This window comes from Acomys minous, assembly GCF_964271855.1.
Source record: "Acomys minous genome assembly, chromosome: 12".
Taxonomy (NCBI): Eukaryota; Metazoa; Chordata; class Mammalia; order Rodentia; family Muridae; genus Acomys; species Acomys minous.
Window position 1 is genome coordinate 20,864,041 of NC_140493.1, and position 286,168 is coordinate 21,150,208.

At 46.1% G+C, this 286,168-nt stretch overlaps 7 protein-coding genes and 1 long non-coding RNA gene across 13 annotated transcripts; 4 read left to right on the forward strand and 4 right to left on the reverse strand.

Annotated features, from left to right (window-relative positions):
- Nucleotides 1-38,197: 38,197 nt before the first annotated feature.
- RBX1 (ring-box 1) lies at nt 38,198-47,980 on the reverse strand (the record flags this gene model as incomplete). Of its 2 annotated transcripts, XM_084749120.1 has the most annotated exons (5): nt 47,846-47,980; nt 45,883-45,961; nt 41,872-41,942; nt 39,137-39,222; nt 38,198-38,375 (listed from the first exon to the last, which is right to left on the reverse strand). In XM_084749120.1, exons 1-5 carry the CDS (start codon nt 47,921-47,923, stop codon nt 38,363-38,365), a joined length of 327 nt encoding a protein of 108 aa, XP_084605246.1. In that variant the 5' UTR covers nt 47,924-47,980. The 2 variants fall into 2 exon arrangements, with proteins under 2 accessions (XP_084605246.1, XP_084605247.1); XM_084749121.1 differs by lacking the exon at nt 38,198-38,375 and having other exon boundaries at nt 39,133-39,222.
- A 10,600-nt stretch (nt 47,981-58,580) lies between these two features.
- On the reverse strand, nt 58,581-105,414 carry XPNPEP3 (X-prolyl aminopeptidase 3). Of its 5 annotated transcripts, none has more exons than XM_084748374.1 (10): nt 105,197-105,413; nt 92,431-92,547; nt 81,872-82,279; nt 77,809-78,011; nt 76,974-77,036; nt 74,111-74,224; nt 70,529-70,614; nt 65,419-65,587; nt 63,341-63,461; nt 58,581-62,283 (listed from the first exon to the last, which is right to left on the reverse strand). In XM_084748374.1, the coding sequence occupies exons 1-10, from the start codon at nt 105,258-105,260 to the stop codon at nt 62,231-62,233; spliced, it is 1,398 nt and encodes a 465-aa protein (XP_084604500.1). In that variant the 5' UTR covers nt 105,261-105,413; the 3' UTR covers nt 58,581-62,230. The 5 variants fall into 5 exon arrangements, with proteins under 5 accessions (XP_084604500.1, XP_084604498.1, XP_084604499.1 ...); XM_084748372.1 differs by having other exon boundaries at nt 58,581-62,397; nt 105,197-105,412; XM_084748373.1 differs by lacking the exon at nt 105,197-105,413 and adding an exon at nt 97,473-97,576 and having other exon boundaries at nt 58,581-62,397.
- DNAJB7 (DnaJ heat shock protein family (Hsp40) member B7) lies at nt 97,643-98,731 on the forward strand. Its single transcript, XM_084748414.1, has one exon. It carries the CDS (start codon nt 97,795-97,797, stop codon nt 98,707-98,709), a length of 915 nt encoding a protein of 304 aa, XP_084604540.1. The 5' UTR covers nt 97,643-97,794; the 3' UTR covers nt 98,710-98,731.
- A 132-nt stretch (nt 105,415-105,546) lies between the features above and the next one.
- ST13 (ST13 Hsp70 interacting protein) lies at nt 105,547-140,924 on the forward strand. The gene is made up of 12 exons (XM_084748400.1): nt 105,547-106,015; nt 113,900-113,957; nt 118,413-118,485; nt 119,665-119,735; nt 125,924-125,990; nt 130,639-130,723; nt 130,834-130,944; nt 132,798-132,900; nt 135,076-135,192; nt 137,082-137,130; nt 139,476-139,609; nt 140,379-140,924. The coding sequence occupies exons 1-12, from the start codon at nt 105,906-105,908 to the stop codon at nt 140,505-140,507; spliced, it is 1,107 nt and encodes a 368-aa protein (XP_084604526.1). The 5' UTR covers nt 105,547-105,905; the 3' UTR covers nt 140,508-140,924.
- A 4,024-nt stretch (nt 140,925-144,948) lies between these two features.
- SLC25A17 (solute carrier family 25 member 17) lies at nt 144,949-179,544 on the forward strand. The gene is made up of 9 exons (XM_084748413.1): nt 144,949-145,105; nt 157,013-157,073; nt 162,071-162,137; nt 164,790-164,941; nt 170,799-170,915; nt 172,603-172,748; nt 172,827-172,922; nt 174,444-174,526; nt 178,695-179,544. Exons 1-9 carry the CDS (start codon nt 145,052-145,054, stop codon nt 178,840-178,842), a joined length of 924 nt encoding a protein of 307 aa, XP_084604539.1. The 5' UTR covers nt 144,949-145,051; the 3' UTR covers nt 178,843-179,544.
- Nucleotides 179,545-200,324: 20,780 nt separating this feature from the next.
- LOC311578627 (small ribosomal subunit protein uS14-like) lies at nt 200,325-200,626 on the forward strand. Its single transcript, XM_084748594.1, has one exon. It carries the CDS (start codon nt 200,351-200,353, stop codon nt 200,519-200,521), a length of 171 nt encoding a protein of 56 aa, XP_084604720.1. The 5' UTR covers nt 200,325-200,350; the 3' UTR covers nt 200,522-200,626.
- Nucleotides 200,627-249,857: 49,231 nt separating this feature from the next.
- LOC311578339 lies at nt 249,858-252,564 on the reverse strand. Its single transcript, XR_014772846.1, has 3 exons — nt 252,290-252,564; nt 251,385-251,569; nt 249,858-250,013 (listed from the first exon to the last, which is right to left on the reverse strand). It is a non-coding gene; the product is annotated as an uncharacterized lncRNA (long non-coding RNA).
- A 7,742-nt stretch (nt 252,565-260,306) lies between these two features.
- On the reverse strand, nt 260,307-263,613 carry MCHR1 (melanin concentrating hormone receptor 1). Its single transcript, XM_084750342.1, has 2 exons — nt 263,410-263,613; nt 260,307-262,155 (listed from the first exon to the last, which is right to left on the reverse strand). The coding sequence occupies exons 1-2, from the start codon at nt 263,489-263,491 to the stop codon at nt 261,176-261,178; spliced, it is 1,062 nt and encodes a 353-aa protein (XP_084606468.1). The 5' UTR covers nt 263,492-263,613; the 3' UTR covers nt 260,307-261,175.
- Between the last annotated feature and the right edge of the window lie 22,555 nt (nt 263,614-286,168).

Genomic DNA, 286,168 nt, shown 5'->3' on the forward strand with positions numbered 1-286,168 from the left:
TTCTTTCTTTCTTTCTTTTATTTATTTAATTAATTTTTTCTTTTCTTTTCTTTTTTGGTTTTTTTCGGGACAGAGTTTCTCTGTGTAGCCTTGGCTGTCCTGGACTTGCTTTGTAGACCAGGCTGGCCTTGAACTCACAGCAATCCACCTGCCTCTGCCTCCTGAGTGCTGGGATTAAAAAAGGTGTTCCGCCACCACACCTGGCTCTTGTTTTCCTTTTAATATTTATTTATTTTATGTACATGAGTGCTCTGTCCCAGTACACTTGCATGCTAGAAGAGGGTGTCAGATCCCAATATGGATAGTTGCGAGCCACCATGTGGTTGCTGGTTGCAAGGAATTGTAGACAGTGCTCTTAACTGCTGCGCCATCTCTCCAGCCCCCCCCCCCCTTTTTTTTTTTTTTTTTTTTTTTGGTTTTTCGAGCCAGGGTTTCTCTGTTTTAGTCCTGGACTGGCTCTGTGGACCAAGCTGGCATCGAACTCACAGTGATCCACCTGCTTCCTGAGTGCTGGGATTAAAGGCATGTGCCACCACTCCAGGCTCCTGGACTCACTTTGTAGACCAGCTATAGAGGCATTTTTCAACTAAAGTCCCCTCCTCTCTAATGACTCTAGCTTGTGTCAAGTTGACACAAATATCCTCTTTTGGCCTCAATGGATACGGCATACACCTGGTACATACATACACATACATGCAGTCAAATGCTCATGCCATCTATTATTGTTATTATTATTATTATTATGGCTTTTTTGTTTTTTGGTTTATTTCTGAGAAAGGGTTTCTCTGTGTAACAGCTCTGGCTGTCCTGGAACTTGCTCTGTAGACCAGGCTGGCCTTGAACTCAGGGAGATATGCCTGCCTCTGCCTCCCGAGTGCTGGGATTAAAGGCATGCGCCACCACTACCTGGCACATTTTTTTTTTTAAAGAAGAGTGAAGGTGGGGGTTATATCCCCCCTGTGTTCAATCACAAAGACAAAGATGGCCACACAATTGCTGAGGAGGCTCGAGCTTTCTCAGTGCTTTCTGTTATTCCTCCACCCTGTCAGACAAGTACAGATACCAGAGGGAAGACCCAAAGGAGAAAGCAGGATGGCAGTGGTGGTTTGAATGACGTGTCCCTCATTAGTCTTGGGCATTTGAATGTCTTGTCCTCAGGTCTCGGAGGTGTGGCTTTAATAAAGGAAGCATGTGTCTGGGAGCAGGCATTGAGAATTTAAGGAATCATACCATTTCAAGTTAGCTCTCTCTCTCCATTGTCACTGTGGTCCAAAACAGGGGCGCTCAGCATCCTGTTCCTGCTGACGTGGGTTCGCAACTATCATGGACTCTAAGCCCAAACCCTTCCTTCTGTAAATGGCCTTGGTCCTGGGGTTTTATCACAGCAACAGAAAAGTAGCTAACGCACAGGGGGGCGGGGCTCTTAGAGCTTGTGGGTGGAGCTCTACTTGATCCCTTCCTTTACCTTCTGGGGACAGTCTGGTTCAACTCTTCTGGAGACACCTTTTGGATCCTAAACTCATTTCTCCCTCCGGGCCACCTACCTCAGCGTCATTTCCTTTTGGATGTGTCTGTAGGGGCACATGCATGTATTCCCAGCACTCGGAGGCAGAGGCAGGTGGATCTCTGTGAGTTTGTGGCCAGCCTGGTCTACAAAGCGAGTCCAGGACAGCCAAGGCTATACAGAGAAACCCTGTCTCGAAAAACAAAAACAAACAAACAAACAAAAAAAGACAGTTACTTCTTCACACCAATTTGACTAGATTAAGAAAAACCTGGAATGGGCTGGAGAGATGGCTCAGAGGTTAAGAGCACTGCTTACTCTTCCAAAGGTCCCGAGTTCAATTCCCAGCAACTACATGGTGGCTCACAACCATCTGTAATGAGATCTGGTTCTCTCTTCTGGTGTACATAAAAGAAAAAAAGAAAAGAAAAGAAAAGAAAAACCTGAAAAAAAGAAAAGAAAAAAAAAAAGGAAAGAAAAACCTAGAAGCCGGGCATGGTGGCCCACCCTTTAATCCCAGCACTCAGGAGACAGAGGCAGGCCAATTTCTGTGAGTTTGAGGACAGCCTGGTGTACAAAGTGAGTCCAGGACAGCCAAAGCTACTCAGAGAAACCCTATCTTGAAAAACCAAAAAAAAAGAAAAAAAGAAGAAAAGAGGGCCACAGTCTGTGTAGATGGCATCGTCCAATCAGCTGGAGACAAAGACAGGAACCCCTCCTCCCTCTTCCAAAATGGGAACACAATCCCCTCTTGCCTTGGACATCAGAACCCTGAAACTCTCACTTCAGGTCACCAGAGTTTAAACCAGTACCTCCTCCCTGGGGTTTTCAGGCCTCCAGCTTTGGAGTGGGAATCCCCGCCGCCGCGGCTACCGTCACCCCCCCTGGCCCCCCCACCCCCGCTACCGTCACCACCCCCGCCCCCCCCCCCCGCCTCCCTGGTTCAATCTGAGGCCTTTGAACTGTGGCTGTATCACACAGTTGGCCTCGTAGGGTCAGGCAGGTTTTTATAGGACTTCTAGGCCTCCATAATCAATGACCCATTTCCTCTAATAAATGCCATCTTGTAGGTTTGGGGCATGACTCAGTGGTAAAGCTTTTGCCTGGCATGCTCAAGACCCTGAAGGCAGTCCACGGCACCAAAAATCCAAATCCAACTAAACCCGATTAGAATCTTCTTATTCAGCCATATCTAGATATTCCTTGAGTTAAAAATATATATTATATTTTAAAATTATATATATATTATACTGGCTTTTCAAGACAGTGTTTCTCTGTGTAGTCTTGGCTGTCCTGGACTCTCTTTGTAGACCAGGTTGGCCCCTAACAGCGATCCACCTGCCTCTGCCTCCCCAGTGCTGGGATTAAAGGCGTGCGCCACCACACCTGGCATGTTATTCTTCTTGAACCTGAACTTGAGCCTGACTTCAAATAGATCCAGAAGCTGGCACAGAAAAGAGATGAGCTCAGAGTCGCTGCGACCTACAGACACGCGGTGGTGGAAGTTGGCAGGAGTGGAGATGCCTCCATCCCATGCTCCAGGGGCTGTTTGGAGCTGGGAAGACATCCCTGATAAAAGATTTTCTTTCTTTGAAGTAGCATGTTAGAGCATCCAGGTAGGAGCATTGGGCCAGGGGAATACCAGAACCTGATGGCTATCTGCTTTATAAATTGCTTTTTTTTTTTTCTTCCAACACTGGAAATTCAGAGGTCTGGTCTAGTGGCTCACACGGATATTTCAAGCACCCACAAGGCTGAGGCAGAGGGATTGCCATGAGTTTGAAGTCAGCCTTGAATTTCAGATTGGTCCTGGGTTACAATCTGAGACCCTGTCTCAGAGAAACCTGAAACAAAAAGCCAGGTATGGTTAGTCAGACTGAGGCAGAAGAGTAGCCACAAGTTATATAGTGAGGCTCTGACACACACACACACACACACACACACACACACACACACACACACACACACAAACCAAAGGCCAGAGCAAAATGAAAGCAATACACATACACGGCCAAAATAAAACATGGAATTTGCACCCATTTGCTTCCCCTGATCCTGCATGAAAACAGTGTGCTGGCACACCCCCTCTTCTAGGGTTTGTAGCCTAGCAACCCAGCATCCACTGGGGCAACAACCTCTCAAAACTCCATTCATGCCTCCAGCAGACACTGACTGAGCTGCTCCCACGCCTGGGATAGACAGACACTCGGAAATAGAATGGTTGGATGAATGAACAAGTGAAAGTAGAGCGAGTGGTGAATGGGACCCCAAAGGAAGGTGCTGGGGGTGAGCACGGGACCGCTTAAGACGCCGCACAATAGGGGCGTGCGTGCATATGTAAACTGAAAAGCGGAAGTCAGTCTTTTTGGGAAATCCAGTCAGGCAAAAGAGAGGGAATTAGTTCAGGAAGGTCTTGAAAGAAGATCCAGAGTTCTGCTACCACGAGAAAAAACAGGGCACAGGCAGGCATGGCAGCACCCGAATATTAATCCCAGCACTTGGGAGGCTAAAGCAGGAAGAGGGTTAATTCAAAGCCAGTAATTTTAATTTTACTTATTTATTTTTGTTTTTTGAGACAGGGTTTCTCTGTGTAATAGCCCTGGCTGTCCTGGAACTCTCTTTGTAGACCAGGCTGACCTTGAACTCATGGAGATCCACCTGCCTCTGCCTCCCAAGTGCTGGAATTAAAGGAGTGTGTCATCGGGGTTGGGGATTTAGCTCAGTGGTAGAGCACTTGCCTAGCAAGCACAAGGCCCTGGGTTCGATCCTCAGCTCTGGAAAAAAAAAAAAAGACAAAATAACAAAAAGGAATGTGTCATTATTAAATATTGAGAACAGTTGACTGGAGGACAGGTTAAAAGGTTACTGGAGGTCTGGATGGCTCAGAGGTTAAGAGCAGTGTCTGCTCGACAGACGTGGTGGCGCACGCCTGTAATCCCAGCACTCGGGAGGCAGAGGCAGGCGGATCGCTGGGAGTTTGAGGCTAGCCTGGTCTACAAAGCAAGTCCAGAATAGCCAAGGCTACACAGAGAAACCCTGTCTGGAAAAAAAAAAAAGAGTATGCATTATGCATGTACTCACGCACACAAACAAAATAAACATACAAATACCTGTAATTTTAGAAAAAGGAAAAAAAGTGTTCGCTGATTTCGAGGAGGCCTCTTAGGGCCCGGGATGAAATATCCCTGCAAAGACTCCTAAATTCAGCCCTGAGGTGGTGGCAGTAGTGGTGATGGTAGCAGCCCGTAGCAGTGCAGGGCATTGAGCCCAGCACTCTAGTAATGAAGTTGGTAAGCTGAGAGATTGGTCAATGCTGACGCACATGCTGCCACTGCGAAGGACTTGAGTTTGGTTTCCACTATGCACATTAGGTGGCTACCCACCTGCCTGAAATCCCAGCTCCAGTTTCTGTGAGCGCTTGCCCTAATACGCACAAACCTACCTGCATACACATACTTAAAAATAAACATGGTGGCGCACGCCTTTAATGCCAGCACTCAGGAGGCAGAGGCAGGCTGATCCCTGTGAGTTCGAGGCCAGCGTGGTCTGCATAAACTAGTTCTTCCATCCAAAACCGGCTGAAGGAAGAAGGAAGCCTTAGCTGCAGTGTGGTACCAGGTAAGGAGGAGAAATCTCCCAACTTCTCCAAAGGGACTCTTTGTCCTTAACTAAATTTCTCCTTTACCCGGTCCCGTGCCTGTGCCCTGCCCCAGGGAAGATTCCCTGGCTCTCCTAAAGTTGGCTGTTGGATGCAAGTCTGAACTGATATCAGTACAAGGAGAGCCAAACCCCCTTACAACCCCCTCACGGGGACGAACGTGTAGAAACTGGTGAGAACAGAGCATGCAGCTGAAGTTCTCTGATAACGTCTTTCTTTCTTTCTTTTCTGATAATTTCTCAAGCCTCTGATTAAGTGACCAGAACAGAACAGCCGGGTGAAGCAGCAAATGCCTGTAACCTCAGGACTAAAGGCTAAAGGCAGAAGGACCACAGTGAATTTAAGACCTCCCATCAAAACAAAACACCGCCCCTCCCCCAACAACAAACCAACCAACCAAATCTCTTAAATTGCTGGAACTGGTGCTGGCTTCCTTTTTTTTTTTTTTTTTTTTTTTTTTTGGTTTTGGTTTTTTGAGACAGGGTTTCTCTGTGTAGCCTTGGCTGTCCTGGACCCGCTTTGTAGACCAGGCTGGCCTCGAACTCACAGCAATCCACCTGCCTCTGCCTCTGCCTCTGCCTCTGCCTCCCGAGTGCTGGGATTATAGGCGTGCGCCACCACGCCCGGCTGGTGCTGGCTTCATAGTCAATCAGAAGCAACTTCGCAGTAGCTAGAGATGTGGCTCAGTGGTGGAGCACTCACCTAGCTTGGGGCAGATGGCGGAAGCGGGTGTCCAGGGTTCATACCCAGCCCTACAAAAGAGAAGGAGGAGGGCGTGGAAGAGACGCAGGGAAGCATCAATCATAAACCCGTGTGAAACAATAGAGACCGGTAGACCGGTACAGAACCCAGTTAGGTCCCGACGGCACAGGGCGCGCTGCCACAGCTTAACCCAGTGGTTCCCCTAGCCACAGCTGCTATGCCAGATGGAGTATCTTTTGTGGCTCTGATGTAGCTACCAGGAAGGCGACTTGATGCAACTGACTTTCATCTGTGATGGATGGCAGGCCACATTCCCCCCTTCCATGTCTCAAGACTAGCTTTCTAGCGGTCTCTCATAATCTACCCCGTGGCCAGCCGACCTGGTGGCACATGGGGCGGCAGACATAGGTGTCAGTGTACTGGCGATTCAGCTGGCCTGCCTTCAGGGTCCTAGCAGTGGCCTGTGTGATATAAGAACACTCCCCCACCCCCACCCCCGCCCGCCGCTCCCCTCCCCCGCCTCCCCGCCACAGTTCACCCCAGCTTTCTCTCAGTTCCCATTGTTTCTTTCTCTCCCTCTCTCTCTGCCCTCACGGCCCATTCACTGTCTTTACCCCTTCCCCAGGCCCTCACTCATCCCTTCCACCAGCACCCAGATCTGTTTCAGGGTGCATAATTCCTCACAGGGGTACACCTTGGGATGTCCACCCAGCCACCACCCCATCATCTTTTGTTTTTGTTTTTTTGTTTCCAGACAGGGTTTCTCCGTGTAGCCTTGGCTGTCCTGGACTCACTTTGTAAACCAGGCTGGTCTCGAACTCACAGCGATCCACTTGCCCCTGCCTCCCGAGTGCTGGGATTAAAGGCGTGCGCCACCACACCTGGCTCACATCATCTTTAAAGATAATAATAATAGGTAAATCTCAGTGAGTTAGAACCTAACCTGGCCTACATAGTAAATTCCAGCTAACCAGGGCTACACTGTAAGAGCCTGTCTCAACAACAACAACAACAAAAAAACCACCATAAAAACAATATATACCATGGGAAGGGTGTAGTTTTGTTGTAGCAAGCACAGGATCAAATGAGAATTTTTTTTTGAGACAAGATCTCTCTGTGTTAGCCTTGGCTGTCCTGGAGTCACTTTGTAGACCAGGCTGGCCTCGAACTCACAGCGATCCGCCTGCCTCTGCCTCCCAAGTGCTGGGATTCCAGGCGTGCGCCACCACACCCGGCTGCAAATGAGAATCTTAATTTGACACTTGGGATGCAGAGGCAGGTGGATCACTGTGAGTTCAAGGCCAGCCTGGTTTACAAAGTGAGTCCAGGACAGTCAAGGTTACACAGAGAAACCCTGTCTGGGGGGCGAGGGAAGCACTACTTCTGGGAGATATTGATTTTACCCTAAAGCATACTGAAGCTTCGGGTCTGACTGAACTTTAGACTCCATGCTGACAGAATGACTCAAGAGATAAAAGCCCCCACTACCACACCTGAAGATCTGAGTTCAGCCAGGTGTTCAACACCTAGGACCCAATGTGGGAAGAGAACTGGCCCCATAAAGCTGTCCCCTAACTCCACAGATGAACCACGGCAGCCAACCACCTGCCCACACACTCTAGGATGTGCTCACACATACATAATAAATGTAGCCTCGCAGTGGTGGTGCACACTGCCTTTAATCCCAGCACTTGGGAGGCAGAGGCAAGTGGATCTCTGAGTTCTAGGCCACGTTATTGGTCTGAGAGTGAGTTCCAAGACAGCCAGGGCTACACAGAGAAACAAAAAAAAAAAAAAACAAACAAAGAAACAACCAATGTAAAGGCACAGAGGAGGTGCACCATTATAGTCCCCTGACCCGGCCTCTAAATGCCCACAAGCAGTCAGCTGATGCCCGTAAACACCTCTGTCTGTTATTCTAGCCATGATTTGTTCACCCTGCTGCAATTTAAGCAGGATAGAGTTCTTCTTTTTGTTTCTTTTTGGTTTTTTCGAGACAGGGTTTCTCTGTGTACTCTTGGCTGTCCTGGACTCACTTTGTAGACCAGGCTGGCCTCGAACTCACATCGATTAGCCTGCCTCTGCCTCCTGAGTGCTGGGATTGAAAGCGTGCGCCACCACTGCCATTTCTTTTTTTTTTCTTTTTTTCTTTTTTTACCACTGCCATTTCTAACGCTTCTGAGTCCACAGTGGCCATGCTTTGTGGAGGCTGTGTTAATTTCCCACGATTTTTGTTTTAATTTACGCCTCTGGCTACTGAGTGCTGGGACTGCAGCCACGTGCTGGCACGCCCGCTCTCTGTGGCGCTGAGCATTGAGGCCAGGGCTTCACGCATGCTAGGCAAGTGGTTTATAAAATGAGCTACACTCCCCAGGCCTGTGTTCAGGTCCTCCCCGATCCCTGTTGGATATGAACGTTCCGGAAGGAGCTACACAGAAGCTTCTGCATTCCCATCGTTTCTCTGCTCCCGTTGTTCTAAAACAACTCAGGTTGGTAACTGGTGCAAGTGTCCCAGTCAATTAGAACGGCTTCCTTATTAACTACTGGAAAAGTACCAGATGTCCAGATCCCAATTCAAAGAACCATAATCATGCCACTTAATATCAGGAAATACACCACAGTGGGCAGCGAAAAACGTCTCATCCGAGCTCTGCGTTGTAGAAGCACGAAACCAAAAACGCTTGTGCTTGCCACAGGAGCTACTCCTCGTCCCAAACCTTTGCACGGCTTCATTGGAGGTACACGGTTTTGTTTTGTTTGGCCTTGTGGGAGACTGCACCAACGGGCTTGCCCATGCTAATAAGCAAAGGCTGTACTGCTGAGCCCCACGCCCACACCCCCATGACATATTGATATACTGATGCCTGTATAGATGGATGTCTATACCATGCTGTGTAAGACAAGTGACCCCCTTTCTAGAGTCTTCCACCCCAACTCTAAAACCTGAGGGCAGAACAGAGTTTCCTACGTTCCTCCCTTCTCAGGCCAGCTGCTTCTGTGTGATGAGCCTACAGGAACAGGAAGTTAAATGCACATAGACTCAACGCTGCCATTCCTCTGCTGTGAAATTATTATTATTATTATTATTATTTTGGATTACATGCATTTGCTGTGCAGGCTTCCAAAAGTTTGTGAGGACACCAGAAGAAGCAGTTGACAGTAGGGTCACATCCTAACCAGAATACATGCCTCATCCATGAGGGAATGGGTCCTGTGTCGTTAGTTTACCAACAATCGGCCACCTAGTGCCCCTGGAGTATGACGGCTTTAGGTGCTAGGTGAAGTCAGTTGTGGAGAGATGCCTAAGTGGTTTTTAACAGCACCAGCTACTCTTGCAAAAGACCCTGGTTCAGTTCTCAGCGCCCACACTCAGTGGCTCACGACATGTGGAACTCTAGTCCCAGGAGCGCCAGTGTCATCTTGTTACCTCCAAGAGCACTGCATACACGCGGGGCACAGACCTACCAGCCTCTGCCTTTCCAGTGCTGGAACTTTTGGAAGCACAACACCTGGCAAAAATCTACAGTTCTTGACTACCTAGGTTACACACACACACACACACACACACACACACACAGAGAGAGAGAGAGAGAGATTCTGTCTTTTTTTTTTTTTTTTTTAGGTTTTTCGAGACAGGGTTTCTCTGTGTAGCCTTAGCTGTCCTGGACTCGCTTTGTAGACCAGGCTGGCCTCGAACTCACAGCGATCCTCCTGCCTCTTCCTCCCGAGTGCGGGGATTAAAGGCATGCGCCACCACAGCTGGCCCACACATTCTGTCTTAATAAATGAATAAAAAAAATACATAAAATAGCTAGAGCAGGGGGAATTATTCAGTAGCTTTCAAAAAGCACCGAGCACCAGGCATGGTGGCACACGCCTTTAATCCCAGCATTCAGGAGGCAGAGGCAGGTGGATCGCCATGAGCTAGAGGCCAGTCTGATCTACAGAGTGAGTCTAGGACAGAGAAACCCTGTCTTAAATAAATAAATAAATAAATAAATAAATAAATAAATAAATAAAGCCAGGCCTGGTGGCCAGTTCCTTTAATCCCAGCATTCATAAGGCATAGAAAGGTGACTCTCCCTAGTGAATTCCAGGCTAGCCATTGCCACAGTCTCAAAACAAAGATGTCCTCTGACCTCAAAGTTATTGTAGTGGAACACACACACACACACACACACACACACACACACACACACACACACACAGAGGGTAATTTTTTTTCTGAAGTTTGGAGAAAAAGCCAGGCATGGTGGCGCACGCCTTTAATCCCAGCATTTAGGAGGCAGAAGCAGGTGGATCACTGTAAGTTCAAAGCCAGTCTGGTCTACAAGTGTGAGTCCAGGACAGCCAGGGCTACACAGAGAAACCCTGTTTCGGAAAACCAAAACCAAGCCAAACCAAACCAAACCAAAAAGTTCGGAGAAAAGACAAAGAAAAAAGCCAGAAGACATCCTCCCAGTCAGCTCACTCCCCCCACCCACCCCCGTGTCCTCATCCCACTTTAGGGTACAAACACCTTTTTCGTTTGTTTTTCCAGACATGGTTTCTCTGTGTGTAGCCTTCCTGTCCTGGGCTGGCTTTGTAGACCAGGCTGGCCTCGAACTCACAGAGATATGCCTCCCTCTGTCTCCCACGTTCTGGAACTAAAGGCGTGCACCACCACTGCCCGGCTGGTTTTTCCATCTTTAAAGCTCTTATTTTCTCAAGACTCTAGCTCAGCTCCCACCTAACCTGGTCACTTGTCTCCAGCCAGTTGCTTTAATTAAGCCCCTTTCCACCAGCTTTGCGGTCCACAACCGGCTCCAAAGTCCACTTGGCCATCTGAAGGCACAGAAAACACCGCTTGCTGATACTACTTAAGTCTTTCTTGATTCCTGTCTGAGAAGTTCATGTACCTGATAAAGAGATAAGATCTCCCCCCTTCCAGATCCCTCCATCTTTATTACAACTTTGTTGTTGCTGTTTAATGTACTAAGCGTATAAAGAAAGATTTCTAAAGAAACAATGAGACTTTCATCAGAACACAGCAATCATTCCGGACGTAAACTGAAATATGAAGTCAGAGATTTGTTTCACAATGCCGGGGAAGGGCAGCGGTGGGGGTGGGCGGGAGATGGACAAAACCAGATTATCAGGAGCGGACGGTTTATCTAGGTAATGCGCAACGGGCTGTGTCGGGGGGGGGGGTGGAAGTGGGGGGTACGACACGAACATTTGGATCATGACTTTGGTTCATGTTCGAAATTCTTTCTAATCCAAGTCAACAGAAAGGCGCAGGCGAACCACTGGCTCTGTCGCAACTCTCCTCACCGACAGGAACTCTTTGTATCGGGTTGTAAGGTTTCGGTACAACAGGAACAATTTCGGGAGGGCGTGCTGTTCTTTTGGAGTGCGACCCGAGCGCTAAACCTTTCCGATTCCCAAGCAGGGGTAGAGAGTGCCTCGGCTGCGGGCGACCGGCAGGCAGCCTGGCCACCTCGCTGCGAACCCAAGGGTTAGAAGGCAGCTCCTGAGGGCGGAGCTCAGCCTTCGGCTCACCCGGCACGTGCAGCCCTGGGGCTCTGCTGCTCGTCCTCCCTGCCCCCACCCAGGGCACGTGACCAGCGTCCCCGGACCGACCGAGAACGCGGACTGGCATGCAGCGAAGCTGGGGCGCGCGCGCACCAGGTTCAAGCGGAGCTCTCTGACCTGGGTGCGCCGCGGCGGGGTGGCGGGCGGGCGGGCGGGGAAGGGGGGTGGGGTGGGGGGGACCTTGGGCACCGTGAGAGGCGCGGGATGAGGGATGGCTGCTCTCTCTCAACTGTCCCCCCCCACACCCCCGCTAGGAGTGAAAGGGAGGGACCGTGCCTGCTCAGGTATTGGGTGTGGCCAGACTCAGCCGGGGCTCAGGGCTGAAGGCCCTGCTCTGCGGAAGTAGCCCGAGCCACCGCCTTTGTGTTTGTCACTCGTGTGGACAGAACCCGCCCCGGGTCCCTGTTTACTTTCGGGTCCTCCTCTTCTTGGTCAACCCTCCCCTGCTACCCACAACAAGCCGCTCATACCCTCTGGAGTGCCCCACGGTCCCTCCAACAGCTCCTGCACTGGGCGGGGTAGATGCCGTTAGAGCATACCCACCGCACAAACACACACAAAGTATTTTTTCTTTTTCATTTCAAAAATCGATGCATTATTGAGTGTAGTGGCTCAACCCTGTAGTAATCCCAGCGCTTGGCTGAGGCAGGAGGACTGCTGAGAGTTCGGAACTAGCCTGGGTTCTTTAAAGAGTTCCGGACCACCAACCGGGATAGGGCTAAGACACAGCCAGAACCAGACGAAAGAAAGAAAGAAAGAAAGAAAGAAAGAAAGAAAGAAAGAAAGAAAGAAAGAAAGAAAGAAAGAAAGAAAGAAGAAAGAAAAAAGAAAGAAAGAAAGAAGAAAGAAAAAAGAAAGAAAGAAAGAGAAAGACAAAACAAAAAAACACCGATGTGGACCCAGCCACCGCTGCGTCTGCGTTCCCTCTTGCGCCGCCTCCAGCAATGGCGTCCGTGTCCCGACTCAGGCCAAGGCACTAGCGGGACACAGGTGTAGCTATTGGGCCCAACTGCAGCTAGAGTGTGAGCTAGCTTGCGCTGCAGTATCTCAGGCTTTGAGTCCGCAACCTTGCACCCACTTGCAGATGAGGGTCCAGGACGTAAGAACGAACGAATAGATGGTGGTGGTGGTAGGAACAGTACTTAAGCGGAGGTGAAGATGGCTGTTGCAGAGCCCTAGGGCCAATGGGGCGGGGCGGGGCGGGGCGGGGCGGGTGAGTCCTTCCTCCCGCCAACCACTGCCTCCTGAGTTCCCCTCCTCCCCAACTCCTACAACCCGGAGCTCCAGCGATCTAGTGATTGAAAGCACCCAGACTGGGTTTATGGGACATCCATGCTGCCGCCCCTCAACCAGTGACCTCCTGAAACTTGGGCTTCCTGTTCTGTGTAAAGGGAGTGGCGCTTTAAAACAGAGCCTTGGGCTTGGCACCTGCAACGCTTCAGCAGAAAAATCCTAGTCCTTGGGCTGCTTGCTTCTGAGGGGAATGAACATGCTACAGTCGCAGTAAGCATCCTGTATTTAGAGCCGCTCAATCAGGGCAGATAATGCTTTTTCAAGCTATTGAGACGTCTGGCACCACACCTGGCCAGAGAAGTAGCAGAGATGAAGGCAAAGCCAATAAAAGAGTCGACACTCTGTGGGATCAGGTGTCACCACTCAAGTGGGTGCCGAAAGATGCCAAAAACCCCCAGCCTGTCCAGGCCGCTCGTAGGTCAGAGTCCAGAAAGCAACATCCTTCTTTCAAAACAAGGTTTCTCTGTGTAGCCCAGGCTGTCCTGGAACTCACTCTAAACCAGATTGGTCTTGAACTCAGAGATCCACCTGCCTCTGCTTTCCAAGTGTGCTGGGATTAAAGGCATGTGCTACCACTGCCAACCAAAATCTCCTTAAAAAAATAAATTTTTGGTTTTTGGTTTTTTGGTTTTTCCAGACAGGGTTTCTCTGTGTAGCCTTGGCTGTCCTGGACTCACTTTGTAGACCAAGCTGGCCTTGAACTCACAGCGATCCGACTGCCTCTGCCTCCCAAGTGCTGGGATTAAAGGCATGTGCCACCATGCTCTGCTAAAAATAACTTTTTGATAATGTATTATATCTATGTTCATAGGTGTGAGGTCATGTACATCCTAGAGGTCAGAAGTCAGCATATGTGAATGAGTTCTCCCCCTTCACCACGTACATCTCAGGGATTGAATTTAATTAATCCGGCTTGGTTGCAAATGCCTTTCCCCTCTGAGCCACCTGGCAGGCTCAGGGCCCAGAATCTATAGGCACTGCTTTGTACTTAAAATTTTGTCCCCTAACTCTATTGTGGTGCCAAACATCAAACCCAGAGCCCTCCTGCATGCTTACATAATTTTTGTTTTTGTTTTTTTCGAGACAGGGTTTCTATGTGTACCGCCTGGAACTCACCTCCAATCTCCCGCCTCTGGCTCCCAAGTGCTGGCTTTAAAGGTGTTTGCCACCACTGCCTGGTTTGTTTTTGTTTTTTGAAATAGTGTTTCACTGTGTAGCCCTGCCTGGCCTGGACCTCACTACATACACCTCAGGTAAATAAGGCAACCATGAGATTCATGCCTGTAATCATATTTTTCTTTTTCTTTTTCTTTTTTTAGTTTTTGAGACAGGGTCTCTCTGTGTAGCCTTGCTTTTCTAGACTCAGTCTGTAGATGAGACTGCCCTTGGACTCAGAGGCATCTGCCTGCCTCTGCCTCCTGGAGTGCTGGGATTACAGGTGTGTGCCACCGCACCAGTTTTGTAATCCTATTTCTTTCTATCTATCATCTATCTATCTATCTATCTATCTATCTATCTATCTTTATTATACAATATTGTGTCTGCATGTACACCTGCAGGCCAAAAGAGGATCACATTATAGATGGTTGTGAGCCACCATGTGGTTGCTGGGAATTGAACTCAAAACCTCTGGAAGAGCAGCCAGTGCTCTTAACCTCTGAACTATCTTTCCAGCCCTCTTTTATTTTTTTAAGATTTGTTTATTTATTTATTATGTATACAGTGCTCTGCCTGCATGTACACCTGCAGGCCAGAAGAGGATCACATTATAGATGGCTGTGAGCCACCATGTGGTTGCTGGGAATTGAACTCAGGACCTCTGGAAGTGCAGTCAGTGCTCTTAACCTCTGAGCCATCTCTCCAGCCCCCGTAATCCTATTTCTTATAAGGCAGAGGAAAGAGGTTTGATGGAAGTTCCAGGTCAATCATGTCTACGTAGCAAGACTGTCTCAATGAATAATTTGAATAACTCAAATAGCATAGACTGTCTCAATTAATAATTTGAATAACTCAAATAGCATTAAAGGCTTCTTGGGTTTTCTCCATGGCTTTACCCCAGCAGTGGAGAGGCAAGTAGGGTGTCTATCTGTCCAGTCAGTGGATGTATGGTGGAAATTTTGTTGTCTGTTCCTGAATGCTCTCAACAAAGCCGAGGGAATTAATAGCTTTCAGCAAGAGAGGGCAGACTGGCCATTTGGTAGATTAAGCCAAGCCCAGCTGACTATGGCATTGACTACAGGTTTTCATCCTGCTCTGTCGAGTACTTAGGATCTGAGCGCTGGGCGCGCTGACAGCTCTTCCTGAGAACCAAGGTTCAATTCTTTACACCCAGCTGGCAGCTCACAATCATCTGTAACTCTAGCTCTGTGAGTCTAATGCCCTCTTCTGGCCTCTAAGGGTACCGGACACACAGCACGGATAACATACGCAGGCAAAAAACATCCACACACATAAAACACAAAGTGTGATGGGTGAGGTTTATGGCCCTATGGGTAAAGCAACTGGCACTTAAGGCCAAGGACAGGGACTGGGACCCCAGAACATATGGAAAGCTGGACTCTGCAGCACAGGCCTGTACTTCTGTTGTTCCCAAAGTGAGGTGGGAGAATCCCTTCAAGATCCAGGGCCACCAGCCTGGTTCCCTGTTAGGGGATGAGAGGGCATCTCAAGCAAGGTAGTTCTCCTGTGGCTCCACACACAGACACACACTCCCACACACAGGCATACACTCAAACTTAGACACACACTCACCCGCGTTCACACATGCATACACACACACACACACACACACACACACACACACACACAGGCAAACACTCAAAGATATAAAAACAAGTAGTGGTGGCCAAGTGTCCTGATATTTCCAGCACTCCCCACACAGATGTCTGGACAGACATTCTAGAAGTTAATGCATCATCAGCTCGCCATGGTCCAATCCCCACTCCTAACACCCTTGAGCTTTCCCCGGGTCTTTTTAGGGACCGCTATGAATCCCCAGATCACCACTGCAGTTTGCTCCTCCTCTGATTCCCTGCAAATAAAAATTCCATCTTAAAAATAAAAAATAAAAAGCCGGGTGTGGTGGTACATGCCCTTAATCCGAGCACTTGGAGGCAGTGGCAGGTGGATCCCTGTGAGTTCGAGGCTGGCCTGGTCTAAAGAGTGGTCCAGGACAGCCAGGGATACACACAGAGAAACTGTCCCCAAAAAACAAAAAACAAAAAACCCAAAACCAAAAACAAATTAGAGGGTTGGAGAGATGGCTCAGAAGGTAAGAGTACTGGCTGCTCTTCCAAACTTCCTGAGTTCAATTCCCAGCAACCACATGGTGGCTCACAACCATCTATAATGAGATGTGGTGCCCTCTTCTGGCCTACAGATGTACATGCAGGCTAAACACTGTGTACAAGGCAAATGAGTAAATTTTTAAAAAGATGTATTTATTTTATATAGATGACTGCTTATCTGCATGGTTGTGAGCCACCATGTGGTTGCTGGGAATTGAACTTAAGACCTCTGGGAGAGCAGGCAGTGCTTTTTGTTGTTGTTGTTTTGTTTTTTCAAGACAGAATTTCTCAACTGGGCAGTTATGGCACATGCCTTTAATCCCAGCACTTGGGAGGCAGAGGCAGGCAGATCACTGTGAGTTTGAGGCCAACCTGATCTACAAAGACAGTCCAGGACAGTCAGCCTTGTCTAGGAACCTTGGCTGTCCTGCAGTTTTTTTGTTTTGTTTTAAGATTTATTTATTTATATATACACTGCTCTGTCTTCAGGCCAGAAGAGGACACCAGATCTCATACATGGCTGTGAGCCACCATGTGGTTGCTGGGAATTGAACTCAAGACCTCTGGAAGAGCAGCTGGTGCTCTTAACCTCTGAGCCATCTCTCCAGCCCATCCTGCACTCTCTTTGTAGATCAGGCTGGCCTCAAACTCATAGTGATCCCCCTGCCTCTGCCTCCCAAGTGCTAGAGATGGTGCTCTTAACTGCTGAGCCATTTCTCCAGCCCAATAAATGAAAAAAAAATCTTTCTTTTCTTTCTTTCTTTCTTTCTTTCTTTCTTTCTTTCTTTCTTTTTTTTTTTTGACACCATGTGTACTTTATTGAGTCCCCAGTAGACAGATGTGTGAGGGTAACATTTGCAAATGCATAGGGCCAAGGCCTCAGGCTAGGGATAGGGCCAGATGTGGACAGTGGAGCACGGGGCAGGATCAGAATCCAGAATGTGGTTTCTTTGTGACAAGGCTGGAAAGCCTGCCACAGAGGTGGTGGGGACAATAACGATGCAGATAATGACCATAGCGATGCTGAAGATCAGGGAGCTGATGTTCAGGCACTTGGCAGTGGAGATGTAGGCCTGGGCTCCAGTCACATCGCCCACCATTTTCCTGTCTCTGGACTTCACAGATAGGACAGGCAATGAAACCCAGGCAGCAGAAGTTCAAAAAGAGTGCGTTGCCGGGCAGTGGTGGTACACGCCTTTAATCCCAGCACTCAGGAGGCAGAGGAAGGTGGATCGCTGTGAGTTCGAGGCCAGCCTGGTCTACAAAGTGAGTCCAGGACAGCCAAGGCTACACAGAGAGACCCTGTCTCAAAAAACAAAAAAACAAAAAAACAAAAAAACAACAACAAAAAAAGAGTGTGTTAGAGAGGACCAGACCACGTGGTTGGGTACAGAGACCTCTCTGGGCATATTGATCATGGTGGGGTGGTTCTCACGACACCTGAGTTGTGGAGTTCTGCCAGCTCAGTCACCCCATGCTCCTCTTTGATTGTCTCATAGCTTGGAGGAATTCTGGCATTGGGGGTCAAAAAGACTTGGGAGGGTTGGAGAGAAGGCTCAGAGGTTAAGAGCACTGTCTGATCTTCCAAAGGTCCTGAATTCAGTTCCCAGCAACCACATGGTGGCTCACTACTGGCTATAATGAAATCTGGTGCCCTCTTGGCATGCAGGAGTACATGTGGGCTGAACACTGTATACATAATAAATAAATATTTCAAAAACAAAAACAAAAGCCGGTGGCGCATGCCTTTAATCCCAGCACTCGGGAGGCAGAGGCAGGCGGATCGCTGTGAGTTCGAGGCCAGCCTGGTCTACAAAGTGAGTTCAGGACAGCCAAGGCTACACAGAGAAACCCTGTCTCGAAAAACCAAAACCAAAACCAAAACCAAAACCAAAATACCTGGGAGTTCTGGCTCATGGTAAAGACCAAATAAATAAATCTTAAAACAAAATAAAACAAAAAACAGCAGAGCTGGGCAGTGATGGTGCACACCTTTAATCCCAGCACTCGTAAGGCAAAGGCCAGGCCAGCCTGGTCTACAGAGCGAGTTTCAGGACAGCCAGAGCTGCACAAAGAAATTCTGTCTCAAAAAAAAAAAAACAAACCTTGGAAGCTGGGGAAATGGCTCATTTAATAAAGCATTTCTTGGGCTGGAGAGATGGCTTAGAGGTTAAAAACATTGACTGTTCTTCCAGAGTTCCGGAGTTCAATTCCCAGCAAATGGCTCATAACCATCTATAATGGGATCTGGTGCCCTCTTCTGACCTGCACATGTACATGCAGGCAGAATACGGTACACGTAATAAGTAAACAAATCTTTAAAAAAAAAAATTAAAAAGGCTTCTTGCTCAAGCTTGAAGACTACACATAAAATAGCCACATATGGCCAGTCCATAACCGCAGCCCAGGGAAGATGGACACAGGAAGATTCTATCATTTGCTGGCCAGCTAGTGTAGCTGAATAGGTGAGAGACCCTGCCTCAAAAATAAGGTGGAAAGGGCTGGAGAGATGGCTCAGAGGTTAAGAGCACTGTGTCTCTTCTTCCAAAGGTTCTGAGTTCAATTTCCAGCAACCACATGGCAGCTCACAACCATCTATAATGAGATCTGGTGCCCTCTGCTGGCATGCAAGCACACATGGAGGCAGGTACTGTATAAATAATGAATAAAATCTTTAAAAAAAAAAAAAGGAGGGGGGGCTGGAGAGATGGCTCAGTGATTAAAAGAACTGCCTGCTCTTCCAAAGGACCCGAGTTCAATTCCCAGCACCCACATGGCAGCTCACAACTGTCTGTAACTCCAAGATCTGACACCCTCACACCAATGCACATAAATTTAAAAATTGAATAAAAATATTTTTTAAAAATGAGGTGGAGAGCTATAGAGGAAGACGTCTGATGTCAACATCTGGCAAGTGGCTCCAGGCCAAAATGGAGTCTTTTCTTTTCTTTTTCTGGTTTTTCGAGACAGGGTTTCTCCATGTAGCCTTGACTGTCCTGGACTCACTTTGTAGACCAGGCTGGCCTCGAACTCACAGCGATCCTCCTGTCTCTGCCTCCTGAGTGCTGGGACTAAAGGCGTGCGCCACCACCGCCCAGCTCTTTTATTTTATTTTCATTCGTGCCACCTTAGGCTTCAAATATGCAACAACTCCCAGGGATGGTGAAACAGGAGGATAATGAATTTGAGGCAATCTCTCTTAAGGGGGAGAGGGGGGAGGGGGATGGGCAGCAGAGACCTATAACTGATCAAGGTACTGAGAATAGGTGACAGTTGAGTACTCAGCACTAAAAGGGACTTCGCTTCAATATCCCCACCAACACCGGCACCTCCAAAGCTGAGGGTGCGCCCTGGAAGGAGCAGAGGAGCGCTGTGAGATGCTCTCCTGTGGACATAAACTCACAGCAGCACGGTTCACCTGCCCACGTCAGACCGTCAAGATCAGTCAGCAATCTAGGAGGCAGCGTTAGGTGGACTCAGTGGGCTGAAAAATGAGAGGAGAGATGACGGCTCAGTGATTAGGGACACGTGCTGCTCTCCCGGGGGAGCGTTGTTCTCAGCACTCACATGGTGGCTCAGAACCCTCTGTAACTGAAGAGTCAGGATCTGACCCTTCTTCCAGCCTCTGCAGGCAGCAGACACGCATGTGGTACATATACCTTATTATTTTTTGGTATAGTGGGGGTGGTTTCTAGATAGTTTCTCTGTGTAGCCTTGGCTGTCCTGGTCTTGCTTTGTAGACCAGGCTGGCCTTGAACTCACAGTTCCCAGGACTTACTTTGTTCCCAGAGTGCTGGGGAAAAGGTGTGTGCCACCACGCCCCGGCGAGTACTGTATATCCTTACATGTAAAGCACTTATATAGCCGGGCATGGTGGAGCACGCCTTTAATCCCAGCACTCTGGAAGCAGAGGCAGGTGGATCGCTATGAGTTTGAGGCCAGCCTGGTCTTCAAAGCGAGCCTAGGACAGCCAAGGCCAAACAGAGAAATCTTGTCTCCAAAAACTACAAAATAAATAAATAAATAAAATAAAAAACAAATTTTTTGGCGGGGGAGGGTACACTGAGACAAAGTTTCTCTGTCTGTATTACAGCCCTGGCTGTCCTGGAACTTGCTCTGTAGACAAAGCCAGCCTTGAACTCACAGATATCTGCCTGGCTCTGCATCCCCCGTGCTGTTATTAAAGATGTGTGCCGCTACTACCTGGCCAAAATTATAATTCTGTGGGGTCCACTGCTTTCTTTCTTTCTTAAAAAAATTTTCAAGACAGGGTTTCTCTGTGTAGCCTTGACTGTCCTGGACGCGCTTTGTAGACCAGGCTGGCCTTGAACTCACAGTGATCCACCTGCCTCTGCCTCCTGAGTGCTGGGATTAAAGATGTGTGCCCCGGCGCCTGGTAGAAAAATAGTATCTTAATTCCTGCCTCTGCCCTTTAACTTATAGTCTCGGGCTTTGTGTCACTCGGCTCCATGTAGCCCAGACCGGCATGGAAATTGAATAGTTGAGGGTTCTTCACCTCCTAACCCTCCTGCCTCGATCTCCCAAATTCTAGGGCTGCAGGCTCAGCTCTTATGCCTGTTCCAGAAAACTTGTGTGTCTCTGTTGTGTGAGGACTCCTCTGGATTTTTCCATCAAGCATTTCTGAGGCAACTTAATACGGGCTAACCTGTACCACAGGCCAGGCGTGGGCCATAGCTGCCCGTGGATAATGCCATTGAATGTCCACGTTCTCACCTTAGAGTGTAGGGACTTACGAAGACAGAAAGTATCAGAGCCAAGATTTGAACTGATGATGTTATCTTGTTTACTGGGGCACAAATGAGGGGTAAAGAAGGCCAGGCTTTTCTTGGCTTACTGGATTGCAGGGCCCCTGCGGCACCTGATAATACCCTAGCCTTCCAATTTGCAGATCAGCTTAAAGGGGAGTCCGAGGGGACCTGTCAGGGGCATTGTTACCATGGCAACACCAATCTTGCTCAGAGGCTGGATAACCAGAAATGGTTGCAGAGGAAGTGGCTGCACAAGGTGGGGTTCTAGGGAGTTGAATGAGACCTTGGACAGGCCAAACGTTGTGGGGTCCTCTGGACTTGCTCCCACCCAACCATGTGCAGTTGCCTGTTCGGGCCGAGGCCACATCAAAGAAGACAAAGCACACAGAAAAGCACCCATTGCAGAGCAGCACGCCTCACCCCAGTACTCACAGAGCTTTGTGGCTCCAAGGAATCCACCCACTTATTTTATTTTATTTTGGTTTTTTGAGACAGGGTTTCACTGTGTAGCCTTGGCTGTCCTAGACTCACATTGTAGGTCTCACAGGGACCCACCTGCCTCTGCCTCCCAAGTGCTGGGATTAAAGGGCTGTACCACCACCACCTGCCCCCCCCCCCCCCCCCCGTCCACTTATTAAACAACACTTGTGGGACAAACAGAAGGTACCTCTGCCAGAAGATGGTCCCCTTCCCGCCTCCAAAAAGAGCCACAGCAGGCCAGCAATATGGCTCAGGCGTTGTTGTTGTTTTTTTTTTTTTTAGGGCAGGTGCCGTTAAATCTGATGTAATACACTTATATACATACAGGGAAAACACTCGGCCATGTAAAATGGGAATAACTACATCTTATAAAATAAATAAAAGGTGGGAACCAAACCAAACAAACAAGAGTCACAAGCCATTCAGTGGTGACCCATGAGTTTGATCCCAGCACTCAGGAGGCAGGGACAGGAAGATCTCTGATTTCGAGGCCAGTGTGGTCTACAGAGCAAATTCTACAACGTTCAGGGCTACACAAAAAAACCATGTTTTGACACCCCACCCCCACCAAATAAAGTCACAGGTCATTAGCAGCTGGGAGACAGACTGAGATGCATGAGACACTGTCTCATAAACAAAAAGACAGCCGGATGTGGTGGCGCCCGCCTTTAATCCCAGCACAAGGAGGCAGAGGCAGGCGGATCGCTGTGAGTTCGAGGCTAGCCTGGTCTACAAAGTGAGTCCAGGACAGCCAAGGCTACACAGAGAAACCCTGTCTCAGAAAACAACAACAACAACAAAAACAAAACGAAGAGGGAAAAAAAGTTTGTCAGAAATAGTGGATCAAACCTTTGTAATCTCGGCGTTTGGGAGGCTGAGGCAAGAGAATTCGTCTACGAGTTTGAGGCTAACTTAGACTATACAGTGTGTTCAATCCTGGGTTATACATTTAGATCCAACCTCAGCCTCCGCCTCCATGCCTGCCGAGCATGCAGGAAGTCCTGGCTTTGTCCCCAGCACCATATAAACCTGGCCAGGCATGATGGCGCATACTTACACCTAGAATCCTAGTATGGAGGAGGTGGAAGCCTGAGGGATCAAAAGTCCAAGTTCTTCGTTGTATGTACAACTGTTTGGAGACTGTCCTAGCCATGTAAGACCTTATAAGAGAAAGGACAGAGCCAGGCATGATGGAGCACGCCTTTAATCCCAGCACTCAGGAGGCAGAGGCAGGTGGATCTCTGTGAGTTGGAGGCCAGCCTGGACTACAAAGTGAGTCCAGGACAGTCAAGGCTACACAGAGAAACCCTGTCTCGGAGGGGGAAAAAAAACCCAACTTCACAAGAAATAGACATTGGTGTGTAACATTTCTGTGTCTTCCCTTTTCAATATTTTATTTATGCATGTGTATGTATGTGTGTGTTTTGTGTCTGTGGTCAGAAGGCAAGTGACTAAGCCAGGCGTGGTAGCTCAGGCTTTTGGGCCCAGCGCTCAACAAGGCAGAGGGTGGTTGGATCACTGTGAGTCTACAAAGACAGTCCAGAACACCCAAGGGTTCACAGAGAAACCCTGTTTTACACACACACACACACACACACACACACACACACACACACACACACACACACACATACACAATGGGTTAGAGAGATGGCTCAAAGCACTCGCTGCTCTTCCAAAAGGCCCTGAGTTCAATTCCCAGCAACCACATGGTGGCTCACAACCATCTATAATGAGATCTGATGCCCTCTTCTGGCCTGCTGGCTCACATGCAGGCAAAAAAAGCTGTATAAATAATAAATAAATCTTAAAAAAACAAAACAGAAGAAGTGGAGAAAGAGGAGGAGGAAGAGAAGGAAGAAGAAGAAGAGGAAGAGGAGGAGGAAGAAGAGGACAAGTGACTTGGAGAATCAGTTCCCTTTGCCCCGTGGGCTCTAGGGGTTGGCACCCAAGTCATCAGGCCTGGTGGGCGTATCCTTTCCTGCGGAGCTGTGGCCTCAGCCCTCCTCCGTGTCCTGCTCCCCACTCATGCACTCACTACTAAGCACAACCTCAAGTAATAATGAGAAAAGAGAAGACAAGTCAAAGTAAAGATGTTCTCTGAAATGCCTGACCAGTTTTCTTCAAAAGTATCAGTGTTACAGTCAGGCCTAGCTACTATGAAAGCTGAGATAGAATCTCAAGTTCAAAGCCTTCTTGGTCAACTAATGAGACCCTCCCCTCCATCACAAAAAGTAAAAGCTGAGCATGGTGGTATACACTTGTAACCTTAGCATTTGGGATGGGGAAGTAGTTCAGGAGGTGGATCAAGGCTACCGCTACAGCTACATAGTGAGTCTGATGCCAGCCTGATCTATAAAAGGCCTATCTCAAAAAACTGCTGGAGAGATGGCTCAGTGGTTAAGAGCTCTGCCTGTTCTTCCAGAGGTCCTGAGTTCAATTCCCAGCACCCACATGGTAGCTCACAACCATCTATAATGAGATCTGATGCCCTCTTCTGGCCTATAGGTGTACATGTAGGCAGAACACTGTATACATAATAATGAATAAGTAAATCTTAAAAAACAAACAAACAAACAAACAAAAACTGCTGGATAACTTTGGAATTTTGGCTTCTTTAAACAGCCACAGAAATGCCGTGCGTGGTGGCACATGCTTTTAATCCCAGCACTCAGGGCACAGAAGCAGAGGGATTGCTGTGAGTTCAAGGCCAGCCTGGTCTACAAAGTGAGTCTAGGACAGCCAAGGCTACACAGAGAAATCCTGTCTGGAAACAAAACAAAACAAAACACCAAAAAACAAAAACAAACAAACAAACAAACAAACAAACAAAAAACAAAAAAGAAAAAGCCAGAAGCACACTGGGCCATTTTTGAGGGCTGTTTTCAGAAATCCTGAAAGTGAACACATGTGACCTGGATTTATAAAAGAAAGGACTCTTCCTTAAATAAAAATTTATTGACTTTACAATAAAAAAAAAGAAAAGAAAAAGAAAAAGCCAGAAATATTATAAGACTATGTTTTTTATTTTATTTATTTGTCTTTTTTTTTAAAAAGAGATTTATTTATGTGTATGTGTGCTCCATTTGCATGTATGCCTGCTTGACAGAAGAGAGCGTCACGTCCCAGTATAGGTGGTGTGAGCCACCTTGTGGTTGCTGGGAAATGAACTCAGGACCTCTGGAAGCGCAGACCGTGCTCTTAACCACTGAGCCACCTCTCCAGGCCCCTTGTTTTTGTTTTTTGAGACGGGGTTTCCCTATGTTATCTTAGCTGTCCTGGACTTGCTTTGTAGACCAGGCTGGCTTGGAACTCACAGCAATCCACCTGCCTCTGCCTCCCAAGTGCTGGGATTAAAGGTGTGAGCCACCACGCCTGGCCCTGGGATCCAATGGTGTGAGTGTGGTCTATGTGTGTATGTACAACTGTGTCCAAGCAGTGGCCAGAGGTGGGATTGATCTAGGAATCACAGGGAAAGAGCTGCCTTCTGAAGCCAGGGAAGGAACTTGTCTCAGGAAGACTTACTGGACCACCTTTCACTCGGAACGGCTCCCTGGACAGCAGTTTGACCAGGACTGCTAGGCCATGTATGCCCTCTTGTTCTCTACTTCAACCCAAACCTCATGCTAGGACACCCCAGCAGGACCTGGGGGAGCCACTGGATCTCTTTACTCCTCTTCCCAATGTGGCTCCATTGACTAAATGCGCCCTTTACTGATCCTCTGAAGTCTGAGCACAGTAAACCGTTCACGATGGTCGGCAAAGCTGGTGATCAGTGCGGAGTGAGCACGTCTCCCATGTCCAGTACACACAAGCATTCCGGGTCAGTGTCCTAGATCCGGCACAGTTCCCCCCCCCCCCCCCCCATTTTCCTTTTGCAGTTAAGGTACCTGAGGTTCAGACAGTTTCAGGATTGGAACTCAGGACTGGGGTCCAGGCTCTTCCCTAAGTTGCTCTCTGGTTTCTACAGCTCACTCACTCATTCCTTATTCAGAATATTTTATAAGCCTTCCTCGCCCTTCCCCAGCAGGATTCCAGGCCCTGTCCTGCTTAAACAGGGACTCATACCTTGGTTAGTATGTCACGGACCCCAAGTGCCTGAACGACAGTGCCTCTAAGAGCTGTCTAAATCCATCAAGCCCCCCTACCCCCCCACCCTCTGCCCCCCTACCGACCCATCCCCCACCCCACCCACCCCGTCACTGCCCCAGCAGCTTTCTCAGGCTGAATGAGGCAGGCAGGTTGCGCCCAGCACTAGCCTGGAGTGGGAAGTGTAGCTTAGCTACCTCTGTATGGAGCAATAGCCACTGCCATTGTCAAAAGGGGACTAAGGCGAGGTGACCTCCCAGGTTGCAACCCAGCAGGCCCCATGCCAGCCCTGCCCAGCTCTGGAGGACAGGAAGGACCAGCCTCCTCAGCCTCCAACTCCACATCCTCCCTCCCTTCCGTCCAGCTCCACCCCGACCCTGTCACTACTCCTGGCGCCCTGGGGCTTTTCAACATCTTTCCTTCTTGCAGCTGGCTGGTGTGTGTTTGTGTTTTGCTTTTTTAACAGGGTCCCATGCATCCCAGGTGTGTGTGTGTTTTCTTTTTCTTTTTCTTTTCTCCTCCGAGACAGGGTTTCTCTGTGTAGCCTTGGCTGTCTTGGATTGGGCTGGCCTCGAACTCACAGAGATCCGCCTGCCTCTGCCTCCCTACTGCTCCACCACACCTGGCGGGGCTTGATTTTTAAAAACACTAATATTTAGTTTAGCAGTCTGGACACAGGCCTTTAATCCCAGCACTCTGGTGGCAGAAGCTGACAGATCTCTGGTCTACAGAGCAAAAGTTCCAGGATAGCCAGGGCTACACAGAGAAACCCTGTCTTGAAAAACCAAATATAAGCAAACAAATACAAAGTTATTAATAATAACTTTTATATTTAATTACTAATATAAGACATTATTATCATTTTCATTTTTGTGTGCACTAGTGTGTGCACCTGTTTGAGCAGAGGCCAGAGGAGGGTGAGGAGGGTATCAGGTGGCCTGCTTTATCCCTCTCCATCAAATTCCTTTAAGACAGGACAGGGTCTCACAGAACCTGGAGCTGGGCTGGAGGACATCAGGCCTTGGTGAGATTCCTGACTCTGTCCCCTACAGGTCTGGGATTACAGGTGAGTGTGTGTAATCACACCCAGTTTTTTCCTGTGGTTTCTGGAGAGTCTAAACCAGGCCTTTGTGCTTTCACAGCCCTCACCCATTAACTCATCTCACCAAACCACTTATTATTTGGTCAGTTGGTTTGGTTTTGTTCCCCCCAAGACAGGATTTCTCTGTGTAGCCCTGACTGTCCTAGACTCACTTTGTAGACCAGGCTGGCCTTGAATTCACAGTGATCTGCCTGCCTCTGCCTCCTGAGTGCTGGGATTAAAGGCATACACCACCACCGACCAACTTTAAAATGACTATTTTTATTTTATTTTATTTTATTTTTTAACTTTTTCTTTTTGGTCTACAAAGTGAATCTAGGACAGTCAAGGCTACATAGAGAAACCCTGTCTTGAAAAAACAAAACAAAAAAAAAAAAAAAAAAAGAAAGAAAGAAAGAAAGAAAGAAAGAAAAAACAAAACAAAACAAACCCAAAAAAAGTCTTTTTAAAATAGCTTCATGGCCAGGTCAGTGGAGGAGCATACCTTTTGTCTCCGCTCTCTAAAGGTGAAGGCAAGTGGATTTCTATAAGTTCTAGGCTTAAAGAGTGAGTTTTGGAAGAGCCAGCGTCCCTATCTCAAACAAATAAACAAAGCCCCCACCTACACACAAAAACTTTACTCCCGCCATTCTGTAAGTGCAGACAAGGAGGATCAGGAGTTCAAAGGGATCTTTGGCTATGGAGCAAGTTTGAGGCCAGCCTGAAAGGTATGAGAGAGTCAAAAATAAATAAATAAATAAAATCACACCACCAGCAGGCTGCAGTGGTGCACATACGCCTAATCCTAGAACTCAGGGAGGAAAGAAGTGGGAGGATCTCTGTGAGTTCGAGGCCGGTCTAGTCTAGAAAGAGAGTCCAGAACAGCCAGGGCTACACAGAGAAACCCTGTTTGAAAAAAGCAAAACATGGGAGCTGGGGAGATGGCTCAGTGGTTAAGAGCACTGGCTGCTCTTCCAGAGGTCCTGAGTTCAATTCCCAGCAACCACATAGTGGCTCACAACTATCTAGAATGAGATCTGAAGCCCTCTTCTGTCAGAATACTATATACATAATAAAATAAGTCTTTAAAAAAAAAGAAAAAAGAAAAACAGCCGAGGGTGGTGGTGGCGCACGCCTTTAATCCCAGCACTCGGGAGGCAGAGGCAGGGAGATCTCTGAGTTCGAGGCCAGCCTGGTCTACAGAGTGAGTCTAGGACAGCCAAAGCTACACAGAAAAATTCTGTCTTGGGGGAAAAAAAAGCTTAAAATATTTCTCTTCAATTATTTTATTTTATGTATATGTTGGTGTGCCTGGTGCCTGAAGGGGACAGAAATGGGTGTCAGGTCCTCTGAAGGAACAGCCAGCAGTCCATTCCCCCCTTTATTTATTCATTTTAATTATTTATTATTTATACAGTATTCTGCCCACATGTGTGCCTGCCTACCATAAGAAGGCACCAGATGTCATTACAGGTGGTTGTGAGCCACCATGTGGTTGCTGGGAATTGAACTCCCGGACCATCGGAAGAGGAGACAGTACTCTTAACCTCTGAGCCATCTCTCCAGCCCTATTTATTTATTTAATCACTTTACAGCTTGATCCCAGCCTCCTCCCTCCCTAATCTCTTCCAGTCCCACCCTCAGGCCTCTTCCCCTCATCCCTCACCCCCCAATCTTAAGTACTAAGCATTCTCTACAGCCCCAGACAAATCTTTGAAAGAAAAAAAAAATCAAAACAAAATAAAAGAGCCAGACATGGTGGCATACATCTTTCATCCCAGATCTTGGGAGGCAGAAGCAGGCGGATCACTGTGAATTTGAAGTCAGCCAAGATAGTGAATTCCAGGACTACTAGGCTACATACTCAAAAAAAACAATCAAACAACAAACAAAACAAAAACAAAAGCCCAAGCAACAAAGAGGGGTGTGTGAGCAAGAAACCTTTAGGGAGAGAGCGGTCCTGGCTCATGAGTCCGGATGCTTCCTGCAATTCCCACTGTGGTTCCTCACAAATCTATCCGCTGGACTCCAGCTGCTTTTACAGGTTCTTTGAGCGTGGGGGGCGGAGGAGCACCGACAGATTGGCAGCAACCGGACTTGCCAAGGCTAGGCTACTCGGAGGCAACTGGATTTCCCAAACCCCAAACCAGGAAATCTGGTTTAACCAGGATAGTCCCTGCTGAACTCAGCCCTGCCCAGGAAAACCTGTGTCTGGGGGTTACTGCTGTCACCTGAGAACCTGTACTTCCTGGGCCTCCAAGGTCATGAATTTAACCCTTCAGGTGCCAGGGAATCTCAGATGCGGGAGTGAGTTGACTTTGTTATTTTGTTTCCATTTTGAAGTGTTGGCTTAGAAGCCCCTGCACATTAGGAAGGCTCTGTACTGCTGGGGGATGGGTGGGGGCAACTTTTGAGGTCATGGAGCTGTGGGTAATGGAAAATGCAAGTGGGTGAAGACTCAGGAAACCGAAAGAGGAACTCAGCCTCAAATTCAGTGTGAGCAGTTATTACATTGAGTGCTCCTGCCAAGGCCCAGCGCTGGTGGCCCCCAGGAATCCCAGCACTTGGGAGGCAAAGGCAAGAAGATCTCTGAGTCCAAGGCCAGTCTGCTTTACAGAGCCAGTTCCAGGGCTACACAGAGAAACCCTGAACCAAAAAACAAAACAAACAACGCTGTGGATGTACCTCAATGGTACAGTGCTCTCCGCATAAGGAGCATAAATCTATGCCTGGCACCAGTCATGGTGGTGTCCTCTGTGATGGGGAGGCGGAAACAAGGGGAACAGAAGTTTGTTTATTCTTCACTTCACGGTGAGTTTAAGGCCGTCCTGATATATGAGAGACACTGTCTAAAATACATAAATATTGCCGGGCGTGGTGGCACACACCTTTGATCCCTGCACTCAGGAGGCAGAGGCAGGCGGAGCGCTGTGAGTTCGAGGCCGGCCTGGTCTACAAAGTGAGTTCAGTGCAGCCAGGGCTACACAGAGAAACCCTATCTCCAAAAACAAACAAACAAACAAACAACCCCCCCATAAATATTGAGAAAGAAGAAAGAAAAATAAATAAAATGATGAAAGAATGAATGCACAGCCATACCTCCACCTGGAGGTAGCAGACATTATGGGATGCTCACATAGTTGCCAAGGTCACAGAACAGCTAGTTGTAGGCAATTCAGGAATAAAAGAGTGGACCTTTTACTAAACTAGTTAGCACTGATAGGTTTTCTCTGCTGAGAAAAAAAGCCAATTCAAGCCAAATTAAAAGTATACATAAAGCAGGTTTATTGGGGGTAGCTTTAGAGTGGGTTCACTGACCTCACAGGAGGTGATCAGGGAAGTTGCCCTCCAGAGGTGGGAGTGAGAGGTGGGGGAGGGGGGAGACAGGAAAGGGGAGGTGCAGGCAGAGAAGCATGGGCAGAGAGAGGGGAGAGAGAGAGAGAGAGAGAGAGAGAGAGAGAGAGAGAGAGAGAGAGAGAGAGAGAGAGAGAGAGAGAAGCCTCTGGGGGAGAGGAAGCCCAGCCTTGGCTGTCCTGGACTCCCTGTGTAGACCAGGCTGGCCTCGAACTCACAGCGATCCGCCTGCCTCTGCCTCCCGAGGGCTGGGATTAAAGGCGTGCGCCACCACGCCCGGCGAAGCCTCTATTTTCTTTACCATCTTGAACCAACCCATTGCCCGCCAGATCTCTTGTGCAATTGCTACCTAGGCCACAACACAGCTCACAGGTTTCAATGGAGTACTTGTCTGTGTCACTTCCATCCCCAACTTGTGACCTAGATGTAGAAGGCCACCCCCACCAGCCCTCTGGGCTCCCACTCCTCCCTTCAAAACTCTGCTCTGTTATCTTCTCCAGGACCAAGCCTGTTCTGAAGGTCCTGCCTAATCCAGCCTGGCTCCCCTCTGCCTCCCTCTGCCTCCCTCTGCCTCCCTCTCCCTCCCTCTGCCTCTCTCGGTCTCCCCTCCCCCCCTCTGCTTCCCTCTTCCTCCTCTGGTTTCTTCACCCACAGACTTGATGCTAGTCTTCCCTCCTCTAGACCTGGCTCCCTGGTGGACTAGGCAAAGCCTTCACATAGATTGAGGCCCAGCCTGCAGCCTGCTCCCAGCTCATGGGTGGGGGCTGGGCTGGGGGCGCTTCATAAATATTTGTTGACTCATCCGATCTGCTGCAGGCTGCTTTTATTTATGCTTTCTCCCCTTGTGGGCCTCAAGAGCTCATTCTGAAAGTCAGAAGCTTGAATTTATGTATTCCTGCTACAGCAATTGCAATTCTCCCCTTGGCAATTACTCTTGTGCGTTTAGCTGGGGAGTTAGGAGCCAGGAGGAGAAGCCAGCAAACTTGTTGATGATGCTACTTGTGGGCCAGGCAGCATGCATTTCGCTGCTGGACGTGTGCTTTTCTCTCTCTCTCCTTTTTTTTTTTTTTTTTTTTAAATTTTTCCCCCAGACAGTGTTTCTCTGTGTAGCCTTGGCTGTTCTGGACTTGCTTTGTAGACCAGGCTAGCCTGGAACTCACAGTGATTCACCTGCCTCTGCCTCTCAAGTGCTAGGATTAAAGGTGTGATCCACTGTACCCAGCTTCTTTTTTGTTTTTGTTTTTGTTTTCTTGGTTTTTCGAGACAGGGTTTCTCTGTGTAGCCTTGGCTGTCCTGGACTCACTTTGTAGACCAGGCTGGCCTCAAACTCACAGCGATCCGCCTGCCTCTGCCTCCCAAGTGCTGGGATTAAAGGCTAGTACTCCACAGCTTCATCTTTCTTTTTCTTTTCTTTCTTCCTTTCCTTTCTTTCTTTCTTTCTTTTTTTTTTTTCTGAGACAGGGTCTCTCAATTATGTAGCTCAGGATGTCCTGGAAGTTACTATGTAGACCAGGCTGGCCTCTAATTCCTAGATTCAGCTTCCTCCCCCTCTGAGTGCTGGGATTACAGGCCTGGGGTGGTAGGCCCGGTTGCCATGCTTTTCCTAAAGCATCCTTCTGCTTTTCATACCATTAGATGCTACTGCAAACCAAACAACCAATAATGATGGCGCACGCCTTTAATCCCAGCACTCGGGAGGCAGAGGCAGGCGGATCGCTGTGAGTTTGAGGCCAGCCTGGACTACAAAGTGAGTCCAGGACAGCCAAGGCTACACAGGGATACCCTGTCTCGAAAACAAAAGCAAAACAACCAATAAATAAATAAATAAAAAAGCCAGGAGAATGGCGCTCAGCTGGTAGAGTGCTTGCCTCTCACAGGTTGAGCCCAGCACGTGGTGCCCACCTGCAATCCCAGCACCTGAAAGATAGAAGTAAAGGGGCTGGAGCGATGGCTTAATCGGTAAGAGCACTGGTTGCTCTTCTAGAGGACCCAGGTTCGATTCCCAGCACCTACATGGCAGCTCACAACCGTCTGTAACTTAAGGCTCCCTCACACAGATATTCATGTACACCAAATACAAAACGTACATAAAAAAATAAATAAAAAAATTATTTTTAAAAAATGAAAAGGAAAGATAGAATTAAGAAGATCAGGAGTTCAAGGTCATCCCTGACTACAAAGTAACTTTAAAGCGAGCCTGAGCTACATGAGACCCCGTCTGAAACAAGACAAAATTTCTCTTGCCTCTGAAAAAGAGTGAAGCAGGCTTCAACACACATACCCCTTTTGCATGAAAATGAAGACATGACTAGTCCAGGCTATGGCTGGGGAGAAGGGTTGTATTGTAGATTTGAGGGAGAAAATGGCCAGAGAGGAGAGCAGAGCGACAGGAGGAGGAGAAGGAGAGAGGAAAAGAAGGCGTGGGCCGGAGGACCGAGCGGGGAGACGGAGGCCAAGAGGCCAAGAGCACACAGGAACCAAGAAAGCGCATGGACGAATGGTCTAGACCAGGTCTGAGAAAATAGGGGCTATGGAAGCCCAAGCCACAGGCTAGAGGGATTTAGGGTCGGGAATGGGATGAGAAATGCCGGAAGGAGCCACGGGTACTTGTCCCAAGTTTTCTTTGGGACTTCACCCCTAATTCATTCTTATTTTCATTCCCTCCTTCCTTCCCTCCCCCTGCCCCTTCTTCCAGAAAGGGTTTTTCTGTGTAACCCTGGCTGTCTAGGAACTCACCCTGTAGACCAGGCTGGCCTCAAACTCAGAGATCCGCCTGCCTCTGCTCAAGTGCTGGGATTAAAGGCGCGCGGGCGGGGCAACAGTGCCTGACAAGACTTGACACCTCCCCCTCGTGGGTTTTGAAAATCAGGAGCTGGATGCGAATGACCATTCACTCGGTTGAACGTTGTTGTCAGTGGAAGAGGCTGTACCTGAATTTGAGCTGGAGTTTGAATAGCAGTCAAGGAAAGACAACCTGAGGCTGGGTGTGGTGGCACACATGCCCGTAATCTCAGCCACTGTGAGTTCGAGGCCAGCTTGGCCTAAAAATCGAGTCCAGGACAGAGAAACCCTGTATAGAAAAACAAGTAAATCAAACCAACCAAACAAAAAATATATAAAAGGAAAGGAAAGAAAAAAGAAAAAAGAGACAGAGAAAACAATAAAACAAAACAAATGAAATACAAATTCTAAAGAAGTGAGACTGGGAACAAGTAAAACAGGATTCCAGCAATGAAGAACAGGACATAAGGGACTTGTCACTGGAGTTCTGGGAAGGGTCTCACCAGGAGCATGCTACATCAGGCATGGCCTTCGGGTCATGGAAATCATTGTTTCTCTTGAGCCAGGGTCTCTAGTACCCAGGATGACTGAGCTGCTGATGCCTGGTCCTCTACCTCCCCCCAAGCTGGGTTTACAGGTTTCGAATGCTACACCCAGTCAAGACTTTATGATTCTCAGGGGAGGAAACTGCCCTTGAAGACTAGACCAACTCAGTCTGGTAAGGTGCTTGGTCTGTGTCTGTGGTCTAGCTACTCAGAGGTTCGAGCAAAGACAGCCTCAAAACAGTAAGATCTCACTGGAAAAACAAACAAGAAAAAAAAAAAACCCAGAGCAAAGAACAAAGTCAATTGGTCAAACTACTTTAAATCTGCATTGGAGAAAAGTGAATGAAAAAAAGTAGATTCTGGCCCCCTGAAGTGGCTCACAGGGTAAGGATGCTTGGCACTGTTAGAAATATTTAGTATGATTCTTTCCTATCAAATACTATAAAATTAAGCCCAGGAAGGAATTTCTTTTTAAATTTTATTTATTCATGATTATTATTTTTTGTTTTGTTTTGTTTCTGAGACAGGGTTTCTCTGTGTAATAGCCCAGGCTCTTCTGGACTCACTTAAATTGCCTGCCTCTTCCTTCTGAGTACTGGGATTACACCTGGCTTTGCTTTTTGTTTTTTGCTTTTTCTTGAAACTTTATTTATTTATTTAGGTTTATCCAGGGAACCTTAGCTATCCTGGACTCACTTTGTAGACCAGGCTGGCCTTGAACTCACAGTGATCCACCTGCCTCTGTCTCCTGAGTGCTGGGATTAAAGGCATGAATTTCTTGGAATTTTAAAAAACAAAACAAAACAAAATAAATAAAACAAAACCTATCATCTTGTGTAGTGATTTCTTTTTTAAAAAATTACTTCTAGGCCGGGCGTGGTGGCACGTGCCTTTAATCCCTGCACTTTCGAGGCAGAGGCTGGTGGATCGCTGTGAATTCAAGGCCAGCCTGGTCCACAAAATGAGTCTAGAACAGCCAGGGCTACACAGAGAGACCCTGTCTCAAAAAACCAAAAAAAAAAAAAAAAATTACTTCTAGCTGGACATGGTGGCACAAACCTTTAGTATCAGTGCTCAGGAGGCAGAGGCAGCCTGGTCTACAAAGTGAGTTCCAGGACAGCCAGGGCTACACAGAGAAACCCTGTCTCAAAAACAATAAAGCCAAACCAAAGCCAGGTGTGGTTGGCACACAGCTTTAATTCCAGCATGGGAGGCAAAGGCGGGCAGATCTCTGAGTTTGAGGCCAGCCTGGTCTACAGAGTGAGTTCCAGGACGGCCAAGGCTACACAGGGAAACCCTGTTTCAAAAAAACCAAACCAAACCAACAACAAAAAACTTACATGTAAATGAAATTGTTTCAATCTTCCCCAACCAGTAAAAACTACTTGAAAGACCTACTGCTCAGTTCTAGGGATTTGATGTTCTGCAGCGGTGGCCTCTTCCCCCTTCCTGTGTGCCAATTCTTTTGAGACTGGCCAATTGGGAAGAGACACAGGTACCACTTTCTTGCCTCCTTGTGTTCGTCCAGTAACACCCTCTTGGTCAAGTGTCAAGTTCACTTTGTCCAGACACTTCAGCTGAGATCATGGAGACTTTCTGTGACCTAGAACTTACAGAGTTTGAGCCCTTAGATAAGATGATGGAGGAAGAAAGCTCAGTCCTGGGTGTCATTTTCTGATATCTACATGTGTGCCATGGCACACCCACACAGGCCTCTACACAGTACTTATCTGTAATGGGTTGTTTTGTTTTGTTTTTTTAGTTATTTTTGTTTTGTTTTGTTTTGTTTTGTTTTGAGACAGAGTTTCTCTGTGTAGTCTTGGCTACCCTGGACTCGCTCTGTAGACCAGGCTGGCCTTGAATTCCCAGTAATCCACCTGCCTCTGCCTCCCGAGTGCTGGGATTAAAGACATGCGCCACCACCACCCAGCTTGGATTTTTTTTAGACAGGGTCTCATGTCATGTAGCTCAGCCTAGCCTTAATTTACTATGTAGCCAAAATGACCTTGAACTTTTGATCTTCCTGCCTCCGAATCCCAAGAGCTGGGGTGCAGGCCTTTAATCCCAGCACTTGGGAGGCAGAGGCAGATGATCTCTGAGTTCAAGGCCAGCCTGGTGAGTTCCAGGACAGCCAGGACAGGACTACAGAGAAAACCTGTAGTCAGCGCACCCTGCCCACCCCCACCAGTTACAATGTGTTTGGACATGTTTCTAGCCCAGTTTGTTTTGTTTCTCTGTGTAGCCTGGCTGTCATAGATTTACTTTGTAGACCAGGCTGGCCTCGAACTCACAGCGATCCACTTGCCCCTGCCTCCCAAGTGCTGGGATTAAAGGCGTGCGCCATCACCACCTAGCAGCCCAGTTGTTTTTGAGAGGGGTATGTTCCAATGCTGTCGCCTGGGTGATGAGCAACAAACATATTTGCCCAGATTATTTATGCAGCTTGAATGCCAACTGGACCGGTGTAAAGATGTTTCTGGTGAAGGTGGCAGTCCTGCAATGTAACCAAAATGGCTACAGCTGCCTCCAGGTGAGCACCTGTTACATAGCTGGCGCTCAGGGCGGGTTATCCACCTTAGACTCCGAAGTTCTTCATTACTAGAGGTTTGCATGACTCCTAGTCTCCATTATCCCTTTAGGATCCTAAAAGTAAAAATTAAAAATCTGTGTGAGTTTGAAGCCAGCCTGGTCTACATAGTAAGTTCCAGACCAGCCCTGCCTAAAAACAAGTAACAACAAAACCCTCCAAAACCAAACAGCAAGATCCTAAAAACTGAGAACCCAAAAATTTGTACTTATCTACATGTTGGGAGAATTCTTTCCTGTGGAGACATAAACACGTACCCTACACTGACAAAGTCCCATTCCACCCAAGTTCACTTTAGGAAACCAGTGAGTTTATTGGGGCTTACTTATTGAATATGGGGTTACTGGCCAAAGTGTGGGCAATCCCAAAGCATCCACACTGGGCGTCTTCTGCACAGCAAGGATGCCTGCTTCTCGCTTTCAGTTCAGCATCCTGTATAGAAGCCCCAGGGATTCCCCCAGGCCACTAGCACTGACAGCAACTGGAGAATTGCATACAAACAGCTGGAAGGTGGCGGCAATCTCACCTGTTCCTTCCCACCTGATCCTCTGAGGGAACACACAGGCCTCTTGCAGGCAAGCACTGATGACCCGAGGGAAATGGTGGCCTCTTTGCTCAGAGGACATGACTACACATTATAGACACAATGGGTATCAAACTGAGAAAGCTGAAGCTGTGGAGATGGCTGTCAGCAAAGCGCCTGCCTTGCAAACCGGAGTTTAGTGCCCAGCACCCACATAATCAGGTGTAGCGGTGGGCGGCAGAAGCAGGAGGAACCTAGGCCATCTAACCGGTTGTCAAACCCAGTAGCAACCTCCACATGCACACTAACCCATGAGCATCTGCGCTGCCACCCATAAAATGGAGGCTGGGGGGGGGGGGGAGAGGTATTTTCAGCTGGGCATGGTGACTCATGCCTTTAATCACAGCACTGGGGAGGTAGAGGCAGGAGGATCCCTGTGAGTTTGAGGCTAGCCTGGTCTACAAAGTGAGTCCAGGACAGCCAGGGCTACACAGAGAAACCCTGTCTCAAAAGAACAAAAATAAACAAAAAGGTATTTTCTAAACGGCAGAAATGTCATCTTGAGAATGATATTAAAAACAAACAAAAAACCTGCCAGGCTTGGTGCTTTAATCCCAGCACTCGGGAAGCAAAAGCAGGTGGATTGATGTAAGTTCGAGGCCAGCTTGGTCTACAAAGGGAGTCTAGGACAGCCAAGGCTACACAGAGAAACCTTGTCTCAAAAACAAACAAACAAACAAACAAACAGAAACAAAACAAAAGATAGTGGGCTGGAGCGATGGCTCAGTGGTTAAGAGCACAGCACTATCTGCTCTTCCAGGGGTCTTGAGTTCAATTTCCAGCAACCACATGGTGGCTCATAACTTTCTATAATGAGATCTGGTGACCTCTTCTGGTGGCCAGGCACACATGCAGATAGGATGTTGCATACATAATAAAGAAAGAAAAAAGAAAAGAAAAACCCTGTCTAGAAAAACAAAACAAAAAACATCCAGAAACATCATATGTTAACATATTTTTATTAAAATTAACTTTGAAAACAAAGCAAAACAGAAGACAGGATTGTTTCACATTTTTGCAATCTTTTTCTGCCTAACAGAAAACAGTTGGAGTTAAGTGAAGAACGCTTTCACCTGCAATTGCACTGGAGCAAGGAAGGATTTCAGGACCTCTGCAGAACCATTAGGCACATGAAAACCACGCAACAAAAGCTTCTCAGAAGGGACTGCAGCCACTGAGTTAGCATCAGGGTGGCAGCTCTTTCCTCGGCCGAGCATGTTTAAAGGAAACCGGAGCACTCAATTCCATCGGAAGAGTTCTTTCTACTTATTCATGCCAGCAATTGAACCCAGGGTCTTTTTTTGTTTTGTTTTTTGACACAGGGTTTCTCTGTGTGGCCTTGGCTGTCCTGGATGGACTCTTGGCTGGCCTTGAACTCACAGCAATCCACCTGCCTCTGCCTCCCGAGTGCTGGGATTAAAGGCATACATTTTCAAACTGTCCAAACAACAAAATTTAAAATTACTCTAGTGCCAGCCAAGATTACCTAGCAGGATTTTTTGGGTAAACGATTGTTCTAGAGAATGCAACATGCCATACACAATCAGCACTAGCCCTGTAGTGTTGTAAGCTCACAAAGCCCTTTTCTCGCCAGCTTGCTACCATTTACTTGTTCTTAGATTCCCTCATGAGAGGCGAAGGAAGTCCACAGCCAATCTGGTTGGTCCAAGGCTGCCATATCCTTCCTTCCTCATTCAGCTGCTGGGTGCCATCTCAGAAGGAAGACAGAGCCTGAGGCGTTTCTGGGTGCTAGTGACCCACACTTCAACAGGTTCCTTGTGACCTTGAGATGATGCACTGCAGGACACTGTTCTGGTGAGGAACAGTGCACTTTTCGAGGCTGGCTTTCTGGCTTTGAAGAGGTCCCTTCTTAGATCCCTCTTTCCACATACGTAAGACAGCAACCATACTGGAACTTAACGACTTTATTTGACACACAAAAAAATATGGCTGTGGAAACAGCGAACTCCAAAGACAAAGGAAAGGAAGAAAACCATGGTTTTTCTATCTGCTAACTAACGGGAAGGCAGGTGACTGAAGGAGCAATGAGGAATGGGCGGTACAGCAGGTCTTTCCTAGTGCCCATACCTGAAAGACAAACAAATCACCCCATTAGGATCCTGGAGAGTTAAAGCCATAAAACCTATTCAATACACATTTTTTTGCTTTTGTTTTTGGAGACAGGGTTTCTCTGTGTAGCCCTGGCTATCTTGAAACTCACTTTGTATACCAAGCTGGCCTCAAATTCAAATTCTGGGATCAAAGACATGCTCTAGCATGCTTTGTTTATTAATGAAAAGGTAACTGATTTGCTGTAAGTTTGGTAACACAATCAGCTGAGATAAGGCAAAGTGATTTGGCACTTGAGGCACTGGGCTCAGAAGGCTGAGGTGGGAGGGTCCTCATAAACTTGAGGCCAGCCTGAATTATAGAAAGAGATGCTGTCCCAAGGGGGGGAAAAACTTCAAACAACAGGAGTGGGTTTTGGTGAGCACACTTGTGATCTCTGCACCGAGAAGGCAGAGGTAGGAGGAATTCCCAAAGGGCAGCCATGGCTACACTAAAGAGACCCCAAACCCCAAACACATAAAATAAGGTATAGTGGCGCACAGCTTTAATCCCAGAGCTCAGAAGGCAGAGCAGGTAGATCTCTGTGAGTTCGAGGCCAGCCTGGTCTACAGAAAGAGTAAGAAGACAGCCAGGGCTACACAGAGAGGCCTTGTCTCAACATCCCCCAGGCCCCCCGCAATGCTCCACCACCACTCTAGCTGCTTTCAGCTTTAGGCCAGTAGGGGAAACACAAAGCAGAAGACCCAGACATAGAACCCCAAACAGGGAGAAACACCTACTTTTGGAATTCCCACTCTCTGTTGTCCAATGGACACACCTGCCTCGTTTTGAGCCACCGAGAGATGCAGTGGAAATGGAAAGCATGCTGAAAGAAAAGACAAAGTGTTACATGTCACTGCCGCCACCAGCTGCCTTGGATGAGAGGGCAGCATCACAGCCGACATCTCGGAACCCTCTTCCTGGTAAGGGCGTTTCCCACAGAACACAACAACACGCCTTCACTGCTGAAGAGACTACCAGGAGCCCATTCTGGCAGTGAGGGCCTGTCTCTTTGAGGGAATGTGGATCCTGGTGCCATTCGGCTGCTAACAGGATGCTTCTACTTCCCTGAGAAAGGAGGTCCTGATCACACAGACTTCAAGTGTGAGAAAAGATTACTCTTCTTTCTCTGAAACAACTTTCTAGAAGATTCTGTCCTTTCAGACTCTCCCTCCACCCCACCCCCAGATAGGGTTTCACTGTGTAGTCTTGGCTATCCTGGACTTGCTTTGTAGACTCACAGTGATGCGCCTGCCTCTGCCACTGCAGCCCTGGAGAGCAGGGTGCACAGACATTACTATCTGTAGCTTGCAGACAGGAAATGGAGCCTCACAGACAAATGACTCGACTAACAGAGCTGGTTCATGCAAGACCCAAAACTAGCACTGCAGCCCAGTGTGGTGGCTTCTGGCATAGCATGCCAGGCTCTCCTTTACATAAGCTACCTGAACAAAGTCATTTTTATCTAAATTTGCTTTGTTTTCAAGACATGCTGTCTCTGTGTAGTCCTGGCTGACCCTGAACTTGGGGATCTGCCTGTCTCTGCCTCCAGAGAACTGAGATTAGGCGTGTACTATCATACCTGACTCTAAAAGCCAGGAAGTGGCACATTCCTTAATCCCAGTACCTGGAGGCAGGTACAGCTAGGGCTACAAAGTGAATGTCTAAATAAATAAAAATTTAAAATTATGTTTACTTATGTTTGCACGGAGCTCAGAGGGTAACCTGTGGAAGCAGTTCTTTCCTTCTACCACAGGGTTCCAAAGACTGAGCTCTGGTTGTCAGGCTTAGCACTAAACACTTTCACCCATGAACCACCTCAGCAGGCTCATCCCCTTTCCCTTCGTACAGAACAATGTTACCATCAGTCTGAAAGTAGTGCGGGCAAAGCACCCAATGTAGTTCCTCTATCTCCATGAATGTTCAACTCAACCTTTGGCTACTGCGGGCTGTGAAGTGGCCATAGGGTCTGAGGGAGATGGAGGAGGGGGCAGGAAGGGGTACAGCCTTCGGCCACAGCCAAGCACTGAGCACTAGTAATGGCCATCCCCAAAGCTAGATTCACTTCGCTTTCTTTTAAAGATTATTATTTAAGCTGGGTGTGGTGGCGCTCCCAGCACTTGGGAGGCAGAGGCAGGCGGGTCTTTGTGAGTTCGAGGCCAGTCTGGTCTACAGAGTGAGTCTAGGACAGCCATAACTACACAGAGAAACTTTGTCTCAAAAAACCAGTAAATAAGTAAGTAAATAAATAAATGAATAGATAAACATTATTATTTAAATTAGGTGTACACACGTGTCTGCTATGGGCATGTGCAGGTGCCTACAGAGGGCAGAGAGCCAGGCAGGGCACACTGGGAGCCGCCTGCTGGGCTGAGCAGTGTGTGCCCTTAACTGCTGATCCCCCTCCTTTAGCTTACTTAACAAACGTATCTGCGTACTATGTCCTAGGATCCACCCTAAGCACTTCCAGGACATCTATTTATTCGGTGTGCACTGTGTGTCAGTTAGGAGGACAGCCTGTGGGATTCAGCTCTCTTTCTACCATGTGGTCCCAGAACGCAAGCTGAGGCTTGGCGCAAGGCCCTTTATCCACTGAGCCATCTCACTGGCCCTCTAAGCACTTTTTTTTTTAAAGCCTTTTTTATTTTTTTATTTTTATTTTTTTGGTGTTTTGAGACAGGGTTTCTCTGTGTAGCCTTGACTATCCTGGACTCACTTTGTAGACCAGGCTGGCCTCGAACTCACAGCGATCCGCCTGCCTCTGCCTCCCGAGTGCTGGAATTAAAAGCGTGCGCCACCACGCCCGGCCTCCTCTAAGCACTTTTAAGAGTTAAATCATTTAATCTTGCTTACAGTTTCATTATTAGCCATGTTTTACTTGAGGGAAACCAGGAGCAGAGACGTTAAATGTTCTGACAAAGTTACTAGCAAGTCAGACAGCAGCCCCAGCACCTGTAATTCCCTGCGTCACAATGGAAGCTGTGCATCCTGGGCCTGACTGGCCACTTCCAGCTCATATAACTAAGACTGTAATTGTGCCATGCTGGGTGGTGGTTGCGCACGCCTTTAATCCCAGCACTTGGGAGGCAGAGGCAGGCCAACCGCTGTGAGTTTGAGGCTAGCCTGGTTTACAAAGTGAGTCTGGGACAGTCAAGGCTACACAGAGAAACCCTGTCTCAAAAAACCAAAATAACAAACAAACAGCCCAAACAAACAAACAAAACAAAAAAACCCCAAAAGATTGCTTAGAAAAGTGGGTCCACTTAGCAATTACGACAAACAAGTATTTCTTTGTATAACCACTGTTTATCTGGTCAAAACTAAATACCACAAGATTTAAAATCTGCTTTTACAATTTGTATAATTTGGTAGAAAGGTGGGCTACTCATTCTTCCCCTACTAAATTTCAAGACTGGCAAAGCAGGAAAAGCAGCAATGCATGCATAAGCCACCCACAGCAAAGACGGTTCCTTACGTTACAGACTCCCCATGCAACGGTACACTCTTCAGAGGTAGCGGACGCCTGGTTGGCCTGACATTCGATGCCTGTGGGAACAAGGGAAGAGCATCACTGACCTGGGGGCAGCAGCTTCAACCCAGCCAGCCAGGTCCTCAAGCAGGTAACTGGCCACGAACTGTTTTCAGTGGATGGTGAAAAAGGTGAAGAGAGCTGTGTGGTGGCTCAAACCTATAGTCCCAGCCCTTGGGAGGCAGAGGCAGGGGGATCTCTGTGAGTCTGAGGATAGCTTGGGCTACTTACTCATTTGTTCCCCCTAATGATTTTCAAGATGAGCAAAGCAGAAAGTGACGGTACATTGACAAAGCGTTGTGAAGATGGCAACTAAATAGTGTCCCTTCTGAGTTTAGGTTAGACTAGTCAGTGTGGTACAGCTATGTCAGACTAGCGGGTGGGATGTAGAAAATGCTGAGGTATTACTGGCCTGACGGTTGGTCCTTTCCCCACCCCTCAGAGACCAGAGGCCAGGTTTGAAATCACTGACCTGCTTCTGCTGTTCAGAGTCACTAAAGCATGGCTGTGAGAGACTCTAAGGTCAGTGCTCTACAGTCAGGAATTTACTGGGGCTGGGCCTGGGCGCTCAGGCCTGTAATTCAGCTCTTGGGAGGCAGAGACAGTCAGAGTGATGCTGAGTTCCAGGCTAGCCTGGACTATACAATGAGACCTTATCTCAAACAAAACAACAATGGACAGCCGCGCCCCTCAAACTCAGATACTCAAATCAAGATGAATATAGTGGTGCATGCCTACTTTCCCAGCACTTTAGAGGTGGAGGGAGATCTCACCAGCAGGATTCTATTTTTTTTGTTTTTGTTTTTCAAGACAGAGTTTCTCTGTGTAGCCTTGGCTGTCCTGGAACTCACTGAGTAGACCAGGCTGGCCTCCAATTCATAGGGATCTGCTTGTATTTGCCTCCCAAGTGCTGAGATTAAAGGTGCGCACCACCACTGACTGGCTTTCTTATTTTGATTTTCTGAGCCAGCTACACACATACAGAGTCACAGTCTCCAGCTGCCTTGAGTTTGCTATGTCACCAACGATGACTTTGAACTCCTAATCTTCCTGCCTCCACCTCCCAAGTGCTGGGATTCCAAATATATATATACTGTTATACTCAGATCTGTCACACGTTTTTGTTATGGAAGCTCATTATTTTACATCATGTGACATTTTTGAGCATATTTTGAGAGAAGCAGAGCAGCAGGATCATGAAGTTGTAGCCAGCCTGGGCAACACACAGGGTTCCAGGCCAGCCTGGTTATAAAGCCATTTCAAAAAAAGCCAAACCAAAACCAAAACAACAGCATTAAAGCAAAAATCAATCAAAAAACCAAAACAGAGCTTGTATGGTGGCACTCACCTGTAATCCCAGCACTCAGAGGGGCAGAGGCGGGGGGATCCCTGTGACTTGGAGGACAGCCTGGTCTACAAAGTGAGTCCAAGACAGCCAAGGCTAAAGAGAAACCCTGACGCGCGCGCTCGTGTGTGTGTGTGTGTGTGTGTGTGTGTGTGTGTGTGTGTGTGTACACACATTATACGTAGATATACCATATTATGAGGCAAATCAATGTCTAGTGGGAAAACACACTAGTGCTTTCGCTGTCCTCTTGGAAGTGCGCTCTGAGCACTGTAATGCCCTTTACTATTCCTAGATGAGAGCCCCAAAGAAATAACATTTTCTCTGGATGCAACTTGTGAAAATACAAGAAACAGAGACCCCACTCCCCACCCGGTGTTTAAGCTGCTGTGTTTCAGAGATGGGTTCCTCCATCTGTATTAAACATGGAGGCTGATCCACTCTCACGGTAGCATAAAAAAGCAAAAGTCTAAGTTCAAAGAAACTCTCAGCCACCGCAGCTACCAGCAGATGTCACAAGTGCTTTTCAACACAAAACCTGATTCCTGCTTTGCAAGCTGAAGGGATCATAGGCTGTAAACACCACTGGGTCCTGTCATTCATCTAGCAAACACCCAGGGCAGGTTTAGTATGTACTAGCCACTATCAGAGCAGTAAACAACAGGAACAAAACAGGGAACTATCTAAACTAGGGACATACAGGGCACTACAGCACGGCTTGGGAATATCTGAGAGCAGTGCCAGCGGCCACGTGCGCCCTCGTAAATGAAAAGTGTGTGGGACATACACATTGTCTCACAGGCACACAAGCACACACACATGCTAGGACATGACACTGTTTGAACCTGCAAACGTAGACTTGAGATTATAAAGGGCTATCACTTACTTTATAATTTATTCACTTATTTATTTAAGGTGTAGGGGTGTTTTGCCTCCACCAGAGTGTGCCTGCTGCCGTTGGAGACCAGAAGGTGTTGGACACCCTGGAACTGAAGTGACCAGACCATGGTAAGCCTATATTTGGGTGCTGGGAACTGAACCTGGGTCCTCTGGAAGAGCAGCCAGTGCTCTTATCTCCTGAGCCTGTGATTATAAATTATTTATTTATTTATTTACTTTTGGTTTTTCGAGACAGGGTCTGTCTGTGTTAGCCTTGGCTGTCCTAGCCTCATTTGTAGAGCACGCTGGCCTCAAACTCACAGTGATCCACCTGCCTCTGCCTCCCCAGTGCTGGGATTAAAGGCCTGCGCCACTACACCTGGCTTAGCCTGTGTCTATAAATTTTGCCAACCAAAAACTAGCTTAGATAAGAGTACTGTAGTTCAGAGTGGATTCCTGGACAGTGAGGGCTGTTTGTTACACAAAGAAACCCTGCCTCCAAAAACAAAACAAACAAACAAACAAACAAAACAAAACAAAATCCTAAAAATAGGCTGGTCATGGTGGTGCATGCCTGTAATCCCAGCACTGGGGAGGCAGAGGCACGCAGCTTTCTCCAAGTTCGAGGCCAGCCTGGTCTACAAAGTAAGTCCAGGTCAGCCAAGCCCACACAGAGAACCCAAGAACCAAAAACCAAACAAAACAACAACAAAAAACAAAGCCAAAAACCAAACAAGCCCAGAGTACTGTAGTTCAAATCTTAGTAGCTCCGTCAGGCTTGTGATTCACCACTATATTCCTGCTGCCCCTCCCAAACGCTCGGATTACAGGCACGCACTTACGTATCTACCTTCAAACGCCATTTTCTTTTTTCTTTCTTTTTTTGTTTTTTGTAACAGGGTTTCTCTTGTGTAGCCATGGCTGTCCTAGAACTTGCTCTGTAGACCAGGCTGGCCTCAAATTCAGAGATCAGCCTGGGATTAAAGGTGGTCAAAGGTTATTTTCTTTCATTATTATTTTTGCCTTTGTGTCTGTATAAGATGAGAAAAAAATGTCAAGTCTGCCCACAACTCATTCTAAATGGGATCTTGCCGGCTTTATTCTGAGAGCTGGGTATGCCTCCAAAACATCATTTTTTGAGACAGGGTCTCTCTGTGTAGCCTTGGCTGCCCTGGACTCGCTTTGTAGACCAGGCTGGCCTTGACCTCAGTGATCTACCTGCCTCTGTCTCCTGAGTGTTGGGATTAGAGGCATGCACCACCACCCCTGCTCAAAACATCATTTTAAAAAACAATTTAACTCAGCCCGGTGGTGGTTGCACATGCCTTTAATCCCAGCACTCGGGAGGCAGAGGCAGGGAGATCATTGTGAGTTCGAGGCCTGCCTGGCCTACAAAACAAGTCCAGGACAGCCAAGGCTACACAGAGAGACCCTGTCTTGAAAACAAACAAACAAAACCAAAAAAAATAATTTAACTCAGGAGGCAGAGGCAGGTGGATCTCTAAGTTTGAGGCCAGCCTAATCTACAAAGTGAGTTCCAGTACAGCCAGGGCTACACTGAGAAACCCTGTCTCCAAAAACAATAACAAAAATCTGTATCAAACACACCAACGGATGAGCTGCACGAGTCCTAAGGATTCTGACCCTGCCTTGTGAAGAAGGAAACTGGACGCATCAGGATGACCACCATTTCTGTCACCCCGACTTCTCCCCACCCTCCCTGAGTTACTTACAAAGATCCATAATGTGGTTCCTGCAGATGGCACAGTTATCAACCACAATGTCCCAGGCCCAGAGGGCCACTGCATTCCACTGCAAAGAGAAAGGGAGGAAACAATGCATTTTCCTTGTGATCTAATGCACTCAATAGGATTTCAGATTTTAGTTACCACAACCTGGCCATAGGGCCCAGCAAAAAAAGGATGTTTCTGGACAATACTATTTGTACTACTTCAGAGGATAACAACAGACCACAGGTATACTTCTTAATTCATCCAAAGATGGGGGTTTTTAATTGTTTGCTTATAATGTAAAATACTTTAGCTAGCCAAAGTAATGTAAGCAAATTAGGAATATTTTTAAACATCTGATTTAGGGAAGTACAAACTTTAAATAAGTAAAATTTATAAAACTGTTACAATTATTGTGCAGCTTTCCCTGACAGTTGTGGAAGAACTCAAAATCTGTGTCAAGTATCTGCTCAAGTAGTCCCGGACACAAGTGCAGGGAGAGCAAACAGAACGAACTAAGATGCCGACTGGACCATAGAGTGGATGATCGTGGGTTAAGCTGGACGGCTAGTGACCTACCCGGTGCCAGCACACAGAGCAAGGCCATCACTCCAGTCTCTTTGTTGTTGTTGTTTGTTTGTTTGTTTTCATTTTTTCGAGACAGGGTTTCTCTGTGTTAGCCTTGACTGTCCTGGACTCACTTTGTAGTCCAGGCTGGCCTCGAACTCACAGCGATCCGCCTGCCTCTGCCTCCCGAGTGCTGGGAGTAAAGGGGTGCGCCACCACGCCCGGCTTCATCACTCCAGTAGAATCTACTACAGTTTTCTTTTCCACTTATCAAGTAATCTGATGTCCTCAACTTTTACATGTCCAAACTATTACTTTGTTAACTCTAGTAAGTCGATATAAAAGTCATTCATCTGGCTTCTGCAACATACACACATGTCAGACCTCCCTCTCAAGGACTCAGAGTTCAGTAACTTCATCTATTAATCTTCAATATGGCTGCTGGCTGTAACTGAGCAGCAGTGGCCACAATGAGACAAAAAAAAAAAGGTGGGGGTGGGGACTGCTCTCAGCGACGTGTTCTAAAAACAACATATAAGAAAACACACACCCTATTTCAAGATCTTCATCTTGAACAGGTTTACGTAAAATTAGGTAGGAACGGGCACTTTTCCTGCCAAACCGTTGGCAAATTATGAAGAGGAATCGCATGCTTTTCGGTTTCGAGGTCACTAACAATTAGCACTCCACCTTCCTAAATGCCGCAAGTTCTGGGCTCGCTTTTAAAGCCCACTAGGCTTTTTAGTTACTTGTTGTTGTTAGAAGGTTACCCGGACATTAGAGAAGTCCTGGGGTGACAGAAGGTGTGTGACAACCAGTAGACGTCTCGTCAGGACCAAGCTTTACACTCGGAGACTACGGGTTTAGAGGTTAACGAGGCCTCCATACTATCGAGGACCCACACGGGATCCCTCGGCGTCAACAGTCTTGGGATCCAGCAAGGGGCGGGGCAAGAACATCGGCAGGGCTCCTCAAAAGCCTTCACGCCAAGATCTCACGTTCCCGGCTTTCTCCACACAGCCCCATCCTCCACCCGCCGCAGCCTCTTCTCCGGTCTCCATCCCACCCAACCCCACCCGTCCCTCCCCCACCGCTCAGTCACGTCAGTGACAGCTCATGTGCTTGGCTCCCGCACAGAAGTCGACCCCCGCGTATTTCCAGTAAACAGCTCTGCGATTGGCCCTAGAGCTTCCGCAGCGAAACTAACGTGGGCCCAGGCAGTGGGCCGTAGTCACGCCGATCAACCGTAGGCCCGCCCCCCGGCTTCCTTTCGCGGTCCCGAGTCCCAGGTACGCCCTGAAAATGAAGCCCTTTTCCCCGCGCCTGGCTCGTCCTCGGGCCTGCCAGCCAGATCCGTGCCTCCCTAGCTTCCCCGAGGAAGGCGTTGGCGACACCCAACCTTTTTCACTTCAAAGCGCTTCTTGCCCGCGCCGCTGTTGGTGCCGCTGGGAGTATCCACGTCCATCGCTGCCGCCATTTTGGAAACACACCGCCTAGCGCCTGGCCACTGCGCCTGCGCACCGGCTCAGACGTCATCCCCTGCTCCCACCCCTCCCCACCCGGCTCCTCCTCCCGCACCCCTCCCCTCATTGGAGCGCTCGGGTAGAAGGGGCGGAGGCTGCGGCCACGCCCCTTAAAGGCGCAGGCTGAGGTTCCCTTTGGCTCTCCGCTTGGGGAGGAGGCTGGAGCGATCGAGGCGGGGCCGGGTGGGGTCGGGCGGGGCCGGGCGGGGCTGCGGGACGTGAGCTGGCCGGTGGGAATGTCCGTGAGGTCTCACGCAGCCTGACTACTTCATCTGGGGCGGCGGCTGCTTCCTTCTTTACCCGCACTTATACCTGGTCCAGGCCCACAGCGCTGCCCCCGAGGCTGCGGTGTCAGGGGCATGGGCGGGTCTTTGGAAACCCGGGCCTTCTGCGGTGCGAGGCCGGGCTTCGGAGCTAGGGGGCCCCCAGTTTCCCAATTTCAGTTTGGGAAATGATTTGTTGGGGGTTGAGAAAAGGCACGAACGTTCTTCCCCATACCAAACAGAGCAGGCGTTCTGTAGCTCTGCCTTCTCCTCCTCACCAGAAAGAGACGGAGAATTCTTAGGAGCCCGGGAGATGCTGTAATAACTTCCGTAGCCGGCCAGTGCTAAATGGTCCTTTTCTCCCCGTTTCCAATCTGAGTTTTGGTACTTGTACTACACTTTAAACTAGTTCATCTGTAGTGGCTGAAGTTGAGATATTCTGATTTTCTTTTTCTTTTTTCTTTTCCGAGACAGGGTTTCTCTGTGTAGCCTTGGCTGTTCTAGACTCACTTTGTAGACCAGGCTGGCCTTGCCTCGAACTCACAGTGATCCTCCTGCTTCTGCCTCCGGAGTGCTGGGATTAAAGGCTTGCGCCACCACGCCCGGCCCGATATTGTTTTTCTTACCGGTCATTCCCATCGAGCTAAAGAGCATGTACTTTCTATCTTTCCCCCGTGTTTAGTCCAGACCTCCATGGTTTTATCTCTAAACTTGCAGAGATATGACTAGAATACATCACACTTCAGTTTATATATGTACATATATTATATAATTATATATATTATATTACATTATATATATATATAAAATCTCCTATAATCCTAGGACTTGGGAAGCTGAAGCAGGAGGCTGTTGTATTCCAGTTCCCCCACCAGGACAACAAAAGTTTTTTTTTAAATCTGAAATGCCATATATTGTCTTAAAATAGATACTTATTGGAAGGTAATGGAGGATGTACTTGATGCCATTGCTGAGCGAGCCGGGCAACACGTCTAAGAGCAACACTACAGCTTTAACTTTCACAAGGAAAGCATGTGAGAGCCTTGCAGGGTGTGTGTGTTTGCCCAGGTTCTACGTCCCATATTAAAACTGTTGTTGATGTAGTATGTGTTAACAGACCCCTAAAGGGATGCTAGAAACCATAATTAGTTAAGACACGGAGGACATATTTATCCATTATTCAACAAATATCTTGAGTATGCACTAGGTTCTTTAAAGTTTGGTTTATAGCCTGGCATGGTGGCGCACGCTGGTGATCCCAGAACTCGGGAAGCAGAGGCAGGCAGATCTCTGTGGATTTGAGGCCAACCTGGTCCACAAAGCAAGTCTAGGTCAGCCACAGCTACACAGAGAAACCCTGTTTCAAAAGAGCCAAAACCCAACACCCCCCAAAAAAGGAATCTGAGCAACTCTGTTGCCTGTATCCAACCAAGTGATGAGGATAGAAGGGGAGAGCCACCATGCTCAGCTACACCAGGTCCTATTTTAAACAGGAAAGTCACTTTGATGAAGTTAACTCTCAGAAGGGAAATAAAACACAAGTCAACAACTGTATCAGGGCATCTCAGTGATACATACTACAGAAAACATGCTCAAAGATTGGGGAGGAGGCAATAGTGTGTCTTGACTAACATGCACACATTTGAAGAAAGGCATTGGGCAATTTTGTTATCTTGACAACATTCTTTTATTTATTTATTTTTTGGTTTCTCTAGACAGGGTTTCTCTGTGTAGCCTTGGCTGGCCTGGAATAACGTTTGTAGACCAGGCTGGCTTTGAACTCACAAGGATCTACCTGCCTCTGCCTCCCGAGTGCTGGGATTAAAAATGTGTGCCACCACGCCCGGCTCATGACAACATTCAATAAGGCACTTACACAAACCTTGATGAGGTAGCCTGTTACACAGGTAGGCTATATGGTTAGATGCTTGCTCCCAGTCTCAAAACATGTACATATGTTAGTGTACTAAAAACCACAGGCAAGTTTATCACAAGTGTTTATAGATCTAAACACAGTAAATCTACATTAGAAATATGCTACAGGAAGCTGGCCATAGAACTCAGTTGTAGTGCACAGAAGGCTCTGCAATACGTCCTCAGCACTACAACAAAGTGTTAAAAAAAAAAAAAGAAACATGGATGTAGGTTCAGTTTTAACCAATATATTTTATTATGAACTTATTAACCAATCATACATTCCTTATAACCCGGCTAACTGAAACAATAGGGAAAGACGATTAAAGAATAACAAAACCTTAAGGATTATCAGTTCCAAGGAACGATTCTCCTGGTGTAAACAAAAGGATTTCTTCTGTTAGAACTTGGAGTACCCAGAACCCAGAACCTCAGCAAGAGCCTGGAGCACTGAAGCCTTCCCTCGAGTAGTTTTCTCTAGGAGTGTCTGCAAGTGGAGCAGTGAACAGCCAAAACTATCCCAACTCTCCAAAGGCCCCGCCTCTTGTGTCTGGCTCACTTATATACCTCCTCCCAGAGTCTGGTCACAGGATCTTTTCAGCTGGCAACAACCATCTCCCACATGAGGTGGTTTGTCTTCTAGTGGATTAACATCACCTGTTCTCTCACAAGACCTTTCTGATCCCACACTTGGGATCATAATAAAAACAGTGGTGGCGCATGCCTTTAGTCCCAGCACTCGGGAGGCAGAGGCAGGCAGATCGCTGTGAGTTTGAGGCCAACCTGATCTACAAAGTGAGTTCAGGACAGCCAGGGGTAACACAGAGAGACCCTGTCTTCAAAAAACAAAACAAAACAAAACAAAACAAAACAAAAAAGAGCACTGACTGCTCCTCCAGAGGACCCTGGTTCAATTCCCAACACCAATATGTCACCCATGTTTCTCTAAGTAACCCTTTGAGACTTATTAGTGCACAGACACAGACACAGACCTGTCTCCTGCCCCCCCCCCCAGAACCATGAAAGTAAAAAGGGGATTAGCTGAGAAGGGGGAGCTCAGTGAGAGTAGGAAGGAGAGGGCAGAGCATAGTGGATGGTGAGTCAGCTGTACTATTTACAGGCTGGAGCTATGGTTCAGCAGTTTAGAACACCACTGCTTTTCCAGAAAACCACGGTTTAGCCAGGTGTGGAGGCACACGCCTTTAATCCCAGCATTTGGGAAGCCAGAGGCAGAGGCAGGTGGATCTCCGTGAGTTCGAGACCAACCTGGTCTACAAAAGGAGTCCAGGACAGCCAGGACTACACAGAGAAACGCTGTCTGAAAAAACAAAAATTAAAAAAAAAATACAAAATCAGAGAGTTGGTAAATGGTTATGTTCATTTTTTTGAGATGTGTCGAACATCAAACTTTAGCAACTACCCCATCCCCCACCCCCACCCCCAAAAAAGTTGACCTGGGTGTCGTGGTGCATGCCTTTAATCCTAGCACTCAGGAAGCATAAGCAGGTAGATCGCTGAGTTCAAGGCCAGCCTGGTCTACAAAGTGAGTCCAGGACAGCCAAGGCTACACAGAGAAACCCTGTCTCGAAAAACAAAAAACAACAACAGAAATCTTTAGCAACTACATCGTGCTATTTTAGATGATTAAACATTTATTCAGGGCCTTGCATAAAGAAGGGAAGCAGACATTTAAAAATGATTATGTATTTATTTGTTGATTTTTCAAGACAGGGTTTCTCTGTGTAGCCTTGGCTGTCCTGAACTCGCTTTGTAGACCAGGCTGCTTTAAATGATTTTTACTAATTTTCAATCATTGGTGTGTTAGTGAGTATGTGCGTGTGAGTGCAAGTGCCCTCAGGCTAGAGGAATTTGATCTTCTTCTGGAACTAGAGTCACAGGCAGTTGTGGGCTGCAATCAGTAGGTTCTGGAAACCAAACTCCTATCCCTTGAAAGTACAGTAAGAACATTGTTTGTTTGTTTGTTTGAGGCAGGGTTTCTCTGTATAACAGCTGGCTGTTCTGGAACTCACTGTGTAGTCCAGGCTGGCCTCGAACTCAGAGATCCGACCCACTTGCCTCTGCCTCCCAAGTGCTGGGATTAAAGATGTGTGCCACCACTGCCCAGCCAGTAAGAGCTCTTAAGGGCTGAGCCATCTCTCCAGCCTTGGGAATAAAAAAACAAAACAAAACTCTTTTTTCTTTTGGCTGTGAAGAGTAGTTGAGCCATCTCTGCTTGTAACTGCAACTCTGGGCTTTCACAGTTAACATCCTTTGCTTATGAGTCTATTGAAGACACTAGACACAGCTTTACCCTTGTGCTTGGCGTTGTGCCGCTGTGCTGTGGGAAGGAAGGTTTTGGGTCCGCTGCCGTCCTGCTCTTTCCAGCTCAGACTCAGTTGCTTAGACCAAGTCCTTATGCATCCTACTGTGCACAGCAGCCTAGGTGCAGCTTCTGGGATGCTCATATTTCTTTTCTCTTTTTTTTGAGACAGGGTTTCTCTGTGTAGCCCTATTTGTCCTGGAACTCACAGAGATCCACCTGCTTCTGCCTCCCAAGTGCTTGGATTAAAGGCCTGCACCACCACCCAGTCCTTGTTTTTTCATTTTTGTTTTGTGAGACAGGGTTTCTCTGTGTACCCTTGCCTGTCGTGGACTCACTTTGTAGACCAAGCTGGCCTGGAACTCACAGAGATCTGCCTACACCTGACTCGTGAGTGCTGGGATTAAAGGCGTGCGCCACAACTGCCCGGCCACCCAGCTGTTTCTTACCTTCTTAAGGCTTTTTCTAGTTGGTGTAGATAGAATTATTTTGTTTTTTGTTTTTTTGTTTTGTTTTGTTTTTGAGACAAAGTCTCTCTGTGTAGCCTTGGCTATCCTGGACTCATGCTGTAGACCAGGCTGGCCTCGAACTCACAAAGATCCACTTGCCTCTGCCTCCCGAGTGCTGGGATTAAAGGCGTGCACCACCACGCCCGGACGAATTCTTTTGTTTTAAGCAAGACCCCCCTTCCCATTGGACAGGCTTCCTTCCTTCCTTTCTTTTTTTAAACATTTTTATTTAATTTTAATTTATGTGCGTTTGTGTGAGGGTGCAGATCTTGGGGTTACAGACAGTTGTGAGCCGCCATGTGGGTGCTGGGAATTGAACCCAGGTCCTTTGGAAGAGCAGGCAGTGCTCTTAACCACTGAGCCATCTCTCCAGCCCCTTTCTTTCTTCCAGTTCCTATTCTAGCCATACTATGATTTTTTGGGGAAAGATTTCATTTGTGGAACTGGAAAAAAAATCTTGATTAGGTTTCTAAGTGAATGGAAAAAGAAAGAAAGAAAGAAAGAAAGAAAGAAAGAAAGAAAGAAAGAAAATGACATGACTGCTCCCAGGCATGGTGGAGGAGGCTTGCTTATTGGAGGTAAAAGGGAGAGCATAGCCAGAGGCAGGGAGATCTGGGAGAGTCCAGATTGGCTGTGATCCTGAGGCAAGTGAGGGGATGGGGGAAGGTATGGATGGGAGAAGGGAGCGAGGGGAGTGAGGGGAATCAGGGGAGGGCAGGTAACCACAATGGCTGGGTTATGTAGAGAAAAGCAGCTGTGGGAAGCTGGAGAGCTGTGGAAGAGGGCAGGGTAGCGGGGTAGCTAGCCAGACCCTGTAAGGTGTGGGTACTGGGGGCAGGAGAACCTAGCAGCCAGGTCTGCTTTCATGTTAACACATAGCTAGCTGAGCCATTTGTTCCAGGGGTTGAGTCTTTTTTTTTTCTAGACAGGGTTTCTCTGTGTAGCCTTAGCTGTCCTAGACTCACTTTGTAGACCAGGCTGGCCTCAAACTCACAGTGATCCACCTGCCTCTGCCTCTGGAGTACAGGGATTAAAGGCGTGCGCCACCACACCTGGCCTGAGAGTCATACCTGGGAGGTGGGGGAGACCCTGCTAGAACCCACTTGGCTTCTCACCATTGGGTGCCAGGACTGAACATGTTACATACATGCAGGCAAAACACCCAGACATATACAATAAAACAAATATACCTAACTATATATGGATAATACAAATAAATAAATCTTTATTAAAGGTGCGTGCCGCCATATCCAGCCCAAAGATTAATTATGAGTATACACACTCCCTGTGTTCAGGCACCTTCAGAGGCCAGAAGAGAGCTTCAGATCTCCTGCAGTGGACTTACTGGCAGTTGCTGCTGGGAGCTTCTCAGTGTGGAGTGAGGACGGGGAACTGAATGTGGGTCCTCTGTGGGAGCAGCACCTTTCTCCACGGCTGAGCCGTCTCTCCCAAGTTAAGGTCTTTCTCTCTCCCAGGTTAGCCTTGGACTGGACTCTGCTTTGTCCTTCAGGGTAACTACGATCTAGGCAAGGACCTCCCCTCTGGCTGATTTAGTTCTTTGTTTGTGTGCATGTATGATGTGTCTGGGCGGGGACATACATATCGCAGCTCACATGGAGCGCAGAGGACAACTTGCAGAGGTTGGTTCGCTCCCTTTCCCACCTGGGTTCCGAGCTTCTGACGCCCTCAGGCTAATGTGGCAAGTGTTTTCAGCTGCTGAGCTCTCCCAACAGCTCAAACGAATTTCCTCTTACATTTGAGTAATATTGCTTTGTGTAGATGCTGGATCTTGTTATTTTTTCTTTAAAAGATTTATTTATTTTATTATGAATACAGTGCTTTGCCTGCATGTACACCCACAAGCCAGAAGAGGGCATCAGATCACATTACAGATGGTTGTGAGCCACCATGTGGGTGCTGGGAATTGAACTCAGGACCTCTGGAAGAACAGTCCGTGCTCTTAACCTCTGAGCCATCTCTCCAGCCCCTTATCTTATCTTTCTTTCTTTCTTTTTTTTTGTTTTTTTGAGACAGGGTCTCTCTGTGTCCTGGACTCACTTTGTAGACCAGGCTGGCCTTGAAGTCACAGTGCCTCTGCCTCCCGAGTGCTGCGATTAAAGGCGTGTGCCACCACGCCCGCTGGGCTACCTATTTTAGTGGCAGCTGTTTGGTGAAGCTAAGGAGTATGTCTTAGACTCTGTTCTATTGCTGGGAAGCGACACGAGGACCAAGGCAACTCTTACAAAAGAAACCGTTTGACTGCGGCCTTGCTCACAGCTTTGGAGGGTTCGTCTGTTTATCGTCATGGCGAGAAGCAGACAGGCATGGCGTCGGAACAGCAGCTGAGAGCGCTGTGATTTGATCTGCAGGCAGCAGGCAGCGAGACATTGGGCCTGGCATGGGCTTTTAAAACTTTATAGCCCGCCACCCCCTCCCCCCACAGTGACACCTCTCCTTCAACAAGAACAAACCTCCTAATCCTTCCCGAACAGTCCCACTAACAGGAGACCAAACACTCAAACACATGCGTCTGTGGGGGCCATCCTCATTTAAAACAACCAAAATCACAGAAAGGCTGGAGCCACAAGTGCTTCAGATCCACGAGGCCTGAAAGGTGTGGGTGCCATGGCTGAAGACCCGTAGAGACATTGGAATCTAGCAGGTGCAGCTCCAGAGGGCCACCATCTGTTTTTCCTGCCCCGCACACTTTATTCATTTTCTTGACTTTGATTATGTAGCTAAAGATCAGCTTCAACTTAAGAAAAAAAAAACTTAAAAAATTTTTTAAACTTATTTTTTAACTTTTTGGTTTTTTTTTTTTTTTTTGAGACAAGGTCTCTCTGTATTAGCCTTGGCTGTGCTGGATAAAATTATTTACTTTTAGATCATGTAAATTGCTGCTTTACTTGCATGTCTGTGTGAGGGTGTCAAATCCCCTGAAACTGGTTACAAACAGCTGTGAGCTGAACCATCTCTCCAGCCCCTAGCTTGAAGCGTAAAAATTTTATTTTATTATTATTAATGTGCATTGGTGTTTTGCCTGCATGTGTGAGGATCTTGTGTTCCCTGAAATTGAGTTAGGCAGTTGTGAGCAGCCATGTGGGTGCTGGGAGTTGCACCCCAGTCCTCTGGAAGAGCAGCCTGTGCTCTTAACTACTGAGCCATCTCCTTAGCCCCCTAAAGTGTTCAAAATTATTTAAAATTTTTTTATTACTGTGTGTGCATGCCATAAAATACATGTGGAGCTCAGAGGACAACTTTGTAGAGAGCAAGTGCTTTTTACCAGGTGAGCCATCTTGAGGGCCTATGACCTTAAACTTGGTTTGGTTTTTTTTCTAGACAGGGTTTCTCTGTGTAGCCTTGGCTGTCCTGGACTCACTTTGTAGACCAGGCTGGGCCCGAATTTACAGTGATCCGCCTGCCTCTGCCTCCCCAGTGCTGGATTTAAGGCGTGCGCCACCACGCCCGGCTTAGTGTTCTTAACCTCTGAGCCATCTCTCCAGCCACTGTAGCTCTCAGTATTATTCAAGAACATTTCCATCCTTAAAAAAGAAATTCTGCTATGGCAACACTCCCAGTTTTGGGGGCAAAGGGGTGTTTTGAGACAGGGTTTCTTGGTGTATCTCTGGCTGTAGACCAGTAACTCACTTTGTAGACCAGGCTAGCCTAGAACTCACAAAGATCTGCCTACTTCAGCCTCCAAGTATTTATTTTTTCTTTTTCTTTTCCTTCCATAGTTGAGGACCAAACCCAGGGCCTTTTGCTTGCTAGGCAAGTGCTCTACCACTGAGCTAAATCTCCAGCCCCAAGTATTTATTTATTTATTTATTTATTTATTTTTTGAGACAGGGTTTCTCTGTGTAGCCTTGGCTGTCCTGGACTCGCTTTGTAGACCAGGCTGGCCTTGAACTCACAGCAATCCGCCTGCCTCTGCCTCCCGAGTGCTGGGATTAAAGGCATGCGCCACCACGCCCGGCTCAAGTATTTATTTTTTAAAATTATGTGTCTGTGAATTTTTACTGTGTGTCCTGGTGCTCATGAAGGCCAGAGGTGTTAGTTTCCCTGGAGCTGGAGGTACAGGGGACTGCTGGCTACCTGCTGTGCTGTAGGGATCCACTGAGTCACCTCTCCAGCCCTGAGTCTCAGATCTTTAACGCACATATTCAGCTGGGCGGTGGTGGCACATGCCTTTATTCCCAGCACTTGGGAAGCAGCCTGGTCTACAAAAACCCAAAACCGAACCAAAACAAACAAAAAACATATTCACAATTTTGCAGATTGATTCTACTTCCTCACAAACCCTACTTTCTGTCTTCATTGCTCAGGCCATGGCTGTCCAGCCGTTGGGGTTTTGGAGCTTACAAGCTCTTGTCACTCCTCTAGAGTAGGATCATGTTATGTGGTCCATGTGGCCTGGAACTCTAGTGACCCTCCTGCTTTGGCTTTCCTACCGCTGGGGTTCCCACTGCTATGGCACCGTGCTAGGCCTCACAGTGACTGCTCAATTTGGTGGAGTCAATCTTTTGATAGTCTGGATCAAATCCATTGTTTTTTCTTCCCCTCAGACAGTGAGCTTATTGAATTTACTTTCATCATGTTGTATACCAGTTAATATTTTGTAAAGCAAAAAAAAAAAAAAAAAAAAAAAAAATTTTCCCCTGAGACAGGGTTTCTCTGTGTAGCCTTGGCTATCTTTGACTGGCTTTGTAGACCAGGCTGGCCTTGAACTCACAGCAATCCGCCTGCCTCTGCCTCCCAAAGGCTGGGATTAAAGGCATCTGCCACCATGCCCAGCCTAGCAAAATATTCTTACATTTAAATCCATAAACTTTACTGCCTTGTATTAGTCACATCTTTGTTGCTGTGGTAAAATATTACAACTGAAAGCCACTTATCTGTTGGTGTACTTAACCTCCTTTATTGGTTTGTTAGGCCTCTACCTCCCTTCTCCATCCCTCGTACCTCCTAATACCTTCCAAGACCCCAACACTAAGTAGGAGAGAGAAGGTTAGTGGGGGAAAAGAGGTGTAGGTCTCTTTTTTTGTTTTGTTTTTCAAGAAAGGATCTCTCTGTGTAGCCTTGGCTGTCCTCAACTCCCTTTGCAGACCAGGATGGCCTCAAACTCAGAGATCCATCAACCTCTGCGTCCCAAGTGCTAGGATTAAAGGCTTGCGCCACCACACACGCCCAGCGGGTGTAGGTCTCTTTATTACTTCCAGCTGGTTAGGGTCTTTGGGGCAATACCAATCTCAGTGATTAGGATACCTAGTAATCCAGAAAACCAGCAACACTGAACACAGCAGAAAGATGAATTAGCAATAGCACTGGGACCAGCGGCCTTCTTTCTTGGAGTTTGGACTCTCTCCTGGCTCTGATATTTATATCTTTTCTGAGTCCTCAGAATCCCACTAACTGGCCGGGCGTGGTGGCGCACACCTTTAATCCCAGCACTAGGGAGGCAGAGGCAGGTGCACTGCTGTGAGTTCTAGGCCAGCCTGGTCTACAAAGCGAGTCTAGGACAGCCAAGGCTACAGAGAAACCCTGTCTCAAAAAACCAAAAACCAACCAACCAAATAAACAAACAAAAAACCCCCAACCAAACAAAACCCAAAACAGATTTTTATTACATAGCTGAGATTTTAAAGAAATCAAAACTTCTACTACATTTATCAAAAAGTTCCAGACAAGTGTCCAAATGGTGGGGAAGGCAGGGTGGCAGGAAGCTGCTGGTTGATCATATTTTATCCACACACAGGAAGCAGCAAGCGGAGGACAGGAAGTGGGATAAGGCTACACTGCTCACAGCCTCCTGCCGGGGCATACTTGGTCCAGCAAGGTTCCACCTCTTTTTCTTTTTTCTTTTTGTTTTTCGAGACAGGGTTTCTCTGTGTAGCCTTGGCTGTCCTGAACTCCTTCGTAGACCAGGCTGGCCTCGAACTCAGAGATCCATCTGCCTCTGCTTTCTGAGGGCTGGGATTAAAGGTGTGTGCCACCACGCCCGCCTAAGGCGCATCTCATAAGCTGCTAACAGCGCCATGACCCAGAGACTGAGAGTTCCAACATGTGATTTCACGGTGACCATTCTCATTTAAACAGCACAAGGCTAAAATAAATACACGCAAAATAACATTCTGTACTGTTTTACAGCATATCTTAAAAATGACAGTAACAAATGCATTCCCCTACTGGGGAATGTGATATTCATTTTCACTGAATAAAGGCATTAAAAAGTAACAGCATTTTGTCCAAACAGAACATATATAATTGCACAAAAGTCATACAAAGCAGTACGAAATGTTGAGCAAGATCGCAGTTCCTAGGTTCTGGTGGGTGTATGCCCTGTGGGGCCTGAAGTCCAGCGGTCCAATACTGATAGTCAGAGCTCTCAGTGGCCACAGGAGAAAGAAGCCCATTTCCCACGGGACTCGTGACTACCAGATGCTGTTGCAGTTTTGGGAGTTAATGATGTCATCATCATGTGTTCTTTCTTTTTCTTAGAAAGGTTTCTCTGTGTAGCCCTGGCTGTCCTGGACTCACTCTGTAGACCAGGCTGGCCTTGAACTCAGAGATCCACCTGCCTCTGCCTCTCTGAGTGCTGGGATTAAAGGCGTGTGCCACCATGCCCAGCAATCATCATCACCTTTTCATCACTCCAGGAACATCTGAAAACATTTCAGTTAAAGAAGATCTGTCAAGCTCTAAAGCTTACACAATCTGCTCAACTTTGGGGCTCAGATACCACTTGTGGAAACGAAGAATAAAAACATAAGCCACCAAGTGAAACCCTCTTCTGTGGACACCACTGATTTGGACACCTACTTAAATTTCTTTCTTTTGGTTTTTTTGAAACAGGGTCTCTCCATGTATCCTTGGCTGTCCTGGAGCTTGCTATGTAGACCAGGCTGGCCTTGAACTCACAGATCCTCCTGCCTTGCCTCCCAAGTGCTGGGATTATAGGCGTGTGCCACCACGCCCAGCTAACTTCTGTCTTATCTTCTAGTCATGATGGTAGGTATTTCCAGCTCAAATCCCAATTATTGTTTATTGGCAGGAGTTGCTGGGAACACTTATAAAAGAGGGTAAGTCTGTATTATTATTCTTTTCATTTTTGAATCAGGGTCTTACTCTGTAGCTCAGGCTAGTCTTGAATTTATAGCAATCCTCCTGTTTCAGTCTTGCAAGTGCTGTGATTACAGGTGTGAGCTACTATGTCAGGGTGCAGTTTGCTGTGTTATTCACAAAGCAGAAAGAGGGTATGCATCATGGATGTTTGGAAACAGAAAAACCTGCAACTTTCTGACTTAAGGGCTACATTTCAAGACAGAACAGCTGAAGTGAGAATGTTCCCTTTCTGACTACAGAAGGCAAAAGGGTTTGGTATATGTGTGCTTGCCTGACATGTGTGCACACCTGGGCTTGACCATTAGGCAGAACAAGCACAAGAAAGGAGGGAGGAAAGGCCATGGCCATTCACTAAGAAAAACAAGGTCCATGGAGCTTGTCTTACCATGTGGTCCAGGCTGCTTTCTACCTCACACTCCTCTTGCCATGCCTTCCAAGTGCTGCGATTACAGATGCATGTCAGCACACCAGGCTGTTCACAGAATACCATCAACTTGTCTGTTGTATGTGTGCATGCAAATGTCATAGCCCAAGTGTGGAGGACACTGGACAACTTTTGGGAGTTGGTTCTCTCCTGTCACCATGTGGATCCCAGGTATCTAACTCACCTTGGTGGCAAGTGTCTGTATCCACTGAGGCGTGCTGCTGACCTGTGCAAATAGTTTAAGCCATTATTAAAAGCACCTAACCAGTTCAGAGACTTTGAGAAGATATTACTCCTTCCTCGAGCATTTCTACTTTAGGGCTCTTAATTTAAGACAAGGGTTCCTGGTTACAGGGGACAGACATCAGATTCTGAAATAAATACATAACACCGAGACAAGGCAATCCTCACTTTTTTTTTTTTTTTTTGAGACAGGGTTTCTCTGTGTAGTCTTGGCTGTCCTGGACTCACTTTGTAGACCAGGCTGGCCTTGAACTCTGCCTCTGCCTCCTGAGTGCTGGGATTAAAAGTGTATAACACTGTGCCTGGCAAGGGCACCCTTCATTTAAATGGGTACATTTATTTATTTAGTTTTTTGAGACAGGGTCTCTCTGTGTAGCCTTGGCTATGGGTGAGCTGGGCAAGGTGAAGCAAGATTGGCATTCTGACGTCAGCTTCAGTTGTATGCTGAGTTGGAGGCTACATAAGATCCTGTCACAGAACAAACCAAACTATGAAGGACCTGACGTACACAGTGACATTTTTGTCTAAGAAAACAACCTATGATGGAAAGGAAGGTAGATGTTTGAGAGAGAGAGAGAAAAAATCCCCTTTAAACTGAAGCAAACAGAGCTCAAGGCCTGGATCTGTGGGGACACACAGATGCTTTTCTTTTTCCTTTTTTTTTTTTTTTTTTTTTTGGTTTTTCGAGACAGGGTTTCTCTGTATAGCCTTGTGACCTGGACTTACTTTGTAGACCAGGCTGGCCTCGAACTCACAGCAATCCGCCTGCCTCTGCCTCCCAAGTGCTGGGAACAGAAGCTTTTCTTTATATTTCATTTTCTTTCCTAGGAAAACCTAGATACTTTGCAGGTCCTGAGTAATCAAATGGCAAGAAAGGCCAGAGACTCTTTGTTGGCTGGTGTTGCTGTGCAGGGCTGAATGGCAAGACTACAGGGTGCCTGTGTCCCTGAGGCCTGAGAGTCCCCAGGAGATGTGTATAATGTGGACCAGGAGGCAGAGATTATGGAAGGTGTGCACTGGTCACCTCAAACACTGACTCGTGGCTCTTAGCACAGGCAGAAACACTGGTGAAGTTAAACGCGTAGGCCTCACACGAGCATCTTAGGATATTACATGGATCTCAGCAGAAGTGCAGGAAGTGAAGAGGAGAATTCCCTACTGAAATGTGTTAGCTGGAATGCAGGGGTACATAAAACCAAACCCCTACTTTGTATTCACATGGTAAACTTTCTGGATCATTAGCCGGTCAGAATTAATGTCACTGAAGTCCTAGTAACAGATTGTTCCAGAGTTCACATTTCCACCAAACATCTATTTGACATAAGAATGTCCTCATACGCAAGGACATCTGCTCGTATAGCTGTGCTGTCCCCATGGAAGCTGTGTCCATCCCCTCAGAGACACTGAGTACTTGCATAGGTAGGGATGCAGTCTGGACCTGGGCTGTAAGTGTGTTACACGGGTGGTCAAGAGGTCCTGCTGCAGATCTGTTCGATGTCATTCATCTCTTTGGGACAGTCTGCAGAAAGGATAAGAGGCGAGTCCTGAGTCACCACTACATCATCCTCAATCCGCACTCCAAGACCTCGGAACTTCTCTGGGGCGTCTCTGTCATCTTCTGGAATATAAATGCCTGAAGAACAGAGAGAAGGGCTAGGATCGGTGACAGTAACAGTGGATTAGAAGCACGTTCACCTGTTATAATTTCCTCATCTGGGCAGATGGCTTTTCACTCATGTACCTCAGAGCTGTGGGCATGAAGCTCAGTCAGCGCTCTCATAGCAAGGATTACTATGGTTAGAGTCATTCTTTTTTAGTGGACTACAGGGCTGCATTCAACTAGGATAATACCAATCAGGGTTCTGTAATGGTCTAGTCGTTCAGAAAGTCACTAATTTACAAATATGCTATATACATTAGGAACCAGCAGATTATGTAAACGTATAACCTTCCTTTCCTAAAAGTCCCCTGCAGTTAAAAAAAAAAAAGTATGAAGTCAGCTGTGATGGCACACAGCTGTCCTAGGAGGCTGAGGTGGGAGTGTCAGCTGTGATGGCACACAGCTGCCCTAGGAGGCTGAGGTGGGAGTATCAGTCTGGCCTAGATAATGAGTTTGAGTCCAGCCTACAATAAACAGTCAAACAAAACAAAACAAAACAAAACAAAAAACAGTCAACTCCCAGCTCAAAACAAAAACAGCCGGCTGTGGTGGCACACATCTGTAAATCCCAGCACTCGGAGGCAGAGGCAGGCAGATCTCTGAGTGCCACTGTGGCACTGGATGCTGTGGCTGTTACCGTTGTCTTTTCATGGAAGACTGAGGAAGTTTGCAGGTTCTTTTGTTTGGTTGGCTGGTTAGTTTTGTTTCTCTGTGTAGCCCTGGCTGTCCCGGAGTCGCTTTGTAGGCCAGGCTGGCCTCAAAGTCACAGAGATCTGCCTGCTTCTGCCGCCCCCCTCCTCCGCCCCAAGTACTGGGATTTGCAGGTGTGCCACCATTTATGTTACATAAATAAAAAAAATTATGTTACATAAATAAAAATAAGCAATGTATACTTTGGGGCTAACCCAGCCCTTACCTGGCTCAATTGTGATCACCATACCAGGCTGCAGAGGGAGCGAGCGAGGCATGTCTGGAGTGTCATGGACATCCATTCCGAGGTAATGGCCAACATGATGAGGGCAGTATTTCCGAGCAGCCTGGAAAAGACAATTAGCACAGCAATGAGCTCTTACAGGAAAGTTGGCACGTCTGAGTCTGTGAGAGGTGGCATTAACTGCCCTATTTCTGCTGTAAAGTTTAACCAATCCTTGGACTAATGCTTAAGAGACCTGACAAACTGCAGCGTTTTGAAGGTGGTGTGGTGCGTGTGTGTCTGTGTGCGCAGGTGGATACACGGGCCCATGAACGTGCCTGTTGAAGCCAGAGGTTGATGGTGGCTGTCTCTCTACAGAGCTCCCCTGGTTTCTTGGCTGACTGACTGGTCAGCTGGTTGTGGAGGTAGAGTACAACCTGGTCTCTCCTCCTACCTTGGGACTGAACCTAGGCCATTAGGCTTGGTATCATGTGACTTTATACCCAGAAATGTCTTGTCATCCCCCCCTTGAGGAAATTGAAGCTCATGGCTGGCTAGATTAGGGGTGAGCAAATAAATCTCTGATGCTACTTGGATCTCTACCACCTGCTGAGATGACGGGAATAGGCTGCCGAGCTCACTCTTTCCTTTCTTTTGGTTTTTCTTCTTTTGTTTTGTTTTGTTTTTTCGACAGGGTTTCTTTATGTGGCCATGGCTGTCCTGGAACTCACTCTGTAGAGCAGGCTGGCCTTAAACTCAGAGATCTGCCTGCCTCTACCTTCCTAGTGCTGAGATTAAAGGTGTGCACCCCAATGCCTGGCCACACCTATCTTTTTATGTGGATGCTGGGGATCTGACCTGCGCCCATGCTGGGGAACGGTTACTTCCCCTATGCACCCTCACTACTCTGACTTCCAGCCCCCTTAACTTTATTACACGCAAGCCAAGGGACTCCACTAATCACAACCAAAGGAAACCGTTCTGGGGCCAAAGATAGAGCTGAGTAGGATTTGCCTAGCATGTACAAGGTCTTCAGTTGATCCCTAATGTTGGGGAGGAACATCTCATTTTTGGAGAAATGAAGGGCAGCAATATTCTGTTATCTTTTCAATTCATATGTTTTAGAAAGGAAGTCGCCAAATATGAGCACATACTTGGAATTCTAACTCTTGGTGGATAGAGACAGGAGATCAGGAGTTAAAAGCTAGCCTCAGTTGCTGAGTTCAGTGCCAGCCTGGGTTACATGAGACCTTGCTCCCGCCATAGACGAAATAAAAAAGAAGACACAACTCCTCCATCTCTCTTGGGTAGTCTACTCTGGAAATCCGATGTGTCCCATGTCAGACTGTGAGGAGGCATGACTGGGTGTTTATTGGCTTGGACGTTCCTATCAGTTAATTAAAGATTTGTTGGCTTGGCACAGGGAATTGATAACTTCTTTTCTTTGCTAATAGGAGTCCTGGAAGACTGAACTAGGAGATGCTTGTGTGGCACAGGTTTGGCAGTTATAATGGACCATTACATTTAGATGCCGACAAAACCCATTAAAGCTGTAGCCCTTGGGCTTCTGCTAGGTCTCAATACTGTAGTTCAAGCAATAGCCAGCCTTCCCTCTGACCTCCAGAACCCCCAGGAGGATGAGGAGTTAACCTGCTCCTTGTTTGTGTTCCTTCCCACCCTGCCGGTACAGACTTCATCTTATGTTTCTGAGTATTATACTGGCTCTACAGCAGGCAATGAATCAGAATGTGCTGTCACCTTCTGGCAAAAATAAGTACTGACTCCTTTTGTTTTAATCCATGTTCCATGGATTGCAAAGAATTGCAAAGGGGGCAGTGGTGGCTAATGCCTTTAATCCCAGCACTTGGAAGGTAGACACAGGTGGGTCCCTGAGTTCGAGGCCAGCCTGGTTTACAAAGCCAGTTCCAGGACAGCCAAGGCTACACAGAGAAACCGTGTCTCAAAGCAGCAAAAACAATTGCAAAGACAGTGTCTAAGTCTAATTAGCTTTATTAAGCAGGGCAAAAATTGAGCAGCATGTTGGCTGTTCTCAAGGACTGGGGTGAAGAGGAGGCGAGTACCTTGAAGGCGTTTTCCTTTCCGATCCCCAGATCCTTAAGCTTCTGTCCTATCAGCGTGAGCATCATGCTATAGATGTTCTCCAAGCTTGTCCCGGGGGAGCACAGTGTCAAGCAAGCTCTCTGGACCTCGAGAACAGCTTCATAGAGCTCCGCCTGAGGTGCGGTGAATCTAGAACAGGAAAGCCAAGGAATGTAAGCTCCGTGTCCTGTAGTCAGGCCTGGCAGCAGGTGGTTTACCAGCCAGCCATCTTGCTGGCTCTTCACTAGTTTCTTAAGATTTACGTTACAGATTTAAACCTTTTCTTCCTTTTTATTTCTTCCTGGTGCTGTGGTCTGAACCAAAAGCCTGTGTATACTAGGCAAGCACCTACCATTTCCCTTTCCAGTTTACACATTTAAAGTGTATGTACTTCTGAGCGGATACAGGACTGAGCAATCCCAATACGCAGTGGGTGGAAGCAAGAAGACTGTACTTGAGGCCAGCCTGGGCTACACTGTGAGTTTGCAGTAGCTTGGGTTACTTAGCAAGATCTTGCCTAAAAGAAAAGTCATACATTTTTGCTTTGTTGTACTTCCCTAATATTTAGATAATAGTATTTTCATTACCATTTCCTATCTGAAATACACTGAAATTTATTTTGCTAATATCTTTTTGTTTTTTGTTTTGAGTAGCCCTGGCTGTCCTGGAACTCAATCTGTACACCAGGCTAGCCTCAATGAACTCAGAGCTCCCCTGCCTCTGCCTCTTGAGTGTTGGAGTTAAAGGGTATGCAGCGCCACTGCCCTGCTGGTGACGCTCCTTTGTACCACAGGTTATGCAGAATGCATTTACTGTCTTCTACTAATTTAATTTAATTTTTATTTATTTATTTATTTGTTGGTTTTTCGAGACAGGGTTTCTCTGCCTCTGCCTCCCGAGTGCTGGGATTAAAGGCGTGCGCCACCACGCCCGGCTTACTGATTTATTTTTAAAGATTTATTTATTTATTATGTATTCAGTGCTCTGCCTGTGTGTACACCTGCACACAAGATGAGGGCATCAGATCACATTATAGATGGTTGTGAACTACCATGTGGTTACTGGGAATTGAACTCAGGGCCTCTGGAAGAGCAGCCAGTGACCTTAACCTCTGAGCCATCTCTCCAGCCCCTGCTTCTAGTAATTTGTTTGTTTGTTTTCTTTTTCGAGACAAGGTTTCTTTGTGTAGCCTTGCCTGTCCTGGACTTGCTTTGCAGACCAGGCTGGCCTCAAACTCACAGTGACCCACCTGCCTCTGCCTCCCAAGTGCTGGGATTACAGGAGTGTGCCTCCACGCCTGGTTTAGTAATTTTTAAATTAGAGTTTCAATATGTAGTCCAGACTGGCCTTGAACTCTTAAAAAAAAATTGTGTGTGCATGTGTGTACATATGGAGGTCAGAAGCGGGGCACGAGACCCTCAGATCGGAAGTTACAGGCATTTGTGCATAGTGTGATGCGGTTGCTGGGATCCAAACTCCCAGTAGTACATGCTGCTCTTCCTGCTGAGCCCTAACTCCAGCCCCTGGCCTTTAACTCTTTATCATCATGCCGCGACTTCCTGAGTCCTGCAGTCACAGAAGCACACTACCACATCCGTCTTATATTCGCTGTTTTCTATTTGGAGATTAAAAAAAGACTTTATTCATTTGTTTTAAATTATGCATCTATGTGCTCATGGTTTGTGCATGTGCATGTGGTGCCTGACAAGGCCTCTGGAGCTGATGTAATAAGCAGTTATGAGCTGTGCAATGTGGGTTCTCCGGAGAGGAGCAAGAACTCTTTTTTTTTTTTTTTAATTAATTTATTCTTGTTACATCTCAATGGTTATCCCATCCCTTGTATCCTCCCATTCTTCCCTCCCTCTCATTTGGAGCAAGAACTCTTAATCACTGAGTCATCTCTCTAGCTCTACTATTTGGAGGTTTTAAAATATATTTTGTCAGCGTGGCTTAGTCCTTGCTATGATTTTACTTTTGAGTCATGGTTTCTCTGTGTAACAAGAGCCCTGGCCACACCAGGCCTCTGCCTCCTGAGTGCAGGGATTAAAGGCCTGTGCCGCCATCCGTCTCCATAGATGTGTTTAGTTCTGTCATTCTGCTATTTCCTTCTTCATCTTTGTGTGTATGCATCTGCTTTTGCTTTTTTCTTGTCTACTTTTGGGCCATTAATATTCCTTTTAAAAATTTATATTTATTTATTTGTAAAGATTTTATTTATTATTTATACAGAATTCTGCCCCCATGTGTGTCAGATCTCATTATGGATGGTTGTGAGTCACCATGTGGTTGCTGGGAATTGAACTCAGGACCTTTGGAAGAGCAGTCAGTGCTCTTAGCCCCCTAATATTCCTTTTAGAAGAAAAATTTTACGCTTATTTACTTTGTGTTTGTGTATGTATGTAGATGCATTCATGCCATGGGGTATGTGTGGAGGACTGGAGGGTGGAAGACAACCCCACCTAAGTTTTTTTGGGGGTTTATTTTTTGTATTCCATTTTAATTTCTCTGCTGGCTTTGGTATTATTCTTCTGGCTGCTTTAGGACTGTGTTCTTCTGAAGGGTGCCTTTCTTACCATGGCGGGTTTAAAGCAGTAGCGCTTTCAGGGGAAGCAACCAGTGTCTCTGTGGAGTGAAGTTCTGTGATCAGTTAACAGTTTCTGAATAATGATGATGATGATGATGTTTTCTGAGACAGCGTTTCTCTTCTAGCGCTGTCTGTCTGTCTTAGCACTCTCTTTGTAGTCCAGGCTGGCCTCGAACTCACAGAGAGCCGCCTGTCTCTGTTTACCTAGTGCTGGGATTAAAGGTTTGCACCACCATGCCCGGCTCAATTTCTGGAAAAAAAAATTTTTTCCCCCCTGAGACAGGGTTTCTCTGTGTAGCCTTGGCTGTCCTGGACTCGCTTAGGAGAACAGGCTGGACTCAAACTCACAGAGATCTAACTGCCTTTGCCTCCCAAGTGCTGGGATAAAAAGCATGTACCACCACTGCCTGGCTAATTTCTGAATTTTTATACGAAGATCTGGGGGTTTACTTTTTCTCCAAAAATCCTGCTTCCCCACCAACATTTTTTTTCTGGTTTGTTTGCCAGGACCTAAATCTGTTTTCTGTCTTTTTTTTTTTTTTTTAAAGACAGGGTTTCTCTGTGTAGCTCTGGTTGTCCAGGAACTTAATTTATAGAACTGGCTGGCCTTGAACTCAAGAGATCCGTCTGCTTCTGCCATCTTAAGATGATAAAACTGGTTTTACACTGTAAAGCACTGTGGACTAGGAGGTGCTCTTAGGACTGGATGGAGGGAGGGTTTAGTGCTCAAGGCTGAACTCACTGCTTTTGCAGAGGGCAGAGTTTAGTTCCTAGTACTTACGTCAGGTAGCTAGCGCACAATCACCTGTAAACCCACCCCCAGACGACTCAATGCCTCTGGCTTCTACTGTTGCCTGTAAATGTGCGCACGTGCACCCACGCACGCTGTGTGCATGTATATATATACAGACAATTAAAACTAAATTTGAAAAATAAAGAATATAGACTTAGGTTGAAAACCCTAACCACTAAGCTTACCTACTTTATTTATTTTAAGAAGATTTACATGAGCTAGACAGATGGGTCAGTGGTTAAGAGCACTGGCTGGGTTTGACTCTCAGTGGCCACAGAATGGCTCAGAACTGTCTAGAACTCCAGTTTCAGGGGATCTAATGCCCTCTTCTGGTTTCTGGGTGCACTACACACATGTGGTGTCAATATATCCAAGCAAAATACTCATACACATAAAACAAAACAAACAAAAAATATTTACAGTTTTTTGCCTACAGTGGATACTCTCTAGTATCTTCAAATTGTTTTTTAATTTTTTGTTGAGATGTTATAATCATTATCTGTGACATGTTAACCCAATGAAGAAATTCTACAAACCCTTGAATAAAGCCTTTAATGAGGAGGAAAAAAGCAATAAGAGAACCACAACGGCAGCCTTTGTCCCAGCACTCGGGAGGCAGAGGCAGGTGGGTCGCTGTGAGTTCGAGAGCAGCCAGGGCTACACAGAGAAACCCTGTCTCAAAAAACCAAAAAAAAAAAAAAAAAAAAAAAAAGAAAAGAAAAGAAAAAAGAAAAAAGAAAGAAAAAAGAAAAAAAAAAAAAGACCATCCTCCAAGGACTATGGGATACTGTAAATATCCCAAATAACAAGTGTCAATCACTTTTGCATTACTCAGCATCACTTGGCTGCTGCTCGCTGCTCAGCTTCAAGAAGCTCCTAGAAGGCTGGGTGTGGTGGCGCACGCCTTTAATCCCAGCACTCGGGAGGCAGAGGCAGGCGGATCACTGTGAGTTCGAGGCCAGCTTGTTCTACAAAGTGAGTCCAGGATGGCCAAGGCTACACAGAGAAACCCTGTCTCGAAAAACCAAAAAAAAAAAAAAAAAAAAAAAAAAAAAAAAGAAGCTCCTAGAGCCTCCAGAGGATGCTTTGCTTGCTGCTGCTGCTGCGGTTGCTGTTGCTTTGCTGGCCGGCTGGAATCCCAATCCAGCAGAGTGGAATCGTCCCCAGGACCTGAGTCTAGCAAGGGCTGCCTCTCCTGTCCCTGCTAGTCTTCTTTCTCTCCTACCTAGGGCTGGAGGGCTGGAAGGGAGGTATATGGTCATAGAACCTCAAACAAAGCAGGTTTAAAAAGACCCCCAGGATTCCAGCAGACCCATGAAACAGCACAATGCAGCAACCCAGCAGAGCTACAGCAACCGCAGCAGCAGGAACCTTGACACAGTCTCTGGGGCAGTTCACTCTAGGAGCATCTAAAGCAAAGCATTGCAGGAGCGACGACCTTTGCTACTTGGGCTAGTCACGCTCTCTCACAGTCCACACGATGTTTTTCAGCTGGCAAAGACCACGCCCCACACAAGGTGGTTCTCTTTCTAGCAGACAAACATCAATCACCCTCTCATGAGGCAGTTTCACATCCTACACTGGGGACCAGAAGAAAAACATGTTTACATCCACTACAAACTCGACCTCTAAGAGTCATGTATCCCAGGCACATCTCTACATCAGCTCAGATCCTAAGATGTCACGGGGCCACGTTGCTCTGTAGAATCCCTACCTGCCATTGACAGGCCATGTCCGGGTGATGTCACTCACGTAGCAGGAAGATTCACAACCCCCATCAAGAAGTACCATTTCACCATCCTGGAACAAAGAAAGAAATGGAGGAGGTTGTAGCTATTTTTTTGCTACTTTATGGGTTCTTCTTTTTCTCACCCTTTGTCCCCCCAGTTTTATCCCTATCACTAGACAGAAGAGAAAGGAGAGAGAGGAGAGAAAGAGCGACACAGTTTTTAAAATCTAATTTCTTTGCTACTTTGTGGGTTTTTCTTTTTCCCACATTTTATCCCCACCCCCATCCTATTTCACCCCTATCATTAGATAGGAGAAAAAGATGGATGGGGGGGGCAGGAGGGGAGAGAGAGAGAATCATTCCTTTAATCTAATTTCAAGACAGGATTTCTCTGTGTAGCCCTGGCTGTCCTGGAACTCACTCTGTAGATGAATCTAATTTCTTTTTTCTTTGAGCCTGACTACTACCAAACCACAACTAATCTTCTGAAAGACCAACAACCACCTCAACTATTTGGGCCCTAGCATTTATATATCTTCTGAAAATTTTCCAGAATTCTGATCATCATACAATCACAGAAACTCTCTGCAGCTGGCAAAGTCATGTCTTTGCTAGAGCACGAGGCAAATCATAGCCAGCTGCTGCATATCAACCCACACCTTGGATTAAAACAAAAACATATTCTCATAATATTTGTTTTTTTAAAAAAGATTTATTTTATTATTATGTATACAGTGTTGTCTCCTTGTTTACCTGCAGGCCAGAGGAGGGCACCAGATCTCATTGTAGATGGTTGTGAGCCACCATGTGGTTGCTGGGAATTGAACTCAGGACCTTTAGAAGAGCAGGTGGTGCTCTTAACCACTGAGCCATCTCTCCAGCCACAATATTTCTGTTTTTATGGCATAAAAATTTGGGGCTGGAGAGATGGCTCAGAGGTTAAGAGCACTGGCTGCTCTTCCAGAGGTCCTGAGTTCAATTCCCAGTACCACATGGTGGGTCACAACCTTCTATAATGAGATCTGGTTCCCTCTTCTGGCGTGCAGGTGTACATGCTGTAATGCCATTACTTGGGAGACTGCAGCAAGAGGATTGCTCCAAGTTGAAGGCCAGCTTGGGACACATAAGAGAATTCTAAACTATCCTGGGCTATGGAGTAGGACCCTGCCAACACCACTCTGCCTCCAAACATTCTGAAATATACAAAGTTCAAAAATAAACAAAATCAAATTATCTAAGTGTAGTGGTAAAACAAGGAAAACTGAGCCAGGCATGATGGCACACTCCTTTAGTCCTAGCACTTGAGAGGCAGAGGCAGGTGGATCTCTATGAGTTTCAGCCAGCCTGGTCTACAAGGGGAGTCCAAAACAGCCAGGACTACACTGAGAAAGCATGTCTTAAAAAAAAAAAAAGCTGTGCTTAGTGCCATTATGGCTTCCAGTGTGTAGTGTGTGTGTGTGTGTGTGTGTGTGTGTGTGTGTGTGTGAGTGAGTGAGAAAGTGAGCACTGCGGCTCAGACAACAAGGCTCCCTGAGGTCTCGTGGGAGACTCAGGGAGTGAGACCAGGTCCAGTTGTCTAAGAAACCAGAGTCAAAGCATCCTCTCCACTTAGGATCCAGAATCTTGCCACCAGGGACAACAGGTTCATGGAGAAAACAAAAAAACAAACAAACAAAAAAGGTGACTGCTGGGTTTGGTGGCGCATGCCTTTAATCCCAGCACTTGGGAGGCAGAGGCAGGTGGATTGCTGTGACTTCAAGACCAAGACCAGCCTGGTCTACAAGGTGAGTCCAGAACAAAGAAACCCTGTTTAGAAAAAAACCAAAAAGGAGACCAATCAGAATGACTTCTGGAGGAACTGGATCCTCAGTTTGGGACTCTTTGGGAGTTTGGCTGGCCAGGAACTCAAGTGACATTGATTTGATGGCACCTCAGCCAGGGTGTTGCTAAAATGTTCCAATGTGATGCAACTGACACTGTACTCTGCTCTGGCTATGCCCAGACACCAGAGGCAGAGGACAGCACTCCAGACACTACATACCTCTTCTGCAAGGAAGATCTCCCTTTCTTTTTAAAAAAATAGATTTATTTAAAAAAAAAAAATATATATATTGTTTTATTATTTATTCAGTATTCTGCCTGCATGCCAGAAGAGGGCACCAGATCTCATTATAGATGGTTCTGAGTCACCATGTGGTTGCTGGGAATTGAACTCAGGACCTTTGGAAGAACAGCCAGTGCTCTTAACCTCAGCCATCTCTCCAGCCCAAGGAAGATCTCCTTAATAATCACCTCCCTAACTCATGCCGATGCTCCTGGTGCCTGAGGTGCTGTCTGTGGTTGCAGTGGCACCTCATGACGGTGGCTCATTGGAGCCAGCTGCTCTCAGTTCCATCTTATTTAAGTGATTTTATCATCCTCTTTTGTGTTCAGGCCTGCTAAGCACTGGCTTTATAAAGTCTGTAATCTGCTCACCAGTCTTGCTGATAGCTGCTATAAAACTATTTTAAAAACTGAATTAGAATCTTTTAATGTTCCTTTAAGTGTTTACATTAATTAATGTGCTGCCCCTCTAGACAGACACATCTGTATTCTTCGCCTGCAAGTTCTCTTTCTGGTATAAACAGGGTTCAAGATGAAAAAGAGAAAGGGAAGAAAGTAAGGAAGAAAGAAGGGAAGAAGAAAGAGAGAAAGAAGACTAAGGTATAAAAGAGAACGTAGCTGTGTGGAGTGCTTGCCTAGGATACACGGAGCCTTGGGGTCTGTCCCCAGTTGTGCACAGAATTGGGCATGGTGTCGTCCACCAGTACACCCTAGCTCTAGAGAGGGAGGCACACTTAAGAATAACCCTGAGGGGGCTGGAGAGATGGCTGCTACAGGCTGCGTTACACACTGCAGCTGGCTCCCCCTAGGGGCGGCCCTAGACCCGGCCTGTGGACCACGGCTTGCTAATGTTCAGTGCTTATCTCTTCATCTACTAAGAGAGCATGCGAGTAACTGTTCTTTACCTAACTGCTACTTCAAAGACTAATGAAATAATATCCACACAACCATTTTAGAGGGCTGGAGAGGTGGCTCAGTGGGTAAGAGCACTGACTGCTCTTCCAAGGACCGGCGTTCAATTCCCAGCAAACACATGGCCAGTTCAAAACTGTCTGTAACTCCAAGATCTGACACCCTCACACAGACATGCGTGTAGGCAGGGCACCAATGCACATAAAATAAAAATAATTAAAAAAACATTTTAGAAATAACAAAGTGTGGGGGCTGGAGAGGTGGCTCAGCGATTAAGAGCACTGTCTGCTCTTCCAGAGGTCCTGAGTTCAGTTCCCAGCAACCACATGGTGGCTCACAGCCATCTATAATGTGATCTGATGCCCTCTTCTGGCCTGCAGGTGTACATGCAGATAGAGTACTCATTACATTAAATAAATAAATCTTAAAAAAAAAAAAGAAAGAAATAACAAAGTGCTTTTAAAACAGCATTCCATTTGTGAAGGGGAAGGTAGCAAGGTCTCTGTTGGGGATCCTGGACCTGCTGGAGCAGAATGCAGGGGCATTAATTACCTTGATGAGCTGGTTATTCTTCACATAGTGCAAGGTGTTGGAGCGGTTACCACCTGCCACCACAGGCGGGTAGGCTAGGATGTCTGCGCCTCGGGCCCGGCACTCAAATTCAAACTGTGAACAACAACCAAGTGTGACTCACACAGTTTCTGTGGCCCTGTCCCAGGCCAGGCTGTCTTCACCCACCACAGAGGTGTGCACTATAGGTCACTACGGGAACACTGGCCATCCCTAACCAAGGGTTATGGCATCAACTCCCACGTCCTTTGACTCCTGCCTGTTGTACTATTCTAGTCTATAAGCACCCTTTTACATCCATCCTGTCATCCAACTTTACTACAAAAAGATGTGTATTTTTTCAGACAGGAGCCCATGTAGCCCAGGATAACCTCAAACTTACTATATAGCTGAGGATGACCCTGAACTCCGTCTTGATTGTCATGTATACACCTCTTAAGTGCAGGAATTTGACATGAACCAATATATCTGGCCTCAACCGTATTAATTACTTAATCTCCTGTAATGTAAACTTCCCATGGTTTTCAAAGTAAGTCCAGAAGAAGAGAGATAAAATATGTAAAGAAGGCTGAGTCCAAAAATATATATAAGGCTGTTTTGTTTTTGTTTTTGTTTTTTGTTTTTGGTTTTTTGAGACAGGGTCTCTCTGTGTAGCCTTGGCTGTCCTGGACTCACTTCTTAGACCAGGCTGGCCTTGAACTCACAGCAATCTGCCTGCCTCTGCCTCCCAAGTGCTGGGATTAAAGGCGTGCGCCACCACGCCCGGCTTATAAGGCTGTTTTTATCAGCTAAACAACAAAATATGGCTTATATTTTAAATGATATCTCTAAGTGGCTAATTTCAGTCTTACAAATAGTTACCAACCTAACTGCTCTGGGTAGGTGGAAAAGGATGCTGGGAACCTGTAAGTTCTGCCACCTTCAGTACACTCTGAAGGCTGTCCCACTGCTTTTACCCAAGTGCTGCCTCAGACCTTTCTTCCTTCACACATACACAGTGTTTGTCCCCTTTCAGTGGGAAGTCTTTCTTTCTTCACGGGATCTACTCTGTACTTCTCTTCAATGTCACACTGCATCTGAGGAGGCTGTCCCATCACTCTATGTCACATTAACATCTGAGGAGGCTGTCCCATCACTCTATGTCACACTGACATCTGAGGAGGCTGTCCCATCACTCTATGTCACACTGACATCTGAGGAGGCTGTCCCATCACTCTATGTCACACTGACATCTGAGGAGGCTGTCCCATCACTCTATGTCACACTGACATCTGAGGAGGCTGTCCTATCACTCTATATCACACTGACATCTGAGGAGGCTGTCCCATCACTCTATGTCACACTGCATCTGAGGAGGCTGTCCCATCACTCTATGTCACACTGCATCTGAGGAGGCTGTCCTATCACTCTATGTCACACTGCATCTGAGGAGGCTGTCCTATCACTCTATGTCACACTGACATCTGAGGAGGCTGTCCTATCACTCTATGTCACACTGACATCTGAGGAGGCTGTCCTATCACTCTATGTCACACTGCATCTGAGGAGGCTGTCCCATCACTCTATGTCACACTGCATCTGAGGAGGCTGTCCCATCACTCTATGTCACACTACATCTGAGGAGGCTGTCCCATCACTCTATGTCACACTGCATCTGAGGAGGCTGTCCCATCACTCTATGTCACACTGACATCTGAGGAGGCTGTCCTATCACTCTATGTCACACTGACATCTGAGGAGGCTGTCCCATCACTCTATGTCACACTGACATCTGAGGAGGCTGTCCCATCACTCTATGTCACACTGACATCTGAGGAGGCTGTCCCATCACTCTATGTCACACTGACATCTGAGGAGGCTGTCCCATCACTCTATGTCACACTGACATCTGAGGAGGCTGTCCCATCACTCTATGTCACACTGACATCTGAGGAGGCTGTCCCATCACTCTATGTCACACTACATCTGAGGAGGCTGTCCCATCACTCTATGTCACACTACATCTGAGGAGGCTGTCCCATCATTCTATGTCACACTACATCTGAGGAGGCTGTCCCATCACTCTATGTCACACTACATCTGAGGAGGCTGTCCCATCACTCTATGTCACACTGCATCTGAGGAGGCTGTCCCATCACTCTATGTCACACTACATCTGAGGAGGCTGTCCTATCACTCTATGTCACACTGACATCTGAGGAGGCTGTCCTATCACTCTATGTCACACTGCATCTGAGGAGGCTGTCCTATCACTCTATGTCACACTGCATCTGAGGAGGCTGTCCCATCACTCTATGTCACACTACATCTGAGGAGGCTGTCCCATTACTCTATGTCACACTGCATCTGAGGAGGCTGTCCCATCACTCTATGTCACACTGACATCTGAGGAGGCTGTCCCATCACTCTATGTCACACTGACATCTGAGGAGGCTGTCCCATCACTCTATGTCACACTACATCTGAGGAGGCTGTCCCATCACTCTATGTCACACTACATCTGAGGAGGCTGTCCCATCACTCTATGTCACACTACATCTGAGGAGGCTGTCCCATCACTCTATGTCACACTGCATCTGAGGAGGCTGTCCCATCACTCTATGTCACACTGACATCTGAGGAGGCTGTCCCATCACTCTATGTCACACTACATCTGAGGAGGCTGTCCCATCACTCTATGTCACACTGCATCTGAGGAGGCTGTCCCATCACTCTATGTCACACTACATCTGAGGAGGCTGTCCTATCACTCTATGCTTGCCTGGAGCCAGCTAATGTTCCCCTTGAACTGGCAGATTCACTGTACTTTTGTCCCAACGGGACCTTCCTGCTACTTGACACTCACCTTCGCATAAAGAAAGGCTTCACCCACTGGAGCTTTACTGGCAAACATGGTCTCTATGAAAGCCTGCAGAGAGACGAAGGGGGAAATGAACACAGTCTCATCTTATCTATCACTCAAACAGTCACATGTTGGAGTTCAAATAAAAAGCACCTGTCCCAGCTGGGTACAGTGGCCCCACAAGGGCTCACAGAGAAACCCTGTCTCCGTGTACCAGCCATGGTTAGCTTTGAAGGAGCAGAGAAACTGACACCAGTGCTATTTGGAAAGTCTAAGGAGCTGGGAAATGGACTGGACCGAAAATGAAAATTGCTAACAGGCCTGCTAAGTACTCAAGGCTGCAGTCACCACTTTCAGCAGTGGCTCAAATCAAGCTAAGGATCCCTGCAGATGACCCACAACTATCCACCACGCCTCTCAGGGCTCTAGCATTTATACATCCTCTGAAAAGTTTCTAGAATTCCAAACATCATACAATTGCAGAAACTGTCTGCAGCTGGCAAAACCATGGCTCTGCTAGAGCACGAGGCAAATCACAGTAAGCTGCTGGGGACAGTCTAAAGCAGCGCCACATCCCCACACCTGGGGTTAAACAAAAGCACATTCTTATAATACTGCTGTTTTTAAAGAAAGTAAACTTCTAAAATGTCACTACAAAGATCAGTCTTCAAAGAAGCAGCTTTATTTTGCCTTGTGAAGCATTGAGCAGGTCTTAGATGGTCACTAATCACATGGAAGAAGTTGGCTACCCATGACCTATAAGGTCACTACAATGGGCATGTAAGTGTGAAAAGCTTGAGTTCTGTAATCTGAAAGGGGTTTTCAATAGCAGCCATACCTCTGAGGTCAGCTTCCCAGCAATCTGCATTCTCTTGATTTCTGCAGGAGACTTAACTAGCCGCAGGCGCTGTATCAGCTGCTGGACACTCCGAACCTTATTCTTGCTCCTGGCCTTGGCTTCAGTTAGATGCTGCATGTAGTCAGAGTGCAGCCGAGCATGAGAAGGCTTCATCCAGTCATACCAAACCATGTTCGTCTCAGCTTAAAATGGGAAGCCAAAAATAAGTTTAACAGCCACGGAGACTGAAGGGTTGCTCTGACGGTGGGATGCCCAGGACAGGGCACAGCTCAGGGGAGGAACCCTTGGCTAGCACATGCAAGGCTCTTGTGCCTTCGGAAATGAAACATAAATAACTAGTATAATAGCAAGAAATATGTTGAGAAAGATAAAACTATAAAGTCTGTTTTGTGGAATCCTGAAAGACTGGGTGATACTTTCTCAAGACTGAGGCATCTGATGGGTTTGACGTGAATCACTGGAAAGGCCATTCTCTGAAATATTCTCGGATATATGTAGCTTTCTATCCTAAAATGTCAATGTTCTTGTGAAAATGACAGAGGGTACGAAAGCTTTATTTTAGCTTGGATTTTGTTTTTTCTTTTCTTTTCGAGACAGGGTCTCTCTGTGCTGCCTTGACTGTCCTAGTCTCACTTTGTAGACCAAGCTGGCCTCGAACTCACAGAGATCTGCCTGCCTCTGCCTCCCGAGTGCTGGGATTAAAGGTGTGTGCCACTGCCACCACGCCCAGCTATTTTTTAACTTTTAAAGGACAATATAACAGTTGCTCACAGCTGATTCAGAGGCACTTCTGGATTATTATGCATAAAAATGACAAAAGTGAGGCTGGAGAAATGGCGCAGAGGTTAAGGGCACTGTCTGCTCTTCCAGAGATCCCGAGTTCAACTCCCAGCAACCACATGGTGGCTCGCAACCATCTACAATGTGATCTGGTGCCCTCTTCTGGTGTGCAGGTGTACATGCAGGCAGAGCACTGTATACATAATATGTAATTCTAAAAAAGACGAAGTGATCAGCTAATGACTGTGTAAAATTGTCTGGAGACAAGCTGGTGCAAGGCCTCCCAGTTTGAAATAGTTACTTATTGTATCTATCATTTATTTTGTTGTAAGATCTAAAGAGCTGGTCCATGTGTCCCTGAGACTGTGCTCTATGGCAGTGGTTCTCAACCTTCTTAACACTGTGACCTTCACTGCAGTTCCTCATGTGGTGACCTGCAACCATAAATTAGTTTCGCTGCTACTTCATAACTGTAATTTTGCTACATTATGAATCACAATGTAAATGTGATATACAGGCTATCTGATATGTGACCTGCAAAGGATCATGACCCCCAGGTTGAGAGCCATTGCTACAGGGCCTCATAATGAAAATGTCATATCCTGCATGTATATAATTCATCTTTTTGCTAACAGTAGATTAAGAATGACATTCTTTTTTTTGTTTTGTTTTGTTTTTGGAGACAGGGTTTCTCTTGTAGTCCTGGCTGGATGTCCTGGACTCACTTTGTAGACCAGGCTGGCCTCAAACTCACAGAGATCTGCCTGCTTCTGCCTGCCAAGCGCTGGGACTTAAGGTGTGCGCCACCATGCCTGGCAAGAATGACATTCTTAACTAAATCTGCAGGGCTGTATGATTAACAGTATATGGGACACAACAGGGGAAGAATGGAGGAAGTTCTGACTGGGAATGCATTATGACGTTACAAGCCAAACATTTAAAAAATAAATTTGCCATTCAGTGTACAGTGCATTGGGAATACTTAATTACAATAGTATATGCTTCAATTATTTGAAAAATTAACCAATCTCTATTATTTATAATCAATATATGGAATAAAAGCTCAACACTTACTGGTTTTGTCCAACAGTGTTGGGGTTGGAATCTGAGGCCTGGTACATGCCAGGCAAGTTATACACTATGAGACACAACTCCAGTGCAGGTAGGTATTTTCTTTTAAACTTGTAAATACATTTATTAGATTCATTAATACTTTCCAGTATCCAGTACTTTTACCCATCAATACTAACACTAAGAATAATAGCCGGGCATGGTGGCGCACGCCTTTAATCCCAGCACTTGGGAGGGGGAGGCAGAGGCAGGTGGATCGCTGTGAGTTTGAGCCAAGCCTGGTCTACAAAGTGGGTCCAGGACAGCCAAGGCTACACAGAGAAACCCTGTCTCAAAAAACCAAACCAACCCCCCCCCAAAAAAAAAATCAGTGAGACATAGTTGTACATTAGCACCTTTGATCCCTGAGGCAAGTAGATCTCTGTGAGTTCCAGGACAGCTAGAGCTACAGTGAAGCTCTGTCTCAAAACAAACAACCTCCTCACCCTCAAGCAAACAAAAAGAATACTCAGGGAGGCAGAGGCAGGTAGATCACTGTGAGTTCAAGACCAGACTGGTCTACATGTCCAGTGACAGCCAAGGCTACAGAGAAACCCAGTCTTGAAAAACCAATCACCCTCATCCCCCAAAGTACTGACAAGGGCTGATGAGACAGCTCAGTGGGTAAAGGTGCTTGGCTGATAACTTTAGCTTGACTCTAAGAAGCCATGTAACATGGAAGGAGAGAACTGACTCCACAAAGTTGCCCTCTAACCTCTATACATGTGCTGCAGCATAGCTGATCCCTCCCCACATCACACACACAAAATCATAAAAATAAACTTTAAAGAAAAAGACAGGTGAATGAGAAAAGTCCTTTCAAGAAACACATCCACTGTGAGGACTTAGCTTTATACAATTAAAGAAAATTAAAAATAATTTAAAAAAAAATTATTTATTTATTATTTATTTATACAGCATTCTCTCCACATGTATGCCAGAAGAGGGCACCAGATCTCATTGTAGATGGTTGTGAGCCACAATGTGGTGGCTGGGAATTGAACTCAGGGCCTTTGGAAGAGCAGACAGTGCTCTTAACCTCTGAGCCATCTCTCTAGCCCCAAAAAACTTTTTAAGTGTAGTAAAGTTTTGACCGCGCGCGTGCGTGCGTGCGTGCGTGTGTGTGTGTGTAGGCATAAGGTTATTGTGTAATTCAAATACTGATTTCTGTATCCCCCATATCTGGTTGCAAGCCTTCTTCTGAGACTCTCCTGTCTCAATGTTGTAAAATTCTGCTCCCCAGTTATCCCCTAGTATATGATTCAAGCAGCTTACAGCCAATCACTGAGCAGGGCAGAGACTAGGGCTAGACTTCCTGACAGCCAGGGGAGGAGGAGTTAGAAGAGGAAGTAGGGGACTCAGCCACAGGCAGAGGTGCAGGAGAGATGAAAAAGATTCAGCTGGAGCAAAGAAAGAACTAAAAAGCAAGTAACTTGAGGAATTTGGCAAAGATGGAGTCAGAATAACATAGAGGGTTAAGAACAGACATATATTGCTCAAGATTGTGTTGTAAAGCCTTATTAAAAAAAAATAAGAGTCTCGATTATTTTAATTGTGTGATGGCCAGGCTAAGAGAGAAACAAACAGTTTATAAAAATAACCTTCACATGTGTGTGTCTGTATACCATGTTTGCTCCTGGTACCTGTGGAGGCCAGGAAAGGGTGTCAGATCCCCTGAACTGGAGGTAGGAGAGTTGTGAGCCACACGTGGGTGCTAGCAATCAAACTGGTCCTCCGGGAGACACCCCGTGATCTTACTCACTGAGCCATCTCTCCAGCCCAGGTTAATTTTGACTACTGTCAAAGCTGGCAAAGACACCAGCAATGTAAGCAATTAAAAGTCCAGAAAGAAAATGCTGTTGGGCTTAGTATTTATGTGGATCCCCCTAGCTCCAGCCCCAAGACAGGCCTCATCCTTTAACTCAGGTGGATCTTAAACTTTCAGACATCTTCATGTCTCAGCCTCCCTGAGTGTTGGGACATAACATGTGCCACCAAATTTAGCAATAGTTTTGTTTTGTACAAGGACATGTGTCTCTTCATGATGCCCAAAGAAATGTCACTAGGAGAATTATCTTAGAAAATTAGCTACTACAGGGCAAGGAGGGCCCAAACTCTAACTTGGCATGTGATCTGACTTTATTAGCATTACCTGTCAGTTTTGGTACAAGATGTTGAAATTCTTCCAGTGTGTAGGCTTCATCCACTCCAGTTAGGGCTATGGCTCCATCAGTGCCAGACCGAGGGCCATCCCACAGTTCTCGACCAGGGTCTCTCCGAGGCACAAAAAGCATGGCCTTATGGGACGGTAACTGCTTCCCAGGGAAACTCTGAAGGACCAGAATGCTATCAGGCTCTTGAAATCCACACAGATACAGGAAATTGTTGTCCTGGTGGAATGTGTAAGGGATGTCATTGCTCATGTAGTATGTCGGGTTAGAGAGGACCACCACTGTGTGGTCTGCGCCACTGTGCCCTTGTGCTTCCTTGTGGATCAGGGCCATCAGTTTATGTCTTCGAAGTGCATATTCCACCTGAGATAGTCCTGGTGTCACCTCCCCTAGAAATGGCAAGAAAAAAGTCAATTGATGTTTTGAATGGCTACACTACTGGAGTATTTAAAATTGCTACTATCAGATAAAGATGTCCATAATTATTTCTTTGACTAATGACATGGCACACAGCAAATTATTACATGGTAGGCACTGATAGGCATAGTCAAAGTTTCCCTGAAATCTCCATATATTAAATACATTTTGATAAATTATTTCTATATGAGTTCTCTGTAAAAAGAATGAAACTTCCACAAAGACATAGATTTTTGTCTGTTCAACATATGACCAAGGTACAGAGTAACTGAAATATAGTGTACTCTAGTTTAGTTTTTGCTAATGGTTTCGCTTGTTAAGAGTTGTTAAAAGAAACGTTTCTCAATTTCTTTTCTTTGTTTTGTTTGTTTGTGTTTCTCTGTGTAGCCTTGACTTTCCTGGACTTGCTTTGTAGACCAGGCTGGTTTCAAATTTACAGAGATCTGCCTGCTTCTGCCTCCTTGAATATTCTTTTTGTGCTGGGATTACAGAGGGGATCCACCAAGCCCAGCTATGAATTTCCTCAATTTCAAGATGGTGGAGGAGGAGGTGACGCTGGTTCTGGCGGTGGACCACGCCTTTAATCAATACTCAGGAGGCAGAGGCAGGTGAATCTTTGAGTTTGAAGCCAGTCTGGTCTACAGAGTGAGTTCCAGAACAGCTAGGACTACACAGACAAACCTTGTTTCAAAGAGTTAAAAGAAAGAAAAACAAACAAAATTCTCTTCTGAATACCTAAGGCATAAAGTACCTTTCTCTAACACCTGTTACCTCACCTTGTATTTACAGTGAGCTAGCACAGCCACATTAACACTATCCACCTGTTGAGCTGTTGTGAGACTCAAACAAAGCATGTCGCCTCCAACCCCCAATTTTAAATTACATTCACTTCCTCATTCACTGCCTTATTTATGGGAAGGTGGGCATGTATTAGCACTGTGTGTATGCGTCACTCAGAGGACAGTCCACAGGAGCCAGGCCTCTCTTTCCACCATGCTGGTCCCAGAGACTGTTTGGGCTGTACAGTTTGGCAGCAAGTGACCCTTTTCCTTTTTTAGATTTTATGTATTTTTATTTTATTTTTCAGACAGGGGTTCTCCATGTAGCCCTGGCTGTCCTGAAACTTGCTCTATAGACCAGGCTGGCCTTGAACTCAAGAGATCCGCCTCCTGAAAGCTGGGATTACCATATTTTTTGGATCATAAGACGCACTCAGTTTTTAGAGCAGTAAAATAAGAAAAACAGTAAAAACAGCAATTGGATCACGAGGTGTATCCTAATTTCCCCAATTTTTTGGGAGGGGGGGGGAAGTGCGTCTCATGGTCCAAAAAATACAGTAAAGGTGCTGTGCCACCACTGCCAGACATATTTCGTTTCTTTTGTTGAGTGCTTTGCTTGCATGTGTGCATGTGCACCATGCCTGTCTCTGGTGCCCACAGAGGCCAGAGGGCATCCATCCTCCAGGACTAGAATTATGGATGGTTGGAGCCTCCATTCACGTCCTCTGAGAGAGCAGCGTGTGTCCTTCAGGCTGAGCCGTGACTCTAGCCCCATGCATGTGGTTCGTACAGACAGACCCTAGGGACTCTCTGGAAAGCTATGGATCGTTCTCTTCTCTAACTGCATGTATACATACAAACTTTTGATGTAGAATTCAAATGGCTGGATTTCCTTTTCTCTCTCTTTCCCTCTCAATCAGGCAAAAGCTCTGTTGGAAAGGGTTGTGTGCTGGTGCCTGGGTGACCCTTTAGGAAATGGAAACTGCCTGTTTTCATCCTGTGTCCCAAAGCAAAAGAACCAATAAAATAGCCATTTAGGGGCTGTAGAGATGGCTCAGTGGTCAAGCAGTCACTCACTTGAACACTTAAGTTAGGTTTCCAGCGCCTATGTCAGATGGCTCACAACTGCCTGTAACTCTAGCTTGAGGGGCTCCAACACCTCTGGCCTCCAAATATAAACTCATGTGCACATACCCACACAAGTAGAAACAAAAACTTAAAAATTAAAAGAGTAATTTACCAAAGTGTATACATTTGGCCTTCACTTGCTGTTGCCTATAGCACCCAGACCCACAGATGGTACACCAAGGACTACAGACATTTTCCACCTCAAGGAAGCAAGAATGTGCCACTTCGCAAGATGCCTGAGCGTGTTACGTTCCCGTGTGCTTCTAATACTTCCTTTCTGTTATTCTCAGTGATTTTCTTCTGTTTGTTTTTTGGAGACAGGGTTTCTCTGTTAGTCCTGGCTGTCCTCGAACTCAGAGATCCACCTGCCTCTGCCTGCCCAGGATTAAAGGTGTGTGCCACCACGCCTGGTTTAAGCAGAGTGTTCTAAGGCTTGTGAACAGTTAAAAGCACACTGAAAGAGACTCTAGGTTTTCCCCCCCCTTCTAGATAGGGTTTCTCCTTGTAGGCCTGGCTGTCCTAGACTCACTTTGTAGACCAAGCTGGCCTCACAGAGATCTGCCTGCCGTTGCCTCCCAAGTGCTGGAGGCTCTGGGTCTTTAGAGTCTCATGTTCTTTGGGTCTTCAGCCCTCACTGCTAAACTCACATTGAGATTTCCTGGACTGAGGAACTTTCCAATCTGAACCGCCTGATGTTTCCTGAGCGCTCACTACATGTGCAGTAATGACAGCTGAATCAATCTATCATCTAATCTATAAAATGACTGTGGCACTATCAGTTCTCCTTGGAGTGGGCAGGCTCCATGTGCAAACATGCAAAGACAGCTACGGAACAATGTGTATGAAAAGGTACAGAGCAAAACAGACACAGATATAATTTTAGAAAAGAAGCATACTTTTTTCCCCAAAGTACTCTATTGGTAGTGAGATTAGAACACACTGAATAGAAAACTATTCAATCTGCTTTTGTACTACTGAATTGCAAGGAGTATATGTTTTTATAATTCACTTCATAAAGAGAAAAACAAAGGTAAAAAGGGAATTTTTGGGCTGGGCATGGTGGTGCACACCTTCATCAGGACCTGGAGGCAGAGGCAGGGCATCTTTGTGAGTCCTCAGACTGTATCAGAAAAAAAGAAAAAGAAAGACATTGGGTTCAGGGAGATGTCTCAAGCATGAGGACCTGACTTTGAGTCCTCAGTATCCATGTAAAAAGATTATTGGCTGTTAAGTAGTTAACAGTATTAGATGAAAACAATTCACATGTATCAACTAATTAATGAGTAAATAAAATGTGTCACAATCATATAATGGAATACTACTCTGCCACAAAAGGAATGAAGCACATTTTACATAATGTTTACATCAAGCAAAGTGAAAATAGCCACTCATGAAGGGTCACATTATATGATGACATTTATATCCAAGGTTCAGTATGGGAAACTTCATTAGAAGCAGAAAAATGGATTAATTTCTAAATAAAAAGGAAGAATGCTTGGATGCCTGGAACTAAGTATGGTTTTTTTTTTTTTTTTTTGAGTAGGGTAATAAAAATGTTCTAGCACTGATGCTGTGCAATCTGTACTCTACAACTATTATTCATTATTGCTATTTTGTGGTAAGTGGAGATTGACCCTAGGACCTGATGCACAGCAGGTAAGCACTCCCCTGAGGTATACCCCTTGCCACCACTCTTTTTTTTTTTTTCTTTTCCTTTCTTTCTTTTCAGAAAGGGTCTCGCTAGTTTACCCAGGCTGGCCTTGAGCTCACTCTGTATCCCAGGCAAAGCTAAAAATTACATCCCTCCCACTCAGCCTCCCAGGTATCTGGAATCACAGTGTGCACCACCCCTCTCCAGGGCTGGGCATATTATACACTTTAAATGAGCGAACTGTACCTCAATACAACTTGTACAAACCAAATGCTCATTACTAGTAGGCCTGGCCACAGCACAACAGCACCACTGTGCATGAAGGTAAGAAAGGCCTCAGGCATCCTCAGAGAAGGGAACACAGACCACAGCAAACCAGCCCCGGGCCGGCACCCATAATGCCACTGCTGGAAAGAACAACAGTAGACTTGCTGGCCAGTCAGTCTAGCTGACCTGACGAGTTCCCGGTCCACTGAGATACTGTCTCAAAAAGCAGGGTGGAGAGCACTAAGGCAGATCCCTGAAGCTGACCCCTGGCCTCTGTAAGCACCCCTGAGCACGTGGTACATAGCTTATAGCATCACTGCTGTACATGGACCCACACTTCCCGGCAACCCCCATTCTGGTAGGCATTTAGACAGACTCAGCTTTGGCTGCGGTGATAAACATCACTGCACTTGCATCCCAGTAACTTTATGTCCTACGCACCTTTGTTTTCTCCCCGTGTTTGTCAGTTTCCAGAGTGATACCACTAAATCAGAGGATGACCTTGGAGTTCTCTTTGAAACCATGTTCGGCATATGTAACTCAATTCTTTACGTTGGAACTTGTGTAGAACTAGTTGTAGCAAATTCTTCAGTTTGCATTCTATTAATAAAATACATTTAGGCCGGGCATGGTGACACGTATCTTTGATCTAGCACTTGGGAGGTAGATGCAGACAGGACTGCATGAGTTCAAGGCCAGCATCTACATAGTAAATGCCAGGCCAGTCAGGTGAGACCCTGTCTCAAAAACCAACCAAACAAAAAATATTTATGATAAAAATTCCTAGCTGGGTGTGGTGGTGCACACCTGTGGTCCCAGCATTTAGGAGGCAGAGGCAGGCAGATCTCTGTGAGTTCGAGGCCAGCCTGATTTTCAAAAGTCCAGGATAGCCAAGGCTACATACCTAAGAGAAAACCTGTCTCGGAAAACAACAAATAAAAATTTATTTCACTTTTATTGGTGATTAAGATCATCTTGTAGGCCGGGTGTGGTGGCGTACGCCTTTAATCCCAACACTCGGGAGGCAGAGGCAGGCCGATCCCTGTGAGTTCAAGGCCAGCCTGGTCTACAAAGCAAATCCAGGACAGACAAGGCTACACAGAGAGACCCTGTCTTGAAACAACCCTCCCCCCAAAAATTATCTTGTTACAAGGTCAAATAATTTCATTTGTTTTCTGTAAAACGTGAATATCACTAAATCTTGACCCATTTTCTAGAATTTGTCATGTTCCACACCCTATACCCTAACCTCCACCTGATGTTCTGCCAAATACTTATGAAATGTTCTGCCAAGTTCCTATGTAACAACAACAACAACAACAACAACCACAGCCACAACCACCACCCCTCTTGGAAACCCGCTTGCTCTGCAGTTTTTGAAGCTATACAAGCCCCACTTTTTCCTATGTTCATTGCTGTGTTCTCAACCCCCACATTAGGGAGACTGCCCTGTCTGAGCGAAAATAAAGTTTGCTTAATTTGACCCAAGAATTCAGGTAATGGTCTTTACTCTCCCTCATTTGGATTAACAAAGAACCCTCCCCCACATCTTTTCCCTTCTGAGACGGGACTCTTGGGCAGAAATCCAGGCTTTGCAGCAGAGCCGAAGCTCAGCTTCCTTCTCTACTAACTATTCATGCTAAGTTTGCCACTGTCACGCAACACTGGAAATTTCCAAGTTACCTAAGCAGCAAATGTGTGTGGGTACATGTATGCGTGTGCGCGAGTGTGCATGTGTGTGCGCGTGTATGTATGGAGGGCAAGCAAGGTTTGGTTGAGAAGCATCATGATAGCTTCCTGTGGCAGGCAGAGGTCTAGCCTGTGGATATGTTTTCATAAAAGCAGAGACTGATCATAATTTGAACTTCTGATCCTCTGGCCTCTATCTCCAGAGTGATTACAAGCGTGTATTACAACACTCCCAGGGTTCCGCGGACTGAAACCAGGTTCTCAGGCATGCTAGGCAAGCCTGCTACTAACTAAGCTATAGCCCCAGCATCACCTAAAGGCGCCTCTCCAGCTTCATTTAAAATACTTCTTTATGAAATCTACTTTCATAAGAAAGTTTGTTTGGAAAGTCTTTATCATTAGCTAAATACTTTCAAACTTGCAAAATCTCAAAGCAGTAAGGTAATAAATTACGACAGGAAAGGCACCTATTCTTTTTATCTTGGGGAGAGTGCAAAGCATGCCAAGGGATGAACTTTGGACACTTTCAGTAAACCTGGCAGTTGCAATGGCCTTTGATCACAGATCACAGTCAATCTGGCCTGAATTTCTTCTGATAAAATAGTTATGTCTGAGTACGCATTCTGATACTTTTTAAAACTAAGTTATTAAGGATTAAAGTTAGCATTTTATCTTGTGGAATCAATTAAAGATATAGGGGCCTTTCTAACAACTTAACTGAACCAATCAAAAGACTAGAGGTCTCCCAATCACTCTAAGCCCAGAAGGAAGTTTCTCCAGACATTTAGCACCCAGCCTGTAAGGAGAGCAAGAAGAACGTGCTCGACATTTTGTTAGCCAAGCAGAAAATCCAGAGAGAAAAGAGCAATAAAGGCTGGAAATGGATGAAAAGATACAGATTTTTGCTGTAATCTAGGTATGTAGTTCAATTATTTCTCCAAATTAATTTGAGATATATATATATATATATATATATATTTATTTATTTATTTATTTATTGTTTTTTGTTTCGTTTTTCAAGTCGAGGTTTCTCTGTGTTGCCTTGACTGTCATGGACTTGCTTTGTAGACCAGGTTGGCCTTGAATTCAGAGATCTGCCTGCCTTTCCCTCTCGAGGGCTGGGATTAAAGGCATGTGCCACCACCTGCCTTTAATCCCAGCACTTAGGAAGCAGAGGCAGGTGGATTGCTGTGAGTTCCAGGCCAGCCTGGTCTACAAAACTAGTTTAGGACCATGAAGGCTAAACAGAGCCTCAAAAAACAAACAAACAAAATGTGGCTGGGGGTATAGCTCAGTGGTAGAACCCTTGGCTGGTGTTAGCTGGCAAGATGCCCTGGGTAAAATCCTCAGTACCACCACGGAAGGAAAGGAAAAGCAGCAGTAGATTTTGGTGTGTTGGGATCCTAGTTTAGCAAACCACTCAGTGACTTGGGAAGAGCCTCAGTTTCCTCATCTATAAAACAAATAATTGGGGCTGGAGAGATGGCTCAGAGGTTAAGAGGACTAACTGCTCTTCAAAAGATCCTGAGTTCAATTCCCAGCAACCACATGGTGGCTCATAATCACCTATAATGTGATCTGATGTGATTTAGAAAAAAAATCTAATAGAAAAATGTAAAAACTCAACCCTAGCTGGCAGCGTACAGGACTCTAGACGTTAGCTAGTTATAAAATAGAGGTAAACTAAAGCTGACCTTTGACATAAATTAGACATATAGGTACGAAGTGTCAATGTAAAGAATATTACAGGACACAGCCGTAGTTTTGGATCGGGGTGAAGGCTACTGTTCCGAGGAGGACACATGTGTAGTGTGTATGAGGTTTTGGGTCTGGTCCCTAGCAGCAGGGAAACCCCAGTTCCAGAGGATGTGGTATCTGAGGCCTCTTCTGACCTTCATAGCGCGCGCACACACACAGACACACACACACACGCACACACAGACACACAGAGGCAAAGTATTCATATGCATAATGTAAAATAAACCTAACAACAGAACAGGCTGAGGTGCCTTAGCACCTGGGGAGGTGAAGCAGAAAATCATTCATGAATTCCAGACCACAGAGGGCTGCAAAGGAGATTCCGTCTCAAGAGCAAACGTCCCATTCTCCTGTCCTTTCTAACCCTTAATGATCTTGTAACCTGCTAAAATGTGAGGAAGTAGGTTATAGTGTCTTGGTATGTATAGTTTCTTTCTTTAAAAAAAAAATATCTATTTCTATTTTGTGTGCATTGGTGTTTTGCCTGTATATATCTGTATGACAGTGCTGGATCCTTTGGAACTGGAGTCACAGATAGTTGTCTGCTGTCATGTGGGTGCTGGCAATCGAACTCAGGACCTCTGGAAGAGCAGCCAGTGCTCTTAACTGCTGAGCTATCTCTGCAGCCCAACATTTCAGATATTAAAGTCAAATCTTTAACAATTTGCTTAAAAATGCACCTTTTTTTTTGTTTTTTTTGTTTTTTTGAGACAGGGTTTCTCTGTGTAGCCTTTGCTGCCCCGGACTCACTTTGAGACCAGGCTGGCCTCGAACTCACAGCGATCCGCCTGCCTCTGCCGCCCGAGTGCTGGGATTAAAGGCGTGCGCCACCACGCCCGGCTAAAAATGCACTTCTTTAGGGGAGAACTTACCTAAATTACATGAAAGATGGGTTTGTAACTGACTCAGAAACTTTTCTTTCCTATTTATTTATTTATTTATTTACCACTTTACAGCCTGATCCGAGCTGACTTAGAACCTTGTAAGGAGAGACATTTTTCTGTATTCTTTGTCTCCTGTGTAGGACTCATTTAACAGGAAAGAGAGTCACATGTTTTGCTAGAGTTGTACGTTGTAGGCATCACTGTAACTTATGTTAAATAGTGCAAAGTTACACCTGACAAAAATTTATTCTTTAGCCAGGTGTGGTGGCACAGGCCTGTAACCCAAGCACTCAGGGAGCCAGAGACAGGTGGATCTCTGTGAGTTTGAGGCCAGCCTGGGTCAGGACACCCAGGGTTACACAGAGAAACCCTGTCTCAAAAAACCCAAGTGGGGGAAAAAAAAAGGCAGGGGGAGGGAAGAATCCACAAAGCGTGCATCTTCACTCATGAAACAGTACTCATAGCACTATTTTTCTCCTTTTAGTAAATTTTCATGTCATATGTGATGAGTGCCAAGACTGAATATTGATGTTTTGTTTCAAGCTGTTTTTAACATTTTCTCCAGAACAATATCCAGATCTGTGACAAAGGCAAAAATAAAAGATATGCACAGAATACAGAGAGCAAAGTAATTCAGCCATGAAGTCATTCCTCTTTGTGTGACTGTGAGGCCTAAGGCCTGGGAAATGCAGCTTACCACATAAAGAACTTCCGCACAAGAAATCAATTATTTCAAAGCTGGTAAAAGGCTCAATTCTACCCTTTCTCTGCCTCCTTCTAAACAGAAACTACAGGTAGGTTGACCAGGTAAACAGTACTTAGTATCAACTGGACTACTAGTGTGCTTACCTTACAGCTTTGAAAACCTGATTTCTTGTGTGTCTCAGTGGTGAGCTGCATTTCCTGAGTGTCAGCCGACTCCCCAGCAGATTCCAGTCTGATGAAGAGTCAGCCAGAGGAAGTCCTCACTGGGAGACACATGGTATCATTCACTGAGTGGAAACAGTGACAGAGTAAGGTATTTCTAGTGGGAATTTACATTAGTACACATGCTTTTGTAGCAACTTACAGAAATACACGTTTATCTCTCCATGGTGGAAGGCGTACACAGCTTTCCTCAAAACCCTGACTTTCTCTATGAAGCACTGGGCTCACCCTGCTAACCCATCTCGGGACGCTAGTCATAAATGCATCATCGCCCTCCTAAACACAAAACAAAACGGGTTCAAGTCTTGATCTGAGCAACTGTGATGGCACATGTTCCAGCAGCAGTTCTGGGGGAAATACAACATAAACCTTCACAGTCCTTTGCATGACCTTTATTAGCTGGAGTAGGCACTTCTCATCGTGATGAACACCTGGAAATTTTGTTCAGCCTACACTGATGTAATTCTGCTAAACAAAATTTTAAAATGAATTTTTAACATTTTAAATAGAAACAAAGGATCTAGAGAAAATAGTTCTATAAACTATTACTTGGACTTCTTCTTTAAAAAACACTGAAATATGTGGCTGGAGAAGGTCTAGTGGTTAAAAACACTGGTTGCTTTTTTAGAGGACTCCAGTTCAGTCCCCAGCACCAATATGGCAGCTCACAACTACCTCTAACTCCAGTTCCAAAGGACACAGTGCTGTCTTCTGGCCTCCAAGGGCAACAGACACATATCTGGTACATAAAGGTAAAACATCTGTTCCCCCCGCCCCAAATCCTAAAATACATACTTTTTACTGGTTATTTTAAATTATAGCTTATTGCATTTATTGTTCAAGACTGGATCAATAGAGTACTGGTAGTTCCATAGATGCATCTGAACAATTAAAATGATGAAATGTCAACTCCCCAGTCACATTAACAATACTACCACTGTATAATTATGACACACAACTAGTGGGCAAAATTTTACGCACAGCATAATTTCAGACAGAGCATCTAAACATAGAGATGGTTGTTATGCCAAAGGCCGTACCTGGTCTGAGGAGGTGTGGATGTGTAACTGGACTGGGCTGGCCTAAGTATCGGTTTGGAATCTTTTTCTTCAGCACAGGCTGGAGGGAGTACCTTCGCTGTAAGTGTGACATGCATCCTGAAGAAAACACAAAAGATGCAATGGAACAGTGGCTAGCACCATCTTCACAGCACGCATACTTTATCTATTCCCGGCAGTTTGAATTCCTAAGAAATACACAGTAGCACTTCTTTCCTCCTTCTTCCAATATGTATGTGGCTCTTTATACCACGAGCTATACTGGGCCATAAGAAACAGACTTTTGTTTACTACAGTATAATGAAGACAACACACAAGACAATTATGTAAAGGAGAAGGAGAGTCGGAAAGGAGTTTAGGAGCAGCCTGAGGCTATGTTCTAAACGTTGGAAAACTAGAATAAACATTTTAAAAAATATTTATTTATTACTATGTATACAGTGCTCTATCTGCATGTACACCTGCAGGCCAAAAGAGGGCATCAGATCACATTATAGATGGTTTTGAACCATTATTTGGTTTCTGGGAATTGAACTCAGGACCTCTGGAGGAGCAGTCAGTGTGCTTAGCCTGTGAGCCATCTCTGCAGCCCCTAGAATTAACATTTTTTTATTGAGACTATGTTAAATATAAGGAAACAAGTACTTGCTATCTTATTTAATCTTGGAATGTTATTGTTTGCTAAAATAATGTATGAAAAATGCTTAATCATAGCTGACATAGAATGTGAATCTGGCTGGCATTCATTTAACCAAACTTTACTGAGGACATCCCTTAGCAGAGTGACCTACTGTTGCTGGGGTGTGGTCTCTTTGCCTCCCACTCCTCTCTATTCAAACACAGCCAGGGCTACACAGTCAGACCCTGTTGCAAAAACCACAAATGGATTATCAGAATAAGACAAAAAAGCAATTTGTATAAGGTCACACAGCATTGGATAAAATGAGATTTAAAGAGCTGGAGGTGGTAGTGCACACTGGTAACCCCAGCACTCAGGGAGACAGAGGCAGGCAGCTCTCTGTGAGGTCGAGGCCAGCCTGGTTTACAAAGAGAGTCCAGGACAGCCAGGGCCACACAGAGAAACCGTGTCTCAAAAAAACCAAAACCAACCAAAGAAAAAAAGAGGTTCAAATTTAAGATTAAATTCAAAATCTTTGGACTTATTCGTCTATCCAAATTCAATGCAGATCTTATTTAATCTTGATACAATAAGAACGTAAAGTCGGGGCTGGAGAGATGGTTCAGAGGTTGAGAGCACTGGCTGCTCTTCCAGAGGTCCTGAGTTCAATTCCCAGCAACCACATGGTGGCTCACAACCATCTATAATGTGATCTAATGCCTTCTTTTGGCCTGCAGGTGTACATGCAGGCAGAACACTGTATTAAAAAAAAAAAGAAAAAGAAAGAAAGAAAAGAAAAGAAAAAAGAACTGTAAAGTCTTGGACATATATAATCAGTTCAAAAGTGGACTATACCACACACAGACCCGTGTCTAGTATATGCTGTCAGTAATGCTTCACAGGCTCTACAGAAGGAGTCTTTGTCTTGGTCTGACTTAAGATATTCCACTTCTGAACTGATTATATGTCTAAGACTTTACACTACATGCACATGCGGAAGCCAGGCGTTTACAACGGGAGTTTCTTCACTTCAGTTGCTCTTTACTGTAGTTTCAGCGACAGGGACTCACTAACCCTGAGTTCAGCAATCTGGCTAGACTGACTGGCCAGCGTGCTTCAAAGATCCTCAAGCTAACTCCATGCTAGGGTTGGCCACATACCACCACACCTCTCACATGTAGAGACTTGCTCACTCCTGATCTTGGATTCTGACCTCCAGAACTGAGAGAAACACATCTCGGTGGCTTTAAGCTGCCAAGTTTATAGTATTTGTTGATAGCCTCGGGACTAATGCAATGACTTGCCAGGCTTTCAAGTCACTGGCTGTATTCAGTACAAGTCTAAGGCCCATGTCAGACCCCCCTCTCCCCCCCACCATGGCTTCTGTTTTAGTCCTGGCTGTACTGGAGCTCTTTGTAGACAGGCTAGCCTCAATGTCACAGAGATCTGACTACCTCTGCCCCTCTGAGTGCTGGGACAGGATCAGCCTCTGGCTCCAATCCTCTCACCCCCCAGATAGGTTGTCCTGGAACTTTCTTTATAGACCAGGCTGGTCTCAAATTCCCAGCTCGTTTTCAAGATTTAAAAAAAAATAAACTTTATTAACTGGGCAGTGGTGGCACACACATTTTAATCCCTGCACCCAACCACCACAATCACAAACAACAAAAACTTCACCAATTATCTTTATAATAGAGAACTTCCAAAATTAAAACAAAAACAAACAAACAAACCACCTTCCAAAATTAATCAGCCCAAAGCTTACATATGCCAATGAACTTCTAACAGTTACAATAGCCATTTGGAACTGGAAGATTTGGAACTTCACGTTACATTTTATATTTTCTGTACCAAATAAACTTTTATGCTCTTATCCACATCAAAATAGAAAAATACGTAACTCAGAACCAGAGAAACAATGTTACAGTTCCTTTTATAACTTACAACTTCAATATTTTAAAAAATTTATCCTTACCCTACCTAAATACAAGTCTTACATCCTCTAGAGGATTAACCGCCCCCCCCTCACAGACTATCTCACATTTTGGCATGTCTAGAAATGTCCAAGAAATGGGTAGAGTGGAAGGAGCAGAATTTGACATCAGGCTCAAGTTGAAATATTAAAAATTTCATTAACAAGTAACATAGATTTCTACAAATTATTTTTATCTCCTAGAACTCTAGTTTCCTTATGAACACAAAATATTTTGGCAGAAAGCTGTACTAATTAAATGACAGGTAAAAGCATGCTTTGTGCAGTAACACAGAGCTGTAATCAGCATAGTCACATGCAGCAAATGGAAGCACTCGCACTAGGTGGAACTTATATTGAGTCTTTTTTTTCTTCTTTTTGTTTTTCGAGACAGGGTTTCTCTGTGCAAAGCCTTGGCTGTCTTACTCACAGCGATCCACCAGCCTCTGCCTCCTTAGTGCTGGAATCAAAGGCGTGTGCCACCATGCCTGGCTTTATATTGAGTCTCAAGTGTTTCACAGTACCTTTACTTTATCAATACAAAACCAAAAATTATTCAGATCTGGCAAAGAGCCTAAACCACATGCTACATAAACTATTTCACTGAAAAGAATTTAACTGAACTGTGACAGAAAGTAAGACAGATATAAACAGGCCATAACAGATATAAACAGGGGGGCTGGGAACAGGGATGGGACACAGACCAAATAGTAAAGGGGATTTTCTCGGAAAACAAAGTAACAGGAATATAAAACTAGTATTTTTAACTTATGGATAATTCACCTGAAAGGTCAACTTAACAAAACAATTTTTATTACCCATGTCATGGTGGCTCATGCCTTTAATCCCAGAACTTGGGAGGCAGAAGCAGGAGAATCTCTGAGTTCGGGGCCAGCCTGGTCTACACAGAGACCCTGTCTCAACAAAACAAACACTGGGGAAAAAAAGACGCATTTTAATTGTTAAATGTATTACAATTTGCCTGTGTGTTTGAGCACCACTTCTGCGACTGGTGCCTGCGGAGGGCAGTGAGAGCCAGCATGCGGGTGCTGGTCCTCTGCAAGCGCAGCCAGTGCTCTGAACCACTGAGCCATCTCTCCAGCCCGTCAACCTTGGTCTTAATTGCTTCAAATTGAACTCTCTCATTCTACCTCTCCAAATACAAAGGAATGTCTATATTGTAGTCATTAGCCTACTGGAAAGGAAATCAGATCACCAAACCTGTGTATTCCTATCCTACAGAGGGTTGTGGCAGACGCCAAAAACCCGATACAATCCTAATCAACCAGTGTCCACTGGGTTGACAATCCCGCCCTCTCCTAACTGTAACACCATCTCCTCACAAGTTTCTAATAACCAATGTGACGCAGCCCTCTGAACTGTCCCTCTCTTCTCATTTGTTTTTCTGAACATAACGGTAATAATTTGATACCACATTTTCAAGTTATATTAGACTTTTTTTTTTTTTTTGAGACAGGGTCTCTCTACAAAGCCCCTAATTGTCCTGGAACTCATTAGACCAGGTGGCCTCAAACTCACAGAGATCCACTTGCCTCTGCTTCTGCTAAGATGAAAGGTCACTAGAGCACAGCCAGAATTTTATGCATTTTTAAAATACTCTTTGTTATTTAGCTTTTGAGACAAGGTCTTCCTCTGTAGTCTAGGCTGGCCTGGAACCCTCCCTAACCCTATGTCAGCCTTCCATGTTGGGATTACAGGCATGAACTACCTTACCTCTTCTGCCTCCCATCACAATGAAAACATCAGGAAAACTGGTACTTGTGTTCAATCCTGCTATGAGCAGAAGCTAAACCTGTCTGGTATAAAGTAGCCATTGCATATTAATACACAGATGTACAGCTTCCAAGATCTCTACTCATATTTTTCTTTTTCCTTCTGGAAGCAGGGCCACATTCCATAGTACGAGCTAAGTGGCTTTCCCCTGTGGTAGTACAAGCGACCCTAAGTGGCACAGACTTTTTCATTTCTAATGACTAACTGCCACCAGACAGCTCGAATGGCAGGCTACTGACTGCAGCAAGCCTTCCTTGAGAGCGCAGCCCAGAGTGCCTCTCACACAGCCAGTTTATCCATCCGATCCATCTTCCATCATAGGTCTTAAAATACTGATGTTTATTGAATATGTCTTTTGACAAGAATAAATAAAAGTGTCAACTACTTGAATACTCCCACTCCACCAATGAAACTTTCTAAGTCTTTATATTTCTAAAGCAAAACAAAAGCCAGGTGGCAGTGGTACATTCCTTTAATGCCAGCACTCAGGAGGCAAAAGGCAGGCAGATCTCTGAGTTCGAGGCCACCCTGGTGTACAAAGTGAGTTCCACGACAGCCAGTGCTACACAGAGAAACCGTGTCTCAAAAAAACCAAACCAACCAACCAACAACAAAAAACAAAACAAAACAAAAACCCACCATAGAACTGTGTAGTAATTTAGGCTCAATAATACAGAGGTCAGAATATATATAAGGAACGCTGCGGCCACTAGCAACAGATTCAAGAGAAAGCGCACCCCCCCCCCCGCAGTATGACAACACAATGCAGCTCTGACATAGGCTTGTCCCTCTGCTCGCCACACAATCAGACTCCTCAAGCCCACAGTGCTGCCACTGCCTTCAGTGTAAAAATGTGCCTATTTGCAGTCACTTCTACCACCAGCAGCAGCACCAGGGCCTGAGCTGCAAGTTAAGCAGTGCACAGTACCTAGGGTGTTTGTTTCTAACACTCGGTCAAACCATGGTGGACTACTATGAAGTTCTAGGAGTGCAGAGATACGCGTCACCAGCGGACATTAAAAGAGCTTACCGTAAAGTGGCACTTAAATGGCATCCTGATAAAAACCCAGAAAATAAAGAGGAAGCAGAGCAAAAATTCAAAGAAGTTGCTGAGGCATATGAAGTATTATCAAACGGTGAGAAACGGGACATTTATGACAAATACGGCAAGGCAGGGTTAAGTGGCGGAGGTGGAAGTCATCTTGACGACGAATGTGAGTACAGTTTCACATTCCGTAAGGCAGATGATGTTTTTGAAGAAATTTTTGGCGAAAGTGACCCATTTTCATTTCACTTCTTTGAAGCCTCGCTTGAGGACCTTTTAAGCAGTTCAAAAGGCTCCAGTGGAGGCAGCAGCAGAGGCACAGACTGCTTTTTCTCCCGCTCCTACGGCCACCCAGGGCTTGCCAGTCTCTCTGCTTACAACACGAGCTATTCGTCTTACGTTTCTCTGGGGCGCGAGGGCCTTACTTCACTGTCCTCCCTGGTATTTGATGATGCTGGGATGGGCACTTACACACCCATTGCACTTTCGAGCAAATTTGTTAACGGGAGAAATATGAACACAAAGACAACCTCTGAGAGCCACCAAGGAAGAGAAGCTGGAGCCGACAGTGAATGGAGACCCTTTCTTCATCTTGTGGTAGATGAGGACTTGGCAGAGAGATTTAACTGGACGAGACAGTTCAACAATTATTCACCAAATTCTATATCTCAGTGTACTGTTGTGGACAGCAAGGAACAAGGTACGCCTTGGCTCACCAGCAAGAAGGAGCCTTCCGTTTCCTCAGCGGGGTTCAAAGAAGGTGGCAGGAGGAAAAAAAAGAAGCGCAAAGAGGGGCAGAAGAAGCAGAAGTCGAAGAAAAGGAGCCGCTAACCGACGCTTTACACACATTACACTCATATATTGAAGACCAATCTTGTGTGTGCTTTGGTTAATTAGTTTTATAGATAATATTTGTTTAATACTACGTAAGATTAGGTGAGTTTTGTTGTTTTTGTTTTTGAGACGGGGTCTCAACTATGTAGGCCTGGCTGGCCTGGAGCTTGCCAAGGAGACAGGGCTGGCCTCAAACTCAGAGAGATCTGCTTATGGCTGCCTCTCAGTCGCTGGGACTGAAGGTGTGCACTACCATGTGTGGCTTTTAAAATCATTTTTAACAGGATTGTGGACATTTGCTCAGCGGTTGTGTGAATAAGTTATGTCAGAAAAGATGAATTTGTGGTATCAGTGATTTAAACTATAGGAAACTACAATTAAAAAAAATTTTTTTGGAGTGGCTTGAGCATAGAATTTGCCCCCAGTGGAGCTCATACAAGACATCGTCACAGATCTCTTGTCAATGTACATAGCACTAGGAGACAAAAATCCATTGAGAAACACAAGTCCAGACTATAACAAGTATTTTCTTAAGTCTGAAGTAGCCAGGTGTATTTGTACAGATGTTCACCAGAAGTTCTGCTCATAGTATCAAGACACGGAAGCAACTCAAGCACTCACCAAGAGACCAAGGTATTAAAATTGATTAGTAGTCACACCTCCCCAATCCCTCCCTCCCCCGCACCTCAGAAAAAAAAATCCTGACATACTGTCTGCCTCTGTGGCTCAGTTGTTTGAGGAGGGCAGTTTTGTTTGTTTGTTTTGTTTTTCCAAGACAGGGTCTCTCTGTGTAACAGCTCTAGCTGTCCTGGAACTAGCTCTGTAGACCAGGCTGGCCTCGAACTCAGAGTTCCGCCTGCCTCTGCCTCCCAAGTGCTGGGATTAACAGCATGTGCCACTACTGCCCAGCTGAGGGCAGTTTTAACTGAAAAATATCTTGTCATTTGTTTCAACAAGAATGAGCTTTGGAATACTTAGAATACGAAGATGCTAAGTGAAATAAGCCAGTCACTCACAAATACTGAATGATTAATGCTAACACAAGTGTCTAAAGCAGTTCAAATTAAGAGACAGGAAGTGGGAGGGAGGTTGTTTTATGGGTGAAGAGTTTCAGACCTGCAGTACACAAACATCCTGGAATACCGCTTCTCAACAATGTGACTATAGTAATACCATTGAACTGCACATTAAAAATGTCTAATATGGTAAACTAAATTTGTGTATTATACTACAATTAGGGAAAAAAAAAGCCAGCATTCCACACACCTTTAATTTCAACACTCAGGAGGCAGAGACAGGAGGATCTCTGTGAGTTTAAGGCCAGCTTGGTCTACAGAGTGTATTCCAGGACAGCCAGGGCTACACAGAGAAACCCTGTCTAAAAGACAAAACAAAAAGCCGGTATTACCCAAGATTCTTTGAAACAACCTGGCTGTATCATGTGCTACAGTCTCCCAGTCAATCTCTTCAGATATAAAACTTTCTAGTTTTATTTTGTCTGAATGTAGGATCTACAAATGCATGACTGTAAGATACCTATAGCTATTCCATTTAAGGATCATGCTGGGAGAAAATACAGTGAGTTACAAATACATTAGACTCAAAACAAATGCTTTGAGCTAAATATTATTAATTTGCTTCTTTTAAAAACAATGTTTGCAGGGTGTGGTGGTACACGCTTGTAATCCTAGCACTTGGGAGGCAGAGGCAAGTGGATGGCTGTGAGTTATAGGCCAGCCAAAACTACACAGAGAAACCGTGTGTGTGTGTGTGTGTGTGTGTGTGTGTGTGTGTGTGTGTGGCGACACACACACAAAATCCCCAACTTTTATTTCTTAGTTTTCTGTAATGTTTTCATTTTTATGATGAAGTCTTCTCAACCTTTTATTCATCCTTTCATTCGTTTAACTCTACTTGAAGGCCTGCTACTTACTAGCAGTGTTAGGGGCTTTTTTGGGGAGGTGGGGAAGTGCTGGGCTGGGGTAGTCAAGAGTTAGGTATTTGAGGTATATTCAGAACTAAGCAAACAAAAGCCTCACAGTCTACAAACCGGGAGACAGATGATAAGTGAAGTAAAACAGGATCTGCTAGGTTTTTTTTTACTTGCTCAATTAAAGAGATAGGCCAAGGAGGTATTTGGTGAGATAATTCCAGGCGTTTGGCCTAGTAAGGTACAACACTTCTGAGGCAGGCTGCATGAGAAGAGTTTGAGGAGCACTTAAGTGCTTCTCAGCGCCTCAGATTAAGGACAGCAAATGGATGAAGGCAAACACGGAAAGGAAGCAGATTCTGCAGGGACCGCTTCAGCACTGCATGCATATGACTGAGGAGGGAGAAACCAAGCCACAGGAGGTTTGGGGAGGAATCACATACTGAAACTGGGCCCCTCTGTTGTAGCAAGAAGACTCGGCAAGCCAGACATTAGTAGCGCACGCCTTTGATCCCAGCACTCGGGAGGCAGAGGCAGGTGGATAGCTGTGAGTTCGAGGCCAGCCTGGTCTATGAAGTGAGTCTAGAACAGCCAGGGCTACACAGAGAGACCCTGTCTTGAAAAACAAAACAAAACAGAAAGACTCAGCAAGCAAGGTTAGAAAGAGGGAATTGAACTATTGCCACAATCCACTTGAGATTACAGTGCTTTGGCTCAAGGTGGTGTGTGTGTGTGTGTGTGTGTGTGTGTGTGTGTGTGTTTGTGTGTAACAGTGATAACATAAGTGTATACTCAACAGAATATGCTGACAGGGCACGACAGGAGCTGAGGCCAACAGTTTTTAGAACACAAAAAATAGGAGCATGAAACTGTTTTAAGTGAGACAGAAGACAGGGGCTAAGTTTTGGACATGTTACATGAGGGGTGCAGCCTTTACGTAGACTGACAACAATTTGATGCATAACAAGCGCTTATACATTCCACCAACAAAAATGTAACCATAAATTCTATGTATCATTCTAGGTGTTATTAAGCTGCCAGTCTCAAAATTTTGTAAATTACTCTATTAAAGGGTTGTAAGCAAATCACCCAGCAGCACTAAAACCTAACGTTTTGTCCAAACAAATACTAAATTGAAAGCCAGAAACAACTATAGTACCTCCTGTTTTGAAATGACTGCAATAGCAAATGTGAGCTTTTGTTTTGTATTGTCTCAGTGGGTGGCCATGTGGGGAGGGAAAGTAACTTACTCTTTAGGAGAAACTGGGGACAATTAGTATCCAACATTATTTTTCAGAAAGTAAAATCATAAAAGCTGAGTATTTAAATGATATTTACATAAAAGATGTCATTTACAGTAAGATTACCTGCATTCATGAAGGATTAAAGTTGAAAAAAAAATCCACTTCCAGAACCCAAACCCGACATGTCAAAAACAATTTGTGCAATGATATGTCTCCCACTTCATGTGTCCATGCTCCTTTGAGCTGGACTGCACGTAGCACAGGCTGGTCTTGAACTTGCTATGAAGCCACGGATAAACACAAACTTCTGATCCTTTCTTCTCCTCCTCCTCCTCCTTCCCTTCGAGACAGGGTTTCTCTGTGTAGCCTTGGCTGTCCTGGACTCACTTTGTAGACCAGGCTGTCCTCGAACTCACAACAATCCACCTGCCTCTGCCTCCGGAGTGCTGGGATTAAAGGTGTGCGCCACCGCACCCAGCCATTTATGCACTTTTAACTAAAAAATCTAGATTTAATTATCTTTCCCAATACCTTTAACTTTTTTATTTTTGTATTTTTGGAGACAGGGTGAGGCTTGGCTGTTACAAAATTAGTTCTGTAGACCAGGCTGTCCTGGAACTCTGAGATGCACTTGCCTCTGCCTTCAAAGTGCTGGGATTAAAGGTGTGTGCCTCGACACCCCGATCTCTCACCGTTTCTTGACAGAACACTCACGGTCTTCACTCTTGTCCAGGAATACCAGTCCAAGGCTTACCACAGGAAAGAGGGCTCAGTGGACAAACACATCTCACCAGTCATGCTAACTACATCATGTCCCTTTCAGAAACTAAGACTAACTGGGAGTGTACAGATTGCAGCTTATGCCTGTGACCAAAGAATCATTCTCGCATGAATATCACAAAATGCTCAGAAACATTTCAAAAATATTCCCCATCCATATCAAATAAAAATATTTAGTACCACCATTGTTCTTAGTGCTCTGTGGGTGTGACAATGTTTGCTATCAGGATGACCCTTAAGTCTTTTTGTTGAGGGGGGTTTCAAGATGGGTTTCTGTGTTAGCCTTGGCTGTCCTGGACTCACTCTATAGACCAGGTTGGCCTCGAACTCACAGAGATCTGCCTGCCTCTGCCTCCCAAGTGCTGGACTTACAGGCGTGCTGACCACCATGCCTGGGTTATAAAGTCTCTTATGGTAGTCAGGACTCCTTATCCAGAGCAGCAGCTCTCAGCCTGTAGGAAGGGGCGAACGACCCTTTCACAGGGGTCACCTATCAGACATTAGATTCACATTAGATTCATAACAGTAACAAAATTATAGTTATGAAGTAGCAATGAAAATTATTTTATGGCTAGGGTCACCACAACTGGGGGAACTGTATTAAGGGGTCGCAGCATTGGAAGGTTGAGAACCACTGCTCTAGAGCCATTCTAAAGAAGGGCAACCGCATGCCGCTGGGGAGGTAGGTAGGTTCTGGGAGTGAATGACAGTACATTGTACAGCAGTCTAATTAAAAATGTATATTAAGAAGAGCAAACCAGCGTGGTGGTGTATGCTTGTAATCCCAGCACTCTGGGAGGCAGAGGCAGGTGGATCTCTGTGAGTTCAAGGCCAGCCCGGTCTACAAAGTGAGTCCATGACAGCCAGGGCTATAAAGAAAAACCCTGTCTCATACTGCCCCCGCCCCCCAAAGGAGTAAACCAAGAACACTACAGATATCCCAACTCCTGTTTATCGGAAACTCAAAACCTAAACTCCAAGAATGAGACAATACTTACAAGGCAGAAAATATATCCTATCTTTCCTGAGTTCCTGTATCACCTGGGTCGGGACTACAGCCCTTCAGCCATAATGTCACGTGTTGCTTGTCTATCCCCCCCCCTTTCTAGACTGTGAGCATCAGTGGTGAAGGAGAGATGCAGCTACAGTAACTGCTAATTCCTAAGTTACTGAATCAAACTGCACTTTTTGGCTCAGGAAATGAGAAGCTGCCAAAGGGCTCTACCAAGCCGAATTAAGAATGAGTTGGGAGCCGGGCGTGGTGGCGCACGCCTTTGATCCCAGCACTCGGGAGGCAGAGGCAGGCGGATCGCTGTGAGTTCCTGGTCTACAGAGTGAATTCAGGACAGTCAAGGCTAAACAGAGAAACCCTGTCTCGAAAAACAAAACAAAACAAAAACGAAAAAGAATGAAAACTGGTCTAAATGACTGTACACAACCATGTAACAAACATCTGTTCAGTTCCTCAATGGAAAGTGAAGATTCAATGTCATTTCCTCATCAAGCTAAACACCAGTGGTAATATAACTAGATGCCGAATTTACTTTCCTTAGAAGCGAACTATAGTAAATTTACAAGATTTTTATGTATTTTAATACAATAAATAGTGCAAAAGCTGGATCAAGTCAGGATTTACTCGAAGCTTCAAGAAAGTCAAAGATCAGAAGCAAAACGCTGGTTCTAGTCTAGCCATAGGCTGTGGTCTTTGTGATTATAATTGATCAATCACATTTTCATTCATTCCCATCAAAGGCACATGTAACAATTAGGATTACAGAACAAGCTCCGTTCTGTGGCTTTTTTTCTTTTTTAAAGACTTTTTTTTTAAGTAGAGCGCTAATACAAATTCATTACAGCGAATCCAAGTATCACACACAAATGCCAAGAGAAAAATTTTATGTCAAATATCCTATTTTCTGGTTAAGATTTTGCACACCGCATCTGAAATATAATCCAGTTTTAGACCACTCTGCAAAGTAGATGACTCACTTCTCAGCATAAAATTTTATGTTAGAGTAATTGCTCACCGTACTGTACATGGAGGGTTCACATTCCCCGGGCTCTATCCCCTTGATTTCATGTAATACTTTTAGTTAGCACCACTCTTCTAGTGCTTTATAATCTGAACTGCATAAAACATTTGTTACTAAACGTGTTTCTTCTATCTTTTGAGCTACTTCTATGAATCTTTGAAAACCTGAAAGATTTTATCTTGCCCTAACAGAAACAAACGCTACTTGACATGAAACACTTTAGCAAAATGTGATGATAAGAGATACAAATTTCGAATTCGAGTAACTTTGAGGACAGTCCCTCGGAGTTCCCTTCTCTTCAGTCACTTCAGCTTCCCATAGTAACAGAACCCAAAGCCCACTCTTTCCCAGAACAACTGATCGAAAGAAAAATCCATGGGGGGGGGGGGGGGGCTCCAGGGGCCGACCGGTCCAGAACCAGGGATCATTAACTTGTAGCTCTTTGGGCGGCTTTAGGCTTCTCCAAGGGGGGGGACGCCTGCGGGAGAGAATCTAACCTGAGATGCCGCGGAGCCTTGCTATAACAGGAACCAGCTTGGGGACTGAGAGTAGGGAAGGCATGGCTAGCACCCACGCGCCAGGAAGAGACAGTACAAACTGCGGGCTAAAAAAAAAAAATCCACCATGGATGCCGCGTCGCCGGGAAACCGGTCAACCGTCCCGCCCCTTCCGGCGGGCGCCGCTCGCCTCGCGGGCTTTCTTCCCGGGCGGCGCACAGCGGTGACGTCACCCGGCCTGGTTTTTGGCGCGCCGGCTCCGCTGATTTTTCCTTTCTCCGCCCCCCCGCCCCAGGACCGAGTCTCGTTCTGTTTAACTCAAACCTTCACAGAACACCCCTTTCCAAAAGCCTCCCTGTCTCCCGCTTGAAAGCACACAACGCAAGGCCCTTCGTTTATTCCAGGAGGGAAGACCACGTGTGAGAATGTCCGCGTATGGAAACAGGCAATGTCACGGGCAGCTACACTTCTAGAAGGTTCTAGGCGGTGCTCTGGGCCAGAGGCAGAGGGAGTAGGCATGAGCGAGCGGAGGACCGGGGTCACGAGGCCGTTGTGGGGGAGGAGCCAGCGGCCGGGGAGGTTCTAGTCTGTTCTGGCTCGCGGCAGCCGCCCCCTTCTGCTCGGTCACGTTGAGCTGCGCCAGGGCCTGGCATCGGGCCGCCGCCGCCGCCTCCGCCGCCCACCGCCTGCAGCTTCCCGCCTGCCCACCATGGATCCCCGCAAAGTGAGCGAGCTTCGGGCCTTCGTGAGGATGTGTAGGCAGGATCCGAGCGTCCTGCACACCGAGGAAATGCGTTTCCTGAGGGAGTGGGTGGAGAGGTGAGCCTTGGGCCCCGCGGACCGTTGGCGAAGGGTGGACGTGGGGAGCTGGGCCCGAGCTGGCGCGGGGCGGGAGGTAGCGGGTCCAGCCAGGCCTCTTCGCGCTTCCTTCCTTCCTGCCTTCCAGAGGTTATCGGAGGGGTCAGGCCGGACCTTTGGGTAATTTAGGGGTGGAAAAGCTGGGTCTCACGTAATGAAGCCTCCAGGGGGTGTGTTTTGGGAGAAACAAACGTGGAGAGTTGTGGGGATTTGAACACTGGAAATAATGCGAGAAACTATAAGGCAAAGCTTTTATAGTGGGATTTTTTTTTTGAAAACTGGCGTCTTGCTTAAGTCGCATTGGCCCGTATATCGTTTTAAATATTGTCTTAATAGTGGTAACTTTGTTAATCTATAATAACTGAAGTTATCTGTACTCGGCCTTACAGCGATTTTAATTGCATGAAATTGTGTTGGCAATCATTGGTACCCACGTTAGTTGTGTCTCTGTCACCTCAGACACTTTAGGAAAATGATATTTTCTAAGACCAGCGTGCTTGTTGGACTAATTGGAGTAATTCGTCTGCGTACGAGCAATCCCGTGAATAGATACTGTGCCAGCTGCTGGGAAACTGTTGCTGGGGAAATGGTTTTCCTTTTTGTTGTTTTAGTCTCGTTGATAAAAGATAAGACAATTAGAAGGAAGCTTGGACACCATTAGAATTTGGGGGAGGGGAGACAACTGTGCAGGCTAGCTGTGAATCTCTGCAGCTGCCAGGAGGAGGGAGACGAAACGAAATTAAGTCATGCCTTCTGAATTAGGGTCAGCAGTGGAAGTTTACAAGCAGTTGTAGAAGTGGAGGAGGCTCTTCAGAAAAAGTGGGAATTCAGAGTGTCACCTCGAGCATGTGAAGTGATGGCGTGGGTGGGTGGCAGAGGTAAAGTTACATTTTTTCAGTTACTACCCAGAAAAAAATGGGCAGCCTTAGCTGGGGAGATCTTTGAAAGCAGCTGTGTGGAGGGAAATACTTGCTTTACTTCATTAAAGATAATAATAATTATTATTATTTTTTGTATATTTCAGATGAATCAGCTTTTCTGAGAGGTTAATGAGTCCAGTTGGATTAACTCTTTAAGGGAGGGTCCAATAAATATTTTGTAATTGTTTTTTCTCTTTAAAATTTGTGTTTTTAGCTGGGCATGGTGGTGCAGGCCTTTAATCCCAGAACTCAGGAGGCAGAGGCAGGTGGATCTCTGAGTTTGAGGTCAGCCTGGCCTACAAAGGGAGTCCAGGATAGCCAAGGCTACACAGAGAAACCCTGTCTCGAAAAACCAACAACAAAGCCGGGCGTGGTGGCGCATGCCTTTAATCCCAGCACTCGGGAGGCAGAGGCAGGTGGATCGCTGTGAGTTCGAGGCCAGCCTGGACTACAAAGTGAGTCCAGGACAGTCAAGGCTACACAGAGAAACCCTGTCTCGAAAAACCAAAAAAAAAAAAAGGAAAAAGAAAAACCAACAACAACACACACATTTGTATTTTTTAAACTGGTTTCACCATGTAGCTCTGCTGGCTGAGAACTTGCTCGGTAGACAAAACTGGCCTCAAATTCACAGAGATCCCCCTTTCTCTGCCAAGCGTTGGAATCAAAGACGTTTGCCAACACACCAGCTGTTTCATCTTTTAAGTTACTGATGTGTGTTGAGTGTTGCATGTACATGCATTGCCTGATGATCAGGGACGTAAGAAGAGGATATTAGGTCCTTTGGACCTGAAGTTATGAAAGGCTGTAAGCCACTGTTGTAAGTGCTGGGGACTGTACCCTGGGTCCTCTCTGTAGGAGCAACGCGTGCTCTTAATCACTGAGCCATCTCCCCAGCCCTGGTGTTTTGGGTGGTTTAGAATCTTATCTCCCCAGGGACAGGTGAAACTCTTCTGTTCCTTTGACTAGGAGGAAGTGACTTGCCCATAACAGCCTCAACAAATCCCTGATACTCACCTAGGAAGGGCTCTCTTATATGATTACATTTTCAAGAAAGATGTATTTATTCTGTGTGAATATTTTGCTTGCACTTCAGTAAGTGTACTGCATACCTTCTAGTGAAGCCAGAATAGGGTATCCAGACCTTTGGAACTGTTGTCACGGACAGCTGTGAGCCACCATGTGGGTGCTGGGAAATGATCCTAGGTTCTCTCAAAGTACAGCAAGTGCTTCTAACTGGTTAGCTGTAATCTCTCCAACCCTTAAAAGTATTTTAAGTCCTACCAAAGGGCTGATGCTTCCCATTCAGATGTTAAAGAAACAAGAATTGAGGTCTAAGGCTGATGCTGAGGGAAGAGGTCCCTCTGGACCGCGTGTCAAGCCTTCTGATGCCCGGATAGCTACCTAAGTACCAAGTGCATGATGCAAAGTTTGTTTTGAGAATCACTCTACATACCAGAACAGAGGCGCCTCAGCTGATAAAAGGAGGCCTTCAATTCTTGCCGAGGAAGGAACTTAAATTTTTTTTTTCTTCCAAGCCCATGCCTTTAATGCCAGCAAAGGCAGATGTGTCTCTGAATTCAAGGCCATCCTGGTCTACAGATCTAGTTCCAGGACAGCCAGTGTCACACAGAGAAACTCTGTCAAGAAAGACAAAAAGAAACTAATTGGAGAATTAGTGCTAGTTCAGCACACCGTTCTCCCCAGGAAAAGTAACCTGCTAGCAAGGAGTTGGGGGGACAGTGGGCTGCATGCATCTGAGTTCCCAGTTACTCTGGAGGCTGAGGCTACAGCAGCCCTGAGTCAAGGAGTTTTAGACCAGCCTTGCCAAACACAGCAGGGCCCACCCCCCAAAAGAATAATACAAAACCCCATACATTAAAGTTGTGTTTCAAGAGGGTGGATGGGGGCTCCTTTAAAGACATGAGCAGTGTGCTGGTGAAGTGATTTTCTGTGAGGAAAATGGAACTGATGGTTACTAAAAAGGCAAAATGTTTCTTTCAACAAGCATAGTTCCAGGAAGCAAAAGGAAAAAAAAAAAGTTAAAAGACAGTGTTTTGTGTGGGGGCATTTTTCGCCTGTTGAGCTTTTTATTCTTTTTCTTTTTGTCAGTTTTATAGCTGTTGTAGGATTTTTACTTGCTTAATATGTAGAACTTTAGGAATTTATAAGATTATTGTAGTAACCGTATTAAAACAATGGAAGAAAATCCTATTTTGTAGGGCTAGTGGTGTACTATGTAACATGGCTTTGAGCCCTGGTGTACACTCTTTAACAATCTTGTGTTTTGAACTCTTTGCTTTCTCAAAAACAAAAAATTCACAAATTGCCATTAGTTATTTATTAAGACTAAGAATTGAGGACTAGATTTTAGTGGGTTTTTCCTAGTGAACAGTTTACTAATCCCAAAACTTAAGATATTTCTGTTCTTTGTCCACTCATATCTTGTTAAAGGAAAGATCCCCAAATAAACAAATTGTTACTAAAATTTTAGATGAGGGTCGCTCATATCTTTTTTAATCCCAGCACTTGAGAGGCAGAGGCAGGAAGATCTGAATTCTCGACCAGCCTGGTATACACAGCGAAACCCTGTCTCAAATTTCAAAAAGGAAAAAATGGGGTGAAACATAGCAAAGGAAGGCTACTGGGGCATTTGTTTCCCCTCATTCCATCCAGGGAGGAAGAGGGGACGCTAGAGAAAATTAAAAGAAGAATGTTAAAATTTATCCTGGAGAAATTGTTCCTGTGTAGAGAATTCCAAATTATATTCAGCAGGATTCTTGTCAGGCATTAATTACTATTCCCCAGAGTAGCATCTTAGCTGTGGGTAATCCACGTAGTGTATCTGTAATGTTTTGGTGTGGCATACTTCATTATGGACTGACTATGAGGTGAAAAATTTTGGGATATGTTAAGAGCCTTCAAAACTTAAGTTGAAATGTTAACATACTTGCTGACAAGTGGGCATGGTGGCGCAAGTCTTTAACCCCAGCTTTTGGGAGGCAGAGGCAGGTGGATCTCCATGAGCTAGAGGCCAGCCTGGACTACAGAGCAAGTTCCAGGACAGCCAGAACTGTTACACAGAGAAACCCTGTCTCAGAAAAACAAAAACAAAAACCAACAACATATACTTGGTGTCCTGTCTTTTTTATTTATTTTTTTTATTTTTAGACAGGGTCTAGTGTAGCCTTGGCTGGCCTGGAACTTATTCTGTAGACCATGCTCAACACAAGGATCTGTCTGTCTCTGCTTCATGGGGGCTAGGATTAAAGGTGTATGCCACCATGCTTGGCTCTTTGTGCAACTTTAAAAGATATTAGACTAATGAATTCTTACAACAAATATAAAGTTAGTCTATGAACAGTGGCAGCGTTTAGAGCAAAGTGTTTTCAACATTTTAAACTTGGGTTGATACTGACTATAAGAAAAAAGAACTCTGAGATGCTTTGAATTCTAGGCTGTTGATACCATGAGTATTCCTGGATGTAGAAGTCTCTGAATATAGCCCAATCGGCACTGGCTGACAGATGCAGAGGAGAGAAAAATGGATACAAACTCAATTACAATTATACATATGAAACTTTTTAGTACTGAGGACTGAACCCAGAGCATGCTAGACATACTGTGCCACGTGCCCACCCAAAAGTTCCAGTTTAGATTGAAGTACAGATAGCATAGTGATAGAAATAAAGATAAGTATGTCCACATAGTGAGCTCCAGGCCAGCCAAGGCCGGGAGACCTGTGTCTCCCCACCGCACCCCAAAAAGGAAACAAATAGAGGAAAAGAACCAAATCTGAATTCAGAGTAGCAAGTTTAAATCCAGGTAAACTGTCCTTTTCCACAAACAGGTTTTGTAACAGCTTATGAAAAATGGCTTTTAGTAAATATTGAAGGTGAGTAGAATGCATTTCTACCCTCAGTGTAGAATGAAGCTTTGTGTGATAGTTGATATTTGTGGAAGGTTTCTTCCTCATCTTGCATGAATGGTGATTAAAAAAAACCATAAACAACAACAAAAATCCCAACCTATGCTGAAAAATTCAAAAGGCCACTTTTTCTAGGAAGCTGGCTTATTCTGTTTTGATTTCTTTTTTTTTTTCTGTTTTGAAACATTGAGAACATTGAACAAAACAATCTACATTTAAAAGTGATTCAGACTTGGAGTAGTGAACTACAATTTGGAATGTGAAAAACATGAGGTATAGCTTATGAATAGATTCTTCTAGGTTTAATTTTTTTATTTTGGAACAATTTCTGGTTCAGAATTGATGCTGATAGTAGGCTGCCAACATGCAAATCCCGCTGACTGTTTGTTTCCCACTAATGAGGACGGGGTCTACAATATAGCCGCCCAGGTCAGGCAGCTGATCATAACCCTTAGAGTTACAGGTTGCATCCTGTTGCCATGTTTTGTTTTCATTCTAGAAGTTTTCAGTTTTACCTTGCCTTTCATAATTTTGACAATATAAGTATTACAAGCCAGTTATTTTAGTATTTCCCTCAATTTGGATTTGTCTGAGCTTTTCTTAGAATTACATTTCTTGGCAGGGCTGTCACTACACAGAGTTAAACTGTTGTAACTATTTTTGGATGTCACCCACCCTACATTCTTGACCCTAAGTTTGAAACTTAGGAAAAAACACAGCTTAAGAAGCCCTGTGTCTTCATTAAAATTTAACTTTAGAGTCAGTATTTGGTTACTGTGAAAGTCAGTCTCCCTCTTCTCCCCCTACCTCCTCTCTCTCTATTTTTGAGACAGGGTTTCTCTGTGTAACAGAACCCTGGCTGTCCTGGACTTGTTTTGCAGCGCAGGCCAAACTTGAACTCATAGATGGTACCTACCTGAGTTCCAAATGCTGGGATTAAAGGCCTGCCCCACCCCTCACTCCGACCCCCCACCCCAGGGTCTCTCTGTGTATCAAACCCTGGCTGCCCTGGACTTGCTTTGTAGACCAGGCTGGCCTCTAACTCACAGCAACCCCCCTGCCTCTCAAGTGCTGAGATAAAAGGCATGTACCACAATGTCTGGGTGGGGGTTGGGAAGCGCTCCCGCTCCCTCTCCCTCTCCCTCCGTCCCCCTCCCTTCCCTCCGTTCCTCTCTCCCCCTCTCTCTCAATGTAGAAATGTTTGTGGTGTTTATATACTTCTTCTTTATTAAATCATTTTGCTTTACTGAGTTGCAAATTAAGACACTTTGGATTTTTTCATCTAGGAACCATTATTGATTGAGTATTTTGAGTAATTGAGGGTAAGGGGTGTTTAATTGGAAAAAAAGTGCACATTTTTTCTTGAATGGTCCTTAAAAAAGGTTGAATTTGGTAGCAAACACACTTGTAATCCTGGAGGATGTAGGAAGTTCAAGGCCTTTGGGCTTTGTGGAAAGACTGTTTTAAGCCGGAAACCAGGGAGGGACTGGAGAGATGGGTCTGCTGTTAGGGCAGGGGCTGCTTTCCAGAAGTATCTAGGTAAAATTCCCAGCACTCATGCTGTTGCTCAAAACCTTGTATCGTTCTAGTCCCATGGGGTCTTCTGGCTCCCAGGGCACCAGGCATGTACGTAGACAAACACTGATACATAAAATAAAAGAAGCTAAAGTTGTGAGTTGCCATGTCTGTGCTGAGAACTGAGCTCAGAGCCCTTGTAAGAACAGTGAATGCTCCTAACTGCTGAGTCATTTCTCCAGCCCCCAAAAGCAGAACACCACCAAATTCTCCACAAAGGCAAAGCAAAAAAAATTTTTTTTTTCCTTTTCCATTTGTTACTTTGCATTTGAATTCCTGTTTCATGTTGGGTTTATTGACGATATTAAGGCATGCCACAGATGAGAGAAGATATTTGCAACGTATGAAATTGACACAGCTCATGGACAGATTGTGAAAGAATGCCCATGGACAACCTGCATGAGTGTTGGACATTACAGAAACAGCTCTTCAGGTGGCCAAGATTGTGTGAAAAGGGGATTAATGCAGTGAGATGTTAACCGTATACCCGGGAAGGCTGGACATTTGCGTAAACAGCACCAAGTCTAGTCTACAGTTTTCATGCATTGTTGGTGACTAGTATAAATTGGTGTAAAGAACTTGGAAACTGATGCCCATCTAAATCCAACTTAGATATGTGTTTTACGTCCAGATTCTACCAGTGGCAAGCAATGGAAGTGTGGTCACTAAAGAGATTATAGTAGGGCTCAGGGCAGACAGTGCTTGCTGGGCAGCAGAGCTGACTCCTTATCATTGTCCTCTCACCCCCTGTGTACACGTTCACACATAACAGCAATAATAAAAGATTTAAAGAAGAAACGACATTTGCAGTCTTTCCTAGTACTTTCATGTGTTAAAAATTCTTAACTTGCTTTTGTCTTTGCTGGTTGGTTTTTATCCATCAGCCACTTAGGCATTCTACTATTGACACGTAAATTTATTCTTTCTGTAGTCTTCTCCCCTTTGAATTTTGTTATTTTCCTATTGTCCTGGACTAATTAGGAGGCAGGGCTTTGCAGAGAATCCAGTGGCTCCTGCGTGCTAGGCAGTCATTTTACCATGACACTTCTTTCTGCCCTACTCTTGCTAAGTGTCAACCTCAGACTGCCTTTCAGATGTGCCCTGTTCCCTATTTTCTAAGCTAATGGCTTAGAGAATGCTTTATCATTGTGTATTTATTGACTTCTCTGCCTTTTGTTTTTCCTTTGGGAAAGGGTACTGAGAGTTTATGAGGCTCATAAGAGGCAGGGGAAAGGTTTTATTAACTAGAGTGCTTGAAGTTGACAAACTTACTTATAATAAAGCACTGATACTAATTGAGAGTGTACTACTGTAAGCTTTGAAAGATTATGGTAAACGTTTAGCCTTTTTTAGGTTCATTGCTTTTTTTGTGTGAACTTACAGTGACTATTCTAAATGACTTATCTTTTTTCTTATTTTAAGCATGGGGGGTAAAGTACCACCTGCCACTCCTAAAGCTAAGGCAGAAGAAAATACCAAGGTAAGTTCACATTTCTTTTGTTGGTTTAAAGATAAGATACTGTGTTTTTCAGCAGGTGGTATTTTTTTCCTTTTTCTTTTTTTCTTTTTAAACTGCTGTTTACAAGTCTTATTATTCCTAATGTCCCTACTTGGAAGTATTAAGTTTGTTTTTCTGTGTAGCCCTGGCTGTCCTGAAACTCACTCTGTAGACTAGGCTGGCTTTGAACTCAGATCTGCCTGCCTCTGCCCCTTAAGTGCTAGGATTAAAAGTGTGCGCGACCACAGCCAGTGGTAAACATGATTTTAAACCATGACCCTTCCTTTCTTGTTTGTCCTTAGGATCTCACATTTATATAAAATGTAAAAACATAAAAAGTCTCACAGTTTTTAGTAATTCTGATGCTTTAATTTTGTTCAAGCAGGGTGTGGTGGCCATCCTTCTGCTGTGGATTTCTGTCCTAGTTTGCTTTCTATTACCAGAAGTATGGGTTTGTTGCTCTGATGGCTCTGACCAAGTTGCTTTGGTGTCAGATTGCAGATAGTTTGGAACTTTGAGCTGGAAAAGCTGTAGAGTGCTTAGTATTGCATGAAAGCCAGGAAGATAAGAACGTTGAATGCCAGGACAGAGCTTAGGATAGAACAGAGAATGTTGTTTACTGACTCAGCATGTGTGTGATGATGAAGTCTCTGTGTAGCTCTGGCTGGTCTGCAGTTCTCTATGTAGAGTAGACTGGCTTCAAGCTTACAGATAACAGTCTGCTTGGAGTAAAGGTATATACCACCACACCTGGCTCAGTCACTCTTTATTTATTTGCTATTTTTTTTACTTATTATTTATATAACATTCTGCTTGCATGTGCCTACACACCAGAAGAAGACACCAGATCTCATTATAGATGTTTATGAGCCACCATGTAGTTTCTGGGAATTGAACTCAGGACCTTTGGAAAAGTAGCCCGCCTAGGGAGTTGCACTGCCAATAGTGGGCTAGCCCCTCCTACATTAATTATTAACTAAGAAGGTGCTTCATAGGCATAACTACAGGCCATTCTAATCTGAGCAGTTCTTGATTTGAGGTTTCCTTTTTCCAGATGACCTTAGGTTTGTATCAGCTTGATGATTAAAGCTATTAGTGACAGTGGCATAGTCCTTTCATCTTAGGGATGGGCAGGCAAGGCTGCAGCTCACTGGCACTTGGACAATTGTGGGTACTGTCTTAGTTACTTTTCTTAAAGAAGAAACTGTTAATTGGGATATTACAATTTTAGACCCTTGACCATCATGGCAGGGAGCATGGCAGCAGGCACATAGGCATGGTGATGGATCAGTAGCTGAGAGCTCACCTCTTGATCCACAAGTGCAAGGCAAAGAAAGCTAACCTCAGAGTTAGCCCCTAGTCACACACTCTTTAAAACAAGGCCACACCTTTTGATGCTTCTCAAACAGTTCCACTGATTGGGTACCAAGCATTCAAATACATTAGTCTCTGGATCATTCAAGCCACCACAGGCAGATTGCACATGCAACATGAAAAAGTTTTCCATACATGTATATGTTTATGAACAAGTGAAAGAAGTCATTCAGTTGAGTGACCCTGTTTGAAAAAGTAAAGAGTTACTGATGAAGACATCTAACACCCTCTGTCCTCTGTGCTCAGATAGTATGCACACACATGCTTATGTACACATGCACTGCACTATATGTGTCCTGAATTAGAATTATAAGTGGTCCAAGTTGGGCATGGTATGTGATCTCAGCATTTGTGGGGTAAGAGCAAGACAATTGCAAATTTGACACCAGTGTGGCCTACATATGGAGACTGACTGTGTCTTAGTTACTGTTCGTCATCGTTGTGAAGAGATACTGTTACCAAGGCAACTCTTATAAAAGAAAGCATTTGCAGGCCAGGCTTGGTGGCGCACGCCTTTAATCCCAGCACTCGGGAGGCAGAGATAGGCGGATCGCTGTGAGTTCGAGGCCAGCCTGGACTACAAAGCGAGTCTAGGACAGCCAAGACTACACAGAGAAACCCTGTCTCGAAAAACCAAAAAAATAAAAAAATAAATAAATAAAATAAAATAAAAGAAAGCATTTGCTTGAGGACTTGCTTACCTCTTCAGAGGTTTAGTCCATTATTACTGTGGCAGGAAGCTTGGCAGCAAGCATGGTGCTGGAGCACCAGTTGAGACCTAATCCTGACCTATAGGTAGAGAGGGACAGCGGTCTTGGGTTGGGCTTTTGAAATCTCAAAGCCCACTCCCAGTCACACACTTCCTCCAACAGGCCACAGTTCCTGGTGACTAAGTGTTCAAATATAGGAGCCTATTGGGGGAGAGACTTTTTTTTTAAATTAAAGATTTATTAATTTTGTCTATGTATATGAGTGCGCTATCTGCATGTACACCTGCAGGCCAGAAGAGGGCATTAGATCATATTACAGATGGTTGTGAGCCACCATGTCGTTGCTAGGAATTGAACTCAGATCTCTGGAAGAGCAGACAGTGCTCTTAACCACTGAGCCATCTCTCCAGCCTCGGGAGAGGCATTCTTACCACACTATTTTTAAAAAAGAAAAAAGTCAGTGGTAGAAGTATATGGTAACAATCAACAATTGTGCATCTGGTAAGGACTCAACAAATATTTTGGAATTAAGATGAAAACTTATTTTTTATTAATTTTTTGGAGAAATTTTTCTTTTTGTTTGGTTTGGTGTGGCTTCCCCCTCCCCCCCCCCCTCAAGACAGGGTTTCTCTGTGTAACAGAGCCCTGGCTGTCCTGGATTCTCTTCATAGATCAGATTGGCTTCGAACTCACAGAGATCTGCCTGCCTCTGCCTCCCAAGTGCTGGGATTAAAGGTGTGTGCCACCACCGCCCGGCAAAATTTTGCTTTTTAAGTTAGATTTATCTACTATGTGTGAGTAGGAGAACGATGGTGGCGCATGTGCCATAGTGCATGTGTGGAGGTCATAGGACAACTTGCAGGTGTAGGCTCTCTCCTTTGACTATGTGGGTCCCAGGGATTGAATTTAGGTCCTAAAACTTGGTGTGGCAAGTACCTTTACCTGCTGAGCCATCTTTGTTTTTGTTCTTAGACAGGGTTTTACTGTATAGTCCTGGCTGACTGCAATTTTTGTAGACAAGGCTGGCCTCTTAATTCAAGAGATCGGAAGCTGCTTTTAAATGCATATGCCAACCACCCCTGGCCTGACTTTGTTTTGTTTTTTGTTGTTGTTGTTCCGTTTTTTGTTTTTTGTTTTTAAACTTACAATTCTGAGGTATGTCTGGTAAAACAGACAAACCATGATTCTTTTTAAAAAAGATTTATTTGTTTATGCTGTGTACAGTGTTCTGTCTGCATGCCACAAGAGGACACCAGATCTCATAGATGGTTGTGAGTCACCATGTGGTTCCTGGGAATTGAACTGGGACCTCTGAAAAGCAGTTGGTGCTCTTAACCTCTGAGCCATCTGTCTAGCCCCTGACTTTGTATTCTTAAGATCAAAGGAGGAAGGAACCTAAAAGTGCAGTTAAATTCTAGCGTACTGACAGTTGGGTGAGTAGGTATAGGTGGCTGGTAGTGGAGCTTTCTCTAAGATACACAGCCTCATTAAACAGAGTGCCAGTTTATCTCCTAGCCATCCTACATCAGAATTGATAAGACACTACGTGCTGCTAGAGGCTGGAAAGGAAATTGTAATTTCTTTGTGTGTTACAATTCCACAGACACTTATTTTTACAGTTCTCAAACTGAGCAAGCCTTGAAAATTGAAGTGTTCCAGGCATTTTGACATTAAAACACACAATCTGGCCAGCTATGGTGGACATGCCTTTAATCCTACAACTTGGGAGGCCAGCCCAGTCTATATAGTGAGTTCCAGGATGGCCAGGGCTATATATATAGTGAGACCCTGCCTCGGAAAAAGGCAAGCAAACAAACAACTTTGAACCTGAAAACATGGTTTGTTTTCACATACAGGTTTCACATTGTTGCCCAGACTGACCTTAAGCTCAGCTCAAATGACTCCACTGTCTTGTCTGCGTTCAGTCTTTCTACCACCAGTCACAAAGAGTCTGATTTATTTTGCATAAAATATTATTTGTGTATTTGTGTTTTAGTTTTCTGAGACAAGAGTCTCATCCAAGGTGAGCTATCTTTATAAAACCCTGATCCTCCACGTACAGCCAAGATACTAGATTATGGAGAGTCATAGGTCCAGTGCCTAAGAGTGTTACATAGTGTGGAATATATGAATTGTATTTGCTTTAAAGAAAAAACCCTGACAGCTTAAATTCTAAAATGCCTGATTCCTAAAGGTGTCCATAAGGTACCAGACCTATAGTTAATTAGAAATGAGAAGTAAAAGAATGCTTAACAACCAAAATAGGCATACATTTATTGTGTCTATGTTATAAACACACAAAACATGTTATGTTTTTAAATGTTGACAGCACTATTTCATTTTCTTCTGCTAGGAAGAAAAAAGAGATAATAAGACAGAGGAAAATATAAAGACGGATGAACCATCAAGTGAGGAGAGTGATCTAGGTGAGCGTAATCTCAAGGACTCAGTCCTAGATGGTTGGTATTTTTGTTTAGCAGTTTCTGATACCACTTTTTTTTTTTTTTTTTTTTGGCCTCAGTTTTGCCTCAGTATTTTATTTGCCTCACTTTGTAGCACAAGATGACCTGGGGCTGTGTAGCACACATAGGTGGGCTTGGGTTTGAGGCAGTCCTCCTGCCTCAGCCTCCTGAGTGCTAGGTGGCTGATTTTATCTACTGGTTTGGTTATAATACTGACCTACAGACTTTTCCCCACATCAATAGTATGCCTGTGTTTTATAGAACTTGCCTACACCTGATTTTTAAAGCTAATTATATTAAAATGAAGTATTATTTTGTCACTAGCTACAGTTACTCTCTAGAACTTGTACTGCCTGCATAAATGTCTTTAAAAACATTCTGGTACATCGCTGGAAAAATTATTAGAATTTATTAATTGGGTGATGGGAAAGGTTTTGTGGAGATCTGAGGGACAACTCTTGGGATTTAGCTGTCTCATTCTACTGACCCAAAATCTTTCCCAATTGTTACTGTTAACAAAAATCTCAGTCATTTGATTTACCAATAAAGACTTGGGAGCCAGATGCTGGGGTGAAAAGCTGAGAAAGTACCTGGTTGACTTTCCTCCTCCTCCTCGTATGCCATCTCTAATAGCCTACTTCAAAATGAATGGCCCTCTCTTCTACTTCCTGTACGTCTCTCTTTCAGCTATTGGCTGATCAGCTTTATTGACAAATTAGAGAATAAATGAGGAGCAATGTTTACACATACTAAAGACAGGATATTCTTAGAATAAGCATTAACATGCCGTGTCCGGATTACAACCAGAAATGGGGGCAGAGAAGTCAGTATTTGAGTAGTAGAAGGATAGTCTTTACACAGTGCACCATAACATTATGGCAGCAGTGGTTCTGTTTAACAGGGAAGTCGTTTATAATGTTTCAGGGTTCAAGTTAAACTAGCTTATTGTTACACTAGCAGCTAATTCATTTCTTTTTGAGGGGCTGTTTGTCCTATCTATAACCTCCAACGTGTTTGGCGAGCACTTACTCTGAGCTACACCCAGATCAGCTCAGCTCATTTTATTGTGTCAAGTAGATAGAGGCTGTTAGGCTATACCTTGTTTCAATTTAGTCTTTAATTTATCATTTTCACCTTTTGCAGAAATTGACAATGAAGGTGTAATTGAGCCAGACACTGATGCCCCTCAAGAAATGGGAGATGAAAATGCAGAGGTAAGTTTTAATGACTTATTTTAGGAAAGGTGAGATTCCCCAGTGTTGGGATTATTTTGTAACATGACTTACACTGTTTAAACACACTTTTAAATCTTACTAACAAGTATTTGCAAATTCTTGTGCCCTTTTTTTTGTTTGTTTTGTTTTGTTTTTTCGAGATGGGGGTTTCTCTGTGTAGCCTTGACTGTCCTGGACTCACTTTGTAGACCAGGCTGGCCTCGAACTCACAGAAATCCGCCTGCCTCTGCCTCCTGAGTGCTGGCTGGCATTTTTAATTATAATCTCTGGTCTTGTTTTTCTTGTTTGTTTTTTGTTTTTTTGAGACAGGGTTTCTCTGTGTAGCCTTACATTTATGTCTGGTTGACTCACCACCTGTAAAGTATTTCCCCTAAAGTATATCTCTACAATTAGAATTGTCTTTTTCTGAGATGATTTTTGTTGTTGTTTTCAAGATAGGTTTCTCTGTGTAGTCCTGGCTGTCCTGGAACTTGCTCTATGGACCAGGCTGGCCTTGAACTCAAGAGATTTGCCTGCCTCTGCCCCCTGAGTACTGGAACTAAAGGAGTGTGCCACCACATATGGTTTAGAATTGTCTTGATGGACGGGGACACATACACGCACACACACAGTCTTTTCTTTTAGTTCAGGCTTACTTGAAAATTGTAGCCTTAGCTCCCCAACTGCTTCAAGTACAGGTCTTGCGACTATGACCAATTTTATAGGATGAAATCTTAGGGCTTTGTGTATGCTAGGCCTGCCTTTAGCCAACCCTATATCTGATGCCCTTCTTCTGTCCCCCCCCCCCCCCCCCAGTGTGGCTTGTGTAGCCCCACTGTCCTCAACATGGTGATCCTAAGTGCTGCTGTTACAGGCGTGCACCACCGTGCCATACTCTAAAGCTTTATTTGCCTTTTGTTGTTTATTTACTGAACAGAACTTTTATTGAAGTTTCTTTTCCTCTATGGTCTTAACTATTTTTGGCCCTCTGGGGAGTCTCTTTTTCTTCATGTCTTAATTCCTTTCTTTGTACTAATACCACAGCTTCTTATCCAGCTGTGGACTACTAAGCCTTATTATCTGGCAAGACAAGGACCCATAAAACTTGATACCTATTTTAGCTGTTCTTAGTGTTTTTTCAAATAAATTTTAGAATTAGATTGTCAGGGTCTGCTGTCCCAACATAGGTTATTCTCATTCACAGTCCTGTTTCCCCTCCGCCCACCTCTCCCTCTCACACTCACTCACACACACACACAGGAGTGGAGGGTAAGAAGGGGGGGGGTAGGGAGGTTTGATTAGCGTTACATTAAATTTTAATCAAACTAGGGAAAGAATACCTCTTACTATTGAGGCCATTCATGAATGTGATGCCTAATTTTAGGCTTTTTAAATGCCTTTCAATAGCTTTCTTTAAAACAACAACAACAAAAAACCCTTTCTTTAAGTGTATTTATTTCATTGGTGCTTTGCCTACATGTATGAGTGTGAGGGTGTCATATGCCCTGGAACTGGAGCATACATACAATTTTGAGCTGCTATGTGGGTGCTGGGAATTGAACCAAAGTCCTGGAAGAGCAGCCAGTGTTTTTAACCACTGAACTATCTCAATAACTTTCTTTATTTTATTTATTTTCTTTGTTGTTTTTGCTTTTTGAGACAGAAACGTGAATTACTCAAAGAGATCTGCCTGTGTCTCCCTTTCAAGTGCTAGGATTACAGACATTGCACTACCATCACAAGGGGGGAAAAATCCTTTAAAAATAAGTGTATTGTTGCTGATGTTTGTAGTAGTCTTTTTTTCCTCTTCTACTTGGTATTCAGTACCCTGTCCTTCTAAGGTTAACAGTTTTAGAACATTTTAAATTATTATTTTCTTCAAATAGTGCTTCATCATTCTACTCTTTTCAAAAAAATTGTTTTTTAATTTTATGTGCATTAGTATAAGCATGTCAGATCCCTTGGAACTGGAGTTACAGACAGATGTAAGCTGGCATGTGCGTGCTGGGAATTGAATCAGGTCCTTTGGAGGAGCAGCAGCCAGTGCTCTTAACCACTGAGCCATCTCTCCAGCTCCATCATTCTGCTCTATTCCAGAATCATGATTAGATATGTTGAATGATGACTGCTGTCTAATCTTTTCCATTTACCTTTGAATCTGATTGTTTGGTTTTACCTTGATACTTTGTTTGTTTGTTTGTTTGATTTGGTTTTTTGAGATAGGGCTTCTCTGTTAGCCTTGGCTGTCCTGGACTCACTCTGTACAGACCAGGCTGGCCTCGAACTCAGAGCGATTCATCTGCCTCTGCCTCCCGAGTGCTGGAATTAAAGGTGTGCGCCACCACTTCCTGGCTACTTATGTCTTCTTAATACATGAAATAATTTTATGATTTGTTTTATTTTTGTGTGGTAAGGTTTGCTATTTGGTCCATGCTGATCCAAACTTGGAAAACCTCCTGGGGCGTTAGGATTATCAGTGTGCACACTTGTTTCTATATAGTATTTTTACCACAGTCTTTGGAATTTTTCTTGTGGACAATTTTTAAGTTCTGTGTAGATGGTATGTTTTTCCCAAAGGGAATATATTTGCTTCCACCGAAGCTCTGAGTTGAGACTGTCAGCTAACTCTTGGACTATTTTAATTCTCAGGATAGCTTTTGTTTACATTGGCAATACAGAATTGAAATGAACAACTACTTCATGGGTTTGGTATTTTTCTTTTTAAAACTTGTTTGGTTTGGTTTGGTTTTCAAGACAGGGTTTCTCTGTGTAGCCTTGGCTGTCCTGGACTTGCTTTGTAGACCAGGCTAACCTTGAACTCACAGTGATCTACCTGCCTCTGCCTCCCAAGTGCTGTGAATAAATGCGTGCGCCTCCACGCCCGGTCTTTTAAAAACTTTGCAAAAAGCATTTATTTATTGTATTTTGTATGTGTGTGTGTAGAGGTCAAACTTGTGGAAGGCTACTCACCGTATGGGTCCTGGAGGTCAGACTCATGTCTGCCTAGGTGGTAAGCACCTTTGCTACTGAGGCATTTCTCCAGCATTTAGGAATGCTTCCCTGTCTACTTAACTGTCCCTTGTGTGAAGGAAGTTGAGGTTTTGGGTTGTTGTTGTTGTTGTTGTTGTTGTTGTTGTTGTTGGTGGTGGTGGTGGTGGTGTGTGTGTGTGTGTGTGTGTGTGTGTGTGTGTGTGTGTGTAACCAGGGGCTTGTCAGTGTAGGCATTTGAAGTTTGACAGTCATGTCTGGTTAGCTGTCCACATTGTCTTCTGAGTGTATTCTTTGTGTGTAGTGTTTTGCATGCTCTTCAAGAAAACAGTACATGCTCTTCAAGAAAACAGGTTTGACCTTGGCTTCAGAGGTAACTGTGGATGAGTACTTGGCTATCCTGAATTCAGCCTTCATTTAATCTTGTTTATTGTTTTTTTTTCTTTCAAGATTTTTGCATTTTTCTTTCTTTTTTAAAAATATTTATTTAATGTATATGATTGCTCTATCTTCATGTACACCTGCATGCTACAAGAGGGCATCAGATCCCAGTAGAGATGGTTGTGAGCCACCATGTGGTTTCTGGGAATTGAATGAGCACACAGTGCTCTTAACCTCTGAGCCATCTCTCCAGCCCTATTTTTACATTTTTCAAGTGAAGACTGCTTAGTTCTTAAATTTTTGTTAATTTTCTAAAATTACTTTGTCTTGCTATTTAGTTATATGAACTGTTTCTGACTTTTTAAAAAAATGTTTTAAACATTTTTTAGTTTGTCAAAGGAATTTTTGTTAGAATTGGCTTTGAATTTAATAAATAACTTAAAAGTATATATCAGTATTTCAGTGAGTATAATTAGCATGATGATAGCTCTAACAGTTTTCTACTTAATATAAAACTATTGCTCACGTTTGGTATAATTTTAATACATACATTGTGTACTGATCAAATCAGAGTAATTACCCTTTTTTGTGTCCCCATTAAAACCGTGTTCTTTCACCGTGGGTATGCTCGCCCTACTCCATTTCCCTCTTGAATAATACAGACATGAAAGTCATTTGCCATAGGCACTCTTGGATAGCCAGTAGCCAAGTTAGGGACTGTGTCTAGTTGCCTATCAACAGGTGAGTGGATTGTTCTACTGCTGTGAAGAGACACTGACCAAAGCAACTCCTATAAAGGAAAGCATTTAACTGGGGGCTTGCTCACAGTTTGAGGAGGTTTGTTCATTACTGTCATGGTGGGATGGGCTGCTGGAGCAGTAGCTAAGAGTGTTAAGTGCTGAGCTATAGGCGGCAGGCATTGGGCCTGGTGTGGGCTTTTCAAGCCTGAGAACCACCCCCAGCAGCATACCTCCCCAGGGTAACTACCATGTAAGATAAAAGAAAATATGTGTGTATATACAGTGGGTTCTTACTAAACCATAAAGAAGAATGAAATTATGTTGTTTGCCAGAAAATAGGTCCAACTGGAAAACCTATTAAGTGAAATATGCCAGGCTCAGACAAATGCCATACTTTTTCTTTGATTTGTGTGTCCTGGGTTGCACATAGATACATAGCCACTTTTATAAATGTAACGTAAAATTTTCTTGGAAGTCTTTTAATGTTTCTTTAATAGGATTTTATTTTTTCTCTGTTGCTGAAGTCTCATGTGGTCTTGGAAAACTGTATTTTACAGGCTTGGTTTTCCGTTTCATGCAGTTTTTTGGTGTTCTACAAAAATTTTGTATTCTTTGTGTTGTTTTTGTATCGTTGGGGTCTTACTCAGTAAGCCAAGCTGGCCTTGGATATCGAGCAATTTTTTTTTTTTTTTGCCTGTCTCTACCTCCTAAGAGCTAAGATTAAGGTGTTTGCCACCATAACTCGTTTGCTTGCAGTTTTTGTATTCTTGTTTTACAAACTTGAGTGACTTCTCAGTTCTATTGAACTTTCTTTTTAGATATGAAGATAGCTAGCTTTTCTGTCCTGTTCTTCAACATAGCAAATGATTTCTCCTCCTCCTCCTCCTCCTCTTCCTCCTCCTCCTCTTCCTCCTGCTGTGTCACTACCACCAAGACAGGATCTTCCTATTCCTGTGTAGTTCTGTTAGCCTTGGTGCTGTCACCATGTACACCAGGTTGGCCTCAGTTCTCCTGCTCTGCCTCCTCAGTACAGGGAAAAAAGGTGCTTTTAATGCTCGTCATTGGTCATGTTCTTAGTCTGCACCTGCAAGTGTTACTTCACACAGCAGAGGCAGTAAGGTGGATATAGTTAAAGTAACCTACTGGCACTATTTTTTTATATTGATTTTATTGCGTTCTTATATCTACCTTCTCCACCCCAATACCTCCCAACTTCCCAACACTAGATAGGAAAGACAGAAGATTAGAGGAAAAAGGGGCGTAGATCTCTTTAGGGTTGCTGGACAAGTTGTCTTTGTTGATTCTCGAGACAGGGTTTCTCTGTGTAGTCTTGGCTGTCTTAGACTTGCTTTGATGACCAGGCTGGCATTGGACTCGCAGTGATCCTCCTGCCTCTGCCTCCTGTGTGCTGTGCCTCACAACCCTTGGTTTTTAAAGAAACTAAAATTCTCACTATAGTTACTTCCAAATACCAGACTTTAGGTAGGATGTTTAGAATATGTTTTTGTTAATCTTTATGCTGTCAGCATTATTCTTGGTATTTGTTCTCCTGACTAGTATAGGTACTCAAAAGATTTTTGGGAATAAAAGAATAAGACCTGTATCTTCTATGGTTGAAGTGTGAAAGGCATAAATTCACTCTTCATGAAGAGACTGTATTTAATTTTCATGGATAGGTCCCATGGATGGGGGAAAGATGGTTGGAAGGAAGCAAAATAGAAGTTACGTCTAAGGCAGGGTGTGAAATCTGTTCGGCATAAAAGGTTAATATTCTTTCTTTATAGTTTTTTTTACTACTAGAGATAAGTGCATGAGTGTATGGATAGTGACTGTCCAAATTAGGCTGGGCAGTGGTGGCGCACACCTTTAATCCCAACACTTGAGAGGCAGAGGCAGGCGGATTGCTGTGAGTTTGAGGCCAGCCTGGTCTACAAAGTGAGTCCAGGATAGTTAAGACTACACAGAGAAAACTCTGTCTTGAAAAAACAAAAGGGGGAAAAAAAAAAAAAAGAAAGTCCAGATTACTACTTTGTCATGCTTGCTTCACTGCTTCTGAAATAACCTTCAATTTCCTGTTAGATAACTGAGGAGATGATGGATGAAGCAAATGAGAAGAAGGGGGCCGCCATTGAAGCCCTAAATGATGGTGAGTAGTAGTGTTTCCTTTTCACTGTATTTCTGTACTAGTGTGCATATTCTGGACCCTACTGTAGTGACTGTTAGTAGTGTAAACGTCAAGGGATGAGATTTCATCTTGCCATATGAAGATGTTAGGATATTAGTCCAGCCACCCTTCCTCGTGACAGAGAGGCTACAGCCATTCAGTATCAGTTACGTGGCCTTATCGTGGGCAGGGCTGGCTCATCCTCTTCCTGCATGGACCATGGCCTTCGCTCAGGAGTATTGGCTGCTCATAATTGAATTGAGTTCAATTCCTAGCACACACAGGACAGGCAGCTCACAGCTGTCTGTAACTTCACTTCCAGGGGACCTGACGAAACACTAATGCCCATAAAAAGAAAGAAAAAAAATTGGCAATCTCTAACCTTTGACATAGTAATAATACTTTGATAAGTGGTATTTTTAACATAAACTCTTGTTAGAATGGAAATCGAGTTTGTGAATCTTAGGTCTTCAAAAAAATTGCAAGATGGCTTAGCAGGTAAAAAAAACTCATACCAAGCCTAGTTGGTCTGAGTTTGATCCCTGATGGTGGAAGGAGAGAACCAACTTTTACAAGTTGTCCTTTGACCCCATGTGTTCTTTGGCATGCTCCCTCCCACTCTTACCAAAAATTTAATTAATTTTTCTTTGTGTTTGAGTGTTTTGTCTGTATGTATGTGTATGTACCATGTGTGTGCCTGGTGCCCATGGAAACCAGAAGAGAGGGTGTCAGATATCCTGGAACTGGAGTTACAGGTGATGTAAGCTGCCGTGTGGGTGCTGAGAATGAAACTTGTTTTTGTTTTTGTTTTTTAATAAAAGCAGCAAGTATACCTAACCGTTCAGCCACCTGACAAGCCTCTAAAATGTAATTAAAAAAACAAAAACAAAATAGACAGGCATGGTGGCGCACGCCTTTAATCCCAGCACTGAAGTGGCAGAGGTATATGGATCTCTGTGAGTTCGAGGCCAGCCTGGTCTACAAAGAGAGTCCAGGATATGCAAGGCTACATAGGGAAACCCTGTCTTGGGGAACAAAACAACTGTCAGAGGGTTGTTACTATGTATAGTTAGTTAGAACAAGTGATCATAAACTTGGGACTGTTGTTACTGTTACTAGTAATAGATGCAGATTATTTCATAACTTGGATGGTGTGTCACTCACAGTGCTGTCACATGCTGATGCACATTTGCACTTGATTTAGAAGATGACTGAAATTTTATTTTAGGATGAACTTAGCGGTGTTTGTTCCATTCTGGCTTTTTGACTTTTTGTTGGTAGTGGTGGGGGAAGGGGCAGTGTTTAGTCTCTGTGTGCAGTGCAGCTGCTCCTCCACCTTATTGTACCATCTTTTTAGTTGAGGTCCTTGTTGCTTGCTTATTATTATAACTTTGTATTCTACAGCTGTCTTAGTGTTTTTGAAGTTTTGGTTGCTTTTTTGGCCTTTATTAGAACTGTCGTCGTACTTTATTATTTTTTTAAACAGTCACTATTAGTCTAGTTGGCCTGAAACTCATAGAGATCCCCCTGCCTCTTCCTCCCAAGTGCTGGGATTACAGTCATGAGCCACCTTCACAACCAGGAACTGCTGGTTACTACTATTTAAGGGTCAATGCTTTATACAACATTGGAAGATGTATCATGATGTTCTCACTTATTGTGGCCAGACTTTATAAATATCTATATATTCTACTTTTTTATTTTTAACTTTATTTATTTTTGTCTTTTAGAGACAGAGACCTTTTGATGTAGTTTAGGCAGGCTTCTATTTGTGATCCTTTTTTCTCAGTTTCTTCAGTACTGGGATTAGAAGTATGTTCCTCCATATACAGCTTTGTTATTACTGTTTCCTCCACATGCGTAGGCACTCACAAACCCTGTTTTGGGATTTAGCCTAGACTCTCAGGATGGTTCAGGTTAAGGACTTTATAATTGAGTCTGCATTCACATAGAGTGGAATTGGCTCTCCTGATGTTAAGCAAAGTGTCAGCCAGCCCTATAAGCCTTGGAGTTTTTTGTTTTTTGTTTTTTTGTTTTTTTACAAATCTTGTTTTGAAAGTTGCTTTGTTGTTTTAATTCCAGTCAGATTTGGGGGAGCTCTCCTCCCCCACCATCTGACTCGAGCCTATCAAGTCTCATTAGGACTGCCTGCATCCTTTTCTTTTGTGGGCTGACATGACCACCCCGCCAGGGGGAAGTGATCAATGAGTGGGCACCAGAGTCCATGTCAAAGGCATCCCCTGCTCCTGATACCATGGGGCTCACGTGGAGACTGTGCTGCCTGCTGACCACATCTGAGCAGGGGGTCTAGGTCCTCTTCGTGCACAGTCCTCAGTTGGTGCATCAGCCTCTGTAGTTACCAGTTTTACCTTTGAATTCAAACCCACTGTTCACAGCTACTATTTTAGTCCTTTCCATACTAGTTTTAATTGTCCTGCTACTTAACTGTTTTGTGATATATGTATGTATGTATATGCATGTGTGTTTGTGTATGTGTGTATATGTATACTATATACTATATATACGTATATATAGTAGTAGTAATAATAAGACTTTTGGATTTGGTTTTCTGAGACAGAGTCTCACTATGTAACCTGGTTATCCTAGAACTCATGTAGACCAGGTTAGCCTTGAACTTGCAAAAATATATTTGGCCAAGTCCTGGGATTATTAAAGCTGTGTGCTATCCCTTCTGGCACTAATAAGACTTTTTATGTGTTTTGTTTTTGTGAATTTTGTTGAAATCCCATATTCACTAATTGAGTAAATTTTTTTCAATAAAATTTGACATTTTCAAAATTTTAAAACTTTATTATTGTTGTTGAATAGCTTCTCTTAAAGGACTAGTTTAATAAAACAAAAAAGCAAAAGCTTTTGGGCCAGCATTATGGCTTAGAGGTGCTTGTTACCAAGCCTGGCAATTTGAGTTTAATCCCTGAGACTCTTATAATATAAGGAGATAAAGTTCTGATTGTTGTCCTGATTTCTCTCCATAAATGCATACTCAAAATAAATAAGAATAAATGAATGTGATTCTTTATATAAAAAGCTAAGACGGGCTGGAGAGATGGCTCAGCGATTAAGAATGCTTGCCATACACTCTGTCACAAGGACTGGAGTTAGGATCCTAGCAACCGTGTTGAGTGGCTCACAGATGCCCATAAGTCCAACTCTAAGGATCCAATGGGATCTTCTGGCCTCCATGGGCATGCCCCGAAAATGTTCACATACATTTATACAAACATACAAAGAGGCGAACAAATAATGATAACAATGAATAAAGGTTAATGTCTTTTTTGTTTTGCTTTTGCTGGGATTAAAGGCGTGCACTACTACCTTTTGGCTATGTTTTGGATTTTTAAAAGATTTATTTCTGGCCAAACTGGAGGCTAGCAGATCTTTGTGAGTTCGAAACCAGCCTGGTCTACAAAGGGAGTCTAGGGCAGCCATGGCTACACAGAGAAATCATGTCTTGAAAAGCCAAAAAAAAAAAAAAATGTGCGTGAGTGTTTTTGTCTGTATGCACTTCTGCACCACATGCATATCTGGTGCCCCTAGAAAGGTCAGTATAGGACACGGAACTCTCAAACTGAAGTTACAAGTATTTGTAAGCTACCTTCTGGGAGCTAGGAAAATAATGTTTAGTAGCTATTGCTGCAGCTCCCTATTTATTTTTTTGCTTGGTGATGGTGGAGCACACACGTAGGGGCCACGTGTAGAGATGAGAGGACAGCTTTTAGAAGTTCATTCTCTCCTACCATGTGGGGATTTTTGTTTTTGTTTTATTTTTGAAACGCTGTCCCTATATTGTCTAGCTTTCCTGGGACCAGTTGTATATGTAGCCTAGGCTTGCCTCCAATTTGTAGTCTTCTGCCTTCTGCTTCTTGGATGCTAGGGTTTATAAATGTGTATCAGCTTGCTTTCTTCTTCTTCTTCTTCTTCTCCTTCTTCTTCTTCTTCTTCTTCTTCTTCTTCTTCTTCTTCTCCTTCTTCTCCTTCTCCTTCTCCTTCTTCCTCCTCCTCCTCCTCCTTATATTTTTAAATTTTATTTTTGTTACTTTATATGAATTGGGTGTCTTGCCACCTGTTTGCCTAGTGCCATGGAGACCAGAAGAAGGCACCAGATCTCTTGGAACTTGGATTACAGGTGGTTGTTTGTGAGCCTATATATGAGTTCTGGAAATTAGACCTTGGTCTTCTGGAGTAGTCAGTGCTCTTAACCACTGAGCCATCTCTCCAGCCCCACTGAGGTTATTTTTAAACAAGCCCCCAATTAAAAATGTTTTGGTGCTGGTTACTGACCATGCTTGCTGGAAAGAACTATCACCATGTCTCCCAGCCCTATAGTAGGCTTTCCTCTTTTTAAAAAAGCAGACGGAGAAACTGTGTACATCTTTTGTTGTTGTTCTTTGGAGACAGGGTTTCTCTGTGTTATCCTGGACTTGTTTTTGTAGACCAGGCTAGTCTGGAACTCCCAGAGATGCACCTGACTCTGCCTCTGGAGTGCTGAGATTTAAAGCTTGTGTCATCATGCCCAGCTCAACGTGTAATTCTTAATTGGATAAGTAAAAATATTGTATTAATATTTTTGTCTGTTGGACATTTCTTAATAAGTTCTGTTACACTTCAGGTGAGCTACAGAAAGCCATTGACTTGTTCACAGATGCCATCAAGCTGAATCCTCGCTTGGCTATTTTGTATGCCAAGAGAGCCAGGTAAAAACACTTTTAAGAACAAGTACCTTTTATAAATTTGTTTAAATACTTCTGATTTTGTAAAAATCTCAAAGTTTTATTGTTTGAAATACTGTGTTTGTTTTTTTTAGTGTCTTTGTCAAATTACAGAAGCCAAATGCTGCCATCCGAGACTGTGACAGAGCCATTGAAATAAACCCTGATTCAGCTCAGCCATACAAATGGCGAGGGAAAGCTCACAGGTAAATGAGTAAATGGTGCTGGGGAAATGGCTCGGCTGATAAGGTGCTTAGAGAACTGAGTTTGGCCCATAGAACCCATGTTCTAAAAGGTTCTAAAAGCCTTTAAAATCCTGGAGGCAGGTGGACCAGCTTGGTCTACAAAGTGAGTTCAGGACAGCCAGGGCTACATGGAGAAACCCTGTCTCAAAAACCAAGCCAAATCACACAAACAAAAGCTGAGTTTGGTAGTGTGGAGGCTAGAAACAGGTCACTTGAGTCTCTGGGCCTTGTCTGCTGGTAACGGGCTGGCATCCAGAAGCAGAGTGGACTATGCCTGAGAAATGACATTTGAGACTGTGTATGCACACTCACACAGCCATAAAGTCGTCACATTTAAGTATTTGTCAAGACTTAATTTATTTTTATATACTTTGCTCAAATTTTGCCTGAGTACTTTTATTTCACCATTTCGTTTAAGAAAAGAATGAGAAAAGATTTCACTCCTTCTACTTAAACAGAATTACTCAATTGAGTAAAAAGTCCAGTGACTCTGAGGTGGATGGAGAAGCTGATGTAGGTCAAGTTTGAGTAGAGATAAGAATGGATGTTTGCTGGACATGGTAGCGCACTCCTTTAATCCCAGCACTTTTGAGGCAGAGGCAGGCGGATCACTGTGAGTTAGAGGCCAGCCTAGTCTACAAAGCGAGTCTAAGATAGCCAAGGCTACACAGAGAAACCCTGTCTCGAAATCCCCACCCCCCAAAAAAAAGAATGGCAGTTCTTTATATAGCTGTATTAACTGACTCACAGTAATGATTTTTATAAAGGCATGCCAAAGAGAAAGGTAAAAAGGCAGAAATAAATTGTATTAGCGCTGTGTGGGTGTAGGAGAAGCTCACACATTGCTGTTAGTTTCCTTAAGTCATCCACTTGTCCTCCAGAGGTGTTTTGCTTTCTGATACAAGTGCGGGCTTGTCTTTTGGGCTGGAGAGATGGCTCAGGGGTTAAGAGCACTGTCTGCTCTTCCAGAGGTCCTAAGGTGACCTTCTTCTGGCATGCAGGAGTTATATGCAGGCAGAACATTGTAAACATAATAAATAAATCTTTAAAAAAAAGGAAAAAAAAAACAACCCTTAGTTGATTTTTGTGTACACTAAAATTTGTGTGGTTGAGTAAACTTACTGTTTCTGTTACTGTCTTTACTGTCATATCAGTGAACACAACCAAGGAAATAATATCTTTATAAATTCATGATTTGAGTGAAGATTTTATGAGTTGAATTTATGCCGAGATTTTGTCCCTATTTAATTTTTTTTTAACTGCCCTATAAGTAACAGTGGTTTATAATTACTGCCTTAGCACAGCATACGCATGTCAATGTAAACATTTTCTTGGCTGTCAGGATTGTCCTTAAGAATATATTTCATTTAGAATATGTGCCTAAAACAAAATGTTTAGAAAGCTAATTTCAATTTGTATGTGTGTGTTGAATGTGTGGTAATCTCATTGTTTTTATATTTGGGTTTAGGGTTTGCTTTGTTTTTATTCATCTTGAGGGGATAGTAGTATTTCGTGTCATGGTGTACGTGTTCCTCACTCCGTTTTTTTTGGTCTGTCTTGGAGTGAAGCAGGTTTTGAGACAGGTTTTCTCTGTGTAGCTTTGGCTTTCCTAGAATTTGCTCTGTAGCCAGGCTGGCCTCAAACTCACAGAGATCTACCTGCCTCTGCCTCCTGAGTGCTGGGATTAAAGATGTGTTGCACCACTGTTTGGCTGTAATAATTCTTAAATTGTTTGATAAAAATTTATAGTTAATAATTAACTGAAAACTTTTCCTGATACTCTATATTTTTAAGTTAGTTCATATCTGTTTCAGACTCCTGGGTCACTGGGAAGAAGCAGCTCATGATCTTGCCCTGGCCTGTAAACTGGATTATGATGAGGATGCCAGTGCAATGCTCAAAGAAGTTCAACCTCGGGTATGTCGTGCTTTGTGCTTGGTCTGGAAGATAACAGTCTCCTGGAAATCGGATGAGGAAGCATGTAGAAGTTAAAGTCACTCACTGCATTGGTTTGCCATGCTTCCGTTCTGAGTGCTGTGTTAGAGAACATGCTGTATGACTTTCCTCAAGTCTTCAATAGATTATACATAAAATAAGGGAAGTGCTGTGCACACACACCTTTAATCCTAACACTTGGGAGGCAGAAGCAGGCAGACCTCTGAGTTCTGGCTTTATAAAGAGACCCTGTCTCAAAAACAAAAACAAAAAAGAGAAAGAAAGGGCAGGTTTACAACCAGGAAAGCAACTGGAAACCACAAAATATGGCCCAGGATTATGTCTCATGTCTACTCTTTCCTTACATAATAGGTGTGATGTGTACAAAGAAGGCCTTTCTGAGGTTAATTTCAATTTTCTTTTTACTTTTTTTGTTTGTTTGTTTTTCGAGACAGGATCTCTCTGTGTAGCCTTGGCTGTCCTAGACTCACTTTGTAGACCCTCGAACTCACATCGATCTGCCTGCCTCTGCTTCCCAAATGCTAGACTGAATTTGATTAATAAGTTTTTTGTTTTTGTTTTCAACTTGGTGTTTCTGGGTATATGATGTATAAGATGGTGTGTGTAGTGGCTGAAAGAGTCATTTTTCTCCTGCATTAGGTTCTAAGTGTTGAACTCAAGTCATTAATATTTTGTAGCTTAACTCTGAGCCATCTTACTGGCCCTTGATTTTTTTTTTTTAGTCACAAGAAACAATAAAGTAGTTGTTGAACATATTCTAGAGCATGAAGTTCATAAAATATTTGTGAGGCACTAATGTAACATTTGAATATCAACTGTTTATCTCTAAAGCAACTTGAAAGGTCTCTGTTCCACCCCCACCTCTTTTTGTGTATTTCTATAGGATTAAACTCAGAGCTTGTGTGTGTTTATCGTATACTTAGACAAAACTGTATCCCAGGGTCCAAGACTAAATGTTTTTGGCCTTTCCCCCCATTTTTAAAGAAGTATTTATTTTATGTATGTGGGTGTTTTGGTTGCATGTATATCTGGGTACCATGTTCCTGCAATGCTCACAAGGGGCAGAAGAGGGCATTGGAGCATCTGGAACTGGTGTTACAGTTTTAAGCTGCTGTGTGGGTACTAACAATCAAACTGGGGTCTTTTGCAAGAGCAGAGAGTTTTCTTAGCCTTTGAGCCATCTCTGCAGCACCACCTTGTCCCCACTATAGATGCAGAAACTTTACATATAGACAGACTATGTATATGGAGTATCTGCCTTCCTGTGGCAGATGTCCTTGATGAGAGCTTTTCTGTTAAACTCAACTGTGGCTTGTGACCCTAAGTAATATGTACTGGGAAAGACCATCAAACAAGAATTGTCCTGCAATTTGTAATGCATTATTCTTGAACCTTTGTCATCTGTTTGAGAATAGAGGATTTCTGTTAAACTGTATGTCCTAGACTCTCATCTTGTTTCATATTGTCAAATGCCTAGGTCATTCTTAATGAGTTCTTTGGTTATGTTAATTGCAGGTAATAATGGTTTTCATTTACCAGTGGCTATACAACTAAAACTATGTCTCTTCCTCCACCGTCAACCATCAGTTGCCTGTTGCCCCTCAGGGTGGGTGGGATCTCCTTAGTCTCTCTCCAGCTTCCATGAGTTAGGTTTTTTTTCTGTTAAGATGAATCTGTCATTTCTTTTCCTTCCTTCCTTCCTTCCTTAAATAGGGTTTCTCTGTATAGCTTTGGTTGTCCTGGACTCTCATTGTAGACCAGGCTGGCCTCAAACTCACAGAGATCTGCCTGCCTCTGCCTCCCGAGTAGTGCCAGGCTGAATGTGTCATTTCTTAGACATATCTACTAAACAAATCACTATTAAAATAAAAAACTTTTTTTTTGTTTTTTGTTTTTGTTTTTGTTTTTGTTTTTGTTTTTGTTTTTGTTTTGGAGACAGAGTTTCTCTATGTAGCCTTGGCTGTCCTGGAACTTGCTTTGTAGGACAGGCTGACCTTGAACTCAAGAGATTCTCCCGCCTCTGCCTCCCAACTGTTAATGATTGAAGGAGTGTGCGTGCTATCACGTAGGCCCTGAAAAAGTAATTTAACTTCACTTGACTTGATCGAATTTACTTCCTATGGTTTTTCTTTCCAGGCTCAAAAAATTGCTGAACATCGGAGGAAGTATGAGCGAAAACGTGAAGAGCGAGAGATAAAAGAAAGAATAGAAAGGGTGAAGAAGGCTCGCGAAGAGCATGAGAGAGCCCAAAGGGTACATTCCCGTAGCTGACCCAGTGGGGTGGGCCTGAGGGCACTAGTCCTGCGTGATGGCTGCAGTGTGGCGGCTGATATTCTTCAAACGGAGTCTTATTTCCTTATATTCAGTCCTCTTTGTATTTTACTAATTAGTACTCATTTGTTCTTTTAATGTTGTGAATTTGGGCCAAGAGTGTAACTTACCCAGCAGGACAACCTCTTCTATTCAAACACAAAATCTACTGGCCAGGTTAATTAAAATTTGATAGTACTATTATTTTGTGTGGCTACTTGTCCCTTCCCCTATGTTTGTTTTATGATTTCTTCTTCCCAATGGTGATTTCATAATTATTTAAAATTATTCTAGCTATACATCCTGGGTACATCTATTATCCCAGCATCCAGTGGGCTAAAGGGGGAGGACTTTGAGCTTCACATCAGCGTTGGCTACATAGTCTTGTCTCAAGAGGGAAAAATTCTTCCTGTTTATAATTATACAGTTGTATTATAGAATGTAGAAAGATTTTTTAAAAAGGTTTATTTATTATGAATACAATATGATCAGATCACATTATAGATGGTTGTGAGCCACCATGTGGTTGCTGGGAATTGAACTCGGGACCTCTGGAAGAGCAGTCAGTGCTCTTAACTACTGAGCCATCTCTCCAGCTCCAGAAAGAGATTTTTTAATAGTTTGTTTCAGTATTGTTAATACTGTTCTTATTTTTAATTGTTTGTCCCCGTGTAGCTTTGTGTATTGGTGTTACATGGCAAGAATTTTCCTGTGGAGATACTACACACATACTTACTCACCCAGTTAGGGAGCCCAGGACAGACAGTATGGATACAAAGTCCAGCTTGGTGAACCATGAGTTTTGTTGGGTCTTGTTGCTCACAAGAGAATGGGTGAGGGGTTCCTTGCAGGAGAAGAAATTACTCAGAGACAGCTGCATCACCAAAGCCCACCCCAGCATGAGTGGCAGCTCACCAAAGCTGGGAAGTTGGAGCACACTGTACAGCCTGCAGGCAGCTCAACGGGTTGTTTCCAAATGGCCTCTTCTATGCAGCTCTCCTGGTCTCAGGAGTCTTTGTAGCTTGGCTTGGCTTTTCTGGGAGTGACTGTTGGTACCTTGGTTTTTCAATTCCTGGGAAGGAAAGTGACCTATTGAATCTGGTCAGTTTCAGGGACTTCCCAAAGCTATTTTGAGTTTTTTTACCTTCTTAATTAAATAGCTTCACTGCAGGGTGGACTGTTTTAATTCTGGAGGAAACTATTATATAAATAGTAAATCTTAATTTGAGAGTCATTTAATAAGCATATTATATATATGTGTGTGTGTGTGTATTTGTCATATCACAGTTTATACAAAATATATACATATGTATGTATTTATTTGGTTTCTTCCCCTTCATGTCCTGGGGACTGAATTAATGCTTCACACATGCTAGGCAAGTGCAGTACCACTTGGATACAGTCCATCTTGATTATTTCTAACTGGGTATGAAGCAAAGTTCTAGTTAGCCTTTTGTTGTTCTTAAAAACAGCTCAGAAAGCATTCTCCTGTGTTACACATTTTCCTGGGAGAACGTAGAAGAAAGGAACTTAGGAAGTAATTTAGCCATGCCCTTTCATTTTGGAGTTTTAAAACAAGTGAAAATTCATAACTTGCCTAACTACTATAAATTGTGTTTGTGCTTTAACTTTCCAGAGAAGTAAAACTGATAGAAGTGGAAGTGGATTTTCAAGGGAATTGGGTTCATCTTGAACCTTTTCATTCCTACTGACTGTCTGTCTTTCTCATTCTCATCTTCTGGATTTCTGTGGGCAGGTTAGGGATGGAAAATGGCTTTCTTGTTGTTTTTCTCTTCTCCTGTTATATAATTTGTTTTCATTCTGTCTTTAAGGAAGAAGAAGCCAGAAGACAATCCGGAGCTCAGTTTGGCTCTTTTCCAGGTATTTCTTAGAGAAGACCTGTCAGTGGCATAAATGATTAAGATATGTCCCAGTTTGGGAGCTCAGGGGTGTGTCTATATATGGGGAGAAAGAGAGAGAGTTCTTGAAACTCCAAAGAATGTTAATGTTTGTAAAGTTTGTTTACTCTAGTTTTCTTTCTTTCTTTCTTTCTTTCTTTCTTTCTTTCTTTTTTTTTTTTTTTTTTAAGTTTTTTGTTTCTTTGTTTGTTTTTGAGACAGAGTTTCTCTGTGTAGCTCTGGCTGTCCTGGAATCACTATAGGACAGGGTGGCCTCAGACTCACAGAGATCCACCCACCCCTGCCTCCCAAATGCTAGGGTAAAAGGATGCATTACCATGCCTAGCTGTGTTATAACAATATACTTTAAGAAAAGTTAATGGTTGTCGAGGGCTGAGTATTGTACTATTTATTATAATGTAATCTGAGTGTTTCTAAATTGACAAAGATTGTGTCCTGTTACATGTGAAAGTATTTATATTTATGAGGATAAATACAAAGGGCTGGAGAGATGGCTAAGTGGTTAAGAGCACTGTCTGCTCTTCCAGAGTCCTGAGTTCAATTCCCAGAAACCACATGGCGGCTCATGCCTGACTGTAACTCTAGTTTCAGGGGATTCCAGTGTCATCTTTTGACATCTACAGGCATTAGGACTGCATGTAATACACAGACATGTAGGCAAAATACTTCTATACATGAAAAGCAGAAAATTAAAAATAATTACTGCACATAAAAATATTTTGATCCAGTATGAAAAGAGGATATGTTCCTTTGTGTGAATTAATGTACTATGTGTGTGCCTGCTGCATGTGGAGACTCAAGAATTCCTTGGGTCCCCTGGAACTAGAGTTAAAAGGCAGTTTTAAGCCTTGCAGGTTGGATACTGGGAACCAACCAAACTCTGGTTAAATGAGTAGCAAGCCCATTTAGCTGCTGAGCCATCTTTCTAAACCCTCTTTTCATTTTTGCACGCGTGCGCGCGCATTTGTGTGTGTGTGTGTTACCACTTTTAGAGATTTTGATTGTTTAGAACAGGACAGAGATCCCCCTGGCCTGGTGAAGCACACAAACGGTCTTAGACTGTTCTGGCTAGTTTTATATCAACTTGCCACAAGCTAGAGTCGTCTGGAAGGGGGAACCTCAATTGAGAAAATGCGTCCGTAAGATTGAGATGTGGGGCATTATCTCCACTTGTGAGTCATAGCAGAGGGCCCAGCCCACTGTGGGTGGTGCTGTCCCTGCGCTAATGGTCCTGGGTTCTATAAGAAAGCAGACTGGGCAAACCATGGGGAGCAAGCCAGTAAGCAGCACCTCTTCATGGCCTCGGCATCAGCTCCTATCTGCAGGCTCCTGACTTCCTCTGATGATAAACGGGGATATAGAAGTGTCAGCCAAACCCTTTCCTTCCCAACTTGCTGTTGGTTACGGTGTTTTATTACAGCAATAGTAACCCTAACGAGGACACAACCTTAGCAGGTGAAGGTGTGAGGCTTAGGATTTCTAAGCCAGCCTCACCTACAGAGCAGGTTTTAGGCAGGTCAGGCTCTATATGACTATCTCAACTAACTAAAAAGAGAAAGAAATGAATAAATTTGTATAGTCCCTATTTGAGGTAAGGCCGCTCTAGATAAATGTCAAAATAAATAATTTTTATTAAATAAAATAGGCCTAGCCTGATAAAAATTAACTTTAAATTGAAACAGACAAATAATACTTACTCAAGAATGAAAAATTCAAATAGGATTGAGCCAACATGTGATGCACACCTGCAGTCCTAGCATTGAGGCAAGAGTTCCAGGCTAGCCTTGGCTGTGCTTAACATTGCAAGTTCTAGTACAGGTACCCTGTACCAGATACCTCCTTGCTCCCTCCCCCAAAAGAGATAAAAACAGTGATTGATATACTTGGCATTATTTTATTTTTAGGTTTTTCAAGGCAGGGTTTCTCTGTGTTATCTTGGCAGTTCTAGGCTCTCTTTGTAGACCAGGCTGACCTTGAACTCATATTGATCAGCCTGCCTCTGCCTCTGCCTCAGCCTCCCAAGTGCTGGGACTAAAGGTGTGCGCCACCATGCCCTGCCGTGGTTCTTTATTTTTAAGGCAAGATTAACTTTGTTGAACAGTTTTAAGTAATAAACAACCCAGAAAGTGATAGTCTGATTTAAAGGTTTGCTTTTTAGGAATTACGCTTGATAGCTGGCTGTGTTCAGAAAAGACTGTGCAGGGTGCCTAGTGATGTCCTTGTTTCTTCTGTGTGCAAAAAAGTGAGTTTTGGAGACGGTTAATAGTGACTTGCTGGTGTCTATAATTATTCCCTTCATTCTTGTAGGCGGCTTTCCTGGGGGAATGCCTGGTAATTTTCCTGGAGGAATGCCTGGCACGGGAGGGGGCATGCCCGGAATGGCCGGAATGCCTGGACTCAATGAAATCCTCAGTGACCCAGAGGTTCTTGCCGCCATGCAGGTGAGACTGGGTGGGCTTCAGTCATCAATACATTTCTTTCCTGCTTTGGTGTGATGACAGCACACTTCACTATTTTTTTTTTTTCTTAGTTATCAATTAGTTAATTTTGCAGTGTGGCATTTTCTTTCTAAATTGAGAATAATTTTTAAAAGATACTTATTTTTAATTTATGTATATGAGCATTTATTTGGATGTATATCTCTACACAACATGCAAGCAGTGCCCTTGGAGGTTAGAAGAGGACATCGAATCCCCTGTCACTGAAGTTAGAAGTAGTTGTTAGTTATGTATGTGTTGGGAACCCAAGCCAGCTCATTTGCAAGAGCAACCAATGCTCTTATACACTGAGCCATCTCTCTCTGGCCCCTGTTTTATTTTTGTGTATATGCCTATGCCTGTGTTTATGTATGTGAAATGTGTGCGGGTGCCAGTATATGCTGCCCGATACCCTGGAGTTGGAGTTCCAGGATGCTGGTTGTGAGATGCCTGCTGCCTAGCATAGGTGCCTGGAAGCAAACTCAGAGCAGCAAGTAACCTTAACTGTTGAGCCCTAGCTTAAAGGTTAAGTTTTTCAAAGTTCATTTTAAGAAATACTAATTCATGTTTCTTGGTATCCATGTTATATGTGCTTTCTTTTTCATTATTTTTAGTTCAAGTTACAGAATTAAGTTTGAGCGAGGTGCTTCAAAAAAATCCTGATCCTCACGTGAAGTTAGAAAACCCAAACAAAACTAAAAATTCAAACCTCTCCCCTCCTTTTTTTCTTCAGGATCCAGAAGTCATGGTGGCTTTCCAGGATGTGGCCCAGAACCCAGCAAATATGTCGAAGTATCAGAGCAACCCGAAGGTTATGAATCTCATCAGTAAATTGTCAGCCAAGTTTGGAGGTCAAGCCTAATGTCAAACAAGCCCTTGCTGAATGAAGAGCAGCTTAGTTCACTTACTGGATGTTGCAATAATACAAACCAGTGTACCTCTGACCTCACCGGGAGAGCGGGGCACTTGGAAGACAATCCCTCCCCCTGTGCATCCAATGCGGCTGAAGCATTCCACAGTGGTTTGCCATTAGGGCGTTCATTCAGATAATGTTTTCCTACTGGGAATTATAAACTTCAAACATTTTCAACCTTAAACATATTTTTTAAAAATTGAGGGGATGTCAATTCCTGTGTTTTTCTTTACTAATCTTTTTGGGTTTTTTCCTTTGAATTACTGGGCAAGGAAGCTGAATGTGGATGAGTCACTGCTCTCATGATTGAAATAAAGATTTGCTAGTGGGAAGCAAATAAAAAACATTTAAGTTGATTGAGTTGGACATATGGTTACTGAAGCATCTTGATTTGTCTTTTCTAATGTTCATTTCAAAATGATCTATTTCAGTGAATCTCTTCGGATCGATCACCAGTATTTGGGTCTGCCCCGAGTGTTAGAGTCCAGTTAGATTAGCTAGCTCTGCTGTTGTCCACTGTTCAAATAAATGTTCCATTTCGTTCCCATATAGAGGGAAGAGTACTTTCTATGTTTCTGTTAAAAATGACGTTTCCTCTTAGAAAATACTCCTGTCTGCTTGTCTTCTTGATCTTGAGCTAAACAGTCTTCTTTTCCTTCACTAACATCATTACTTCTGTCATTCACAGCATAATTGTGGAAGCATATTTATTGCTGACTTAATTTCATATATAATACATATGATAATTGCAGGGTCATACATGTCACAGCTGTGGTATCTTGGCCATGTTGTTGATTGTTTTCATCTTAAGCTTTTACTCTTGTGAACTCTTGTTATATAAAAAGTCCTTGGAAGGATTCCCTTTAGGTGTGCTCGTGAAGGGGCGAAACTTGCGACTTTAGAGTTTATGTTGAAGGATACATCTTTGTATTTTGAAGAGTATAAATTGTTTACATATGATGAAAGATTCATTTGTCCTATTTAGCTCTTAAATACTGTGATGTATTTAATGCCTGTTTTCTCTCTTCTGCAAGGATAAAGAAAACTAAATCCACAGAGTGCATATTTAAATTATTACATACCCGAAATAATATGTCTATGCAGGTTTTAACTGCTTCATACAGCAGGCACAGATGCATCTTGTTACATGTAAGAAAAAGCTGTATTTGAACAGAGCATGCGTTTAAAGTCCTTTGCAAACATCCATCACATATTCTTAAATTTGAATTTTGCACGGTGTTCTTTTAGTTCAAGTGTGTTCTCCTTTCATAAAATTTCCATGATGTGCTGTGCTTTACTGAGGATCGGTTTCTTCTGGACTCTTACTACACGTTGCCCTAATTATATTCTAATACTGCAGATATTACCCTAAGTGGGTGAAATTGCCCTTCTGAAAACTGTCCTGTGCTTTTAGACCTCTGAGTTCCACAGAAAGAAAAAAATATAGTCTTCATTTTTTCCATAAAGACTCAGTATCATTTTTACACCAGAAATATTGGGGTATTTTTTCACTAAAGATAATATAAGAAATAATAGAAGATAAAGGGGCTTTCTGCTTAAAGATATTTGGTTAATACTCAAGTATGCTAAAATAAAATACCATTTCAAACTTGATCTTGACCTTCCCCTATTTGTTAGCCTGTTACCTTGTTTTTGTGCAGTGTTTATCTAAAGTTATGTGATGGGTACATGGAGTACAGATTACTAGCTATTAACAGACCCCCAAAAAACTGAGTATAATGGTTCACTTGTAATTCTGGTACTTGGGAGGAGGTTAAGAGGAGGAGTCTAAGTTTGAGGCCAGTCTGTACTGCATAGCAAGACTCCAAAACCAAACCTGAGAACTTCTCCCACTCCTACTCACCCAAAATAACTCCAGAGGTTTACTTTGTTTTGGTAGGTTTCTAGAAGTTAGCAGTTCTGCCATATTGAAGTAAGTAACTTACATGTGGATCCAGAGAAGTTCTGGTGTCTGTTTTAATACTTGAGGAAACAGGTATGCAGTCAGGGGCACACATGCAGAGATAACGATGATGCATGGCATTAAAAGCCATCTTTTCATATCTCATTGGTCAGCTTTATTACTTATGGGGGGAGACCAAGCACAACGCATACAGTGTGGTTATATGAACAAACCGTTGGAGAAGAGAAGGCTTGGTAAGCCAACTATCCTGCTCTGAAGTCCTCTCCTCCTCCTCTTCTTCCCCTCCCCTCCCTTTCTCCCTCTCCCCCTCTCTACCTGTTTCTTTCGCACACAGAGAACTTTGTAAAGCAGAAATGGCTTCTATTTAGAAATCAAAACATTCCAGTAGGACTTGTTTCCAGGCACTGTTGTAGTAAGTTCCTCCTGTGATCTTTGAATCGTAATGCTACAAAGTACCTTTGTTTTACCATTTTATAGAAGAAACTGAAGCGCTTAGCTGGTTGCCCAGTGTTACATTTGTGGAGCTAGGATTTTCAGACTCAGGCTAGTGGCTCCACAGCCTGAGAAGTTTTGTGGGGTTTATTACATATGTGACTGGCTTGAAACTGAATGAAGCTCATTGCTTAGACCAGGCTGCCCACAAAGCCTCTCTGCCTTTCAGGTCTTGAGATCAAAGGCATGCACTGGCTACTACAGAAAGTTTGGGGTTTTATGCTCTTTGTTGACTCAGGGTTTTGTTGTGACCCATACTGGCTTGAATATTCATCTTTCTATTTGAGCCTTCCAGCTAATTAGGACAGTAGTAGTGTCAGCATGCCTGGCTTTAAGAAATTGAAAGTCATCCGGATGTGGTGGTGTGTAACTTTAATCCTGGCACTGGAGGCAGAGGCAGGCAGATCGCGCTTGGTTCAAGGCCAAGGCTACACAGACAAACCCTGTTTCGAAAGCTCCCCCCTCCCCCCCCCAAAAAAAGCCAAAATGCACATTTGGATAATAGTGATTAAATAAAGAGCATTAGGTTATGTGTGCTGCTGAATCCAACATGGCTTTCTTTGAAAAGTAAAGGACAGCCTAGTTGAATTTCTTAGTCTGCTAATTAAACATGAGGTGTAATAATCTAACAAGTACAGTACTTAGAAGGCTATGGCTTGGGGCTGGGCGAAGGTTCAATGTTTATGAGCACATCTTGCTGAGGATCTATAATTCCCAAGCACCTACTCGTGTTTGGCAGTCTGTGACTGCATGTAACTCACCTTCAGGCAGTTGTATTCCTCTTGGCTTCCGAATGCCCTGAACTAACATGCACAGATGCATATACTTTTAAAAATGAATATAGCTCATGGATTGAAGAGGGAAACATACAATAAGTTTTGAAAGTTTGGGCAATGGAAGGGCGAAATACTGATTTAGATTCATCTTCATGTACATGAAGTGCTTGCACTTAGATGTCTAAGTGTCCTCGGAGGAGACAGTAGGCTGTGAGATCCCTGGACTGGACTTTGGGAGGGTTTTGTGATGACAACTGATCCCAGATCTCTGCAAGAACAGCAAAAACTCTTAGCTGCTGAGTCATCTACACAGCCCAAAACTGTCAGTGTAAGCCCCCTGCTAGAGGCTACTATTCTTCAGTGCCTTGATTACACATTCTACAGCTGGGATGTGGATGGATGAAAAGCTAGTAGAGCTGTTGACCTTTTTATCAATGGCCACCAGCTTATCTTTGGAGGCGGGGTGGGGCGAGGTATTTTGACATGGTTTCTGTAACAGGATGGCCTCCATCTCAGCATCCGTAGTACTGGGATTACAGGCATAGGTCACCAGACTATGTTTTGGGACGTGGACAACTGGCTGTTTTGTTTTAAGACTGGCCTCCTAGCCCAGCCTAATCTCAAGCTTTCTGTGTAGCCTAGGACGACTCTAATGATTCTTTTAACAAAATAATCCTATGTATATATGCTTTAGTGCGTGCATTCAGGAGCCAGTCTGATCCCCTGTAACTGGAGTTACAGTTGTTTGCCACCGAGTGGGTGCTGGGACTTAAAAATGGTTACTCTGCAAGAGCAGTACCAGCCCGTCTCTTCAGTCCCCTGATCCTCCTTTTTCCACTTCCTGAGTGCTGTGATTACAGGTGTTTATGGGTGCTGGGGATCATGCTAAGCAAGCGCTCTTACAACTGAGTACGTCCTTTGCCTGCCAACATGTATTTTGTAAGGAATTGGGGTGCAGAGGTCATTAGGGGCTTTTATGCCCCTCGTTTTGTGTGAATAGACATGACTAACCATGTTAGCAGGCGGTTAAGAATGACCAGTCAGGAAATCGTGCAGGCGGTGCTCAGAGCGCTGATCTTCCTTGTCCACCTAGCATCGCCCCACCCCTTTCTCGCTACGGACCAATCAGTGTTCAGGGGCGTTCCTGGATCCTCCATACCCACGTCTGCAGGTGACAGGGCAGCCTGTGACCCGGAAGTAGTTGTTCTGGTGGAGGCGGGCGGGTCTGATCTGAGAGGTGGGGCTTGAGACGCTCCTTTCACGAGTCCACACTGCGGCATCTGAGTGAAAAGTGTAGCACCATGGCATCTGTGTTGTCCTACGAAAGCCTGGTACACGCCGTGGCCGGAGCCGTGGTGAGGAGGGGTTTGGGCTGTCGAAGTCAGTCACGGGATGGGGTCGGGAGATGGGCGCGAGGGAGATGTCGGGCCAGAAAGTTGCTGCAGGAGTGAAGGCGAGGCCAGTACCCACCCTCTGCTCCTGCCCCCTCTGCACTCTCCCAGAGACCGTCTGGACTGGCAGACACAAATGTCCTGAGGGAAGACGTTGGAAGATGATTGCTGTTTGCCTTCTGAAGTTTAAGGTCAACCATCCCATTACCCCACTGTTCACTGCACACAAACTTCGTATTATTGGTCCTGAGGAGAAACTAAGCATGAAGATGGGGTGCTTGGTGTGTAAACCTACTGCAGCCTGTTGTCACACTTTACAGCAGACAAGTGTCAGTAGCTGGTAGAGTGTTTCTGATCAGCATTATTGACAGGAAAAGAGATGGCGTTTTTGTTTTGTTTTTGAAATCAAGATCAGTGTTGTCATCCTGTGTAGTCACTGTGAGTTAAGCGTTGGGTTCTTGGTCTTAGAAGTGTCTAAGTTCCTTCCATTTAACACTCTAACTTTTTCCTTGAAACTTTGCGTTCTTGATACGAATAACAGTTCCCCAGCCTGGTCTACAAAGCTACTCCAGGACAGCCAAGTCTACACAGAGAAAGCCTGTCTGAGAGAGAGAGAGAGAGAGAGAGAGAGAGAGAGAGAGAGAGAGAGAGAGGGGCGCAGAGACAGACAGACAGACAGACAGACCGACAGAGAGAGGGTGCAAATGAGTAACGGTTCCTCTTCTGGTTCTCTTCCTCAGACTGTTTCTCATGTCCTTCCCTAACTTCTAATCACTGTGGACCATTACTGTCCACTCGGTGGCCATTCTGAATGCTCCGCCCCCCACCCCCACCCCATACTAATCCAGGGACAGCTCATGTTCTGGGAAGAGTAATCTGAATTCCAGTTCTAATCTCAAACCTCACATTTGAAATCTGCAAATCTTTTCTCCTAGATCTTGAAAATTAGGTGAGGGAATATTACATGAAGTGGCTTATTCAAGAAGCCCCATTCATTTGAATCAACCCAGAAGGGCCTTTTCCCCATTGGAAAGAACTGAGATGGAAGTTTGCCTGAAGTGGTTTTTTTTTTTTCCAATTGGTCCTAGAGACCTGTTTGACTGGAGTGGAAATGCAGATGGGGACCAAATTATTCATGACTCTGTGTAGGAAAGAGTCAGCTGTTGAGCTTACTAATTTACACTTCAAACCTGATCCTTCTGGCTGCCCTGCAGCAAATAGAATAAGGCAGGCACAGGATTCAAGCCGGAGAGAGATGGTTGTGGCCTCCATGACGGTGGGTGGTGGCGTGCGCGAGGAGAACCATCACAGAGTTGAGACGTAGGTTGTGTGTGGGTGAGGGTTGCTCGCCATCAGCTTGGTTATAGTTTTGAACTAGCCAAGGTTAAAGTCCCTGAGAATAGCATGACATTAAATGACTAACTCAGCAAGGAAGCGAGCACGAGCTAAGGAAAGTGGCAGTGACTGAGTGGAGAAGCATGCTGACCTTCCCAGATGGGGGAAGTAGGCTTGGAGCTACGTGAGAGCCATTGGGGTGGGAGGAGACGGGAAAACTGTTGTGCCGGCTGTTCAGAGAAAGTATTTCAGGGAGAAGGGGCTTGTCCAAGTGCGTCATCTACTGTCAGGAGATCAAGGTGAGGACTGAGAACTAATTGCTGGCTTTATCACAATGATGGAGGGTGGATTGGTGGGCAAGGTGGAGTGCAACAGAGAAGAGGAAGATGGAAAATCTCGTTAGTTTTTCTTTCTCTTAGCAAATGCCATTGGTTGTGTTCCTTCTGCTCTCGTAGGCTCCAAGACTATACAGTGGAGAGAGAATAAAGTCACTTTCTTCACTGATTTTTGGTTTTAGTGAAGTCAGACAGCACATAAGTAAACAAAGTGATGTTAAATAGAAGTGCACTAAACAAATAGGGCTAGCAAGCTTTTTTTTTAAAAAATAAGGTGACAGATAAGTTTGTATTATGTACAGTCTCTGTCATAGCTGCTCAGCACAGTCAGGGTGGTGTGAAAGCAGCCATAGACCAGGGGCTGAGCTTTGTTTCCCACCTAGCGTTGTTGCAGGAACACACAGTACATTGGCTTTGGCGCACAGACCAGTGTCCTGAGCCCCGTGATAATGTATGACAATGGACAGAAGCAACATATGTCTATTAATCTGCAAAAAGACATTTTCACTGATTTCTTGCCCATTTTTCTTTTGTTAAAGTTTCACTTGAAACTACACACCCTGGCTTTGTCATTTCCCCCTGAGTTATCAATATATGCTCTTGGAAGAGTAATTCATTCTGTTCTTGCTTCCTGTCAAAGAAGTAGCATTTCTAGTACATATACGAATGAGATGTCGCTTTGTATGTTGTTTTGGTTATTTTAAAACAGGGTCTCACTGTGTAGCCCAGGATAGTCTCAAACTTATAATTTTTTAGCCTCAGCCTCCTAAACCTAGGTATTATAGACGTGTGTGTGTGTGTGTGTGTGTGTGTGTGTGTGTATTCCTGTGTTTTTGTACTTATGTATATGTGTGGTGTAGGATATTCTCCCATTGTGTGCCACCACAACTGGCCATGTTTTGTTGCTGCTGCTGTGTATTTGTTTGCTTGTTTATTATTAAACTTATACCAAAGAGTTGTTTTCAAACCTTTTTGGGGTAAAGAGAGATTTATTTATTTATTTATTTATTTATTTATTTATTATAATAAATGCCCATATGTAGGCCAGAAGAGGGAACCAGATCTCATTATAGATGGTTGTGAGCCACCATGTGGTTGCTGGGAATTGAACTCAGGACCTCAGGAAGAGCAGACAGTGCTCTTAACCTCTGAGCCATCTCTCCAGCCGGTTTTCAAACTCTTAGCAGATCTCTATATTAAGGTTAAGTAACATAACATGGGCTCTAAGCACTAGAGTGTTCTACATAGCTATGCGACCTTGCTATGGCTACCTGGAATAACTGTTTCTACTGAAAGAATAGAAGCAGTTTGCGTAGAAACAGTTGAATCGTTGTTTAAGATGTTGATCTCAGCACTTGGGAGGCAGAGGCAGTCAAGTCTTTGTGAGGTTGAGGCCAGCCTGGTCAGAGCAAGTTCCAGGACAACCAGAGATATTACACAGAGAGACTCTCGGAAAAACAAATACAGAAAAGTTGATTTACAGTTTTTGAATCGGGATTTCCGGCTTGTTTGTTCAGCTCTTTCTGGGTTCTGAATTCTCCTACATCAAGTGAAATGCTGTGCAAGCATGCATACTTATTTTTCTTAGTGCTAGATATCAACCCCAGAACTTGGCAGACACTAAATACCCACTCTGCCACAGAGGTGTGGCCCCCAACCTCAACATGCAAGCATATTTTTAAAAGTTAAATTATTGAGGGCTAGAGAGATGGCTCAGTGGTTAAGAGCCCTGCCTACTCTTCCAAAGGTCCTGAGTTCAATTCTCAGCAACCACATGGTGGCTCACAACCACCTATCCTGAGATCTGGTGCCCTCTTCTAGTGTGCAAGCTCATAATGCAGGTAGAACACTGTATAAATAATAAATAAATAAATCTTTTTTAAAAAGTTAAATTATTGATTTTGATTTTTTTTGAGCCATACCTTGAGATAATTACAGATAACCTTAACTATCTCAAAACAAAGCCGGATGTGGAGACATACACCAGGAGGCAGAGGCAGGTGGATCTTTGTTTATTCAAGGCCAGCCTCGTCTACAAAGAGATTTCCAGGACAGCCAGAGCTGTTACACGGAGAAGCCCTGTCTCAGAAAAGAAAGAAAAAAGAACCAAACCAAACACTCTGAAAACAAGAATTATGTTGCTTCAGAAAGATGCTGTAACTTCAGTGGCTTCATATGTAAAGAATCATTTTTAAAAGTATAACTAGATTTCTAACTTTAAATATGTAAAAACCATCTCTTTTTTAAGCAGAGGCTGGCTTTGACCTTGCTGTGTAACCAAGGATGACCTTGAACTTCGGATCCTCTTGCTTCCATCCTAACTTTTGAGATTGAAACGTTGGGTTCTTACTGGTGCTAGCATTGAACCCAGGCTTCCAAACATGCTTGGCACGCTCTACCAACTTAGCTAGCTGCAGCCCTACCCAGACAAACCTATTTACAAGCAAAAGATTTTCTTAGGTTTAAAATTTGAGAACTCCTAAAGGGTAGATTACACAGAGACTGGGCTCAGGACTGTAGTGATTGGTCAGTGACATCAGAACGTCCATCTGTTGTTCTGTTGGGATGTGCGTGGACATGTGAGGACAGCTGGTGGGAGGCCGGGTTTTGTTTTGTTTTGTTTTGTTTTTTTCACCACATGGTTGCAGGTCCTCAGGCTTGTAGGTGACTTTTACCTCGCTGACTCATCTCTCTGGCCTGATGGATCAGTAACCTACAAGGAACTTCTTTTGTATCAATTGCTTATTTAAATCATCTTCCTTCCTTCCTTCCTTCCTTCCTTCTATTCTCTCTTTCTTTTTTTTTATTTCTTTTTTATTTTTTTATTTCTTCCCTTATCTAGCATGGCAGTCTCTTTCTTTCGATTAGGCTGGCCTTGACCTTCTCAGTTCAAGACACACTCCTGCATTCTTCAGTAGCTGAGATGGTCAGAGTCAGCAGTGCTGTGTCAAGTTTGGGTCAAAGGTGGTCAGGTAGAATGTTTGTTGAAATGTGCTTGCATCTTTGGTCTCCGTTCTCTCTGTGTTTATATACAAATGAGTGTGCATACATTGATTATGTTTTTGTTTTGCTTTGTCTTTTCAACACAGGGGTTCTCTGTGTAGCTTTGGCTGTGTTGGTCTTGCTTTGTAGACCAAGCTGGCCTCCAGCTCACAGAGATCTGCCTGCTTTGGCCTCCCTGCGTGTGGGATTACAGGCGAGTCTGTTCGGCATAGAAATAGATTTTGTTGTTGTTTATATAGCTGTTAATAGAGTTTTATGTCCTGGCCTTTCTGTTTGCTTGCTGTGTGTTTGTTTTGGAATATAAAGAGTATTCCATGTGGATCAATTAGCGCTTCCTTGGTTCCAAGGTAGAGAAACAAACTGGGTATTTTAAGCAAGATGAATTTTCTTTAAAGGCTGTTTGAAACCTGCTCTGTCAGTGGGGTAACTGAGAAAATTGGAGTAGAAAGGAGCTAAGTGGCCCCAGACAGATTTCCGAAATCTCTGAAGTCACTGGAGTCCTCTCAGATACCACCACTAGAATCAGAGGGGTTTTTCCTTAAAGAATTCTGCTTAAGGCCAGGCATGGTGGCATATACGTTTAATCCCAGCCCTGGGAGGCAGAAGAAGGCAGATCTCTATGAGTTCTATGCCAGCTTGGTCTATAAAGCAAGTCCAGGCCAGCCAGGACTACAAGAGAAAACTTAAAAAAAAAAAAAAAAAAAAAGAGCCGGGCGTGGTGGCACACGCCTTTAATCCCAGCACTCGGGAGGCAGAGGCAGGCGGATCGCTGTGATTTCGAGGCCAGCCTGGTCTACAAAGTGAGTCTAGGACAGCCAAGGCTAACATAGAGAGACCCTGTCTCGAAAAACAAACAAACAAACAAAAAAACAAAAAAACAAAAAAGAAAAAAAAGAAATCTGAATTAGAGTCAAATGCAGGGGCAGGGTTAGGGGAATCTGGAGAGATGGCTCAGTGGTTAAGAGCACTGCCTGCTCTTCCAAAGGACCTGGGTTCAATTCCCAGCACCCACATGGCAGCTCACAACTCTCTGTAACTCCAAGATCTGACACCCTCACACCAATTCACATAGATTAAAATTAAATAAAATATTTTTTTTTTTAAAAGAGTCAAATACGGATGGTGGTAACTCATGCCTTTAAACCTATCGAGGCCAGCCTGGTCTACAGAGAGAGTTCCAGGACAGCCAAGGACACAAAGAAACCCTGTCTTGAAAAATCAAACAAACAAATGACCCAAATACCTTCAGAGCGTCTCTTCCAACAACTCGACACCCTGTGCTCAAGCAAGCCTTGACACACCTCCTGTAATGAACATGTGTGTAAGGGAGGGGTGGGCAGGAGGACCCTGTAGGGGTCTCTTCAGGGACTGCAGTGGAGGGTGGCACCTAGATTTTCTCTCCTGCCAAGATTGTACACAGTAGGTGAGGTAATTCTTCAAAAGAAAATTAGAGGCTGGAGAAATGACTCAGCTGTTAAGAGCTATCTATGGCTGTTCTTACAGAGGACCCAGCTGCTATGCCTAGTACCCACATGATGCCTCACAGCCATCTTTAACTCCAGTCCAAGGGTATTCAAAGCCCTCTTCTGGCCTCCATAGGAACTGCGTGCTTGTGGTACACAGACGTTCAGTCAGGCAAACACACATATACAGCAAATCAGCAAAAAAGAATGATGCTATAGGACCCAAACTTTTGACATCTGTATATCAGGCTGTTTAAAAATACCTCAAAGCCAGGTGTAGTGCTGGTACACACTATAATCCCAAACCTCAGGACTCTAAGGCAGAAAGGAGGAGCCCACGTTTCTAAGCCAGTCTGGGCTATATATGGAGGCTCTGTCTCTAAAGTCAAAACTCTTCAAATATCATTGCTTTATAAAATATATGATATTCCAAAGCTAGCTTAAAGAAGAAATCATAAAGGAAACAAAGTATTTAAAATGGAAAAGTAGCCAGGCGTTGGTGGCACATGCCTTTAATCCTAGCAGTTGGGAGGCAGAGGCAGGTGGATCGCTGTGAGTTCAAGGCCAGCCTGGTCTACAAAAGAAGTCCAGGACAGCCAGGGCTACACAGAGAAACCCTGTCTCAAAAAAAAAAAAAAAAAAAAAGGAAAAGTAGTAGCATGGTGCATATTAAGTCCTGTGGCTGTGCTGAAGACTACCTGAAAAGAAGTCACATGTGTGTTTGGCCAAGCCTGAGATTTAACTATGAACAGGGATGAGGAGTCTGGGTGCTCCTACCCTGCTCCTGCCACTCTGCACTGACCCCTGGCTGCTGGCCCAGGCTCTTGACTTTTCCAGCTGAAGGGACCTCCTGGCTCCAAGCACCAATGCAATGCAGGAATTTACTTGTTCTCCCAACGCAGACTGTTGTAATTCAGTGGTTTGAGTGAGAGAACAAACTCTCTGAAATAGATCTCTCTAGAAATAGATTCTTGTAAATTGTAATTATTGTCTGCAATAGCTCTCTTCCTCAGATAGTTAGAATTCTGTGGGGCTCAGGAGGTTTATTTTATGTCTATTTGGCACAACAGCATGGTACATCATGACTGCTTTCTCATTTGTGTCTTATTGTGTATAACCGAACAAATTGTTCTCAGGAAAAAATATGAATATATTTAGAGGAATTTCATTCAGATTCTAAAAATCCTGTGTTTGTGTACTTCAGTATAAAGCATGCATGTAAAATAAATATTCTGTTGTAGGTAACAGTACATGTGAAAACAACCCCTCATGGTTTTTTTGATGAGGAACCAAGTACAGCAGGTCCCTGATGTGTAAAATACCTGTGTCTTGCTGGGTGGTAGAGGCACCCGACCCTCAGGAGGCAGAGGCAGATGGATCTCTGAGTTTGAGGCCAGCCTGGTCTACAGAGTGAGTTCCCGGACAGCCAGGGCTGCACAGATAAATTTAGAGACATAAAATTGAATTTCCTGAGCCAAGCGTGGTGGCACACTCCTTTAATTCCAGCAGGAGGGAGGCAGAGGCAGGCGGATCGCTCTGAGTTTGAGGCCAACCTGGTCTACAAAGCGAGTCTGTGGTGGTGGGGGGGTGAGGGGAACAGAGAGAGAGAGAAAAAGTTGAGTTTCATATTGGTGACTCATATATTTATATGTAAGGTTTTAGGTATAGAAATGGTTAAGAGTGAACTTTGAAGAGGCTGCCAAGTTCTGATCGTGTTGGGGAAACTGTCGAACCTCTTGTTGCCATTCTCCCATCTGTAAAATGGACACAGTGGCAGTGCCTGTTACATCAAGCTGACATGATGTCATTGATGTGTAGCGTACTTCAGTGGTGTTTAGTACACTGAGAATGTTGTATAACCACTGCCTGTCCTTTTTTTTTTTTTTTTGACATGGTTTCTCTGTGTAGTCCTTGGTGTCCTGGAACTCACTCAAACTCAGAGATCCTCCTGCCTTTGCCTCCTGAGTGCTGGGATTAAAGCTGTGGGCCACCACCACTGGGCCACTCTACCTCCCTCTTATGCTGAAACATGAGAGATTGCCAAACAAAGTGTAGTGTACATGGGTGTTACTTGTCCATGAGAAGGCATGGGCAATTGATACACACTACTGAGTGTGAGAAAAGAAATGGTTGTGGGTCACATGATTTTTACAGGAAATACACAGAAAACATCTGTGGCTTCCAGAGGCTGAGGGTAGGGGGGTCACAGAAGGTGCTTGCGTAGGAATGGTATCGTGCCTTTGTTTGGATTGGGGTTTGGTTTGAAACATGGTCCCAGATGCTCTAGGCTGTCTTTTGAGCTTGCTAGGTGATCAAAGATGATCGTGAGCTTGTGGTCCTCCTGCCTCCACTTCCCTGGGGACTGGGAGTGCAAGTGTGTACCACCCCCCTCGCCCCCAGTGTATGCAGAACTTGTCAGTCAGACACAGGCTTCTGTGCCTTTCAAGCAGGCACCCTCTGGCACCTGAGCTCTAGCCTCGGTCCTTAAGGTGTACTCTAGAAGGGCTAGTTTTATGCTCAGTGTCAAACGCAGAACAAAACGAGGAGCTCCTGATGGCAGGAAAGGAGAGGAGCCTGCCTGTGCTTGTCGGAGCCTTGGCCTGCAGGGGTTTCCCGCGCTTCTAGTGCTCTGAGATGCGCAGAAGGGTGTTTGGTACCTGGCACTAGATTGCTGTAATTAGAAACTCACATCTCAACAGCCAAGGTTCATTTTTTTCTCGAGACAGAGTTTCTCTGTGTAGTCTTAGCCTGGTCTTGAACTCACAGCAATCCACCTGCCTCTGCCTCCCCGAGTGCTAGAATTAAAAGCGTGCTCCACCACCGCCCAGGAAAGCTTAAAACATTCAAGTTTTAAGCTTCACATTCATGTTTCTAACAAAGCACAGAGGGTGTGTGTGTGTGCGTGTGCGCGTGCGTGTAAAACCTGTAAGCTTTGAGTTCCTGGTCATTTACTGCTGCCAGCCTCCAGGGATTATGACAAGTCAGGCAGCATGGTATTCTGGCAGGCTGGTTTTCTGTGCCCCCTGCATGTTCCAAGGCACCTTTAGGAAGTTCAGAAGCCCATATTCAGTTACTGCCTGGCACTGACAGACCCTGGCTGCTGCTGTCATGCGTTCAACTGAAAGGTACCCAGGGCTCTCTTCTGCTTCCCACGGTTTGGGTTTATCCTCTGTTGTATCTGTTCTCTGTTTCTGCTGTGACAAGTGTGACCATGCCTAGTGCCTTCAAACCACACCTGTTTAACATCTGTAAGGTAGGCCAGTGCAAATTTACTGAGATAAAAATCAAGACCCTGGAGGAGCTGTGTTCCTTTTTGAAGACTTTAGGACAACCATTCACAGCCTGTGGGTTGAGACCTTTTTGGGGGAGTTGAACAACCCTTTCTCCGGGGTTGCCTAAGACCGTCTACGATTCATAATGGTAGTGAAATTACAGTTATGAAGTAGCAATGAAAATAATTTTATGGTTGGAGATCACCACAACATGAGAAACTGTTTTCAGGGGTTGTCGCAGCATTAAGAAGGTTGAGAAGCAGTGCTCCAGTTGAAAACCTTCCCTTGACCCCTGTCCAGAGGCTGCCCTCAATCCTTGACCAGTGGCATCTTCCTCCATCATTGCTTAGCATGCCTGAGCACACACGGATTCCCTCTGTGCTTTGTAAGAAACATGAAAGTGGAGTTTAAAACTTGAATGTTGAACCAGGTGTTGGTAGCACACCCCTTTAATCTCAGCAGTCAGAGGCAGGAAGATCTGAGCTGGAGGCCAGCCTGGTCTACAGAGCAAGGTCCAGCTCAGCCAGGGAAGCCCTGTCTCAAACAAGCAAAGAAAGAAAGAAAAAAAGAAAGGTCAACTCTTTGAAAAAAAAAAGAAAGAATGTTTTTTATTTTGTTTGTTTTAGTTAGTCTATGTAGCTCAGGATTCTATGTAGACCAGGCTGGCCTCAAACTGAGAGATCCAATTGCCTCTGACTCTGAAGTGCTAGACTAAAGACGTGTACCCCTGCACCCCCCTTAAATTTTTTTACATTTACTTTAATTTTGTGTGTGGATGTGTGTGCACGTGAGTGGAAGTCAGGGAGCAGTGTGCAGAAGTCAGTTCTCTCCATTTTGCTAGCTCCCTCCTACTTTTATTTTATTTTTTTTTTAATTTTTTGGTTTTTTCAAGACAGGGTGTCTCTGTCTAGCCTTGGCTGCCCTGGACTCACTTTGTAGACCAGGCTGGACTCGAACTCACAGCTATCCGCCTGCCTCTGCCTCCCGAGTGCTAGGATTAAAGGCGTGCGCCACCACGCCTGGCTCCCCTCCTACTTTTAAAGAGTCTTGTAATTTCACTGTTTTCATTTAGTGATCCAAAATAACCTTCCTGGTTTAAGGTTAGCTGATTAATAAACTACTACATACTGTGACATTTTCACAGTAGTAGGAGTTAGGACATCCACTAGTAAGAAACCCTAAATCAACATCTGGCCACACACTTGGGACGAGGTCTTGCCAAGCAGCTTTGACTGTCTTAAAACTTGCTATGTAGACCAGACTGGCCTCGAACTCAGAGATCCACCTGCCTCTGCCTCCCAAGTACTGGAATTAAAGGGGTGTGCCATTACTGCCCAGCTATAATATATTTTTAAATGATTGACTATTTTGATTTTGGAGAGGACCAGAGATATCATAGTAGAAGCTAACATGAAAAAGGTCAAAATCCTTTTTATCTGCTATCTTCAATTATGCTATAGTTTTGTTTCTTTTTCAATATTAGAGAAACAGAAGATATTTCTTCTGGAAAATTAAACTCTCCTTTTAAGTATCTAATAATAGAAGTTTAAATCCCAAGCCAAGCTCTGTGGTACATGCCTGTAATCTCAGCGGGAAGGAGGCAGAGACAGAGGCGGATCTTTGTGTGTTCAAGGCCAGCTTGGTCTACAAATCGAGTCCAGGACAGTCAAAGCTACCCTGAGAAACCCTGTCTCAAAAAACAAAACACAAAATGTGAATAACCCCAATAGATTACTTTATCATGTTTACTTGTTAAGAATTTAATTTAAGGGCTGGAGAGATGGCTCAGAGGTTAAGAGCACTAGCTGCGCTTCAAAAGGTCCTGAGTTCAAGTCCCAGCAACCACGTGGTGGCTCACAACCATCTACAATGAGATCTGGTGCCCTCTCTGGTGTGAAGGTGTACCTGCAGGCAGAGCACTGTATATATAACAATAAATAAATAAATCATTGAGGGAAAAAAAAGAATTTAATTTAACCAACAGTGCTAATGAATTTTTGATCATTTAAAAACTGCAGTCTGGGGCTAGAGATTGCTCAGTGGTTAAGAACACTGGCTGCTGTTGCAGAGGACCTGGCTTCAGTTTCCAGCATCCATATACTCTTAACCATCTGAACTTTAGTCCCAGGGAATCTGACACCCTCTTGTCACCTCCACCGTGTACCAGGTATGCAAATAATGCACAGACAGCCATACATGCAGACAAAACACTTATACACCTAAGATAAAGAAAAGCACACCCTCCCCCCCCCATTTGTGGCCCATTTTTAAGCTACTGTAATGGCTGAGGCCCTTTCTGAACATTTGTGGCCCATTTTTAAGCTACTGTAATGGCTGAGGCCCTTTCTGAACATTCATGGCCCATTTTTAAGCTACTGTAATGACTGAGGCCCTTTCTGAACATTCGTGGCCCATTTTTAAGCTACTGTAATGGCTGAGGCCCTTTCTTTCTGAACTTTGCAGGGAAGCGTGACTGCTATGGCCGTGTTCTTCCCCTTGGACACTGCTAGACTTCGCCTTCAGGGTGAGTATTGATCACACTCCTGATCTAATGATGCTGGGAAACAGACACTTCTTTATTACACACTGCACCAAGATAAGGATACTCTGTTGAGACAGCCACTGTTGTCTGCTTGCTTGCTTGCTTGCTTGATTTGGCTTTGGTTAGATACAGCTCAAGCTGGCTTCATGCTCACTGGATAGGCTAACCATGAATTCATCCCCCTGCCTCCACCTCTGAAGTTTTTGCTTTAGAAGTATGCACTTGACGTAAATATTTGATCCCTGCGCCTTCTCTTTCTGTACTAGGGGCTGAACTCAGAGCTTTGTGCAAGCAGTCAGTCAGTGCCCACCCCCATACTGTTCTCTAGAGGGAACTGTGGCAACTCAAGTCAAAATAAATAGGAGAGTCACCTATAGAAAATTCCACCGTGGGTGTTACCCGTTGTGCAGACAGAAAAATCTCAATGCTAAGTGAGCACGGATTTTTTTTTTTTTTTGCTGTTGTTTCGTTTTTTGTTGTTTTGTTTTTCGAGACAGGGTGCCACCACCTCCTGGCCATCTATTTCTATTATAAACTGACTATGGACCAGGCGATGTGGTGCACACGCCTTTAATCCCAGCACTTGGGAGGCAGAGGCAGGCAGATCCCTGTGAGTTTGAGGCCAGCCTGGTCTACAAAGTGAGTCCAGGACAGCCAAGGCTACACAGAGAAACCCTGTCTTGAAAAAACAAAAGAAAGAAAGAAAGAAAGAGTTCAATCCGAAAGCTCTGTAGACTCCTGGAATAGAAAAGGATGCCTGAGCCTGAGGGGTTAAGTCGAGGGAGACAGAGACAGAGGAATTTCCTCACACTGAAAAGTGATTACTCATTTACTCGCTGGCACACCAAGACTCCTGGCCTTCTGAAATCCGTGTCACTGACTTTAACGTATAGCAAGCCCACACTTGAAAAAAGGTATTTTTTTTTTAAAGCTGTTATTAGAAAGGCAGGTGGGAAATGTACTCTCAACATGCTGTACATGCAATAGATTTCTACATTAGGGCAGTGTGCTGCCTGAGAGATAAGTGGGCAGTGAGATTGGGACAGCATTCACACCACTGATGCTTGGACAATGCAGTTTAACACCTGGCAAACAGGTTCAAGCAAGCTTGACCTTGGAAACCAAAGCATCTTAAGAGAGGCAGCCCCAAGGTCGTTGCCAGGCTGGGATAAAGTGAGGAACTGCTACAAGAGATGGGCACAGCAGGGAAGCTGGCTTAGCCAGCCTTTGCTCTCCTGATTCCCCACCCCTGTCCCTCACATGAGGGCGCCCCACTTGGGGACACCAGGGCCTAATGGGAAGGACTGCCCCTTGGCTATCTGCTCGCAGTTCCTAGTTCACAGTCATGTGTGGACGAGCCATTGCGTTGGCAAGTTTTCTAATCTGAGAGGCCCTAGGGCTTACATTTATAATCTCAGTGATTGCCATCCTTTCTAACACCCTGAGGCTTTTGTTTTACAGTAACGGGTCAGACCCAGGCCTCACATGTGCTAGGCCGGTGCTCCACCCCTGAGCTCTGTCTCCAGGATGACGTTTTTTTAAGGGAGGGAGTTCTAAAAAGAGAAAGGGGACTGGGAAAGAGTGGAGACAAATACCCACTGTCCTTGCTCATCTAGGCATGTCATCCTAACCCGCCTCTAGCACTATAGAATTTTACACTTTGCTATAATTCTTTTTTCCCCCTCCTATTTTCTTTTCAACTTGAAATTAGAAAGTGTAGCCACAAGTTGCATAAAGCAAGTTTGAAAACTAACTGGAAAGTTAAACACTGTGCATACTGCTTGTGGTTAGAATTTTTTAGATAGGTAATTATTTGTATGATTCATAAAGCAAAACACGTAGAAAGGAGTTCTATACAGGGTAACCTCAAATCCACCTTCACCCCTCTCCACCGCAGTTAACATTGACTGACTTTGTGATGTTTCTTTGGTATCTTCGTTGCCAGGAAGCTCTGCCACTCTCTGTCTCAGTTTTTAAATTACATGCATGCTGTGCATCTGTTTGGGGGGTTATGTGCACATGCATGTATCTGTTTGGGGTGTATGTGCACATGCGTGTGTCTGTTTGGGGGTATGTGCACATGCATGTATCTGTCTGGGGTGTATGTGCACATGCATGTATCTGTTTGGGGGGTATGTGCAATGCGTGTATCTGTTTGGGGGTATGTGCACATGCATGTATCTGTTTGGGGTGTATGTGCACATGCGTGTGTCTGTTTGGGGGTATGTGCACATGCATGTATCTGTTTGGGGGGTATGTGCACATGCGTGTATCTGTTTGGAGGGTATGTGCACATGCGTGTATCTGTTTGGGGGGTATGTGCACATGCGTGTATCTGTTTGGGGGGTATGTGCACATGCGCGTATCTGTTTGGAGGGTATGTGCACATGCGTGTATCTGTTTGGGGGTATGTGCACATGTGTGTATCTGTTTGGGGGTATGTGCACATGTGTGTATCTGTTTGGGGGTATGTGCACATGCGTGTATCTGTTTGGGGGGTATGTGCACATGCGTGTATCTGTTTGGGGGGTATGTGCACATGCGTGCAGGTGGCCTCACAAGTCAGGGGCGTTAGAGTCCCTGGAGGTCCAGGTGGTTGTGAGCCACCTGATGCAGGTGCTGAGAATCAAACTCAGACCCCATAGAAGATCAGTACGAGCTCATAACTGCTGAGCCGTCTCCCCAGCCCCAAGATTCCTCGACTTGAACATCCTTGAGAATGGCGGGTGTAGGGTGGGCATGTGTACACCTGCAGTCCCAGCTACTTGGGGGCTGAAGCTTGTGGACGTTGGAGCACCTTGATTCCTTGTTTCCAAGAGGGAGGGAGAGGAAGGATGAGTGAGAAGGAGAGAAGCAGAGCAGGACAAAAGGGGTGATCCAGCTGCGGAGTCTAGAGTCCACTGCTGCGTGGAGGGAAGCATGAGACGGCCAGCTAGCCTTTCCTGCTTTCCTGAGGAGCCTTTCAGACGTCATGGAATAGCAAACAAGTAATGTATATTCTCGATTCTCCACCTTAGTCATATAAAAAGCACGCGCTTCTCTGTCCCCGACCTTGAGTTTAAAACATTCTTTTTTTTTAGATTTTTGTACATAGGCATTTTGCCCGCATGTATGTCTGTGTAGCACATGTGTGCCTGGTGCCTACGGCAACCAAAAAAGACATCGGATTCTCTAGGATTTGAGTTACAGATGGTTATGAGTCACAGTGTTTGGTGCTGGGAATTGATCTGGGTCCTCTGGAGGAGCAGCCAGTGCTCGTAACTCGTGACAGCTCTCCAGCGCCCCAGACTTCGCATTTCTTCCTGTTGTCACCAGACTGCTGTGGGTACACCATAACCTACTTACCCTTGCGTTAGTGTGGAGGAATTCTTGGCTTGGTTTACTTTTTTGTTATTATTCTTGCAAAGATGATGTAAAACTTGGTTTGTTCATAGGCCATTTTGTTTCTGTAAACTTTATGGGATAAATTCCCAGATGTGAGATTTCTTCCTAATCAAGGAGTAAATGTGTGATTTTGAGTAAATGCCAGACTGCTTTTATTAGGAGCTGACTAACTTGCCATTTCATAAGATATACTGGTAACAATTTTAATTTTGAAGAAATTGGTTCATTTCCACATTTTTATATTTTCAGATTAATTTTCTAGCCCAGGCCGGAAATTTGAAGTTAATTGAAGTAGATGTTGTTTTCCATGGCAGCACACAAGAAACGAGAGTGTTGTTCTGCTGGGCTTGGTTTTTTTTAAGGTTAGGAAGCAGCACAAAGCCAGAAGTTTTGAAATTTGAGCTCTAATCTTGACTTTGCTCTTGTTTCTCTATCCTCTTAAGAAAGGAAGCAACCAGGGACTGGAGAGATGGCTCAGAGGATAAGAGCATTTGTACCTCTAGCAGAGGACCTGGGTTCGATTCTCAGCACCCATGTGGTAGTTCGAGACCATCTGTAACTCCAGCTGGAGGTTACCTAACACCTACTCTGACTTCCCTGGGTGCCAGGCATACATGTAATACATGTATACATGCAGGCAAAACACTCTAACATAGAAAATAAAATAAAAAAATAATTTCTTTATAAAGACAGAAAATAATCTATTTCTTATTTTGTAAGGTAGATGTGGATATAAAAAGGAGAACATGCATATTAATTTTTTAAAACGTACTGTATGGGGCTGGAGAGCTGGCTCAGCATTTTAGAACATTTATTGATGTTCTAAAGGACCCAGGTTTGGTTTCCCAGCACCCACATCAGTGGGCTCACAATTGCCTGGACTCAGAGGTCCAGGCGATGTGATGCCCTTTGGCCTCCAAGGTTCCCTGTGTACATGTGGTACACATAAAGTCACAGAGGCACACATACATAGGGAGGGAGGGAAGATAGATGGGCCATACGGAGCTAGAGAGATGGCTTAGTAGTCACACACATTTGCTGCTCTTCCAGTGGACCCAAGTTCAGTTCCCAGTAAGTCTAGGTCCAGGGACTCCTACATCGTCTTCTGGTCTCCAAGGGCACCTGCACTCATGTGCACACACAGACACACATAATTAGAAGTAAAATGAACATTTAAAAAACATTCTAGCCAGCCGGGCGTGGTGGCACACGCCTTTAATCCCAGCACTCAGGAGGCAGAGGCGGGCGGATCGCTGTGAGTTCGAGGCCAGCCTGGTCTACAAAGTGAGTCCAGGACAGCCAAGGCTAACACAGAGAGACCCTGTCTCAAAAAACAAAACAAACAAACAAACAAAAAATCTATAAAACTCCAGAAATAGCATTTCTGCCTTACAGTGACAATTAGAGTTTAAATTAAAATTCTTTCTGAGTAGCAGATGAAACCCAAAGAATGGACTGTGGGGAAGTTAGCTGCTGCTAGACCCTGGAGGGTCTCAGGCAAAGTAGTGGGATAGCTGAGAGGTTGTACAATGAAGTGATGACATTTTAGTGAAACTTGCTGATGCTGCAGATAATAATTCTCTTTATTCTTACAGTTGATGAGAAAAGAAAGTCAAAAACAACACATGCAGTGCTCCTGGAGATAATTAAGGAAGAAGGCCTGTGAGTACCACCCACTCCACAGAGGTCCTGCTTGCAGGCTTGTAGTTGTGAGAGCTTGTAGCTGCCTGCGGTGTATGTGTTTTTAATTCCTTAGAGTCCTGTGAGCCATATGGTTGCTTTGTTTTGTTTGTCAAGACAGGGTTCAACCCTGGCTGTCCTGAAATTCAGAGATCTGCCTGCCTCTGCCTCCTGAGTAACGGGATTAAAAGTATGTGCCACCCCCAACTTCCACCCCCCAACCCCTTCACTCCCATTTGGTTTTGTTTTTCTTTTCTTTTTTCTTTTTTAGATTGATTTCTGTTATTAGTATTTCGCTTACATGCATGTCTGCGTACCATGTATGGGCCTGATGCCCAAGGAAGCCATGAGAGTGTTGCAGGCCTTGGGACTGGAATCGTGCATGGTTATGAGCCACCACGTGGTACTGGGAGACAAATCCAGGTCCTCTGCAAGAGCAGCAAATGCCCTTAACTACTGAGCCATCTCTCTAGCTCCTATTATTTGCTTTTTTTTTTTATTACAGAGCTTTCTAAGAAGGTTTTGGGGTTTTGGAGGGGTTTTTGTTTGTTTTGCTTTTTGTTTTTTCTGCAACAGGATTTTTCTGTGTAGCCCTGGCTGTCCTACAACTAGCTCTCTGTAGACCAGGCTGAGAGATCTTTCTGGCTTCCAAGTACTGGAGTTAAGGCATGCACCACCACAACCCAGCTCAATTTAATATATGCTAAAGCAGTATTGTTGCTTAAGAGTTGAGGATTGGGGACTGGAGAGATGGCTCAGTGGTTAAGATCATTGTCTGCTCTTCCAGACGTCCTGAGCTCAATTCTCATTAACCACATGGTGGCTCACAACCATCTATAAAGAGATCTGGTGTCCTCTTCTGGCATTCAAGTGTACATATAGATAGAGCACTCATACACCAAATAAATAAATCTAAAAAAAAAGAAAAGAAAAGAAAAGAAAAAGAGTTGAGGATTGCTGGGTGTGGTGGCACATGCCTGTAATCCCAGGACTTGGGAGGCAAGTATCAGGTAAAGAAAAGCTCAGGTCCAGGCGTGGTGATACGCCTTTAATCGCAAACAATGAAGGTAAAGTTAGTTTATAAAAGGAAGTACCCGTATTTGATAGTGATGTTTAATTGAGTGGCAGAAAAAGCGAGAAAGATTTGACAGAATAGGTTACGCCCGACTCTCACAAGAAGAGGGAGGAAAGGGAAGCTACTTAGGGGGCAATGCAGAGAAAGGGGGTGCAGTTTTACTGGGAGAGTCCTACAGAGATTGAATGTGAGAACAAACTAGACACAGGTGAAGACAGAATGAGCCAGAGGATGAGAAGGAGCTAGGAGATTAGAGCAGATTGCTGGGGTTAGAGGCCAAGCAGAGCAATTCAGAGCCTGAGAGAAAAGCCAGATTGAATAAATTAACAGGGAGAGGAGTTTGAGCCAGAGCAGCTGAGTTGAGCCAGCCAGCCCAGAGCTCAGGAAGAATAAGAAAGGGTGAGTTTATTAAGTAGGAAGTCTCAGAGGCTGAAAGCATTCGTTACCAATTCTGCTCACACTTGCCCTCTCTCTGCTTCTGTCTTTAACCCCATGTGTATGTCACATACAATTTTTTCAGTTATTTAACTATCAGTCACAATGCATCAAAACATTTTAACCTCTATGACATGACATCGACACTTTAAAATAGTATATTCTCACCTGGTGTGGTGGCACAAGCCTTTAATCTCAGCACTCGGGAGGCAGAGGCAGGTGGATCGCTGTGAGTTCGAGGCCAACCTGGTCTAGAAAGTGAGTCTAGGACGACCAAGATAACAGAGAAAACCCTGATGCTATGTTGACCTTGAACTCACAGAGGTCCACCTAGCTCTGCCTCCTGAGTGCGGAGGTTAAAGGTGTGAGTTTCAATTCTTGTTTACATTTGCCTCGTGGTTAGATTGGGTTGAGCATTTTTGATAAGGATAATGAGTGCATAGGTGGCAGAGTGGTGCATACCTGTGGTGCATACCTGTGGTGCATACCTGTGGTCCCTGCTCTACAGGAGGCTGAGGAAGAATTGCTGAACACAGGAATTCAGGGCCAGCTGGGCAGCATGATAAAACAGCTCCCTCTGTCTCTGGCCTCGTGTTGTCCACGTGTGCTTTCTGACCTGTGGCTTGGCTACTTCCTGCAGCTCTAAGCACCTGTGGGGAGAGCCTTTTAAGGCGCTGCACATGTCCCCTGCTTTGTCAACCTTGAGACTGTCAGTGGAGACCAGGCTTTCCTGGGCTTCATACTGGTTACTTTTCTCAGTTCTGTGACCAAGTGCCTATCAGAACCAAGTGAAGGGAGGCGGGAGGGTTTATTCTGACTTACTTTACAGCCCATCACAGTAGGTCTGGCATGCTAGCTAATCACGTTGTCTCCACAGGAAGTGGAACTAGGCTGTCAAGCCTAAAGGCCAACCTCCAGTGACAACTCTCCCTTGCAAGGCTCCACCTCATATAGATGACACAACTTCTAAAACAGTGGCGGGAGAGAGAGGGGTGCATTCAGCATTCAGATACAGAAGCCTGTGGGGGAGGGGCTTACATCCAAACCTTGACAGGCTTCTCTGGCAATCTCCTGTGGCTTTTGTCCATAACCTTTACTTTGCTTATTGTGTTTTTTTTCCATAGCCTGGCACCATACCGAGGGTGGTTTCCAGTTATTTCCAGTCTCTGCTGCTCCAATTTTGTCTATTTCTACACTTTTAATAGCCTCAAAGCAGTATGGGTCAAAGGTCAACGTTCCTCTACAGGAAAAGATCTGGTGGTTGGATTTGTTGCAGGTAACAAGGTTTTCTTTATATTTTAGTATTGATCTGTGCTTCCTTCATATATCATCTAGGAGATTATTTTAGCACCCAGTAATGCAGAGAATATGGCCAGTTTTTCTGACATATATTCCTTTTCCTTTTCTTTCTCTTTCCCTTTTTCTTTTTCAAGACAGGGTTTCTCTATGTAGCCCAGGCTGTCCTGGAACTCCATCTGTAGAACAGGCTGTCCTCCCACCACCCCCGGCTCTGACATGTTTTCTTACTGTGATGATAAAAGCACATGACAGAATTTGTCACTGTAACCACCTTAAGATAAGTTCGTCATGCGAAGTATGCTTGCATTTTAAAACTGATGCCAGAAGGCTTTCATCTTACAGTCATACGCCCTAAGTGAATCCCTCGTCTCTCCTCCTCTAGCCTTAGGGGTCTGACTACATTAAGTGCTGCGTGTAAGTGACATCACTCAGTACAAATGTAATGAGCTTATTCCACTTAGCCGTTTCTCCAAAGTTCAGCCATACTGTCGCATTTTGACATATATTTTCCTACTTAATGTCTAGATAGTGTTGTAGAAAATAAAGATATGGCTACTAATGTGTATTACTAAAGACCTATAATTATTACGGTGATTTTATTTAACCTGCTATCAAACAATAAAAGACACAGACCCCTGATAGATTTTCAGATAAGCCTTGTTTTAGTTGGGTCAGGGCAGATACTACGTTCCTAAACTAGCCTTTATCTCCCAGTTCCGCATCCTATGCCAATTGCCCTAATGATTCCTATGTGGGCTGCTTCTCATCCGTTATCCATAAATACCTGCTCTGCTTCTCATCTGGGCTGCTGTCCTCCGCCCATGCCGATCCAGTCATGGATTTCCCTCCATGATGACCCATGGCGGCTCTGCTTCCTTCTTTTTTCTCTGTCTCCCATTCCCATGATCCTTCTGCCCCCAAAAGCCCTTAGCTCCTCCTCTCGCTTCTGTCCTGCTCAGGCTTCAGCATTTTTTATTAACCGGTCAGCTTTAAATTAGGTAGAGCAAGGTTTACACAACAAGGACAGGTGTGCACGAGAATGTGCTCGTCTGGGCAGCAACCAGATCCCAGGAAGCAGAATAACACAACGCAGCAGACCATGCTGTTGAAAGGTAACGTTCCTCCAGAGTTCCTGAGTTCAATTCCCAGCAACCACATAGTGGCTCACAACTACCTATAATGAAATCTGGTGCCCTCTTCTGGCCTGTGGGTGTATATGCAGGCAGAACACTGTGTACATAATAATAAATATATCTTTAAAAAAAAAAAAAGAAATTTGGGGCTGGAGATGGCTCAGTGGTTAAAAGCACTCACTATTCTTCCAGAAGTCCTGAGTTCAATTCCCGGCACCCACATGCCAGCTCACAATTGTCTGTAACTCCAGTTCCAGAGGATGCAACACCCTCTCACAGACATACATGCAAGCAAAACACCAATGCAAATAAATAAAATTAAAAAAAGAAGAAGAAGAAATTTGCATTAAAAAAAAAAAGAAAGGTAACGTTCCATGTGTGACGGCATCACACTGTGTGAATCGTTCATCTGTTGGCGGACGCTTGGGCTGCATCCACCTCAGGCTGTTGTGCGTAGTGCTTGATGAACACGGACGTGGGCATCTCTTTGAGAACTTCCTCCCAAGTGCTTTGGTATATGTGTCCTAAAATGGAACTGTTGGATTCCAATGTAGTTGTCATGAGCTTTGTCAGACGCATACAGGGACATGTTAGTGTCTTTCCCCACTGTCAGAAGTTTTTGAGTAACAATACATTTACGAGCTGCGTCAGTTTCATTGGCTGTAATTTGCCATGTCCCACTTGCCCTTGATAGCTGGCTGCTCTTTTGTTGTGATCTTAACCACTGGTACTCTCTTTTAGATCGTACACTGTACATCACACTGCAGTGATGTGTGTGAGCACCCAAGAGCAGAGGGCGAAAGGGGTGGAGGCAGAAGGAAGATGGGTGCAAAGAGATTCTGGGGCGCCGTGTTAGCTAATGAGTCCTGTTGGAGAGCTGCTGAGATGCCCCTAGCACAGAGCCAAGCTCCAGAGCTCACAGGTTTGAACTGAGCCTCAGAGTGAAATGAAGCTGCTGATGAGAGCAGAGAGCTGTGGAGGCTGTCCAAGTGCCCTGCAGTACCAGGTCCCGGTGGGCGGACTGGCAGACTGGCACATGATAATGGGGGTGTGTCAGCAGGGGCACAACGCTGAGCCTTGGCTGTCCTGGACTCACTTTGTAGACCAGGCTGGCTTCAAACTCACAGAAGTATGCCTCCCTGAGCAAGTAGATTTTTGAGACAAGATCTTACTACATAAACTGTGTTGGCTTTTTTTGTTTGTTTGTTTTTGTTTTTTGTTTTTTGTTTTTTGTTTTTTGTTTTTTTTTTTTTGGTTTTTCGAGACAGGGTCTCTCTGTGTTAGCCTTGGCTGTCCTGGATTCACTTTGTAGACCAGGCTGGCCTCGAACTCACAGCGATCCGCCCGCCTCTGCCTCCCGAGTGCTGGGATTAAAGGCGTGTGCCACCACGCCCGGCGCACTGTGTTGGCTTTGAACTCATGATCTAACTGTTTCAACTCTCCAAGCTTAATTTGCCATTTTCTTCCTCTTTTTAAAATTTATTTACCTAGGTAGTGTGTGTGTGCATGCATGTGTGTGTGCATGTGTGCGTTCATGCGTGTGAAGGCCAGAGTATATTGGGTGTTGCTCTCTGCCTTGTTCCCTTGAGACAGAGTCTTATGCATACACACAGCCCTGGAGATACAGGCACATGTACATGCATCCATGCCCAGCTGTTTATTGGGGGGCTGAGGATCTGAACTCCATCTCCCCAGCTCTGGACATTTTCCCTCATCAGCTGCCATCAACACACTTCCCAGCTGTGCATCTGAAACACAGTTCCCTCTTGAACAAAGCTGTTTATTTTTAAGATTTCAGAAAAAAAAAAAAAAGCTATGTCCCAGGTGTTCCTGGTGTGAAGATGAACAACAGCTGCTTCTTTACTCTGGAAAGGTTTCTGAAATAAGCTGACAGTGGACAGGTTAACAAGTGATAAAATACACAAGCGAGGTCTTGTCTCTAAAAGCAATCCTCACCCCAAAAAAGATAGAATGAAATAAAACAAAATGGCAGATGAAAGTCACAAATACCCACTGCCTCTCACGGGAGGAATGCATCATGATGTGTAATAGCACAAATGTATTTAAATTGCACAGGAGGCAACCTCAGGTCGGTGGCTACACAAGAGCCTGTGCACCCTTCTCTGTCCAAGAGAGAGGTCGTTTTTTGAGCAGCAGTAGTGCATGGCTATTAGAGATGAGTGGGCCGAGGGACCAGAATGTTCTGTATGGTTCTCTCTGGAAGTGAATTGTCTGGGGAGACAGTCTACCCATACAGCTTGCTCTCCAGTGACACTCAAGGATGGCTTCCAGTCAGGCAAATGAGGGGCCACCAGAGTGGAGCCTTTTCGAGCATCTAAGAGCCTACATTTGAAAGTTAATATAATAGCTGCTGAATTTGGGGTGGTGTTCCCCCTGGCTCCTTTTCCTGGGCGGCTGAGTGGGTTTTACGTGTTTGGTTAGTGTTTCACAGCTCTTGATTTTGGTTCTGCTTTCTCATAAATGACTGTTATTGAAAGGGAAAAGTAGAGTCATAGATATTCAAAAGAAAAGTAACCCCCTGGCCTTAGGTAGAAGAGTGTTAATTAGTGTTCAGTCTTAGAACTGAAGCCACACCCACAGATTAGAGCCACCAGGAGCGCTGCCCCCGCTCCCTGAGGGTCTGCCTGTGCTGTGTTATTAGGAATGGCAGTTAGTCCTGCGTAGTTCTGGAATGCTGCCATTTGCCTGATTATGTAAGTTGCAAATTTTAGTGAAGTTCTTAAAAAGCATTGTCAAGTATTTTGAGTGCATTTCACCCCAGGATTCATAAAATGATCGTGGTAAAAAGGTACCTCTCCATCGTCCTGATCTTCTCAGGTACAGAGCTTTGCAATGACTTCCATCCCTTCAGTAAGTAGTGTGGTACACTCCGTACTTGAGATTGTCCTCAGAATCTTTCAGTCTTTCTGCTGTGAGTTCAAGGCCAGCTTGGTCTAGGACAGCCAAGGCTACACAGAGAAACCCTGTTTTGAAAAACCTCCCCCACGCTCCAAAAAAAAAAAAAAGAAAAGAAAAGAAAAGAAAAGAATATCTGCCTAATGGGCAGTGATTTCATTTGTTTGGGAAGGTGCATACGCTATGCTTTTCTGTGGTGTGGATTCCAAGCTCTCCTGTCCTCTCTTGATAAGGGAGGAGGGGTGGGGGGGGGGGCTGACACTTGCATTTTCTGACCTGATTTTTCCCAGTTACTGATTTGTCTCTGAAGTGAGGTGTACGTCGCATCAAGCCGGTATCCATCTTGAGCTCTGGGCAGATGGGCATGGGTCTTGGGCAGTGGGGCACTGGCGCCTTTTTAGAAAGAGCCTAGCGAGGATCTTCTATAGCAGGCACAATTTTTTCAGATTGTGACCAATGCTTCCAGACGATGTATGAATAGAGTCAGAGCCACAGATGGTTTGGTAGTATTATGTGAACCTCTAGAAGTGTCACTCAGAAGATTACTTATATATCTTTTATTCGGGAGAAATATTTGGTACAGTGCTCCTGGAAAATAAACAGAAAAACATCTTTGGTAACTGTATGGAACCAAAGAAAACGATGGATTTGAATCTCTGCTGCTTTCACCAAGTTTATCCTTGATTCAACTGTTGTCTCTGTGGGGTGTTTTGAGATTCCTTAAATGAAAACTTTTTTTTTTCCCCTTCTGTTTTGTGTTTAAAGGACTTCTTTAGCAAAGTGTGTGTATGGGGGGGGGTTGCTTCTTTTTCTTCTTTAGGCTTGTTCCTCTTTGTTTCTGGGCTCAGCTGGAGCCTGATGGTTCCATCACACACACTCTGCTTGTTCCTTGGTTGACCTGTAGTTTGGAGTTGTACACCATTTGTCAGGAGTTTTGTTACAATCCTGTGTGGTATTGTCTTTAATCATTTCAGGACGCTGAGGACGTTTTAATATCTCAAGATGCTGTTAAATTGGGACCATGTGTTTTCCAAGAAGCACCTGGCTCACTGTGCTGCTTGGAGGCAGCCCGGGGCCACCGCTGGTGTTCAGGCTTGTAAGAGTCCTGGCGCACCTGAAGTCTGCTGTATTTTGTGACACTTTGTAACTGCTGCCTGCTGCTGCCTGTCCTAATCCTTTGAGTGATGGGCTCTTCTGTGAGCTCGTGGTCCCAGTTGAAGCTCTTGGAAATGTCACTCTGTCCTCTCACCTGTCACCCATAGTACCAGATCGTACTTGTTTATAACCACACACTGCTTACTCCAGTTGGCAGTTGTCTTCTCCATGCTGACATGGCGATAGCATGGTGTCATAGACCACTCCCCTCCCGGAGGCTGTTATTTAACAGTTGTCTTTAAAGCTGTCTCAAACTGCTCCTTTGTTTTTGGGGGTGGCCTTGTGGTTTGTTTTTGTTTTGTTTTGCACTGCTGGTGATTAAACCAGGCCTTGCATGTGTTAGACAACTGCTGTACCCCTGACTTAAATCTCCATCCTTAAATCACCGTTTTGAACGCTATTTAAAAAAAAAAAATCAACAAACAATTGCCCTCACTGAGTGAGTAAGGAAATTCTCCACTCTTTTTGTGTGAGGATTGCTTCTAATGGCAGTAGCATGTGTTGCACCCCAGCACAAAGATAAACCCTACCTGAAGTCAGCGGCAGAAATATAAAGGGCATATTGGTATGTAACTTAAGGCAACAAAATTAGAAGGTAACACTTCCTTCAAATGTCTTTCTGTTTTTAAGGAGTGGTGAATGTGTTGCTAACGACTCCACTCTGGGTGGTAAACACCAGACTGAAGCTGCAAGGGGCAAAATTTCGGAATGAAGACATCATACCAACTAACTACAAAGGCATTATGGGTAGGTGTCTCTGGGGTGTGTCCTTTGTATTTGAAATCTGTTTCCACAGTAAAGCTGCATAGCACACAGCCTCAAATTCCAGCAAACCACTGTTTGTTTGTATATCTGTGGGTGATAGGACCTCATCTGGGCTGAGCACAGCTGAATCTCAGTCCTGAATGTTCTCTTCTCATAACAATGACACAAGAGCAGAGGACTCCCCTTCTGTGCCCCTGTTCCCAGCTTACCTGCTGGTAACAAGCTAGGGCTAGGGATAAAGACTTGTATGTTCCCAAGGAGTAGGTGGGGAGAGGGGAAGACTGTGAGCATGTGAGGTTTTATTTTGTTTTTTAAATTTATTTTTTTATTTTTATTTTTATTTTTTGCAGTGTTAGATATTAAACCCAGGTCCTCAAGTGTGCCTGGCAAGCATTATACCCCTGAGCTACACTCCTAAACTAAAGTTTGTTGTTGTTGTTTTGGTTTAGAGTTTTGTTTTGTTTTTAAGTCCATATATCCTAGGCTTGCCTCAAACTCACGCTGAAGATGGTCTTGAACTCCTGATCCTCCTGCCTCCACATCTCAGTGTTGGCATTACAGGAGTTCATCACAGCGCCAAGCTGGAGACTCAACCCATGGCTTTGTATAGGCTAGGCAAGCACTCTCCTGAGTTACAGCTCCAGCTCAAGGGGGAGTTGTGGGTTTTTTGTTTGTTTGTTTTAAATAAGATTTTTGCTGTTTCCCAGGTTGGCCTTGAACTTAACAGCTTAGTCTGGCCTCAAATTCATAGCAGCCTTCCAGGTACTGAAATGACAGGTGTGACTCACCACACACAGCTTGTTTTATAGACAGTCTCACGCTGTAACCTAGGCTGGCCTCAAACTTGAGATCTCCTCCTTTGAGCCTCCCCAATGCTGGTGATATGGGTGTTTACACCACAACCAGCCCAGGTTAATATTTCTTATGAATATTATACTTTATAATATGTAATGATGTATTTGGATAATGGTACCAGGATAGTCGCTGATGGCTTTGAACTTCTGCTTTTTAAAGGCAAGCTCACGTCCTACAATTGGCTTTGGAGTCTTGATCCTCCTGTCTTAGTCTCTGGAGTGCTGGGGTTGCCATAGTGAGCCACCACACCCTGCCTCGCTTCTGCTCTTTACTAGAACCACATGGCCAGACTGTCATTTCTCATGCATTTCTCTTTGGGACAGAAGTGGGGTTTTTTTCTTGTAAGTCCTTTGTCATAGATTCCAAGAAAAGACCTTATCTTGTATTGTGCTAGGCCTTGTGAAATGTATGGTTTACAGTGTACAGTTCTGTACAGTGCAGTTCCCTGGTATGCTGACAGTGCAGCATCCTACGCCCAGGCTTGTCAGGAGAAGCCTATGATGGAGGCTGTGATCACATTCTGATGATTATTAAAAGGCAGTGCATTAACTCCAGTGCATGGCAGTCCACACCTGTTGTCTGAGGCCGGAAAATACAGTGTTCAAGGCCATACTGGGTTACACAGCAAGAGTATCTTTAAAAAAACAAAAACAAAAAAAGCCAGATGAACAGAAAGGTACCTAAGTAGGGATTCTGCCCCATAATGTCACTGAAAGAAGGATGGTTTTGCTTTGGGCCCATTTGAACAGAACAATTGTCTTTTCTAGTTAGGGCCCTGTCATGGTGCTTTTCAAAAGCCTGCCTTCTTGCTTAGATGCATTCCACCAGATTGTTCGCGATGAGGGGATCTCAGCTCTGTGGAACGGCACCTTCCCCTCCTTGCTGCTGGTCTTCAACCCTGCCATCCAGTTCATGTTCTACGAAGGCTTAAAACGGCAGCTTTTAAAGAAGCGCATGAAGGTAATCCCTGACTTTAAAGTGTGTGCAAGTGTACAAGTGTCCTGGCTCGACTGAGATTGCTCCTCCTCTGCTCTCCAGCTCTCCTCTCTGGATGTCTTCATCATTGGAGCAGTAGCCAAAGCCATTGCCACCACAATCACCTATCCCATGCAGACGGTGCAGTCGATTCTGAGGGTGAGTGCTGGGGTTCCCCCAAAGTAAGTCCAGTGACATCGGAATACAGCCTTAAAAGCAGGTTGTATTCCCGAGTGGTGCTGCCCCTTTTTCCTGTGTGCGATTTTCTGCTAGCAGTGGAGCTATGATGTGGGCGGATTAGGGATCTGTGCTGTGGCCTGGTGTGTTGCTCAGTATACAGCTATCCCAGGGCTTACTTATACTTGGCATGTGCAAGGACCTGGGTTCAATCCCTAGCACTACAAAAACATTGTTAAAATCTGTTCTAGGGACTGGAGAGATGGTTAAGAGCACTGTCTGCTCTGCCAAAGGTCCTGAGTTCAATTCCCAGCAACCACATGGCGGCTCACAACCATCTATACTGGGATCTGATGCCCTCTTCTGGCCTGCAGGGGTATATGCAGATAGAGAACGCATATAAATAAAATAAAATAAAAATATTTAAAAACCAAAATAAAATCTGTTCTAGAAAGAACAGTTGATAGATTTATTGCTAGAGAAAATGAAGGTGGTGTATCAGTTAAAAACACTATTTTCCACCAGGCATGGTGACTCTTGCCTTTAATCCTAGCACTTGGGAGGCAGAGGCCAGCCTGGTCTACAAAGCAAGTCCTGGACATCCAGGACTACAAGAGAAATCCTGTCTTGGAAAAAACAAACAAACAAACAAACAAACAAAAAACAAACAAAACAATCCACTATTTTCCATGAAAAGTGTTTTTCCTGATGTGCTATTTTTTTGTGTGTAAATTGGCTCTTGCTAGAAGGGATTTCACTAGCATTCACATATATGGTTTAACGCATTCACATAAATGGTTTGACACATTCCTGGTAATACGATTTGAAGAGTGTAGACTGCAGTGATTCGGCTGATCAGTGCTTGCCAGGCAGAATGTCTTACGGACCTGGACATGACCGCCCCTGGCCCATGTCTGCTCCTCGTCATCCCAGGCATGTGCTTCTGCTTTGTTTTTGTCTTTGCTTGTAGAATTTTCCCATGATTCTCTGTAAAAGTGAAAGTTACTGATGCTGAGGATGTAGGTTAATGGTGTGGTATCAATTTTAGCATATCGAAAGCTTTTGGCTCAATCCCCAGAACAATTAAAAAAAAAAAAAACCGATTTATTTATTGAAAAAAAAATTTTATTTTGATTTACTTAATTGAAAAAGAGAATTAATAAAATTTGGTGCTAATTGGATTTTTTATTATCAAATGCTGTGCTATGAGATGTTATTCCAATATAATTTCCTAAGTAGAGATTAAGATGAAGAAGGGCTGGAGAAATGACTTAGTGAGCAGAGGACCCGTGTCCCTTCCCGGCACTCATGTCAAGATCATATGACGCCAGGTCCTGGGAACCCAGCACTCGGGAGGCAGAGGCAGGCGGATCGCTGTGGGTTCGAAGCCAGCCTGGTCTACAAAGCGAGTCCAGGACAGTCAAGGCTACACAGAGAGACCCTGTCTCAACCCCCCCCCCCCAAAAAAAGTAATTATCTCTTTTTTCCCTCCTTCCTTCCCAGTTTGGACGTCATAGACTAAATCCAGAAAACAGGACACTGGGGAGTCTCCGGAATGTTCTCTATCTTCTTCACCAGCGAGTCAAGTGAGCTATGTAGCTGCCCCCATCCTGCTTCCCCCCTCTGCAGCCTCCTCTTCGGGGTGGGGACAGGTGGGAGCGGGGTATGGCATGAGCTGACCTCACTCCAGTGCAGCAGCAGCGGCCTTCAAGACCTGTGTTTAATGGTTTTTTTCAGTTGAGGGGCTTAGTGTGGCTTGACAGCAATGTGGAGAATTATGGGAGCGGCCAGGCCCTTATTCCTTGCTAGTTACAAATATACAGAATTCCTTTGGGGAGCCTAAGCTTAGTATGTGCCAGGCCCTGGGTTCAAACCTTAGCACCAAGAAAAATAAAGGCCAAAGAGGCCAGGCATCATGGTACATGCCTGTAGCACGCCTGTAATCCCAGCACATGGGAAGTAGAAGTTGGCAGATCTCAGTGGGTTTGAGTCCAAACTGGGCTATAGAGCAACTTCTAAGCCATCTGGGGCCACACTGTGAGACCTGTCTCAAAATAAACGAAACAAAAGGCTCACCATGTTAAAGCCCATTAAATGTCAAAAAATGTTACATATATACATATATTTGTAAAACATTTTCCTTCTCTTCTTGTTCCTTTTCCAAGAGGAAGTCACATAAAGCATGCACATTTCTAGAGAATTATAGGAAAAAAATGTTTTCAGTACATATATGTAGCTTGCTGGGTTTTTTAATTTTTTCTTTGAGGCAGAGTCTTGCTATGCAGCCGTGACTGGCCTAGTACTTGGCAAGTAGACTAGGGTGGCCTCAAAGTTGAGGCAGAACGCCTGTCTCATTGTGGCGCCTGTGCCACTGCAACGGCGGCTTTTATTCAGCGTCCAAAGAGCCTTTTTATAGGCAGCAAAGCAGGAATGCCTCTCGCAGGTGAAATCCCTCAAGAGGTGATTGCTCACACGAGGGAAAGTCCCAAGGAAGGGAGAGGTGCGTTTTCAGAGCAGTAAACATGACTAGCTGACCAACATAAGCACAGACACAGAAGCTGCTAAAAACAGGACATGCAACAGCAATACAGGCAGGCAGCCCGGTCGGGCCTGGTTCCCACACCTCATCTTCACCATTTTGTAATCTTAGCACCACACCCATCCCTTGCTGTTGACAAGTACAGACTTGCACTGGCTTCCTGTTCTGTACATCACTGTGGTTTATACACCAGTGTACCTGCTGAGGAGAGCCTAGGCTGCCTGAGGCTCTTGTTTTAAACAGGCATTTTTACAAGGCAAGACTACAAACTGAGCCTTGTACAACTGAGCAGTTGTAACTGGAGAGAAGGTCCTTTATGTGAAGTTAGCTACTTAAGAGAATTAGAACATATAATTTTGACATTTTATAATTTCAAAATTTATACATTTAGAAACCTCTAAGAATGATAGCAATTAAAAATTTCGCCAGCACCGAGAAGGTTAAGGAAGATGGGTGTTACTAAGAGGTTTAACTAAGAAGATGTATTTAGAAATTGATGAGGTCCTATAATTTGTAAATTAAGTGTTTTCACATCTGTTTCTTGGTCTTGTTTGGTCCTCACTCAGCCCTGTAGAAAAGTAATTATATTCCCATTTTGTACATCAAGAAACAGATTTGGAGAATGCAATTTTTCCAGAGCCAGATGAACAAGTGCATTTCGCAGCAGCACGGTCTGTAGTGACAGAAGCACCTGCACTGTCACCAGGCTGTGACTAGCTGCGTGGAGCTGTTAAGCACGTGAACTAGTGCCAATGCTACTGAGAAATCGATTTTCCATTGTTTTAATTTTTTGGATTTTTCGAGACAGGGTTTCTCTGTGTAGCCTTGGCTGTCCTGGACTCGCTTTGTAGACCTGGCTAGCCTAGAACTCACAGGGATCCGCCTGCGTCTGCCTCCCGAGTGCTAGGATTACAGGCGTGCGCCACCACACCTGGCTCATTGTTTTAATTTTTATTCACCACATCTGCCTAATGGTTACTGTCACTGACAATGACACAACATATCAAGACTCTTCAATGTCACGTGACTAAGAAATGCTTGAAGGGTGGGGCGGTGGCTCAGCTAGTAAGTGCTTGCCATGCATGCATGAGACCCTCAGTTCTGATGTCCAGCGCCCACAGAAAAATCCGGGTGTGCCAGTGTATGCCAGACCCACCTGCAGCACTGCTGGGTGGGAATACATGGGTTCTGGAGGTTTGCTTGGCCAGCCAGTTTAGCCAAATGGCAAGGTCTAGATTCAGTGTGAGGCCTTGTCTCAAAAAGTAAGGTAGTGGGCATGGTAATGCACACCAGTAATCTGGGAGGCAGAGGCAGGCAGATCTCTGTGAGTTTGAGGCCAGCCTGGTCTACAATGTGAGTCCAGGACAGCCAAGGGAAACAAAAGGTAGGATGTAATAGACAAAAATATTTGTATCTGCCAGGTGGTGGTAGCACACGCCTTTAGTCCCAGCACTTGGGAGGCAGAGGTTGGTGGATCTCTGAGTTCAAGGTCAGTCTGGGCTATGGAGTGAGTTCCTGAACAGCCGTAGCTGTTACATAGAAAAACGCTGGGTGGGGGTGGGGTGGGGTAGGGGTGACTTAAGTCAGCCTCTGGCCTCTATATGTGCAAACAAAGGTGTACACACACACACACACACACACACACACTCACATGCAATCACCTGGAGCCAGGTTGATATGCACACCTGTAGAGGTAGAAGACTCAAAAGCTGAAGACAGCCTTGCCTGCATAAGAGATTTGAGGCGAGATTAAGCTACATAAGACGCTGTCTGTAAGAAGAAACCCAGCTGAAACGCTTGCGACAGTGTGGGTCTGTGCCGTCCCTCTGGGATGCAGCTGCAGTCAGCAGCCCTGGGGTTCCCACTGTGGGTGGATGTCACCTGAGGAGCACAGGGGTAGGTGGCCTCTGTCCTCTGCATGGGTCTAGTCTTGCTTCCTACTTTTCACATGATTGGCCCATAATAGATTTTTCCCAGCAAGTCTATAAAGTAGCTTGACTTGGCCACTGGATAGCTGTAATATCAGTCCGCAGGCTGAAGTTGCTGTTGTTGATCTGGCCTAAGAGACTAACTGGCTTTCAGCAAACAGCGTTGGAGTGATTATTATTTCGGGTTCTAGCCAAAGCACTCTTCTCTGAGGAGACTTAAGTGGCGCTCCCCAGGCTAGCAGTACTCCTCCTCACCATCCAGGAGCTTGTTGGACATGCAGAGTTTTTTTTCCTTTATTAATTTATTCTTGTTACATCTCAATGGTTATCCCATCCCTTGTATCCTCCCATTCTTCCCTCCCTCCCATTTTCCCCTTATTCCCCTCCCCTATGGCTGTTCCTGAGGGGGATTACCTCCCCCTGTATATGCTCATAGGGTATCAAGTCTCTTCTTGGTAACCTGCTGTTCTTCCTCTGAGTGCCACCAGGTCTCCCCCTCCAGGGGACATGGTCAAATATGAGGCACCAGAGTATGTGAGAAAGTCATATCCCACTCTCCACTCTACTGTGGAGAATGTTCTGTCCATTGGCTAGATCTGGGTAGGGGTTTAAGGTTTACCGCCTGTATTGTCCTTGGCTGGTGCCTTAGTTTGAGCGGGACCCCTGGGCCCATATCTGCCTATCATAATGTTCTACTTGTAGGTTTCTAGGACCCTCTGGATCCTTCTACTTTGCCATTCTCCCATGCTTCTCTCATCTGTCCCAAAATGAATGGGTCAGACACTCTGGGAGTGGGCCAGCAGATCTGTTTTTTAACCAGCAGGTGCTTGATGCATGTCACTTGCACCCTAGGACCAAATGTGCAAGCAGTCTGGGAATCATGCAGCTTTTCATTTCTGTCTCTTCCCTTAGCTCTTCCGAGGTTAAAATGATCTAAGCCAATTATTGGCTTTCCCACCACTAGGGCCGCTTAGGCTGAAATACCTGAGTTGGGGCCCATTAAACTTAGATGTTCTTAGATCTCTGATTTAGGACATTATGATGGCTTCAGAAACCTTCAGAATCTGCATCCTATAAAGACAGAATGGATGGCCCTCAGCACTGAGCTTTATCTGTCCCTCAGAAATGCTCCGGCGGCAGACTGTTGGGATTGCAAACCTCCATTACTTGTTTTGATCCTAAAGTGAAACCCTGTCAGAGAGAAGCTACCTGGGCAGCAGTTCTCCAACACAAGAGCTGAGTTTTACAAAGAAAACCTATTTTTTTTCCCAACCTCTTTCCTTTTAGACGCTTTGGAATCGTGGGACTCTACAAAGGCCTCGAAGCCAAGCTGCTCCAGACGGTGCTCACGGCTGCCCTCATGTTCCTGGTGTACGAGAAGCTGACAGCTGCCACCTTCACTGTTATGGGCCTGAAGAGCTCACACAAGCACTGAGCTCCGCCCACAGGACAGTGCGGAGATGCGTGTGCTGCACAGAGGAGAGGCCAGGTGCTCCTTTCCCTCAGGCTCCATCCGCACCGCAAACATTCCTGGCATCGGCTGGAAAGGCACGAAAGGCTAAACAGCGAGTATAGACAGCTAAGCCTGTTGCCAACTTGATTTCTTACGGTGTTCGGTTGGATTTGGGGGGAGACGTTAGACCAATTTGAAAACCTGAAAGTGGAAGTTTGTGGGTGTTCATTAATTGTTCTCAAGGGGAAATGGACTTTGCATCTAAAGCTTTTCTCAACTTTGCTACTTGTTTTCTTTCCCTAAATACTCTTCCAGGCGATTCAGAAACATTTCTCCTCAGATATTTCTGTGTGTCTTAACTTTGGTAAGGAATTCCTCACTGAAAGTAACATCATGCCTGTGCCGTGGGCACAACTTTATTTCTCTTTGACTCTCTTCATTCTGCTTAAAGAGAGTTAAGTGAGCTGTTTATTTTTTGGGGGGAAATGAAAATGATTAATTCTAAATGATTTTCTTAAAATTTGTAAATGTCATTATTCATTAGTGTTTGACATGGTTTTTTTTTTTTTAAAAATACATATTTATTTGAATTGTCTTTTATCACAAAAAAAACCTTGATGTATCTATCCATTTATGCAAGCTCCAATCAGACAAGCCTCAATAAACTGTCAGCACACAAACAGACGTCATTCATGAACGTTGTCCTTTATTAAAGTCTTAAATGGGTGTGTCCAGTGGTTTGAATGAGAATTGTCCGTGGGCTCATGTGTGAACACTTGGTTCCTAGTTAGTGAACTGCTCGGGAAGGATTAGGAGGTGTGGCCTTATTAGAGGGAGTGTGTCACTGGGGGCTGGCTTTGAGGGTTCAAAGACCACACCATTCTCGCTTTGCTCTCTTTGCCACATGATTGTGCCTCAAGATATGTGTAGGCCTTGATTTTTTTTTTTTTACAAACTTACTTTATTGGGGTTTTTTTTAATGCCTATACCTCCCTTCCAGCCACCTACCCTAGGAAAAAGAGGTTAATGGGGGCAGGAGAAGTAGCCCTTTTAAGGCTCGGTTCCTTGGGCGATTCCACTCTTCATTGTCAGGTTTCCAGAAGACCTGTTCAACACAGACCTCGCAATTCAGCAAAAGAGGCTGCCACAGCCAGAGCCCAGAACCTCGAAGTATTCTCTGGAGCATTTCTCTCTAGGGGAGTCTCGAAGTGATGAACAACCAAGCAACGTGAAGTGATGCAAAAGCCAAGCCTCTGGGTTGGGGCTCATATATCTCTCCTCTCAGAGTCCATACCAGGATGTCCAGCAGCTGGCAAGGACCGTGCCCCACATGAGACGTTGGGAGCTCCCAGCTGCTCCAGCGCCAGCGCCATGCCTGCCTACCTGCTGCCATGTTCTCCACCCTGATGGTCATGGACCTTACCCCTCTGAAACCTAAGCCCCAAGTGAAATGCTTTCTTGTATAATTTGCTTTGGTCATGGTGTTTTATCACAGCAGTAGAACAGTGGCTGAGACAATGTGCAGCCAGGTGGTTAGACAAGGACTGCAAAACATGCGCTGAGAGGCGCGGACTCTTGTGCGGACCCTGGAATGCTCCCTTTCTCTGTAGAGTCTGTGTGGATGCAGTATTTGCAGAAGCATTTGATGCAGGCTATTTCTATTTGAAAACATTCCTTGGAGTCCCACTACTATAAAATATGGCCCATCAAACAGTAGCACTGGCATCAGCTCAGAGTGTGTTAGGCTTGCATCCCAGGCCCTCTGAGTCATATTTTGTAGTTTAACAAGATCCCCGGGTAATTCCTGTCTATAATAGAGTTCAGGAGATCTTAGGGCCACTGGCCCCACAGGAGATGGGATCAGCTTCCATTACAGAAGCCAGATAAATATTTCTCTCAAAGGAAAACTAGATTGTGGTAGGAAAGATGGCCTCAGAGGAATCTCAGCGTCCCACTCATCAAGTGCTTCCCTCAGCACACAGCAGAAGTGGATCGAGACAGCTCGAGCCACCCACCCACAAAGCAAATTCTCTTCACATTTATAGGATTCTTTATTCTCAGCCTCTTGTCTAAGATCAAGTGTGGCTTCCTCTTAGTAGAACAGCTTTGATTCTTGTGATTTGGCTTTTGTCTCTCTGACAGAATGACACACTGTGTAAGCAAGTCTATGTTTTCAGTCAGTTGGAGAGTAATGGGGATTCTGTGGAGCTGGACTCTGCGTGGAAATTTCTTGTGTTTCTTCCTACTCCTGTGGTGATTTCAAAGTGTGTGGTTATTAAACTAGTAATAACGGAAGGGGTTTGTGGGTTTGTGTAATATAGAAAACAAACATTAAAGAGAGCCAGACTTGAGTCCTTATTGAAGACAGAATCAGTCCCATTGCTGTGTGTGTGTGTGTGTGTGTGTGTGTGTGTGTGTGTGTGTGTGTGTGTGTGTATACACGTCGGGGTGGAAGTGTGCACTTGCCTGTGGAAACCAGAGGCTGCCATTGGCTATCCCACCTGATCTTTTTGAGCCAGGGTCTGTCACTAAGCCTGGAGCTCACTGAGTTGGCTAGACTGGCTGCCAGGCCCGCAGGAGCCACCTGTTCGCACCTCCCCAGCGCTGCCTCTGTAGGCATGCCTCGCCGGGCCACATCTCTGTGCGGCTCTTGGTGTTCGACCTCAGGTCCTCATGCTGGCATTGCTGGCTAAGCCGTCTCCCCAGCCCCCTCCGTCATTACTGCCTTTTATTTTACTGTGTTACGGTTTGGGTGTTTCTGTTGGCGGTCTTGGAGGGAGCAGGAGACTGCCGCTTGGGCTGGAGGAGAAGGATGATTTAGGATGGTGTTAATGTTGCCTTCACGATCACTTCAGTTCTGCTGTTTTATTTCCTGAGAATGACGGGTTCCTGTGTGAGAATAATCTCTAGATCAAAGTATGTAGCTCATGTAAATGTTTATGGTATGAGAACGTATTTCATACATCTTTTCCTCTGACATCTTTTTCATTTTCTCCCTTTTATTTATTTATTTATTGGTTTGTTTGTATGTCTGTTTTTTGTTTGTTTGGTTTTGGTTTTTTTGAGACAGGGTTTCTCTGTGTAGCCTTGGCTGTCCTGGACTCGCTTTGTAGACCAGGCTGGCCTCGAACTCACAGCGATCCACCTGCCTCTGCCTCCCGAGTGCTGAGATTAAAGGCACACACCACCATGCCCAGCTTGACCTCACTATGTAGACTATGTTTGCCCCAGACTCACACTGACCATGTCCTGCCATCAGATACTGAAATCAAAAGTGTGTATGCCACACCTGGCCCCTCTTTCTCTGATTTTCTGAGGGACAGTTTAGTAAAGACACTTTCTGTTCTTTGAGGAAGGTCCAACAGTTGAAACTAGGTAATCACAGCTAGCTTTGTAGCCTTTAGTTAGTAACGGGTTAGTTGAGCATGTTAAAGAGCTGGTGTCCGTTAGAAGGAATGGGGACTGTCCCCTCTTGAATTGTGTGTAGCTTCTTTAGACTATAGGGATTAAGAAATTTAGAGATAGCTGGGCATGGTGGTGGTGGCGCACGCCTTTAATCCCAGCACTCAGGAGGCAGAGGCAGGCAGATCACTGTGAGTTCGAAGCCAGCCTGGTCTACAAAGTGAGTCCAGGACACAGAGAAACCCTGTCTGAAAAAACCAAACCAAAACAAAACAAAAAGAACAACAACAAAAAAAAAAAAAAAGAAAGAAAGAAAGAAAAAACAAAAACCAAACAACAACAAAAAGCCCCTTAGGGATTACCTTAGCGTCACTGCAGTGGAATTGTTAAAGTTCGTGTTTAGTCTCTGCTTTGAAGTGGACACTGTTTCTACATTGTCTATTTTACAGCTAACTTAGAAGTGTAAAGAACACTTGTACCTGAGAACATAAACAGTGGGAGCTAGAAATCTCAGATTTTATTCCCAGGCTTGCCACCAACTCACAGGCCTTGTCATCTCCTTGCACTTCTGCTCTTTATACTAAGGGAAAGTCCTAATGCTCCCTACATCAGAGGGTGTGTGAGAGCAGTGACGTAATCCCTTACGCTCACGCAGTGGGGACTGAGTGGACCCTGGGACGGCGTCCAGATTCATATGGCAGTTTCCTCATCTGAAGCTTTAGTTTGCCCTCCTCCTGGCATCCTGAGTCTCCATGGAGTGGGTAGGGACAGGTAGCAGTGGCTCCGTTTGTTTACAAGGACATTGTAATAGAACAGTCAGAAGACATGCCTAGGTAAAGCCAGGGCTGCAGCTGAGTCTCCTGCATTCCGGGGACAACGAAGAGTTTGTTCTAGGATCAGACAGACTGTCACTCAAACCCAGCTGTCAGGAAACTCAGTTTCCTTAACTGTGGACTGGAGTTCTGCTCTCTTTCCCTTTCTCTTTTTCTTTCTTTCTTTCTTTCTTTCTTTCTTTCTTTCTTTCTTTCTTTCCTTTCCTTTCCTTTCTTCCTTCTGTCTGTCTTCTTAATATTACTTTATTTTGTGTGTATGTGAGTGTTTTACCTGTATGTCTATCTGTGCCCCACTTGCAAGTGCTCAGAAGAGAGCGCTGGATTTCCTGGAGCTAGAGTTAAAGATGGTTGTGAGCCATCATGTGGGTGCTGGTGGGAACTGAACTCAGGTCTTCCGGTGGGATAAGCTCCTAACCACTGAGCCATCCCTCCAGCCCTGGAGTGAAGATGCTAATAAAGCTATCTCATGGGGTGGACACTAGTGTCAAATGAAGTCACACAGCTTGCCTTGTAGGAGCTCGATAAACAATAAATGGTAACTCTTACTATCACTGATTAGGGATATAGGTGTCTGGATGTAGAAATGCAAGTTGTTTTCCCCTGTGTCTGCAGTAGCTTGCAAATAATGACACAGAGACCTTTATATTTAGTAAAAGCTTCAGGCAGGATAGCTGGGCAGACGCTCAGCTAGTCTGACACTGGCCTGGCCTCTTCCCAGACACATGGCCTAGCACCTGCCATCTTAGTCTCCCTCTGGCACCTCCTTGTTCATCCGTGTCCTTCCTCATGGAGGCTCATGCCTCTCTCTCTCTGGTCCCCACCTGGGACCCTTTCCCTTGGATCAGAAGTCCCGCCTTATCCTCTCCTGCCCGGCGGTTGGCTTCAGCAGCTCTTTATTGAACTACTCAGAAGGTGATGAGGAACATGTTTACAGCGTACCAAGGCGGGAGATGCTTCATAATGGCAATGCCGAAGTCTGAAACCAGGTATGTGGGCACAGAGATCAGCATTTGCATACACAGTGCACAACAACACCCTCCAGCAGCCTGGGTAATATGGCTGTGGTCTCATGAGAAGGCACTCTGGATTGTGAGCCAGACCTGGGCTCAGTTTCCACCTAGCATGTAGTTATAGCCTTGTGGCCACAGGTCACTTTACCTGCAAAGCTTGTGTCTTATGACTAGGCTGGGCTCGAACTCACAGTGATCCACCTGCCTCTGCCTCCCAAGTGCTGGGATTAAAGGCGTGCGCCACCACACCTGGCTTGTCTTATGACTTCTTACGAGGGCTGTTCTGAGGGCAGAATACAGGTGTGTGGGTGTTTAAGCACTTGCACAGTATTTGTGTATTTGTGTTTAACAAGTGCTGTTTGAACCGAGAAACTCTCTCTTTGGGGGGGTATTCTACCTCTTTTTATTATTTATTTTCATTGTGAGCATTTCTTTTGCTGTGCCGTGTCTTTAATTTTTCGTTATATTTTTAAACTTTTTCATACAATGTTTTTTCATCTTATTCTAAAGTTCTCTCAGATCCTCCCCTCCTTCCGACCCATCCGATTTCATGTTTTGTTTTGTTGAAAAACAAGGAAACAAAACAAAAGCCAAAAGCTGGCATGGTGGCTCATGCCTTTAACCCCAGAACTTGGCAAGCAGAAGCAGGCAGATCTCTGAGTTTGAGGCCAGCCTGGTCTACAGAGAAAGTTCCAGGGGCCAGGAGGGAGGAGGGAATCTTCCAAGGAAGGAGAACTGGATTACAGCTGTGCTTTTTGTTGGAGACATGCTCTATTATGTAGCCCTGACTGTCCTGGAACTTGATATATAGTTCAGCTTGGCATCGAACTCACAGAGTTCTACCTGCCTCTGCCCCCCGAGTGCTGGACTGAAAGGTGTGTGCCACTACACCTGGGTTAGAACACAGTTTTATAAAGGGATGAAAGGGAAACCAGAAGAGGAGAATTAAATGAGCAAGGCAAAGGAGAGAACATAGGCAAAAGTAACTTTGAAAAGGCTACACTGAGCTGGGTGTGGTGGCGCACGCCTTTAATCCTAGCACTCAGGAGGCAGAGGCAGGCGGATCGCTGTAAATTCAAGGACAGCCACCTGGTCTACAAAGCGAGTCCAGGACAGCCAAGGCTACACAGAAAAATGCTGTCTCGAAAAACCAAAAAGCCTTTAATCCCAGCACTTGGGAGGCAGAAGCAGGCAGATCACTGTGAGTTCAAGGCCAGTCTGGCCTACAAAGCAAGTCCAGGGCAGCCAAGGCTAACGCAGAGAGACCCTGTCTTGAAAAATAGTAGGGGCGGGGCAGGGGGAGAAGAAAAAGAAAAGCTACACTGAGAGGCTAGAGAGATGGCTCAGAGGTTAAGAGCACTGGCTGCTCTTTGAAAGGTCCTAAGTTCAATTCCCAGCAAGCATGGTGGCTCACAATGAGATCTGGTGCCCTTTTCTGGCCTGCCGTTGTACATGCAGACACAACATTGTATACATAATAAATAAATCTTTTTTTAAAAAAAAGCTACACCGAAATCTACTATTCTAGAAGATTCCTAAAATATATAAGAAGAATTTAAATGGAGTTGCCGTATACTGGGGGAAACGATACCCTAACTAGACATCATATATCATACACCTGTACCAGGAATGAGTTGCATCTTACTGAGTCATTGCCTAGGCCAGTGCTACTGCTACCTGCCACAACCAGTAGATGGCAAAGCTCTGCTCACATCACCGTGTCGAGATTGAGCTGGTACCCAGCTAGAAGCTTTTCTCCTGCTGACTAGCATTCACAGTGCTGGGGCGTACTATACATGCTACCAGAGGAGAAAAGGAATGCTCAGTCTCACCCAGCTATCACTCCTGGGACTTGCAACAGTGACCTGCCTGTAAGACATACTGGTGCAATAGTGGTACAGATGTTAGGGGAGCAGCCAAACACTTTTTAAAAATTTGACTGAACAGAGAAACCTTGTCTCTAAAAACCTAACTCCCCCCCCCCCCAAAAAAAAGATTGGATTGAAGAGCTGGGCAGTGGTGGCTCACGCCTTTAATCCCAGCACTTGGGAGGCAGACGCAGGTGGATCTCTGTGAGTTTGAGCCCAGCCTAGTCTACAAAGTGAGTCCAGGACAGCTAGGACTGTTACACAGAGAAACCCTGTCTCGAAAACCAAATCAACCAAACGAAAATGGGTTGAAGGCCCAGTCCATGAGGTGAAATCTACATCTGACAGTGTCTTGTTTTTCACTGAGAAGCCAGGCTCTAGCTTCAGCAGAGGAAAGGTAAAGTGGAAGGGTAGATAAGCGTGGCCCCCGTGCAAGGTAAAGTGGAAGGGTAGATAAGCGTGGCCCCCGTGGAAGGTAAAGTGGAAGGGTAGATAAGCGTGGCCCCCGTGGAAGGTAAAGTGGAAGGGTAGATAAGCGTGGCCCCCGTGGAAGGTAAAGTGGAAGGGTAGATAAGCGTGGCCCCCGTGCAAGGTAAAGTGGAAGGGTAGATAAGCGTGGCCCCCATGGAAGGTAAAGTGGAAGGGTAGATAAGCGTGGCCCCCGTGGAAGGTAAAGTGGAAGGGTAGATAAGCGTGGCCCCCGTGGAAGGTAAAGTGGAAGGGTAGATAAGCGTGGCCCCCGTGGAAGGTAAAGTGGAAGGGTAGATAAGCGTGGCCCCCGTGGAAGGTAACGTTACAGTTGCATTCCGTTGTCAAGATAAACAGTGATTACAAGCAACCTGGAGGGCACATGCTTGTTTCATCCTAAACCTCCAGGTCACAACTGAGGGACTTCATGGCAAGGGACTCAAGGCAGGGCCTTGCAGCAGAAACCGTAGAAGAGCACTGCTTCCTGGTTTGTTCTCAGACTTGCTCAGCTAGTCAGCCCAGGCCTGCCTGCCTAGCGATGGCCATGGTGCTGCCTGTAGTGGTTTGAGCCCTCCCTCACCAATCAGCAATCAAGGGAGAGCTCCACAGACATGTTCATAGGCCACTTGGGTGGAGGCGAGGCTTCAGCGGAGGCTCCCTCCTCTCAGGTGTGATCGTTGGTCACAAGATCACTTTGCCTTGTGCAAGTTAAAATCCCGAGCGTAGGGAGTCTCACCTGAGGAATCGGCTTGATTGCCTTCATACGTGGAAAGCTATCAGTAGCACCTTCTGGTAGCGTCCCAGGGGCTTTAAAAAGGCATCGGCAGAAGGAAGGTTGTCCGCCTCTTGCTCCGGCGGGCTTCCCTCTTGTTCCTCAGTTTCCCTGTTGCTGCTGGCGAAGATATCAGAACTAGAGTTTCTAGGCCTCCGCTGCTGGCGCCGAACCAGTGGATTTCCAGAGACCATCCAGACTGGGGCTGCTGAGGCTCCAAGCCTAGTGGACTGAGTGTTCAGCCCGTCGGGTACGAGACGCCTGTGGTAAGCTGACTTAACTTCCCTGCCTGCGTTTGTATATATGATATGCGTGCTCTATGTATTGGGTTCCGTTGGTTCTGTTCCTCTAGAGAACACTGGGTGATGATACAAATTGTAGTGTCAGGAGTAGTTCTGGAGAAACAGAATTGTAAACAGGAAGTTCTCTGAAGGCCTTAGTGGCGTCTGGAGCTGGCTCTCCAGCTGGATGGAGCCCATGGCCACTGAGAGACCGCTCCGGTAGCATGGAGGGTCCCGGAAGTCCCTGGTGTGAACTCTTTTAACGAACTATGCAAGGTAAGTGCATTTGATGTGCCGGATTCACATCCTGTGAGAAGCGAGGCATTAGTGACTTTCTATAGAAAACCTTTTTTAACATTTGTGGAAAAATAATGGTGCTGCCTGCTTCCTTTAGTGTCTCTGGATAGAGTTACCAAAAAGGAGAGAGAGAGAGAAAAAAAAAATGAGTCAAGTAATAAGCTTGATGATTCCCAGGTGTGCATAGACAATCTAAAGGGGGTCCTAAGTGTGCCCTGGAAGAGCGTCCAGCAGCCATTAGAGCTCAAGGGGCAGAAAGCCAATCCACAACCCCCCTTATACAGTTGGCTGACTTACAGGGCAAATGGGATTCCCAGCCGCTAAGGGTGCCGGCGGATAAAATGAGAGCGCTGATTAGAAAGAGTAGGATACTGTGACTTGGGTTGGTGATGTGTGGAAGAACCCTACGGAGCCTGGAGCTGAGTCCTCAGATTCGCCCAGGCCCAGTCTGCCTGAGGGAACGGTCCCCTCATCCTCAGTAGCCGCTGCTGCAGTGTTACTGAGGGAACTTAATGAATTTGTTAACTCACTCGTGCAGACAGCTGGGGAATGTGTGTGGGGATGGATTTTTAAGGGAGGGAGATGGTGGAAGGGATGGAAAGCTAGAGCAGGCTGAGTGTATTGGCTTTCGCAGTTAAAGGGAGCAAGAGTTTCTTTGATTTGTTGGCTAAGTGAAAAGCTGGCCTTCCGGAAGGAGCCGGAGATGCCTGCTATTCTCTGGCTTGGTGTTGAGGGGTTTTTAAGGCTCAGTGCTTGTGTGGTCTTGTAGTTCAAAACCTAGTCAGAAGACATGCCCTTCACTAACGCTGTAAGACACAAAATGGCGAGAGGGGCGCCTTTGAAGAGCATTGTCACCTCTGTCCCTGTGCCAGGCCTTTACGGTTGGAGATGCTGCCGCTCAACTGGGTGAATTAAATGCGATGTGTTTAATTGGACACTGGAGTAGCAAGAGGGATTATAGGTCCCATAACGGGAGCACTGGCAAAGCACTGTCTGTAATAGCCTGACTCATAATGGCAGTCCAGGCCAAGCATTGTTTGTAATGGCCTGACTTGTAATGGGCCGGCCAGGGCCAGCATCGTTTATAATGGTCTGATTCTAATGGGCGATACAGGTAAAGTGGCATCGATAATGGCAATGACTCATGAAGACCTTCGTGATTGCTGATCAATCATGGTGTTTCCTATAATGCAACAGATTGAAGCCTACTACTCCAGCTGCTGAGGTACGCAGCTGCAAGGATTCAGCAGCTACTGGGTTCTCACAGGCTGATTTAATAAACTCTTTTAATATTTATTCATCCTGCCAGTTCTGTTCCTCTAGAGAACTCTGATTGGTACATGACTAGTTTGTGTCACGTTGACACCCAGGATTAGCCATCACAGTGACGCAAGTTTGTGGAGAATTCTATTAAAAAAAAACAAAAACAAAAACAAAAACAAAACTGGATACAGAGGCCGGGCGTGGTGACGCACGCCTTTGATCCCAGCACTCGGGAGGCAGAGGCAGGTGGATCACTGTGAGTTCCAGGCCAGCCTGGTCTACAAAGTGAGTCTAGGACAGCCAAGGCTACACAGAGAAACCCTGTCTCAAAAAAATCCAAACCAAACCAAACCAAACAAAACAAAACAATCCCTCCCCCCAAAAAAACTGCATACAGTAGTGAATGTGGGATATTTTTCACAAATAAATAGAGAAGAACAAAAAAAAAAAGAGAAGCCAAATTCAATAATGTTTTCTTTTATTCAGTATTCAAGTTAGGTTTCTCTCCCTGAAATTATCAGTTACTCAGTGACATGCTCTGTTCAGTAATAACAATCACCAGCTGAGTTTGTGACTCACCTGGACTCAGGGCAGAGGGAGAGAGGGAGAGGGAGGGAGGGAGGGAGGGAGGGAGAGAGCGCTACCCCACCCTCCTCCCGGCTGACAGGGCATTGATTACCTGGCACTGTTGACTGTTACAGAATATCCAAGTCAATAGAGCGGCTTAGCTCGCTTGTAAGGAATTATGCAAGCAATAAAACCTCCAGCTGGTTGAGATGCCACTATCTAAATAAAAAGGCTTTGTGTTGATGCAAGTATTTGTTGGGTGCCCTAGTTAGTCCCACAGAAGTTGCTCGGAGGGGCTAATTGAAAAGGAGAAAAAGTTTTCTAGGGTGTATGTAGGAGAAGAGAAGAAAGCGACACTTTAAGGTTACAGAATGATAGCAGGTAGGGTCAAAGGTCAAGGGTTATTGCCACGTAAGCCAAGTGATCTGAGTTTGGTCCTTGGAGCCCAGGAAAAGGTGGACAGAGAATGCCAAATCCAGTTGTCCTTTGACCTCCATGTCTATGCCTCTTCCCTACGCACACACACACACACAAATAATACTTTAAAAAATAATAATCGTAAAAACCAGGCATAGGGCAGGCATCTGTGATCCCAGCTCTTTAGAAGGTAGTAGCAGCAGCAGCAGCATGAGGAGGAGGAGGAGGAGGAGGAGGTGTAGATGGGCATCCTACATGTGGAGTTTGTGGAGAGCCTGATCTGCATAAGACCCAGGCTGTCTCAAAACAAAAACAAAAAACAAAACAAAAAAGACAAAAACAAAAAACCAGGATGGCTTTGTAGGTAAAAGTTCGCAAAAACAAGAAATTGAACTCGGGTCTCTAGGACCGCCTGGGTGGTGGTGGTACACATGCTGTAATCCCAGCTCTCAGGAGGCAGTGGCTGGTAGGTGTCTCTGAGTTTGAGGCCAGCTGGAAAACAGATCTCCAGAAGCCATGTAAGAAACTAATCTTAGAGGCTGGAGAGGTGGCTCAGCGGTTAAGGAAGGGCACTGTCTACTCTTCCAGAGGTCCTGAGTTCAATTCCCGGCAACCACATGGTGGCTTACAACCATCTGTGATCTGATGCCTTCTTCTGGTCTGTAGGCATACATGTAGGCAGAACATTGTATATGCAAAAAATAAATAAATCAAGCAGTAAGTCTCAGAGGCTGAAAATATTTTTTAAAAATATCAAAAACAACAGAAAAAAAAAAAAAAAAAAGAAAGAAAGAAAGAAAAGACACTAATCTTAGCTATGCACTCCTGTATCCCTAGTGCTGAGGCAGGCAACGACAAAAGAATCAATCACTGGGCCTTGCTGCCTGCCAACCTAGCTCTGGGTAGGAATAAAACAAAAACCCGAAACCAAAAACCCAAAAACCCTGCTAAGCCGAGGTTCAGTGAGAATAAGGCGGAAACAAGAGGAAGACGCCTGATGGCCTCCTCTGGCCTCCTCCGCACTTGCACACTTGTCTACCCACTCAAATAACCCTCCCCTGCCCCCACCACACATACAATTAAGAGTGAAAAGGGACAGAAGGAGAGACAAGGTACCTGTGGGGAGCACGGCACCCAGTGAAGATAAAAAGCGGAAGTTGATGTGTAGATCACTGACCTGTAGACCCCTCGGCTGGAGGGAAGATTGTTTAGACCGAGGGAGAGTGCTGTTTAGAACTATCATGGCGCATATGAATGGGTCGTTGAACTCCCCCCCCCCCCCCCCCCCCGCATGGAATGCCAATCGTAATCAAGCCTTATATCCTGTGTCTTAAGGTTTCTATGGATGGGAGGAAACACCATGACTAAAAAGGGAAAGGGAAGGAAAGGGCTAACTTGGCTTATACTCTCAGATCACTGTTCATCCTAGAAGGCAGTCAGGACTGGAGCTCAAACAGGGCAGGAAGCTGGAGGCAGAGGCTTCTCAGACTGTTTTCTTATAGAACCCTGGACCCCCAGCCCAGAGATGGCACCACCCACAGTAGGCTGCTTCCCCTTCCCAATCAATCACTGATTAAGAAAATAACCTAGCGCCGGGCGTGGTGGCGCATGCCTTTAATCCCAGCACTCGGGAGGCAGAGGCAGGCGGATCGCTGTGGGTTCGAGGCCAGCCTGGTCTACAAAGTGAGTCCAGGATGGCCAAGGCTACATAGAGAAACCCTGTCTCGAAAAACCAAAAAAAAAAAAAAAAAAAAAAAAAAAAAAAGAAAATAACCTATAGTTGGATACTATGGAGGCTTTGTTTACTTATTTATTTACTTATTGGGATGTGGCTCAAGACAGGATTTCTTTGTGTAGACCAAGCTAGCCTTGAACTCCGAGGTCACCTGCCTCTGCCTCCTGAGTGTTGGGATTAAAGGTGTATACCATCACCACCAGGCTAATGGAAACATTTTTTGGTGTGGGGGCAGATTAAGACAGAGACAGAGTCTCTCTGTGTAGCCCTGGCTGTCCCAGACTCCCTCTGTAGACCAGGCTGGCCTCGAACTCAGTGATCCACCTGCCACCCAAGTGCTGGGATTAAAGGTGTGTGCCACCACATCCGGCTTAATGGAATAATTTTTTTTAAATTGAGGTTCTGTCCCCTCAGATGTCTTTCTAGCCTGTGTCAAGTTGACATAAAACTGGCCAGAACACCTTGTAATAACTCTTAAGTGTACATAGCTCATTCCCATTAGCAGATGAGGAGACTATGAACAAAGATAGACTTAGCTGTACTGTCCCTCTGCGTCCTCCAGATGGTCTGTTATTATTATTATACATATTATAATATATTATAATGATGATGATGATGATAATAATTATAATAATGTTCAATAATAATGTTCTGAGTGCATGTGTGCCTGCCCACCAGAAAAGGGCACCAGATCTCTACATTCACAAACTCAATGATGCTGGAGTTGACTACAAAGACGGAGCCGGCCAACGTGCTAGCATGGAACGTGAAGGGATTCGTAAGCCCCATACTAGCTGAGAAGCTATGCGCTGCTTTTTTTTCTTTTCTTTTTTTAAGGTTTGTTTTGGTCTTGGCCTCTGTTTGTTGTTTTTGAAACAGGGTTTTACTATATAGACCAGGTTGGCCTTAAACTAAAAGACTGAAGTTGAGGGCAGAGGAGGTAGGCTGGAGGGTAGATCTTGGGGGAATTAATAAAGGGGAATTGGGGGGAATCTTATTAAAATACAGTGAGGTTGGCGTGATGGCTCAGCGATTTAGAGCACTGACTACTCTTCTAGAGGACCCCAGTTTGATTCTCAGTGCCCACATGTTGGCTCACAACTGTCTGTAACGCCAACCTCAGGGACTCCCTTGCCCTCTTCTCCTCTCCTTAGGCACGAAGCACGCACATGGTGCACAGACATACGTGCAGCACAACATGCATACACATCAAAATTTTAATTAAATACAGTATGAAATTCTCAAAGAATTAATAAACAAAAATAAATATTCTAAATAGCCTGACAAGGTGGCAGATGCCTTTAATCCCAGCACTCGGTGGCAGAGGCAGGCAGATCTCTGTGAGTTCAAGGCCAGCCTGGTCTACAAAGAAAGTTGCAGGGCAGCCAGGGCTAATCTCAGGAAAAACAGCAACAATAACAACAACAAAATTAAATAACGCCTTGTGCAAGGTTATACTGAAGTTAGTAAGGAATATGATACAATTGTTAAAAAGGAAAAAGACAGTGGCTTTCAGCCAGTTCCCTTTGCACCCTAGAAAAGCCTACGCCTGACACCTACAGTTGTTCTAGGAGTGGCCGCTCAGTTCTGCATTGAGATGCCACAAAGCCATGGGAGCCTGTGGCCTGTGTGGGAAGGAAGGTTTTCAAATCTGCTGTTCCTTGTGTTTTGTTTGTGCTTCCCTTTGGCAGGATTTAGCTTCCTCCAACCAGTCTGTGTTCCTGGAGTTTTATACCTACCCTTCCCTAAAGGTCTTTCTTTGTTCTTTGTACTTCCAAAGTGGTGTGTGTGTGTGTGTGTGTGTGTGTGTGTGTGTGTGAATGCAACTACTACATTGGATTTTGAATTGCAGCAGTGTGTCTGGGTCTGGGTGTCCCCCTAAAGACCAAGTTTTTAAGAACAGAAAATGGGTCTTCATGAAGCAGTAGACTGGGTCAAAGCAGATACTCAAGTTGTTGGTGCCTAACTTCTTTTTAAAATATATATTTATTGGAGAGTGGAGGTGTGCATGTGTGGAGGTCAGAGAGCAGCAACGTGTGGGAATCCTTGACTCCTTCTGCTGTGTGGGACCTGGGATTGAACTCAGGCAGTTGGGCTTGGCGGCAAGCGCACATACCTCCAGAGCCATCTCACACACCCATGTTGTTGACTGCTCTGCCTAAGGACAATGTTGATTGTTTTACACTTGCATTTATCCTTTTTGTTTGTTTGGCTTCTTTTGGTTTGGTTTGATTTGTTTTTTTTGTTTGTTTGTTTTTTTTCAAAACAAGGTTTCTCTGTTGTACCCTTGGCTGTCCTGGACTCACTTTGTAGACTAGGCTGGCCTCAAACTGACTGAGATCCACCTGCCTCTGCCTCCCTGAGTACTGTTGTATTTCTCTTAATTAAAGGGCTTTTCCATTGTAGTTGAAGAGATGGCTCAGTGGGTAAAGAGAAGCAGAGCTTGGGTCCCCAGAAGTCCTATGACAAGCCAGGTGAAGTGGCATATGCCTGCTGTCTCGGTGCTGAGGAGACAGAGACAGGGGGATTACCTGGGACTCACTAATTCACCAGCTCCAGGCCATTGAGAGACACTGTCTCAAAACACAAGGTGGAGGGAGACTAAGACACCCAGCATTGACTTCTTGGCCTCCTCGCTCACATGGACACACATGTGCTCACACATTTATAATACCTGCCCTGTGTATTTTCAGCTTTCAGGTTTTCTTTAATTAGTAACTGTTTTTTGACACAGAATCTCTGTATAGCTTACTGACCTCAGATCCCTGACCTCTCTGCCTCTGCCTCCCAGGTGCAGGGATCACATGCATGCAGCACAGTTTGCTTTTATTCAACCTTTAAATACTCATTAGTTTTTGCTCTACAGGCAGCCGCCCTGTACCAGCTGCTAGCTGCTCCGTGTATACACCATCCTTGTTTGCTTTAGATTCTGTGGAGCCCGTTGGTAGACTGGATGGCCAGCCAGTGAGTGGCCCCTGTGTGGAAACCATACAGAGGGCTTTATTAAATTGCCAGTTCAGCTTTTGAGACAAATACTCAGCTCATTATTTTAAAAATCATTTAAAAAAAATTTATTTGCCATATGCAAGCACCTTGCCAACTTCTGGGATTCGAAAGATAAATGCTATTCAGGCTCTGCCCGTCTAATTCATTACTCAGTGTGGGAGTCAGACAGGCAACAGCAGCTTAGACTTCTTCCTCTCATAAGCTCTGATGGAAAGATGTTGTGTGAATGTTCAAGTCATTTTGTGGGGCTGGAGAACTGGCTCAGTGCCTAAGAACATCTGCTGCTCTTCCAGAGGACCAGAGTTCAGCTCCCAGGACCCACATCGGGCAGCTCATAGCCGTCTGCCACTCCAGCTCCAGAGATCCAATGTCGTCTTTTGGCTTTTGTGTATATGGGAATTGCGCACACATGGCATGTGCACATTCGAACACACACACACACGCACACGCATATAATACATTTTTCTGGTTTTGTTGTTGTTTTGGGGGGATTGTCGTTGTTTTGGTTTGGTTTTTGGTTTTTTGAGACAGGGTTTCTCTGTGTAGCATTGGCTGTCCTGGAACTCACTCTGTAGACCAGGCTGGCCTCGAACTCAGAGACCCACCTGCCTCTGCCTCCTGAGTGCTGGGATTAAAGGAATGTGCCATCACTGCCAGGTTTAATTTTTATTATTATTATTTTTTAAAGATTTATTTATTTATTATGTATACAGTGTTTTGCCTGCACGCCAGAAGAGGGCATCAGATCTCATTACAGATAGCCGTGAGCCACCATGTGGTTGCTGGGAATTGAACACAGGACCTCTGGAACAACAGACAGTGCTCTTAACCTCTGAGCCATCTCTCCAGCCCATGATGATGATGATGACGATGATGATGATGATTGTATGTGTATAGGGCTTGGGTTATATGTATGTCTATATACCATGTTGGTGTCTGGTATGCACTAAACCCAGAAGATGGCATCAGATTCCCTAGGACTGGAGTTCTGGATGGTTGTGAGCTGCTATGTAAATGCTGGGAACTGAACCCAGGTCCTCTGGAAGAGCAACCAGTGCTCTTAATCACTGAGCCATCTCTCTAGCCACCGCGTCACTTTGTAGCTGGAGAGGCACGGTGTAACTCTGCTGTGGACTTTGAGGTCAGAAGGTGAGGTCTGCCCTGGGAACACACGGAGCAGCTGAGTAGAGGTTTGTCTCGACAGAGGCAGTTTGTCAGTTAGAAAAACGGTGCCGCTTCATTTTTCCCTACAGTAATCTGAACTATAGCCACAAGCATAGGCCTGAGCGTTGAGGGAAGGCTGAAATGGAAGAGAGGGGAAAGCCGGGGGCCACTGGCCTGCATCTGGGGGTGGAGTGACCGTGTAGCCCTGGCTCTCCTGGACTCGCATTGTAGACCAGGCTGGCCTCCAACTCACAGTGGTCCTCCTGCCTCTGCCTCCCTGAGTGCTGGGACTACAGGCATTCGCACCGGCCCGGCTTCAACCTTGTCTTTCTTAACAGTCTTGTTTACATTTAGACTTGGTCTAATGAGATGATAAGGTCCTTGAACTCATCATGTAATTAAAATTTTAAATCAATCAGAACATGCACTGTACAGTTTCTCCTGTACAAGATCAGCCAGCAAGAACAGCTTAGATTTCCTGTAACTGCCATCCTTGGACACACTGGCCATTCTGCATTTTGGTGGGGAGGGGGTTTATAGTTTTTTTGTTTGGGGGGTTAGTTTGTTGTTTCTTTTTTTCTTTTTAAAGATGTATGTATTATTGTGTATACTATGTTCTGCCTTCATGTACACCTGTAGGCCAGGAGAGGGCATCAGATCACATTATAGGTGGTTGTGAGCCACCATGTGGTTGCTGGGACTTGAACTCAGGACCTCTGGAAGAGCAGTCAGTGCTCTTAACCTCTGAGCCATCTCTCCAGCCCCCTTGTTTTTGGTTTTTCAAGACAGGGTTTCTCTATATAGTTCTGGCTATCCTGGAGCTCACTCTGTAGACCAGGCTGAGCTCGAACTCATAGTGATCCACCTGCCTCTGTCTCCCAAGTGCTGGGATTAAAGGTGGGCACCACCACTGCCAGGCATGGGTTTCTAATTTTTAAGACAGGATCTCCCCAGGTTAGCCGGGCTGGCCTGAGACACACAATGTAGAGCAGTCCAGCTCTGAACTGTAGCATCCTTGGTTTCCCCAGGGTGGGGATTATAAGATCTGTAGACTGTACCACCACACTGTCTCCACAGAACAGGAATGGGGCCTCAGCTACATTGTGACTTCAAGCTCAATCAGGGTTACATGAGAACAAAAATTAGGTCAAATTTGATGTCATGCCTTTGTTTGTTTGTTTTTGGTTTTTCGAGACAGGGTTTCTCTGTGTAGCCTTGGCTGTCCTGGACTCACTTTGTAGACCAGGCTGGCCTCCAACTCACATCAATCTGCCTGCCTCTGCCTCCCAAGTGCTGAGATTAAAGGCGTGTGCCCCCACTACCCGGCCTTGATGTTACATCTTTAATCCCAACATTCAGGAGGGAAGAGGCAGGTAGATCTCTGTGAATTCCAGGCCAGCCAGAGCTTTGTATTGAGACCATGATTTAAAAAAAAAAATGAAACAAACAAACAAAAAGTTATCCCATCCAGTATACTCAAACCCACCAAGACAGAACCCAGTGCTTGCTGTACCCTGGCCTGAGCCCTCAGCCACTCTTGTCACCATGCCTTTACTCTGCCATCATGGACCCCAGCCCTCTGTAAGGCTGATTAAACCTTTTCTTTTATAAGTTGCCTTGGTCATGGTGTTCTGTCATGTCAATAGACAGCCTTGAATTTTTGGTTCCTCGTCCCTCCTCTAACGTACTGGGATTACTATCATGGTGCATGTGGTTCTGAGGATGAAAGAAAAGGCGTCATGTGTGCTAGGCATGCACTGAGCTGCATCTGAGCCCCTCTTCACATCCTCAGTCTCTCTAGGCTGTGCGGTTGCACCTGGTAATGCGCCTCCATAGAGAGGATTTGTGGTCATGAAGGTTCTAAACACTGAAGAGTTTTGCAGTTTTGCCTTCCGGTTTTCTAAGAGAGCTCCCTTGGAAGAGAAAACTGGCTGCGTTTGCATTTCGTTTTCTGTTTCTGAATTTTTGTTTTGTTTTGTTTAATTTGACTGTTATAGCTAAGGGAAATTCTTGAAGCCAGCAGAGGGCATTGCAGTTAGCTTCAGATACCGCCTTCTTTGTAAAGCCTGGTCCCCAGAGGCACCTGCTGCAATCTGTTTCCAGGAAAAGAAGCGTTTTCACATTTAATGAACAAGCGGTAGAGGAGCTGTAGATTGAACTTGGGACACGAGAGCAAGCATTCTTTTCTTTTTTTTCTTTAATTTTACTTATTTATATGAGTGTTCTATTTGCATGCATAACAGAAGAAGGCATCAAATCCCATTACAGATCGTCATGAGCCACTGTGTGGTTGCTGGGAATTGAACTCAGGACCTCTGGAAGAACAGACAGTGCTCTTAACCTCTGAGCCATCTCTCCAGCCCGCAAGCATTGTTTTTATCTAACAGAAGCAAAGAACAGAGTAGGTGGTGTCCCTAAACTTTTGGATTGCCGTCGATGATTTTTTCTGAGTTGAAGGTAAACTCAGGACCCCCCAATAGCAACAGATATTGAAGCGGAGATGTAGAAGCCAGTCTTTGACTGGTAGTGTCCAGTCTTTATGGCTTTTTTTACTTCTAATAAAAACTTACAACTTGAATGATGCACGGCTGATGCCCTCCACGCAGAAGCTGAAGCAGGCAGGAAAGCGACCGCAGCACAGAGACAAGGTGGCCTTCTGATGACCCGGGACCTGAAAAGTCAGCTGCGCACTCCACACAAGTGACATTGCTGTGAAGGGCCCCACCCTTCCAAGTCATGTGAAATACACGTGAGCACTGAGGCATCTAGACCGTGGCTGACCACAGCTCCTCAGAAATCCGTTCACTGAGTATTGAAATATTGCTTTAGTTTGTGGGTATTCTGTAGGCCTTGAGCTTTTCAAACCTACTCTATTTGGGCTTCCAACCCACCTACTCTAGATAGGAGAGAAAAGAGGTTAATGGGAACAGGAAAAGTGTGTGTGTGTGTATGTGTGTGTGTGTGTATTCTCAGAGTCTGTACTAGGATGTTTATCAGTTGGCAAAGACTATGCCCCCACAAGAGATGATTCCTTTTCTTTCTTTCTTTCTTTCTTTCTTTCTTTCTTTCTTTTGTTTTGTTTTCTTCAAGACAGGGTTTCTCTGTGTAGCCTTGGCTGTCCTGGACTCACTTTGAAGACCAGGCTGGCCTCCAACTCACATCAATCTGCCTGCCTCTGCCTCCCAAGTGCTGGGATTAAAGGGAGACGGTTCCTCTTCCGGTGGACAAACATCACCTGTTCTCTCACAAGTCTGTTTTCAGAGGAAAAACACTGCACGCCTTTACACAAGTCTGTTTCACATCCCATACTTGGGATCAAAACAAAAACTTGTTTACATCCGCTACAGTATTTGTTGAGTGTGTTCATGTCAGGCACTCACAAAAACAGGCATGCACATGTAAATGGGAATGCAAAACCATTCATTCTCATTCAAAGCACCACAGTGAGTCTGAGGCTAGCCTGGGCTACATGAGACTCTGTCTCAAAAGAGGCATGTGTCATGAAGAGTGCCACCACGCAGGAGCTCCCATCTAAGAAGGGAGACGGCCTATGGTTTAGAAGCAATCGGCATCTTTATCTCACTGGTACTTACTTCCGACCTCTGCGATGGATTGGATGAATGAGACCTGCGTGTAGAGCGTTAACCGAGTTCCCCAGCAGTGAGTGTCAGAGCAGGACCGGACACAGGGCCTTCTGACTCTTACGTGCTTGGCCACAACCTTGTATTCTAGCTGGGGAACCCGCACATAGCAGCCGCCAGTGGTGGCTTTCATTGTTTAGCGTAATCAGCAAGGTGAGCAAATAAGTTCAGCGGTTTACCAACGGAACTTCTCTTTCCAGAACGAGAAGGAGATTCGGGCTGGAGAAGATGCCTCAGCTGTTAAAGGCTCACAACCAAAAAGGTGAGAGGTAGATTCAATATACAAACAGTGACCAGGAAAAAAAAAAAGCCACTATCAAGCATCTACTAAGCCGGTGGTGGTGGTGGTGGCGCATGCCTTTAATCCCAGCACCCGGGGGGCAGAAGCAGGTGGATCTTTGAGTTCAAGGCCCGCCTGGTCTACAGAGGGAGTTGCAGGACAGACATTTTTGTCTTGTTCTTAATTCTGGGCAAAAGCATGCAGTCTCACACTGTTGGGTATGATGCTAGCTGTGGGTTTCCAGAGGCTCACCATTGTGTCTTTGTAGGACTTTGCACCTGCCCTGTGCTGGGCCCTGTCACCATGCTCAGGAGTAAACACTGATACATTAACCACCAGCTTTCCCAGCATCATTTCATTGTTGCCGCTTTGCGCTTTGCGCTAAAATGTCCTGACTCACTGTTTTGTTTTGTTTGTAACTGTTTTATTAAATTCTTCTCAAGATACTGACAATCCCTTTTTCCTCTTTGGCTGTCTGAAGGCAAGATGGGTCACCAGAAGCTCTACTGGAGTCACCCACAGAAGTTCGGCCAGGGTTCTCGCTCCTGCCGCGTTTGCTCTAACCGCCATGGTCTGATCCGGAAATACGGGCTCAACATGTGCCGTCAGTGTTTCCGTCAGTACGCGAAGGACATAGGCTTCATTAAGTTGGACTAAGTGACCTTGGGTGGATTATTCAAGACTGTCTGCCCAGTGAAACTGATCATGCCAGCCTTTGTACATAAAGAATAAAAAAGTGAAGACCTTCAAAAAAAAAAAAAAGATACCGACACTCCCTGGCTACAGTAAACATAATAGGCTGTGTATATAATTCACTTATTGCTTTGTTGTTATTGTTTTGTTTTGTTTTTCCAGACAGAGTTTCTCTATGTAGCCCTCCCTGGCTGTTCTAGAACTTACTTTAGACTAGGCTTGTCTCCAACTCAGAGATCTACCTGAACTCTGCCTCCCGGAAGTGTTGGGATTAAAGGTGTGCACCACTCCTGCTTGGTTTTAAGATTTATTTTTTATTTCTCTCTCTCTCTCTCTCTCTCTCTCTCTCTCTCTCTCTCTCTCTCTCTCTCCCCTCCCCCCCTCCCCCGTGTGTGTGTGTGTGTGTGTGTGTGTGTGTGTGTGTGTGTGTGTGTGTGTGTGTGTGTGTGTGCGCGCTTGCTTGAGTATATGTGTGTACAAGATGCACGCAGGACCTACCACCACCTGGTCAGTTGTTACTTTAGCGCATCATCCTAAGGTGACTCTGCTGGCTGCCACTGGAGATACACCTTGCTGGCCCCTAGTTGCCTCTTTTTTCCAATCAGAGACTCCTGACTGGGAAGGGATCAGGCTTGTTCAGGGCAGTATGGCCTGGTTTGTGTAGCCTTGGCTGCGGTGGACTCGTTTTTGTAGACCACTGCAAACAGGCTCAAGGTCAGCCTGGTCTATGTATTCAGTTCCAGGCTACATAACAAAATCCTGTCTTGACAAAACTAAAATAAAAAGAGAAAAGGTCATGAGGCTTTTCAAATAGATTTCTAGTAAAAAAGGTAAAACAGTAGGAACTCTGAAGCAGGATGAGCCTGGAAGCATGGCCAGAACTACTAAAAGAAACGAGAGGATTCAGGTCTGCAAGATGGCTGAGTGGGGGGTGCTGGAGAGATGGCTCGGAGGTTAAGAGCACTGCCTGTTCTTCCAGAGGTCCTGAGTTCAATTCCCAGCAACCACATGGTGGCTCACAGCCATCTATAATGTGATCTGATGCCCTCTTCTGGCCTGCAGGTGTATATACAAGCATAAGTATACGTAAAAAAGAAATAAATCTAAAAAAAAAAAAAAAAAAAAAGATGGCTGATGGGTAGAGGCCTTATCATCACCAAGTCTGATGACCTGAGCTTTGTCCTAAATTCTCCTGGTGAGAGAAGATAACTGACTCCCACAAGCTCTCCTCTGACTTCCACACATGTGCTATGGCATGCTCATACCTATATACACACAAGCAAATAAATGTCATTTTTAAAATGGACAAGAGAAACTGACAGATCCATTGATCACATGGACATCTTTTTTTCTCTTTTTTTGCGGGGGGTGGGGGGAGCATTTTCAAGGCAGGATTTCTCTGTGGAGCCTTGGTTGTCATGGACTCACTTTGTAGGCCAGGCTGGCCTCAAACTCACAGAGATCCGCTTGCCTCTGCCTCCCAGGTGCTAGGATTAAAAGCGTGGGCCACCACCACCTGGCTTCATGTGCACGTGGACATCGTAGTCTCTTCCAAAAACTTAGTCTAAGAATATTTGATCACTGTCTCAGTCATTTTCCTTGTCATGTTGCAATTTATACTTACATAGTATCCATATGTGAACGTGTTTAGTCATCATCTCATTGCCTGGCCCAGAAATGTCAGTGGTTCAGTAAAGGCCCTTGTCGCTGAGCCTGGCAATTTGCGTAGCCCCTAGAACATGCCAACTCCCTGCTGCTTGCCTCTTGACATTCACACACACACGCTAAATGTATGTTTTGTGTCAGATAATTGGGGATTCACAGGCTGCAAGGCTCAGGGTAAGGCCTGGTCACTAGAAAGACAAGATGTGACTGAGGCTTGTGACTTCAAAGCAAGAGAAGGGCTGAATTGATCCTCTGAAAGGCCAGTTGTGTAGCCAGCCACGCCTGTATGATGAAGGGTGAGGTTTGCAGAGCCTCTGGGCAGCCAGGCACATGGGATGCCTGGGGTTTAGCATCCCCTGAGACGTGGGAGCCTCTTCCCATACGCTTTGCCCTCTGCATCTCTGGCTTTTCCCTCCGGATCTTTATCTGTATCCATGGTGATGTCTTTTCTAACAAATTGGTACATGCTTAAGCGTATGAGTCTGTGTCCTCCAAAGGCCCCAGCTTTGATCTGTTTGGGAGGCTGTGAAAACTTTAAGAGATGGGGCCCTTTAAGTGTCTGCCCTTGAAAGGGGTTGTGAGTCCTCCACTATGGGCTAGGCACCTTTGTTCCACTCCATGCCTGTTACTCTGATGTGCGGCGTTACCCTCGGCCGTGGACCATAACTTCTGGAGCCGTGGCATTATAAACATTTTCTCGTGTAAGTTGGTTGTCTCGAGTGTTGGTTACCGTAATGGAAAACTAACACAGTACACATAGTGATGAGCATTTCTTCTTCTTCTTCTTCCTTCTTCTTCTTCTTCTTCCTCCTTCTTCTTCCTTCTTCTTCCTCCTTCTTCCTTCTTCTTCTTCCTTCTTCCTCCTCCTTCTCCTTCTTCTCCTCCTCCTCCTCCTCTTTCTTCTTCTTCTTCTGAATTCTGAACGCTAGTCACGCAAATTGTTCAGACCTAAAGAGGGGAAGCCTAGTTTAGTCAGAAGTACAGGTCACTCACTACCTGCACTTGCATCTGAGGGGGTGCTCTTCTGGGACTGAGCCCATATCCTGTGGGACTGTGTCAGAACTGAGCTAAACACCCCTAGCTGTTGTTTGCCTGAGATCTGCCAAAGATTGCTAGGTTATATATGAGGAAACTCCATATGTAGAATTTAGGTACCCGATGTAGAGCATTAGCATATACAACATCATGTATCATATACTATATTGAATAAGCGTAGAGAATAGGAAAAGACCATTGGGTCTTTCTTTGCTCTCTATTGAATCCCAAATTGGGACACACATTGTCAAATACAATTAGATTTACTTTTCACCATCATCAAGTGAACTGAAGTCCATCTTGTGTGTGTGTATGTGTGTGTTTTGTATGGACACATTTGTACGTATGTGCAATTGTTACATTTAGATATGTACCTGTGTATGTGCACACAGCGTATGGCGGTCAGAGGACAGCCCACTAGGGTCAGTTCTCATCTTTTGTTCCCCCTTTGGTTTCTCGAGACAGAGTTTCTCTGTGTGGTAGAGCCCTGGCTGTCCTAGACTCCACTTTGCAGACCAGGCTGGCCTCGAACTCGCTTGCCTCTGCCTCCCGAGTGCTGGGATTAAAGGCGTGCGCCATCACACCCGGCTTCATCTTCTTGTCTTTATGTGGGCCCTGGGCATTGAAGTCAGATTGTTGGGCTTGGCGGCAAGTGCCTTCACCCTCCGAGCCATCTCACCCACCCATCTTCCTGAGCTTTCTATCTCCTGGCATAGAGACGCCACTTTTTCAGAAGAGGCAGTTAAGGTCTCCACTTGGCTGTGTGGTTGATTTTTCAAGCTGGACCTGTCAGGTGATCTTTACTCCTACCGCAGAATCTTCTAGTCCGATTTTCTTCACTACTGAGTGACCCAAACCCTTCGGCTCAGTCTCTTCTCCCTCACCTCACTGTCAGCTGGTCTTCCAGGATACACTGACGTTCCTGTCAGTTCTGAGTTCCCTGCCTCTGTCACCAAGCACGAGCCCTCGTTCTTGTCCAATCCACAGAACAGCTAACCTTTTCTCTGGCTCTGCATCCCTTCCCCGCCTGCATCCTGGACACACTGGAGCCGAATGATCTGCTTACACACACGTCAGATCCTGCCTCTCCCCTGCACATCCCCATGAGCTTCTAATAATCAAGGTAAAATGTAGGGTTCCTTGCGTGGCCTTAAGAGCATAACCTGACCCCTGGCTTCCGTATTAGCCTTCTCCCACCCCTACTCTCTCTTGATGGCTTACTTACACACCCTTGGCCACATCAGCGATGTTCATGAGACTCTGCTGGGGGCCATGGGCTATACGGCCATCTTGTCCAAGCCTGCACCTTTACGTTTCTGTTTCTCCCAGAGCTTGCTTTTTTGCCAGAAATCAGCTGACCCTGTTGTGGTTCGGCAGTTAGACTAAAGATAGATAAAGAAGGAACAACTCTGTTGTGGTTTAGCAGTGCGACTAAAGACAGATGAAGATAGAGCAAGATATCCTGTGTGGCAGAACGTTATGACCCTGCCTGTAATTCCCCATGTCTTGAGATAGCCTGCAGCTGGGTTGCCATGGCAATATGCTTCCCTGTCTCCTGCCTTATATAAACTGCTGCCTGAAAAATAAAAGTTTGAGAGCTTGGCCAACATTCAGACTTGCTTTCCTTCTTTGTGTCTTGTGTTCTGTCCCTCATTCAGGTGATTCTCCTCCCTAGCTTTAGTTGAACCCCTGCTGGTTGGGGAAGACTCAAGCAAGGTCCTGACTCGGGGCCTTTGCCTTGTTCAGGAGCTGGGACCTTCCCACTTAAGACACCGTCTTACTTACTACTGTGTAGTACCTTCACAGGCCATTCTGTCTTTTTGGGTTTTTTTTGTTTTTGTTTTTTCGAGACAGGGTTTCTCTGTGTAGCCCTGGCTGTCCTGGAGTCGCTTTGTAGACCAGGCTGGCCTCGAACTCACAGCGATCTACCTGCCTCTGCCTCTTGAGTGCTGGGATTAAAGGCATATGCCACCACCACCCGGCTGGCCATTCTGTCTTAATGCCAGCTAGGTCTCCTCCCTACAGCCTGCTTTGCTTTTCTGTAGACTTTTCCCACAGTCGATATCTGCTCTGTTCATTGATGTGTCTGTCTGGTGCATTTCCTCCGCTGGCAGCTTTTGGAGACTTTGTTTTCGCCTCTGAGCCCCTCCTGCCAAGGACAGCTTCTGCCACTCAGAGAGCACTCCAGAGAGAGGGAGATGTGACTGAACAGTGCACAACTCTTTAAAACCCATCAGTGCCTCTCCGGTGTCTGGGGCAGGTGTCACAGCCCATGCTCTACAGACATCTAGGGTTAGAATTATGTCCTGTGCATTACAGTGTGTTTAGCAAGAACTGTAATTTCTATACTGTAAGTCAGTAGTCCTGCCTCCTGACAATCAACATGTCAAATGTCTCACACTCTCTCTCTCTTTCTCTCTCTCTCTCTCTTTTTTGTTTTTGTGTTTTTTGTTTTTTGAGACAGAGTTTCTGTGTGTAGCCTTGGCTGACCTGGAACTCACTCTGCAGACCAGGCTGGCCTCGAACTCACAGCCAGCCGCCTGCCTCTGCCTCCCGAGTGCTGGGATTAAAGGCGTGAGCCACCATCGCCAGGCTCAAATGTCTCTCTTAAAGAATAAAACCTCCTCAGTTGAGATCCACAGACCTTTAGTGGGCCAGTTTGTAAATCAGGTTCACCTGATAGCTGAATAAACCCAAATCCTAGGCTTTATCAGAGGCCATTGGGACTTTACAGTCTCTTAGGCCTAGGTCTAAAGACTGAGTCCCAGTCACAAGGGACTTGCTGGCCTCCAGGATGAGCCCGCTCCCTTTGTCCTCCAGTTGCTTAGCATCCCTTCTGTCTTCTTTTCTCTGCAAGAGTTGCTCACTCTCTCTGGTCCTGTCTCTCCTCTCCACTAGCAACACAGCTCTTGTTTTGCTAATGGAGGCAGAGAGCTCACATGATCTATGTCTGCTGGTTGTGAAAGCGAAGAGCTGAGGAGGTAAGTCTCAGCCTCAGTCTGAAAGCCTAAGAACCAGAGCCCTGCTGTCTGGCCAAGGTCAGAAAAGATACCTCTGCTCAAGCCCAGAGAACACACTTGTCCTCCGCTGCCATTTTGTTCATTTTCAAGGATGGGAGGATGCTACTGGTGCGCGTAATTCCCTCCCTCCCTCTCTCTCTCCTTTCTCTCCCCCCTTCTCTCCCCCCTCTTCCTCCCTCTCTCCCTCTCTCTCTCTCCCTCTTTTTTTCTCTCCCTCTCTCTCTCCTTCTCTCTATCCCTCCCTCCCTCCCCTAAACTCTATCTACCAATTCACATAGCGAATTCTCTGGAAAACAGACACATCCAGAAATGATGTTTTCAAGTTATTTTGGTCATCTCTTGACTGAATCAAGTCGACACAATAAAGTTAACTGCGTTCTTCTCTCGTGTAAACAACCGAGTCTGTCTCTGTTCTTTTGGGCTGTTATAATAAGAATAAATTGCATAGCTGATACACAGGAATTTGTTTCCCACAGTTCTGGGAGCTCCAAGGTCAAGATAAGAACAGGCTTGGCATCTGGTGAAGGCCTCTTACCTAGGTCTTCTAACATCTGTTCACAGTTGGGGGACAGACGGAAGGGGGGTTCTTTGGGCCTCTTACATTAGGCCACTGATCCCACTAATGGGTGCTCCACCCTGGAAAACCTGTAGCTTATTACATTTTGATCATTCTAATTTCTCAGAATGACAGCGTTCCTTCCTTTCTCCCCTTGGTCCTCTGGCGACTAGCTAAAGCTGGGTTATTGTGACCAGACTGTTGTCAGGAGCTGTACGCTCACTCACCTTTCCAGCAGGCGCTGGCTGAGTGGGCAGTGCAGCTGTGTGCTTAGGAGCATCGTACAATCACAGGGTTCTCAGTTTAAAATAGCTCTCGGTGTATCACCGTAGCTGAGACACTGTGGAGACACTGAAGGGTATGAGAGGAAACATGGCACAGTGCCCGCCCCAAGAAGCTTGCAGTTGTTCCAGAAGACAGCGTTACAAGGTGGCTTGCTTTTGCAGACTTAAAAATGACTGTACATCTTCCATGGTTGTTTCCTTCAGTGATATAGATGGAGCTCCATAGGAATAGACTGAGTAGCCTGCGTTTCAGTGTATATTCTTCTGTTGTTGTTGTTTTTGTTTTTCAAGACAGGGTTTCTCTGTGTAGCCTTGGCTGTCCTAGACTCCCTTTGTAGACCAGGCTGGCCTCGAACTCGCAGCAGTCCACCTGCCTCTGCCTCCCGAGTGCTGGGATTAACGTGCGCCACCACGCCCGGCGTTTCATTTGTATAGTCTAACCCAGTAGCTCTGAATGCCGGCTAAAGGTGACGTGGAGCTGTAGCGGTGACAGTGAGCAGGGGGCGAAGCTCGGTGCTAGGCACCTGCCTTGCTTGTGTGAGTGTAGGAAGCCCTGGGTTTGGGTGCCACTGCTGCCCAAAAGAAAAGGCAATGCTTCCGAGTTTAAATGTCTCTGGATTGGAGTGGGAGCTTTATGTGGAAAAGAAATTGCATCGGTTGCCAGAGGTTTAATGGGAGGAATTGTGTGCACAGCCAGGAGATGTTATTGACAGAACCGGACCAGCTGCAGAGCAGAGACAGAGAGAGATGAAATGAAGACGCGCATACCTCCAAGAGGGTCAGAGAGGCTCCCACCAGAGAGGCCAGTGGCATGTGTGACACTAAGCACCAGGAAGACCAAGTTTCCCAGGCTCGCCTGAGACTGCCAGGCCACCCTGCCGCACCACTGTAGGAATCCTGTCATCTCAAATGCTCTGCGAGTTAAAGTTGAAGGAAGTAGAGAGACAGTCGGGGCTGTGACCGACCCTTCCTAGCCCCTGACATTGCCTCTCCCGAGGCCAGCCCACCCGGCTCATGCCCTGTTCTAGGACAGACTCTTGTTATAGTAGCTGGATCTTTTAGGGTTTCTTCCCCGCAGTCTATACTCCCTTCATCCCAAGAAAAATTTCCTTAAATTACTCTCAACTTCAACATGATTTAAAATTTTATGCTCTCGTTATACAATTTTCCTTACTGAAGAAAACTTGGTGCAATTAGCTAAATGGGTGAAGGAATATTCGATGAGCGTTCACTACCATCAAGACGCATGCTTATGAGGCTGCGGTCGACACGTGGGCGCTCAGGTCAGCGCAACAGGGCCATTTGCAGTCTGCTCCCATTGCTCTTCATGTGATTATATCTAGTCCCCCATGCTAGGTTGCGGTTTTTGAAACTGTGTATGTGCAGTGCATTCATATGTGTGCGCGCATGTGGTGTGTGTGTGTGTGTGTGTGTGTGTGTGTGCGCGCGCGCGCGCGTGTGCGCATGTAGACTTGTGTGTGGAGGCCAGCAATCAATGTCAGGTGTCTTCCTTGATTGTTTTCTGACATACTACATTCATTCATTCATTTGTTCATTTTGAGACAGGGTTTCCCTGTGTAGCCCTGGCTGTCCTGGAACTCACTCTGCAGACCAGGCTGGCCTCAGACTCAGAGATCTGCCTGCCTCTGTCTCCCCAGTGCTGGGATTAAAGTCTTCTGAGCCGGCTACTACCACCCAGCCTCCAACTTATTTTTTGAGACAGGATCTCACATGGCAATTTGGCTACGTTAGCCAGCTAGCAAGCGCTGGCACCCACATGTCTCCACCTCTCCAGTGCTGGGGTTGGGAGGGCTTGCTGCTGTGCCTGGCTTTTATGTGCGCTCTGGAGGACTGCGTGTCCCCGTGCTTGTATGCCGACCAGTTTGCTGACTGAGCCACATCCTCAGCCCTTGTAGTTGTAATTCCCTTTTTATTTTAACCTTTTAGGGTTAAAATTTTTAGGTTTATTTTATTTTATGTGTATGAATGTTTTGCTTGCATGTATGTATGTATGTATACTACACGTATGCCTGGTGTCCAAGGAAGTCAGAAAATGGCTTCAGATCCCCTAGAACTGGAATTATAGTTGGTCACAAGCCACTATATGGGTGCTGGGGACTGAACACGCGTGTTCTGCAAGAGCAGCCAGTGCTCTCAACAACTGCCGACATCCTCTTTCTCTCTCTCTCTCTCTCTCTCTCTCTCTCTCTCTCTCTCTCTCTCTCTCTCTTCACATGTCTACACATACACGTAATCATAACTATTAATGACCTACCCCTTTTCTTATGGATTTTATTTATTTATTATTTAGTGTGTGTGGGTTCTCATACACATGTATGTGGTCCATGGCGTATGTTAGGAGGTCAGAGGATAACTTTTAGGAGTCAGCTCTCTTCTTCCATCGTGTAGGTCCTGGGCATCAAACTCGTGTTGTCAAGCTTGTCTGTAAGCTCCTTTACCTGATGAGCCGCTTCACTGGCTCCCCCATTGTTAATGGAACCCAGTAGATGCCAGGGAGTGGTACCTCAGCTCATAAGTTAGGAAGCAGGGAGGCCAGAGAAAACCTCAAGCCCTCCTGCCCAGACCTCGCCCCTCAAGAAGGGTGCGAGTCTCCACTGATTGGCCTAGCGGCTAGCGGCAGTGTTAGCGGCACACTCGCTCAGTATGTGGCCTCTGGCAAGCTCATTTATTCTGGTTTTCTCAACTGTTACTACCCACAGGAATCAAGGCAGTGGTTCTCACCCAGTGGGTTGTGACCCCTGGGGGGACGGATATCAGATGTTTACATTATGACTCGTCACTGACAAGATTACTGTTATGAAGTAGCAACAAAAATAATTTTATGGTTGGGGCAGGGTGTCGGGGGTCACCACGGCATGAGGAACTGTATTAAAGGGTCACAGCATTAGAAAAGTCGAGAACCACTACATTAGGGAAAGAATGAATGAATTAAGCTAGTGTTTAAGATCCAGCGCATGGCATGTCCTTGTGGCGATTTTTCTTAGCTATTGGAGCAGGTCAGAGACATCAGAGACAATATTTATATCATCTGTCCCTCTAACCTTGTTTATGCTTTTAGACAAGGTCCTTTTTTTTTTTTTTTTTTTGCTGGGGGAACAACTGTATGAATATTAGAGTTTAATTTTCGAAAGGATGTGAATAAACTCAGGGAAATAGAACCCTCTGTCAAATGTCACATATTATTAATCTTTTTAACCCTGAAATAATGGCAAAAGCCATTCCTCTTGATGAACACTCCGTGTGGTTTTTCGGAGCCTCTAGCCTGTGAAAGCCTGCCATGTGGCCCCCTGCACGAGCTGCCGTGATTACCTCAGCCTTCACTTACTCCGAATCATTTTATCTCATTATCTTCCCCAGACTTCAGACCAGAAGTGATTCTTTTTGTTTTTTGAGTTTTTTTTTTTTTAAATTATCATCACTGGTTCAATAGCAAGCTCACTGTATACAGGAGCAGGGGACCTGGCCTCAAGTCCTAGCTGCCTCCTTCAGTCTTTCTCTGATTGTCTGAGTGGCTTTTAGCATGTCACTTGACATCTTTGAAGCTTGCTTTTCTCTTCTGAAGAGCGGGCGTCTTACATAACCACTTCAGAGAGATGGCGGAGGATTAGATTAATTCGTTAATATAGGGATGTAGAGCCTTGTGTCTACAAAGCCCTGGATTTGGTCCTCAGCAGTGAAAAAGAGTCACAGATATGCAAGGAAGCACAGCAAGATTAAGGGCTATGCCTGAGCCATTTTTAGTATTAGATAGTGACTTAAGCCTGTTGCACTTACTATACACCTGCAAAGGGTTTCACTTTCTTATTCTTCAACATGTCTGGTCCACAAAGGAGGCCTTCTAGAGACACACCATGCCCAGGAGCTGGCAGTACGTGGCAATGAGCAGATAATTGCAGGGTCAGACTTTGTACTGCCTGTGGGCTGTCACAATAAGCCAGCTTGTTTGTTTCCATCCGAGATGCGCGGACCCATTTATTCCTATTGTGCCCTGCTCCGTCACGTTTCACACCGAGGGCTGCTTTATTAATTAAAGTTCCCCTGAAGAATATATCTCCATGTCAGCTAAGATCTGCCTCTCTTATAATGGACAGATGTGGCCTTTCTAAGGAGACAGCTGTGTGGTGCACTGTGCTCCCTAAGAGGCAGGCTCGTAGCTATAGAAACTGCAGACTCGTCCAGGCCAGTGGCATGGGCAAGGCGGGGGTGTGCCGACTTTGTTGATTTCTCTCTTAGTCACTGCACTGCAGAATGCTCAGGCATGGTGATGGTGTAACTAAGGTCTGGCATTTGCCCCAGCTGTGTCCTTGCCTCCTTTATAGCATCAGATATAAAAATAGGAAGATACTAAGTGGGGGTGAAGGAGAGGAAAGCGCATAATGTACACAAGAAAATGCAGCAACGAAGCATGGCATTCTGTACAAGGAGCATATGGTAATAATAAAAGGAGGAGACATTGCGTGAAGCGTGGCATCGTCCCGCATTCTTGTACTCAAATGGTCTGACCATCGCAATGCCCGCATAGTAGGAACTGGTGTATGGCTATTCATTTGTTCAAAACACATTTATTGAAAGGTTTTTAGATGTGTGGGAACACATTTATATCATCAGCATTTGCAGAAATTGTTCTCAAGTTCTGTCATTTATTGGTATTTCTTTAAAAAGAGAAAAGGGGGGGCTGGAGAGATGGCTCAGAGGTTAAGGGCACTGACTACTCCTCCAGAGGTCCTGAGTTCAATTCCCAGCACCCACATGGTGGCTCATAACCATCTATGATGTGATCTGATGCTTTCTTCTGGCCTACAGGTGTACATGCAGCCAGAGCACTGTATACATAATAAATAAATAAATAAATAAATCTTTTTTAAAAAAAGAAAAAAGGATGTGTTTTATGTGCACATCTGTTCTTCTGTGAGTGCAGTGTGTACATTCAGTGCATGAGGAAGCCAGAAAGGGCATGAGATCAGAACAGGAGATACAGATGGTTGTGAGCTGCCTTGTGGATGCTGGGAATCGAACCCAGGTCCTCTGCAGAGCAGCCAGTGCTCCTGATTGCTGAGCCGCCTCTCCAGCCCCCTTTTACTTCTTTTGCACAACAGTAAAATAGACCCTTTCTATTGTTTGTTTGTTTGTTTTTCTCAAGAATTATTTATTTTATGTGCATTGGTATTTTGCCTATAGGGATATCTGTGTGAGGGTGTCAGATCCCCCTGGAACTGGAGTTACAGACAGTTGTGAGCCACCATGTGGGTGCTGAGAATTGAACCGGGGTCCTCTGGAAAAGCAGCCAGTGCTCTTAACCACTGAGCCATCTCCCCAGCCCAGTCTCAGCACTTCTACAAGGGCATATGAGGCAGAGGCAGGAGGCTTCCCTTGAAAGCTCATGAGGCGGCTCATCTGGAGTCCACAGCACAAAGTTAGTAGTCCAAAAATCTACACCATAATCAAAGGTGCCAAGCCTTACATTTTTAGATTTGGAGGTCCTTCTGGAAGGTATCAAGAGTTTATATTGTTACATAGTTTACTCACATTTTACATTTCATTTTATCATTGAAACTTAAGAGTCACAGAGGCCATGTTCCTGTTGAAGGCCACTCAACAAATGATTATTTGAATAGAAATGGGTGGGGCTGGTGCAGATTTTCTGGCTTTCCCCTGCTTACTTCTATTTTTTAATTAATTAATTAATTAGTTGTTATTTTGAAACAGCCCTGGCTGTTCTGGAACTCACTGTGTAGGCCATGCTGGCCTCGCATTCGTAGGCTAGGGAGATTGCTCAGTTAGAAAGTGTTTGCTGGGCATGCATGAGGGAGGAAGGAAGGAAGGAAACAGGCCTAGGAGGTGTGTACTGGTAACTGCAGTCCAGGGAAGGCAGAGACCAGAGATCCCTGGGCTCACTGGCTCAGTGTAGCTGGATCAGCAGGATCCCGGTTCAGTGAGAGACCTTGCCTCAAGTGAGATGGAGAGTAATTCAGAAAGGCAACTGCTGCTGGAAGCAGTAAGATGTTTTAATGGTGAAAACACTCACTGTTCAAGCATGAGGACCAGAACCTGGGTCCCCAGAAGCCACATACATGTCGCATGGCCGTGACAGTCATCTTGTGATTCCAGCCTGGGATGGCAAAGGCAGGGGAACCCCAGAGCAAACTGGCTAACAAGACTAGGCACAGCCAGAGCTCTGGGTTAGACCAATTCTGCTTCAAAGAATAAGATAGAAGAGTGATGGAGGCTGCTCACCTGGACCCCCGCCCCCAGACACCAGCACACACTTGCACACTTGCACATGTGTCCACACGCTTGCAAAAACATGCCACACACAGCCGGTGTGGTGGCACATGCCTTTAATGCCAGCACTCGGGAGGTAGAGGCAGGCAGATTGCTGTGAGTTTGAGGCCAGCCTGGTCTACAAAGCGAGTCCAGGACAGCTAAGGCTACACAGAGAAACCCTGTCTCAAACAAAACAAAACAAACAAAAACAAAACATGCCACACACAGGTACCTCATACACACATGAAAATGGCAGGGGGGAAGCCCAGTATTGACCTCTAGCCTCTACATGTACACAAATAAAAAAATGCACACAGATACACACACACACACACACACACACACACACGCACGCACGCACGCACGCACGCACACACAGATAGATAAGATTAGTGCAATAGAGATCTTTGTTCCATCTTTCTGATGTGCCTTGGCATTATGCTGCCAGGAATAATAAATATCCTCTGAGGATGTGATCTACATATAAAGGATCTTCCTGGTTCTAGTGTTGAAAGAAAGAATTGCAGAAGCGAGTTCATAAAGCAAAAGAGCCTGCAGCCCACATCTACTGCCTGCTTCCGTTACCTCTGCACCGAACTGTCAATTCTCAGAGGCTGAATTTGTTCCTCTGGTGCTTTTTAAGATGAGCTTATTCTGTATGTATTAGTGGTGTGTGTGTGTGTGTGTGTGTGTGTGTGTGTGTGTGTGTGTATGTGTGTGTGTAGGTATGTACCAGTGTCCTCCAATGTTAGAATAGGGCATTGGATCTCTGGACGGGGACTACAGATGGTTCTGGGCCACCCTGTGTGTGGTTAGCATCAAACCCAGGTCCTCTGGAAGAGCAGCCAGTGCTCCTAACGGCTGAGCCGTCTCTCTAGCCCCTCTGTTGAATTCTAGGAGACCTGCCCTTATCTTCCCCTAAAGCGGGGCAGGCCATGTCCTATCTTGACTCCTGTGGTGGTCAGCTCTTACCTACAGGGTGGACCCGTGCTCTGGACATGTTTTGTCACTGAGGCTGCCAGTTTTGAAGGAAGGCAGCTCGTATCTGCCATTCTTGCTGCTCTCTGAACCTCACTCCTCAGGGAACTGTGCCCTGAGTTTCATTGTGTTCCAGGTATTTCCTGAACACTTCCTGTTCCGGGCCCTATGCTAGGAGCAGAGAGATGACTAAGGCGGGGCTCTAGCCACGAGAGCTCATCATCTAAAGAGGGTGGAAAGGCACACAAACACACCATTGCTGGTAGAAGGAGAGGACCTGAAAGTTGTCCTCTGACCTCTACCCAGTATGCTGTGGTACACACACACACACACACACACACACACACACACACACCAAATACAAATGTAAAAAGATCCTTTGTAACACCAAGCAGTAAGTGAAATTGTACAGTTAAACACAAAGTGCATGCTCAAAGGGTGTCGGATGTCTCCCAGCAGACTTAAACCGTTCACTGAATCTAAGGAGGTGGAGGGGCCTAGCCAAAGTGGAAAAGGTGGTGCTGGCAGGAGACCACACCCCCAAATGCCACCCCCATCTCCCTATAACTGTGATGCTCACAGTCTAGGCTAACAAAACAAGACGGATGCTTATTTAGTATAAATAGCCTTTTTTTTTTTTGAGACAAGTCTCATATAGTCCAGGCTAGCCTCAAATTTGAGTATATAGCCAAGGATGACCTTTAACTCCTGACCAGCCTGTGTCTGCCTCCCTAGTGCTGAGATTGCAGGTATGCACAATCATGCCCAGTTTTATGCAGTGCTGGGGACCAAACCTAGGGCTTCGTTCATGCTAGGCAAGCGCTTTACACGCTCAGCCCCTCTTTTTACCTTTTCATTTGAGACAAGTCTCAACCAAGTTACCCAGCCTGGCCTTAAACTCATTCTGTAACCCATGCTTTCTATTTATAATCCCTGGTAGCTGGGATTGCAGGCCTGCACCGCCACATCTGGCGGGATCAAATATTCCTGACTGACCCTGTGAAATCCATCTTTTTTTTTTTTTTTAGTGTGCTCTGAAATCAGGCAATGTTTTTATTTTATTTTTTTAATTTTTATTAATTTTCTTTTTGGTTGACCCAGGCTTGGCCCAGGGAGAACGTTTCCACTGGAATTTTATAAACAAAAATATCCCAGTGACTTTTCAGCCCTCTCTCTTCCCAATAGCCAAAACATCCTGCCAACCTGCAGGCTCACATTCTGAGACACCCTCCCCACATGGCCCCTCATGCGGAGAAAAAATATTGTCAATCTGCTTTCGGTCGCAATTTCTTACACACTCTGCCTGTGCGTGTTTGATTAGTGTGACGCGGGTGGCTTCCTGCCTAAGAACTTGACCCAGTTTTGTCTGCTTGGTTATTCGTTCATTTATGTGATAGACATCGACTCAACAGCCACGCAAGGAGCCGTGCAGGGGCTGTACTCAGAATACACAGAGGAATAAGGCATAATAGGTCGGGCATGGTGAGGGACACTTATAATCCCAGTATGCTAAGGCAGGAGGACCCTTTAAGTCAGACTTCTGGTCTACCTTTGAGTGTTCTAATCAATGTGCCTGTGGAAATCAGCCTTTAGGGGCAGGGGGGTGCTGGGAACTGGCCCCAGGACCTTATGCTCTACTTCTGGGCTGTACTCCAGTCCCTTCTTTACTTTTCTAGATAAGGTTCTCTGTGCTTGGGCTGTACTTGAACTCAGGACTCTCCTGCCTTAACCTCCCAAGTGCTGAGGTTACAACCACAACGCCCTGTTCCACACATATCTGCACCCAGACACACACACACACATACACACACCACATACATACACACCACACACACATATACTACATACACACACACCACACACACATACAACGCACACACACACACACCTTAACCTCTCTCACCCTGTTTGCTCAGTGACCATCAAATGGGTAAACACATACCAGTGCGTTGATGAGCCATCAACACACGGGAGAGTGTGCTCACCAGGCACCACCCTGCGCTCTCTGTGTCTTCCTTCTGCATCTAAGTGCGGCTCCTTCAGGGTCCCCAGGTCAGCTTTGTTTCTCCCTCGATCCCTTTTCATCGTTATTACTTGTGATTCATGGAGCTCATTATGTTTCTAGGCCATTAAAACAGGAAAAAAAAAAAAGTCACTCAGAAGAGCAGGAACAAATGGAGCCGGGAGGATCTCACTTGATAACTGGCATTAACAATCACAAAAGCCAGAAGTGAGGCGTTAGCAAAAAAAGACGGGATCTGTGACAGACAATAAACAGTTTCGTGCTGCGGCCTCTGACTGACTGTGGTCTCCAGATTCTCCCTTGAAATGCCTGACGCCAAGGGTCTTAATAATTCACTGATTTTCAAAATGATTAACAGGCTCTTACACGTTTGTTTGTCTGAGGGACAGATCCACTGGAAGAGGAAGAGAGATGAGTTATTTCAAAGGCAGTGATTGTTTTAAGACAATCATTTTCTACAAAGGAATTTCCAATTCAACCTTAGCCTAAAAATTAGCCACAGGCATAGGAGATTGGCACCGCAGGGCTGTTCCTCATCCACACACTGGCGGTGTCGGACAAGGCTGTCCTTGCATAGGTGGACGAGGTCCCTTGTCCGCTGCTCTCTCAGAGGGGCTGGCTCATCTTGAGACTGGACGGCTTCTGTTTCCTTCCACAGTTACTGTCCCTTGCTGGAAGCCTCTATTTATACAATATTAGATTTCTTTTCTTTTTGTTTTTGTTTGTTTGAGACAGTATTTCTCTGTGCTATCTTGGCTGTCCTGAACTCGCTTTGTAGACCAGGCTGGCCTCGAACTCACAGTGATCTGCCTGCCTCTGCCTCCCAAGTGCTGGGATTAAAGGCATGTGCTATCACCCCAGCAATATCAGATTTCTTAAAGAGAGGCAGAGACTTCATTTCTGCTGCAATTCTTGAAAAAAAAATCTGAATTAAAAATAAATAAATAAAAGGTTTCAAGCTGGTGTGATAGGACATGCCTGCAATTCCAGCATTTGGGAGATGAGCGTAAAAGGATCAGGAGTTGAGGCCCACCCTGGGCTACATGGGATTCAGAGGCAGAAAGGTCAGGAGTTAAAAGGTAGCCTGGGCTACATGAAACAAACAAACATAACAGGATTTCTAGTAATGCATTAACAAAAAAATTGTTCTCAGGGCTGGAGAGATGACTCAGTGGTTAAGAGCACTGGCTGCTCTTCCAGAGGACCAGGGTTCAAATCCCAGCACCCACAGGGCAGCTCACAACTGTCTGCAGATCTCACTCTAGAGGATCCAACGTCCTCACACAGACATACATGCAAGCAGAACACCAATGCACAGGAAGTGGAAAAAGAAAGAAAGAAAGAAACAAAGAAAGAAGCTGTTTTCAAACGGGCAGCCTCTCCAGTCTAAGGACAAAGACCCAGCCTGTGGAGAAGCTCATCCACAGTCTTAGCACTTTGGAGGCCAAGATGACACAGTGAGCTATGTATTGACAGGCTCAAACAAAACATCATGCAAAAAGGGGCCTTATTTACGGATCGGTGGTGCTGTGACATCTGGAGGGCCCTATTTGCAAATAGATACACCATTCATTTTGATGAAGCCTTACTTTTTTTTTTTTTTTGGGCGGGGCCAGGGTTTTACTATATATCTCTGGCTGACCTTGAACTCCCATAGAGCTCTACTTGTCTGGCCCAGAGCTTTTTTTTTTTTTTTGAGCTGGAGCTGTAGTTCGGTTGGTAGTGTTTGCCTATACTCGTACACTCATGAGGCCCTCAGTTTGATCACAGCTCTGCCTAAGGCGTGAGGGAGAGGCGGGAGGACCAGAGTTCAAGGTCAGCCTCAGCTACATTCTGAGCTCCAGGTCAGCCTGAGTCACATGAGACCCTGTCTCAAAAATAAATGAGGGCCTAGACATATGGTGAGCTAGCTGTCAAGGAGTACTTCGTGCTCTTTCAGAAGACCCACGTTTGGTTCCTAGCACCCGTGTCAGGCAGTTTATAACTGCTTGTCTCGGTCTCTGTGGGCATCTGTACGCATACATGGCACACACACGAATAGTTTTGTTTTTTTGTTTGTTTGTTTGAAGTCTGAAACTTAAATTACTTGGGAAACAGAAACAAGTGGATCTTGGTGAATTCGAAGTGAGCTCAGTCTAAATTAGTGCTCCCCAACCTTCCTAGCGCTTCAGCCCTTTAATACGGTTTCTCACATGGCGGCGACCTCCCAATCATAAAAGTATTTTATTGCTACTTCATAGCTGTAATTTTGTTACTGTTATGCATCATAATGTAAATATCTGATGTGCAGGATACCTGACATATGGGTCACACGACCCACAAGTTGAGAAACCAGTGGTTTAGATCATGCATTCCAGGCCACCCAGAGCTACAGAGTGAGCTCAAAAAAATCGTGGTGGCGCACGCCTTTAATCCCAGCACTCGGGAGGCAGAGGCAGGTGGATCGCTGTGAGTTCGAAGCCAGCCTGGTCTGCAAAGGGAGTCCAGGACAGCCAAGGCTACACAGAGAAACCCTGTCTCGAAAAACAAAACAAAAAAAAAAAACAAAAAAAAAAACAAAAAAAAAAGAAAAGAAAAAAAAAAGGAAGAAAAAACCTTAATAACTGAATAAATAAAAGTGGCTCTACTGCAGTGTTGGGCAACAGGAAATTTTGTATAAGCTTTCCATGTCTTTCCAGTGCTGGAAGCTGAGCCAGTGCTAAGCTGAGTTTTATAAAGTCCTTAACGGACAGAGGGCATGGGAGCACACGGGGTCACTTATACCCTCATTCTGTCTCACTTTTTCCATAGCACAAATCACTGTCACACAGACCACGATCTCTGCTCGCCCTTCTGAAACATGGAACAAAATCAAAGTTCAGAAACAAATTATTAGAAATGAAATGGAAAACAGAAGCTAGACATGAAATTAAAGACACAAAGGCAAGCAAGCTGCTGCGTGAAAGGCTGCAGGTGAGGGCGGTGGGCCAGCACGTGCCTGGCACCAGCAAGAACCTGGAGTCTAACCCCAGCTCCACAGACAAAACCAAAAGCAAACATGCAAAAAGCATTTGAAAATTCAAAAAACGCTTCTCTCAATAACCCAGAGGATAAAGAGGATTAAATACTAAATCCTTCAAAAGTAAATGATCAACTGGGTGGTGGTGGCGCATGCCTTTAATCCCAGCACTCAGGAGGCAGAGGCAGGAGGATCTCTGTGAGTTCGAGGCCAGCCTGGTCTACACAGCGAGTTCCAAGATAGACAGGGCTACACAGAGAAACCCTGTCTGGAAACAAAACAAACAAATCACCCTGAGCCTGTCTCATATCAGAGCTTATAGGAGGCCATGAGAGCCATATGTCAGAGTAATGTTTGGTCTCAAATGCTTAGAGAAGAGAAGGAAGGCTGGAAATTAGTGAGATAAACACCCAACTTGATAAGCTCAAACAAGGTACAGTGAGGGCAAAGTGGAAGGCAAGCAAGGAGCCTCACCAGAGCCATCAAGGGGCATCCACCAGCACTGCGCTGAGCAGTGATGGATATCTCAGAGTCTGTCTGTTGCTTGATGCTCCTTGGGGGCCTGGGCTCCCTTTGATGGGAGCAGCCCCTACCCCCCCAAACTCCTTAAAGTCCCACTTGCTCTCACCTGTGTGTCTCACCATATGCTTTGTCCCCTGCCTCTGACTAGGAACCCCTTGAGTGAGCCCACCCACTGGGACCCCAGACAGTAGAGCCTTGTCCTTTTCCTCATTCCCGCTGTGCCTTTTCTCTTGGCCTCTACATTCCTAAGGACCTGCCAGGCCGAGGGGCTGGGTGTGGGCTTTGTGTCTTATTGCCAGCACCTTCCACCATCAGTCAGCGTCCGTGCATGACACACCTTCCACTAGTGCCTCTAACATTCCTCTCCAGGCCCCACGACCAACTCTTCCCGTCCTTACAGCCTCTCTGTCTTTGTCTGACCCCGACTCATTCTCCACAGGGCAGCCCATAGCCAGAGTGGTCCTCGTAGAACAGGTCACCGCCCCACCCCCCACCCCATTCCCTTACACCCAGAGGATTCCTTTAATGCCCTGGGTAGTGAGGTCCTCACTCCCTCTTGCCCTCCTAGCACTTAAATGGACATCCTGTCTTGTGCAAAGCATCTCTATCTACCTTGAGAGACGTATCATTCATCGTGTGGTCAGGGGAGCGACAGGGTCTGCAGCATCTGCGGTGTTGAAGGGATCTAAGAGTGCTAGGCCTCACCCAGATCCTCGGAGGTTTCAATTGTGTTGAACAGGATCCTGGGTGATGGAGTGTGCACAGTTCAAATTAGAGAGCACGGTGTCTGCCAGGGAGGCTCGCAAAGGCTGATCTTTCATTGTGGTTTGGGCGAGGTGGGCTGGGCTGGGGCGGAGGCTGGCTATTGACATGACCTTCACATAGCTGGGGTGAATAAAATCAATTCGTTCTTTGAGACTCAGATTATTCTGGGAACAGCTGACAGGTTGTGCAGGTGGATGGGAACAAAGCGGCCCGGCGTCAGGAGATGTCAGTGATAGGGCCTGTCAGGGCATCAATTAAGAGAAATGCTGAACACATTCACCCCTTTGCTGGAGCCAGAGATTAGGGGGAGCAGAATAGCAGGACGGTGAGAAGGGAGAGACAGCTCTGTCCCCAGCCACAGGAAATTGCCCCAGGGGAAGATTGATTCACCCATCACTCACAGCGAGCCAAATGGGCTGTGTGTTGCGTGGCCCCACCCCTGCAGGCGCTCAGGTCTCTTGTTGCTTGGAGAGTTGTCACAGGCAGTTGCACTTAAATAATGGGCCCTCAAGCCTAACCTACTGGGAGGCTCAGGTAATCTTTCATTGATACAAAATAGATGGCTGGGGGCGATGTAAAGCTTCGGCGCTCCTATCCAGCGGGTCCCTTTGCAGGTGGAGGCGGCCTGGTACGGATGCCGGGAGGGCGGAGGGCTATAATGTTAGCCTCTGGGCGTCGTGTGCTGAGCAATACCGTGGGCCAGGTACGGGGTGGAAAATGTTCATTAATTCCTCTCTAGCAGCAGCGTCCAGATTTATGCCTTCCCTATGTATGGCTGGTGAGAGCAAGGTTCTCTGCCGGCGCCATCTCGCAGCTAACAAGTGGCAGAGCTGGGCTTCTGGGCTGAATTTTGTTTGTCCCGCGTGGCAGTCCTCACTCCTAGACCCTTGGAATTTAAAACCTTATTTGCAAATAGGGATGTATAGACAGAATTAGTTCCAGTGAGGACATACGGGAGGAGATTGGGCCTTTAATCTAATCTGACTGGCAGCTTTTTCTCTTTTCTTCCCTCAGTGGTGGGAACCGAACCCATGCTAGGAAAGCCTGTCTGTTGTCACACCCCCAGGCACGCTGGCGTCCTAGTAAGAAAGAGACACAAAAGCAGTTTATGCGATGGAGGTAATAGCCCGGAGGGCTTGTGATTCCAGGCAGAAACCTAGGTTTATTGTGTTTCTGGAGATGGATCGTGCGCGCCCCCCCCCCTCCCGCTACCTTGACTTAGGGCTCCCAGTTTCCTGGCCTGGAAGGCAATAGACTTCCATTGTATTACGCTGCCCTGGTTACTGTATTTGCTGTGGCAGCCCTGAAAAATACTGTTGGAATTAAGACTTTGGCCTCTCTAGACCGACAAGCATCATGCTGCCCTGCAGACATGACCCGGACAGAGGTTCTGGGAGGTTTGGACGGAAGGCATCTATCCTCAAAACCCCCTGCCAACTCTCTTGCTTTCAGTGAGATAATGGCCCCCTGTTGTGATGGGTGAGGGAGCTGGTGCTGGGAGGAGGCTCTCAAAAAGACACTGACACCTGGAAAGGAGGAGGCCAAACTCCTACTCGGAGGTAGCTTCTAAATCACGTGATCTTCTAAAGAAGGAAGGCAAGTGTGGGCTCCATAGAGGCTGGCCTGGATTTAAGGACCAAATAGGTCAGCTGATGTGATGGCTTTGCCAACTTGACATGGTCTAGGTTCTAGATTCTGGGACTGAGCCTGAGTGAGGATTGTCTAGATCAGTTTGTCCTGAGGGCACACTGTGGAAGGTTGTATTTATTTACTTACTTACTTATTTATTTATTTATTTATTTATTTACTATGTATACAGTGCTCTGCCTGCACGTACACCTGACCTCCAGAAGAGGGCACCAGATCTCATTATAGATGGTTGTGAGCCACGATGTGGTTGCTGGGAATTGAACTCAGGACCTCTGGAAGAGCAGACAGTGCTCTTAACCTCTGAGCCATCTCTCTAGCGGCCGCCCCCCCCCCTTTTTTTTTCTTCTTTTTAAAAAAAGATTTGTGGTGTGAGGCCCGGGCAGTGGTGGCTCAAGCCTTTAATCCCAGCACTTGGGAGGCAGAGGCAGGGGGATTGCTGTGAGTTTGAGGCCAGCCTGGTCTATAAAAGTGAGTCCAGGACAGCCAGGACTGTTACACAGAGAAACCTTGTCTCGAAAAACCTTTAAAAAAATTTTTGTGGTGTGTGTGTGTGTCTGTGTATTGATGCCCAGGGAGACCAGAAGAGGGTGCTGGGTCCTCTGGAGCTGGAGTTACAGGTACAGGTAGTTGTGTGCCATCTGACATAGGTGCTAGGAACCAAATCTATCTATTGCTTTTTGAGACAGGATTTCTCTATGTAGCTCTGACTCTCCTAGAATTAGCACTGTGGACCAGGCTAGCGCCAAACTCACAGAGATCTGCCTGTCTCTGCCTCCTGAGTGCTGGAAGTAAAGTCATTGTGCTCTGCCATATTCAGCTTTTAATACGTATTTTATATCTCTGAGTGTTTTGCCTACACATATGTGTGTGCACCATTCGTGTGCAGGTGCCCACAGAAGTCAGAGGGGAGCGTCAGATCCCCTGGAAACAGATCTATGAATGGTTGGGAGCTGCCTCGAGGGCTCCAGGAACTCAACCCGCATCTTCTGCAAGAGCAGCAAGCGCTCTTAGCCGCTGAGCAGTCCCTTTGCTCAGAAGACTACCTTGCTTATGTTCATTGAATTGGGCCGACCCGCCGACTCCTTGTAGCATCATTTCCTGGGTAAGGGATCCTGTACTGTGAGTGTAAAAGTAGACTCAGGAGCTGCATGTGGTGGCACGCACCACACCTCTAACCCCAACGGCTGCAGAAGCAGGCAGAGCTCTGCAAGTTCAAGGCCAGCCTGGTCAACATAGCAAGTTTCCGGACAGCCGGGGCTACTTAAGGGAGACCCTGTGTCGAAAATAATAAAATAAATAAAAATGGGTGGAGAGTGGCCGAGCACCAGCACGCGTTCACTCGCCCCCCCACCCCTCCCACTCCCCCCACCCCCCCATTGCTGTGCTTTGCCGCAGATGTGATGTGGCCAGTTCTTGCCGCCCTGACTTCCTGCAACGTCGACAGCCTACAACCTGGAGCTGTGAGCCCAATAACCCTTTTGTTTCCCTTGAGTGGATTTTGTCAGGGTGTTTTTTTATCACAGCAACAGGAAATGAAACTCAGACACCTGGGATTTCATAAAATGTAAAAGAAGAGTCTAGCTCTGGCTAAGACACAAGAGTGTTCATCCCGGGGGGACAGATTTTTGGGCAAGAGGTTTATAATGGAAGGGCTCTCTGGAGAACCCCCAAGGGAAAGGTGCTGGGGAAAAGGTGGTGGTTGTTTGTTTTTGTTTTTTGAGACTTTTTTTGTTTGTTTGTTTGTTTGTTTGCTTGGTTGGGGTTTTTTGTTTGTTTGTTTGGGTTTTTTGGTGTGTACCCTTGGCTGTTCTGGACTCGCTCTGTAGAGCAGGCTGTCCTTGAACTCACAGAGATCTGCCTGCCTCTGCCTCCCTGAGTGCTGGGATCACAGGCATGCACCACTGAGCCCACAGAAACTGTAGTTTGAGGAGTCCAGCCTCAGTCTGACTGCCTGGAGCACTCTGGAGAAGTCACCTCAAGCAGGTGGTTCTCCACAACAGAGCTAGGCCATTGACCCTGCGAAAGGCCATAAGCTCTCAGGTATTCTTAGGCAACAGCAAACTTAGATAGAGGTGTGGGTGTGCGCCATTTATTGTCAATATGTGCAGCAGCTAGGGGTGGGAGTGTGCTTAGCTATGCAGGCCTGGTCAGACACCTGCAGTCACTTAAGTTACTGTTAGGAACCACTCATGTTCCAGAACTAGGTTCCTCCTGCCTTCAAAGGGTCAGGCTTAGTGCCATGTGATCACTAAAGGCAATGTGACACGTTTTATATCACCGCCATGGGCATGCTCCATGACTGCACCATCACAGCCTTCTTCCTCTCTTTTCTCTCTCTCTCTCTCTCTCTCTCTCTCTCTCTCTCTCTCTCTCTCTCTCTCCTATCTCTGCTCAGAGGTGGCCTTTCATGATAGCCCCTTCCCCCCCCCCCCCAATAAATCTCTTCCATGAAGTCTGTTGTATGGTGTGACTTTTGTGGCATTTCTTGACCCTCCAAACACTGCAGAACAGTCAGTCACCAGACAGTTCTGGGGGCTCTCAGACTATTAGTTGTCCCTCAGATCTATTTATGAAGTGATGTAGGAGGGGACAGGTAAGTGTAGAAAGAAGGAATTAACTAGATTATATTCAAGCTCTCTTCTTCACTGTTGTGTGGGGCAAGGTTCTTTTAGTCTGCCACAGTCCTCCCTCCTACATGCTTTTCAAGCGATTGTTCTCTTTGAAATAGAAACTGAGGGCTGGGGAGACGGCTCAGTGGTTGAAGCATTTGACATGCAAGCCCTGAGGATTGTAATTTCCACCCTCGGGACCCCATGTAAATTCTAGGTGGGCATGGCAGCCCACCTGTAATTCCAGCCCTCGGCAGAGGCGGCAAGCTCCCCAGAGCAAGCTAGCCGCTGGGTGGGTTCTGGGTTTGACTGACTTTGCCTCAATGAATAAAGGGCTGATTAAGGGTGACTCCCGAAAATCAGCCTTGGGCCTCCAATGCACACACTCAGTCTATACCCAACCACAAGAGGAGCGGGAAAGGAAACGACGGTGCAGAGGGAGCAGAATTTTCCATCATTGGTGCTCAAAGAAAAGGGCTTAGCTAGCTTTTTTACTTTCTTCAGCCCTCGTTATTTTGATGGAACTTTGAAGTTAAAATGCATTTTTTTTTTTTTTTGAGGTGGGAATCTCATTCTGTAGCACTAGCTGGCCTGGAACTCACAAGACTAAATCAGAGCTCATAGAGACCCACCTACCTCTCCTTCCCAAGTGCTGGGATTACAGGCGTGCATCACCACATCTGGTTCTTTTTTTTTTTCTCTCTCTCTCTTCCCTTGGTTTTTCTGTGAGAGAGAGAGACATGGTCTTTCTGTGTAGCCTTGGCTGTCCTGGACTCTCCCTGTAGACTAGGCTGGCCTCAAACTCACAGCGATCCACCTGCCTCTGCCTCCCAAGTACTAGGATTAAAGGAGTGTGCCACTACGCCTGGCTCATATCTGGTTCTTAAAATACATTTTACAAAGAGTTACTCAATCGATAGATGCAGGTTTTCTTTAGTCATGAGGATCTAGGGAGACACACCTCTGGCCATGCCTGTAGACATTACCTAGGTTACGTGAGGTAGGAAAGCGATCTTGATTCTGAGCGGCAGGTACCAGGATCAGGATCCCGGACTCCACAGGAAGGAGAACGTGAGCTGAGGACAAGCATTTGTCTCTCTCTGCTCCCGACTGTGGGTGCCGTGTAACAGCTGCCTCAAGCTGCTGCCACCATGCAGTCTCTCCTATAATGAGATGTTCCCCTTAAACCGTGAGCCAAAAACAAGCTATAAGTTGCTTTTGTCACAGCAAAGAGACAAGCAGCTAATACAGTCCAGCTCCATGTGTTAAATATGCAATATGTGCCACACAACATACATGGTGTAAGATTTATTGTAGAAGCATGGGGGGGGGAGAGAGGGGGAGAATAAGAGGGGGTGCTCGGGAGGGGGACTAGGGGGGGGAGAGACAGAGACAGAGAGAGAGAGAGAGAGAGAGAGAGAGAGAGAGAGAGAGAGAGAGAGAGAGAGAAGAGACAGAGAGACACACATGAGGTGTGTTTGCCCTTTTTATAATCCTGAGCAGTGGTACACCTAGTGGCAGGTAGGTAATGATGTCATAGATTGCTAGGCAGACTGAGGGTAGTATGCTAACACCATGTTACTGTAACAAATAGCTGAGATTATCTTATAGAGTAGGGCTGTGGTGGCTCAAGGCTTTGGAGGGTCCAGCCAATGCCTGGCTGGCTCTGTTGCCTTGCGACTGAGTCACACCGAACCCTTCAAGAGCCAACCCAAAGATTTAAGATCTATCCCCACACTCTCCCACACTCCCAACCCCACACCCCACACCCATCTACCCCCCCACACTAGGTCTCTCCCACATCTTAATGGCCCACAGTCTCTCAATAGGGCCACTCTGGGAAACAAGCCTTTGACATATGGGTCTTTATGGAACAGCCCAAACCCTAACTAGAGCAATGGGGTGTAGTGAGGGGATGAGAAGGGCAGGACATTGCCCTGGAGGGGGCGCTTCAGGGATTGAGCAGGGCTGCTCTGTTGTTCTGAGCCAAGCATCTTTCACCAGGATGGGGCGGGGCCCTTTGTCCTTGCTTGTTCTCTTGGTTTTTTTGTTTTTGTTTTTGTTTTTGAGACAGGGTTTCTCTGTGTAGCCTTGGCTGTCCTGGACTCGCTTTGTAGACCAGGCTGGCCTCGAACTCACAGCGATCCGCCTGCCTCTGCCTCCTAAATGCTAGGATTAAAGGCGTGCGCCACCACAGCCAGGCCCTGCTTCTTCTTTTATCTTATGAATTTTATCTGCTGCCTCAGCAGGGCGGGCAGGGCCGTGGTTGCACACGCCTTTAATCCCAGCACTCGGGAGCCAGAGGCAGGCGGCCTCCAAGATCTGGAGAGCTAGCCAGGGATCTGCTGTCATCCTCCTTGCAACGAAAAGAAAGGATGACTGGCCAGATACGACTCCTGAGAGGGCTGGCATGGTCCCCACCCCGGCTCCTGGTGCCGCTGGCTGACTGCCTCTCTGATCACACTTCACCCAGCAATGAATGCGTTCTCCTCCCCTCACCGCTGGAAACCAGCCCAGCCCTGGCTCCAAAGCTCCGCAGTCTCACTGCTCTCTCATGTTAACGGAAGCCTGGTGTTACTCTCCCTCTGGGGGTTTTGTCTTGTGTCTCTCAGGGTATTAAGCTGTATAATGAAGCTCCCTGTGGAAGAAGAGCAGAGCTGGGCAGGAAGCCGCAAATTTGGTGGTGGAGGTGGGGGATGATGACTCGGGCTTCCCTGGAGTCCTGGGAGGCACAACATTTATGATTGACTCATTTGACATGAATTATTGAGCTAGGGACAGTGGGAGGAAGAGGTGCTCACGTACAAAAGTGGCAAATTTGCACTTATGTTTTAAGCACTCAGGAGACCTCCTGCATGTCAGGCTGGGTCTGAGTGAGCCCACTGCCAGAGTGAATGGTGTGTGTGTGTGTGTGTGTGTGTGTGTGTGTGTGTGTGTGTGGGTGTGTGCGCGTGCGTGCTGGAGAGGGGTGCAGTCTGTGCTGGGAGGTATGTGAAGAATGTATGTGATATGGTATGTGTCTGTGGGGTTTCTGTGTTTCTGGTATATGTGACATGTGGTTGTGTGGAAAGGGTATACACAGTGGAGTGGATATAGTGTGTGTGTGTGTGCACGCGCGTGTGTAGCAACTGCATTAATTTGTGTCTCTGATGTGTGTGTAACATGTGTGATGTGTGTAGGAGGCATAGTGTATGTGACGCATGTTTGCGCTGAGTGTTGTGTGTGTGAATGCATCTGTGGTGTGGGACCTTGTACTTGGAGGCCAGAACACAGCTTGAGGGAGTCAGTCAGTTCTCTCCCTCTGCCTTGCCGGGCCTGGAAATCAAACCCGGTTTGTCAGGCTTGGTAGCAAGTGCCTCTTCCTGCTGAGCATCTTGCGCTAGTCCTTGTTGGTTTGTTTGAGACAGGGCCCCCACACAGCCCAGGATGGCTCGGAACGACCACACAGAGTTATGAGGATGACTCAGTCCTTCTGATCTTCCTGCTTCTGCCTTCCAAAGCAATGGAATTTTAGGTGGGCGCCACCTTGCTCTGTGAGACTGGCTTGTTTTGCTTAAGCACAAAGCCTTGAACATTCATTCCTGTTGCAGCTTGTATCAAAAATTCACCCCTTTTAAAAGCTGAATAGCATTGAATATGCTAACACACCATTTTGGTTTGGTTTGGTTTTTTGAGACAGGGTTTCTCTGTGTAGCCTTGGCTGTCCTGGACTCACTTTGTAGACCAGGCTGGCCTTGAACTCAGAGATCCACCTGCCTCTGCCTCCCAAGTGCTGGGATTAAAGGCATGCGCTACCACCGCCCAGCTTTGTTTTGATTTTTGAGACAGGGTTTCTCTGTGTAGCCTGACTATTCTGGAACTCTCTTTGTAGACCAGGCTGGCCTTGAACTCAGAGATCCGCCTACCTCTGCCTTCCAAGTGCTGGGGTTAAAGGTGTGTGCCCCGCACCCAGCTAACACACCATGTAAATATTCCACCAGTATTACAAAATGCCTGAGATAACTAAACTTTTAATTTTTTGTTTATAAGCCTGCCTCCATCTTAGACATGAAAGCCATCTTATAGTGAAGACACACTAGGTTCATTCCTGTTAATAATTAAATGTATTTCTCAAGGATTGGCTTCTACTTCACCGGAAACCTTAACTACAAATGGCTCTGTACTGCCTGTTCCAGGAAACAGCAACCTTGTCTTTATTTCAAAAAGTTATTATGACCACCTGTTGTTATGACCATGTTGATATGACCAGCTGTTGTTATGACCACCTTGTTATGACCACCTTTTGTTATGACTACCTTGTTATGACCACCTTGTTATAACCACCTTGTTATGACCACCTTTTGTTATGACCACCTTGTTATGACCACCTTTTGTTATGACTACTTTGTTATGACCACCTTGCTAGCATGTCTTTATTTCAGGGGATTGTTGTGTTCTGCTTCTGTAACCCTGCCTGTTTGTCTGCCAGATCCCATATTTGAAGATCCTCTTCCCCCAAAGTATAAAAGCCCTTATCTTACCCATGTCCAAGGCTGACCCCAGGACCTCCACCTTAGAGGGAGGTAGCCAATGTACAGAAATAAAAAACAAAAACAAAAACAAAAACAAAAAACAGAGGAGGCAAGGAGGCAGGAAGATCTCTCAGTTCAAGGCCAGCCTGGCCTATAGGGCAAGTCCCAGATCACCCAGGGCTACACAGAGAGACCCTGTCTTGGAAAAGACAAAACAAAACAAAATAAAACCAGACAAAAAAGCTTGCTTTAATTAATTGCCTGACTTAATTTGGCCATGATGATTTGGGTAGGTGGTCTTTCTCCTCAAATCTGTGTGATTAACATTATAAAGAGAAAGGTTTCATTTTGCCCCACGGTTCTGCAGGTCAGTTTACTCCATTGTTTTGTGCCTGTCATCCATCTGTCATGGCAGAGCAAATTCACTCAGGGCATCAGCCACAGAACAAAAGAGAAAGAGACTGGGGTCTCAAGTTCCCTTCAGGAACACCCCTGAATGATGTAAGCATCTGCCAGTGATTTCACAGCCTCCTACTACCGTCACCTGGGAACCAATCCTTCAGTGCGTGAGACCCACAGGTATATCAGGGCCCAAACTATAACCTACATTGTGTTTGCTTCTGTGCTTCTCTAAGGTAATATATTTATTTATTTGGAGAATACATACATGGCATGGCAGGTACATGGAGTTCAGAGGACAAGTTAAGGAAATCAGTTCTCACTTTTCACCACATGGGGCCTGGGAATTGAACTCAGGTCATCAAGCTTGGCAGCAGGCACCATTATCCACCGAGCCCTCTCCCTGACCCCACCTGTATCTGTTGATGGACATTCAGATTTTTGCAGTCACCTTTTGATTCTTATGATTAATGTTACTATGAACAGGAGTATACACGAACATCCAAATCCCTGTTTCCAGAAATGAAGCTGCTGATTCTACGGTGACTGTGTTTAGGGTTTTCGAGGAGCCACCATGCGGTTTCCCACAGCAGCTGTAGCACGTCTGCGTTCCAAACAGCAATGCCCAAAAGTCCCAGCTTCACAGCCTCCCCTACACTTTCCCTTCCCTTTTTATAATAGCAGTTTCAGTGGGAGTGAAGTGGAGACTCATTGTGATGTGCTGGATTCCTGCCGTGGAACGTCTCTCCCTGGCTTTGCTGCCCATTTGTGTGTTGTCTCTGAGGCAATTCCTTTGCTCCTTTCAGAATTGGACGGTTTTGCTCCTCAGCAGTTAGGAGTTTTTTGTGTAGTCTGACCTTTAACCCCTCGCCAGGTAGACAGTCTGCAAACGCATCCTCCCTCTCTCTGGCTCTCTCTTTCCCTCTGACTGTTCTCTTTGATAGACAAACATTTCTAATTTTGGTGTAGCCTGATTATTTAAAACAATTAAAGAGCGTGGTGATGCACACCTTCAATCCCAGCACTCGGGAGGCAGAGGTAGGCGGATTGCTGTGAGTTGGAGGCCAGCCTGGTCTACAAAGTGAGTCTAGGACAGCCAAGGCTAACACAGAGAGTATTGCTCCCTGGTGACTAAGCATTCAGATATGTAAGCCTGTGGGTGCCATTCTTACTTAAAACAGCACACCATGGCTCTGAGCCACCATATAGATGCTGGGAACCCAACCAAGTCCTCTGCTAGAGCAGTAAGTGCTCTTAACCACTGAATTTTTTGTTTTGTGTCCTGCAACTTGGCTGAATTTATTAGTTCTAACAGCATGAGTGTTTGAAGTTTCCGTTTGAGGAAGAAAGTGATGTCTCTTAATCAGTGATGTAGATCTGTCCAGCAGAGACTCAGCAAGACCAGACTGAACAAATAGATGTCGCAGGGACCCTGGAGGATGGTGAGGGAATCTCCTATTCTCTGAAATGATCTATGTGACTTTAACTTTGGCTGTAAGATGATATCTAGTTCAAGCCTTACAAGTTAGACAATTTTGCTTTCACATTTAAATGTTTTCTTTTCTTTCTTTCTTTCTTTCTTTCTTTCTTTTTTCCTGTTTTTGTTTTTGTTTTTGTTTGTTTTTTGAGACAGATTTTTCTGAGTAGCCTTGATTGTCCTGCAACTCACTCTATAGAACAGGCTGGCCTCAAATTCACTCAGAGATCCTCCTGCCTCTGCCTCCTTAGTGCTGGGATTAAATCCATGTACCACCATTGCCCAGCTTTTAAAAAAATACTTAATTAAGGGCCGGGCGTGGTGGCACACGCCTTTAATCCCAGCACTCGGGAAGCAGAGGCAGGCGGATTGCTGTGAGTTCGAGGCCAGCCTGGTCTACAAAGAGAGTCCAGGACAGCCAAGGCTACACAGAGAAACTCTGTCTCGAAAAACCAAAAAAAAAAAAAAAAAAAAAGCAACTTAATTAAATTACAATTATTTAGTTGAAGGAAGATGCCATGGCCCAGGTGTGGAAATCAGAGGACAACTTGAGGAAGCTGGTTCTCTGTACCACACCGGTCCTGGGGATTGAACTCAGGACATCCTATTTGGCGGCAAGCACCTTTATCTACTGAACCATCTCACTGGCCCTCACTTTCATACCTTTTTCCCCCTTCTTTCGTTTTTTTGAGACAAGGTTTTTCTTCATCTCTCTGGCTATCCTGAACTTTCTCTGTAGATCAGGCTGGCTTTGAACTCACAGCGATCCACCTGCCTCTGCCTCCTAAGTGCTGGGATTAAAGGCGTGTGCCACCACTGCCCAGCTTTGATTTTAAATATATAACATATTCCCATGCTACACAATTCAGAAGGTTCAAACAACTGTATAGTGAATAGACTGCGCCCCAGGAAGTCACTGGTGTCTGGTTGGAGTTTCATACAGCTCCTCCCAGGAAGGAGGAAGGACCTACACAGCACTGAGAAGTGTATGTGTGTGTGTGTACACACACACACACACACACACACACACACTTTTTTTCCCATTTCCACGAATACTGCCCTGATGGAGACATTCTTCTGCTTCCTGCTTCTTTTGTTTCTTACTACAATTCCGAAATTGTTTCCCATGAGTAACCTAAATTGTTCTCTCCTCTTAGTAACTGTATAATACTCCATCAGACATTTTTTTAAAAGATTTATCTATTTATTATTTATACAGTATTCTGCCCACATGTATGCTTGCATGTCAGAAGAGGGCACCAGATCTCATTATAGATGGTTGTGAGCCACCATGTGGTTGCTGGGAATTGAACTCATGACCTTTGGAAGAACAGCCAGTGCTCTTAACCTCTGAGCCATCTCTCCAGCCCAAGTATTGGGATCCTCAGTGATATTTGGCAAAGTGAGCCAAAGAAATGATTGTTTTATCTCTTGGTCATCTTGGACCCATGTAAGAATCCCCCCAAATTCCAGTACGGGATCCAGTGTGGATTCTGAACGTCCTGTGTTTGATTCTTCATTCTCTGCTTTAGACTGCTGGGGTTTCCAAAGCCAAGTTTATGGATGACATTAACAACTGTGCAGGACAACTTACTGCACGTTTACCAGCTTTTGTTATTTCCTTCCTCTGAATTTCTCCTTTCGTTTCCAAAGATATCTGTTTCCTTCCTTGATATTGTATCTATTTTGTGAGCCCGTCTCAAGCATTTTGTGCAATGAAACAGGTATAAACATGTATGTGCATGAAAAATGCGCCCCCTGCATTCATGACCCAACCTCTACCCCCATGCATAAGGAAAACATGGATTTGTAGCAATCCCCATAGGGATGGACTTGACCTCTCTTCTGCCCAGAGCGAAGTGAAGCACCCATCCCCCTCTCCTTTTAGTGTTTTCCTGAATTCCTTGATACCTAGTGCAGCCGGCCCAGCGGCCTAGTAGCCTGTTTCTGGTTAGTTCCGGTCCACCATAGTGCTTCCGGCCCTATACAAGGTCAAGAGAAACACTGAACGGAATCCCTCAGTCTGTAAAAACCTATTCCAAAGAGCTGGGATGAAGGGGCCAAACTTGGAGGTGCTGGAGGGGTGCTGGGAAGGAGCCTGACGCTATGTGTGGAGACTGAACAGGAGGAGGAAAGGCTTCCTGGGGTGTCCTGTCACTAACCCCACTCCCACGTTCAGCTGCACCCCCCCCTCTCCCCCCCCCCCACGCCAGTCATTCCATGCCACCCACCAGCGTTCTTTCGCCTCAGTGGGAGGAAGCGATTTGCATCCAACCAGCAAGATTAAGATAGATGGGGAGAGGAGGCTTTCTCATCTCACAACCAGCTTCATCTCACCGAGGAGGAGGCCGCTGCGCACCAGGCGGTGGGGGTGCTTTGGTTGTAATGTGGCCCCTGCAGGCTGAGTTCCAGATCCGTGCTCAGTCTGCCTTCGGGGTGCCAAGTGAGTAAGCAGCCGGGCATGCTGCAGTCTGGGGACCAAAGGCACTTAAGCCTGACCCTGCTGGCTGCCAGCTCCTGCGGGGGCGGGCGTTTGAAGTCGGGGAGGCAGGCATGGCCCCGTTTTGCAATATCTGGGCTGGACATGGGGCATCTGGACATTAGTTTGAGGAGTGCTGTGGGAAATGGGATGCAAGACTCAGCATCCTGAGCCCTGCTCTGTCCCAGGGGCTTCTCCCTCGGCTTGGAAAGAAAGCTCTCGGAGAAGGCAGAGCGGAGTGTAGGATGCCTTCCAAGAGCCGAGACCTTGTCAAGCCTCTGTGCCTTTAACTGTAGAACAGGCATTTCTGTTCCTGGGCCCCACAGAACCCTCGGAAGGATTATGTCGTGCTGTGTGTGCTTTCAAAGCGCCTGCCGTGTCCTAGTTGTCATACTAGATGTGTGGTATGCAGTAACAATGTACGCATCGAGACATGGCTGCACGTGAGCATTCCATAACAGTATGTGACAGGGCCCAGAGACGCTTGGTGTTTACCTAAGAGTTATTCTTCTGGGTTGAAGACATGGATTGACAGTTAAGAACAGACATGGTGCCAGGCACGGTGGCGCACGCCTTTAATCCCAGCGCTTGGGAGGCAGAGGCAGGAGGATCTCTGTGAGTTCAAGGCCAGCCTGGTCTACAAAGCAAGTCCAGGACAGGCAAGGCTACACAGAGAAACCCTGTCTCAAACAAACAAACAAACAAAAAGAGCAGACATGGATCGGCAATTAACAGCGCTGGCTGCTCTTCCAAAGGACTTAAGCTTTATTGCCACACACACATGGTGGCTCAAAGCCATTTATAACTCCAGTTCCAGGGACCCAACGTCCTCTTCTGGCCTCCACTGATACTAAAGATATTATATATGCAGGCAAAGCACCACTACACAGGAAATAATACTAAAGCCCAAAACTCTAGAGCATTGCTGTTCAGAGCTGGGAAGATGGCAGCAGGTCGTATGGCTGCTGAGCAGGCCTGGCAACCTAAGTTGGATCCCTAGAACCCACGGAAACCATGTGCGCACTCCTCCGCTACACACATACCGTACATACACAGGTGACAACAAATAATAAGTTAAAATGTAAAAAGAATGCTATTTTCTGAACCAGGCAAGGCGCTACACCTCTGTGATCTACACACCTCAGGAGGCTGAGGCAGGAGGATTGCAAGTTTCAGGTCAGCCTGGGCTACATAGTACAGTTAGTATCTCAAAAACTAAAAAACAAGCAAACAAACAAACAAAAAAAGGCCTCAAGAAAGCAGGTATTGAGCAAGGCTGTGGAGAAAAGGAATGCTGTCCAGTACTGTTGGGAATGTAATTGGAATTGCTGTTATGGAAAACATCTTGAAATCTCACAAAGGGAAAAGGAAAATCATTGTGGTGGCTTGAATGTCACCCACAGGCTCATGTATTTGGATACTTGGTCTCCCAGTCGGTGGAACTGCTTGGGAAGGGCCAGGAGGTGTGGTCTTGTTGGAGGATGTGTGCCACCAGCAGAGCGCTTTAACGTTTCAGAAGTCCAGGCCACTCCCAGCTGGTTCTCACCGTGCGAACCCTCGGCCTTTCCTCACTCCACTGCCGTCATGAACTCTAAGCCTTGGAAACCATTAGGCAATTTAATGCTTTCTTTTGTATTTTTAGTTTTAGTTTTTTTCAAGACAGAGTTTCTCTGTGTAACAGCCCTGGATGTCTTGGACATGCTTTGTAGACCAGGATGGCCTTGAACTCACAGCGATCCGCCTGCCTCTGCCTCCCAAGTGTTGGCATTAAAGGCGTGCGCCACCACTCCCTGGCTAATGCTTTCTTTTATAAGTTGTCTTGGTCATGGTATTTCGTCATATCAATAGAAAAGTAACCCATGACACCCATGAAGCTACTACATAGTTCAGCAATCCCACTTCTGAGCATGTACAGTAGCCAAAGGAAACAAAATCAGTATTTTTTTTTTTTAAGGCAGGGCTTCTCTGTGTAGCCTTAGCTGTCCTGGACTCACTTTTGTAGACCAGGCTGGCCTTGAATTCACAGAGATCAGTCTGCCTCTGCTTTCCTGAGTGCTGAGATTACAGGCGTGCGCCACCACACCTGGCTACAAAAATCAGTATCTTGAGTAGATAAACTCCCATGGTCAATGCAGCAATATTCAAAATAACTTCTATGGATACAACCTAATTGTTACCAGATGTGTGTTAAAAAAAAAAAGAGCATTATATATTTGCAATGGAGTATATTATTCAGTCTTTAATTGCCTCCGTCCCGCACTCCCCCCCCACCCCCCGAGTGTGCATGTGTGTGGGTACATGTGCATATGTAGGCCCAAATTTGATGTCAGAAACAATTCTGGATCATCCTTCCTTCTTATTCGTTGAGGCAGGGTTTCTTAATTAAACCCAGAGCTTGCCCATGTGAATACTTTTGCTATCCAGCTTGCTCCAGGGATCCCCTGTGCCTGTCTTCCAAGGCTAGAATCACAGGTAGGTCACCATGTCCACCCAGCACTTGGGAGGCAGAGGCAAAGGTAGAGGCAGAGGCAGAGGCAGAGGCAGAAGCAGAGGTAGAGGCAGAGGCAGGGCCAGCCTGGTCTACAGAGTGAGTCCCAGGGCAGCCAGTGCTCCACAGAGAAACCCCGTGTTGGGATACATTTTGTGAAGGTGTGTCTCTATATATTCAATTGTTGATTGCTAAACTGGCAGAGAGCTAAGCACTATCGGATCTTGGCATCGTCATTTTTATGGCCCCATCATTGGTCTTATATATACAAAAACGTAAGACCTTCCACACTAGCCTATTGGTTGTAATCAAGAGCTGACAGCCAATAACTGGGCAGGAAGTGGAGGGCGGAACTTCCGCGCGCGAGAGATGAACTCTGGGAGAAAAGAACATAAGGGAGAGAGACTGGCCAGTGGATGTGAGAGGTGAACGGGTGGAGCAGAGCAGAGCAGAGAGGTAGAGCTGGCCATCTGGTGAGAAGTAGTGCCAGGACTAGTCAGGTTAAGCTAAATAGGTAGGTGGGAATCTGCCCAGCTAAAAGGCCAAAGCTTTAAAATATTAAACAACCTCTGTGTCGTTATTTATACTGCTGGTAGGTCAGAAAGTTACCCTATAACCCTGTCTCAGTACACACACACACACACACATACACACACACACACACACACACACACACAGAGAGAGAGAGAGAGAGAGAGAGAGAGAGCAGCAGAGAAGCAGAAAGCTGGCCCATCTTTGTAGCCCCCTGCTGTGGAGGGGAGGCAATAACTCAGTCCAAGTAGGACTAAGCTCTTAATGACCCAGTCAGTTCCTGCAGGTCCCGCTGGCTCTCAGCACTGCTCCCCTAGGAACCTCAGCCAACCATGAGTTTTAGAGGCCACAGATCATAAGCACCTATCAGCAGTCAGCAGTGTTCATTAGGTGGTGGACATGGCACTTGTGAAAAAAGTAGATCCCGAGCTGGGAGGAAGTGTGGTCCACACCTGGAGCCCCAGCTTTCGGGAGGTTGGAGTCAGGAGGATCATGGGTATGGCCAGCCTGACTCCTATAGTGAAACCATACCAAAGGGGAGAGGGGGAGAGAGCAGGGAGGAGGGAGGGAGGGAGAGGGGAAGGGAGGGAGGGAGGGGGAGGGAGAAAGAGAAGGAAGAACTTGAATGTTCTTGTAGATAGAGAAATCGAATTACCTTTTAGATAATTATGTGGCGTGGTGGATGTGTTAAGTAGCTTGACTGGCAATAATTCCTAGTGCATATGTGTCGAGACACCACGTGTATACTGTGAATGTACACAACGCCTCAATTTGTCGCGTATGCGCCAGCAAAGCTGGAAGCTATTTAAATAATTATTTTCCAGCACACGATCAAATGCGTTTTTCTTTTGAGACAGGGTGTCATGTGGCCCAGGATAGCTTTAAACTCCTTATGTAGCCAAGGATAACCTTGAGTTTCTGATCCTCCTGTTTCCACCTTGCAAGTGCTGGGATTGCAAGCCTGAGCCATCCCTGCTTATCCGGTGCTGGGGGATCGAACCCAGGCCTTTGTGAATGCCAGGCAAGCACTGCCCTAACCTTCCGCTGGCAGCCCCAGAGGCTCTGGCAATGCAACCTCATCACATTTTGCTATGTCAAATGTGTTTCACGGACCAGGGGTTACGGCGACACCCAGGGACCTGTTAGGATTGTGGAATCTGGCTAGGGATGGGACTAAGATGATGGAGTCCTTACTCTGCATGGAGCCCTGGGTTCGAATCCCAGCACTGCATCAAACGAAGCTTGGTTTTTGCATGCCTCAAATCCCTGTACTTGGGTGATAGCTCAAAAAGTCAAGGTCATCCTCAGAGATCGAGTTTGAGGCTAACATGGGCTACATGAAACTCTGCCAAAAAGAGAGAAGAGAAGGTGGGGGGGGTAGTCTCAGGTTCTACCCAGACTTATAGGATCTTGTCATGGATTGAGTCCCCAGCAACATGAGGCTCTTTAAAGTTGGAAAATCGTTAGCCATAACCATCCTGTCACCCCAGCTAAGATAACAAGTGTCATTTGTTTTGTGTGTGCGGAAGGCTTATGTGAAAGCATATTCTTCTAACCTCTTTCAGTAATTACCAGCAATTTTCTAACCTCGTCTAAAACCAAACCGCCATTGATGTCATTCAGCAGGGAGCTAACAAAGGCATCATTATCTTGCGTCCTACTCTCGCCCTCTGTGCCGCCCAGCCTCCCGCCGCAGCCCAACGATCTGTTTTGCACATAGACAGGATCGTGGCATATTCCCTGCCTGGAACCCAGGGGTGCCCTCCCGTTGTCCAGGGAACACGTGGCAGCCTCTGCACCACTCACCACCGGCCACCCACCCCCTTGTCCTACACTCCTCTCACCAGAATGGCCTGCTCTCTCAGTCAAGCTGTCTCTTAGCTCTGGGTCTTTGCAGCCTCTGCTCCTAAGCCTGGGGTTGCCCTGTCTTCCCTCTCGCCTCGTCTTCCTTCTGTTCTTAGCTTAAGCGCCACCTCCTCAGAGGCGTGAGAAAGAGATGACCCACTGCATACAGCAAGCCTTTCCCCCACAGCGTTCCTCCTGTCAGCACCGGCCTGTCCTTCCAGGCTTCCGTTCAGCTACGGGTCACGCTCACTTGTCCTGCGTGGCGACCCTCTGCCCCGCGCCCCTGTATCCACGGCACCTCTTTCTGGCGCTCAGCGTTTGTTGAACTGGTAGATTTATCAGATCAGGCATGTTAATTCCAACTCTCTGTTTTTATAAGCTTACTGAAATTATAAAAAGTAATGGATATCGATTCTGCTTTAAAGATTAGTTATTATTATTTTTAATTATGGTGTGTGTGTGTGTGTGCGCACGCGCACGGATAGGGGACATTGGACTCTCAGTAGCTGGAGTTACAGGCAGTTGCAAGTTGCCTGATATGGGTCCTAGAACTGAACCCAGGTCTTGTGGAACAGGAGCAAGTGTTCTTGACCTTTTTCAGGGTTTTTGGTTTGGTTGTTTGGTTGGTTGGTTTTTCTTGACAGGGTTTCTCTGTGTAGCCTTGGCTGTCCTGGACTTATTTTGTAGACCAGGCTGGCCTGGAACTCACACACATCTGCCTGCCTCCGCCTCACAAGTGTTGGGATTAAAGGCGTGCAATACCACACCCGGCTTGATTCAGGTTTTTAAAAGTTTCCAAAAGGGAATAAAATTAGCAGCCTCTTCCTTCTTTGCTCCCCCAATGTCAAAGATAAACACAAGAGTTTATTTTAGCTCCTTCCAAAATTATGCAGCCCCTTTTTAAAAAATATTAAGCAGACTGGGTCATGAGAGACAGAAGCAGGCAGGTCTCTGTGAACTTGATGCAAGTCCTAAGCCAGGCAACGGCTCTGTAATGGGGACCCTTCTCCAAAACAAAAGAAACAAAACCAAACCAAAGGGGGGGGGGGAACAACAAAGAGCATTCTTATACTTTAAGTCTTTTAAAAGAAAAGGTAAGTAAAGATAGTGAGAACGTAGCATAATATTTTCTTAAAAGCAAACCAAGTCGCAGGTCTTGCCAGCCACGTACACTGGAAGAGGTAGGGGAGATAGGCTCAGGCACTCAGGGCCATCCTTAGCTCTGGATCAAGTTCTAGATCAGCCTAGGCTATACCAGACCTGCTCTAAAAACAGAGACGCAAAACCCAGCACCCAGTTCTCACTGTGCAGCCAGGCGGGTCTCAAACTCTGGGCTCTCTTGTTTCAGCCTCCTAAGTACTGAGATTGCTACCGTGAGGCACGACATGCCCGGCTTCTTCTGTCGTGGCTTTAGCTTGAGATAGAATGTTGACCTGTAACCCAGGATGGCCCAGAACACTCTCTCTCTCTCTCTCTCTCTCTCTCTCTCTCTCTCTCTATATATATATATATATATATATATATATATATATATATATATATTAGATATAAGTGTAGATATATATAGATATAAATATAGATCTCACAGAACCTCCTGCCTCAGCCTCCTGAGTGCTAGGATTATAGGTGTGATTTACTATGCTCAGCTTAACCATTTTGAGGTCAGTAGGAATACAGACACGCTGTTATATAAGTAATGTTTTTTTAAAAAATAAGATTTATTTATGTGCATTGATATTTTTGCCTCTATGCCTTCTATGTCAGGGTGTCAGATCCTCTGGAACTGGATTTACAGACACTTGTGAGCTGCCGTGTGGGTGCTGGGAACTGAATCAGGGTCCTCTGGGAGGGCAGCCCGCGCTCCTAACAATGAGCCATCTCTCCAGCCCTGCTTAACCAATTTCTACAACTTTAAAATTATTTATTCTTTGACAATTTAACCTGTGTGTGTGTGTGTGTGTGTGTGTGTGTGTGTGTGTGTGTGATCTCTTTTTTTTTTTTTTGGTTCGTTCGTTTTTCTTTTGAGACAGGGTTTCTCTGTGTAGCCGTGGCTATCTGGAACTTCTCCTCTAGACCAGGCTAGCCTCCATCTCAGCTGCCTCTGCCTCCCCAGTGCTGGAATTAAAGGCAAGAGTCACCAGGGCCCAGCTATATAATGTATCTTGATCCTCTCTACCCTTAACTCCCCCTCCCATCCTCCCCTTTCCCCCCCACACCCCTCACCCCCAACCCCCAACACCATGCAACAGGTCCCACTCACACCTTTCTGTCCTTTTTTCTAGTAACCCACTGTTTCCACAATGTTTTCCTTTTGCAGAGGTAAAACTGTAATCAGTAAACACCTTTCTCCTCCCCACACCTACTTCTTCTGTTCACTCTGGTTCTATGAATTTGAGCAGCTTCCTTTTTTTTTTTTTTTAAACTGAATAATCCATCTTAGTTCGTGAACATGTCTGTTGTAGCTTACTGTTCTTCGGTTGTGCAGTATTTCGTAATGTCTAAGCCACCTGTGGGTCTCCACCCCTTGGGGGGGGTGTCAAATGACCTTTCACAGGGGTCATCTAAGACCATCAGCAAACAGAAATATTTACATTATGATTCATAATGGTAGCAAAATTACAGTTATGAGGTAGCAACGAAAATAATTCCATGTTGGGGGTCACAACACAATGAGGAAGTATATTATTAACGTGTCGCGGCGTTAGGTTGAGAACCACTGATAGTTAACTTGACTCCTGTCAGTCTCCTGAAGGCTGCTTAAAACTTCTTGCTCTTCCAGATCCTGCTGCAATTCCACAGCTAGAGTCCCGGAGGGCTCACTTGGTGGCAGCGGCGGTGGCGGTGGCGGTGGCTGTGGCGGTGCAGCAGCAGCCCTTTAATCCCAAGACTTGGGAGGCAGAGGCAGCTGGATCTCTGTGAATTCGAGGCCAGCCTGGTCTACAGATGGGAGTTCCAGGACAGCCAGGGGTACCTGGAGAACCCCTGTCTCAGAAAAACCAAAATAAAATAAATTTAAAACTTTAACGCCCCAAAGGGTTGAGTTCAAAGGGTCTGCATCTCCATCTGACCAAATCGCTGCTCAAACAAGTCCTTCTGTTGCCTCTCCTGTCCAACTCAGACAGAGGGCTTTGTACTCATTGGCTTCTTCCTAGGGTAAACCAACAAGGAAATTGTGTGTGCATCCCAGGGACAAGAGGGACCTGACCTTGAAAGGAGGAGTCAGTCAGTAGCTGCTTTCAGTGACGCTTTCCTGGGGAGAAGCCTGGGAGGCAAGTTGGTGGCAACCGGGCGGAGAATCAAAGCCACCGGTGTATATACACAGAGGAAGTCTAATTCAAAAGCCATATAATGAGTGGACTTGGGAAGAAGCTCGTTGCCGTGGCAACCTGATTCCCCTGCTGCCAAGAGCAGGCTTTCTTTTTTCTTCTGCACCTGGCAGGGACTCCTTTTCTTACACGTTACTTGAGGAAGAAAGACAGAATTGGTGTTCTTTTATTGAGGTTAGAGCACACTTCCTGTCTGTGGCCAACTGTCACAGAGAGAGAGAGAGCGTGATTTCTCCAATTCCCTCACTAGGAGTGTGTGTGGCCCTGCTGTAGACGGAAGGCCACCTGGGTGCGTGGACTCAAAGGCCGATGTCACAGACTACCCACTGACGGGGACTGCCTTGTCTGACTTTCTCTAGAAGGACAGGTGAACCAAGCCCCCAGCGAGACTGTCCTGTCCTTAGTCAACGGAAGCTCTTCTAGATCTTTCTTTAGGAAAGCCAAAGGTAAAAGGCCAGGTAACCTTGCCAGGACCTTTGAAAACAGTCTTCGGGGTCCAAAGTTGCTCTGTACTGCTCCCTCCCAGGCATTCAACCCTGAAAATGCAGATTGGGGGAAGGTATGACAGACGGATAGGTCAAATTAAATCGCTTTTCTCTCCAGGTTCTCACCTGTTCTGAGTCAGGCTCGACGCCGGCCACACGATTCAACACCCGCTCACCTAGTTCTTTTAAGGGCTCTGTAAAGTGGACACCCTTATTCCCGATTGCTACCCTCGGATAGAAAACTGTGACTCCTGTGTGCAGGCTGAAGTGATTTGCCCAGATCCTGGGTCGGCCAGGACCCCGAGGTCATGTTCTTACACCTTCGCCCAGTATGACACACTTAGGACAAGCAATCCAGGCAGCGGAGGGACTGTCCCTACTCCTGGTTGTGATGACAGCTTCTTATTAAATCTCCCTTTAAGCAGCTAAGGCTGGAGGGACTTGCCCGACCCAGTTTATCAGGTCTCTTCCCCTCTTCAATCGGGCAGCGGCTGTGCTGGGGACAGGGTGGTGTGTGGAGGGCTGGATCCGTCTGACCAGTAGGGACGTTGTCATTGCCTGCATTCAAACCTCCCAACAGAAACATGGGAAACAATGGCTGGCTTCGCTTTATTTCTGGCATGCTGAGGGCTATGGAGGGATTAAGTGAGCCTAGACAGGTAACATAGCATGATTCTTTTTTTTTTTTTTCTTTTCATGATTCTTTTCAACCTCACTTTGACCCGCTCTCAGTCTAGCAGCCTTTGGGAACTTCCCTCGGTCGACCTCTTTCATGGGGGCTCTTCTATAGGAAGCCATTTTTTACTTATTATTGATGGGGGTGGGCTGGGGTGGGAAGGCTGAGGCAGGGGAGGTTGGCGGTAAATGGCGGTATTGATTCGCACCAGTGAGTTTGATTTGTCTAAATCTCATCCCAGAGGCAGCCGTGCCGTGCCGTGGTGCCATCTCTCAGGAGAATAGTGCCCATTCCCGTGGCCCCATCCACAACGGCCCTCTTCTACGGCGGTGGCGGCCCTCTTCTACGGCGGTGGGCTGCAGGAGGCTGCTCTCTGCCCTGGCTTCGTGGCACTGCCTGATGGCTGAGGCAGGAGCACAGGAAGTGTTCCAGGAGAGAAGCGGTGACTAATCTGATGCACTGTGAGCCTCTGCACTCTGAGGGGCAGGAGTCCGAGAGAGGACAGAAACCCTTATTCACTGTCAAAGCTCCAGCGTGCCCCATTCAGATAACCCCTCAAGGATAACTGCCTGTGGGTAAAGGCAGGCGGCTTGGATTCCTCTGGGATGGGGTCAGGCTTAGCTACCCAAGGAGCATAGGGCTGGATCCTAACGCTGGTTCTGTTTTCAGCTTACTGATGAGCCTCCGTGAGGCTTTCCTCTGTTCTTGCTGGGTGTAGGCATTGCCTGTTCCAGTATGTGGGTCCTGCTAGGGTTGAGCGGGACTCATCGTCATCTCTTTTAGTATGAACCTTCCTTTTGTTTTTCTGTTTTGTTTTGCTTTGTTTTGTTTTTCTGAGACAGGGTTACTCTATGTTGCCTTGGCTGTCCTGGACTTCCTTTGTAGAGCAGTCACAGAAACCTGCCTCCTGAGTGCTAGTAGGACAGGTGTGTGCCACTGTGCCCGGCTGTATGAGCCTTTCTCAATCCCTGGCCTCTGAGGTGCTTGAGACACATGCATGGGACTTGCTGTGACCCTCGTCTCTGTCCCCTCATTGTCACCCTAGGGCCATCTCCACTGCATCTTGTCTGAATTTCCTTACACACTGAACGAAGCTCAGCGAGCCAGCCCACTGGGGAAGGCTGTGGATCTCTTCCACGAGCTTGAACTATTTAGAGCATCCTTCTCTGCCTTGGCAGACTGGGTTTGGAAGCTCTTACCTTGCTTCAGACTCAGGAATATTTCGGGGGGCTGTTCACAGCTGAGCACCCATTTCCTCCTCTCTTTGCATCCTGGTTTCCGTAGCAAACAGATGCCTCTGGCAGAGGAAGGAGGAAATGGCAGCAATGGAACACAAACAAGGAACATGAGGCAGATGCCCTCTTGCTTATGACAGGGCCACGAGGGCCCTTACAGCCCTGACCTGCTCTGAAGCTGCTGATCCTCTCGCATTAGTTAACCTAATTAACATAAGTCTGTGCTTTTCTTTCTGTTAAGTGCTGAAGATAGAAACCAGAGTCTAGTGCTTGCTGGACAGGGGCTTTATCACAGAGCTAATTCCTAGCTCATCCTCTTTCCTTCTTCTTCCTTCCTTCCTTCCCTCTTTTTTTTCCCCCTTCCTTTCTTCCCCCTCCCCTTTTCTTTCAGATTTGTTTATTCTGTATAGTGTTTCACCTGCATGTATACCTGCATGCCAGAAGAGGGCACCAGATCTCATTACAGATGGTTGTGAGCCACCATGTCATTGCTGGGAATCGAACTCAGGACCTTTGGAAGAGCAGCCAGTGCTCTTAACCTCTGAGCCATCTCTTCAGCCACCAGCCTCTTCTTTTTTGAACTGAGTCTTGCTATGTGATCGTAAACGTACAATCCTTCCATCTCTTTCTCACAAGACATTCTCTTTTTGTTTGCTTGGGCTTTTGTTGTTGTTGTTGGTCTATTTGTTACTGAAGATGAAGAAGAAGCCGGTGAGGACCTCTGGCTTGTAGCCAAGTTGAGCAGAAGGGGGCCAGCTGTTTGGGAGGACTGGAGAACTGGAGGAGTGGTTGCTGCAAGAACCTTCTTGGAGAGCCGGGTGCGGTGGTGCACACCTGTAATCCCAGCACTTAGGGAGGCAGAGGCAAACAGATCTCTGAGTTCGAGGCCAGCCTGGTCTACACAGTGAATTCCAGGACAGCCAAGGCTACACAGAAAAACCCTGACTCAAAAAACCAAACAAACAAAAAACCCCACAAAAACAAAAAACCAAAACCATAGCTGGGCGTGGTGGTGCCTTTAATCCCAGCACTTGAGAGGCAGAGGCAGGTGGATCACTTTGAGTTCGAGGCCAGCCTGGTCTACAAAGCGAGTCCAGGACAGCTAAGGCTACACAGAGAAACCGTCTTGAAAAACAAAACAATAACAAAAACAAAAACCACCACCACCACCACCACCACCAACAACAACAACAACAACAAAACAAGCCAGATAGACATCAGCCTGGTCTACAGAGGGAATTCCAGGACAGCCAGAGCTAAAACAGAGAAACCCTGTCTCGAAAACCAAAAACAAACAAACAAAACCAGAGGTGCACATTTACTGACAGAAGAGAAGTGTTTAGATAAAAATGGTTTGTTTTCCTTCTCAGGGATGAGAGACAAAGGACAGACACCGCTGAGTCCAGTTGGAGACTGTTGCAGAGTGGGTTGATGTGTAATATGCCAAGAGTTAGAAAGATCATGAAGGCATGAGTTCCACCATATTTAAGTCTGTGGTGGTGGAGATGGTTGTGAACAATGAAAACATTGGGCCAAAGGATCAGAAAGGGAGGAGTGGGGCTAGGAGATGACTGGGCACGTAAAATCACTTACCACATAAGCAGGAACACCTGACGTCAAGGCCCCAGGACCCATGTAAAGCGAGATGCAGAGCATAATTATGCACCTCTAATCCAGGACTGCTTCAGAGAGCTGGGAGGCAGCGGCAAGAGGCTCCTCAGAGACAGCTAGTCCAGAGCACATGGTGAAAAACAGCAAAAAGATGGAAAACAGTTAGGATGGAAAGCATGGTACACTCCTTTAATCTCTAATCTCAGCACTTGAGAGGCAGCAGGTGGATTTCTGAGTTCAAGGCCAGTCTGGTCCATGAAGCAAGCTTCAGGACAGGCAGAGAGACACAGAAACCTTGTCTCTAAAAGCAAAAGCAAAAACAGATAGAAAGCAAGAGCTGATGTGACCAGGCAAGACAGTGAAGAGGTCTCCCCATTTTGTATTATTTTTTGAATCTATTTTAGGTTTAAGTATAATTTGACCTCTTTAGGGGCTGGATAGGTGGCTCAGAGGTTAAGAGCACTGTCTGCTCTTCCAAAGGTCCTGAGTTCAGTTCCCAGCAACCACATGGTGGCTCACAACCATCTATGAGATCCGGGGCCCTCTTCTGGCATGTAGGCATACGTGCAGGCAAAACACTGTATATATAATAAATAAACATTTTTAAAAAATAAAGAATTTGATCTCCTTGATAGAGAATCCCTTAGAAAATTCCCCAACTTTATTCTAGGCACCCAAGTTCAAGATGAACTACCTGCTTGTGGGAACCTCCCCATCCAGCTAACTGCTTATCTTAGCTTCTGTTAAACTACCTGTTTGCCCAAAACTTCCTGCTACAGTTGCCGAGTGAGATACAGGATGTGATTTTTGCCTTTAAAAGCCCCTTGCTCTAAGTGCTAGCACTACATTTGGGTCCTGAGTGTAGTCTCAGCTGGCAGGAATACAGACTTTCCTTTTGTTGTTTTGGTTCAGTTTTCCTTTTTGTTTTCTTTTCATTTCTTTCTTTCTTTCTTTCTTTCTTTCTTTCTTTTTTTTCCTTCGAGACAGGGTTTCTCTGTGTAGCCTTGGCTATCCTGGACTCACTTTGTAGACCAGGCTGGCCTTGAACTCACAGTGATCTCTCTGCCTCTGCCTTCTGAGTGCTGGGATTAAAGGCGTGCGCCACCACACCCGGCTCTGTTTTCATTTCCTGAGAGAGGGTTTTTCTGTGTAGCCCTGGCTGTTCTGGAATTCACTCTGTAGACCAGAATGGCCTTGACCTCAGAGATCTGCCTGTCTCTGCCTCCCAGGTGCTGGAATTAAAGGCACAAGCCACGGCTGTCTGGCTTTGGAATAAAGACTTTCAATTGGCTTTAGACTGTGGTCCTCTCTGGTGGGCTCTCTGTAACTCTTACCCCCTGAGGTCGTCCCCTGAGATCCACACATGCACTGTAACACATGCATTGCATGCGCATCATTCAAATACACATACCAAAGGATCCCTAGTTTAATCCTGGCTTTTGAAAGAGGCATTTGGGGAACATTTGGCAAAGAGGCAGAGAAACTGACGGGATAATTAAGGAGATGGAGACCAAGCGAGGGTAGAATTTGGGGGTAACTTTTTGGAGCATCTTGCCTGAAAGGTGCTATGTATGGAACTTTGAGTTCCCTTCCAGTTCCTTCTGAAGGTTTTTTTCCCTCAGTTTTTGATTTCTTAATTTTTTACTCTATATCCCAAGAAAAATAGGAGGGAGGGAGAGGACAGGGGGAGGGAGGGAAGCCTTGACACCCTCAAGTGGCCCCTGCAGAGGCAGCAGGCCAAGAGCAGCAGCCTGGGCTCAGTGCCTCTGTGCCTCTCCATGAATAGTGGGGAGCAGGCTGGGCAGTGATGGCACGTGCCTTTTGATCCCAGAATCCGGGAGGCAAAGACAGGTGGAACTCTGAGTTCAAGGCCAGCCTGGTCAGCAGAGCAAATTCCAAGGCAGCCAGGACTATACAGGGAACTCTGCCTCTCCCCTCCCCAACAAAAACAACCCCCCCCCAAAAAAAACCTAATTCTGGGCGCCTGGTGTCCATACTGAGTTCAGTTGAATCCAGTGTCGTGGAGACCTGCAGAAACAGTTGCTAGTGTCCCCTGAGCCGTGAGTCTTTTAGCTGACTTTATGGCCAGTTCTGTGATCCCATGCTGGCCATGACTCCAGGACCAGGCCTTCTGCCTCTGGCCTCGGAGGAGGAGTTTTTACACCTCACACCCCTATGGTCAATGAAAGAAGTGCACCTGGAGGGGGGGGGGGGCAAAGCCCAGAGTTCCCATGGGATCTGTACCACGGTAAAGTTCAAAGTTAGTTTCCTGGGCAAAGTCCTCATGACAACCGCTCATAAGTCCTTCATCTTTCTGGCCTGCTCCTTCTGCCCTGTCACTTTTCCTTGCACAATTTCCCTGAACCCTCATCTCTTCTTGGTGAGACCCTACTGGTAGCACAGCTGTTGCTCCATGTGCCTACCATCCTTCACTCTGCTTAGGCAGGAGACGTTCCTGTCCCCTTTGGGAACTGTCAGCCACCACACACACACACACACACACACACACACACACACACACACATATATGTACCAGAAGGAGCAGGAGAGATGGTTCTGTTGGTAAAGCATGAGGATCTGAGTTCGAATCCCCAGTCCCCACAGAAATCCGGCTTAGCAGTATGCATCTGTGGTTCTAGTGTTCTCAGGTAAAACTGGAAGCAGAGACAGGAAATTTGAGGTCCAGCTAGCCTGGTGTACATAGCGGCCAAAGAGAAAGAGGCTCAAGTCAAACACGTTGGAATGTAAGGACTGGCAAGCAAGGCTGTCCTCTGACCACCCCACACATACCTCTGTGCACCAGCACTTAGACATATGGATGCATACACAGAAAGATTTTTTAAAAAAGCACCTCATCTCTCATGAATATGCATGTCCCAGATAAACACATACCACATCACACTCCATATTCATTTCACATAGGCACATAGCGCTCTCTCTCTCTCTCTCTCTCTCTCTCTCTCTCTCTCCCTCTCTCTTACACACACACACACACACACACACACACACACACACACACACACACACACTCAGAGCTCTCACCACATAAATCACACACCACGCACATACTTTGGGGTCAATGAAATGGTCCACTGTGGTGAACATGTGACCAATGCTAGCCAATCAGAGGGCCCCGTTTCCCAGAGTCTAGGCTTGGGTGGAAGCAGGAATGCACGTGAGTAACTCACGTGGAGATCCACCTGTAATCCCTGCACCCAAGAAGTGGAAGTGAGAGGCTCAGGATCCTTAGTGACGTGGTGAATTCAAGGCCAGCCTGGACCGCGTAAGCCCGTGTTTCAGAACAAAATAATACTACCTGCCTTGAAGGGAATTAACGAACTCGAACACAATGTTTATGCAGCATTCGGAGCAGTCCCTGGCACACACTCAACAAATGTTTGTCATAACTGCTGATCCCTTCCAAGAACTTAGTGAGACTGTGTGTTCCTTTCTGGAACTCAGAAGTAAAGGAACAGAGCGGGGGTGGGGAATGCTGTGTGTGTGTGGGGGGGTGTGGGTTACAGCAAAGCTTCCTTCCTAACCTCAGGGCCAAGGGGGTGGAGGGGGTGGAGGGGATGGGAAGGGAGACAGTAAACAGTTCCCAGAAAAGGTAGAGGGCTTCTCAGTCAAAACAATCAGTGTCCACTTCTAGTGAGGAGTGTTCACCGTCACACAGCCCACCCTTCTGTACCAAGTGCCTGTGTGTTCAAAGTACTGTGCAAGAGCTGGGGGAGGGAAGGGGGGGAGAGGGAAGGGGGGGCCGCAAGTACGGAGAAATCGGCCCTTCTACCTACAGCTCACAATGGAGAGACAGGGCAATAAATAACTCACAAGAGACCATCCAAGATACATGACACAGCAAGATTAATCATCTCCTGATGCGGCTTGAGGTTTCACAATGGATCCAGAGATGATGAATTCATTTGAGGTCAAGAGACTGGGAAGGCTGCCAGTGAGGTGGCTCAGCAGGTAATGGCGTTGGCTGACAACTTGAGTCCAGTCCCTTGAACAAACATGGTGGAAGGAAAAGAACCAAGTCTTAGGGGGTTGTCTCCTGACTGCCACAAGAATGCTACGGTATTTGTGCGCCTGCTCTCACATGCATTCATGTGTGTGTGGATGCCTGTGTATGTACAGGTTGGGACGCACATGTGTGTGGAAGCCAGCCATGTATGTGTCTCCTTCAGTCACTTTCCACGTTATATACTGAGCTGCAGTCTCATGTGAATCCAGAACTTTCTGACTCCCCTAGTCTAAGCTAGCAAGATTGTGCTGGGGACCCCATCTCTGACTCCCTAGTGCTGGAATTAGACAGGTGGCCAAATTCTCCTAGTATAAATGTAGTGCTGGGGACCATCTTCCCCAGTCCTGTCAAATAGATAATTTTGTTAACATTTATTTATCGTTATATGTATATGTATATGTATATGTAGTTCATGCTACCACAGCGCATGTCAGGAGGTTAGAGGAAACTTTGTGGGCCCCTGGTTCTCTGCTACCCTGTGTGTTTCTGGTATTGAACGCAGGTTGTGAAACTTGCCAGCGAGCGCCTTTACAAATGGAGACAGGCCAGAAGCTGGCTTTCCAGGAGGCAACACTCCTGAGAGGTACTGGGGCCTAATGAGAAGTTCTGTCAGCAGAGCGTGGCCTTGGCAGGGTATTCCTGCCTCTCTGTCTTTGCTTTCCCATCACCATGAGGCAAGCATTCCACCGCTGTGTTCTGTCTCCTTACAGTCCTGAAATGACAGGGCTAAGTGACCATGGCAGCAACCAGGAGCTAAAACAAACCTTTCCTTCAATTAAGTTGATTATTTTTAGGTATTTTGTCACAGCAACAGAAGTCCAACATTTTAAAATAAATCTATAAATTTATTTATTTATTTATTTAAAGATTTATTTATGGCCAGGCAGACGCCTTTAATCCCAGCACTTGGGAGGCAGAGGCAGGCAGATCTCCCTGGTCTACAATGTGAGTTCAGGAAAGTCAAGGCTACACAGAGAAACCCTGTCTCGAAAATACAAATAAAAATAAAAATTTATTTATGTATTTTAAGCATGAGTACTTTATCTGCATTTACATCCATACACCAGAAGAGGGCATCAGACAGTTGTGAGATGCTATGTGGGTGCTGGGAATTGAACTCAGGACCTTTAGAAGATCAGTGAGTGAGTGCTCTTAACCACCGAGCCATCTCGCCAACCCTAAATCTATAAATTTTAAAGTTGGATTATGTAAAACAAAAAGAAAATACATCTGAGCTGGGAATGTGGCTCTGTGGTAGAGCACTTACTTGCCTAGCATGCACAAGGTTCTGGGTTTGGTTGTCCAATATTACAAAAAAAAAAAAAAAAAAAAGAGAAAATCTTTCTGTACCTGTGATTGCAGGGGGCAGGATGATGGGATGGTGTTTCCCGCCTCCCCTTCTCCAGGGTGGCTCAGAGAAATACTTAGCCCTGCCCTGGAGTAAGAAAGGGTGTCTTCCTTGGCACGAGCCAGTTTTCCTGTTGTGTTGCACTGTAGGATCGCACCAGCTTGGCCAGAAGAGAGATTGGGAGGCCCTGGCTTGGGAAGAGAAGGGAAGTAAGAAAAGGGCTCAGGTGCAGTGTTGGGACTTAGAAGCAGGGCAGCTGGCTGGGCCTGGCAGGAGAGGCCAGGAAGAACCTCCCCACTGCAGGTTCCAGCTCCCGACCTTCCTAAGGGGGGGGTACCTCACTCCTTCCCCTTCCCTCAGGCTTGAGTTAGTGTTGGTCGCCTCAGGCTGAGGCCATCTGTGCAGAGAGCAGGAGCTGCTTGGAGAGGCAGTGACACCACAGAGGGTCACTTGAGCCACGGTTGGTAGGTGACACACAGGGACCTGGCCATGAACATCCATAAGGGTTTCTGAGAAGGGACTGGCCTACCTGCAGCCCTCCTCTCCCAAGCTGGGGGCTTAAATTGGTTTTGTGCAACCTAAATAACAACCACAGAAGTCTTTAAACGTTAGGTTATTGGTGGGCTGGAGATGCTGGTACACACCTGTTGTGGTTAATTTAAATGGTATACCTAATAAATGTTTATTATTAGGCTTATAGTTATTATGGAGGTGTTTTCTAACCTGCTATTATAATCAAATAAAGACACAGATGCCTGTTGTATTTTATAGAATAGCCTTTACCTGGGGCAGGACACATTACCTCCTAAGCTGTCTTTCACCTCCCAAGCCCCGCCCCACCCCACCTACCCAGGCAACTGTTCTACTTTCTAATTGGGCTGCCTCCCATCCAGAAATCCAGAAATACTTGGTAATGCTCTCCGTCTCCTCCATCCACGCTGATCCGGCCATATGCTCCTTTCCCATGCTAGCTCACAGTGCCGGTCCGTTTTCTTCTCCCCCGGTCTTGTCTTTGCTTCCCCTTTCTCTCGCTTTCTTCATGGTCCCTGGACTCCAGCATGCAAACCCCAGACTCCACCTCCCTTTCCTCTGCCAAATCCCAAGCTTCAGCATTTTTTGATAACCAATCAGCTTTAAATTAGGTGGAGCAAGGCTTACACAGCAGGGACAGGCATAAGTGAGACTGTGTCCTCTGAGCAGAGACCAGATCTTGGGGACCATTAATTAACATTAAAATACACCAGACCAACCCCTAACACAAACCTTTAATCCCAACACTCAGGAGGTAGAGGCAGGAAGATTCTGTGAGTTTGAGACCAGCATGGTCTACAGAGTGAGTTTCAGCCCAAATATAGCTGCATAGTGAGGCCCCGTCTCAAAGAACACCCCTACAAAGAAAGAAAAGAAGTTACACACATTCTCTTTTAAGATGTGTTTTTAGGGCCGGGCCTGGTGGCGCACGCCTTTAATCCTAGCACTTGGGAGGCAGAGGCAGGTGGATCACTGTGAGTTCAAGGCCAGCCTGGTCTACAAATCAAGTCCAGGATAGGTAAGGCTACACAGAGAAACCCTGTCTCAAAAAAAAAAAAAAAAGATGTGTTTTTAAGCCGGGCCTGGCGGTACAGGCCTTTAATCCCAGCACTCAGGAGACAGAGGCAGGCAGATCAGCGTAAATTTCAGACCAGCCTGGTCTACAAAGGGAGTCTAGAACAACCAAGGCTACACAGAGAAACCCTGAAAAAACCCAAAAAGTAAAATAAAATAAAATGTGTTTTTATTAAGCTTTGGTGTGTGTGTGTGTGTGTGTGTGTGTGTGTGTGTGTGTGCGCGCGCGCGCGCGTGCGGTGTTTGTCAGTGAATGCAGGTGCAGATATGTGCCACAGTGCATATGCGGAAGTCAGAGGACAATTTGTTGGCGTCGTCTCTCTCCTCCCACTGTGGGTTCTGGGAATTGAACTCAGGTTGTCGGACTTGTGTGACAGGCACTTTGGCCACTCAGCCATCTGACTTGCCCGCTCTCACCCTGGGGTCTTGCCATTGTTCATCGATAAGGTGACACCATCCATCTTCCCCTCTCAGGAGGTAGCACTGCAGATAACTGAGAGGCTTACCCACCCCGTCCCAGGCCAGTTGGAAGTTCTGCCCTCCTCGGGCCTTTGAGAGTGAGGGCTGGGTGGGCACCTGGGAAAGCCACCCACCACTCTTTTTGTTTGTTTTGTTTTTGTTTTTTGAGACAGGGTTTCTCTGTGTAGCCTTGGCTCTCCTAGACTTGCTTTGTAGACCATGCTGGCCTCGAGCTCACAGTGATTCGCCTGCCTCTGCCTCCCGAGTGCTGGGATTAATAGGCATGTGCCACCACGCCCGTCTGGAGGCTGTCGTAGTTGCTGACCTCACTCCTGGTACCAACTTCTGTCCTAGTCACTGTTCTGTTGCTGTGAAGAGACATCATGGCCAAGGCAGCTCATACACAAGAAAGCATTTCATTGGGGGCTGGCTCACAGTTTCGGGGGCTTAGTCCATTATCATGGCAGGGAGCACGGCAGCAGCTGGCGTGGTGGCACACAAGCATGGTGCTGGAGAGGCAGCTAGGAGCCGCACCGTGATCTGTGATCTGTAGGCTGAGAGAGTGACACCCTAGGCCTGATATGGGCTTTTAAAATCTCAAAACCCACTCCCAGTGACACACTTCCTCTGATAAGGCCACACCCACTCCAACAAGACCATATCCCTTAGTCTTTCTCAAATAGCCATTCACAATAAGTATTCAAATATATGAGCCTATGGCGGCCTTTTTTTTTTTTTTTTTTTTTTTCAAGACAGGCTTTCTCTGTGTAGCCTTGGCTGTCCTGTACTCGCTTTGTTGACCAGGCCTGCCTCTGCCTCCTGAGTGCTAGGATTTCTTTTTATTATTAAAGATTTATTTGTTTATTTGTATATACAATGTTCTGCCTACCTGTGCACCTGCCCACCAGAAGATGGCATGGTTGTGAGCCACCGTGTGGTTTCTGGGAATTGAACTCAGGACCTTTGGGAGAACAGCCGGTGCTCTTAACCTCTGAGCCATCTCTCCAGCCCCCTGAGTGCTAGGATTAAAGGTGTGTGCCACCACGCCCGCCTCTGGGGGCCATTCTTATTCAAACCACCACCACGGAGGAGAAAGTAGTTTGGGGGAAATTTGTGGTTCTCCAGCCATAGGCTCAATTAGTGCAAGGGTTGTGTATGTGAACGTATGTGTGTAATGTGCCAGTTGCATGTATGTAAGTATGTGTGAAGGCTGGAGGGAAACCTCAGATATCTTCCTTGAGAACTATTGCCTTGGATTTTTGTTGTTAATGATGATGTTTTGTTTTTGAGACAGTGTCTCACTGGGACCCGGGCTCCATGATTAGGCTCAGCTGGCTGAGCAGGAAGCCCTAGCAGCCTGCTTGTCTATCTTCAGGACTATACTTTGCACGGCCACACCCAGCTTTTTACATGGTTGCTGGGATTCAAACGCAGGCTTTGTGCTAACTGAACCATCTCCCCGAATCTTAAGACTGTTTTAAAATATTTATTGTGTTTATGCATTTATGTGTGTGCATGCATCTCAGAGGTGCTGGCATGCCATGGCACACAGTAGGGTCAGAGGACAGCGCGCAGGCGGAGGTTCTCTCCTTCCTTCAAGATAGAACCCAGCTCAGCAAGCTTGACGGAGGGCGCCTTTACCCTCTGAGTCATCTGGCAGGCACTACTCAATTTTGTTAAAAGGGCAAGAATTTCATTAAACTGCAGAGGAGAAAGAATTTAGTTTGCTTTTTTTTTTTTAATCTATTTTTTCCTGGTAACAAGGCACCCAGAACCAATTATTACTAATTTGAATTGAGTAAAATATCATCCTAACAATAACAAAAGAACAACCCAATTAAAAAAAAATGGACAAAGGAATTGAAGACAATTTCTCCAAAGAAATTCTACGCAAATGAAGACTGAGTAGATGAAAATATGCCCAACGCCGCTAATGATGAGGTGGCAGAGATTGATCCACGCCTATTTGAGTTAATTTCATTTAAGAGGAGAAGAGCCGGGCGTGGTGGCGCACGTCTGTAATCCCAGCACTCGGGAGGCAGAGGCAGGCTGATCGCTGTGAGTTCGAGGCCAGCCTGGTCTACAAAGTGAATCCAGGACAGCCAAGGCTACACAGAGAAACCCTGTCTCGAAAAACCAAAAACCAAAAACCAAAAACAGCAACAACAAAACCCTAACAAAGAAGAGAGGAGGAGAAAAAAACAAAGCAGGTGTAAGGGTGTGGAGAACTGGATCCCTTGTGTGTCGCTCGTGAGAATGTAAAAGGATGCAGCTGCTGTAGGAAGTAGTTTGGCAGGGCCTTCAAAATGCTAAACACAGCCCTGCTGTACCATCCCTCGGTTTCACTTCTGGTTGTCTGCCTGAGGGAACCCAGAGCCCAAACTCCAACACTTAACCCAGCTGTGTTGACAGCAGCGTTGTCTAACCACGATAGACAAATGACGATGACATCCGAGTGCCCATCAGTCAGCGTAGATACACACAGTGTGGTAAGTCCATACAGGAGAACAGCCTTCAGCTTACGGGAGCTGACATCTACAGCAATATCCGTGGACTTTAAAGACAACACACTAAGAGAAAGGAGCTGGTTGCAAACTATGGACGAATAGCATGTAGTTCCATCTGTAGAGGCTATTTTGATCTTTTTGTTTGTTTGTTTGTTTGCTTGCTTGCTTTGGTTTAGTTTGGTTTAGTTTGATTTGGCAGTCTTGGAACTCATTCTGTAGACCAGGCTGGCCTCGAACTCGCAGAGCTCTGCCTGCCTCTGCCTCCCAAGTGCTGGGATTACAGGAGTGCCCCACCACCGCCCAGTTGTAGAGGCTACTTTGAGTAGTCATAGTTATAGGAAATAGAATGGTGATTGGCAGGAGCTGGGGGCAGCAGGGAACGATGAGGTTGTAGTTATTCTGTGTGCGTGCATGCATGTGCATGCATGTGTGTGTGTGCATGTGTGCACATGCATGTGTGTATGTGGGTGCAGGCAGAAGCCAGGGGACAAACAGTGCTGTTCATCAGGACATGTTCATGCTTGTGCATTTTTATCTTTTTTGTGCTTACAGTTATTATTTCTGTGTGTAGAAAGCACCCTTACCTACTAAGCCATCTCACTGTTATGGGTTTGGAGACAGAATCTCTCATTGGCCTGGAGCTCACTAATTAGGCTAAACTAATTAGGCTGGCCAGTGAGCCACAGGGACCCTCCTGTCTCTGCCTCCCCAGCATTAGGGCTGCAGGTGTGCACCGCTGCACCCAGCCTTTTACACAGATTTGAGGCTCAAACTCAGGTCTTCATGCTGGCACAGCAAGCACCTTCTTGTCTGAGTCGCTGCCCATGAGTTAGTATTTAGCTGGAGCTTTAGTTTAGGATGATGAATGTTCTGAGTATGTGTGGATGGTGGTAGTGGCCGCATAGTAGTGTGCGTGCACTCAATTATACCAAACTGTACACTTGAAAATGGTCAAAGTAGCAGGCTTGGTGGCACATGCCTTTAACCCCAGCTCTCGGGAGGCAGAGGCAGGTGGATCACTGTGAGTTCCAGGCCAGCCTGGACTACAAAGTGAGCCCAGGACAGCCAAGGCTACACAGAGAAACCCTGTCTCAAAAAAACCTTTAAAACAAAATGGTCAAAGTAAACCGGGTAGTTGTGGCCACATTCCTTTAATCCCAGCACTTGGGAGGCAGAGGCAGAGGCAGGTGGAACTCTGATTTGGAGGCTAGCCTGGTCTACAGATAGAATTCCAGGACAGACAGACAGAGAAACCTTGTCTTGAAAAACCAAAACCAACCAACCAACCAACCAAAACACCCTGAAAATAAAAAACAAGAAAATAAAACAGTAACAACAACAACAACAAAAAAGCTGGGTGTGGTGGCTTATGCCTGTTATCCCAGCACTCCGGGAGGCAGAGGCAGGTGGATCTCTGTGAGTTCGAGGCCAGCCTGGTCTACAAAGTGAGTCCAGGACAGCCAAGGCTACACAGAGAAACCTTGTCTCAACAAACAAACAAACAAACAAACAAACAAAAAAACCACAAATGAAAGGGGCAAGAAAGTTGGTTCATTGGGTAAAGGAGCTTGCCACACAAGCCTGATGGCCAAAGTTCGAGTCCCAGAACCCATGGTGAACAGAGAGAACCAACTACTGAGTGTTGTCCTCAAGACCTCCACACAGGAACACACACACACACACACACACACACTAACACAATTAGAAACGACGCACAAAGCAAAAGTTAGCTGCCAACCCCGTTGCTAGGTGCTCTAGCTGCCCGAGGTTCCTGTGCAGAGCGCCCTCCGGGTGGTCTTTTGTACCTGTGAGCTCCAGTGAGGTCATAAGCTTGGCTGTGGAATTCTTCCACCACAGAATTTCAGGAAGTTGGGCCTCACAGTTGGGGAGAGTTACAGAAGGATGTAGAAAGTTCTCTGGGGTCTGGGAGGTGACTAGCTAGCTGGTAGATGTGGGAAGTGAAGAAGAGAAGAAGAAGCAAAGAGGTCAACTGCAGACTCTTCACGTTTCTTGAACCCTCTGCACTTTTCAGTGCCCAGCCCGGCTGGCCAAGTCCTGAGGAAAGGTATGCCCGTTCATTCCTGCAACCTGCCCGATAGCCTTCCTGGACCCTCCATTCCCCGCTGTCCGCAAGATGCCCTACAACCTAATCCTGGCTTCTGCACATGGTACCTGTTTTTCCCTCTCCCTTCTCCTCCTCCTCCTCTTCCTCCTCTTTTCCCTTTCTCTTCCTCTTACTTTTTGTGCAAAGCCTTACTATTGTAGCCCAGGCTGACCTCATCATCTCCTGCCTCGGCCTCCTAAATGCTGGGATTCTAGGTAATGTGCACCACACCCTGCTGCCTGTGCTCACTCATACCCGACGACCTCTCAGGAGCTGCCCAGGCTCCTGAGGAGGCCAAGAAGATAACTGCGGGTGGTAGTCTCCACACTCCCAATATGGTCTCCCACCTCTCTCAGCCTTCCTGACACCCTCCTCTGTGCCGTGCCCTGATCCCACATCCCTCCCCTTCTTCTGCCCTCTCCCTCCCGTTTGCATCCTCACCCACTCACTCTCAGAGCTCAGCGTACTTGGCTTCCTTTTTAGTCTCTCCACTGTTACATTAACAGCCAGAGAAAGGAAAGCCCTTCCTTGGAGCTTCTGAGGTCGCTCCCATTGGTAGCTGTTGGCTTGGTCACATGCATTCCTCAGGGAGGCCATCTCGCCGGGTTCCCAGCTCCCTTGGAGGGCTGTGGGCATGGAGGCCCTGGGAAACAAACCTCTTCAGAAGCTAGGTAGAGGGGAGCCTCCCTCTGCACTTGTGAGTGGGAGTTGCTTCTCCTTAGATTTGCTTTGAGGCTTCCTTAAGACCCTTTTTCTCCTTAGACAGGGTTCTTGAGGGCCAGGGTGGGCCTTATACTCCTTTTTAAAAATAGAATAATCTTTTTTTGTGTGTGACAATTTCATACATGTAAGCAATGCACCTTGATCATATGCACCCCCAAACTCTCCCTCCCATCCCCCCAGGCACCCCAAGCACTATGTCTCTCTCCCTTCTTCATGCCCTCTCCTCTTGTTAATGCACCTGCTGGAATGTTGCGGGATCTGGGATCTTGTGAACCATAAGCTGCAATGAGTTCATGGTGCAACGACCACATCAAGTACTAAAGATAGAATTTCCTAGTGTTTCCCCCTGTCTTCCGGCTCTTCCTTTTCTTTCCAACGCCGCCCCCCCCCCACCCCCCCGCCGTCTCCCATTCACAGATGAACTCTTTTATTCTTTAAACTTTATTATTATTGGTGCGGTGTGGGTGTGGGGCGTGGAGGACAACTTTGTGGAGTCAGCTTTTCTCTCTCCCACCTGTGTGGGTTCTGGGGGAATCAGACTTGTGCTATGCGGCTGGCCCTCTGGCCTTGCGCTCTCAGCCTCCCTGGTGGCTGGGTTACACCTCTGCACCACATCATCCGCTTTCCCCGAGAGTGCTCTTCTCTTTCTAGTAGCTCCTAAACTACACTTGAAGCGTAGCCTATGGGAGCCAGAGGAGGGTGGCGAGCTAACCTCAAATCAGGGAATGCTGCTACCAAGGAGGAGGCTGACTCCCCACACCCAGGGAAGAGGCCTGGAAGAATTCTGAGTGGCTACTGCCGCAACTTTGCAGTGGGACGCGGCCTGCAAGACGAGAACCACGGGCCTCCACGATGCCTCTGGACAACTTGCTCCCGCTTATCTCATTAACAGCTGCCGAGCAGCAGCACACCGCCACCTCCAGCTTCCTGCCCTCTCATGATGACAGAAGCGGAGGAGAAGCAGCAGCCATGACTGCCTCCCAGCGGCCTGAGCGGTCTGTCATCTATCTGCTTTTAAAGTGCCCAGCAGATCAGCCGCAGCAAGCAGAGACTAGCTCAAACTTCCCCCCCAAGAGCCAGTCTTGCAGCTGGTGACTCAGCATGAGGCAGGAGGGTGGGGGGTAGGGAGGGTCTGGGGGAGTCACAAAAGGGTGGAACTTGGGAGCCTGGGGGACCAGCATTGGTGACAAGAGGAGTCCAAGCCAGGGTGCTGAGGCCCAGACCAGGATGCTGAACAGCAGCAGGCCCTGCACGCAAATGAATTTGCAGTAATTCTGTTTAATGTCACTAACAAATCCCTTACTTCAGGCTCCCTAAAACAAACAAACAAACAAACAAAAAACCCTGCAGCCCCAAACAAGATCCAAATACACACAGCCAAGGCTACACAGAGAAACCCTGTCTCGAAAAACCAAAAAAAAAAAAAACCCCAAAAAACAAAAAAACCAAATACCCTAGCCAAGTGACCCCTCTTTCCTTGTATAGTAGTTACCCCCACCCCCACCCCAAAGCACAAGCAATTACGCAGGAGCTTCCAGAATGACGTGATGGGGATTTACCTTTATTTCATTTTGATTTGGGAGTGGAAGGCTCAAGCAGAAAGACGATGCCAACGTATCAGGCACCAGAGTGACCTCTGCACATGCAGAACACATGGATGTTCACCCCAGACCAGCCATAGACTCACATCTGTGCCCGTGAGGAGAATGTCCCCATCTCTGTGAAAGCCCCTTGCCCTCATTTTTTAAAAATTAGTTTTAAGATCCATATCCACCCTAGGTTGCCTTGTCATTCTCATTGATTGGATCTTTCGACACATTGGGCTCTTTTGTGGGCTCAGAGCCCCACCCCAATATAAACACGCGTCCCCTAGAGAGAGGGAAACCCACACAGGATGCTGGAGCCTAGGCGGCATGCTTCAGAAATGATCCACCAGCTGGGGAGAAAGGCTGCCTTCTATCACACCGATGAGAGATGGGAGGCAGTGCTCGGCTTGCCGGCCTCACAGTGTAGCCCTAGTTGTCCAGTTCCTAGCCCTGCCTAGTTTTACACAAACCCAGTTAGGCACCTTCACCCTCTTCTCTTAGGAAAAAGACATATGTGAGCTTACAGGTAGAGAGACCCCGGGAACCCGTCAAACCATGATTTTCTTCTTCCTTAGCTTCGGATCTGCCAAGGGGGTTTCTGAGGTCCCCCCCCCAAAACCCTGGCTGCAAGCCTCCCTAGCAATTTGTGGGCCCCATGGGATGTGGTTGCTACAAGGCCTCCACTCTCCAGCCTCCATGCATTCTCCCGGGGTGGCCTCAGGTTTATCTCAGCATCTCTCCCCATGGTTTGAGGCGGTGACCTGACTTGGCGGTGACAAGGGGGGTGACGGGGGGGGGGGGGGGAGTTGTCAGGTGCCTTTGCTTTCTGTCCTCTCCTCATCGGCAGTCTGGGCATTGCTGACCGTGCGAAGCTGCGCCTGGGCTGCAGGCTTCACCGACAAGACCAGGCGTTTCCGGAAGGTCTCGCAGAGTACTATGTACACAAAGGGATTGAGGCAGCTGTTGGCGTAGCCCAAGCTGATGGCCGCATTGTACAAGTACACAAACGTGAGGGTCGGGCGGCTGATGGACAACTGGGTCAGCTGCAGTATGTAATATGGTGCCCAGCACACAAAGAAGACCAGACAGATGGCAATGGCCGTGCGGGTCACTCTCTTTGTCCGGAGCCGGATGCTACGTTGAGAGGCTGGGGCCACCGAAGACGTCATGCGCTGCAGTATTTTCACGTATGCAGCAGTGATGACCACAAAGGGCAGGGCAAAGGCCAGGAAAAACTGGTACAGAGTGAACCAGTAGAGGTCAGTGTCTGGGTTTGGCAAGCGGATGCCACAGCCTACAGCACCCCCCGGGAAGGGGATGAGCCTGGCATAGAGCCACACGGGGGTGATGCTGATGAAAGACAGAGCCCACAGGAGGCAGATCACCAGGGTGGCCATGGAGGGCTTCCGAAATTTGGTGGAGGAGATGGGGTGGACGGTGGCCAAATAGCGGTCGATGGCCATGGCAGTCAGGATGTAGGTGCTGGTGAACTGACTGTTGGCATCCATGGCTGTGATGAGGGTACACATGGTTTCCCCGAAGTGCCAGACCCCGTTGCCCATGAGCTGGTGGATCATGAAAGGCATGCCCAGAAGGAAGAGCAGATCCACCACAGACAGGTTGATGATGAAGATGTCAGGGACGTTGCTGCACCAGTGTAGCTTGGACTTCTTCACCACGGCGAAGATGACTGTGGAGTTTCCCACAATGCCCAGGAGACAGATGGTACCAAACACCGAAGGCATAATGATGTTGATATAGGAGACACTCCCTGTTCGAGGAGGTGACCCTGAGGACAGAAAGAGCATGTGTGACCTGCCCTACAGTTTAGAAACTGACAACCTGACATCTGGTGGCACTCCCGCTCGCTGGTCTCTCAGGCCTCTGTATTTCAGCGTGAGGTCATTAGGCATCTGGAATCATCTCCCATCATCTTTCCTCCCCATGCTATTGTTAATTCTGACCCTTAACCTCCTCCACTGGTCCTTAGCGACTCTTACGGAATTTTCTAGGCCCACCTGTTACTCAAAGGACCCCATTTGTTTCATCGATTTACTCAGAGGGCCAGGACTCAAGATTTCTGCTGAGAACAATTTCACATCCTTGGGATATTCACCAGAAAACCTTGTCAAAAAAAGCTTGAAGGACATGAGAGAGAGAGGAGAGAGAGAGACAGAGAGAGAGCAAGAGAGAGAGAGACAGAGACAGAGACAGAGACAGAGACAGACACACACACACACACAGAGGTTGGTTTTCCTTATTTGCAGCCTCATCTTTCCAGAGAGAGCTGGCTGAAGGTTTTATACAGGTTCCTAGGCATATCAGAAAAGTGACTGTCACCATGGGTGTGGAGCATGCTTCAGGCTCAACAGCCCTGCCCCTCTCCAGGCTTTTCAGTCAGGGATTTCCTTGGGCCATGTCTCCTGAGTCTGGGCTTCCCCAGTAGGGTTGAGACTGAAACCACGTTACACCCCAGAAGCTTGAGAATTTTCTCCACACAAACCTCTTTCTCTTCCTTCCTTTCTTCAAAGCTAGAATTTCAGGGCATTGCAGTTCTGCAAATGTCAAGAAGCTTAATTCACCAGAAAAGTTAATCCTCTCACGCCCTGTGAAGTCTTTTGCTCCCAGCAGCCTTTGCCAGAGGACAGCTAGGACCACTCAGACCCCATTACCCCAGTGCGAGGCCAGAGGATTGAGCCCAGGGTAGGGTGATTCAAAGCGGCTTCCACATGCTACCGCCCCGCTCCCTTGCTTGCCTTTTCAGCCTTTTTTTTTTCTCCCCTGCAAAGCATATTTGGGACTCATCAGCAAGCCTTCCCTGCCTGCCTCACGCCTCATCACCAGCCCTTGTTTTTTCTAGATGTGCCTCTGCCCCTTCTGTCCTAGCTGGTGTCCCCTCCTCTCCCCTTCCCCTCCAGGCAAAGCAGACTGCAGATCTTATCGCCGAGAACTGTAAGATAAAGTTTCCTAGGCAGTTTGGCTCCAGAGGTGAAACCTTCCCATTTTCCACACCCATCCCGGAGGAGGGAGGACTCTAACTTACCGGCCAATGTGAGATTCTCCCGGCCATCGGAGATGTTGCTGGCATTGGGGCCAGTGGACAGCAGCAAGGCTTGCAGATCCATGCAGCCGGTGCAGGTCGCCTGCTGCTTGGAGTTGAGCGCCCGTCCACCCACGCAGGCTGCGGCAGCCTCCAGCACCCGCCACCGCCTTGTCCCGGGCGCGAGCCCCGCAGTCCAGAAAAGGGTCTTCCTCTACCAGCTGGCAGCCTCTGCTGCCTTTGAGCCCAACTGCTCGCCCCACTCCCTCCTTCCCAGCTCCCACTGACATCACCTAGACACATTAACATTCGGAGGCAGATGCACGTTAACCTCTTCCGTGCCGGCTGCGGCTCCCACCCCTAACTGCCTGAAGAGCCAGCAGCTAAGCTCAAGCAGCCCCATACGGAGGAGCCTGCCTTCTCACTGGCTCCTGAGGCTGTCTCCTGAGCTCACGGGGGCTACCGCTTGCCTGGCGTGACCATCCAGGTCTTCTCAAAGGGAAGGGGGGCGGGGAAGCCTTGAGGTGGCTGGACCACGTGGCAAGAGCCAGGGGTACCGTTCCCAGTGCTGAGGACTCAGAGGTTTAGACTGAAGCACCCTTGTTCCCCAAACATGCTGGAGGTCACCATAAAGCTTTCTTGTGCCCTGTAACTTCCAAACATCCCCTTGGCTTGGTGATAGCTAGCCTTTGCCTGGTGGGCAGAGGTGGTTCCGGGCTTTCCATGGCGGCAATAGTCAGAGGCTGGGGTGCAGAGAAACGAGCCTCCCTCTACATAGGATCAGTCTGGACCAGCCATGGTGGTTTTATTTTCTAATGCTCTGAGGTTTTGTCTGGGACTCTCTGAGACAATTATCAGAGCATAAGAGTAAGCCCACTCAGATTAGCAATGGACGGCTGCCTCAGAGTGCACAGGCCTCAGAGAATGGTCTACAGCGATTCCTGCTGACGCTCCAGGAGACTCAGTCAAACGCTGTCACCAATACCAGAACCATATACAGAGTCCGAGTCCTCGGGCTGTCGTAGGTGCCTGTTAACCCTTATTAATGGGCACAGAAGCGCTAAGAAACCTCCCTATAGCTCCCCTGAGGTGCAGCCACACTCCTCCTTTGCGCCACCGGATATCAGCGCGCTAATGTTGTTGCCTATCAGGCTAAGTTGTCTCTGTTGGCCCCTTGCTCCACCAGCACGAAGAACTTACTAAGGGCAGATGAGGGCTGGGGCCGGGGTGCAGTTGGTAGAGTGCTTGTCTCCTGGGCTCAAAGCCCTGGGGTTCATGCCATGCACTCATAAACCGGATGTGGTATATGCCGCTGATCCTAGCACTTAGGGGATGGGCGCAGGAAGATGAAAACATCAGGGCTTAGCCCTCCTCCTCCTTGTCTGTCTGTCTGTCTGTCTGTCTCTGCCTCTCACCTCCCTCCCTCCCTCCCTCCCCCCCCTCTCTCTCTCACACACACACACACACACACACACACACACACACACACACACACACACATACAGAGAGAGAGAGAATCAGATGAGAGCTTAGCCATAGGTCCAGTGGTCCAGTGGAATGGTTAATGCATTTCTGGTGGTGTCCCCCAACTTTGTGATACTCCCCCCCCCCCCGCCACCCCGCCCCACAACTCCCACATGTCCCTTGCAGTGTTAGTGGAGGGAATACTGCGGTGTTTTGGATGAAAATGTCTCCCATAGGCTCATGCATTTGAAAACTTAGTCCCCAGTTAGTGAGCCTTGTTTGGCTTCCTCTGAAAACCAAGTCTTAGGTTCAGGCTTGTGTGTGGAATTTTGCTCCTTGAGCGAGTCTAAGGAGCAGGAGTAAGGAAGTAGGAGGAGTGAGGAGTCATACTGAGTCGGTGGGGACTGTGACTGAGGGTGTTGCCGCCAACTGTGGGAGCTCCATGTCAGAACCTCGAAGAGGGCAGAGGGTTTGGTTAAATGAATGGTACAGCATATTGTGTGGTATGCATAAGACCCCGGGGTCAGTCCTCAGCTTCACTCATGCATGCACGCACACACCCACAAACCCACGCATGGGCATACACCCAGGCGTGCATGCACACTCACACCCACAAACCCATGCATGGGCATACACCCATGTGTGCATGCCTGCACACACCCACAAACCCATGCATGGGCATACACCCAGGCGTGCATGCACACCCACACCCACAAACCCATGCATGGGCATACACCCATGTGTGCATGCCTGCACACACCCACAAACCCATGCATGGGCATACACCCATGTGTGCATGCCTGCACACACCCACAAACCCATGTATGGGCATACACTCATGTGTGCATGCACGCCCACACCCACAAACCCACGCATAGGCATACACCCATGCGTGCATGCACGCCCACACCCACAAACCCATGCATGGGCATACACCCACGTGTGCATGCATGCACACACCCACAAACCCACGCAGGCACTCAAGTACTCTCATATGCACGCACACACGCACTCGCATCTGAAGTACAGAAAGCTGGTTTTATATTGATTCTTGTTCCAATTGGTTGAGACTTCTGGGACACTGAACCTGCCCATCTGGACTGTTTATACTAGACCCAAAAGTCTCCAATGGGTCACAGAAGTCTGGAACACAAGGCAAGACGCTGATTGGCACAAGATGAACTGAGATCATTCAATGGTCCATTACAGCGGCAGCCAAAACTAGAAGTGGAGAATGTGACGAAGATTCCAGAAGCATCTCATAGAGACTGTTTTAGGTCTGGCCATGTCTACTGGACACCCACAGGCATCTTTTTAGATCCTTCCAGCTACTCCCAACTCATATGCCCACCATTTCTGCAGCAACCACTCTCCTCAGCCCCCACAGAGTGCAGGTGTCTGTCTTTTTTTTTTGTGGCTCAGTACAGCTAGCGTCTCGGACCTGCCTGTGCCCCTTTCCCCATCTGTCCAGGATGTTCTATATTTCTGCTCCAACTTAGGATGCAGGAACCCCAAAATGTCCATCTGTAGTCCACCTAGAAAGTAAAGACAGCTAGTGCTCCTTGGGGTGTATCTTTGCTCAATATGGGGTGAAGGTCACAGATAGTTGCTCTCTCCTTATTCCCTCAGGCTACGTCCATGGTCACTCAGCATGGTGTCAACAGGAAATCCTTATGCTAAGGTCCTGCTTGCTCCCTTTTCGTGCCTGAATCCTAGGATCACACTTCCCAGTAAATACCCACATGCCCCTATATCTCTGACTCCACCCCTCCATCCCCGCTCCTGGGAATAGAGAGAGTGTGTGACAGTCAAGGGGAACACGTTTGGTAGAGACTTTGTTTCTTGCAAAGATGATGACAACACAGAGGAATTATCTCCTTTGCTTGTCCCCCACCCTCACCCCCGAGCTTTGCTGTGCCTGGAGGTGCCTCCTGGACTGTCCGCAGCAGGCGAGGTGATGCCTATTGATTGGATCAATCAGGATGTCTGGAGGAAACAGACAGAACAAGTAGGAAAGCAGGGAGATCTTTAATAAAGGGCCTGTTTACCAAGGTCTGGGTACCACTAAGTGCGATCCATGAAGGAGGATGCTGCGGTGCTGTCTAGGCTGGCCACAGCTGGGTGCCATTCCCATGCGTGGGCCTGAGCAGGCCAGCTAGCAGAACCCAGAAAACACTGCCAAGAACCCAGGAGACCTAAGGAACAATAAGCTGAGCTCAGTGACCCTTTTGCCTTCTGATCTCTGCCTGTTGATATCGCCCGAAAGTCATCCTCTTGGGGCTCAGAGCAGAGTAGATGAGGGTAGAAAGTGGTTTTGAAGGCGCAGATAGAAAATGAACCCAAGAGGCTGGGATGTAGCTCAGTTGGTAGAGTACTTGTCTAGCATTCAGGAAGCTCTAGGTTCTCTTCCTAATAGAGCATGACCTGGGAGTGGTGGTGCTCCACAGAACATGAACTGGGAGTGATAGTGCTCCACAGAGCATGACCTGGGGGTGGTGGTGCTCCACAGAGCATGACCTGGGAGTGGTGGTGCTCCACAGAACATGAACTGGGAGTGATAGTGCTCCACAGAGCATGACCTGGGGGGGGAGGGTGCTCCACAGAGCGTGAACTGGGAGTGATAGTGCTCCACCAAGCATGACCTGGAAGTGGTGGTGCTCCACTGTGGTCCTAGCATTTGGGAAATGGAGAAAGGAGAATCAGAAGTTCAAGGTCAGCCGGGCATGGTGGTGGTGCACGCCTTTAATCCCAGGCAGTGGCGAATTACTGTGAGTTCGAGGCCAGCGTGGTCTACAAAGCAAGTCCAGGATAGCCAAGGCTACACAGAGAAAGCTTGTCTCGAAAAACAAAACAAGGAAGAAGAAGGAGGAGGAGGAGGAGGAGGAGGAGGAGAAGAAGAAGAAGAAGAAGAAGTTGAAGTTCAAGATCATCCTTGACTGCACATTTGAGGCCGAACTGAGATATGAGAGACCCCCGTCTCCAAAATAAACAAAAAGAAAATTTAGTGCACAGACACAGGAAGAGACATGCAAGTTTTATTATTTATCCCCGGAACAGCAGAATGCTACTATCCCTGAGTGACAGATGAAGAAGTGGGATGCCACAGGCAGGAGTTTGCTCAGAGTAGAGGCTGAGAATGGAGAGCAGAGTACACAGCGTGCACGGGACCAGAGGACGGGACGTGATAGGAAAAGGGCCACAGCCAGTCCGGCGTGCTTGTCGGGAATGCCGTCAATCAAGCAGAAAGCTCCTGCTATTGTTTAGCACAACCAGGGCTGGCAGCCTATGTTCTACTTTGTTCATTGACACAAAGGGCCGATGATAGTGTTCCAAGGTTTGGGTAGACACGGAAAGGAAACAGGGTGTTCCTGGCTTTACAGAGTGTCATTTTAGGGGCAGCATGAAGCATCTTCTTGGCAGATGTCCCTAGATTTGAATTCTCCTTGCTGCCTGCTCACCAAGCATGCTGCAGGCCAGAGAGCCTAAGCTGCTTCCTCAAACACGGTGCTTGGAGTTAGAGCTTTTTAAATGGGGTCTGGTGGCTAGATAGATGGCTCAGTGCTTGAGAGCACTGGCTGCTCTTCCAGAGGACCCAGGTTCCATTCCCAGTAGCCACATGGCAGCTCACACTGTCTATGACTGCAGTTCGAAGGGATCCAACACCCTCACAGAGACATATACACATGTAGGTAAAACACCAATGCAAGGAGAGAGAAAAAAAGATGACATCTAGCTGGGTACGATAGTGCATACCTTCAATCTCACCACCAAGAGTCAGAGGCAGATGGATCTCAGTGAGTGTGTTTGAGGCCAACCTGGTCTATAAAGAAAGTTCCAGGTTAACCAAATCTACATGGTGGGATCCTGTCTTTTTTTTTGGGGGGGGGGGTTGTTTTTCTGGCTTTTGTTTTTTGGTTTTGGTTTTGGTTTTTTGAGACAGGGTTTCTCTGTGTAACAGCTCTGGCTGTCCTGGACTCTCTTTGTAGACCAGGCTGGCCTTGAACTCACAGCAATCTGCCTGCTTCTGCCTCCTGAGTGCTGCAGATCCCGTCTTTAAAAATTTAAAGAAAAAAAAAATCAAGCCTATTTACAGCAATAACTTCTTTTTTCCTGACACACCCTGCCCAAGGCGCCCTAAGGGTTCCAGCTACCCATCTTGTGGATGTCCACCACTGTACGTCCCAGGAGCCAGGTGCTGCCTGCATGTTTCTAAGGCCCATTTGAATCACTGCATTTGAGAATCATGTAGCCTCCCTCACTCTTTCCTGGCTCCTTCTAATATATTCTCTCCCGAAACGCAGGAGCAGTCCTGTGAAAATGTAAACCTCATCCATCTACAACAGCTTAGTGGCTTCCAGTTGCTTCCAAAATAAAATTAAGCCCCCAACATAGACACAGCTTCTGAAAACCTAAGGTCTTGATAAGTCCCCTGGGAGAAGAGGAAATGCTTAATCCTTGATCAGCCCTTGGTGGGAGGTGCTCGCACGGGTTGGGGGGGTTGGTAGTGGCTGAAGTAGCTTTCCCTACTTATTAGGGAGTGTAGAGTCCAGGATGGTCGGAATCAAGTCCAGCACTCTTTGGGAGAGGGAGAGAGGTGGGCTGTCACGGTAGGCAGGTCTGAGGACGGTCCTCGGATAGTCTCAGCTGCAGAGAATGACCTTCTCAGTTCATCACAGGGTCCCTAGAACAAACTAGATGAGCAGCCTGCCTGCTGTGCTTGCTTGTTCTTGATTTGCAAACATGAAAAACTGCAGGGGCTGGGGATAAAATTCAGCAATAGAGCAATTGCCCAGTGTGCACAGAATCCCAGGTTCTATCTTCAGCACTGGAAAAAGAAGAAGAAGGAGAAGAAGAAGAAGAAGAAGAAGAAGAAGAAGAAGAAGAAGAAGAAGAAGAAGAAGAAGAAGAAGAAGAAGAAGAATTGACATAAACCCTTTAGGTCTGGAACACAGAAGGCTGACCTTCTCTGAGATGATTGTTAGGACAGTCTGTCTCCCAATTTCCAAGCATGAATCAGTCACTACTCCAGAGCCCTGGAAGAAATGGGGGTGGACTCCGAGGAAAAGGAGCTGGGAATGTAGCATCAAGGCCCTGGGTTGATGTCTAGCACACACTCGCACACATACAGTGCCGCACAGACACAGGTGTGGACTGTGCGTCTGCATCAGTTCTTCTCCTGGGAGTCTAGGACCATCTGCCAGGCTGGCCGTGTGCAACAGAAGCTCGGTATCAGGCCTTTTGGTGATAAGTAGGCAATGGCTCTAGGTTAATAGGAATTTTTGTTGACTGGAACGCCACTGGGATCTACTGTCAGAGCAGGGTTCAGATGGATCAGCTAATCAGTGGACTGGACTGGTTTGGCTTTACAGCTGGCCCCATGGCTCTACAAACCTACCTTCCTTTCTTCCTTCCTTTTCTTTTTTCTTTTTTCTGTGTAGCCTGGGATATCCAGGACAGGTTGGCCTGGAACTCACAGTGATCCTCCTGCCTCTGCCTCCTGAGTGCTGGGATTGAAGGCGTGCGCCACCACCGCCGCCTTTAGTTACATGTCTGGAATAGGTGTCCCAGCCACCGGCACAATTACTACATTGGCTCTCAGTTTGACAGAGTAAGAAATCTGATGATGATGAAAAAGTCAACTGGAAACTCCTGATTGATAAACAGAAGAAATCCGTCTTCCTCCAAGGAATTGAAGAGATTGATAATATCATGACGTTTCTGTGGTGTCTCATGCCTGTAATCCTAGCACCAAAGGAAGGAGGCTGAGGCAGGAGGATTACCTTGAGTTCACAGCCAGTTTGGGCTACATAGTGAGTTCTGGGTCAGCCTGGGCTACAAAATAAGGCCCTGTCTCCATCAAGAACAAGAAAAACCACAAAATCTACAAGGGGCTGAGTCTGTAGCTCAGTCAGCAGAGTGCTTGCCTTGCATGCACAAAGAGTTCAAACCTCAGCTCTGCATAAATGAGCCGTTGACAGGTATACATCTCTCAGCATGATGGGGCTTGAGGCAGGGGGATCAGAAATGCAAGGTCATTGTTAGTACAATGAGTTCAAGTCAGCCTGGGAAGCATGAGACACAGGCTCATAAGGGGGAGGGGAACTGAAGAGATGGCTCAGTGGTTAAAGGCACTGGCTGTTCTTCCAGAGGACCCAGGTTCAATTCCCAGCACCCACATAGCAGCTAACTACCACCTACAACTCCAGTTAAAGGGGATCTCACACACTTTTCTGCAGATGCACATGCGAGAAAAGCCCCCATACACATAAAATAAAAACAAATCCTTTTTTGTTGTTTTTTGTTTTTATTTTTCGAGACAGGTTTTCTCATGTAGTTCTGGCTGTCCTGGACTCACTCTGTAGACCAGGCTGGCCTCGAACTCACGGAGATCTGTCTGCCTCTACCTCCTGAGTGCTGGGATTAGAGGTGTGCGCCACCATGCCTGGCAAAACAAATCTTTTTTAAAAAGCCAATAATCTACCCCTCAAAAGCAAACTCCTCACCAACATGGCTTTGAGAGACTCTGGGTGATGATTTAACTTCCTAGTCTGGTCTTTACGCTGGCCAGTGAAGATGGCAGCTGGGTTTGGTCTTTACGCTGGCCAGTGAAGATGGCAGCTGGGTCTGGTCTTTATGCTGGCCGGTGAGGATGGCAGCTGGGCCCTGGAGAACGGCAGTGGATTCCCATAAGCCTAACTTTGTGGTAACTCTAGTTGCAGCTGCTGTTTCTAATGTGACCCCGTTGACAGAGCAAATAAATTCCATCCCTGACACCTGATATGCAGTTATTGAGCTGGCAAATGCTCTCTCTCTCTCTCTCTCTCTCTCTCTCTCTCTCTCTCTCTCTCTCTCTCTTTCTCTCTCTCTCTCTCCTAGGAATCAAAAAAATATCAGACACTGCTGTCTTCTATCAGGGTCATCAGATCCCCTGCTCCATCTTGTCATGGACTGCTCTTAGCTTTTTTGTCAGCTCTTCGCTCCTCAGACTTCTAATACTTCATTGTTTCCCAAGATACCTCACTACTGCACTTTGTACTGATGACATCATGCTGCTGGTTGGGGGGCGGGGGGCCGGGATCAAAGAATAGAAATGAATAAGAGATGTGACAGAGATGCCATGAAAATGCCAAGGCCTGACATCTCAATAAGAGGTCTGGTTTTATGAACATGTGGGCTTTCTCTCCAAAGTGCACAACAATATATCTTCCACCTCCCACCACCGAGAAGGCACAGTGCTTTGTGAGTGTCACACACCTGTAGTCCCAGCACTCAGAAAGGCAGAGGCAGCCTGGCGGTGGTGGTGCACGCCTTTAATCCTAGCACTTGGGAGGCAGAGGCAGGCGGATCTTTGTGAGTTCGAGGCCAGCCTGTTCTACAGAGTGAGTTCCAGGACAACCAAAGCTACACAGAGAAACCCTGTCTCAAAAAAAAAAAAAAAAAAAATCAAGATGATCTAAAATCTCCCAGTTCTGGGTTTGGGGATGTATCTCAGGTGGCAGGGTGTTTGCCTAGCACGCACGAAGCCCCTAGCACTATATAAAGCAGGCAAGGTGGCACATGCCTACAATAGTGTCATTCATGAGGTGGTGGCAGAGGGATCAGAAATTCAGACCCTGCCCTCCCCACCCAACCCCCCCAACCCTCCAACCCACAACCCCCCCACCCCCACCAAAGAAAAGTAAATGCTCCCAGCTCTGTACAAAGCCCTGAGCAAGAGAAAATTCTCACCTAGTTCTGCCACCTGACCCTAGAGACCTTGCAGGTCCCATGAGGTGCCGGCTTTCTACTGTGGATGCTAAGGATGCCAAAGCCAAGTACAGCTGGGATGTGTCTCACAGCACAGGGTCCTCCTAGGTTTGGAGTTGGTTTTTATATTTATTTTTTATTTTAAGGGCTGGAGAGATGGCTCAGCAGTTAAGAGCACTGGCTGCTCTGCTCTTCTAGAAGTCATGAGTTCAAGTCCAGCAACCACATGGTGACTCACCATCTAGAGTGGGATCCCATGCCCTCTTCTGGTGTGCAGGTGTACATGCAGACGAAGCACCCATACATAAAATACATAGAAAACGTCTAAACTTTTTGTTTTGGTTTACTGAGACAGGGTTTCTCTGTGTATCCTTGGCTGTCCTGGACTCGCTTTGTAGACCAGGCTGGCTTCCAACTCACAGCGATCCGCCTGCCTCTGCCTCCCAAGTGCTGAGATTACAGGAGTGTGCCACCATGCCTGGAAAATGTGTAGCCCAGGCTGGCTGATCCTCCTGCCTATGCCTCCTTCAGCAAATCCTACCTGCATGCACCACCACAACTGGCCCTCTTAAGTTTTTTTTAATCTAATGTATATGGGTATTTTGCTTGCATATATGTTTGTGCACCATTTGCATGCCTGGTGCTCAAGGAAGCCAGAAAAAGGTGTTGGTCCTTTGGACCTAGAACTGGAGCTGGAGCTGGTTGTAAGCTGCCACATGGGTGGTGTGTGCTGGAAATTGAACTCAGTTCGTCTGAAAGAGCATCCAGTGCTCTTAACTACAGGGTTTCTCTGTGTAGCCTTGGCTCTCCTGGACTCGCTTTGTAGACCAGGCTGGCCTCAAACTCACAGTGATCCACCTGCCTCTGCCTCCCGAGTGCTGGGATTAAAGGCGTGCGCCACCACACCCAGCTGTTTGATTGCTTTTTGAGACAGGGTCTCTCTATGTAGCCCTGGCTGTCCTGGAACTCATGGCGACCCACCTGCCCCTGACTCCTCAGTGCTGAGATTACAGGTGTGCATCACCATGCCCAGCTTCCAGGTCCTAGCATTTGTTTGGAGCTAAATCTTTCTGTCTTCAACTTGCTTCTTACCCTCCCTTGCAGAAATAACCCATGCTTACCTCTAGGTTCTGGTAGACACCAAATGCCTAAGCATCGGAATAACAGATAATCAAAGCACCTCGGCCAGCTGTCACAAACTTGCCACAGCTGTTTCCTAGTTCTTTGTCACGTCAGAGTGAGATTTATGGCCTGGGAGAACAAGGAGACTCTGAGTAGATCACGTGTCACTGTCACTCTTCTTCCATCAGCCCATGCCTATGGCCTCTGAGTTCTTCCACACGCAGAAGGGACACTCTGAACAGATGACTCTTCACTGTGACACCAGATAGCGCTGGCTTTAATTTTTGTGGGGTTGTTTGGTTTGCGGTGCTAGGGTGGAATCCAGAACCTTCTGCATGCTAAGCCAAGCACTCCACCACTGACTTACGTCTGCAGCAGCCAGCGCTGGCTTTTTGATGACTCAGTAGACTCCTCTCCCTGCTGGGAAGAAAAGCAGAAGGGAAGAAAGGCGCAGGGTCAGCTGTGGCAACTCTTCTCCACTCCAGAGGGGTCAAGCCATTTGCTCCTGACCTGAGGTGATAGAAAGGAGCAAGAATGGATCCCAGAGGATCCTGGGTGCTCATTTCTTACTATCCCATTCGTAGGCAGGAAACATAAAGGGATGTGGCCATAGTCCTTTATAATTAGCACCACCGAGAGCTCGGCCCAAGGTTTAGATGCTTTAGTAGGGGAAAAAACTGCCCAGAGCCCAGCTTAGTGCACTCAGGAGGCAGAGGGAGGAAGGTCAGGAATTCAAGGCCAGCTTGGACTACAAACCAAAATCCTGTCTCAAACAAACAATGGAAAAACAACAAACAAGGTCTGGAGAGCTGGCTTAATGGTTGAGAGTACTTGCTGCTCTCACCAAGGACCAAAGTTCCGTTCCCAGCACCCACATTGGGTGCCTCATAAATGCCTATAACTCCACCCTTGGGAATCCAACACCTCTGGGCTCTTCCGGTGCCTTCACACACATACTGTTTGTATATCCACACACTGAAACACACAGACACACACACACACACACACTTAAACACACTTGAAAATAAAACAAATCCTTAAAAACAAAACCTCAAAACAAACAAACAAACAAACAAACAAACAGAAAACCCTGAGGAGAAGGGATGCTGGAGACATGGCTAGGCACTTGAGCAGAGCCATGACTGCTTTTCCAGAGGACCTGATTTGAGTCTTGGTACCCACATGTCAGCTGACTATATCTACAACTTGAATTCTAGGGAATACAATAGCTTCTCCTGGCCTCCAAACGCATTGGACATACATACGATATGAAGACATACATGTAGTCAAAACACCCATACATGTAAAATAAACAAAAAATAATAATAAATCACAAAGATACAAAAACCCATAGATTCTCAAGTCCTATATATAAAATAGTGCATTTGCCTAGAACCTGTAAACATCTTCCCAAATACTTGTGTGTGCACATACATAAGTGTACGTGTGTGTAAGTGTGTGTGTGTGTGTGTGTGTGTGTGTGTGTGTGTGTGTGTGTGTATGTGCACCCAAATGTGCTGTTAGATATTGAATCCAGGGCTTTTGCCGGGTGTGATGGAGCACGCCTTTAATCCTAGCACTCAGGAGGCAGAGGCAGGTGGATCTCTGTGAGTTCAAGGTCAGACTGGTCTACAAAGGGAGTCCAGGACAGCCAGGACTACACAGAGAAACCTTGTCTTAAAAAGCCAAAAAAAATGGGGCTGGAGAGATGGCTCAGAGGTTAAGAGCACTGACTGCTCTTCTAAAGGTCCTGAGTTCAGTCCCCAGCAACCACATGGTGGCTCACAACCATCTATAATGTGATCTGATGCCCTCTTCTGGCATGCAGGTGTACACATAGGCAAAGCACTGTATACATAATAATAAATACATGTTTTTTTTTTAAAGAAAGGAAAACCAAAAGAATGCCAGCCATGGTGGCACACGCCTTTAATCCCAGAACTGGGGAGGCAGAGGCAGGTGGATCGCTGTGAGTTCGAGGCCAGCCTGGTCTACAAAGTGAGTCCAGGACAGCCAAGGCTACACAGAGAAAACCCTGTCTAGAAAAACAAAACAAACAAACAACAACAAAGAAGCCATTTACCAGGACTGGAGAGATGGCTCAGCGGTTAAGAGCACTGTCTGCTCCTCCAGAGGTCCTGAGTTCAATTCCTAGCAACCACACAGTGGCTCACAACCATCTATAATGTGATATGGCGCCCTCTTCTGGCCTGCATCTCCATATGCAGGCTGAGCACTGTCTACATAATAATAAATATATATTTAAAGCCATTCACAAAGACTGTGCACTGTACAGTTCTCTCTAATGAATGTCTACAAGAGGCAAATCTATAGAGAAGGGGGTGTGGTCCAGGGCTCTGAGGCTATAAATGAGAGGCTGGCGTGGGTGTGGTGTCACGTGTGGTATTGGCCTGTGGCCAGAGATGGGCGGTGCGGTGGTTCGGAGAAGACAGACAGAGAAAAACACTTGGAGGTGCAGCGGCTTGGAGGAGACTGCTGGCTGATCCTGCTGTTGGCAGAGATTGGTATAGACCCAAAGACCCTTCCACCCTAAACAGGCGGGAGAGGTGAAAGGCCCCCCTCTCCCCACTGATGTCTCCCCTATGTACAGTTGGGAGGCTGGAAGAGAGACCGAGGCCTAAACACCACAAACAGAGTTGTTTTTGGTTTTTTTAAAGAGCGCTGCAGGAGTCTGGGGAGTTCAAGGCCTGAGGCGGATCATGAGCTACGTAGGAAGTTCAAGGGTAGTCTACGTGAGAACTCTTAGCTCCGTTGGGATCCACCAAGCCCTGGGTTAGATGCTACATAGGCATTACATAGACACTACATAGATGCTACATAGACCAGACTTGGTGTTGTACCTCCGTGGTCCTAGCACTTATTCAGAAGGTAACATCAGGAGGACTAGAAGTTCAGGGTCATTTAAGGCTTCACAGTGACTAGAAAGCTAGCTTAGGCTACCCTGCCTCAAAACAAACAAACAAATTCCCAACAATAAGAAAGGAAAAAAAAAACCAAAACAACAAAATCAGGTACCAGTAAGATGACTTTTGGGTGCAGAGTTGAAGGCAGTGCCGACAACCTGGGTTCTCTTTCTAGGACCCACATGATGTCAGAAGACAACTGGCCCCCAAAGGTTGTCCTCTGCCCTCCAGAAGCACACACCTGCCTGGACACGGCACACCAATTAGTTAGTTAGCTCGTTAATTAAAAACAAACAACCAAACAGGACAAAAGAAGAAGAGGAGGAGGAGGAACAGGAAGAAATCCAGCATGCTCTCTAATCCTCAAATGGCCCACCCACCCTGGGCATTTGTCTCCTACTTCTAGTGTCCTTTGTCACTCTGCCTCCTGGTCATCTCCTCCAGCTACCTCTTAGCGAGCGTCTCTGGCTGCCCATGGCACCCTCAGACACACGGCTGCGTGGGACTCCACGGGAGCACCCTAAGCTCAGATCTGCAGCGTGAAGTTGCGCTCCAGCTGCCCACAGTCCCAGCATCCATCACTTAGGTGGCTTCATGACTCGGCTCCACCGCTGACCTGCTGTGTCATCCAGTCAGTCTCCAACCTGCTTGGTGCCAAGTGCCAAGGGGAATGATGCGAGCGTGCCTCCAGAGTCGCCCTGCTGTGAGTTGTTTTTTTGTTTTTGTTTTTGTTTTTGTTTTTTGCACAAGGTTATGGTAACTAAAGTTTGTGTGGCTACTTTAAATGCAGCCAGCTCTTCTTTCAACTGACACTCTGGCCAGGAGCTGAAAGGATCTTTGGTGGTAGATGTAGGGGGCAGAGGAGCTCTGAGCTGGGTGACTTTCCCAGGGTCATCCAGCTGGTGCTGTAGAGCACAGCTGGGGCTTTCCTCCGCTCCAGGTTTTCTGCTTGTTCCTCCCATGAGCTTCCCTTGTGACGATGCTTGGCTTGTAGCTGGTCTCCGTGTCTGTGTTCCTTGGAGACATCCCCCTTAGGCCATTTCTTGCTGGCAGCTCTTTTTCCCCTTCAGTTCACTAGTAGCAGCTGACTCTTGATTTTGCGTGACTGAGCAGTTGGTTGGTTTGGCTGGCTCTGCCTGTGATGTTGGATAAATGTTTGAAAAAAGAAAAAAAAAAGAGACTGGGGTGGCCATGCATGGTGATGTAAGTCATAATCCTAGCACTCAGAAGTCTGAGGCAGGGGCATGGAGAGTTTAAGGCCATTTGGAGCTACATAATAAAACCTGCTATCAGAAAAATAAATTGATAGGGCTAGAGAGAGCACCAGAATTGGGTTCCCACACTCACTTCAGGCGAGTCATAATAGTCTTTAACTAGAGCTCTCGAGGGTACAAGGCCTTTGGCCTCTCAGGTGCAGCCTGCACATGGACATACATGCAGATACACACACCCACACATAATTAAAATACATCTTAAGATAGCTCAGTAACTAACCCAGAAGCAGAGAGACTCAAATAGTATATACTCACTTATATCTGGACACTAGGCCAAGCGGCATGTCTCATGAAAGTCTTCACTTACCAGGAAAGTGGGATAGAGGTGAGGACATCCTAAGGTGAGAGAAATATAGGAGATAGGGAAATAGATGGATCCAGAGGGTCCTAGAAACCTACAAGAAGAACACTATGATGGGCAGATCTGGGCCCAGGGGTTCTGCTGGATCTATGGCACCAACCAAGGACAATATGTGCAGTCATCATCAAACCCCTACCAAGACCTAGCCAAGGGACAGGACATTCTCCACAGTTAAGTGGAGACTGAGGACTTTCACACGAACTCTGGTGCCCCTTATTTGGCCATGTCCCCTTGATGGGGAGGCCCGATGGCACTGGAGGAAGGATAGCAGACTACCAAGAAGAGACTTGATACACTAGCATCATATTCAAGGGGAGGAGGTACCCCTCAGTCACAGTCATAGGGAAGGGGAATAGGGTGAAAGCAGGAGGGAGGGAGGAATGGGAGGATGCATGGGATGGGATAGCAAATGAGATGTAATATGAATTATTTTATTTTTCAATAAAAAAAATTTCAAAAAAAAAAAAGATAGCTCAGTAGATAAAGGTGCTTGCTTCTAAGCCTGAGGACCTGGGTTCAGTTCCCAGGACTCACATGGTAGAAGGAAAGAAATGATTCTCTCTCCTCTCCTCTCCTCTCCCCTTCTGTCTCTCTCTGCCCCTGTCTCTCACACACACGAGTAAATAAAATGTAAAATTTTTAATAAAATAATTTTGTTTTGTTTTTCGCGGTTTCTCTGTGTAGCCTTGGCTGTCCTGGACTCCCTTTGTAGACCAGGTTGGCCTTGAACTCACAGAGAGCCACCTGCCTCTGCCTTCCATGTGCTGGAATTAAAGGTGTGGGCCACCACACCTGGCCAATAAAATAATTTAAAAACGTAAAAATGGGGCTGGAGAGATGGCTCAGGGGTCAAGAGCACTGGCTGCTCCTCCAGAGGACCCAGGATCAATTTCCAGCACCCACATAGCAGCTCACGTTCCAGGGGATCCAATGCCCTCACCTGACCTCAGCACATACATGTAGGCAAAACACTCATACACATAAAATAAAAATAAATAAACAAATCTAAAGCAAACCTGAGAACAGGGGTCAGGAGTTAGCTGAGTTAATAGAGTGATTATCCAATAGGCATGAACCCCTGGACTCAGTCCCCAGCATCTCTCAAAACAGGGTGTGATGACGCATGCCCTAATCCAAGCACTTGGGAGGTGTAGGCAAGAGAGCTAGAAGCTCAAGGCCACTCTCAGCTACAGCTATATAGCAAGTTGCAAACCAGGCTGGGAAACAGGAGAACTCTGTCAAAAACAAACAGAAACTGCAAATTGAGCCTGGGTGTGATGGTACAGGCCTTTATTCCCAGCACTTGGGAAGCAGAGGCAGGCGGATCTTCAAGAGTTCGAGAGCAGCCTGGTCTACAAAGTGAGTCACTGGCCGGTGCTTTGTGTTTGATTGTTAACTATGTTGCTCCCTGATGTCTGCTTGCTATCTTTTAATGTATCCCAAGTGTTGCTATGTAACCTTGCTTTCCTGACTGGCCGGTTAAAAGGCCTACACCTGGTCAGGGCCAAAGGAAGGGGCAAAGCGAAGGTTCTTGGGCTTGGGGAGAGAAGGATCTTGGGAGAAGAAGGACAGGTACCAGAGGAGGAAAAAGGAAGAGGAGCACCATGCAGTAGGAAAGAGCCACATGGGCCCAGAGGAGGAACTCTGAATTTCAATATGGGAAGAAGTGGCCCAGATGAGCAGCACTAGCAGGTCTTTTGGGATTATGGATGGGAGGTAGCTCAGATACACGTTATTAGAAGCAGATGGCATGGTATAGAGAATGAGAAACAATGCAAAGTAGTTTAGGGGTGCAACATCTGCCATGCCCCAGGTGAAATAAGCTGTCTGTGGCTTTTTTTTTTTTTTTTTTTGAGACAGGGTTTCTTTGTGTAACAGTCCTGACTGTCCTGGACTCACTTTTGTAGACCAGGCTGGCCTCCAACTCAGAGCAATCTGCCTGCCTCTGCCTCCCAAGTGCTGGGATTAAAGGTCTGCGCTACCACGCTCGGCAGGTGTCTGTGTCTTTACTGATTGTGAAAGTAGGTTAACTACTCACACAGTAATAATTATAAGCCTAATAATAAATATTACTAGGCCATACCTTTGTTTGTCTGTTTGTTTTTCAAGACAGGGTTTCTCTGTGTACCCCTGGCTGTCCTGGACTCGCTTTGTTTGAGGCTGGCCTCGAACTCACAGCGATGCACGGCCTCTGCCTCCTAAGTGCTAGGCCATACCTTTAAACTAGCAGCAACACACCGTCACTAAAGCAGCTTGTGGAGGACAGGGTTTCTGTGGCTTACACATCCATATCACAGTTCATCATTAAAGGAAGACAGGACAGGAAGTCACGCAGGGCAGGATGGGGGGGCAGGAGCTGATGCACGGCTTCACAGAGGGGGTGCTGCTGACTGCTTTGCTCTCATGGTTTGCTCATCCTACTTTCTCATAGAGCCCAGGACCACCAGCTCAGGGATGGCACTGCCCACAATGGGTGCTTAACAATGCATCATTGTAAGCTGAGGATGGTGGTGCACGCCTTTAATCCCAGCACTCAGGAGGCAGAGGCAGGTAGATCTCCGTGAGTTCAAAGCCAGCCTGGTCTACAAAGTGAGTCCAGGACAGCCAAGGCTACACAGAGAAACCCTGTCTCAAAACAAAAAAACAAACAACAACAACAACAAAACCTAGCTAGCACACATGCAAAAGCCAGAAAGACAAACTCTCTACCTCCGAAAGACCTTTCTACTGTACCCATGCTCCAGACCCACGTACCCAGCCTCCTGGACCACCCAGGGCTAGACACAGGACCTGGGATGTGGCTCAGAAATTTCTCCTTCCTTCTCTCTACCGCTGAGATTTTTTTTCTTCTGTACACCTCAGCACCCCAGGCTGTGCTCAGGTGAGGGCACTTAGCGCATTCTATTATAATGAACCTTTTGTTGTGAAGACAGGATCTCTGTATGTAACTCTGGCTGGTCTGGGACTTACTGTTTAGCCCAGGCTGGCCTGCAATTTACAATATCTTCCCAGCTTTGCCTCCTGAGTTGCTGGGATGCCCCACAAAGCCTAGCTCTTAACCATCTTTCTTATTGTCTCTCAGGGAAATGTTTTTTGTTTGTTTGTTTGTTGAGATGGGATTTCTCTGGGTAGCCCTGGCTGTCCTGGATTTAGCTCTGTAGACCAGGCTGGCCCCCAACTCAGAGATCTGCTGCCTCTGCCTCCCAAGTGCTGGGATTAAAGGCATGTGCCACCACCTTTCAGGGTAGGTTTTGATGTCCCCGAGGACAATGATAACGTCCTCTTTATTTCTGTGTCCTTGTTCCCTAGTTGGGGGCCTGGCACAGAGCAAGGACTCTGTATTGAAGTCAGCACAGCTTTGGGATGGCCCCAAAGTCACATTCCCCAGGCGTTTCTGTCTCCATCTCTGTTTCCTTCCCTGTCCTGGGGCCTCCCTCTTAACCATGGCTTTTTCCTCTGTGCTTCCCCTCCCCAGCAGGTGACAAAGAATGAGTTATTATGACTAAGTTTGGGGTGGGCTGTGAAAAGGAGGAAGAGAGCTACACGCCTCCCCTCACCTCCTCCTGCTTCTGGAAGGAAGGGCCCCCATCTGGCTCCAGACATTAGCAGAAGGGGGTCAGGGGCTTCTGTGGATAGTAGCTGGTCGCACGGTCCAGGCTGCACGACTGGGGCCCTCAGTGTAAAGCTCACGTGTTCACTGGCAGCCCCCTCCCCCCTTTGCAGTGACTGCCCTGGATGGGTCCCCTCCTGCTCACAGCACATCTTAGCTTCATAAATGCTCCAGGAACATTTCCACTCTGGTCCGTTCATCCTCACCCACTCACGGCACCAACCCACGTCACAGGAGGGATGTCTTGCCTCAGAAGCTTATTAACTTTCCAGGCAGCATGCGGCTCATCAGGCACTGAGTCAGGGCCACCTCAGCATCCCATCCCCCTGGCACAGGCTGACTCAGTAGCCCAGGGTTTTAGCTGGGGCTTTCTGGAACCACAGGATGAGGTAAGACTTTAGTGGGGAGGGGGCCTGGGGTGGGGGAGGGGGGAAATCCAGTTATTACCTAGTTGCGGTTTCCTTGATTGATAACCTAATCCTCTCTGTTGTCATTTAAAAATAATCTGAGTGGGTAAATTACGGGAATGAAAACTATTTGGCTCAGGCTTCTGGAACCTGGGGAGCGTAGTAAGAACATGGCCGGGCATGCTCCATCTCACCTGGAGGAAGCGTGACTGACTGCTCTTTCCTTTCAAAGCAACTGGCCTGTACCCTGTGAACTCTCAGATGGGAAGACGTCCAGGAGAAGGAGTTGGGTTTCATTTTCTTCCTGACCAGACTGGCAAAAAAGAAATTTAAAAGATCAACTATATAATCTGGGGAGGTGGCTCCGTGGGTAAGAGTGATTGCTGCAGATCCATGAGGACCTGAGTTCAAATCCTTAGCATTCACATAAATAAAAAGCAGTTCCTGGAGTGACGGCACTATGGGGAGGTCATGGGGGGGGGCAGGGGGGGCTGCCTGGCAGCCTGCCTCAGGTTAAGTCAAAGGCCCTTTCTCAAGGGAATAAAGTGGAGAGTGACCGAACAGGATACCCAGCGTCCTTCAGCCTCTACATGAGTGTGTACAAACACCCACACACACACACACACATTTAAAAAATTAATCACAAGCTGGGCATGGTGGTGCACGCCTTTAATCCCAGCAGAGACAGAGCAGAGGCAGATGAATCATTGTAAGTTCGAGGCCAGCCTGGTCTACAAAGTGTGTCTAGGACAGCCAAGACTACACCTAGAAACTCTGTGTTGAAAACCAACCAACCAACCAACCAAACAAACAAACAAACCAAAACAAAACAAGCTGAGCATGGTGGCGCACACCTTTAATACCAGAACTTGGGAGGCAGAGACAGGTGGATCACCATGAGTTTGAGGCCAGCCTAGTCTACAAAGTGAGTCCAGGACAGCCAAGGTTAACACAGAGAAAACCAAACCAGACTAAACCAAACCAATTCAATAACAAAATTTCAATGACTATCATCCACCACACATTGTAGCTGAAGATGAGGGCAAGGAACATGGTGGATTCTCACAGAGGAGAGGGAAGTTTCAAAGTAAGCCAAGTTGCTGAAGGCAAGACGTTGGATGTCATCGCAGCACAGTGGCTGGTGGTTTCTTCTCCAAGCTTCTGCCTTTGTACAAAGGCTGCCAGAGTCACTTGCTCAAGGTCACCATGGACCATTACTTCTCACCTACTCCCACTGACTGGGGTAGGGGGTGGAGCTGGGGTGGGAGGAGGGAGGAGGGAGGAGGGAGGAGGGAGGAGGGAGGAGGGACGGAGTTCGAGGTTTGTCTGCGCCTTGCCTGCTCTCTGAGTGGAGGTAAAAACCAGTACTCACAATGGTCTCGGTGTCATCTGATAGTTGCTCTCCTGCTTTCTTTTTTGTTTGTTTGTTTGTTTCTTTCTTTCTTTCTTTCTTTCTTCCTTCCTTTTTGGTTTTTCAAGACAGGGTCTCTCTGTGTTAGCCTTGGCTGTCCTGGACTCGCTTTGAAGACCAGGCTGGCCTCGAACTCACAGCAATCTGCCTGCCTCTGCCTCCCGAGTGCTGGGATTAAAGGCGTGCACCACCACGCCTGGCTATCTCCTGCTTCTGTTGCAGTTCACTTGGCCATCAGCCTCCACATCTCCTATTAGAGTATGCCTGTAGGCTGTGCCTTGGGTTGGAAGTCAAAGACAATCTTTGCGAGTTGCTCCATTCCTTCTGCCAGTCTGCATACTCCAGGCTAACTGGCCCTCCAGCTTCCAGATGACCACAGTCTTTGCATCCCGTCCTTTATTCAAGTACTGGGATAGACCAGGCTGGCCTCGAACTCACAGTGATCCACCTGCCTCAGCCTCCCAAGTGCTGAGATTAGAGGTGTGTGCCACCATGCCTGGCTGATTTTTTTTCCCCCATCCCATTACTGTGGCAATAGCTTTTTGGTTTTGCTTTGTTTGCATGTTTATAGACAAGCTGTCGTATAGTCCAGGCTGGCTCCAAACTGGCTCTATCGTAGCCAAGATGGCTTTACACTCTTCATCTTCCTGCCTCTGCCTCCTAAGTGCCAGGGGGATAGGCATGTGCCACCACATCATGTTTTTTATGGTGCCAGCCGAGTATCAAAGAAACCGGGAACAAGTCTCCCTCAGTTTGGGTGGCTCCTCCTCCTCCAGCACTTCTTACTCCATCCTCTACCCTAAACCCCTCTTCTAATCCAGGGCCTGGCCGTCGGCTTCCCTTCTCTTCCTGCAGCGTCTCTTTCCTATATAGCTCAGCCATTTTGGCTATGCTCTCTCTTGGCTCCTCTCTTGGTCTGCTTACGCCTCTTCTCTTCCTCTCTCACCTCTGTAATGATTATAAAATAAGATGCAGGGTAACAGATATGTATGGAGGAGTTTATTTGTAGAAGCGTGGGAGAGAGAGAAAAAAAAGAGAGAGGTGGTGAGAGAGAGAGAGAGAGAGAGAGATGAGATGAGATGGGTTTGCCCTTTTTATATATCCTGGGCAGGGCCACACCTAGTGGCAGGCAGGTGGTGACATCATAGGTTGCTAGGCAGACTAGTGGCAGGTATGCTAACAACCTCCCCTCCACCAGCCGTGGTCTGGTTCAGTCTGGATCCTTCCAGATGCCTCCAGCGGTTTTCTCCCTCATATCTACTTAAAGCCCTTCTCCTCAACCAAACCTAGGGGCAGTCATGTCCTCATTTTTCATTCGCATTCTACCAATAGAGCTACATTCCCTGCCTTAGCTTCAGTCGCAATTCTCCGCAAACACTGCGGTGCAGAGCAACAGATCTCTGTGGGAAGGAACGGACATGCTAAGAGGACCCAGGCTGAGCCAGGAATCCCAGGACTACGCAGGCATGCCACAGGGGTGCGCATGGCCCCCAGTAGAGCACGCGCGAGGGGCTCACTAGACCAGCGGTTCTCTCTCGTCTTGACCTTCCTAATGCCGCGCCTCCATCGTACCACTCCTCAGGTAGTGACGACCCCAACCATAGGCTTATTTCATTGCTGCTTCGTAACTGTTATTTTACTGCTGTTGTGAATTGTGACGTAAACATCCGATATGCAGGAAATCTGATATGGGACCCCCCCCCCCAAATGGGTCTCGACCCACAAGTTGAGGAGAACCACTGCAATAGACAGTGGACATCCTGGAGAGACCTGGGAGGGAAGCTTCATTTTCTCACTGTGGACCAGAGAAAGCTGAACACGGTGCCAAGTGGGTGGGTGTTGCGTTATAATGTGTGTGTGTATGTGTGTGTGTGTGTGTGTGTGTGTGTGTGTGTGTGTGTGTGTGTGTGTGCCTGACAAGCCTGAAATTCAAGGGCTTGGAGTAAATTACCTAAGGTCACCTGGCTTGCCCAAAAGAGCCAGGCTTTGAAAGCACACCTGTCTTTCTAGCAAGCCGCCAGCCCTCTGCGCTGTGAACTCCTGCGATTGTCTGCTTCCTTTCTGCCTTCACCAGGGGGCTCCTGCTCCACTGCAGGGAGCTGGTCCTGCTGCTCTGCTTCATCAATGCTGCAGTTTCCTTTTTCTGCATTCTGGTTTCCTAAGAGTCAGGCGCAATGTGGCCTTGAGTACCACCGTCCAATCAACTGGGTAAGAAAATCTCACCTCAGAATGAGTGTGTGAAGACTACACAAAACAGCCAAGACAACAACCACTCAACACTGGTCCAGTGAGGCAGGGCCTTGCTGGGAAAGGAAACCAGTATGGCCTGTTTAACAGCTCAAAACACAGCAGCCACCCACCAGTACTGGGATGGATCTCTATACCCCTGAGCTTGTCGTGGCCGAGGGCTTTAGGCATGGCTGCATACAAAGACTTTAATTAT

What these genes read in the sequence shown, in the direction of transcription:
- DNAJB7 (XM_084748414.1), top strand. Translation starts at nt 97,795, where the DNA reads ATGGTGGACTACTATGAAGTTCTAGGAGTGCAGAGATACGCGTCACCA.
- XPNPEP3 (XM_084748372.1), bottom strand. Translation starts at nt 105,260, where the DNA reads ATGCCTTCCCTACTCTCAGTCCCCAAGCTGGTTCCTGTTATAGCAAGG. An exon ending in AAGCCTTTCTTTATGCGAAG is followed by an intron (nt 74,225 to 76,973) that starts GTGAGTGTCAAG and finishes TGTTGTTCACAG; the next exon opens with TTTGAATTTGAGTGCCGGGC. An exon ending in GGTGATCACAATTGAGCCAG is followed by an intron (nt 62,398 to 63,340) that starts GTAAGGGCTGGG and finishes TCTGTTCTTCAG; the next exon opens with GCATTTATATTCCAGAAGAT.
- ST13 (XM_084748400.1), top strand. Translation starts at nt 105,906, where the DNA reads ATGGATCCCCGCAAAGTGAGCGAGCTTCGGGCCTTCGTGAGGATGTGT. An exon ending in AAGTGAGGAGAGTGATCTAG is followed by an intron (nt 118,486 to 119,664) that starts GTGAGCGTAATC and finishes CACCTTTTGCAG; the next exon opens with AAATTGACAATGAAGGTGTA. An exon ending in TTGTATGCCAAGAGAGCCAG is followed by an intron (nt 130,724 to 130,833) that starts GTAAAAACACTT and finishes TGTTTTTTTTAG; the next exon opens with TGTCTTTGTCAAATTACAGA.
- SLC25A17 (XM_084748413.1), top strand. Translation starts at nt 145,052, where the DNA reads ATGGCATCTGTGTTGTCCTACGAAAGCCTGGTACACGCCGTGGCCGGA. An exon ending in ATAATTAAGGAAGAAGGCCT is followed by an intron (nt 162,138 to 164,789) that starts GTGAGTACCACC and finishes TTTTTTCCATAG; the next exon opens with CCTGGCACCATACCGAGGGT. An exon ending in CGGTGCAGTCGATTCTGAGG is followed by an intron (nt 172,923 to 174,443) that starts GTGAGTGCTGGG and finishes CTTCCTTCCCAG; the next exon opens with TTTGGACGTCATAGACTAAA.
- LOC311578627 (XM_084748594.1), top strand. Translation starts at nt 200,351, where the DNA reads ATGGGTCACCAGAAGCTCTACTGGAGTCACCCACAGAAGTTCGGCCAG.
- MCHR1 (XM_084750342.1), bottom strand. Translation starts at nt 263,491, where the DNA reads ATGGATCTGCAAGCCTTGCTGCTGTCCACTGGCCCCAATGCCAGCAAC. An exon ending in GGAGAATCTCACATTGGCCG is followed by an intron (nt 262,156 to 263,409) that starts GTAAGTTAGAGT and finishes TTCTGTCCTCAG; the next exon opens with GGTCACCTCCTCGAACAGGG.